Here is a 288,358-nt window from a genome sequence, read left to right as displayed (position 1 = left end):
TTTAATTTTTTGTGAAACTCCATAGCATTAGGCATAATGGCTGTGTCAATTTACATTCCTGTTCACAGTGTAAAAGGTTCCCCCTTTTCTCCACATCTTATCAACACATATCTTTTGTTTTTAATAATAGCTATCCTAATAGCTGTGAGATGATATCTTATTGTGGTTTTTATTTGCATTGGCCTGATGATTAGAAATGTTGAGTATCTTTCCATATACCTGTTGGCCATTTGTATGCCTTCTTTGGTGAAATGTCTATTCAGGTCCTTTGCTTATTTTTTAATTGGATTATTGACTTTTTTGTTTTGAGTTGTAGGAGTTCCTTATATATATTGGATAACTACTGTTTATCAGATATATGGTTTAAAAAATATTTTCTCCAATTCTGTAGCCATCTTTTCATTTTGTTGTTTCTTTTGTTATGTAGAAGATTTTTAGTTTGATGTAATCCCATTTATTTATTTTTGCTTTTGTTGCCTGTGCTTTTGATGTCATATCCAAAGAATCACTGCCAAGACCATTGTCAAGGAGCTTTATTCTTGTCTTTTCTTCCAAGAGTTTTATGGTTTCAGGCCATAGGTTTAACTCTTTAATCCATTTTGAGTTGATTTTTGTGTATGGTGTAAGAGACAATCTTACTCCTTCCTTTCCAATTTGGATGCCTTTTGTTTCTTTTTCTTGCCTAATTACTTTGGCTGGGATTTCCAGTATTGTGTTGAATAGAAATGGTGAGAGTGGGCATCTTTGACTTTTTCCTAGTCTTAAAGGAAAAGCTTTCAACCTTTCACCATTGAATAAGACATTAATTGTGGGCTTGTCATATATGGTCTTTATTATGTTGAGATACATTCCTTCTATACATAATTTGTTGAGAGTTTTTATCATGAAACAATGTTGAATTTTGTCAAATGCTTTTTCTGCATCTATTGAGATGATCATATGATTTTTATCCTTCATTTTGTTAATGTGGTGGTCATTTATTGATTTGTATATGTTAAGCCATTCTTGAATCCCACAGATAAACCCCACTTGGTCATAGTCTATGATCATTTTAATGTGATGTTGACTTTGGTACGCTAATATTTTGTTGAGGATTTTTGCATCTATGTTTATTACACTTTTCGAGATTTTCTTGATGGTGGCAAAAAAATGAGGCAAAACTTTAACAGACATTTCACTAAAGAAGATATACAGATAGCAAATAAGCATATGAAAAGAGGACCCACATCGGATGTCATTAGGAAAGCTCAAACTAAAAAACAAAAGGTAGCATCACAGACCTACTATACTGGTCAAAATCTGGGACACTGACAAGATCAAATGCTGGCTGACAAGGATGTGGAACAACTCTCATACTTTGCCAGTGGGTTTGCAAAATGGTACAGCTCCTTTGAAAGACATTCTGTTGGCTTCTTAGAAAACTAAACATAATCTTACTGTCTGAGCCAGCAGTCATGAACCTTCGTATTTACCCGAATGAGTTCAAAAATTATCTCTACACAAAAACTCACACAAGGATGTTTATAGCAACTTTATTTAATATTGCCAAGACTTGGAAGCAACCAGGATGTCCTTCAGTAGGTGAATAGATAAATAAACTGTGATATATCCAGACAATGGAATATTTTTCAGCACGAAAAAGAAAAGCACTACCAAACCATGAAAATATGTGGAGGAAATTTAAATGCATATTACTAAGTGAAAGAAGCCAATCTGAAAAAACTCCATAGTGTATGATTCTAGCTTTATGACATTCTGGAAAAGCCAAGCTATGATAAAATATATACCTTTCTGGTGAGAGATGTTGATAATGGGGGAGGCTATGGATGTGTGGGGCAGGGGGTACATGGGAATCTCTGTATCTTCCTGTCAATTTTGTCATAAACCTAAAAATGCTCTAAAAATAATATAGTCTTTAAAAAAAAAAACCACTCTTCAACACAACTTTAATTATTACTGGACTTGACAGACTTTGGCCTAAACTGCAGAAGGTAGAGGGCTCCAACTTTGAAAATAGTGATTTTTGAAAAGTGTAGACATTTTAAGTCCCCTCTTTACCTTATAAATACTCTCCATCTTCCCTTCTGTTACCCTCCTCCTCCCAATGACCAGCTTGCCAAAGCTCCAGAACACACCACTCCCCTTGATCTTTTGTAGAGTTGAATGGAGCTGGAAACCCAGGGTCAAAGAGAGGGAAGTTTCCAGTGAGGGAGAATTGAACAATACTCTGAATGCGCTCAGGAGCCCTACCCCTCTCTTTTTCCCTCTCCTTCTGCCTCACTCGCCAATAAATTCTTTTGATTTGAGAACCTGCTTCTTGCTTGTTTAGAATGTCAAGTTTCCTGATTGGAGTCTGAAAGTTGGTATCAACTATCTTAGACATGGTCCTGGTTCTATCTGTAAATCTTTCAATTGTCTGCCAATGTGACTCTATTGTTTCTGTACATGTAGAATGAAAGTTAGATGTCAAAACCTCCACAAAATTAAAGATCTCAATCTCAATAGTTTGGTCAATTTACCCTTCATATATTTTCTATCAAAATATTTGTATCCTGATCTTCAGCTTTCCAGTTCTGGCAGTCACCTGATTGTTTCCTAATTGATTTTCAATTATTTTCCTATGTAGAACATTCAATTATATTCTTATTCCTGGTAGAGGAATGTATCTCCTATAATTACCTTGTTGGTCTTCAGAGATCCTGTGAAGATCAGGATGGCATTTGCAAGCTTTTCTGACACAACCTAATTGTTTAATAACTCTTTTGTGTATCTCAGACTTCTCATTCCATTCTAGCTTAACAATATACACATTACAATTTTCTATTCAAATCCTGTGACCCATATACATGTATGTTAACTTTTTCTGTTTCATAAAATAGATTTTTTTTCTCATGAATTCAGATGGAAGTTTTAGCCCATGAGGGGTACCAAGAAGGTGAATTTGCTTAGGTTTTTGTGTTTTTAAAGCTAACAAATTGTGTTACTAACATTAAGAATGAAAGGATCTTGTTGTAAGTGTGCTGAAATATGCCCTATATTTCTTTGTAGTCCTTTCAGGAGCTAGCACAAAGCCATGCATATGGTAAGCACTTTAATGTCTCCTTATTGGGCCACAGGGATACTTTACTACTATATAGTTGGATTATTATTAATAAAATTGCTTTAGTTATCTTTTACTCTCATTGTTGCTAAAGTTAAAAGATTCGTAAAATAGTAGTAATGGAAGCATCCGGTGTCAAAGTTACGGCTCTCTACAGAGGACTTACCAGGCAACAGCTACTGAGGGCAGGTCTAGTGACTACAGAGCTCTCTCGTCCACTGCACTTCACCCCCCTTAAATGCAGTGGCAACTGCACGGGACGAGCCTACAGCCATTCATGTTCTGGCTCATGAATTCCTCTATGCCACATCTTAGTCTCCACCTTTGTTCTGACACCTTGAATTTAAAACCTACTTTTGGACTTCCTAATTGGTTTTTTGTAGAAATTATCAAAGTACTTTTCAAGTCCTGAATACATACACGAGCACACACACACACACACACACATCTGGCAATTATTACCATAACTTCTTGCTAAGGTATCATTTCTCTAATGAGCTGATCTTTGTAACCAGCAAAACAATACTGCTTTTCAGTCTAAAGAGATATCCAGGAGATGCATGGGTCTATAAGTCCTCTATTCCTTGATTATATAATTTGCTCTTCTTTCCTATGCCTCCGGATGACAATAACCAATGACAATGACAATGAAAACCCACGGCAGCAGACAATCTCCTTCTCTGCGGTATGACATCTAGCAGATTGCTGACTACATTTTTTTGCTTATTAACAATTGGAGAGAGAATTTGGTTAAACACTCAGGGATTATTTTGAGTGGCAGCCTTATAGTCTGCAGAAACTACAAAACTAACACAATCAATGAAAATGGTTAAAGTTGTTCACGATAAGTTTTTTCCCTTAATTCTCAAATCTAATATGCCATTAAGTCATGCTGGTTTTTTCCTACTAAATATACCTTGAATCCTCTATTTCTTTCCATTTTCTCTGCCACTACTTTAGTCTAAGCCACTGGAGTATTTCAATACCTCCAAATGTGCCCCTTCACCCTATCTATTCCCACCCCCTTGGCCAGTCCTGGGCTTGTTAGCCCTCAGACCAGTCCCTCCCTCTTTCCATGTGCTGCTGGACATTATAGGGAGGCGAACCTTTGCAGACTGTGATAACCAGGCTCTGTCAGCTTGCTTCCTGCTGGTTCTTTTCGTGAGAGATAGTGGCAGGAGACTGAAGGATGTAGGAAGCGAGAAGCCAGCTATTTCCCTCTTTCGTCTCTATCCTGAGCAGCATCTCTGGCACTGTCTGCATCTCTTCTGTGATCTAGCTTCTATCTCCCACAATTTGAGCTTCTGCTAGGAGACCCTGGATCCCAGGTACTAGCTTACCACCTCCTTCCTTAGCCCCTCAAGCCTTGGTATGTTAGAGACTTCCAACTGTTGCCGACTCTGGGTTACCTAGCTGTGTCACCTGTTGATTTTTTAAAATTATTTTATTGAGGTCATATCAGCTTATAACATTGTGTAAATTTCAGGTGTACATTTCAGTTTCTGTATAGACTTCATTGTGTTCATCACCAGTAATCTAGTTTTTGTTTGGCACCATACATATGTGCCCCTTTACCCCTTTCACCCTCCCTCTACATCCTTCTCCTCTGGTAGCCACTAACCTGTTCTCCTTATTTATGTTTCTTTATCTTCCTGTTTCTTTATCTTCCACATATGAGTGAAATCATACGGTATTTATCTTTCTCTGTCTGACTTAATTGACTTAGCATGATACCCTCAAGGTCCCTCCATGTTGTCACAAATGGCACGATTTTGTCTTTTCTTATGGCTGAGCAGTATTCCATTGTGTGTGTGTGTGTGTGTGTGTAGGTATACACGCACACATATATATACCACATCTTCATGCATTCATTCATCGATGTGCTCTTGGGTTACTTCCATGTCTTGGCTATTGTGAATAATGCTGCAATGAACATAGGGGTATACAAATCTTTTCGAATTATTGATTTCATGTTCTTTGGATGAATACTCAGAAGTGGGATAGCTGAATCATATGGTATTTCTATTTTAATTTTTTGAGAAATCTCCATACTGTTTTCCATAGTGGCTGCACCAGTTTGCATTCCCACCAGCAGTGCATGAATGTTCCCTTTTCCCCACATCCTCTCCAACATATGTTGTTTTTTGTCTTGTTAATTACAGCCATTCTGACAGGTGTAAGGTGATATTTCATTGTAGTTTTGATTTCTATTTCTCTAATAATTAGTGATGTTGAACATCTTTTCATGTGTCTATTGGCCATCTGTATATCTCCTTTGGGAAAATGTCTGTTCATATCCTCTGCCCATTTTTTGATGGGGTTATTCATTTATTTGTTGTTGAGTGGTATGCGTTCTTTACATATTTTGGAAATTAACCAATTACTGGATATATGATTTGCAAATATTTTGTTGCAGTTTGTGGGATTTCTTTTCATTTTGTTGATGGTTTCCTTTGCTATGCAGAAGATTTGTAGTCTGATGTAGCCCCATTTATTTATTTATTATTTTGTTTCCCTTGCCTGAGTAGACATGGCATTCAAAAAAATACTGCTAAGACTGATATCAAAGAGGGTACTATCTATATTTTCTTCTGGGAGTTTTACGGTTTCAGGTCTTACATTCAAATCTTTAATCCATTTGAGTTAATTTTTGTGTAGGCATGAGATAATGGTCTACTTTCATTCTTTTACATGTGGCTGTCCAGTTTTCCCAGCACCGTTTATTGAAGAGACTTTCCTTTCTCCGTTGTATGTTCTTGGCTCCTTTGTTGAAGATTAGCTCTCCATAGATGTGAGGCGTTATTTATGGGCTCTCAATTCTGTTCCATTGATCTGCGTGTCTGTTTTTCTGCAAGCACCATGCTGTTTTGGTTACTACAGCTTTGTAGCATATTTTGAATTCAGGAAGTATATCTCCAACTTTTCTCTTTTTCCCAGGATTGTTTTGGCTATTCAGAGTCTTTTGTAGTTCCATATAAGTTTTAGGATTCTTTATTCTATTTCCATGAAGAATGTCGCTGGGATTCTGATTGGGATTGCTTTGAATCTGTGGATTGCTTTAGGTCATATAGAATTTCAACTATATTTATTCTTCCAATCCATGTGCATGGAATATCTTCCTATTTCTTTATGCCTTCTTCAATTTCTTTCAATAATGTCTTATAGTTTTCAGTGTATAGGCCTTTTACCTTCCTTCATTAAATTTATTCTTAGGCATTTTATTCTTTTTGTTGCAATTGTGAATGGGATTATATTCTTGATTTCTCTTTCAGCTAGTTTGTTGTGTATAGAAATGCAACTGAGTTTTGTATGTTGATTTTGTACCCTGCAACTTTACTGTATTTGTTGATCATTTCTAATATTTTTTTGTGGATTCTTTAGGAATTTCTGTATAAAGAATCATGTCATCTGCAAATAATGACAGTTTTACTTCTTCCTTTCCAATTTGGATCCCTTTTATTTCTTTTTCTTGCTTGATTGCTCTGGATAGGACTTCCTATACCATGTTAAATAAGAATGGCAAAAGTGGGCATCCTTGTCTTCTTCCTATTTTTAGAAGGATAGTTTTCAGTTTTTCACCATTGAGTAAGATGTTAGCTGTACATTTGTCATATACGGCCTTTATTATGTTGAGGTACTTTCCTTCCATTACTATTTTGTTCAGAGTTTCTATCATAAATGAATGCTACATCTTGTCAAATATTTTCTCTGTTTCTACTGAGATGATCATGTGATTTTTGCTCTTAATTTTGTTAATGTGGTATATCACATTGATTGATTTGTGGATGTTGAACCATCCCTGAATCCCTGGAAGAAATCCAACTCAATCATGGAATATGATCCTTTTAATGTATTGTTGTATTGAATTTATTAATTTTTTTTGAGGATTTTTCATCTGTATCCATCAGCAATATTGGCCTGTATTTTTCCTTTTTTGTGTTGTCCTTGTCTGGTTTTTGTATCAGGGTAATGTTGGCCTCATAAAATGGCTTAGGAAGTGATCCATCCTGTTCAATTTTTCAGAAGACTTTGAGAAGGATAGGTATTAAATCTTCTTGAAATGTTTGGTAGAATTCACCAGAGAAGCAGTCTGGTCTTGGACTTTTGTTTTTTGGGAGATTTTTGATTACTGTTTCAATCTCTTGTGATTGGTCTACTCAGATTCTCTATTTTTCTTGATTCGGACTTGGGAGGTTGTGTGATAATAAGAATTTATCCATTTCTTTTAGGTTATCCAATTTGTTGGCATATAATTTTTCATAGCATTCTCTTATAACCTTTGTATTTCTGTGATGTCCATTGTAATTTCTCATCTTTTGTTTCTGATTCTCTTATTTGAATCTTCTTTTTTTTTCTTAGTGAGTCTGGCTAAGGATTTGTCAATTTTATCCTCTCAAAGAAACAGCTCTTAGTTTCATTTAAACTTTCTACTGTTTTTAAGTCTCTATTTCATTTATTTCTGCTCTGATTTTTATTATTTCTTTCCTTCTTCTGACTTTGAGTGTTTGTTCTTTTTCTAGTTCTTTTAGGTATAGTGTAAGATTGTTTATTTGAGACTTTTCTTGTTTGTTGAGGTAAGCCTGTATTGCTATAAACGTCTCTCTTAGTACCACTTTTCCTTCATCCCATAAGTTTTGGTATGTTGTGTTTTCATTTACACTTGTCTCCAGGTATTTTTTCTATTTCTCTTTTGATTTCTTCATTGATCCAAAAGTTGTTCAGTAGCATGTTGTTTAGTCTCCACATATTTGTGACTTTTCCAGTTTTTTCTTGTAGTTGATTTCAGGTTTTATACTATTGTGGTCAGAAAAGACGCTTGATATGATTTCTTAAATTCATTGAGGCTTGCTTTTTCCCCAACATGTGATCTATCTTTGAGAATGTTCCATGGGCACTTGAGAAGAATGTGTATTCTGCTGTTTTTGGATAGAATGTTTTATATATATCTATTAAGTCCATCTGGTCTAGTGTTGCATTTAAGGCCACTGTTTCCTTGTTCACTTTTTTCTGGATGATCTATCCATTGATGAAAGTGGATTGTTAAAGCCCCCTACTATTATTGTGCTGCTGTCAATTTCTCTCTTTGGGTCTGTTAATAGTTGCTGTATTAATATAATTTTGTTCTCCTGTATTAAGTGCATATATATTAATAAGTGTTATGTCTTCTTGGTGGAATGTCTCTTTTATCATTACATAATGCCCATTTTTGTCTCTGTTATCTTTTTTGTTGAACTCTGTTTTGTCTGATAAATATGGCTACACCTACTTTCTTTTGCTTGCCATTTGCTTGGAGTATCATCTTCCATCCCTTCACTCTGAACATATATTTGTCTTTAGATTTGAGATGTGTTTCCTGGAAGCAGCATATTATTGGGTACTTAACCCATCCAGCCAGTCTGTGTCTTTTGATTGGTTAGTTCAATCCATTTACATTTAGAGAAATTATTGTTATAATGAGAGCTTAATACTGCTATTTTATCTTTTATCTTCTAGTTGTTCTATATTTCCATTTTTTCCCTTGTATTTCCGTCTGCCATCTCAGTTTAGTGGTTTTCTGTGATATTTTTCTCAGTTTTCTCTTTATGATTTATGACTGTTTTGTCATCACCACAAAGTTCGCGTAAAATATCTTGTAAATGAGATAGTCCTTTTTATGATAGCCTCTTATCTCCATTAGCCTATTCAGGTCCTGTCTTTTTCCTTTTCCTCTTCTATGTTTTTGTTGTCATAAATTATTCTTTTTTATGTTGTGAGTTTGTGACCAAGTTGAAGTGGTTATAGTTGTTTTTGATGCCTTCTTTTTCTTTATCCTTCATGTTATAATTAAGTGTTTACTAACGTATTTTGATAAAGAGCTGCAATTTTCTGATTCTGTCTGTCCATTTATCTCCTTGCTCAGAGCTTTTTATAGATTTCCCTTTTTGTTTCAGGTAGGAGGGCTCTTTTCAATACTTCTGAAATGGCAGATCTAGTGGTGATGACCTCCCTTAGCTTTTGTTTGTTTGGGAAAGCTTTTATTTCTCTATCATATCTGAAGAGTAATTTCACTGGATAGAGTATCCTTGGCTGATAGTTTTTCTTTTTCAGTATTTTGAATATATCATTCCACTCTCTCCTAAATTTGAGTTTTGTATACTATACCCACTGTTGGAAAGATCTGGCCACTGCTGCGGAAGTGGGAAGGAGTGCATGCTGGATCCACTAGGAGATGGACAGGGAGCAAGTCACACCTGCTTTTCTGTTCCCACTGCATCCACTGGGAATCATGCAAGCCACAGCACCCACTGCCACCACTCCATCTGCAGTTGCATGAGCCACAGCACCTACTGCCTCTGCTCCACTCACAATCTCTTGAGCCATAGTGCCTGCTGTTTCTGTTCCTGTAGTGACCAGTCACAAGTGTGTGCACTGGCATGAGGATCTGTGCCCTGCCTCACTGCTGCTGGTGGAGGGGGAGGGGCAGCTCCCCTAGTTCCATTGCCTCCCAGGGGTCTAGTCCACTGACCTTCAGATGTATAGATGTATGGATCTCTTATGTGGCCTGTTGTGCTGTGTAAGGATTCCTCTGTTAGCCAATGGATGTCAAATTGGTTGTAACTTAGAGGGGAGAGACACAGGGAACAACTCATTCCACCATGATGCTAACATCATTCTGTTGACTTTTAATCTACTTCATCAACTGTCAACAACTGACTCTTTCTGTACTGGAACTGTCAAGGAGAGAAATCAGACAACCATAACCAAGGAATTTTAGGCTGCAGCACTGCTCTCCTTCTTCTCAAGACCAAGACTAACTCTAGCGGCACAAAATAACATATCCTAAATATATAAACATAAACTTGAAATAAATTATCATAGACTAGTTCATGAATGATCTTTGTAAGAACTAGGACTACAAGCCCACCACTGAAACAGAATAAGGACACTATATAGAGGAAAAAGCCATAAACACCATTAAAAAAAAAACTGACTATGAATTGTTTACTCCTCACACAGACCACTAATGATTGTTTCTCATGTGGATTCTCTCTGGCCTTTTAACTCTTTCTTTTTGAATATGATGATTGGTGGGAGCATCAGCATCTGGCTAGACAGACTACATTAAGGATAGATGCAGATGCAGCAATACACAAATGGTGTTAAGATGAAAGTATCCAGTAAGGAGGGCCTTTTTTGTTCTGTTGTTTGTACAATTACTGAGCAAAGAGTACCAATATATGCTTCATCTTTAATTGCCAGATTTATCTGCAGTGCAGTCTGCAATCTTAGCAGTTTCTCAGCAATGCTGGTGGTCAAAGATCCCTGCACAGTTGAAACCTTTTGGACCGCTGCATAATTTAAAAATATACAGGCTTTTATATTTATATCCTATGGAAATCATACTTTGGCTCTGGGTAGGTCTCCTTTCCTTACAAACTTAATTTGCTGTAAGCTCATTGCAACTAAATTAGAAAGAAGCAAAAAGGCCGCAAACTATATTCAATTAGATTCAACATAATTTTTATAATTTGATACTTACAGTGTAAAATACAGTCTCTTTTAAGTGGGGCTCTGACTCTACTACTACCTATCTTCATGTCAAGCAGAGTTTTTCAGAGCAAGAGATGATTTTGCCAACTGGTACTTTCACCATAACTTTTGTAGGGAAAAGTAAATTAATCTCAGTGCCTCTGGTGTGGTAATGCAGGATAGTGGTTAAGAACATAGACTCTGAGTTTGAAAGACCTGGATTTGAGTCCTGGCTCCAACACATACCAGCAGTGTAAATTTGGGTAAATTGAACTCCCAGTGCCTCAGTTTCCTCATCTCGATAGCAGGGATAATAAGAGAATTATTGGGAGGATTAATGGCATATTTGTGGAAAATGCTTCCCACAATACTTGACACTTAAAGAGTTTGATATATGCTAGTTGTTCTCTTCTCATTATTATTTTTATCCTTAATATGTCTATTTCTTTTGTATGAATTTTATTAGGAAAAGCATCCCCTCCCCATATGAAGTAAATTCCTCCTCAAATACAAGGTATAAGATTAAAATTAAGCTTATATAATGATTAACTGAAAATCTTCATGTAATTATTTCATTAAAGTCATATACAAAGAATCTAATAAAGAAAAAATTATTACCAACCTTTTACAAATATAAAAACCAAGTTTTCAGGAAGTGTGTGTTCAAACCAAGGTCTTCTGCCTCCAAAATTCAGTTCTTTCGGCTCCCTATGTGACTTAATATACATGAGAGCAGCCAAAAAAACAATTAAACTCTTCTTTCTCACTCTCTCGCCTCCTTGCCAGGCCAACCCCTTCAACCTCCCCCCAACCAGCCACTTGTTTTTTCCAAAGCCTTCCTTCATCATCTCCCATTTTCTCACTCCTCACTTCCTATCTCTTTAGTTCCAAACAATTTGGTTCAATTCAATTAAATTAGGGAAAATAAAGATATAAATATTTTGAAGACACAGTCCAGCCCTTAAGAAGTTCAAAATTACAAAAGTTCACAATAATGACACCCTCTTGTTAAAAACAAACAAACAAAACAAAAGAGTTACACAAGAAATAGAAGAAAGATGTTATGAGATTGCAAGGAATTGAAAGATCACGACTTGTTAGTGAATTAAGAAAAGAGTTTATGGAGGAGACTTGAAAGATGATTACATGATTACAAATTTCATCATAGACTGAATGAGCAAAGATATTCCAGGAATGTCAGAGATATTTGTGGGGAGCATGGAATAGTCTGATAGCCTTGGGATTCCCATAAGTAGAGTCAGTAGCTAACAGTGAGAAATGAGTTGGGACCATTTTGTAGAATGTTTAGGATATCAGAGTGAGCAATGTCCACCTGATTTGATAGCCAATAAGGAAATTTTTAAGACAAGATAGCAATGTTTACTATTGTATTTTGAGATCTTACCGTTTATTTTGAGGGCTAGGTTCCAATTTTAGAATACTTAGACATGAAATGTAACAACAAAATCTAAGCATAAGTTTACCAATTCCTCTACTTAAAATACAAATATTTGGATTATTACTTAAACATTTCATCAGCCAGTGCTTTTTATGCTTTAAATTCTTTGGGCTCGAAAGTAAATATACTCATACCTGTGTGTTCGCATATGTGCTTAGTCTGATTACAAGCCATAAACATGTCAGAACAAATAACTCAAATCACATTGTCTTGCCTATTGTAAAAATAGAAGGAAATCCATGTGTTTTGGTTCAATTCACTTGATAGAAAGTTGGGGAATTTCTGACTGTCTTTTTACAGAACTTCAAGAAGGAAAAGAAACAATATTCTGTACCACATGTTATAACATTAAGGGAAAATAAAATACCTATTTTTTATCAGCAATTGAGAATTTTATAAACAATCCCATGAGGAAAATCTAGGTGGTATAGTAAATCTCTACAGAAAAAAGGACATCAATTATAAGCAACTACTTTGCAAAAACATATAAAGTATTTGTTGACCCACATTTTCAGAGATGCTGCTCATGGCAAAAATCTCTTTTCTTCATTCTACCTGTACTCTATCTTTTTCTAATCATTCAACACAAACTGATTTTCCTTCTTTCCTTCTCTTCCCTTGATAATTTCTCCAAGGATTAGCAATTTTATTAGTCTTTTCCAACAATCAACATTTCACTTTTTTGGATTCTCTCTGCAGTATAGTTGTTTCTTATTTCATTGATATCTACATTCTTGATGTTTTTCTATCTTATTTGGATTTAACTTGCTATTCTTAAAAAAAAAAAACTTCTTAAGATAGATGAGTTAAGGCTCCTTGATTTTCTGCCTCACTTCTTTTCTAATGCATGAATTTTAAGATAAAAATTTCCCTCTAATCACAGCTTTCCATGCATCTTCTAGGTTTCGAAACGTACTACTTTTATTATCGTGAGTTAAATATATATTCTAACGTCCATTTTTATTTCTTTGATCCATGGGTTATTTTGAAGCTCACTTCTTAATTTAAAAATTGTGACAATCTTTGTTTTCTCTATCTTTTTTAAGTTGTTAATTTCTATTTTAATTGCATTTTGGTCAAAGGACACACACTGTGATGTCAGTCCATTGAAATTTGCTGACATTTGCCTTATGATATAGAATATGTTCAATTATTGTAAACATTCCTTCAGTGATTGAAAGAATGTATATTCTGAAGTTTGGAGTATAGCATTTTATGTATATTAATTAGATCAAGTTTTTATTTATAGTTTTCAAATATTCATAGAGGAATTGATTTTTGTTGTTTTGTTAAATACCTTTTATTTTTTCTTACATAGTTTGAGTCTGTGTTATTAGTTGAGTCTGTGTTATTATTTGCATACAAATTTAGAATTATTACAGCTTCTTTGTGAAGTAAATCCTTAGTCATTTTGAAGTGACAATTTTCATCTCTAGAAATGCTTTTTGCCTTAAAAATCTAGTTTTATGATATTACAATAGCTACATGGACTTTCTTTTGGTTAATATTTGCATGGTATATCTTTTTTCCATCCTTCTGCTTTCATTCTTTGTATATCTTTATGTTTTAAATGTGTTTCTTGTAAACAGTATACAACTTCTGTTTATCCAATATGATTGTCTTTATCTTTCAGTTGTAATATTTAGACTCCAATTAGATTTAAATGCAAACTTAAATTTAATGTCATTACTGATATATTTTGTTTGAATCTATATCTTACAATTTATCCTGAACTTTTTGTATTTATTTTTCTCTCTTTTATTTCTTTTGAATTTATTAGTTTTTAACTCCATTTTCTTGTCTATGTTACCAGGAAAGTTACATATTCTCTTACTCTTTTTTGAGATACTATAATATTCTTTTAGAGATTAAAACATGATTCATTAATGTATTAAGTCTAATATTCATTGACTTTTAAAATTTTTGCCTTCTACAAGGACCAAAGAAATTTTTAACTTCATCTTCCCCTTCTGACTTAGACATCATTGTGGTAATATATTTTAATCCTATATATACTGCAAACTCAGAAAGACATTACTATTAATTGATTGGTCAATGTTCATTTAGATTGATTACCATTTTTTTCAAATTCACTTTTGGTTTTCTATTTGTATCTACAACCTTCATTTTGGGGTAATTTTCTTTCTGTCTGAAGAGCATTCTTTCATATTTCCCCTAAGCATAGATTCACTTGTTTAAAATTCTCTAATTTGTTTTTGTTAAAATGTCCTTATTTTTATCTTTATTCTTGAATGATAGGTATAGAATTCTAGATTGGTAGATATTTCCTTATAGAACATTGGATATATTATCTCATACTTGTTATTGAAAAATCAGCTATTAATTTCTTTGAAGATAATTTTCTTTTTCTGGCTGCTTTTTTAATTGGATTTATGTGTTCCTTGCTTTTTCTAAAATAACAATAGATTTATCTGTCAATAACTTCTGCTCTCAAATTTTAAGCAGTTGAATTTTTTGTAGCTAAACTTTTGAAACTAATATCTCATGTTACTGCATTGTGAACAAATATCATAGTTGTTCAATTTCAATTTTGCAATATTTTGCTTATATATGATTAATTTTTATGTGTTGTGTGATTATTCAAAAAGAATATATATTATCTGAAAGTATAAATATCAGTACATATCTGTTTATTGATTCAAGTTCTTTTTATTCTTATTTAATTTTGCTTATTATATCTGCCTAAGATTGTGAGTTTTTTAATATGATTGTCATTTTGTGTAATTCTAAAGGTTTTTGCTTATGTATTTACTAATGTTATTTCATTCATAAATGTTCTGTTTATCCATTGTGGATTAAATTTTTTTCAACATAAAATGACCATTTTGATGCAGTATAATTGTTTTTGCCTTGAATTTTCTTTATTTTTATTATTATTGCTACCTCATCTGCCTTCTTGCTTTCATTTGTCTGATTTGTCGTCATGTTCATCCTTTTATTTTTAACCTTTGTATAACACTTTGCTTTAAGTTTGTCTCTTGTGTAGATAGACTTTATTTTATTTTTGAGTCTTTGCTTCTCTTAGGGAATCTAACCCATTCATATTTTTTTATTCTTGCAAAGGCACATTATTTCTGTATAATGTTAAATCACCAATGGGTTATGGGAAAGGAATATATATTCTCAAATGTCACCTGCTCATTTCAAAAGGGGAAAGGCTAAATTATTTGATACATAAGAATAAGTGCTATTCTATATATAATACTTCCATGCATTTTTAAAGTAACTCATAATTTACAATATATTTGTGTAAACATTACATTAATCATATAGGCAGCATCTGGCAAAATGTTTGATACATACTCTGTATTCACTAAGTTTTTATAACATTATGTTGAATTGTGTTGTAAGTTCTTCCTAAAGTCTTGTGAAATAAGCAAAACATATCTTCTTATCTGATTATATGTAAGAAGAAACTAGTCAGAAGTGATCTGATTTGTACAAGATCATATATGTTTTAGTAAGAAGGACTAGGACTCAAACCCAATTCCAAACATTTCAGGTACATTGCTTTTACCTTGAACTCTAATTTCAGCTCTAATTTTGAAGTTTCCCTTAATGCATTCTTCTTCATTTAGACATCATTACAAAACAATACACTAATATAGTCTCATCATTCAAATAACAAAAAGGAAATGACTGTTTCAACAACACTGTATACCATAAAGAGGCCTAGATAAAGCTCTTACTGTTCTTAAACTTCTATGGAGCTAGATAAAATTAAGCTATATTATTTTCCAGTTTTCATTCTTCTCTGTTGAATGATTCCTCTCTACTCCAAGATGTGCAAACGTATCAATGAGTTATAGATCTCACCTGTTTGGGGCTTAGAGAAGTAAGACGTCATTCTAAAGGAAGGACCTTACTGGGGAGCAGCCTTAGGCAGGCTTTTAGGAAGGTGACTGGAACCGCCAGCTTCATTCCACTGGGTTGGGCAGGAGCTGGCCTGGACTTTTCTGAAAGGAGAGTGACAAAGTGGCAAGCTTCAGTAACAGATAGAAAGGATTCTATAATTCCATGCACTATAATTTCCATGGCTCAGGCATGCACACTATCATTTTCTAAACATGACGAAGTGGAGAAAACTCTGAGTGATGTGGTTATCAGCTAACTTCAGTAGTACGACATGTTGAACATATAAACAAGCACATGTTCCAGTTGGAATATTTAAAAACATTGAAAGCCTCTTTCTTTTTAGTTTAGTGTTTAAAAAACCCAATTTCTCTGTAACAGTGGCTCAGATAAATACAGAGAAAAATCTTAGCTATAAAAAGCATGGCAAAGTTGGAAAATTTCAGCGCATTCTGTCACTCATGCTGAACGCATAGTGCTTGTAGCCCTATTGTAATAGTATTTCCTAAAAGGTCCTTGAGGAGAAGCTAATAGGTGTTTAAAAAGAATGATGAGAGAAATATTTTTCTTTTATAGTTTAATTTTAATACTGTATGAGAAATATTAAACATTTTGTGTCCTTTTATTATTTAAAAAATGCAATGCCTCATGTTTATTTTTAATAACTAAGTTATACAAAACCAGATTCTGTAGCTAAGAGGAGAAAACGTAAAAAAAAAACCCAAAAAACTTAGGGTTCTCAAACTATGACCAAATGAAATAAAAATCAGATTACTTCAAAGTAAAATTAAACAACCACAACCTTTGTTTTTAAAAAAGAGTGGTAGAGATGTCTATGATCTTTCCAGAATGTAAGCATCAATGATGTGTGAAAGCTTAATTCAAGCCTATCAGCTTATTACTTTGCAGTTTATTTTCTTCTCTTTATTTCAATGAATATGTATAAAATAAGATTTTCATATTGAGTGGTACTCAAAATAAAATACAATATATAAAATAATTTGAATTCTCTATTTTCATGTGTTATAAAGTTAAAAACAACATATTAGAAAGCAAATTTTTGTCATTTCTTGCATCAAATCAATTGTGAAATCATTTTTAACTGTCTACTGTATTCAAAGCATTTATTATAGCACATGATTCTCTGTTGGGTTTCTATCAATATATTATAACCTTAAAATATGGTCTGATAAGTTAGGGAAATATACCTGAAATATTGGGAGGTATTTATATATGAGAGAAAGAAAATATATGTGTGCATGTGTGTATATACATATATATTCCAAATATACACATATTTGGAATCAGACAGCCTTAGATTTAAATCATAGTTCTTCCTCTTACTAGCTGCATGACCTTGGACAAATGTACTAGGTCACCCAAGGACCTTTATCCTTGCAAGAAACACAAAGATGCTACAACCAGAAGCACTGCTATGGATTATCAGGATTGGAAGGAGCATCAAGACAGTTATTCCAATACCTTGCTGTTTAAATTTTTTTATAACATGTACACTTCAAGCAATATTGCTTTAAGTTCATTGATAGACACTGTCAAGCATCTATCAAAGTGAAAGAGATGTAAAGAAGAGAGAATATTTATATATATCAAAGAGTGAGGTAGGTACTCAATATATTATTATATTATTTAACTTTCACAAAAATAATATGAAATATATGTTATTATTATGCCTCAAATCTCAAGAAAGCCAGATAACTTGACAGAAATCACAAAAGTGAGAGACTGAATGTACAAATGGACAATAGTTAGACCATATATAAAAGTAGAACTCTGACTCACAACTTGCAACAGCCTGCACAAGAAATCAACTTCTTATCTATAGTAAATAGCCCAGGAAACTAGCCTACCATAATTGAGACTGGTAGGAAGCCAGATTTCTATCTCTACTAACAATCCAGCAAGCTAACTGATAATTCCTATAACAATTGGCCCCAAATGACCAGGGCTTGATTATTAACTGACACCTTCTCTAATTTTCCCCACTTCCAACATAGGACCGACCAACCACGAAAAGTCAATATGCACTCCTAATGAATCACATAAGATACTCTGCTTCTAGTTAGCCCACCTACAGCGTCCCCATACCATGCCATGAGCCTCTAATCAGGGTTCACCTGCAGCCTTCCTTTTTTTCCACTATAAAGCTTTCCCACTCCTCTGCCTGCCTTTGATTCACTGCCAAAATGCAAGTGACAGTGGCTGACTCATTTGCTATAGCAAGCTCTCAGTAAATAGCTTTTGCTTTTCTTATTTGGTTGGTCTTCATTCGTTTCCATAGAAGCTAATAAAAACAGGATTCAAGAAATTATTGCTTGTGTGCAATAGGCTACATGTATAAGAATATTCATTGTGACATAGTTTATGTTAGACAAATGTCCATCAATAAAAGACAGATAGATTGTGGTATAGTTACATAACGGAAAACCTTATAGCAATGAAAAATGAACAAAGTACATCTATAGACAGCAACATAGATGAATCTTCCTTTCAGGGAAAGGGTATTTGTGATTATTAGAAAAGAGCATACCGGGGGATCATAGCATGTTGGCATCTGGTATTTATTGACCTGGCTGGAGGTTACATCGGTCTTTCTTGATTCTCAATTCAGACTCTTTTGCTATAATATATTCCTTTTCTGGGAGAAAAGTCACTGTTATTTATTGATATTTGAGTGCAAAAGGTACAGACACTTCCAACTTCTGTGGGATTGGTTCTTTATGCTGAGAAAAAAAATTATTTCCTGGGAGCACGAGCTTCCTTTAAAATCCACTTTTAAATTCTTCCCTCGGACCAGGTTTGTGCATCTCCTACAGCTACAGCCAGACTTTTCCACTCCACAGCTGCTGGGAAAGAATGATCACTTAGCACACTTACTCTAGTACTTGACTGGATTCCTAATGGAATTTTAGCCCATGAATGAAGCACGGGAGGAGTGAGGAGTCATTTCTTAGGCCATAACCAGATTTCTCCTTCCTAGCTAAACTCTTTCTTAATCCATCCCATCAGCAATCAGAAAAATATCTCTGAAATTATATCATAGAGTGATTCAAACCTCTATGATGTAAGTTTCTGCATAAACACATATGGGGAAAAGGATGGATGACTTGTCATGGGGTGCTGGTGAAGGTTTCATGGAAAGGTCACACTGACTTAGGCCTAAGCAAGTTTTATTGTTTGTTTAAACACTTTAGCATGTCACATAGCCTCTTCCAGCCTTTCTCTTTTCCTTTCTACTTTTTATTTTGAAAGAATTTTAGACTTACAGGAAAGTTGCAAAATAGTAGAGAGATTTCTCACGTATCTCTCCCCAGCATCCCCTGACATTAACAGCCTGGAAATACATGTATATATACTGACCAAGCATGCATGTGTACCTATAATTACATTTCTATATCTATCTGTGTGTGTGTGTGTATGAAAACCGGGAGTTCATATTGATAGCTCTGATTCTATTCCAACACCACAAGGTTCATTCTATTCCTGAAACAAAGGGTAAAATTCTGATGGCAGAAAAGCTCTTTACATTAATGCAAACAAAATCAGAGATCAAAAGACTTAGCTGTACTGAAGGAATTGGTCAGTTTTTGCATGAATTAAGTTGCAAGAGGAGGTCTTGAAAAATGCTGCCAGTCAAAAGGGAAGGGAAGAGCCAGGACTGATGTAAGGGAGAGCCACATAATTAAGCCCACATAAAATATTTATTTGATTTATTATCAAACATGGGAGAGTAACTTAGAGCTGCATTCTAAATAATGAGTGCTTTTTGCTTTATTAGGAGTTTAGTGTCAATCATGAAGAAATTTTCTCCTCCACATCCGTTATTTTTCCCAACTCTACATTCACTGAACATTCAGAAATACTTCCTAGAAGTTGGAACCAGCTAGGTTAAGATCTGTTTCCTCTCTCATGATCTTGGCAGCATCTGGGATGTTCTCTGCCAACATTCCAGACAGCTGCGTAAAATCTGGTGCTTGGGAATGAGCAGATATGTGAATTAAATGTGTGGGTGCTATTGTTTGGTGAAAATTTATAGGTTTCCCTTTTGAGTTTCAAATTTATACTCAGCAAGAACAATAATCTGCTTGGTATAAGCTTGTAATTTTATTCAAGAATGTACATCTAACAATGCAAAATATTTTTACGCTTCTGCATTGTACAAGTCTCTTCTATGATTTATGCAGTTATTACACTTAGGAATATCCACTGATTCTGCTGATTAACTTAAGTGTGCCAATTTCCTGATGTGTAGGACAGTTTGTCTTTCAGTTGACTCAACAGTAATACTTTACAATCTATTGAGACCCTGCTTGACCAGGCATGAAGCTGAACGCAAAGTTGAATAAGGACATATATGTCTCTTTCCTATGCCATTCCACATCCAACAACTTCTGGCTTCAGTTCTGATGATATAAAGAGCTTAGAAGTCATCACTCTTGTCCTTACAACAACAAAAAGCTGAACAAATTGAAAATCAATCACTTTTCTTGGGTCCATCAGAGAAGTGAGATTGCAGGGCAAACAATCACCCTGGAGAGACAGATGAATTCAGGGAGACACAGCTGAGCTCCACCTACCTAGAGCAGAAGATACCAAAGCTTAAACTAATAGGAACACTTAAATGGTGATTTTGATGAATTGCTAAAGACTGAATGTAGACTAGCACAAGAATGAGAAAATCCTGGGGGCTGCAGTCTTAGGATGATTCCCACATTTTTGGGAACCTCACCAGGTTTTTAAATTGAAGATCCAAAAACAATGCTCTCATGTCCCTGGCAAGGAGAGGGTAGGTGTAATCATTGCGAAGTATATAAGCATTCTCTATAACAAAGGCCCACTCTCAAAGGAAAAGGACTACCAGAGCTCATTCTGCGTAGGGGAAGGGTATTCCTCCAACTTCAGTCCCCTCTAGGTTTTCTGTATCACCTGAGGGGAGGAAAAAGCTATTTCACTGAAGAAACTCTTGTGAAGGTCATAGCCAGAGACAAAGACCCACTGAAAGATTTATCTAAAAGATTTAATCATAGGATTATAGAATGTTTTCCCTCCTCTGCACTTTACCACTACACCAACAGGCTCCAGCTTAATAACAGTGGATTACAGCTGAAAGAGCTACAAGACACAGACTTTCTCTGAGGAAAAGTACTTAGGGAAGCCCAAATCAACACAGGAGACAAAAACAAGAACAGAACAGGAATTTGAAGCCTCTGATCCTGACAACTACAGCAAATATTAAAAACAGCCCAATTCCTAGACAGCTTAACATAAATTCTTATACTAAAGTCCTATCCACCTCAGTTCCTATTATGTGATACATCATATCCAATTTTAAACAAAAAGTTAAAGATTTGCCAAAAGGCAAGAAAGTACCTAGGCTAAAGACACAAAGCAAGTATCAGAACCAGGCTCAGATACAACACAGATATTGGACATATCAGAGAATTTAAAATAACTATGGTTAATAGGTTAGGGATTTAATGGAAAAAGTAGACAACATGAAAGAACAGATAGGTAATGTAAGCAGAGATATGGAAATTCTAAGAAAGAATCAAAAGTAAATAGTAGAAATAAAAAATACCATAATGGAGAACCAGCCCTGATGACCTAGTGGTTAAAGTTCAGTGCACTCCACCTCGGCAGCCTGGGAGTTGGTTCCTGGTTGTGGAACCACACCACTTGTCTGTCAGGAACCATGCTGTGGCAGTAGCTCACTTAGAAGAAAAAGAAGGACTTACAACTAGAATATGTAACTATGTACTGGCACTTTGAGGACAAAAAAAAAAAAAAAGAGTAAGATTGGTAACAGAAGTTAGCTCAGGGCAAATATTTCCCAGGGAAAAAAATGCTGTATTGGAAATGAAGAATGCCTTTGATGGGCATATCAGTAGACCAAACATGGCTGAGGAAAGAATCAGTGAGCTTGAAGACAAATGAATAGAAACTTCCCAAACTAACAGCAAAGAGAAAAAAGAATAAAACAACCCTAGGACATCCAAGAACTGCGGAAAAGTTTCAAAAGGTGTAACATATGACTAATAGTAATGGTAGAAGGAGAAGTAAAAGAGAATGGAGGGGAGGGATTCAACTCTGATCTGTCAGGGATGGTGTGAGGAGTTTATGTTTGAGGAAGTATGTTAAGATCTACTTTGGGGGCATTGAGGAAGCCAGAGAGCCTTATTAAAACAGAAACAAGATTTAGCAAATTGGAAATGGGATCCAGAGACTCGATCAGGTTTCTTCATTTTTCAATCCATCCCAGTATCTGAATTTCCCTGCAGTTGGGTGGCTGTGGGGCTTCCTACAGTAAGAGTCAGAGGCTCTCATCATGAGGGTGAAAGGTCAGCTCAGGCAGATTTAGGCCACAGCTTTGCAGTTCTCTTTGCACCACTGCTCTGCCGTCTGCAGCATTCTCCTCTGTTCCCTTTGGCTTTTCTCTATCAAACCAACATTCTCCGGAGATAGGATCACAGCAGGGATAAGGAATAAAAGAAGCTATAGCAACAAATATCTTGTCTGGCCTGTTCTCAAGCACCTTTCTTAACCTATCCTTGGGTTACAACACAATCTTCAGTCATACAGTCCAGAAAAAAACAGGAGTTTTTCCAATATTATTATATCCTATCTAAAAATTTTCTGTATCAAAATCCCCAGCCTGGATTTCAAGTCCCACTAGGCTAAATATTTTTGACTTTATCTAGAAAGTTACCATAGTTAATAAGCTGTTTAGCAGCATCATTGAGAGTGGCCTGTAGGGAGACATGACTGGTGGCAGAGCGATCAGGACCTATAAAAGTAATGCCTATGAAGGTGATGAGGGTCTGAACTAAGACTGAGGTGATATTGAGTAGAACAAGAGTAGATTGATGAAATAGAGAGGAATGGGGTCAAATTAATGTTGAGGAGAGAGAGACGGAGACACTTATAGTTCAGGACTATGTAAACTGAATATATTCCCTAATAAACACACATTAGTGCTATTGTTTATAGGAAACAAGGCTCACAAATATGAGTGGAACAATGATAAAATAAGCCTAATGGGAATAGAGCCTTTATTTTAAAGAGTAAGAGATATGTTTGAAAAGATAAGGGAGGCAGGTTATGAAAAGCCGTACAAGTTTGACATTTGAACATGATGACACAGACAAGAAGGAGCCAAAGGAGATTCTTGAATGACGTCATGCAGCAGTTCGAACGACAGGTTGGGGGGGGAGAGGTTGGAGGTAGAGATAAAAAGCCTAACAGGATCCCAGGCATGGAGTGAGAAGCACTAGAACCAAGTAGGGGCAACAGGGAAGCTGGAGAGGACTCCATATTGATCAAAGGCACAGGACATATACCTAGACACCTCAGTATATCATCTATAAAGGAAGAGTAGTAATCCTACTGCCACACAGCTATTGTAAAGCTTAAAGAAGCAGTACAGTGTAATGGATATAAGTACACAGAAGCCAGACTTTGTGGGTTAACATCCCAACTATGCTGCCTACTAGCTGAACGGCCTTGTGCAAATTGTTGAAACTCATGTGCCTCAGTTTCCTTATCTGTAGAATGAAACTTACTATCTATTTCATAGGCTTGGGTGAAGGTTTATGGAATACATATAGACAAAGAACTCTATTCAGTACATACTAAATGCTATATAAGTGTTGGCAATAATTACAATTACAGAGTTCCTTGCTCACTACCTAACACAATGCTCAATAAATGACATAGCTTGTACTTTTAAAATATAATAGCTGAAAAAAAAGTATAATAGGTGAGGACTTAAAGGTTGCCTATTTCAATTTCGTCCAAGACTCCCCATACAGCATCCTTACCCTGCAGTTGTCTAGCCTCTGTCTGAACAACTCCAATAGCAAGGAGCTCAGAAAGACATTTCATGGAATGTGCCAAGACTCCAGGCTAAGTTTTGCCCCCTGCCTCTGGCTTCCTGGCTTCTGGTAAATAACCATGAGTCATTGCCCAGTTACTCTCAGTAGGATCATAAAACCAAGGCAAACAGCAAAAGCACCCTGCCCTTCCATCAGTGGCTGCAGCCCTATTTCTTGAGTCTGTGGCTCTCTTAGAGGCTGAAGAGGGTCTGCCTCTTTCCTTTTCCCCATGTAAGTCTCTTGGACACTGAGTTTGATCCTCTATCCTTTATCACAACTCTATGGAAAGTATAGACTTCTGTATCCTTGTCTAGATTAAGCAACCTCCTGCTGTACTGATTGAGGATAATACACACAGAAAGCATAGAAGTTGATAATTGAATAATTCAACAAATATTTATTGAGCCTACACCAAGTATCAGGCGCTGAGTTAGAAGATGAGAATAAAAACAAATCAAATATTAATCTTTCCTTCCAGGACCCCAAATCTAATTAGAAGCGCAGATTTTATGAATAAAGAAGACTTAGGGCAGGGTGTGAAATCATTTTTAATAACAATAGGCTCTAGATTTTCCCTTCTGAGATTCTTGTTCTTCACTTCTCTTGGCCTATTCCAACAAAAGCCATTCAAATCCTGGGATAGGTAAAGATAACAGGATTTGTCTGAGAATCTGAACATTGGCAAGAATATACATGGCAGTTTTTAGCTTGGATCGTTAGAAATACAATCATAAAAATGATAGAAAATGCATAGTTGCCATGGACATTAGAAAAGTTATGAGTTTCATTTGGGAGAAACTTTCACTGTGAAATTGAAGGCTGCATTGAATACCTGAAATAATTTCTTCTACCATCTAAGGTAACTCTCACAAGAAAATTGACCCCAAGACCAATGGAGAGACTGACCAAATTTGTGTAGGTGGTATTCAAGAGCAAGAAGAGGTAATGAGGTGATGCTGGAACATCTACAAAAAGATGTCTTACAAACATTTGCAAATCTGCAACTAGACTACAGGTCAGGGCCAGACATGGAGATTGTGAAGGCGTCTCTTGAGCACTGTTGTAGTAAAAGTCCTGCCAGTGGATTAAATCTCCACAGGGTAATTGTTTAGAGAGAAGAGATGAGAGCCAAAGCCAAGTCATGTGGTAAATAATCCCAGCTGGGTGAAGAAGAAAGAGAAACCCACAAAGTAGAAAAAAATCCACCTGTAGAGTAGAAGAAAAATAGAAGAGAATTCTGTCTTAGAACATCAGTGATATGAAGGTTTCGAACAGAAAAGAATGGTCGCAAATTCCAATCATCTGGATAGGTTGGCGAAATTGTTGACGAAGAATTGGCCAAATGAAGTCCCTAAGAAAATTTGGAAGAGAGAGTTTCAGAAGAGGGGTTGCTGCAGAAGCCAGAATTCAAGATGCTAAATTGGAGATTGAGGTTTGCCTTCCATCTTACAAAGTTCTATCATCTCTCTCTTTGGGCTGGGTGACTAGGAAGACTGAGATGGTACCCTTGACCTGCTGCCAGCATGCAATGACCCTCTGACTCAAGGAGAGAGCTTCAGATTTTGATGCTGCACTGAGCTCTGCCTACTCGATTGAACAGCCATTTTATTTTAAAATATCCCTCATTATTGTGCCTAAAATTAATGTACAGTCTTTTTCCTAGAGGTTTCCAACTGGATACATATTTTCTACCACCAACTGGTGGAGTTTTCTGGACCTGGGATACTTCTCAAGCTGTGCTATTAAACTCAATTAATAGGTGTATGCTGAACTCTGTGTTAGGCCCAATCCCATTGTGTGCCACTAAAGATATAAAATTAAACGCAGTATTTTCCCTGCCTAGTTGGGAAAAGACACATGACAAATATCCAATGAATTGTACAGATAAATACAAAGTATTGAGAACATAGAAGGGAGAGCCTAATTGCCTAAAGTTAGTCAACAGAAATAATACTTTTCTCAGAGTGGTTCCCAGTCCTCAGCCTCTTGATCTCTCCTCCTTCCCCTTTCCTATCCACATTAAGCTGTATTAGTTTGTGGGTAGCAAGTGTTGTTCCTATACAGGTGGAAAGACATCATTTTAGGATCGTGTTCCTGATTCTCTTGACTTGCCAGTTAATGCACCATCTGACTCACGATGCCACAGGTATCTATTGCTCAATCAGCCAGGTGTGATAGCTCTGGGAGATTCAGATCCCACAGCCATAATGAAGGCTAGAATTTTCATTTAGTAAACAAGCTGGTCTGTAATTTTGGTTTTGTTTTCTTCCTTGACTGAGTTGTTGCCTGAAAATACAGGCTTTTAAAAATACATATTTTACTTTACATTTATTTCTGGAAAGTGTGCTAGCTGAATTGCAAAATTTGGGATAAATTTCCCTTCTTTATTTTCTTGAATGTCTAATTAGATGTGGTGTTTCTTAGAATCTTCTAATATCTTCATAGGAGCAAACTTTAAAATGGTCTAATCTGGGCCTCCTATCTGATTCTGAATCAGCTCTTCAACATTCTTGCTATGTAGATATTGAGCCTTCCGGTCACTCAACAGTGGGTGGCATGTGACCATATTTGTGATCAGTCCATAATACTGGACATTCTTTAGGAAATGGCCTCTTACCTATTTTATGTATTATCTTTTCTGGTTTTTAGAGCAGAAGCCTCATCATACCATCTTATTATCTTAACATTGCACAATTTTCAAATTGCTTTCACTTGCATTTCCTCACATGATCTGATGTTACTGTGAAGGAGACAGAACGGGAATTATCACCGTGTCACTAGGACAGCTAGCCAGATCCCCAGTGCTAGGTTATGTTTACTACTTCCTACCAAGGTGACTGTCAAAATCTTTTTCAACACTCCCACATGACTGTCTCAAGGACTTTTATCAGCACTCAACTCACAATATGAAGGATTCCTCAAGGACAAACATATCACACCCTAATGTTCAAATTAACTTCCTATCCTTCATGGTGGTTGCTTGGAGTTGACTGGGAAAAAAAGGACTATAATCTCATTATACTGTCGGGCTTCACCATCGCTGTGAGGAAGATAATGCTATTAATTTTTCCACTCAGGAATAAATTTGGATCCTTCAAGATGTCTAACCTTCGAAAGAATTGTCAGAGTTTAGGTTTAGAGTCCTATCAAATAATAGCCACCATTGGCTTAGTGCCTACTCTGTGGCAGACACTGAGCCAAGTTCTCTGCACACATCACCTCCCCTAAGGGTGAGTTAATGACAACTCTGAATTAAGTGTCATTATTCTCATTTTATAGTTGAGAAAACAAGTTTAAATAGGTTGAACAACTCACCCAATGGTGAATAGCAAGAGACTTCAAGCTCTAAGATTTAAACCTAGATTTTTCTGACTTGAAATCTTGAGCTTTCAGATCCGTGTTAGTATTTCTTAAAGTGTAGTGTCTGGACCATCTGCACTAGATTTACCTAGAGTATGTATCAATAAATCAGTTTTCTGGACCTTTCCCTAAGGATACCAAATGGGGATTTCTGGACTTAGGGTCCAGACGTCTTCATTTGGAACAAGTTTTCATTGGAAACACTAGCGTTTGAAAACAACTATACTCTGCCCTCCTCCCTCTCAAACACTTTTATAAGGGTGAGGGAAGGATGTAGAAAAGCTTTGGGCTTCATTGCACACTGTGGGTGCTGCCACATGGTAACGATTGCAACCAGTGTTTACTTGGGCTTATAGCCATTAAGGGAGTTGTACTTGGCTGTTTCGACGCTGCACAGGATGGCTTCATCAAATTTTTGGCAGAATTGGAAAGTGGAGAATTTTTGCTATCTTCCCCTTTTATGTTCAGAGATGGTTAGGATACATGAAGACTTAAAATCTCAGAGCTTCCTACTTTGTAGAAAGGCTGCATAAATCTTTAAATAGCATCTCTTTTCTGTGTTCCAAAGTCTCTGCAGGTATGTTGTCATCATCCTCCTAAGCTATTCCTGTCACAGTGCTTTCTCCAAAAATGGGGCAAGAGGAATGAATAAATCTCACTGAGCCATTGAGGAGTGTTTACTGAAGAGAGAGCAACCAGGACGAAAATTGTGACTTTGATATGTGAGGCACGATATAGACATATGAGACTATGAATTCTCAAAAACTCTGTGAAATGTACAAAAGGAGGTGTCTATAGGGTGAGACACAGGAGGCCATAACGTCTTCAGAATTTAGAAAGGAGTCCAATATCATACACGAAGAACCTTCAGAATTAAAATATAGTGTGGGTTTACACATTAATATTGCTCCTTCCTCCCTGACTCTTGTGTACGGTCCTGCCTCTCCAGCCAGCCCATCTGCTATACCTCTTTGTAACTCCCCCAAGCTCTAGTGTAATGAAATACACCAGTTGAGTTGCTTTGCTGATGCTGTTTATGAAAATCCATTGCAAATCGGGTAAAGTGTATTTTAAAGTGGAGAGTCTTGATTTTCAAAAGTAAAATCAAAATTGGTTATTACGCTTCTATTTTTATGAAGTTATTCATGACTTTTGAAAATAAGCATAACGATAATAGAATTTAATCTTTTTCCAATTTCCGATTTACCATATTTTTATGTGTATGATTCACCAATCATGAGAGCTGCCCTGTGTAGGCAGTATTCGCCTCATTTTTACTGAGGAGAAAACATGGCTCAGAGAAGTAAAGATAATTGCACAAAGTAATAGAGCTAGTGCCAGAGTCAAAACAGTAATTTAAGTCGCTCCAAACCAATGGCATTTTCCTCTTCAAGAAGCCTCCATGGGAAAAAACGTTCTTCAAAGAGGGATAGAAAGTATAAATTACCATTGTTATTGCCGTACGCTAGTGATATTATTATGCCTCATGTTGATTTAGCGTCTCTCCTTCTAAAATGCTGATGCCTATTCCAGGGACTTCACGATAATAAACTGTAAAAGATTTCCTCCTTCTGAATGTTTTGAGATTAAAAGTGCAAAACCTGTTTGAGGAGCTTGGTATTGTTTTCATTTCTTTTCTGTGTGGGTGGTCTGCTGCCATTCCCAAGACCACCACCATTGTGGGGCTGGAACACTGGCTGACGGTGCACTAGGGAATTAGGAGCTGTTGTTTTGCCTTCCAAAACAACAGCTGAGCTAGCCAAGCCCAGGTCAGCGCACAAGCCCAGGTCAGCGCACACACATAAACACACACACACCTGCATAAAGAGATTAGCCTCCAGCTTCAACTCCACCCACTCAATCCCTTCATCTGAAAGAGCCCTTCTTACTTTTCCAGGGCTCCCACTCCCATCTGAGGACATCTAGAGATCTAGGCTTGTAGATTTCAAGACCCAAGGGACAAGCTTACAAAAGGAACCCTGAATCTGGTGACCCAGTTTTCTCAAAGAGCAGCCTAAACATAGGGTCAGGGAATTCTCATTTCTCAAGGTACGCCTCTTATCTTGAAGGTGCATCTACTCCAGAATCAACTTCTACCTCTCTGTCCTGGAGCTCCCTGTATGCATTAAGAGCAAAACACAATTCTACCACTTATAATGATATGCTTCTGTCGGGCTATTTGATGTCTGTCAGGTGGAGTCAGCAACTCAGCAGCAGGCTGGAGCTGGGATCTGCCCAGCCTCTGGCCTCTAACTGCCCTACTTCAGTCTATAGTCTGAGCAGCTCTTTAGAGAGAAGTTCTGCCAATAACTACCCATAGAACTTTTAAAGTGTGTCACTTTAAAGCAATCCTCTTGGTAGAATATACTTCGCAGTCCCAGAGGATGTGCCATGTTGCTGTGGGAGTTAGCCATATTTCAACATTCCATGGGAGGACTAACTAACCAAAGATTGGTGGAGGTACTTCTGACATGTTGGTTTTAAGCAAACTTGAATTGAAAAAATGCAGCTGTATTTTTCCTTCCTTTGTTTGCCCCAGTGAACTTTTGTTCCATCAGAAGTGTTCTTTCTTTGGAATCTGGCATCTGCAGCTCAAACCACCCCCTCGTGCTCAGACTTGTCTGTAAACTCTTCTCAGAAAGTTCTAACATTATTGCTTCTTTGGGCCATTTTGTCAGAAGCTTTTCCTTGTGGCTAAACCTTAGTGATTTCACAGCTATTCTTCTAGCCGCCCAGGGCCTCCCTCAGACACTGCTGTGATTGGGCTCAAGGTGGTCAATCTTCACTTTCTACAAAGAGAGGTGGAGGAACCACAATGACCTTGAAAAATCAGGCTGGTGCTCATTCCTAGGATACTCTCCCCTGAAAGGGTGCAACTTAGGGCCCACATAACCTCATGATAGGTTTCAGAAATTCCCTGGGAGTGAGCAGAAGAGATGAGTAGCTTCAAAAGGTCATAATGGGATGCTAAGGGAAAAGTTACAGATAGAAAGGATCATAGCAAAGAAGAACAGAAGGGGATATTTGGGGAGAACTGTTAGTAATAGGGGTGGCATTGTACAAAAGGAAGAAACCTCATGCCTGTTGAATAGCTATTATGTCTTAGGTCTTTGGTAAAGCACTCTAAATATATAACCTCATTTTATAAAGAAGGTTGAATTGTGCTCCCCACCCCAATTCATATGTTAAAGTCTTAACCCCCAGTATCTCAGAATGTAACTTTATTTGGAAATAGGGTGGTTGCAGAGTAGTTAGTTAAAATGAGATCATTTGGGTGGACCCTAATCCATTATGACTAGTGGCCTTACAAAAAGAAATGTGGACACAGACAGACGTCTTTAGATGGAAGACAATGTGAAACGACACAGGGAGAAGACAGCCATGTATAAGCCAAGGAGACAGCCCAGGAGCAGATCCTTCTCTCACAGCCCTCAGAAGGAACCAACCCTGCTGACACCTTGACTTTGAACTTCTAGCCTCCAGAACTGTGAGACAGTAAATCTCTGTTGTTTAAGGCACTCGTTTGTGGTATTTTGTTATTGCAGGCCTAGCAAGCTTATATGGAAGGTACTGTCATCACATTTCACGAGAAATTTGAACAGGAAACCAAGGCTGAAAGAAGTTACGCTCATTCATAACAAGTGGGTTGGGGCTTGAACACAGATCTACCTGATGCCAAAGTCCAGTGCCTTTCCCTACTATCTGATTAGAGCTTGTTGCTGAAATAAAATGTGGCTCCCTTTGAAAAGAGCTTGATGACTACGGTTTTCAAACGTTTTAGCTAGAGACTCCTTTGTTGACAATATAATGAAAAAGTTCACTATGTAAAACAGATGAAGATAGAGATGTTCCAGTCGGAGCACGGATGGAGCCTATGGTCTGACCTATTCATCCCTCTCCCTATCACTACACTGTGAGGGTCCTCAAGAGGCCTCTGGAATCCAGTGTTGTAGAGAAACCTGCTTGGAAACCACTGTATATAAAAGAAAACTAGATGGGCACTAACAGAGTACCTATATTAGGCCTAACACCAGGGAGCAATAAATGGCCATTATTAAATGTTATGAAATGCACCATATAGAAGCAGAAATTATACCCCTTCCTCCAGAGTGTGTAAAGTGTTAACAAACCTCGACAGTCAGGTTGACAGATTATGGCAGAGAAGAAAGAGCACTGGACAGGAATAAATGCGCCACTTACTAGCCGGGTGAGTCGGGGCAAGTTCTTTCCTCCCTGACTCTGTTTCCCCATCTCTAAGGCCTAGGTCATCGTGTACACCCTGCATATCTCACAAACTCAGTGAGCAACGGATGTGAGAAGGGCTTCACAAATCATGGAGCAAAGTGTCCCAACACGATGAGGATTACTCTCTTGCTGACTTCTCTAAGCATAAAAACGTTACATAAAGGAAGATACTCAGTTAAACGTGCTGAGGAATCAGGGAGGGACCTTGGGCTGAAGGCTCCTGGTTCCCAAGCCAAATCAGCAAGAGGGAGGCTGAGCACCGTTTCTGGGAGAATCAGCACACCGTGAAATTATGAAGTGTGATCATTAACTGGGCTGCTCTGCACAGGCCTTCGACTCTGTGTTCAGCGTCCTCTTTGAAGTCCATGACCTTCTATGTGTCACTGAACCGCTGAATGACTACTCTGAACTGAATCGAGCATCCTAGCCCACCCTGCTGATGTAATCAGACAAGGGTCACCCCACACAGCCGGAGTCCCTGGTCAGCATTCAATCCAGCAATTCAAGTGGAGCACTTGGAGCTGGTAAATCTATAAAAGCCTGCATTCAGGCAGAAGCCGTTGACTTCGGGAACACACATGAGTAACTTGTGGTTCATTTTTGTTCTCCTAGTCCTCTTGGACACTCGTGGAGACTCATTTATTTTTAATGAGGAGTTTGACCGATACTCTGCAAATAACAATGAAAGGGCGCTATTTCACTTTATACCTAGATTTCAAAAGTTCCAGAATGTCAGAGGAGGGAGGGGACTTAGAGGTCACTGGTTCCAATCCTCTCATTCTGTAGATGGAAGAACTAACCCTGAAAGGATATGGACTTTTCAAAGTTCACACAGTGAATTAGCCGCAGAGCAAGTATTTGAACTCACATCAATTTTCTCCCGACCGTGTGTTCTCTTTGTGGTCTGCCAAAAGAATGGACCCCTAGTATTAAAGGGATGCTGGGGAGGTTGAGGAGATGAGATCTCATTTGCACAACATATGTTGAGGCTTCAACAACAATAATGAAAATCCCTAATTGTGTGGCTCTGCGCTGTGCATAGAAATTGGAGGTTGCATTAGCTAAAGGCACTTGCAAAATAATGTTTGAAATATACATCTCAGGTAAATGCATGTCAACAAAATTAAAACAAAATATTAAACAGCTTGATATCTGTGCATATATTTTCATAAACTTCCAAACCTGATGACTTAGTTTGTAATTTCCAAACTGATAAATCACACGAGTATGGCCTCTAAAATACTACAGGCATTCTATATGAATTACAGAAAAACACAGTTCTTTATTGGAATTAATAATAGCCTTCTGTACATTTCTATAGCACTTTGGAAAAATGTTTATAAAATGAAGTTTCATTTTTTCACGTTTTATTCCAAGAAACTGAGAAGTGAAATGACTTCTCCGTTCCGACAGTTGCTAGCTATGTAACTCTGGGCAGATTACTTAGCTAGTCTGTGCCTCAATTTCCTCGTCTATAAAATGGGGATAGTAGCACTACCTACCTCGAGGATTGTTGTGCTAAGTGAAATCGTGCATGTAAAGCACTTCCTAATTATTAATTCCTTTTACCACCATTTGTAAGTTCACACAGATGAGAATTTGTGAAGCTGGGACAACACGCTATAGTTTCTGACTCCAGTTTCTCTGCTCCTCCGTTTTTCCATATGCCCCTTTAAACTTTGTCCCACTCAAACTGTATCTGCTAAACACTAACCTAGCTGATCACTGGTCTATAACAGCCAGGCACATGCCTCAGCAGCTTTTCAAATCTGATATGGAACTCTGCTGCTGTTGGGATGAGTTATTTTTCTGGAACCAAAAAGGATGAGGAGGCCATCTGAGACTGAAACCCATTGTTAAGGAAGGAAATAACATTGGACGCTGTGGGCAGCAAGGGAGAGAAGTCTGGAGAGTGGATGCCAGAAATAACAAGACCCCCTCCCTCTTCTTCCTTCCTCCCTATATAAATGCTTCAAGATTTTGTGCTGGTTGAAGATGGTCTTTGGGACGTGAGTCCGCCATCTTCTGATTTAGCCCGCTGATCGAATAAAACCCTTTCTCGACCACCAACTTGTCTTGCAATTAATTGGCTTCAGGAGTGTGGTGAGACGAACAAACCTTTGCTTAGTTACAAAATGTTTTGAATTCTCAATATTTTGTGGGTATGTTTTCCCTCAAAGAATTTCTTCTCCTCAATGCGGGGCACCAATTCTTTCCCATTTCCATTTTATTTTAAAGTTAGACTCTATTTTAGGAGTAATTTGAGCCCTTCCAAATATCTAAATAATTAAATTTAGGTACTTCCAGCTCTCATTTTGCAGCTGTAAATTGATAATCTGAACTCTTGTTTTTTCAAAGGGAATAATATTTTACAGTTTTAGAGCACATTGGCAATACAAGATGCTTTTGTAATCATTATTTAATGTGATTTTCAAAAGAACCTTGCCAGCTCGTCACAGCACACATTTTATGGTTGAAGAAATGTTAAATAACTGCAAACTATCAAACAAACATAAGTGGCAGAGTGAAGACTAGAATCTAGTTCAAATGGCATGAATTCAGATTCCTATAAAAGCAGTGCAGGAGCAATACAACAGGGAATAGTGAAGTCTGTGGAAAAGTAGAGATCTCAAACATGGAAACATTGGCCCAGTATTATTTAGCCTTCCTATTTTTTAAAAGAAGTCAGAAGTATTTTTACATGAGATTCTAATTTTTAAAACATTTTGAATTCCAAACAAAATATATCCTTGGGCCACCTGTTTGGAACTTTTGATCCAGACTAATTAATTCTTGGCCACATATACCTCTTTCTACTGCCCAGACTGCATTTATTTCAGAAGAAATCATGCTTATCAAAATATTGCTTTTTCTCTCTGGCTAGAATAAACCAAGTCAACTTTTTCTAAACTCAAAATCTAGACTCTGATGGTTAAGAACTAACTCAAACTTAACATAGCTTAAAACAGAACTACTAATTTCTTCCTGTCCATCAACACTACGTCTTCCCAAGTCCTCTTTATCTCAGTAACTGATGCCACCAGCCAGCCTGTTGATCAGACCAAGATCCTGGGAGTCATCCTTGATTCCTCGCCTACCTTCACCTTCCACATCACATGTCGTCTGTTGTCTCTCTCTAAAACTAAACCCTAATTCAACTATGTCCCATCATGACACCACTATAACTCCAATTCAGGCTACAATTAGTTCTTGCTTGTTCCATGACAGCAACATCCTAACTGGTCTCCTGGTCTCTCTGTCTCGCTTTTGCCCCCTAAAATCCAGCCTCTGTACGACAGTCAGAGTGATCATTTATAAATGAAAGCCAGATAATATCACTCCTTTGCTTAACACCTCTTAAAGGCTTTCTATTTTAATCAGAATAAAATTCTACACAGGCCTACATCATCAGGCTCCAGCCTAGCTCTTCTGATAGTTACTTAGCGTCTGCCGCATTGGCCTTCTTTTTTGGTCTCTTTTTCTTTTCTTTTCTTTTTTTTTTCTTTTTTTGAAGAAGATTAGCCCTGAGCTAACATCTGCTGTCAAGGCTCCTTTTTTTTGCTGAGGAAGACTGGCCCTGAGCTAACATCCGTGCCCATCTTCCTCTACTTTATATGTGGGACGCCTGTCACAGCATGGTTTACCAAGTGGTGCCATGTCCACACCCAGGATCTGAACTGGCAAACCCTAGCCTGCCAAAGCAGAACGTATGAACTTAACTGCTGCACCACGAGGCCGGCCCCTCTTTTGGTCTCTTAAATTCACCAAGCTTTTTTTCTTCTAAGACCTTTGTATTTTCTATTTCTTCCTCCTAGAATATACTACTGCCCCAGCTTGGTAAGTGACAATATGGCATAAAAGTGCAGGCTCTTTCTTTTTGGAGCCATCAGACTCCAAATCCCAACTCTGTCACATCAGGCAGTGTTTTAAACTGTCTGTGCTTCAGCATCCTAATCTGTCATATGGAGGAAATAAAGAATAGTCCTTCCTTCAGAGGGTTGCAGGGAAGCTTGAATTAGTTAATAAAAGTAGAGAACTCACAGGCCTTGCACAGTAAGCAGCAGCATCTCCGGATGTTATCGGTGTAACACTAACTGACTTCCTCTTCTTCAGATCTCAATTAAAACGGCACCTCCTCCAAGAGGCCTTCCCTCATGAGAGCCCCCTCGTCTCTTTCACACCACTCTATTTTTTAAATAGCATTTCTCAGTAGCTGACATTTTCTTATTTACCTAATGTTTATAGAACATCTCTCCCCATTAGAATGTAGGCTCTGAGAGGACAGGGATCCTATTTTGATCAGCCCCTGAAATGCCGAATCTGAAATGCTGACAAGAGTGCCTGACACATGGTGGGAGCCCAATAAATATTTGTTCTGCACGTTCCCCCACAGGGCTGATACACGGGAGGCGCTCAGTGAGGATTTGCTCAAATGAATGGCATTGAAATCTTTTTTAGCATACTTTCCCACTTTAGAGGAAACTGAGACCTCGGGAACTTTAGAACAGCCTGTTCTTAATTCCCTAATAAAGCACAAAGGTCTCATCAGAATTTTATCCTTTCCATGGTCAAGACTGGAATAAAACAAAATGCAAAGTTTTTTCACACTTTAGACATGACTGCACCCTGAGTGTTTTCTGCTAGAAGAATTCTACACAAGAAATTTATTCTCAGGCTTTCCTACTTTAGGCTACAGGACTTTAGTTTTCCCTAAGCTTCAAAGAGAAATGGTAAACTAGTCATGATTAAAATTTTAACAATAGAAAACCTTTGCAAAAAAACCCTCTCCATCCACAATTGCTGTTACCCAGAGATGTCCTAAATCATATTTGGGGGCAATATCTTGCTTTTAGAAGTGCCAGTTCTAATAAACTGTATCAGGTTCTAGGAAAATTGTGTGTGAGGACGTCCGCCACAGGATCACAGCAGGATGGACCCTGGTCTAAGGCCCTCGTTCAGCACAGGCGCAACTGAGCCCAGAGAGGGCACTACGCAGGGTCAGGACCAGACTCAGGCGATTTTATTCCCCTTCCAGAGGTTTCTCCACTATCTAAACTGCCTTTATATATTCCTTTTTTTCTTTTTGCCACTCCATTTTTCACTATGAAAAATTTCAAGCAAAGGACAAAAGGAAAGAGAACAGTATAATGAGCACGCTTATGTCCATAACCTAGATGGACAATTGTCACTATTTTGCTGTATTTGCATCATCTATCTTCTTTTGACTGAAATAATTTAAAGTAAATTACCCATAGTGTGGCATTTTGTCCCTGTTTTGCATTTCTAAAAAATAAGGCTATTTCCCTAGATAACCACAATGACATTACTGTAGCTAATAAAATTAAGAATAATTCCTTAACATCATGTAATACCAAAATCATATTCAAATTCTTCCAAGTGCTCCAAGAATTTCATTTATAGCTGGTTTGTCTACCTGGGATCCAGTCAAGGCATTGCCTCTAATTAGTATGTCTCGTTAAGTCTCTTTTAATTTTAAAAATATTCTCCCTCTTAATGCCTTAACATATTTCATCATATTTATTATTATTCTTTTCATAATATTGACTTGTTGAGGAGCCAGGCAAGTTATTCTACAAAATGTTCACCCTCTAGCTTAGTCTAAATCCTTCCTTATGGGTGTTTGATTTGTTCCTCTCTTTACCATATTTCCTATAAATTGGAAGTCAAAATCAAGAACTTGATTACATTAACATCAAAGTGCTTCTATTTTTGAAGAGAGAAATTTGCAGCCATTTCTCTGTTATAATTAACTGAACAAAACCCTGGAAACTGACTTACAAGGGATTGTAGGGAGAATACCGAGAAGGCCAGCAGGTGATGTTGCAAGAGGGGAACATCCCAATTACACCACGGCGTTCCAGGATCTGGTATTTAGCTGTGGTCCTCAGAACTTCAATGAATTCAAAGAGACACAAAAAAGGTCATGAAATACAAATCAGAATATTACTTTTATAAAATGTAATGAGATAGGTAAGCATTACACTAACTGGAATGTTACCATTGGTAAGACAAGCACACTTTCCCTCATAGACCAGTGGTTTCCAAGCCCGGTTGTGTATTAGAATCATCTGGGACTCTTAGAAAAATAACTGCCGCAGAGATTCCGATTTAATTGGTCTTGGGTGGGGACTGAGCGAAGGCTTCCCAGATGCTTCAAAAATGCTCCCGGGGCTGAGAAACCCTGCTGCAGGTGGGTCTACACCAGAAGTTGATGTGTTCTCAGAAAGTTGTTTTGGAAACACAAAACCAGAACTTGGGATGTTAGTGATATAAATAAAGAAAGTCTGAAGCATCGATACCAGTCAGTGGTGTTCAAACATCTGTGCAAGCAAGAATCACTGGGATATGCTTATTGAAAAAGGAAAACACTGCATCCTTGCTTTCCACTTCATTCTCATCTTTCCCATCCTCTCTGAGATTCTGATTAAAGAACTCTTGGGTGGACCCCTAGAAACTACTTTAATAAACAGCAAAGGTGATTCTCATGTAGATAATCCATGGTTCCCATATTAAGGAATGCTAATCTATCTTCTGAGATACACTTGCTTTGAGGAGTAAATAAGACCAGTGTTGTTCTGAAACTTAAACTGCATCAGAATGACCTGTGAGGCAAGTTAAAACACAGATTGCTAGGCCTCACACCCAGAGTTTCTGATTCAGTAGGTTTGGGGTGGAGCCCACGCTTTGCATTTCTAACAAGTATAAGGCAGTGGTTCCCAGCCAGGGAGATCTCGCCTTCCAGGGGACATTTGGCAGTATCTGGAGACAGTATTTTTAGAGCAGTTTTAGGTTTGCAGCAAAATTGAGAGGAAGGTACAGAGATCCCCGTATATCCTCTGCCCCACACATGCACAGCCTCTCCCACTGTCAGCATACCCCACCAGCAATATTTTGTAATTTCATGCTCCTCCTTCCCAATTTGTTCTTCTACCTGTTAAATCTCAGGATAGTAGAGATCTCTTCAAAGATCGCTCCTTCATTTCTTCCTCATTGGTATCCTTTACAGAACTTTCACGTGTTGGGAGCTTTGTCTTTTGGGTACCTAAAAGCCATCTTTCTTGTCAGTCTCAGTCATACAATAATTACCAGTGTTTTGCAGAACTTTTTGAAATATTTTCATCTGTGTAGTAATATAAAGAAGAATTTAAAATGCAATTATTTAGAGACAATAATAGAATTTATATTAGTATTTATTCTTTTTCTTTCTATGATTTTTTTTCTTACACCACTTGTACCACAATTCTAATTTCTTAAAGACGGAAAAAAATCTTCTTAAAGTCTAGCGCACCTATCTATGTTATGTGAGAGCGGGATATTAGGTTTTGTAGAACGAGAGAGGGTGGGACCTTTTATTGAAGTGAAGAGCTCTTTTCATAGAGGCTGGAGAACAAGTCCTACAGGTTTGGATACAGCCCCCGGGTGCACAGCAACTTCAAAGGACCACAGGGTTTGAGGGTAATAATCACGACTTGCCTACTTCAAACAGGAGCAAGGCCTGACATTCCTTTCTTAACCTTGAGAGAAATAGTCCCATTTAAATGGGAGTATTTAAATGGTGATTTATTATTACACCCCTGAGTTTCAGAATGAGTAAGAAATAGGTATTATAAGAGCTTGTAAAATTACACAGACAAGAAAAACGTAATCTAGTAAAACAAATTGATATGTGCGCAGTAGGAAAGGCTGACAATGACACAAGTAACTCTAGAATAGGCTGAAAACCCACGTGCTCCAGTAGAGACATAAACTGTGAACTGAGATTATGTTTGATTTGAGTAATCAGAAGAGGCTTTAGAAAGGAATAGCACTGGAGGTCACCTGGGATTTGAAAAGATAGAGTTGGTGAGGAACATTCAGCTTGAAAGAAAGCTACAAAGATCTTTGGGCATGTGTAGATCCAGAACACTAGGGCAAGAGTTAAATGCATCTTGTAGGGTTGCTGGGGCTCCAAAGGAGGATAGAAAGACTTAACGGTGGATAAAATGGAAATTCTCATTGACGTGAACTAAACAGAAACAGCCATGTGGGCATTAGCTCTCATTTTGAGAATGACTCTAAGTCTAGCTACATATTGAAGATTTCCATGGGTATCTTAACCTAAACCTCTTGGTGTCTTCCGTGACGCATCCTAAGGGTAGACAGGAAGAGGGTGAGATATTGTAGGCCCAGGTTTCTCCACCCTGGAAAGCCAGTTGAACTCATTCTTAAGGAACACAATTAAAATCCTCATCTCTGGACAGAACTACAGTTGGCACACTTGGTATGCCAGGAAGCTTCAAAGAACAATCTTAGTGTTGGTTTGTTTTCTTTCTTTTTTAATTATCTGCCCATATAGCTGTAATGCCCTAAGTGGAGTGTGGTTTAATCCCCTAGTTCTCAGCTGTAAATAAGCCACTGCTGGCTTATTTCAAACCACTGCCTATTGACTGCTATACCAAATATGATTTCTGTGATAAAGTTGGGAATCCATTAAGAAAAAGAAAGCTGGGGGCTGGCCTGGTGGCGCAGCAGTTAAGTTCACACATTCTGCTTTGGCGGCCCGTAGTTCCCCGCTTTGGATCCTGGGTACAGACCTAGCACCCCTTGTCAAGCCATGCTGTGACAGGCGTCCCACATACAAAGTAGAGGAAGATAGTCATGGATGTTAGCTCAGGGCCAGCTTCCTCAGCAAAAAGAGGAGGATTGGCTGCAGATGTTGGCTCAGGGCTAATCTTCCTCAAAACAACAACAACAACAGAAAAAAGCAAAAAAAAAAAAAAAAGAGAAAGCTGGAGGACATCCAGTAGCATGTTTTCTAGCACTTTAGTAAGCAATTGAATCATGTCTTCACCTTACAATGTTAGCAGACTCTGTGCTCCAAGTAGCACCTTGAGGCACCCAAAAGAACCCCAGGCAGCCAGTGGGTTGAGCAATTCCAGGGGTGGCACCCTATGATAGTGGTATTCTGATGATAGGATCAGCTGACAATGACTCCCAGAAAGATCTCAGAAAGTCTGATGTCATTTAAGACCTCAATTATCCAAGCAAAAGAAGAAGAATGCGAAATGGGAATTTCCCCTGTCATCAGCTTGGCACAGACCCAAAGGGTCTGAATGTGCCACAAAAGGAAGGAGTTCTTCCTCTAATTCTGTCTTGTTTCCTGCATCACCAGACAAGGTTATGTGAGTGGGGCACGTTAGATAAATTAGTGGGTCTTTACATCAGAAAGGATTGCTGAAGGTCAGATCTGGTTTCACGGTAGGTCCTCACATTAAATATCTGAACGAGAGAGAGATGGAACAGAAGAGGCCTGTGGTGGGAGAAGCACAGGCTTTAGAATCGGAAAGTCGAAGTTTAAGTCCCTCAGCGACCACACTGAGCCACGTGACTCTGGCTTAACCTCTTTGCGTTTCACCAGAGTTTGGGGTGTGAGGAGGCAAGGTATTAGCACTGTTTTTAACAGAATGGACTCAAGAATCGAACAACATAATGTATCTGAAAGTGCCACATAGGCCAGAGATTCTCAAACTTTAATGTGCATGCAAATTACCCAGGGATCTTGTTAAAATGCAGATCCTGATTCTTCTGATTCCATAGGGCTGGGGCAGGGCTGGGGAATCTGCATTTCTAACAAGTTCCCAGGTGACGCTCCCTGTGCCTTGTCCACAGAGCACATTTTGCATAATATGGCGGCAGAGAGTAAAGTGTCAGATAGTAACTGGTTATTATTAGCCTATTTTAACAAGTTTTCAGGGAAGGATATTCTTCAGTCTTCACATTTTAATTATTTTCCTCTCCTTCACCAACTCCTACCCCAACTGTCTACATCAACCCATACATCTAATAATTAGAGAAATGCTCACTAAATATAGTGAATCCTACTCAAAATGACAACCAACACTTCACTGAAGAATAGGCTTAGGGCAAAACGATTTTTTCACTAAGTTTTTACATGCACTGATTTCACAATCATCTCTGTGTTTATCAGAGATATGGGAATTGTGATGAGGCAAAAAAATTCTTTTTAGGTGCTTGCTGAGTTGCAAGAGAGACTTGGAGGAGGTTTTATAAAAGGATCCCCTGGAAATCATTATATAATATGTGTCTATAGTGTATAGTTGTATAATTTGTACATTTGCGTAATATTTTATAGAACTTTTTACGATTTTCAGGACACTTTCACATATGTCGCCTCATTTATTCTTTACGAAAAGGTAGGTTGGGCAAGTATCATTAGGCTCACTTCACAGGTGACGACACTGGGACACACAGAGATGAAGTGAGCTGCTCAAGGTTATGCTCGCACAGTGGCTGCAAGACTAAGACGAAGTCCATTCTTCTGATTCCTAATTCAGCGCTCTTTCTTTTGTCTCCCTGTCCACAGTGCTTACCACACTGACTCAAAAATAGTTATGATTTTGTTTGTTGAACCTGGGTTACGAGTAAGGCTCCAGGCAGCAGAGTGTGAAAGGTGTCAGACATCGCAGATTTGGTTACTGTGGGTGCACCGTCAGCAGGAAGCCCGTGGACGTGAGTATCTCTCATACTGATCAGATGAAAACCAACTCCAACCCTGAATTTTCAGGTGATTCATTTGTCTGTCTCATTTCCAGCCAAGAATGCAATGTCCTATTCCTTTTGGAATGTTTACAGATGAGAGTTAGAGCCTGGAGGCAGAGAACAATTTGATTATTACAAGCATCCCAAACGGGTGGCTGGTTTTCTACTTTCAAAAAATTTTCTTACCTTTCTTCTCACCTTCTCTGTGATGTGTTCCTGAACACTCCAACGCATAATGACCTTAATCTCTCTCTTTCCCTGTTCATGTTAACTACTTGTGAGTAGTACTTGTAAGGCATTTGGGATTGTACATTGATGTTTAGCCCATAGTGATGTTTTACTCAGGGGGGGTGTGTGTACGTGTGTTCCTTGCTAAATTCATTTGGCATTCTTTGAGAGCAAAGGCAAACAGATTTCATGTTTCATTTTATATTGAATGATAGAAATAAGAAATGGAAATACAGAGTGAAAACTATATTGAATTTTGAGTCAGATGATCTGGATCAACTGCTTATTAACTATATGACCCTGAAGAAGACACTGAAACTGAGCATTTGCTGCCTCATCTGGAAAGTGAGAATATTAGTACTTATTTCATACTATTGTCATGAAAAATATATGAAACAACATGTGTGAAAGTACTTTGCAAACTTATAAGAGCTGTACAAATGTAAAGAACGTATTTGTATTTATGTTCGGAATAATATACATCAAATGGAAGGAGTCTGCTGGTAACACCAGTCATATATAAAAGTATTTGCTTTTCCTCAAAACACTTTACATTTCTATGTTCTGAAACAGGAAGAACTATAGCCGCGTGGAAACAATGTTATTAATTTGCTTTTGCAAAAGTGGGAAAGATAAAAGATCTATGATTTAAAGAAAGCTGATATAATCCAGATGCCAAAACTGTTCTTTAAGAGCTTTCAACGTTGTAGTTTCATGAAACCCAGATACTAGAAGTTAAGTTTTGGCTTCGGAAATTCCCCTTTAAGTTCTCTGTATTTTTGTAGAAGTATTAAATGAAATAACATAACTACCAAAACCTCTAAGGGAAATAAAATGATTCACTCACTAGAATGAGGAATCTAACATAAGCAGAACACACATACCTACCAGCTACTCTGGAAGTGATTCGAAAAACTTAAACCCACACTTGCCTTTCTACTTAGCCACTTTCTGTTGGTACCACATCAAAACACTGACCCTGAGACCATCCCTCCTCTTTCTTACCCCATCACACACATTATGACAGTTGCCACATATTTAATACCTCCTAGGTGTCAGGAGCTATACTGGTGAGCTTCATTATCTGTAATCTTCAAATAGATCTTGCAAGACGGTTTTCATTGTTCTCATATTATAGAAAACAAGACCCCAAGAATCTTAAGTGCATTGCTTACAGTCTTTCTATGGATGGGGTAGGGCCAGAATTCAAACTGGGTCCTGTGATGCTTTGCCCTGCTCTTACCAATTGGCAGCACTGTCCCAGGCTTGGTTTTTTTCTTCCAAAAATATTTTACTTTAATTCTATGAACTATTTTTAAAAATGTTTTCAATCATTTGGGTCTACCTGTAGACATCTTTCAAATGAAATCATGAAAATATTGAACATTCTCCAGACAAACAATTTTTGAATTAAATTGAAAACACCAGATAATATATAAATAAGGGTATGAATAAGAATGTACAACATGATGAATTGAGTAGTATCATTATTCATATGTAACCCAAATATTTCGTTTTTAAGAAGGGACTGGTTTAACAAAAAAAAATTGTGAGATTCTTAAGCAAAAGCCCCAAGTGCCTGTCGTTGTTCTGTAACTAACTTTCCGTGTGATAGGGGTAATTCCTTTCTCCTCTAGACCTCACTTGTCCTATTTGTGAGATGAGGAAGTGCTATGAAATGAGTCTCTGGCACACGGCCGATTGTGCTGTGCATTCGCTTGGCTAGCTTTATCCTCCTCCTTTCCACACACACATCCCTATTGTATCTTTCCTTTTTTTCCAATCTGTCCTTAGCTGGCAATTAATATCTTGCTCAGACATTCTCTATATTAATCTACCAACACAATACCCACACTACTTTTAACTTAATATTATTCTCTAAATTAGTTTGCAAAATTGAGCCTTGGTCTAACTAACTATATCCATGAATTCACAAGTTCAGAAGGCAATTTTTTTTCTAATACTCATGAAACTTAATACATAACTTAAAAAATGTTTATCCCTGTACCTAAAATCTTGTATCATCAATTGTAAACAGATCATGCTTTGGGAAAATCAAGTTTTCCAAAGGCTATTTGAACTCTGTATAGAAATCTGTCCTCATCATGGAGAAGAAATGAACAAAGACAAGCCGGGAGGGACAGTTCAGCTGAGAATGGAGCCAGCACCCTTGATTGCCCTCACTCTTCACCTCTTAGGTTTCTCTTCAACAGCTGTCTGATTCACCAGGTCCACCCATCTGCTCTATCCTAGAAATCTTCTACCACCATCTGGCCTCAACTTTCTGCATCTTTTTCTATGACCTATGTGTAGACAAATTCCCTCTCACCACCAAACACATAAAAGACAAAAAAGCACATTAAGTAGTCACTTTACAAAGCATAGAGTTTTATCTCATTGCAGTTTAAAAAATTTTTTTTTTCACGTTATACCCACTAGGACGGCTACAGTCAAAAAGACAAATAATAACAGGTGTTTTCAAGGATGTGGAGAAATTGGAACCCTCAGACATTGCTAGTGGGAATGTAAAATGGTGCAACTGCTTTGGAAAATAGTTTTGCTCAAAAGGATAAACAAAGAGTTACCATGTTACCTATCAATTCCACTTCCAGAGAATTGAAAACATATGTCCATCTAAAAACGTGTACACAAATGAATGTTCACAGAGCATTATTCATAATAGTCATAAAGTGGAAAAATCCAAATGTCCGTCAATTTATGAATGGATAAAACATGTGGTATATCCATACAATGGGATATTATTGAGCCATAAAAGAGTGAAGCACTGTATACATGCCAAAATGTGGAGGGACCTTGAAAATGCTGTGCTAAGGGAAAGGAGTCAGACACAAAAGGCCACTTATTATTTGGTTACTTTTATATAAAATGTATAGAAAATGTACATCTATAGAGATAGAAAGTAGATTGGTGGTTGCCTAGGCACACAGGGGTTTGGGGGAAATGGTGTTGACTGCTAATTGGTACTAGGTTTTCTTTTTTGGAGTGATAAAAATGCTCTAAAATCAATCATGATGATGGTTGCAAACTTTTTACTGTATTAGAAAACACTGAATTGTATACTTTAAAGGAGCGAATTTTACAGTACATGATTTGTATCTCAATAAAGCTGTTATAAAGAGGGACCAGCCCTGTGGCCGAGTGGTTAAGTTTGTGGGCTCCACTTCAGGGCCCAGCATTTTGCCTGTTCAGATCCTGGGCACAGACATGGCACTGTTCGTTCATCAGGCCATGCTGAGGTGGCATCCCACAGAGCACAACCAGAGGGACCTACAGCTAGAATATACAGCTACGTACTAGGGGGCTTTGGGGAGAAGAAGAAACACACACACACACACACACGCACACAGCATAGAGTTTTAGTTGTGCTCAGTCCACAGTCTCTTTGATGAAGGTACTTTCTAATCTGGACTGTATATGCTTCTTCTCGATGTCAGAACACCCTTAACTGCTCAGTGTGGTCTATGTGGCCACTCCTAGAGGTCATTTTGGCTTTGGGTCCCTGAGAAGCATGATGTCGAGCAAGACCTCATTTTCTCTCTCTGGCTTCTTGGTTGTATGGGGGAGCAAACACAACTGGGAATCAGAATGAACTGGGTTGCAGTCCTAGGTCCACCACTTCCTGGCCCTGTGTCATAAACAAGTGACTTAACAGCTCTATGCTCTAGTTAATTTGCACATAAAATGGAAAATAGTTTTAAAAAGTGATTTTTGTGAGGTTTAAATGAGATAACGTGGGCAAGATACTCAGCATGGTATTTGACAGAGTTCTTATCAAATGTCATTTCTACCTCCAGGATCTGAAACACGATTACTACCTGGCTGTTATTGTTGGCTCTACACTGCAAGAATATTTGGGTTTTTTAGTTATATTAGAAGTATATTTCTATCTGTGCTCACTGAGAGGCACTGTCCCCACAAAGGTCTGTCTACCTTATGTCAACTCCCTTGGCAAGACCTTCATATCAAAAACCTGCCTTCAGGGCTGGCCCGGTGACATACTGGTTAAGTTTGCATGCTCTACTTCAGCAGCCTGGGGTTCACTGGTTCAGATCCCAGGTGCAGACCTACATACCACTCATCAAGCCATGCTGTGGTGGTGTCCCACATACAAAACAGAGGACGATTGCCACAGGTATTAGCTCAGGGACAATCTTCCTCACACACGCACAAAAAAACCTGCCCTCTGAGGGACTTCCCATTTTGTTCCTGTTCTAGCCTGTGGGAAGCTAATTTAAAAGGAGAACTGATCTGACTTACTGTGAATGTTTAAACCCTTTCAGGCTTGAAGACTCCATAATTCCTTTCCGATAACCTATTCAATTACAAACTACCACCCCCAAGAGACAAAATAATGCATAGGTTCAGTAGGAATAACACCCATTCAAATATTTGGCAAAATGTTGCTGTTTATCTGCAGGGACATGATAAGAACATGGAGCTTCATGATACCACCCTGCTTTGGTGTAAGTTTGAAAATTTCCCTAGTAAAATGTAAAAGAAAGATTTTCTTGAAGAAGTTTCCAAATTGCCACTTGAATCACTCTGAAACTATAATTGTTTCTCCTACCTCTTACCTCTTACTATCTCCAAAACATGTCACTTTACCCCAACTCATATTCTCTATTCTGACCAGCAAAATTGTTTACCTTCCCATGTAAATGAAGCAATTGACTTCTCTGTAGAGTTTACACACACTCTTTCCCATTTGCATGGCATACTGCCCACTTTCCTGTCCAATGAATCGAACTAGTTTTATCCTGAACACTGTGGCTGTTTCTTCCATAAAGGATTTTAACTGGGTCCTATGGATTGAGTCTATCTCTGTGCAACCACATTGCAGAAGGAGGTGCCCAGGGTTTCTATGACAGCCTTTTAGTTCTTTGTTTTTCCAATGCGGTTGGTTCCACCTTTACAAGTCTTAAGCACCTCAAGAACAAGAACAAAGATGTTTTCCACTTCCTCAATAGTTTGCCACAAAATCAAATGCAATGTCTTTTGCAATGTGAGCCCTCAGGACATGTGAATCAAAAAGTATTTTTTATGTTTGAAGATCTTAAAACGTCTATGACTTCTCTAGGAAACCAATGTGACAAATTTCATATCATTAAGATAGGGCATAAGTGATGTTGGGGGTCTGATGCCTAGACAGCTTAGATGAGAAAGGACCTTTTCTGACTTCACCCTTCTTTTCGCTTTAAGTGTGGGTATTGATTTTTGGTCCTCTCTTATTACAGCAGTCATCCCTTGTTCCTTCCTTTTGTCTCCCACTGATGTTGCAGCCACTTTAATAGCTGTTAACAGAGAAAAGGAGGGAAATATCTAACATAAGCTACTAACACCTTGGAGATGCTTAAAAAGTATTTGTTAAGCAAAGAATTGAATTACCATCACCACTGCTCCAGCCAAAGATCATTTTTTTTCTTTGAGGCAAAGTAGGAGGCTTGTGAAATGGCATTGAGAGGTAAAGTCATGTTTTATGTGTTGATTATAGAGAGAAAAACATTCTCTTGAGGGGGCAGGAAGCAATAGACATATTTTTTAAAAAGGAAAGAAAGAAAACTGCTCCTTCTCAAGGTTCCTGCTTCCTGCTTCATACCTAGTCAACTGGAAAAGCAACATTTCTGATGAACCCTGAAATCTCTAAGACTTTGATCCTAGAAACCCAGGCAGAAAGGACCAGACTAGAACAGTACCAAGAGACTATTCAAGTAAAAATCTCTGACGCTAACATTTTTGGTATTAAAAAATGTATATATTTCTGTAATTTTTCTTTTAATTAAGCAGGAAGGAAGGAAAGAGACAGAAGAAGGAAAGAGCAGATGGAGAAAGAAACAAGGAAAGGATTAAATGAAAGAGAAAGAAATAACCAAAAAGCAATAAAGAGAAATTGGCTTCCTCGTTAAACAGAAAAAGAAAGAGAGACAAAAAGAGAGAGAGAGGAAAAGAAAGAAACGAACAAATGAACGAATGGAGGGAAGGAGGGAGGGTTGTGTTTTGGATAAAGGAAGAAAGGAAGGAAGACAGAAAGAAAAAGAAGGAAGGAGGGAAGGTAGGAAGGAAAGAAAATCTGCTTGAGTGATGATTTAAGGTTTAATTAATTAAATAATTTAAAAAATTATGTTCATGTGGCTCCACCTATAGGCAGAAAGATTGTATTCCAGATTCTCAGTCACTGAAGCCATTCAAGGTGCTGTTGGTTTCTGGCTATTGGTTCCTGACCGTTCGTTTCTGGAGCGGAGCTGAGACGGTTATATTCTTCCAGGAAAATGTGTTCCACTCTGCCCTGAATAATGAGATGAACCACTTAGCTTATAAATATTGGAGATCTGCAAAAACCACTATTGATTTTATTTTAAGAGCTACATTAAAGGACGTTGCATTATTGAGACACGGTAATAAAAGTGTAACAAGACCATAGCCCCTGGAGGCCATATCAAGATACAATTTTTGTTATGATTGCTTTGGTGTCCATTTTCAACTGAGCTGAAAATAACCAATAATTATAAATATTTACTACAAAATTGTATCTTTTATAGAATGATGATCTGATGAAGCCATTTTTTTACTAGTTAATCCTTTGAGTAGGGCAGAATTAAAACAGCAGCTAGATTTCAAATGGATACTTGTCAAAACCAAGACACAAAAAGAGATCATTGTGCTAATTTGAATGCAAATTAGTGGCTGGGGTTCAGGTACCACATTGACATGGAGCTAAAGAATTTGCAATTCAAGAATCAATCCCTCTTAGAGTTGCAAGAGAAGGCCTGAAATGTTTTTCTCTCATTTCTGCCTCTGAAAATTATGAAACATTATCTCATGTAAATTACATCCTTTCCATCAGGTTTCCCTGATTTTCAGACTCAAGAAGTAACATTTTTCGAGTCTATATTCCTATCACACTTTAGCTATGTTTTATGATCCTTTTAATATTTATGCGTGATAATTATTGAATTTATATCCATACTGTGATCTCCTCGTGGGCAAGAGCCATACATTCTTATTTCTATACTGTCCCATGTTTTCACTGGGATGAAGAAGAGTATAATTAACTAACTGTATCTTGTAAAAACACATAGTGCCTAGCATAGCATTTTAAAATCCCAAATAAGTGTTTGGGATAAATGAATTGAATTAAACAGCTACTGATGAATGAAGAAACAAACCCATGAAGGATTGGATTCAGCAAAGTTCAAATACAAAGGGATTTAAGACTCCTGGAAAGCAACATATGTCAAAGCAATATTGTATAAACTAAGTAGAACTCAGGGTTTAAGGAACAGAGCGAAAGTGTGACAAAAGTAGGTTTGGGTCTATTCAAAGAGTAGGTCAGATTTGAGCCAGGATGTGAGTGCTCTGGGCCAGTAGGCACATTCTTTTGCTCAAGCACCACACAGTATGACCCCATCTTTTTGTCATAAACCTAAAACTGCTCTAAAAAATAAAGTCTTAAAAAAAAGCCACTCTCTACCACTGAGTGAGTCGGTAGTACAGTGGCAGTCTGTTTTAGTCTTGGATCAACACTTGGAGTCAAAATATTTCCTCTTGGTATCTAATAAATATCTCCATATTAACAGGTCTCAAACCAAACTCTTGATTTCCCATGCCTCAAATCTGTTTCTCTTCTATTTTTCTTATCAGTAAATTACATCACCATAGACTCAGTTGCTCAAACCTGAAATCTACAGATCCTCTCTTCCTCTTGCTCTCTTTTTCTGATTAATCCTCAGGTCCTGCTAGTTCTTATCTCCAAATCCATCTACTTCTATTTCCACTACCATCATCTCAGTCCGGGCTACCATCATCTTATGCCTGAACAAATGTCGTCTTCTCCTAACTGGTCTCCCAACTTTCAGTTTGTCCATCTCCAGTGTATTTATTGTTTATATAAATCAGTTATCTTTCTCAAATTAAATCATATTTGTCATTCTCCTGCTTAACATTTTTCAGCGTTTTCCAAAGACGCTAGAGTACAATCTGGACTTCTTGAAATGTGGCCTGTATTTTTGTTCTTTGAGTATGTCGAGCCCTTTCCCCATCCTAAGCTTCTTCATTTACCTAGAGCACTTCCTCCAAAATGTTGTATATATGTCTCTCCTTGTTTTTGGCTTTCAAGTCTTCAGTTAGTTCGTTAACAAAGTGGATAAGACGCTCATGTTTTGCGTTTTCCTCTTTCCTTGTTTGTTCATGCTGTTGTTCAGACTCTCTGGGGTGGGGAAGCCGGGAAAGGGGAGGGACAGAGAGGGAGGGAGAGAAATTTACAGGAATTAGCTCACGTAATTATAGGGGCTGGCAAGTTTGAAGGAGGTAGGACAGGTCAGAAAGCTGGAAAATCAGGCCAATTTTCTACGTTACAGTCTTGTGGCAGAATTCCTTCTTCTTCAGGAAATCTCAGCTTTTGCTTTCAAGCCCTTCAACTGACTGGAGGAGGCCCACCCACGTTATCAAGGGTAATTTCTCTTAAAATCAACTGATTGTAAAAGTTAATCCCATCGACAAAATACCCTTGCAGAAGCATCTTGACTAGTGTTTGACCAAATAACTGGGCACCACAGCCTAGCCTAGCTGACACATATGATTAGCTATGATATCTACCTTTTCTCAGACTCTGGTTTTAGAAGAACCCAGGCTCAGACTGTGGTCAGAGATATAAAGAGAAACCAACTATCCTGGGTTATGTGATTTTTCTCCAGAAACAGGAGGTCAGGGAATTGGCAAATGAGAATATGGAATGTCTACTTGAATATTGAGGACATCAGGGATAAATTTTAACTATATTGAAAGACAGAATAAATATTAGATAAGAGCATCGGCTCTGACACTAGACTACAAGGGATCACACGTCAGCTTTGCCAGTTACAAGCTGTGAGACCTGAAGCAAGGGGCTAACTTTGGTCTGAATGTTTTTTTCTTTTCAAAATGGGGATAATAGTGAAACCCTCGTGGGGTTTTGTGGGGACTGCATCAAAATATGTTAAATGCTTATGAGAGTATCTGTTATATACCAAGTGCTACATGTGTTTTCTGTGACAGTAATGATAAGAATGAACATGATGGTGATGACGATGATGATAATTATGAGTAGAGTAAAGATGGAAAAGGGCAGAGTAATTCAGAAGATAAAGTTTTCAATGAATAAGGCCAGGAGATGGTAGCCTTGTGGAAGCCTTGTGAATTACACAGCCAAATGGTATGAGCCTGAGAGGAGCTGGGACTTCTGAGGAAGAAATGAGAAATCTTTTAAGTTATATTTTTTAAGGGGAGGCAGGGAAAACACAGGTGTTCACTCGTGTTTCCTAGAAAACAGATCCTGAGAAAATACCTTAGGGTTGAGGTGAATAGGAATGCGAGATATGTTGAAATTAGTCCTGATTATTTTTCAGAAAGACAGATATTAGATCAAATCCTTAGCATAAAGATTTCAGAATGATTGCTCTTATTCAAAGAGCAATCTTATTCTAATGGTTCTGTGGCAATTAGAGAAGGTAAAGATATGGGATAGGATGGTATGGAACAGGACGTCAGTGTTGGGGGGAGGGTGTGTGTATGTGAGAGAGAGAAAGAGAAATCCGCATATAGGGTAGCATAAAGTAATGACTCTCTCCTCATTTGTCTCAAGTAATTGGTTACTGTCATTATTATATTTTAAAAATAAAATTGAAATAATTTTATTTTCAATTTAATTCTTGACTTTTTCACTAACATTATGTCCTGATAATTTCACTATGCTATTAAATGTTCTTCAAATTTATTATTTTATTGGGGGTGCAATGTTATATTACACCAATGTTTCATAATATCTTTAAACAATTTAGATATTTTCCCATTTTAAATCTTATAATTGACGAAAAATAAATTCCATTGTTTAAATTCTGATCACATTTACAGAATAATTTTCTTCAATTCTAGTTTAGATTGTTTCCAATGTTTTGGCTTAAAAAGTATTTTGTCATTTTTATTGAATTTTGATTATTAGGCAGATTGGTATTTTGCTTCATAGACTTAATTGATAATTCATATTTCTTTTTGTGAATTTGTGTCTTTTGCTTATTCAGTTGGAGAGTTAAGAGTATTTCTTATTGATAGGAAAGAGCTGTTTGTATGTTGATTATATTAACATACCATCTGTTAGATGCATTGCGAATATTCATTCTCAGGCTGTGTTTTTCTTTTGAATATCATTTATACCAATATTTCAATTGTCTATCCCAATTTAGTGATATTTTTATTTGCTAATTTGTTACTTTCAGGTTTGGTACACCCTCCTCTATCCTGTGAGAGTAAAGGCAGAAGTAATTTTGAAAGATGAGTAAAGATAATTTTTAAGATATATTTTAAAGGTATCGTGATTAGAAGAGTGTGATAATTTTACAAGAAAAAACAAATAGATCAATGAAATACAATAGAGAGGTCAGAAAAAGGACTCATTGACTGGCATTTTAAATAAGTGGGGAAAATGTGAAGTATTCAAAAAACTGATTATCTTTGTGGGAAAAAAGAGATTCATACTTAGTTTAGTATTCAAAAACAAATTCCAGGTGGAAACAATACCCAAATGGCAATAACAAAAAAAGATCCAAATTATAAGAAGAAATCACAGTGAAATTTATCATAGCCCTAGGGCAGAAAAATTTTCCTAAACAGGGACAAAAATAAATGCATTAAAGAAGGGATTGATATTTGTCTCAAAATTTAAAACTTGGATATAGAAAAAAGGCAAACTATTAATTGCCGTATTTTCTCTCTCAGCTTTTACTTTTTCTTTGTAGCTTTCTATTGGATTAATCTAGTGCTCCTTTTCATTTTTCTTTAAGTTTTTAAAGATGCATGCTCTATTTTTTATCTTCTAGTAACTAATCTTAAATATTTGACATATACATTTAAAATCATTTAAACAAAATCTTACTTATCACTAGCTTTATTCAACTCCCATGCTGATTAAATCTAAGTTTACTTCTCCCTTATCATTTAAAGCTAATTTTTAATCACAGTGTACTTAGATTTACTAACCTCATTTACTGATTTATTTGCTTATGATTCATTCTTGCATCTCAGTATTTACTATTAATTTTTATTCTTGGTAGACTACATCTATTACTAACCCTTTCAGAGAGGATCAATGGATCATAAACTTTATAAATCCTTACATGTCTAAAATTGTTTACCTAGCTAATATTGGTTAGCTGGGTATAGAATTCTATTCAAGATTATTTTATCTTAATAATGTGAAGATATTCCTACTTTGTCTTCTTGAATACAGTATTACTGATGTTATGCTATCTCTCATTCCTTTGTGGTTGTTTTTCTTCTCTATATAAAGTTTCTCATCAGAAGTTAATTTCTTTCCATTATTTTCTTAGGTTTCACTTTGTTGTTTCTAGTTATGGGTGTTTGTTCTCACGTTTGCATTTTAATCTTGCTTGGCCATTAGAGGACCCTTTAATCTTAGGAGTCAGGTATTTCTCCATTTTTGAAAAACTCTTGGCTGTATGTCGTCAAATATTTTCTTCCCTTCATTCTCTCTATTTTTTCCTTCTGGAATTTCTTTTAGCTGCGTGATAGGATTCTGGACCTATTCTTGACCTTTAATTTTTCTTTAATGTTTTCAGTGTTTTTGGACATATTCAGGGAAGTTTCTCAACTGAGTTTTCCAGCACATTTTTTTACTCCCTCCAGTGAGTTTTTTAAATTAAAATACACTTTTTAATCTCTAGAATTCTTAATTTGTTCTTCTTCATAAGCACTTGTTCTTTATCATAATGTTTGGTTCTTGCTTTGTGAAGTAAATTTTGGGAAGAAGTTACTTCCTTTGACTCTCCAAGATTATTAAATATATCACTTTAAAATTCTTCTTAGGTTGCATTATTATCTCTACTTCCTTGGTTATAGCTTCTTTTGGTGGTTGAGTTTGTTGCGTTTCTGTAAAGATGTTGGTATTACTTAGCTGTTTTGTGATTCCTGATTGTTCGCAGAGGAATTCTTTCCACATCTTGTGATGGAATTTCTCTTCGTGAAGTGTCTTCACATTTGTGCAGATACTAACCTTGAAGACGGGTTAACAGTAGACTTGTCTGCTAGGCAGAGGAGCCTCAGAATTTGCTTCTAAGCATCACAGCCCTAGTTCCAGCTTCATGACAATAAGGCAGCAGACTCCATGGTGGTGTTCAGTTTGCTTTACCCTTTTAGAAATGTCTCTCCAGTTCTGGTTCATCAAGAGTTCTCTTACTTGTTTTGGAGTGTGGCTAAGAATTTCTTCATTAAAAAATATATATAGGGCTGGTCTGGTGGTGTAACGTTTAAGTTTGCGAGCTCCATTTGGCTCATTAGTTTGGATCCCAGGCATGGACCTATGCACCGCTTATCAAGCCATGCTGTGGCAGGTGTCTCACATATAAAGTAGAGGAAGATGGGCACAGCTATTTGCTCAGGGCTAATCTTCCTAAAAAAGAAAATATATATATATATATATATATATATATATAAAATTTTAATGAGTTTTCTGTGGAGGGAGATACTTTATGATATTTTCCATCTGACATCTGGAACTTGAGAAGAATTGCTTAGATTTCTATTTTTATAGAAGATTTTATCAGAAGTAAGAATTATATTTAACATATATCCTTTCAGCAACAGTTGAGGTGCACATTATTTCATCCTCGGTTAAACTGACGTGACATATTACATCAGCGCTCTCCAAAGAGACGTATGAGCACCTCAGTAGCTGTTTTCCTGCTTTATGTTGAAGAATATTGCTATGGTTCTTGTGGGGTGCTTCCTTATTTTTTGTTTTGTTTTGTTTTCTGCTTCCTCATTCTTCTTTGAAGTGAGGTCCACTGAAATATGGTTAAATAATTTGTATAATATGAGTGGATTTCCCTACATCTATTTTTCTCTCCAATTGATTACTGGAAAGATATTTCCATGACCTTAATATTTTATTCAGACCTTAGTCTGAAGAGCTGATTGGTATGTAAAATGCTTAGTTAAATTTTTAGTATTCATTTGTCATATATCAACGTTTTTTCCTCTAAATTTTCTGGCTTCTCCTGTTGGGTCATTTCTCTTTGTGTAGGGAAATACATTCATGGAAAATTTGAAATTGCTCATTACGTTTCAATTGAGTAATGCAGTATTTTTTTCTTAAGGAAAATTGTGAACTATTTTTGACATGGACCACATCTGTTGGTCTATGGGTTCTAGATTTACTGATGGTATATTTATTCACAACTGTCTCTGAAAATACTAGATTTCTGTATGGATAGGCCTGAAATAAATGTGGAAAATATGGTACTAATTAAGTACCTAGAATATTGTCCTAACACTACACGACATAAAGCTTCGTAGCAATTTCTTTATAAGCAGAAATGGCTTTATTGCTTCAGCAATAATCAGCAAAAGTTTCATATCTCTGAGGGAGACATGGAGAAAGACACTGAAATCTCTTACCATTGTCCTGCTTGACTCTGTTATTTGATTTCATTGATAGTGTTTTAACTGCTACAGCTGCTAATACGCAATACCAAAAGCACTGTAGAACTCAAACACAAAACTTTTCTCTGCTTTTGTAAATTTCCATTTTGCTTTCACTTTGATAAATGTGCACACGTGATCACATGCCCATGTCATAAAAATAACCATTCTCCTTTTCCTTGACAGATATGTCTGTTGAGATGCCTCTCTCTTGTATTTTTTTCAAAGATTTCAAGAACTAGCTAAGGGCTACTTAAAATAATCTTTAAGAAACTTTCTAAAATATGATTTAATAAGTTATATCTAAGCTACTAAAGAAGGAATGTCCAATTCAGACTTTTTAAAAAACCTTTTAAATCTCAAATATCATAATATGCTATTAGAAGAGCTGTTGGTTAATTATTCAAGTTACCCATGGTTCTTCATGCTGCTGGATCAACATTTATAACCTAATGGGCACAGTGTCTGTGTCCGTGCATTTAGAAAGATGTTTTCTGTTTTTAGAAAGACAGAAGTGGGATTCTACTTCTCTATGTGTAAGCCGAGTTTATATTCTACCCATGGTTCTTCACCACAAAATGGGGAAGAAAAATGAGATAATGTCTGTAAGGGTGTTAAATGTCTATTAACTTACTGTCCCATCTGTATAGAAAAGATCACTAGGCATGCAAGATAAAACACAAATTTGTTTTTAAATTAATAAGACAAGAGAGCAAGGAGACAGACTATTCACTTCCGTTCATTTAGTCATTCATTAATTCATTCAAAATGTCATTGAAAGCTCACCATATCCCAGCATTGCGTAAGGTGGGGAATTGCAAAGTTGAAAATGGTATAGTCTTTTAAGGAATATACCATCTAGCAAGGGAAACAGATACAGGCACAGAGAAGTGCAACAGTGCACACGTGGTGATGAAGGGTAAAAGTGACTGTCAAGGGTATAGGATAGGAAAATCTCAGTGTAAGAAGGGAAGAGGAAGTAGAAATTTGTAGTAGCTAACTTTTATTTTTGTAAAGCTATTGGTAATATTCTATAGCATTTACAAACTGCTCTAAGAAAAAATTTTAAGGTTATATCAGCATTACAATATCAGAGTCTGTTAGTGTTTTTCTTAATTAATCCTAATTAATTTTTCTTAACTAACATATAAAATTTGTAAAAAGTAATTTAAGTACACAACGTTAGCTGAGCAAAATGTGAATCTCTGATTCCATGTCTCCCAACCGCCACTGCTCTGTCACTCCTCAGAGGTCCCCATCGTTAATGGGGTTGCATGCATTCTTGCAGTCTTCTTCTATGAATTGACACACGTACTCAAGTAAATTAAATACATATTTCAGAGACAAATGTGAGGCAATGTTATTCACATAATTGCTTTTTTCAATTAAAATTATTTCTTAGAAATTTCTGCATCATTTCATGTGAGTATACTTCTTTTTTAAACGACTAATTACTATTACATAGAATTCCACAGCATAATTTATCTTTGGAATGGGGTATGAGTGCCTGAGCACCCAGGCCTGCTCATAGACTTTCCAGGAACATGTGGGAATGGAGGAAAGAATTGATTTCCCGATCTTCAACTTTCAAATGAACTTTTCCTAAAATTGCTTTGCCTGAGCGTGTTCCTGTGGTCTGATCGGTCTCCTTTCCTCCTACCACTTTCACAGTCACTCAATCATCATTCTCCTATTTAACAGCAACAAAATATACCTGTCATCAATCCTTATTATTTTTGTTGTTATTGCCATTGAGTGGATTCTGACTCCTAGCAACCCAGGGTGCAGCAGAGCAGAACACTGCCAGGACTTTTTGTGGCATCCTCTCAGCTTCCGGTGCTATATCAGACAATTCTCCATTGCTATTCATAGGATTTTCATGGCCAATTTTTTGGGAACTGGTGGCTAGTTCTTCCTTCCTAATCTGTCTAGTCCGGAAGCTCTGCTGAAACCTGTCCATAGTGGGTGACCCTGCTGATATTAGAAATACCAGTGGTATAGCTTTCAGCATCACAGCAACACACAGCTGCCACAGTGTGACAACTGACAGATAGGTGGTATGTTTTCCTGACTGAGAAACAAACCTGGTCAGTGAGAGCCAGAATATTACCCACTAGATCACCAGGTCTGGCTCCCTATTATTTACTATAATGCAATTACTCAAGATATAAAAGATTTTGAGGTACAAATCAAAAGACAGTGGGAGAATGCGTAGTTTCTGGGGGAAAAGGACAGGAAGAATAAGACACAGGAAGTTTTAACATATTGAGAGGTAACTGATTTCATTTGAGCAATTGGAATGCATAGAATCGGAGTTCAGAAGTGAGATATTTGTCCTTGGAACAGGTGTTTATACATCTATTTGAATTGAAAGTGAGGTCAAATATTTTTGACACAGATATATGAACTATCTTTGCTATTGGATTATATGGCAGACATTTTCCACAAATTGAGTGAGTAAAATCTACAGCACCTAGATTTGGATGAAAATATATTTAAAGCATGTACACAATATGGAAAACATCAAAAATCATATCTTTTGCAATAAAACATTGTGATTAAAATAAAGTTGATGTCATATTTCTCAAAATTCTTTTGAGGACTACTTTAGCAAAAATTTTAAAGATCCTTGTCTTATAATACTCTCCTGTTGATGGACCTCCATCATTCCTTCAAGCAGCAAATACTGATCACCTACTGTGTGCCAGACAACTATTTTAAGAGCTGGAGGTACATTGGTGAAAAATAATAAACAAAATCATCCAACTAACCTAACAAAAAACCAAGTCAAAAAAAATCCAGTTGGAGGAGGCAGAAAATAAATATACACATTCATAAAACATAAAATATACACTACGTCAGAGGGTAATGATCAGGTGTGCAATTTTAAATAGGCTGGTGAGGAAAGGGTCAATACGAGACGGCATCTGAATGAAGGCTTGAAACAGGTGAGGGAACAAGCAATGAACTTCAGGCAAGGGGAACAATAAGGGCATGGGCCCTATGCCAAGGTTTTGTCTCAGAAAGTTTAAAGATTTGAAAGGATAGTAGGGTACCTTAAGCAGAGTGAGCCAGGAGAGGGTGTTGATAGGTGAAGTGAGAAAGGTAAAGGGAGGGAGCATTGGGAGGAGAGAAGTGAGGAGTGAAAATTACGTTAAGCTTTAAAAGTTATTGTAAAAATGCTCACTTTTACTATGAGGGAGATGGAATGCCAGTGTAGAATCCTCACCAGGATAGACACCAGATCTGACTTTGATTTTACAAGAATCATTCTAACTGCTAATGAAAGCAGACCACAGGGGGATGCGGGTGGAAGTCAAGTCGGGAGACCAGTTAAGAGACTGTTTCTGTCATTCAGGTAAGAGATGCCGGTAGCTTAGGCCAGAGCAGTAAGAGTGGAGGAGGTGAGAGACGATTGCATTCTTCATCTATCTTGAAAGTCCAGCCAATAATAGAGCTGTAGGAGTTGCTGACAAGTTGGATGGAGGATATGAGAGAAAGTGATTTCAAATATAACTTGTAGGATTTTGGCCTGGTCTACTGCAATGGTGAAGTTTCTGTTTGCTGAGATCTAGAAGATGAAGGTGAGAACGGGTTTGGAAGAGAAGATCAAAAGTTTGTTTTTCAGGCCGGCCCAGTGGCCAAGTGAAGTTTGCATGCCCCGCTTTGGCAGCCCAGGGTTTCACCAGTTGGGATCCTGGGTGTGGAGATGGCACTGCTCCTCAGGCCATGCTGAGGCGGCGTCCCACATAGCACAAGCAGAAGGACCTACAACTAGAATATACAACTATGTACTGGGGAGCTTTGGGGAGAAGAAGAAGAAAAAAGAAAGAAAATTGGCAACAGATGTTAACTCAGAGCCAATGTTAAAAAAAAGGAAAAAAAGTTTATTTTTCAAATTACGTGTGAGACGCGTATAAGATGTGGAAAAGGAGGTGCCAACAGCAGATAGATACATGAGTCTGGAGGTCAGAGGAGGAATCTGATCTAGAAATATACATTGTCAAGTGGAGAGCAGCGGGTGTGAAATCAGGGAACCAAGAGACCCGAGGAGGTTATCAAGAAAGTGAGTATAGATGGAGAAGAGATCTTAGGACTGAGTCCTAGGGGACTGCTACATGAGGAGGTGGGGGAGATGAGCAGGGACCCAGGAAGAAGATCCAGGCTGCGCTGCCATTGAGGGAAGGAGAAAGCCGGGAGAGCGTGATGTTTCGGAAAATAAGTGAAGAAAGTCATTTGCCTTTATCGTGTTTCCCATTTTTCACTCTTATTTTCAAAAATGAAGCAACAAACACATATCTTTGTGCATATGTAAATATTTCCTGAGGATTGATTCCAGAAGTAGAATTGCTATGTCAAAAATATGTGTGTTTAAAACTTTTATAGATTCTGCCAAACTGCCTTCCAAAACGCCTTCACCAATTTATCACTCTACAAGAGTGTTTGAGAGTGCCTGTTTCTCCACGTTATTACACAGTCTTGATATTCTCAAACTTAAGAAAAAATATAAAAATATCTTATTCTGATTTTAATTTGCATTCTTCTGATCAGTGTTAAGTTTGAGCTTCTTTCTAACGGTTCATTGGCCATTTGTATTTCTTCAAGTGAATCCAGGTCCAAATCATTTGCCCGTATTCTATTGTCTTGTTTTCTTATTGACGTGTAGGTATAGAAACACTTTTATGTTCTGAATGTAATTTCCAGTCTGTCACTTGCTATTTAACTTTGTTTATGGTGACTTTCATCACAGAGAAATTGAAAATTTTTATGTAGTCAAGGGCGTCAGATCTTTTCTTGATGACTCTGGCTGGGGTTGTGTTTTGCTTAGATTTTCCCAACCATATGGTTATAAAAATCATCCTGCATTTTCTCCTTAACATTTTTATGGTTTTCGTTTTTACATTTACCTCTCGAAGCCATAAGGAATTTGTACTGGTATATGGCTTGAAGCTGAAAAGAACTATTTTTTCCCAAATGCATAACACATTTTGGCAACACCATTCATTGAATACTTGCTCTCCTTTTTCCCTACCAATTTGTGAAATGTCACTTTAATCCTGCTGAATTTCAATATTTTTAATGATTCTGTTTCTGGCCTCTGTGTGCTATTCAGTTGGCCTACATATCTATTTCTGCATAATTTTACATCTTTTAATGATTATTATCTTATGATTTTTTACATCTTAAGTAAGTCCTTTTATGTTAGCTCTTTTTTTTTTGGTTATTGTTTCATATTTTCTATTTAATTTAAATATCAGAACCAATTTTTAATCTTCCAAACAAATATACAAACAAATATACCCTTTGGGATTTTGCCTGGGATTTTATTGAATTTACAGCTAAATTTAGGAAGAGTATGCATATTTATAATAATGAATCTTCCTTCAATAAGCATAGTCTACTTTTTCATTCTTCTGTGTTGCTTGGTAGGTTATATAATTTTCTTCATAAATGTCTGGTTCATTTCACGTTAGACTTATTTCTAATTAATTTATGATTTTTCCTAGAATTTTATGAAAAGGAATATTTTGAAAAGGTGCCCAATCTCAACTTTAAGGGAAAGGCCTACTTCAGATTTTGATATTTCCAGCTCTAGTGACTGGCCATCAATATTCACATAGCGTGTACAATAATTAAAATGTGTCTAGGAGCAAATTTTGCTTTTGGTTTTTTTTTTTTTCCAGCCCAGTACTTCTCCAGTTACAGTTGACAGCATAATAAAACAGACCACTAGATGGCAGAATAAGCCATCTTTCCTAGACTTGAGTACGCAGTTTTAGACAAGAAACTGATTCACAGCTCTGCTAAGAACAGATTATTTTATAGTCCACAACACACCAGTATACACTGGCAATAATATTGATCTAAAAAAAAGTCGATATAAAATAAATCAATGATCTCTGACTCCAAAACAATTGTCATAAATTATGCTTTATTAAAGTCCTCATATAAACATGTTTTTTGTTCTTTCTCTAATTCCTCTTCCTTACTGCACTGCATAACTGTAGCATTCAATTTTTTTTATCTTCTACTTTTTTCTGTTATTTTTGTTTTTCTCCCTCTAAAAAACTTATCTACTTCAGGATTTCAACTATCATCTCTGTAAACAGAACCCCCAAACTGCATTTATGACTCTGAACTCACTTTCATCCTCAAGGCTCATATTCTTAATAATGGACCAACATGTCCCATAGGCTCCCTGAGTAATTCTCTTCCTCTAGGGCACACCGGTTGCTAGCATTTATCTCCCCCGGGGATCTCTTGGCCAACACTTTTCAAGCAAAAAGTTGTATCCCATTAATGGATTGTGAAACCAATTTAGTTAATTCTATCCAGCAATATAAAAAATGAAATGTAATGTAGTGGAAAAATGGCAGAGTGCAATGTCCATAGTAAGAGCAAATATTCCTTCCATGAGATATCTGTGTCAGCTAAATGGATGCATCTCTATGAATATTGCTCTGGGTTGTCATCAAAATGTATTTTTTACTGTGGGTCACAGCTAAAAGAGTTTGAAGAAGAAACAAGAAACTGTGCTGGAATCTCTCAGACTCCATCTTACCTAATATAATACAGGATCTCAAGGCTTCGCTCTCTGAAATACACCATGTCACCTCATCCACTATCCTCTCAGTCTTTGCACAAATATTGAACTCCTACACTACATTTCTAGGTGGATGGAACCGTAAATCTACCTAGAGGTCTCCCTAATGTCTTAGAAGTCCTAGCGTCTCTATAGGTGCTTAGGAACGTCAAGTTCTCTCATCTCACCAACTGTAATTAGCTTCAGAGTTCCTCCATGCTGTCTTCTAAGCCCTGCCTTGGGCCATATCTTTGCCTGACTTTTAGCAAAAGCGAATCTAACCCTTTCCATGCTGAAATCCCATTGGATGTCCATTTATATGTCTTACCATCACTTAAAATGAATGCGTTTGAATCTTAACTCATTTTTTGTGTCTGAAATCAGCTCCTATCTTGATTTTTATGGTGTTATCAATTTCACCTATTACTTAGGCTCGAGATCTTAAAATGAGTGTTAGATTAGACGTTTAAGAGCATTAAATTTCGACTCAGAAGAACCTGCCTTTGAGTATCAGCTTTACCACTTTTCCTCTGTGTGTTTTTATGCAAGTTACTTAGCATTTCTAATTCTCAGACTTTCTCATCTATAAAATGCAAATGAGGATAAGCCTACATCAAAGAGTCATTGAGAAAATTAATGGTGTGACAATTTCAAAGCACTTAACACATTGTCCAAGAAATAGGAAGACCACAAAATATGTGAATCATTGTTTTGAATAGTCAGAGAGGTAACACCAGCAACAATTCTGAAAGAAATCAACAGAATTTGCTGAGCCTTTCACTCACTTTGGTATCATCTGGATTCTTTTGAGTTTTTAACCTCCAGAGTACCACTGCTAGTTCTAGAAAGGATTTTAGGCCATCTAATCTTATTGTTTCATTTCCTAGATGAGCAAACTGAGGCACAGAAAGGAAAGTATCTTTCCCAAGTTCCCACAGCAAGTTAATAACTGCAATGGAACTACATTCCCGCTATCTTAGCACAACACAAGATTGTTTTTTTTCTTGCTCCTCCTCCTTCCCCTTTTCCTCTCCCCCACTCCTCTCCCCTTCTCTCCCTCCCTTTACTCCACCAGGCAGCTTTCCAAAGCTGGAGTCAGATGATCATTGGCCAAGAGGGACCCACCAGAGAAGACAGAAAGCCAGCAGGCAAAGTTAAGACACAGCATCTGTTAATGTTTTATTCTCATGTTAAACACCAGCTAGAGACTTAGGAAGAGCTCTCTGGGGTGGCCCGAGTTGTGCAGCTCACGTGTGACACATGCATCCACTCTGGCCTTTGAAACTGGAGCACGGATGGGCATTGAGGGGGAAATGCAATAGTCGACAGTTAAACAAAAGGCAGATCTGTGGTGTCAATGAGAAATTGGGCCTCTCTTCTGAGCAATCACATTGTGGAATCTAACTGGCCCCGCTTCTCCATATGTCACTGGCACCCGTGTTCAATAAATATTTAGTCCTTGCATTCGTTAAGTATTTAGGTATTCCTAAATACTTAACAAATTAAATATTTAAGTATTTTCATTACCTATTTTTTCAAAGTATTTCATATTTACTTCTATTTATGTCTATTATTTTAATTACGTGACCCTAAGTAATATGTTAAAAAATGTTTTTATGCATAACAATTGTTTATTAAGTAATCATTTCTGTTCATTTAAAAATTTACGTTCTTGTAATTGCATTCATCTTTTAACTGAAGTATGTTTTGTTTATTTAACCAGCTCCCTTCTCAGATTTTCTTTTAGAAAAATATCAACATCTGGTAAAAAGATGTTTGTAAAAAAAGAAAAAAGTAGAGTTGACATCATCTTTAAATTTTGTTTTCTATTTTAAAATAATCAACAAATTGTCATACTTTTAATTGATTTTGAATGAATAGATAAAACCGGAACCATCTTTTTGAGAATTTTTAATATTATTAGGAACTAAAATTTGTCTGACCCAGGGAAGTGGAATTAATTTTATCTAAAAATGTCAGTCACTCATTCATTCAATTCATTGTTTCTTGAGCATTCCCTACTTTCCAGGTCCATGCTAGCACATTTCTTGCTGTATTACTTGTTACAAAAGGGCTTTAGAGTAGGTATTATTGGCCCCATATTCCAGATGAGTAAACTGACTGACATTTAAAGAGGCCCAAGTCACATAACTAGTGAGAGGCCAGGCTGGGATTGAAATCCACAGTATTTTGAGCTTCTTTTCTTGTCCCGTGAAGTCTCAATAAACTAATAATATTTAACATTTATTTAGCAGTGGTAATGTGCTAGATGTCATTATAGATATTGTCTGTTTTTCTCACACTGCCTCGTACACGGGTAGATATTATAGCAATCAGAAACAGAACCTCAGAAAGTCCAAATTTACTTAGTGCAGAGAGAGAACGCTATTTGAATCTCACTCAGATTCTAACTCTTATACTTTCTAGAGATTCTTAATCAGAGATGTGGGGATAGAATTCAAGGGATCTATCAACGTAGATCAGAAAATATTGTCATTTTCATACGAATCTTTATCTAAAACAGCATTTTCTTCAACTATGAATGATGACAAAAAATCACAGAAGTACTGGAGGTTCAAGACAGCCAATGGTGTCCGGTGTCCAGCATATAAAAAAGATTAAGATTCCAAAACTTCCATGCTCCCTCTCAAAAACGTCACTAAATTCCTACCATGTGCCAGTACTGGATTTCATAAATCAACAGAAAAAATTACCCCTAGTGAGCTCAGAGATTGTGAAGGAAATGGACGTGTGCACATTAAATATATATACAGCATTTAAAGGCCATAATGGAGGTGGTGAGACCACAGATAAAATCACCAGTTTTACCCCAGACAACTCCTCAGGCACAAAGGCAACCAGGAGACAGTTCTTGAAAGAAGAGCTACTTGAGTTATATCCTTAGGAAGAATAGCAAATCACCTTACAACAACAATTCAGGGAATGAGTGAGAAATCTTGGCAAAAAGAACAACTTCTGCAAAAGCACTAAAACTCGAGAGGCAAGGTGCGTTAGGAGAACTCAAAACAGTGCAGGAGGTGGGCTGCGAGGTGCATGTGAGGCCAGGTCATGAAGATGTCTCTGCTGCAATATAGTGCCGAGGTCCTGGAAGTAACCACCTCTCAGGAGAATGAGCAGCATGTTTCACAAATAAGTGATCAGGGCTGATCTCTACACACCTCATTTTCCCCTGCCTATCAGGCTGCTTTGCCTCAAACTGCCTTCAGTATCCGGTGCTTGATTTCTCAGAGGTGCAGAGAGAGTGGAGGTTGACGAGGTGCCCCTCAGGCTGAGAAGGAGCCTCTTAGTGTGGGGTCCTGGGCTCTGGAGTTTTAACCAGATGTTCCGACAGAGCCCCAGTTTGTTTTCCTTCTGAGTGTAGTTCTCACTTTATCCCGTTCACTCAGACCTACAGCTGGGAACAGAGGCTGGAAATCAGAGGGCTTGCATGGGTTCTAGGAGACATGAAAGGAGGGAGATGAAAGCGTTGGCACTCCAAATCTTGACTTCTGTTCCAGAGATTAAGTGCAGAGCTCCCCACACTGCTGGAGAGGAGTCCCAGCTTCAGCTGGAAAAAATAAATGACGTTTTCCAAAACGTTTGAGCAGCACTCGTACGACTAAATTTGCCTTAAGATGGGCTTGGGTACCAAGAGGGGCTAGAGATAAAATGTATTGCAATAACAGCCCTTCGTGTGTCAAGCCCTATGCTAAACATTTTACAAACATTAGCTCATTTTTTCCTGGCGGCAATCCCATGAGGTAGGGATTACGTCTCCTATTTTACAGATTAGAAAGCTGTGTTTATCGGGGTTAAGCAGTTTCTCAGACTTCATCCTACGGTCCACCAGTTTTAAGAGCCAAGAATTATACCCAAGTCTGGCTGACTCAAAACTCATGCTCTATAAAGAGGAAGTTTTATGTAGTGGCAAGAGCACTTTTTAAGGGGTCATTCTGGATCTAACTTCTCACTCTACCATTTAATTTGCTACAAAATCTGGGTTAAGTCATCCACTCTCTCTGTCTCTTGGTTTCCATATATGAAAAATGAGATTAATAATAATTTGATTTGCTGCAGATATTGGTTGTGGAAATCAAGTGAATTCACGTATATAAAAGCGTTTTTGATGTCAAATTCTATTTAAAAGGATTTACATGTTTTTATTTCTTTCAAAGCTTAAGATTTTTGGTCTATAAATTTGGGATAATATTGGTCCTGCACAGCTCACATGGATGTTGGAAGAAATAACCAAGATGCTGTATGAGGAAATACTTTATAAACTGTAAAGTATTGTACAAATGAGGTAATGCGTAAGCCATCACCTTATAATTCTAATGGGCTGGAAAGGATTATAGTGATTACTGTCAGTTCCTCTGAGACTAATAACATGTATCACTAGTTAATATTCTTTCACTTTATTAGGTTCCTTCTATTGCTGTGGCATATATTTTCCAAGTAACTTGGCATGGAACTTCCTCCTATCCCATTTTCCCCCTCCCAGCCCCTCTGCCACTATAAAACAAGATGACGCCGTTATGAAACTAGCAGCATGTTCTTTGAATGACCTGCCCAAGTCAGAGCCTCACGCATTACATATCCGAAGAGCTGCACATGCATTAATACTATAAAAGAGGTTTTGTGAGAGAGACAAATACAAACACCATGAGGTCACTTCTTCCAGAGTATAACAGGATGCAGACTCTTGGAAGAAAATAGTATAAATGTCCTTTTGGAAAATTTTGTCTCTGAGACGGAACACATTATAAATTTTTCCAGAGCTCTCCAACATACAGTACATCAAACAGTGTGCCTTTTCTTTTCTTTCCTTTATTTCTCTCTCTCTCTCTAAGTAGTTCTATTTTCAGAGAAAAGAGGAAAAGCTGGGAGGAGCTTTCAGTTACTAATGATTTCCAACATCAATTTCTGCTCTTAGGGCCCCAGTCTCTTTGCAGAGAGCAGTGTAATCAGTCCAGAATCAAGATCCCAATCCCACTTTCCCAGCTGGGTGAATAATTCAATTTTTCAGCCATCTTCCTCCGTCAAAGAGGATAGTATGACATGCAGTTACATAAACACTGAAGTGGAAATCAGGAGACCTGGGCTCTATTAAATACATCTACAAATTAATTGTAGCATGACAAAATAACTACTTTTGTTTGTTTTTTTTTTTTTTGCTGAGGAAGATTTGCCCTGAACTAATGTCCATGCCAATCTTCCTCTACTTTTTTTTAGTATGTAGGCTGCCAGCACAGCATGGCCACTAACGGAGCAGTGTAGGTCCATGCCCAGGAACCAAACCCAGGCAGCCAAAGCTGAGCAAGCCAAATTTAACCACTAGGCCACTGGGGCTGGCCCCAAAGTAACTACTTTTAATGATGTCCTGTAAGTCCCCGGCACCACTTGGCAGAAGTTCAGTAAACAGTTGTTGAATGATGAATATATATATATATATATATATATAAATAGTATATATATTTTATATACTCAGTATTTATATAGTCAGTACCATGCTCAATATGGTATTTTATATACTCAGTAGCCAGTTTGGCAAAGTTTTAGTGGAGGCATTCTTCTTATTGTACTTCTAGACTTCTGGTAGTGCTGGCTGTAGTGTGCAACTTGTTCTTAGAACAAAAGGATGACTCCAGAAGAGGTGTAAGAGCTCTCAGTTGAACTAGGTCTGTTGCCTCCGTTACACTATGCTGCCTCCTACAGTGAGTGGATTGCCCTCTCTGAGCCTCAGTTTCCCCATCTATAAATAAAGTAATTAGACTAGATAATCCCTAAGATCACTTCAGGCTCCATGGGTCTACTTCTATAATGCAGTACATAACAATGTCAGAACCCTAGACTTAGGAAGAATTTTCAGTAAATACTCAAAGCTAAGACCCCAGCCCACGAAGAATGATATCAAACACACAAGAAGTTATACAGTCTCTTCATACAGACAGTAGTGCCATAATTTCCTTTGATGTCTTATTCAAGAGTTTGACTACTTGATTATCTGTTGACTCCACATCCAGAAACACCAAGTGGCTAGCTGGCATCTTTTACTCTCATCCCATACCCTAGGTAATTAATTGTAGTTTACTAAAAGCCTCAAAGATTGCAACTGTTGATTGCCAGTCTTTTCTTTAGACCACTGGTTTTCATTCATGACTGTGCATTAATGCCATCTGTTCAGCTTTTAAAACATAAGGTTGTCTAGGCCCTGTTCTCTGAGATTCTGATTTAATTGGGGTGGAGTCCAACCATCATGTCTTTTAAGCTATTCAGATGATTCTACTATGTAATCAGGGTTGAGAACTATTGCCTAGAGCAGCGTCTCTTAAGTTGTAATTTGTAAATGAACCACCTGGGGATCTTGATCAAATGAAGATTCTGATTCAGCAGGTCTTTGGCCAGGTCTGAGATTCTATATTTCTTTTTTTTTGGTAAGGAAGATTGCCTCTGAGCTAACATCTATGGCAATCTTCCTCTATTTTATATGGGGGATGCCACAACAGCATGGCTCAATGAGTGGTGTGTAGGTCTGCTCCCAGGATCTAAACCCGCATATCCCAGACTGCTGAAGCAGAGTACACAAACGTAACCACTATGCCATGAGGCTGGCCCCTAGATTCTATATTTCTAATAAACTCCCAGGTGATGTTGATGCTCTGACCTTTGCCACTGGAAGTGTGGTCCATGGACCAGCAACATCAGCATCAGCTGGGAGGTTGTTAGGGTGAAAATTAATAAACAGAAGCATCATTTAAAATGGAATCTGGAGGCCAGACGGGAGAGCTCTCATGCCCTGTGGCAATGGCGGAGCCCAATGGGACAAAGAAAGACTTCTTCTTGCCCAGCAAGAGCTCAGCCAACAACACTGTCAGAACTCAGCCAATGAAAAGCCACTACACTTGGAACTCTCAATGCCTTCAGTGGGCTCTGTTTACAGTAGCCCTCTCAACTTGCTCTCCCTCTCTGTAAAACAGTGTCTTCTCCCCTTGTTGTCAGAAGTTGCACGTGGCTCACCATGGTTGCAGATCCTGAACTGCAATTCTTCATTGATCCTGAATAAACCCATCTTTGATGGAGAAATAACTGGCTATCTATTTGTTTACAATCAATATCACAAGGCAGAATCTGAGGCCCCACCCCACAGCTACTGTTTTAGTCAGCATTCTCCAGAGAAACAGAACCAATAGGAGATACATACATGTAAAGAGATTTGTTATAAGAAAGTGGCTCATGCCATTATGGAGACTAAGTCCCAAGATATGCAGTGGACAAGCTGGAGATCTATGAGAGCCATTGGTGTAGTTCCAGTCTGAGTCTGAAGGGCTGAGAACCAGAAAAGCTGAAGATATAATTGAGGTCTCAATGCTAGCAGGCTTGAGATTCAGAAGAGCCAATGTTTCTGTTCAAGTCAGAAGGTGGGAAAAAAACCAACATCCCAGTTCAAGGCAGCCAGGCTGGAGGAATTCTTGTGTTCTAAGGAGGGTCAGTCTTCTTGGTCCTTTGCAGCCTTCAAGTGTTGGATGGAGCCTACTCACATTAGGCAGGGCAATCTACTTTACTCAGTCTATGGATTCAAATGTTAATCTCATGCAGAAACACTCTCACAGACACATCCAGAACAATGTTCGACCAAATGCCTGAGCACCCCATGGCCCAGTCAAGGTGACCCATAAAATTAACCATTATCCCTACTGAATCCAAAAATATGTTTTAATGTATTATATGTATATATAGATTTAAAACACAAATTAAAGTATGAGAAGCACTGCACTACAATAATGATTCTCAAACTTTTTGGTCTGTTGACCCCTTTACACTCGGAAAAGTTATCGAGAATCCCAAAGTGCTTCTGTTTATTTGGGCTATATCTACTGATATTTCCTATATTAGAAATGAAAACCAAGGGCTTTCAAAGTTATTTATTTATTAATTACTTTTAAGTAACAATAAATCCATTATATATTAACAAAAATAACATATTTTCATTAAAAATAACCATAGTTTTAAAGAACAAAAAATTGTAAGGAGAGAGGCATTTTATACATTTTTGCAAACCTCTTTAATGTCTGGTTTATAGAAAGCAGCTTGATACTCATACTTGCTTCTCAATTTAATATCTTGTATTATCGAACGTCATGTAGACTCTGGAAAACTCCATTTTACTCTCATAAGACAATGAGTGAAAAAGGCAAATATCTTAATATTATTGTAAAAATGACTTTAACCTTGAATATGCCCTGAAAATGTCTCCAGAGCCTCCAGGGGTCCCAGGACCATCCTTTCAGATTGCTGTTCTAGAGACAATCTAGAGAATCTATATAACTCCTTCCAAAACAGTTGATGTAGGGTCTCACCAGAAAACTTGCCACAATTCTGCTGAAATTTGGGGCAATTACAGCACTTTCTAGAGGATGCCACCCCTTTTGTCCACCAACAAGTTATGCAGTACTGCCAACAGTTTCAAAGATGAATGATTAGAATGCCAGTTTGAAAGTCTACTAATGCCTTGCTGTACACCAAGGTTTCTCAGCCTCAGCCCTATTGATACCTTGGGTGAACAATTCTTTGTTATGGGAGCTGTCCTGTGCATTGTAAGATGTTTAGCAGCATCCTTGTCCTCTACCTACTATATGCTAAACCCTCTTCCCATTGTGACAACGAAAAATGTCTCCAGACATCACCAAATGTCCTCTAGAAGACAAAATTATGCTTAAGTGAGAAGGACTGCTATAGACTAAGGAAAGCATTGAGAGTGGCGAGGGTAGGAGACAAGGGTTCTGGCTCTGACTGGGTCTTTTGCGTGGATGGTGGTACCTTTAACTGGAATAGAGAATAAAGGGGGAAGAAATGTCTTGAGAGGAAAGACAATGAATTCAAGTTTGTGGTGTTGATTTTGAAATATCCAAGGGCTCTCTCTGCAAGGTTAGAACATGGATAGAGTTATCAGAGGAACGCTACCAAAAGACTAGAAGCAGAGTTACTGCAGAATCACACTGTGACTCTGAGAGCACGTCATGGAATTGGATGTCAGAAAGAAATTCTTTTCGTTTGTTTATTTTGTTCCAAGCACTTCATAAGATCTCTTATAAATAGCTGTTATTCTAGCTAGTATGACTCTTTTACTGATGAGAATCTGTAGACCGAGAGAAGTTGAGTAAATATCCAAAGTCAGAAACCTCCTAAATGGCTAAGTTTGGTCTGACTCTAGAGTCTAAGGGCTTTCTATAACCTTTTTCTTTTTTTCTTTCCTTTTCTTTTTTCTCTGTTTTCTTTGTTTAATTTATTAAATATTAATGACTACCACGCGCAAGGAGATATGTATGGTGCTGGTACACATTAAAGGATACAGTGTTTGGCCTTTATGGAGCTTTCAATCTAACAGCAAAGAGAGAAAATTTGAAAAGGAATAAAAAAATGTGTTAACTGCTATTATCAAGAAATCACAGTGCCACAGGATCCCATGACAAGGCCATTTATTCCAGTCTTGAAAGGGAAAGTCAGAAAAGGTTCTGTATGGGAAGTGACATTTAATCTAAGATCTTAATAATGGATAAGAATTAGGAAAACAGGAAGGCAAAGAATGTTTTAGGCAGAGGAAATACTATGTGTGAAGGACGCCTCTCTCTATTTCTTGCTGTTCTTAAATGTCTAAATTCTTTTATTTTCTGTAATCTTTTATCCCAATGATATTTATATTAGTTTGTTAATATATAATCTCATTAGACCACATAAATATGTGACCATATTTACTGAAAGAATCTTTCTGTGAATTTCAATTAAATTGTGCCAAGAGAGGCAGTATGGCACGGTGAAGCTTTGAAGACTAGATTCAAATCCCAGACCTGTAACTTTCTAGAAGTGAAACATTCAGTAAGGTATTTCCCTCCTGAATTTTCTTGTTTTTTCACTTACAAAATGTCAACGGGCTATTGTAAAGACCATGTAAAATAATATATATGGAGATGATTATGCAAATGTAGGCTTTTACTAGCAACTGGACTATTCTGCCAGGTCAAAGGCTTGGCATGAGTAGAGTCACGAAATGTGAACAGAAATGGCATGTTTGAAAAAAAGGAATTTGTATTAGCTGGACCTTTGAGATCTGATACAAGGGACTGAAAAGCAAGTTTAAGCAGCATGGTGGTGGGTCTTAAATATCACAGCGAGGAGTTTACCGAATTTAGTAGTCAATTCATCCCATGTAAATTGTCACTCTTCATTGCTTGACGCCAGAGCAAAAGCCAATACTCTCAGGGGAATTCTATAGCATCTGGCAACATCTACGAAGCTTTTATAAGTAACAATATATTATATGCTGTCACTTTCACAACCAGTTCAGAAGCAGCTTAAATATTTCTTCAGTTTCCAAGTACAGATGGTCCCTGACTTACGATGTTTTGACTTAACGATTTTTCAACTTTACGGTGTTGCAAAAGCGACATGCATTCTGTAGAAACTCTGCTTTGAATTTTGAATTTTGATCTTTTCCTGGGCAAGCAATATGCTGTAGGATACTGTCTCACGTGGCTGGGCAGCAGCTCCCAGTCAACCATGCAATCATGAGGGTAAATAGCTGATACACTTACAACCATTCTGTACCCACATAATCATAGTTTGTCACATTCAGCACAGTATTCAATAAATTACATGAGATATTCAATACTTTATTATAAAATAGGCTTTGTGTTAGATGATTTTGCCCAACTGTAGGCTAATGTAAGTTTTCTGAGCACATTTAAGGTAGGTTAGGCTAAGCTATGATGTTTAGTACGTTAAGTGTATTAAATACATTTTCAGCTTATGATATTTTCAATGTATGATGGATCTATCAGGATGTAACCCCCACATAAGTCAAGAAAGGTGTGTATGCCTGATTTGAAGTTGGGCTCCAGAAAGCTGCTTAGTACATGCAATGACATTTCTAGGATATAGAAGAGAAATATAAATATTAGGCTAAATTTAGAAATATCTCAGGGCTTGCCAGACTATGATATATAGTTGTCCAGCCAAGAATCTTGTGGGTGCACAGGGAGCGTGAGAAGGTCATAACAACAAGAGAGATGCCTCAAGGACCAGAATGTGGCCTTGGTGAAGTTGCACTGATGTAGGACAGGACCTTGATGTGAAAATGGGTGAGGATCTTGGGAAAGCAACTGTGAATCAAGGGTCTGTGGAGAGAGGACTCCTACAGGCCCTTGAGTGTTCTGGTCTCAGACACAGATAGAGGGTCCACTGAGAAAACCTCTTGAAAACATGTATAATCCAGGAAGGAAACATTGCAAAGCTTCTGGAGTAGATCTTCTCCTGGAGACCAGGAAGCCATCTGGTGTTATACAAACAGCTTGGGTCCTAGAGACAGAAGATGTGGTTCTGAGGCCCAGTTAGGAACTATTAGCTGAAATCTTCTGCAAGTCACTTCACCACTCTGAGACTCGATTTCATTATCTGTAAAATAGAATAAAGTTAGAGCCTTGTTCATAAGATTGTTGTTAGAAATAAACAATATTACATTTTAAAAAACTTTTATAAAATTTAAAGTATTATATAAAAGATAATACATAAAATATAAGTATCAGACCAAAGAACTCAGTAAAAAATGTTATTAAGAAAAGGAAATGATTAATTTTGTTTTACCATTTTTTTTCTCCTTGATGAGGGAGACTGGCCCTGAGCTGACATCCGTTGCCAATCTTACCTTTTTTGCTTGAGGAAGATGGTCCCTGAACCAACAGCTGTGCCAGTCTTCCTCTGTCTTGTATGTGGGATGCTGCCAAAGTATGCCTTGATGAGTAGTATGTGAAGTCCACGCCCAGGATCCAAACCTGTGAACTCCGAGCCACCAAAGTGGAGTGTGCGAACTTAACCACTATGCCACCCGGCCAGCCCCTGCTTTATGTTTTTAACATTATATATGTATTTGTGGTATTTGGAGCACATTGGTTGTTCTTAGGCTCTAAGCTACTCAAATTTTTATCTTAAATACCTATAACTTCTTTTTAATAAAATTAAAAGAAAATCCCCATTTGAAAAGCAAGGTAGATCTCAAATAAAGACATAATTTACTAATTTTTAAAAAAGAAAAAAAGCATAAGTTAATGGCATCACACTAACGTTCAGATTGACCCAAACATGGAGTTAAAAATGCCCAATGTATGGTTTTTACATAAAGTGTGGTTTAGAATTTGCGATTCTGTTGCCAATGAGAGAAAGGAAGAGCTTAGAGAGTATTTAAAATTAACTTAAAAAGGTCTTTCATCCCAGGGATGTATATACATTGCTTCACCTCCTTCATTGTGAAACTTCTGAAATTGGGGCCATAATAATTTCCATCTAAAAGCCAAATGTCTTGAAGTGAATTTCCCAAGACAAATGGTATGAAAGACATTTTAAAGTTTTACATGCATAGTCAACCTGCTCCCTAGAAAGATCTGGCTATTTTAAATTTGCGTTAGTAGTCCTAGAGAATGTCCATTTCATCACTTCTTTGCCAACATGGGGTATTAAAATTTTTCTTTAAAATTTAAAAATCTGCTATAGTATAAACAGTATCTTACTATTATATTTTGTATTTCTTTGAAAAATAGTGAAATTGAGTTTTGGCCCTAAGAATTTTGCTCAATGTTGTGATTAAAACTACTCGATCAATGGTTATCACATTCTTCATTTATAAGATATTTACAAATATTTCCCTACCCCTTTGCAAATGATGTGAAAATGTCTTTTCTTGCATCCTGAGTATAACATATTTTTCAACCTTCACTTCAGATTTTCAAAGGAAAATCTTATAAGCAAAAATGATTTAATTTATTTTATCAATAGGTATTTGAATAAAATTTGGATGAACATTTTAAAAAAATAGCTTACAAGAAATAAGAAAGGAGAGAATTAGACTATCTGTGGAATGAATTAATGTCTATGGTGGGTAGGGCAAAGGTAAAGATAGATGGAAAGCTAAAGCTGGATTCAAAAGTCGGAACTCTTTTTAAACCAAGATAGAGATAAAATAATTTACAAGAAGCAGAATTAAGAAAATACAAAAAGCAGAATTAGGAAAAAAATAAAACTGACCATATACAATTCATTCCATATGGCCTAAACCAATAAAAGAAAGGTACAATACTCCAGTAGTGGATTGCAGGCCTTTCCTCCTTTCCTGATCTTGTGCCATGCCACTTTCCATCCTGCACTGAACCCTTGATTTCATCCCCATCACGTGGCCTTCCTTCTGCCCTTGGACTTGGCTTGGGTACCAGGATTCCTTGGCTTTGAACCTTGTTGACCACTGAAGACTTTGACTCATATTCCTCTTTCCAGTTCATTGCTCTTGGATTCCTTGTGTCATATCCTCTGGGTCATAACATTGCCCTTATTTCAGACCACAGTGTCCATGCGCAGCTCTCACACTGGGGTGTTACAAGGGCATACTTGGATAGTTCGAGTAAGAGAGGTAATGATGGGTAATGGTATGGGCCTTGTTGATGGAAAAGATTAGAATCTTGCATCTTTCTTTTCGGTCGTACTCATACGTATAGATAAGAACGATTCAACATAAATAATTAACTCATAATCCACAAGCATGACCCTGTGTCTTTATTATATGCTACTCCAAATGCAAAAAAAGGTTTTCAACCACCCATTTACTAAACCCCATCCTTTAAGATATAGCTCTAATATTTACTCACTTAGGAAACCTTTCTTGATTTGCCAAGGCCATTAGTTGTTCTGTTCTTTGTCCTTCTGTAGTCATTTGAAGAAATGAACAGTAAATGCCAGGTTGTTTTGTAATGTTTCCAAAACATGCATCTCCCCAGCCATGCTATGCATTCCCTCTGCTTCACCAAACCTAGCAAACTGCAAAGTACACAGTAAGTCCTAAGTAAATCCTTCCTAAATAAATGTTTAGTCATGTCAGTGAGGAAAGCAAAGCAAGAACTATAACCTGCTTTCCATAGAATAGATGAAGTAATTGAGGCTTAAGAGACAAGGAGGCCTTCCCAAGAGTTACCCAACTAGGCAATATCAAAGCTGGGACTAAGGTTCAAATTATCTGAAAATAATCATGGGAGTTTTTTCCCTTCAAAATATCATCTTCAAATTGAAATGAGATAATAGAACACTTAAACAGGATAGTCATAAAGAACTGGTGGCCAAAAGCTTAGACATGAAGCAGTAGTGCATGCAAAGTGTCCTGGGTTTCTAATCCAAAAGCAAAAGTTTCTAAGGTTAAGTTTTTTGGGTTTTTTTTTTTTTTTTTGGTGAGGAAGATTGGCCCTGAGCTAACATCTGTTGCCAATCTTCCTCTTTTTTTTCCCCTCCTGAAAGCCCCCCAGTACATAGTTTTATCCCCTAGTTGTATGTCCTTCTAATTCTTCTATGTGGGATACTGCCTCAGCATGGCTTGATGAGCAGTGCTAGGTCCGTGCCCAGGGTTCCAACTGGTGAACCCCAAGCCACTGAAATTAAGCATGAGAATTTAACCACTCAGCCATGGGGCTGATCCCATAAGGTTAACATTTTACTTGCTTTTAATTACATAAGAGGAAATATTATATTCTCCCTGATCTCATGCTGAGGGATGGAGTAGTAAACACTCAGTTTATAAAACTCAGGATTTGTGGCTTCAAAGAAGTTCCAGACTTACTGGTAAAACGTTTTACAGATTAGGATTCTCTTTGTTGTTGTTTTGTTTTTAAAGGCTGTTGTTCTGTATTTATGGCCATATTTTTGTACAATATTTTATATTTATTTTAAGTGAAAATGCCTTAGGGCAGCTGTGCAAAGTAGATTAATATAATATTTCTCTCGCTTCACAAATTAAAAAACGAAAATACAGAGGTTATAGAGAAACTCAGGGGTAGTCTTTGGCCTTCAGACTTTTCCTTGGCTCACTGAACTGGATGATGAGACAAAGAGCTGTCTTATGGCTAAGCCTCCTCTTCAATCCAGGGTGCTCAGCAGACCGTGTTCTGTGCAGTGGAGCATATTGATTCAGAAATATCTGTGAAACATTCAGAACAGTGCTGGTGGTCTCACAGCGTGCCTTTGAAGAGCAACAGATTTCCAGCTTTCAAAAGACATCCCATATTGAGATTAAAGCTTCATCATCGCTCTCTCTCAACTAGTGCTGCCCACCCCCCGATTCCCCCATCCCAATGAAATTCTTAAATTCCCTGTCTCAGTGAATCCATAACCACTGCTTGTCCCAAGACCCAATTTAGGTACCATCTTAGACCTGTTTACCACCCCACATCCAATAGTACATCAAGCCTGTTGCTTCTTAACACTTAACCTCTTGAAGCCATCCTTTCTTCCTTTCCCATCGTGACTTGGTTCAGGTCGCAATACTTCCATTGGGCCTCTCTGCCTCCAGTCTTGCCCCATTCCAATCAGTCATACACAGTCGAGCCAGATGAGTCTTCTAAAACAGAAATTAGGCTGTGGCTACTTCGATGATTCAAACCCCTTCATTTCTTTCTGGCTAACTCGCACCTCCTCTAACTCTCACCTCCTCTCCTCCCCCAACTCATGCTAATTTCATTCTTTAGGGTAAAGTTCAAACGCTTTAATATAGCCTTGGAGGCCTTCATGATTTGTCCTTGTGTCTCAACACCCTCATACTTCCTCACCCCTTTTTGTTCTCTATGCTCCATCCAGTCCCATGAAGGCACCTTGTTGCTGTTCCCACCTTGTTTTCTGGCCCACGCAAATGCAATTTCCTTTACTTGAAACATCCTTTTACCTTATTCCCCACTCCATCCCTTCTCCTTGCACCCTTAGCCTGGATAACTCCTACTTGTGCTCCTGGCCTCAGCCAACATACCAATTCCTTCAAGAAGCCTCCCTGAGCCCTTGAAGCTGGATTACGGCCCGTGTGTGGGTCTGGTTGACAGCTGGTGTTTACTCCTAGTTAATACAAACGGCATGGTTTTGAAATCACACATTTATTGTGTGTTTCCTTTATTATACTGTCAGCAATTCGAGTACAAAGACTGTGCCTTTTAATTCCCTAACGCCACAATTATTAGCATAGTGATTACATATGGTAGGCCCCTAGTAAACAATAGTTGAAAGAATAGATGATCTAATTAGTGAATAAAGGATTGGTATGATGGAGGTCTCTGTAAATTAAAGTTGTATCATCTAAGAGGATGAGCATACTAACACCTCTCTCACCTTTGCCTCACACATCAACATTTTAGTATAGGGGAGCTTGATCACATAATGCATCCTTGGCAAGTGTTTGCTTTTGCTCTTTTTCCTTGGACGAAGAGCTAAAGACAACAGTGGAGCTATGATAAGCAAAGAAGCTCAGAAAATTTCTTGGCATTTGTCTCAACTCTCTCAATGCTTAGGCTTTGTTCTGGCTTTTTCTTTAGATTTTATCAACTAGCGAAATCCCTGGCCAAAGTGTTTTGGCACTGGTTAAATAACCGCATTTTTATTAAATGAAAAATGAGTCAGAGTCTATAAATTAGATTCTGGTAATGATTTAGGGACATGCTGCTCAAACTTTAGCATGTATAAGAATTTTGGAGAAGTCCGGAAATTCCTTAGTCCCCACCCTCAAAGATACTTGAGACATGTCTCAAGAGTTTGCATTTCTAATAAGCTCCCAGGTGAAGCTGAATGGTGTGGTTCCAGTTCACAGACCATTGCCTAACTCTGGTTAGGCAACAATCACCAGTTATTTATTGAGAGCTTGCGGTATGAGAGACACAATGGCTAGAGAAATATCCTACCAAAAGGGGATCCAATCAATTCACAAATACTTAGAGTGCCTACTGTGCCACCAAGTGCTGGCTTATACACCAGGATTCAGACGTCAATAAGAAAAATTTGTACATGCTTTTGTTTTCCATGGAAAAAAAAGATTTTTTTAAAAAGGGAAAGATATTAATAGTTTCTCGGAAAACTGACAGCAATTCCTGATAGCAATTTGCATGGTTATAGGGATGGACTGAGAATGGAGATGGAGAGACTGGCGAGGAGGTGCTTACTGTCACTCCAGCAAATAGTAATAGGAGCATAAAGTGGGGAGTAACAGTAAAGTTGCAATTTTAATACAAATACATAGCCCCGTTCAGGCACAGCAAGAGAACCCCTGGGACTTTCGTACTCCTCAGGAATGTTTAAGGCCCGGACTTATAAACCAATTTCTTGGCTCTTTCTTCATGTTGAAATAAAGGGAGAAATCAAGTCTGTTTTGTCTATTAATGTATTTATAGCATGTAATAAAGTTCCTGGCATACAGTAGGTGCTAAACAAATATATGGAGAGATCGATCGCCAAGCTGGAAAGTATCATCTAAGCTTATCCTTTCATTATTTGTTCATAAATAGGGAAACTGAGACCAAACAAGAGGAATTGACTAAACTCATACATCTGGTTACTAGTAAAACTAAGACTAGAACCCACGTATCCTGACTTCCAGTCCAGTGTTTTTTTAACATGACACCAAGCACCAATCAGGCTTCTATTAAGATTGTTATTGTGTTAGGGCTAATGAGCCACTTCTGCATGACCTCATTGTTTTCTGTTTGTCTGCCACATGCTGGGGTCTAGCAGATAGCAACTCATTTCAGTCATCTTCTTCCAGTCATTGGCGTCCTTGACTAAGATAATACAATGTGTTTTTCTCCAATCTGTATCCCACTTCAAATGGTTTGTTTTTCTCTACTCCATATTCCACTACAAGTCAATCGCAGCTTAATTTCACAAGCCTCTCAAATGGAGAAAAAGTGAATTAACAATTTCTAACTGCTGAGAGATAGTAAATCCTCAAACCACATCTTCCGTTAAAAAAAAAAAGTATCACGTGGAAAATGCAGCAGGGTCTCTTGGCCAAACCTTGTAAAATGTCTCAGTTATGAATGGTCCTGGCCATGTCCCCAGTAAAGCATCTCAATAAACCTATTGTCTTGGCTTCAAAATGTGTGTTCTGCAGAGAATAAGGGGGAGGGAACAGTAGTACTGGAACTCCCAAAGGGAAATTGGCCAGGTTCTTAGCATTTGCAGTTCTCCATCTGTGCAATGCCTTGGTGTTAAATATGCTTCACAGTCATACAGAGTTTCTTGTGTCTAAGATAAGAAAGAACATTGGATTATAATTCCAAAGTCAGAGATGTTAGTCACTACTCACCATTATTGGAGTGTGTAGGCTCAAATCAACTTTAATTTTCCAGTTTCATTTCCTCATAAGTTAAAGGAAACAGTAATATCTTACCAATTCATTAAGAGTATTTGGGGGCCAGCCCCAGTGGCCTAGTGGTAAAGTGCAATGTACTCTGCATCGGCAGCTTGAGTTCTGTTCCTGGGAGCGGACCTATACCACTCGTCTGTCAGTGACCATGCTGTGGCAGAGGCTCACATACAAAAAGACGAAGATTGGAAATAGATGTTAGCTCAGGGTGAATCTTCCCATAAAAAAAAAAAAATAGAAAAAAAAAAGAAGTACTTTGGGAGAAAAATGCGTATTGAAGTACTTGGAAATTTCTGACACAGTCATGTGTTTAAACAGTTATTAAGAAAAATCAATATCCACCTGGATCATTTCTATATGGTTTTATAACCATAATGTAGGGCATAAAGGTGGACAGTCTTTGTTAACAATGTTGTTACTGCACAAAAATGGAGTTCTCCTACTCAGTGCACACAAAAAAAGGCCAATTAATTATGGCATCAGCTTTTAGGAAAAGAAAACAGCTTTATTGCTAGATCGGTCTGCAAGGAGACAGGGTGATGTGCCCACAGATCTGTCTTCCAGGTTCAGGATTTGGGGTGAAATTTAAGAGATTGGGGAGAAGAGGCTGGCATGCAGAAATGTTGGGGGCTTCAAGCATTTATGTTAAGGTTCTAAACATTTAGAGGTAAGATTCTAAACATTTATGGTAAGGTTTTAAATATTTATGGTAAGGTTTTAAATATTTATGGTTGGGTGGGGAAAGAATTTTAGCACTGGATCTTCTTGGATGACAGATCCCTTGCTTCTGATAAGAGTCTGACTTTTAAGTTCTGGTCATTTCCTGGTCCTTTGGTTCTGTAAGGAGGAGAACCTTTGGATCTGTGGTCATTTCAGGTCAAGATTTCTTCTTCTGCACATGCTCTGGATATGTATCTCTGCAAATTTTCTGAAAGAAAATTCTTAATCACTCTGTTGATAAGAGACAGGGTCTGTTTGACTGGCTCTAGTGGGCTTGTGATTACAACATGTCCAAGGCTTCTTAGCATCACCAACTCATATGTTTATTTCCTTCTAGTATAGGTGTTTAGTGCTATAAAATTCCCTTTAAATATTGCTTTGGTGGCATCTTGCAAATTTTGAGGATCTTTTGTTTTCATTCAGTTCAGTATACTTTCTAATTTCCTCTATGCAATCTTTTTTGACTCATATAGGCTATTTAGAAGTGAGTTAGTTTCCAAATATGAAGGGCTTTTCCAGATATCTTTCATTGATTAATATCAAATTTAATTCCATTGTGGACAGAGAACATACACTGTAAGACCTGAATCCTTTTAAATTTGTTGATATTTGTCTTATGACCCAGAATATAGTCTATCTTGGTAAATTTTCTGTGTACACTTAAAAATAATGTGCATTCTGTCCTTGTGAGGTAGAGTGTACCATAAATGGCACTTAGATCAAGTAGGTTGATAGTGTTAAGTCTTTTATACATTTGCTAGCTTTCTGTCTACTTATTCTACAATTATTGAAATAGAGATATTAAAATCTTCAACCAAACGTGAATTTGTCTATTTCTCCTTGTATTTCTATCAGTTTTTTCTTCTTTCATTTTATAGCTCTGTTTTTAGGTGCATAAATATATAGAATTGTTATGCCCTCTTGATTAATTGAGCCCTTTATCATTATGAAATGACCCTCATTTTCCCTGGTAATATTCTTTGCTCTGAAATCTACTTTGTCTGATGTTTATACAGCCATTACAACTTTATTCAGATTAAGTATTAGTTGTTATAACTTTTTCTATTTTATTTTTCCTATGTCTTTATATTTAAAGTGGGTTTCTTTAAGGCAGCATATAGTTGACAGGATTTTTTTTATCCAATTTGACAATCTCTGCCTTTTAATTGATATGTTTAAACTATTTGCATTTAATGTGATTGCTGATATGTTTAGGTTTAAATTGTCCATTTTGTGTTTTGTTTCCTATTTGTCTCCTCTCTTCTTTCTTCTATTCCTTCCATTTTTTCTGCCTTCTTCTTTTGGTATTTATCATGATTCCATTTTATCTCCTTTGTTGGCTTATTAGCTACAACTCTTCATTTTATTATTTCAAAAGTTTCTTTTCCTTATCACAGTCTATATCTCCTGGTGATATTATACCACTTTATATATAAGAACTTTGCAAGAGTTTATCTTCCATTTCTCCTCTCCTGGCCTCTATGTTATTGTTGTCATGCACATTACTTATACATATATTATAAACACCAAGCTGTGTTAGTACTATTTTTGTTTAAATAGCAAATTATTTTTAAATAGACTCAAGAGTTAATTTTACAAAATCATATGTATTTACCTGGCATAGTTACCATTTCTAGGCTCCTTAATTCCTTTCTTTTCATTTGGTATCACTTTTCTCTCTGCCTGAAGGATTCCTTCAACATTCCTTGGGCTAGTGGGCTGACAATGAATTCTTCAGTCTTTTGTATGTTTCAGAAGCCAAAAAGACTTTATTTTGCCTTCATTTTGAAAGATATTTTCACTGGGTATAGAAGTTTAGATTGACAATGTTTTTTTTCTGTAGATTCTTACAAAATATTTCATCATTGTTTTCCCTTTGCATTGTCCCCTACAAGAAATTTTCTGTTATATTTCTTTGTTCCTCTTTACATAGCCTGTCTTTTTTCTCTGGATTTTTAGAAAATTTTCTTTTTATTACTGGTTTTGAGCAATTCTATCATTATATGTCTTGGGATAACTGTCTTCATGATTCTTATGTTTGAAGTTGACTGAGTTTATTGAACCTATAAGTTTACAGTTTTCATCAAATTTGATAAAGTTTGGTTATTATTTCTGAAAATATTATTTTTTGTCCTTTCTATTCTGGTTACATGTAAATTCAGTACCCTGATATTTTCCTACAGCTCACTGATGCTTTGTCAATTATTTTTAGTCTTTTTTCTTTTTGCATTTCATTTTGATAGTCTCTATTCTTATGCCTTCAATTCACTAATCTTTCCTTCTGCTGTATCTTATCTCTTATTAATCTAGATAATGTATTTTTCATCTCAGAAATTCTAATTTTTATCCCTAGAAATTCAATTTTGGTTTTTAAAAATATCTTCCATGTTTCCACCTGATATAACCAACATTTTCTCTAGCTTTTTGAACACATAAAATACAATTATGATAACTATTTTAATGTCCTTTCTAATAATTCTAAAATCTGTGTGAGTTCTGGGTTGGTTTTGCTGATGAGCTTTGCTCTCATGGTGGAGCATATTTTCCATTCCAGGGAATTTTTGATGAGATGCCAGACATTGTGAATTTTACATTGTTGAATGCTTGTTATGGATTGAATTACCTTACCCCTCCCCAACTAAATATTTTGAAGTCCTAGCCCCTAGTACCTCAGAATATGACCTTATTTGGAAAAAATATTTACAGAGGCAATCAAGTTAAAATGAGGTTATTAAGAGTGGGCCTTAATACAATGTGACTGGTGTCCTTATAAAAAGAGGAAATTTGGACACAGAAGAAAGACAATGTGAAGAAGGACAAGAAGAAGACAATATGAAGATGGAAGATTGGAGTGATACATCTACAAGACAAGGAACATCCAAGGCTACCAGAAGTGAAGAGAGAGGCATGGAATAGTTTCTTCTCTAGAACCTTCAAAGGGAGTATGGGGGGCCAACCCGGTGGCACAGTGGTTAAGTTCACACGTTCTGCTTCAGTGGCCTGGGGTTCGCCAGTTTGGAGCCCGGGTGTGGACATGGCACCACTTGTCAAGCCATGTTGTGGTAGGCATCCCACATATAAAGTAGAAGAAGATGGGCATGGATGTTAGCTCAGGGTCAGTCAGCCTCAGCAAAAAGAGGAGGATTGGTGGCAGATGTTAGCTCAGGGCTGATCTTCCTCAAAAAAAAAAAAAAAAAAAAAGTAGTATGACCCTGCTGACACTTCGATTTCAGACTCTGGCTTCTAGAACTGTGAGACAATAAATTACTGTTGTTTTAAGCCACATAGTTTTTGATACTTTGTTATGGCAGCTCTAGGAAATGAATAAAGTGCTGGATATTTTTGTATTCTTATAAAGATTCTTGAGCTTTGTTCTGGATGCTGTTAAGCTACTTGTAAACTGTTTCATTCTTTTGAGTCTTGCTTTTAAGCTTTTCTAAGACAGAGTAGAGCAGTATTTATTCTGGGGCTAATTTTACCCTACTACTCAGATAAGACCCTTCTTCAGGGCATTCGACCCAATGACCTGTAAATAAGGAGTTTTCCTAGTCTGGCTGTGTAGGAAGACGTGCTCTTCTTGACCTTCTGTGACCTCCAAATACTATTATTGCTAATTCTTTCAGGTGGCTCTTTCTCTGGCCTCAGGTAGCTTTCTCATAACTGGTCATTTATCAATACTCTGTTGTGTACTTGAGAGAGACTCTTTGCAGATCTCTGTGTACAGCTGTCAGCTCTCTGGCATGCTGCCATGTGAACACTAGCTGCCTATGTCTTCCCAGACCTTCAGTTTGGTCTCCACAATAACTGAGTCTCTGGGCTGCTCCTGTGTCACAGCCTGGGAACTCTCTCAGGCAGTAAGCTGGGGCAATTGGCGTGCTTGTTTGCTGCTTCTCTCAGGGATTGCTCCTCTTCGTTGCCCAATGGCCAGAGTGTTAAAAACCATTGTTTCACACTTTTTGTCATTTTGCCTAGATTTTCAGTTATTTCAGATGTGTATGGTATGGGGAGGCAAAGTAAATCCAGTCCCTCAACTCCACTGGCCAAGAAGCAAAATGCAATCTTTGCTTTAGTATGATTATCCAAGTTTATTTTCCTTATTGAATTTTAAAAACTTTCTTTCAACTTTATAATCCAGTATTGGATGTGTCATACACAAGAACTATTCAAATGCTTTTGAAATTGCCTGATATGTTGTACTGAGTTACATAATTGAATGATCAAATCATTACTCTATTACATGTACTGACTTGTCGATAGAAAAATGTAGAAGGAACAGTTTTTTCTTCAAGCCACTGGGTCAAAGGCAGTTTTGCACACTGTTTTACCTGGAAGCTCAAGACTTGTCAAGGCAAGGTGAAGTAGATATGCTAAGACACGATCTCATATGTTGGGATATATAAGACATGAATATCCACTCACTAGGTAGTGAATGTACCACATAGTACGTAGCAAGAAGTACTTGCTATTGTAGTGTTGCTACAGATTTATGCCACTAAACGCAAATCTTATGACACATTCTACTTTGCAAAGTTTCTAACCAAATTTTAAGGAAGGATGACGTTTATAATTGCATACCCTGCAATATTAAGCTTATTTCTATAGAGATTTCCTTTTAATCAGATGTTGATGAGAACTTAAATGAATGTTTATAGATCACACATATGATGTTTGGAAGATTTTCCTGCTCACTGTCTCCTGGATCAATGCATTTCAAACCTTGTTTGCCTTCCACTACCATAAATTTTGTGTGCTGGGTGTTATCACAGCGGCCTCTGGCCCAGCATCTTCTTGACACATTGCTGGATGGGTGGACAGAATGGCTGTAGGACTATTCCTGAAAATTATTCCTAGGAGAATGTTAGCCCTAGCCTATTTTTTTAAAAAAGCTTTTAATTTAGAAATAACTTTAAACTTACAGAGAAGTTTCAAAAACAAAAATGGTTGAAGAACAATTGCATATACCCTTTTCCTAGATTCCTCTATTATTAATATTTTACCTCATCTTCTTTATTATTTTCCACGCTTTTTTCCTCCAATTATTTACTTGCTTATTTATTATCATGTGGACTCATGAATTTCTATTTATTCAATTCTTTATAATTAATTACAGTATTTCATTATTTTGGTCATATTGTCCCATATGTGGTCATTGGGAGCCTCTTCATGCTGGCTCCTGTGTCCTTGTACATGCCCCTATACTTTTTTGAGCATTTTACTTTCTGGACTAACAAGTTGTTCAGCAGTCTCACCTTTACCTGAACCAACACTTGTACCATCCGTAACTTTAGGAGACCTGATTCCTGGCAGTAGAGACAGTATTAGAGACCAAGATCTGGATGGTAGGTGTGCTCATTGCTACTGGAGTGTAGCACTTCAGTACTTTTAACTTCAGTAATTGCATGCCACAACAATATATTCCAATAAACCCAAACTAAATGTGTCCCCAACTCAACTTCCCTGTGGCAACTTCAAGGCCACACTTTATGGAAGTGTGACAAAAGGAAGTGGAAGTGAAAAGAAAAAGAAAATTTTGTAAAGTTTGTAACAACATAAGACCATAGGGTTGCAACGCAAGGGCCACTCCCAGGCCTCAAGAAGAGTCTGTAGAAAGTTTACCTTCATTAGCTCCATGGTAAATATGCCTTGGTCTGCTGAAAAGTCGATTTTATCCCTCGTTATATGGAGGAGGAAGGTGTCAAGAACAAGAAGCTTTTGAAAAATCAACAAAATTAGGCTAATAAATTGGGATTTTGTGAAAGTTTTTTTGTTCCACATTTGTGAATTTCTTTAAGAAATTCAGCAGCTTCTTATTGTTCACCATCTTGACTTTTCTCAATGGGTCACTTTTCGTCCCAGTGTTTTATTGACTCTTGTGTGTTAAATTACTAAGAGAAGACAGATGGCTTGAAATTATTTCATATCAACCCCATTAAGTAAAAATATGTTTTTCTGATGTTTCTGGTGTCAAGAGCACAGGCTTTGGGACCAAACAGGGCTTTGAACAACTGTTGAATAACTATAGCTAATTGGAAGTAAGTAGCTCAAGGCCTAGGGTACCTGGCTAAGATGTCCATCACTTTGCCCTCTACAGCCTTTAAGGTGATAGGTGCTGCCATTGTTATGGAACTAGAAGAGAATCCATTCTTCTGTAACAGGAAGGTATTGGCTGTTGGAATGAAGTGGTCCCTAGTTTAATTCAGGATGAGACAGGTTTATTCTTGCTTCCCTAGGATTCTGTGTACATTAAAATAATTAACACACAGTTAAAAATGACTGTAAGTTGCTAACATTCTGCTAAGAAAGTATTATAATCCAAGAATCTTATATATAAAGTAAATCTATTTAATAGTTTGGGCAATTTGAAATAATTTATAGAATTTTTCCTATGAGAAATTACAAAATAGATTAGAAAAACCCCACCTAGAAATTGATATTTTTATCATTAAAATATCAACCCATTGATAAATTAGAAACCAACTGAATATTTATACCATATATAATTTTATAATTTTATGAACATACATTAAAATGCGCACAATATTGTTAACTCAATTATTCTCATCTAGCAATCAGTAACATGTAGACCAAGATAAAATTTAAGATCTAGAGAGTTTGATTGTATTATCTAAGAGTTTGCACATTTTCAACATACAGATTTATCTACGGAGATTTTTTTTTTTATCTTCTTCTGTGAGTTCTTTGTGACACATCAAAATTATCAAGGTTAGTTAGGTAGTCTATTCCATAAGGAAAATTTACTTAGGGAGGCAAAAATAAGTGTCATCAGTTTGAATATCAGTCTGCATCCAGAAGAAAAAACATGCACAAATCACATGGACTTGCTATGTTTTGAACTCTTAGATAAAGTTAAACATTAAAATGGTTACATTCAACTTAATTATTTAGCAAAGCTAATACTTCTAATTTTTAAAATAAAGATATAAAAGCTACATTAAAAGTTTTCATAGCCTTTCTTCTCTGTCAAAACAGTTTCTGAGGAAAATGTCAAAGAACCCAACTCTTAAGTGTTTTGGAATTTATATAAAAGTGAAACATTTTTTAAATCAATTTGAACTCTGGTGGTAATTCACACAGATGTCTGAATTGCACAGGTGTCTTCTAAGAACTCCTTATATCCTCATTCAGAGTTACTAGCAGAGGCAGCACACTCTCCTACCAAGGGCGTTGGGTTATGCGTCATAGATCATGACATCAGATCCTTCCCCCGGTACCAACAGTCTCTGTGATCTTGAGTCAGTTCTCCTCCAGGAGTCTCAGAAATATTATGTATAGAACGAGGGAAGTCAACTATGTTAGTGCCGCTCAATATATGACCCTCAGTCTAGTGCCAATTCTGAAAATTTTTGTTGCTGGTCTGAGATGAGATGAGCACAGAAATTGAGAGCAAAGGTTCAAAAACATTGCACAACATTTGACTCAGTAATTTTATTTTTTCTGGAGATCTGCTAAAACATGGGACCTATATTTTGTGTATATTTTTTCTAGTAATTCATTTCAATTTTATTTTTCTAAAAGTACCAATATTTGAAAGATGAGTGGTAGGGTGAAATAACCAAAATCCTGTCTTTTCCGCAGAAACACAGGACCAAATGATCCCTAAAGAACATTTTTTTGTTCTAATATTTCTGCCATTTTATGATTCTAAGAAGGTTCTTTATAAAAACAGCAATTGTCCAACTTTCACTTCCCTCTAAACTAAGCAATTTATAAGAGCACAGGAAAACACAGCTTTCGCCAAACTTCTTGTTGTTTGCCAACCAATTTTGATTATGAAAAGCTGTCTGGGCTAGTCATGTAGTAGCTAATTTGGACTTGTCCAGACAAAATCAGAAAAGGAATTATGAGGCTCGCTTAGTAGAAAGCGATGAATAGAACATGTGCTATGTTTCCAGTTGTTTCAGGAGAAAACTGTCTTTAATTCTAATTCAGGAAGCAGTGCTAAAGTTCCAAAGGAATCTACTCGTTAGTGTTTAATGCAGAAATAGTAGAAAGAGATTCTTGACTAAATATGAGACCTTGATGCTCACGTGCATTAGCATTCAGGAAACTAAAAATAAACCTATAGATATTTATACATTTATGGTGCCTACTCTGAAGTCCATACAAAATAATCTTATAACTAGAAATAGTGTGTAGACTTCTAGTCGCCTCAGGTATTATTTAACAGGAAAGTCACCAGACTGGAAACCAGAAGACAGTTCTAACTATTTCTGCCAATGATACTTCATCACTTACCTCTCCCAAAGACAGGGGAAACATATGTTAAATGAGGAAATTAAACAGATAAATCTAAAATCCTCCATTTCTAATGATCTGTGTTCCAAAATAGTCTTATTTTCAGCTTCTAAAAGGGAACATTTTATCCTCATTTTTATTAGGCATTAGCAAGTGGTTGACCTATAAGCCATTAGAAAACCAGCGATTGTTTAATATAACAACAAAAAAATAGTTTAGTGATTCTAGTTTTAAATATTTCTAAACTTTGAAGCTCAAAATAAACATTCCTAAAAGTAGTCCATTTGGGGAAGTAATGGTGACGTTACTAACCAGTTCTCACAGCTTGCCTGCTCTTTCTCACAGTAAAAATGAGTTTGGGCTGATCCGGTTATATTTCCTCACTTCTTTCCTTTTTGTTATCAACAGTTTGGACCCACTCAGACAGGGGGTAAAACTGGAGCAAAACCACCTATGCTGGAAAAGAGGATTTACCCCCAACTTGGATCTGTTGAGCAAGGTGCTTGATACCATTGGACAAAAACTCTGGGTCTTGGAATAGAAGGTGCTGGAGTGTGTTTTTTCCTACCATTCTGATTACTGCTATTACTCTCTGAATGATGACATCCTTTCTAGAAAATTCTGAAGGGAACCTATATCACGATCCTCAAATATTGAAATTAAGAAAGCAATAATGACAACATTCATTTGTTTTATATAAATTTATCCTTTTAAATGGTTTATTATATCTCTTTATTGGAAAGAACTACGAGGGCTTTTAACACATTTTCAAATTGGCAAATGTCTGTAAACTGTCTGCATCAGAATTCCTTGGTGAAAATTTTAGAAAATATAGATTCCTTCACTCTGCAATCTCTTTCTCTCATTTTTTTAGATTTTTATTCAGTAGAATCAAGAACTGGGGTCTAGAAATCTGTATTTTTAAAAAGCTACCCAAATTATACTGAGATCACTGGTTTGTGGAACCTCTAATCTAGTCCAACCACTCATCTGCAGATTGAAGTCCTTATGAGACCCACTCGCCAATGGATGTTCAGTATGAAGTGGGCCTTTACCTCTGCTTGAATACTTCTACTGATGGAGAATGCTTGTGTATTTAGCACTGGGTCTGTTAGAGAGTAGATTCTCAGCAAACGTGTGACAAATGACTGAATACACCAAGGAAGGAAGGAAGAAAGCTAAGAAGGGAGAAAGGAAAGAAGGAAGGAAAGGAGAAAGGGAGAAAGGATTAATGGAATATAATGAAACAATCTCAAACCAGACTGAACCATCTTTGGGTTTGGACACCTCTTTGTGTGTTAGGGGGTTCTTTTTGCGGGGAGTACTCTATAATTTTCACTCATTATTCCTACCAAACGCAAAAAATACTTTAAAAATAAATGACGTAAAATTTTGCTTTTTTAAATACTACTTTTGTATCAATTATCATGCCAAAACATCATAAAGAAATATGCACATTTTACAGAAGAGGAAATGGAGCCTGCTCAAAGAGATTAAAATATATTGCCCAACATCATATATAATCAGAGAGTAGTAGGTAGTCACATACTGAGTACAGCTAAGATCAGAAGACTAGTGCTCTCTCCACTAATAATTAGAAGTAATGTACACCTAGTGTTTACTACATAACAGGCAGTTTTTTAAGGTTTTTACTTATTAACTCCATGAATCTTCAAAGTAACCCCATGAGATGAAGGCACCATTATTATTCCTCCCTTTACCTGTCAAAAACTTGAGACACAGTGAGGTTAATTATCTTTCCAGATGTCACTCAACAGCTAGTAAGTGACCTACTCTACATTATTAACTTCTGAGCATACTATGTTGTTTCCCAAAATACACTTATGTTGCCTGAGATGTACAGATAAGAACATGTTGAAAAGACAGTCAACTAAACTATAATTAGCAATAAAATCCTAGCTATTATATTAGCATTTGTTAATATCTCTTTCTTAACTGCTTTCAATTCTCTTAAGACTATTTTGCCATTCTCCATCACCTGATATTCTGGTCAAGGACAATTAACACAGAATGATTCTTCTGTCAAGTACTGACTATATGGGGAATTTGGACATTTAGTTCTAGTTAATAAATATATAACTGCTCCTTTGCTCTCTGGAAACCAAGAATATATTACATCAGTGATCTAATGCTGCATAACAAATTACTCACAAAAATAGTGGCTTAAAATAATGATAATTTTTATTTTTCATGATCCTGTGATTGAGTGGGTGGTTATTGTGCCCGTCTCATCTGGGCTCACTTCTGTAGCTATACACAGCTGGCAGGACAGTTAGTATATAGACAGCTGAAACAGCGGCGATGCTTGGCCCCTCTTTCCGCATGGTCATTCCTTCCAGGCTTCTTTACACCATGGTAAAGGATTACAAGAAGTGAGCCCCAGTGCATGATCCTTTTTCAAGTCTCTGCTTTGTCATATTTGCTGTTTTCTTTTTGCCCAAGAAAGGCACATGGAACCCAGAGTTAACGTGGCAGAGGACAACACGAGGGCACAGTTACCTAGAGGCAGTATTCAGGGGGGCCTATTATTGTAATAGTCCCTGTGAAAATTCCTGTCCCTCCTACGTGCAAATTATACTCAACCATCCCTAGATCCCCAAATATCATACAAACACATCAGGCTCAAAGTTAAATCTTGTGATCTGCATCGGTTTTGGAAATGAATGAAACTTGTCAGTAGTGGATGAAGCTCTAATCCAGGGAGTTATTAAAAAAGAGAAGCTATCCAACAATATAATTACAAGGCTGGGAAAACAGCTATAGACACCCCAGTGAAAATGGAGATGTACGGGGAGCCACATAGCAATCATTGTAAATCTGAAATCCAACTAGCACATGATGTCAGAACACTGTATTCCAAGCAGGGAATTTTTCTTATTTAAATTTCTTTCTTTCTTTTTATTTTTTTGGTGAGGAAGATTTACCCTGAGCTAACATTTGTTGCCAGTCTTCCTCTTTCTTTGCTTGAGGAAGGTTGGCCCTGAGCTAACATCTGTGCCAATCCTCTTCTATTTTGTGTATGTGGGAAGCCTCCACAGCATGGCTGAGTGGAACAGGTCTGTGCCTGGGATACCAACCTGTGAACCTGGGCCATCAGAAGTAGAGCGTGAGGAACTTTAACCACTCTGCCATGGGGCCAGCCCTTAAACTAAATTTCTTAATCCAATGCTTTCAATCCCATCAAAGCTGTTCTTTAATCCACTATTTCTCTCTTTCTCAGTTCCACTCTCTAAGATTTCTTTCCTTCTCATCAAAAAATGGCCCATGTTGGAGCCAGTCCACTGGTGTAGTGGTTAAGTTTGCATGCTCTGCCTCAGTGGCCTGGGGTTCACCAGTTCGGATCCCAGGCATGGACCTACACACCACTCATCAAGCCATGCTGTGGTGGCAACTGACATACAAAGTAGAGGAAGATTGGCACAGATGTTAGCTCAGGGCCAATCTTCCTCAAGCAAAAAAAAGAGGCCTATGTTTACAGCTGAGAATTTTCTCAGCCTATTACCTGCCTATGGAAATTTAGAGGCTCAAAGGCATTTTTATTTTTTGAACTCCATCAGTCTCTCTTAATCAAAGCTGGTGGTGTTTTTCTCTGTACAAGTCTCTTAAACTTTATGCATTTCCCATGAAACTAATTGGACATCATTGCCTACCCAAAAAGCCACATCTACAAATTTTTTTTTAAAAAGTCTCTATTTTCATTTACATATGAAGCTGCTGTAGAACAATGCCCTTCATAAACTTAGAATCCCTTTTGTCTAACCAAGAAGGTACTGAAAACCAAATGTATGTTGAAAAGGAACAATCAACTCTTGTAATGATATTTCTAAGTTAAATAATATAAAGACAGAGAACTGAGGATTGAATTTGGTTTCTGAAGCTTGTTGATGGCTTGACGAGTCATTTCAGGGGAGAGGTGGAATGGGTTCCTGGTTAGAGTATATTTAGGAGAAGCAGGAGGAAAGAGGTTAGGACACTGAGTATAGACGTTAGGACACTGAGTATAGACTAATTTCTGAAAAGCAGAAAACATGGGATCTATAAAGATTTCTTTGCTGTTGTCGTAAGATAAAACATATTATGGCAGGTTTCTGTTGATAGGGATAATTTGGCAGAAAGTATAAAATTTATAACGTAGGAGTAAAGTCCTTGAGAAGTTAAGACGAAATGGGATTCAGTGCACAAGTGGAAATTCTGACTTTAAATAGAAATAGGGATAGTTCATCACTTTAACAGAAAGGATGACACAGAATATGGATTCTGATGCAGCTCAGCTGTAGTCTGTTGGAAGGAGGATGGCAAAGCTCTATTTTTATGGTTTCTTTTTTTTTCAGGTGAATATGGAAAGCAAAGTCGTATGCATCAGTAAAGAGATAAGAGAGATTTTCAGATACCAGAAAAGGTGTAATATAGGTGTCTGAAGAGAGGAGAAGGGCGTATTGATTCATGTCATGTAGTTGGACTGCTCAGTAGCCCTGAGGTCACATCTGAGATTTATGTTGCAAATGTAAAGGGAGTCCGTGGTACGGTTATCTGTTCTTCTCCAGTCATGTTTGACTCCTCAGGTGCTGACACGGAGTAATCAGAAAGTTGCTTTTTACCCACAAAGATCAATGGAAAGAAAGAGGTATAGAGAAGTTCGGAGAGATGCATTGGTTTGTGAGGCAGGACAACAGTCAACAGTACTGTAGCCAGATGAGGAGGAGATCAGTAAGTGAGAAAGTAACATCACCATCTCACCCCCCACTTCTATCACATCCTCAACCGCTGTAACCTACTCATAATAACATCATTCTTGATATTAAAAATGAAACCAAAAAAATTACTTACAAACATAAAACTTTGAAATTCAAGGTCGGTGCTAGAAAGCAACAGCATTTTTTTCTTGGTTGATTATACTGAGTAGAATAGTACCTTGAACTAGTATGTACTGAACACCTCCTCTGCTCTAAGATCTCTAACATGAGTCTTCTCCTTTAAGTGACCACCATAAACATTTTTATAAGTGGTCATTGTGTCTCTGATCTTAATTATAAATAAATTTAAGATCTTAGGAGGGAAATAATGTTCCCAAAGTTTCACAGCTAGTAAAAGACCTTTATCAAAACTTTTTCTACACTGTCCCCCATTTCCCAAGTCTAGAGCTGAAAGCCCTTGGCAAGATTAAGAATATTTGTTTTGAAACAGCATTTAGGTTACCCGTTCCAAATTCCTTCTTCACCAGGGAAGCACAGATCTTTTTGAATTCCCTAACAAAACTCTGAGGTGGAAGATGGGTAAGAACTTCAACTTCATCATAAGAGAAAGGAAGATTCTCTGATTGGGCCAGATATTAGAAACAGAAACAAGAATATAAAAATAGTCCAAAGAAGCAGCCAAACACATGAATTGCCCCTGAAGGAGTTTTCCAGAAAGCCTGAGAAGGCCAGAGTCCACCCACACACTGATGGAAGAGTCACCTGGTGCCAAGCTCTCAGATCTTTTTGGATCAGTTGAATTACACCCGTCTTCATCTGGTTGGGCCTTGAACACTACTGCTCTGTGCCTAATCCTCTGTAGATTGGGGACCACATTTGGATCATCATTCCCCTCAAAGGCTAGAAGGCATACAGGAATGTTTCTGAGACACTTCAAAAACATTACACTCCCTAGCTTGAATTAGTGGAAGAGATTTGAAGAAGGACACTGAATCAGCAAGTTATGCCAAGCTACTGAGTAATATGGTTATCATATTTCATGTTCCCAGACCAAAAAGCAATTAGTTGAGAGAAATAAAAATTTATTTTCAGAGGAAAGCCCTGGAACCCAGAGAGGTGAAGTAACTTTATAAACAGCTCATGGGATGAAAGAATGTAACTAAGTCAAGCTCAAAGACCTCTGACATCCAGAGCAGGGTCCTTTCTACAGTGTGGGAAGAGTAGGGTGGGGGCCAAAGAAAAAATTCTGTCTCAGCCAGAATGTTACTCCAACAAGTACCAATATCACTCAAACAAGTGCTTTCAGGGTCTTTGATGGTTTACTGCAAATTCTCAATTTTCCTGTGGAGGAGCCAATCTGTGTTACTCCTTCACCCAAGGTGACCCACCCTTTGGCAAGTTTGCCAGAATCTTGAGGGTACAGTTACAAAGAGCTCCTGTTTACAGTAGAACCATTCAAGAAAGCTAGTTTTGCTTCACAAATAAATAAAACTCTTCACCTTTAGAGTGTTGATTATATATTTATTTATTCTTTAAATGAGAAATAGCCAACAGAAAGCTTTCTTTCCTGAATGAAGAGCAACTTTGTGTTCTACTTTTCCAGTTATTTTGAGCCTGGGGTTACCACAAGCAGGCTAAACCTTCCAGCTGTGACCTTCAGTTGACCTCCGAAGTTTCGAGGCTATAATATTTGTAGTGGCTGACATGGAAATGACTCCATCTAAATATTGTTCATCATCTAGTAATGTATGATCTATTATCTACTACTATTTAATTATCTATTATCTATTACTTGGATTCTTACAATCCTTCTTCCAGATTAACATCAATTCAATCCATCTTCCAAATCACCAAAAGCATTATTTTACCAAAATGTGCTCTCATACCCCAAACTTCTGAATATGGCATTCTATACTTTTCACTAATTAGCCTCAATTTCTAGGTCCCTTACCTCTACAACCCATATGATACAATCACACAGTACTAAGTGTTGTTATTAAAAATATCTTCATGCTTTATATCTCTATGCCTTTTTACTCATGTTGTTCCCCCTTCCTGAACACCATTTCTTCCTTTACCTGCTATACAAACTACTTTTCCTAGTGGCCAATCTAAAATGTTCTGTTCACATTGTAGTTTTTTTACTCCTCCTCCTTAACAAAAATTATCTTCTTTTATGTGTTTCCATAAAAGTTTATGCTTACCTTTACAATTGTGTGTGTTTTCTTTAGAACTGTGTGTGTACTCCTTAAATTTTGTGAGCTCCATGGGAGCATGGACTAAATCTTGCTGTCCTTGGCATCCTCAATGCCCTATGTGGTACTTGATAAATCGAATTAATAAAATTTACCAAATATTGTGAACAGTATCTTGTGATTGAGCTTTATGTTGTTAGTATATTTACTTTTGGTTGGTTTGTTTTCAGATGGGTCAAACCAAAAGAAAATACAAACAACATTCATGAGCCTACCAAACTTATAATAACATGTCATATAAGCTTCAGACTTTTAGAAATAAAATATTACTTTTAGAAATAAAATATTACACATCAAGTTGTGACCATTCCAAACCTCAATTCTCTCTCCAGAGGCAACTGTTCTCATAGATTTGGTGCATATGCAACCTATATTTTTATATCTTTTCTAAATGTATGTATGTATGTACGTATTCAACAAGTGCAATGTATTACTCTTCTATATGTTTTTAAAAGTATGTAAATACTACCACACTGCATGTATCCTTTTTCAACTTGCTTTTTCCCTTATTATATATAGATGTCAGTTCTTATAATCTAAGTTATTTATTTTAATTGACATATGGTATTCCCTCATATAAATGTTATCATAATTAATTTATCATTCTTCAACCAGTGGGACTATTTCTAGTTCTTTGCTTTACAATTCACATTTTAAGGAGCTTCCTTGTAAATGTCTTTTTGTGTACATATGTAAGAATTTCTCTAGGAGATATGCCTAGAAGTGGAGATGTTAGGTCATTTTCTGAGGCCAAATTGCTTTTCAAGGGGATTTTGTAAACTAGCAGTATGACATAGTTATGTCTCTATAATCTTGCCACACCAGCATTTGCCTTATTATTATTATTATTATTAGTCTATATTGTGGCTTCTTATCTTCCCTTCTAATTTTCCTGGCCCATAAGTAGTAACTCCATGGATCTGGTGCTATCAGATTCCCCCTGAGAACAATGACTCTCCGAGGTATTATTTACTCATTTGGTATCAACAAGTTTCGTTTCTGTTTTTTGTCTGGGTAACATTGGGGAAAACACTGAAGGATTGTCCCTTCTCATTTTCTGCAAGTAATCCTCTTCTCCCTGCTTGCCATGGTTGGTCATTGTATATGATCCTTACAGTTCTACCCTTGTCAGGTAGCCCGACATCAAAGCACCCCCAGCAGCTATCCTTAGACTGGATTCTTTTTCTTCTCTGCTAATGTGACCAGATTCTGATGCTCTCCCTAGTGCCTTATCTCCAGTTCCTACTCAGCTTGCCCTCCCTCACCAAGAATGCCATGGGATACTAGTCTAAATTCCTGCCACACCCTTTCTCTGCCCTAACAGGCCTCTAGCCATTCTCCCACTTCTCGATTCCCCTGATGTTTCCCACAGCCTTTTCCTGACCGTGATCTGGCGCTGTCACACTGATTAGCTGATTCATCATCTTTTCCGTGTCTGTTCCTTGGAGCCTCTGGGCCATGGCCCAGGAACAGCAAGAGTCCCTCTGCTGCCTCCACCCACTTTTAGTCATCAACAGCAGCCATGGCACCTGGTGCATCCAGCCTACACAGACTCCTGACACACTCATGTCCTGGCATTTAAACCCCTATGACTTCCAGGGGTGTTGGCCTTTTAACACCTGGATGAAAAATGTGGGTGGAGTGCACATACTGTGGTTCATCTCAGACCAGGCACTCCCTAGAGATGATAAATACCTAATAGACAAGTTTCCAGTTACCCGCCACACCCATGGTCCCTGGAAGAAGCAATCTTATATTTCACATGTCCCAGCTGCCACCTCCACCACCACAGATGGCTATCTGATCAAATATGGCAAAATCACTGGGGTGGTCAGATATATATGACTTACGTAGCCTGGTTTCAAAAGATGATCTAGGTGATTGGTTTACTACCCTAGCTAAACATTAGAATCACCTGGGAAAATTTACCAATGCCCAAACACCTCCCCTAAAGACACATATTTAATGTCCCAATTTGTCCCAGAGGGATGAGGTATGTTTTTTAATGCCCTCCCCCCTCCAAGTGATTCTACTAACAGCCAGCATTGAGAATTGAGAACAGAAAACCATCTAAAACACAGAGCTTACTGTCTAAATTAACATGACTTTAGGAAACTGTAGCCCAGAAAGATGAGGTTCCAAACGACTTTATTGTTTGTTTCAAGAATCATCCCCAAAATCCATTTTTTAAACAACAGACTACTAAACTAGCTCTCCTTACTCCTTCTTAGCACAATAGGTAACTTCAGTGGGCTCATCAGAAGACAGTTAATTCAAGACTCTTAGGAACCCTTGATTCTCCGTGTCCACCAACTCTAAAGCGTTATGTCACAAACTTGTCCAGTCTCAAATTGGCTCCAGCATTGAAAGACTTACCTTAAACTAGACCTATAAAACCTCATATATAACTCCCCCTAGCCATCCCTGTCTTTCGATATGCTATTAAGACTATCAAAATATTGGTTTTCCTTATTGCATTAAGCAATAAACTCTGCTTTCCTTAATAAACAGATTATCTTAGTAGTATTTCCAGGGGGTTGACAGCAGATAGAAGTAATTTGGGTGAATCTAATTGTCCTTCTGATCTAAGAGACCCTGAGACTGTTGCTAGCTGAAGGTAGGTGCCAGACCTAAGATGTCGTGATGTTTAGCCAGGGATCAAGGTCCTACTGGATTATGTGCACGATGAATAAACTGAGGAATCTGGATAATAAAGAGGAGAATGGAGCAAAATTATGCAGAGAGAAAGAGCAGTGGGAAAAATGGTGTGGCCTCGGAGACATCAGCACCTAGCATGCTGCTGTCTGTGGGGCTTGAGTGTAGTACTTCATTTCCTCACTTGGAGATCCGGTTGAGTGCCTTGCTATTGTGACAGGACAGGGAAACTGCCTTTGCTTTGGGCTTTTATGTATTTACTTATTTTTGCTGCTTTATCAAGAAGCCCTATTGTCAGCTGTTGATGTGTCAAGAAGGAAATAAATCACTCTCCCTTCCCCACAGATGGCAAAGAGCAGCTGTTGTGTTTCTAGTGATTTGACCTCATACATTCAATGTGGGTATAAGTTGTATTTTGTGTTGCTAAGTCATGAGGCTCCATCTGATTGTCCATTAAACTCTTCCTGATTAGTGTTTAAGCCCATGCAGGATAAAAAACCTGACGGAGAACTTCTGAAAAAGAAAACCTGAAGAAGAAGGGTCATGAAAGCAAAAAGGGGGTAAGATGTTTTGTGGGCTCCATCCTTTGGAGTTGCCCATGGGGGGTGGGGGTCAATGGTCCTAGAGAAGACCATTCAAGTTCTGCTTTTGACAGAGCTGACTCAGCACCTTGACTAGCTTTTGGTCACTTAGGAAAATCTGCCCTTGTATAAAGGAGAACGTGGTCCTGCCCATACTTCAAAATCTATTGCTACAATAATCTTATTGTTATAGGGTGTGTAGAAATTTCTGAGACACTTAATAAAGATTGGCCTTAAGCTTTAAAATAACTCTGGGAAGTAAATATACTCACTCTAATTCACCAATAATTAAACAGATGTCCCATTTTATAACTACAGCTGAACTTGAATAACTTGCCCAAAGTCAGATGGCAAAGTAAAGGCAGAATGAGTCTAACCCATTCCACATTCCCCATATTAACATCTGGACTTTTCCAAGGCTGTTTATCTTACCAGGACTGAAGTAAGCAAGAAAATAGTTCCACAAGAGAACACATGCAAAGTTCCAGCATAGCTTTCACAGCAGTTCTTAAAACCATGCTAGGGAGAGGAATTCATGGAGAATTATGAAGGTTAATACCACTTTATTTTTCACAGCTCAAAACATTCCCAAAAGTGAAGTATGTGATGGAATTAAATAAATGGAGCATTTTGGCTTAAAAAGAAAAAACAAATAAAAAATCAAAAAACTTCTTCACTATTATTTTTTCTTAAAGATTACTAATGTTGTTAGCAGCTGCCTTCTACAACTGTAGAAAGTATCCATTTGAGAAAAATTAAACTGTTTTTGAATGTCAAGGAAATCAATTTTTTTGTTTGGGTGCCTTTCAGTCCCAATTAACCTTATACTATTATTTTTATTTTATTTTATTTTTTTTGCTGAGGAAGATTAGCCCTGAGCTAACATCTGTTGCCAATCTTCCTCTGCTTTATATGTTGGTCACTGCCACAGTGTGGCTGACGAGTGGTGTACGTCCGTAGCTGGGATCCGAACCTGTGAATCTGGGCCACAGAAGAGGAGTGCATTGAACTTTAACCACTACTCCATGGGGCTGGCCCCAACCTTATATTATTTTTAAAGAATTAATTTAATACTAAAACGTCTTTGTGAATTAAAAGAAAAAATAATGTAATTGTACTATGTTTAACTCTATATTTATTGTGGTCTTTTATGCATAGTCATTATAAGTACAAAGTAGTTATAATTAAAAATTATTTCTAATTTTATCACACTGTTCAATGTTAACAGTCAACAGTTTCATCATCTAGCTAATCTGATCAGTAATGAATTTCCATGTTCTCTCTTTGAGGTTTAGAGATTAACAAACATCTAAAATTACCCAATAGCAATGGGGAACAATGGCTATCTCCATTTTTCAGACTGATAGTCTTTATTTTTATTTATTTATTTTTTAATGAGGTCACATTGGTTTACTACATTATATAAATTTCAGGTGTATATCATTATATTTCGACTTCTGTATAGACTACATCATGTTCACCAACAAAAATCTAGTTGCCATTAGACTGATATTCTTTAAATAAATTACCCACATGGGAAGATTACCAAGATATTTGCTCTCCCTCCTGAACACAGCCCAGTATCATTAAACATCTAGTAGAATGCAATGCTTCCTTAGTCTGTTTTTGTTACAAATTCTTATGGCTTTAATAGGAAAACATTGGCACAGTCCTGTGTAAGCTGTGCATATTTCTGTGCTCTTTGAGAGCTTTCAGAGGTTTTTTTGCTATTCTGACTTTAATCACTCATTCACCTACCTCAGCAAAGTGGATCATCTGCTGACACTATCAAGCAAATGGATCTATTTATTTCTGAGTGTCTTGCCATCTTATCTGTCCTGTCCATTTGTTCATCCATCAAATGTGCTTGGGAAACAAAAACAAATAGATCAAAGTTCCTGGCTTGAAGGGGTAAAGGGAAAGACAGACATAAAAACACAATTTGTAGGAATATGATACATGAATTTGAAACCACAAAGAGACAGAACTCACCTGAGGCAGTTTGGGAACACAGAGAAAGGCATGCTGAACACTGACAGGCTAAATTAAGAAGAGTTTGTTAGGGAAATGTCAGTTGAGTTGAATTCTTTTTTAGTTCCTTATTTTTTTTGAGGTGCAATTGACATATAACATCATGTCAGGTTCAGGTGTACAGCAAAATGACTCAATATTTTCGAATTGCAAAATGATCACAATTTAAGTCTAGTTAACATCCACCACCATATATACTTACAAAATGTTTTTTCTTGTGGTGAGATCTTTTAAGATCTACTCTCTTAGCAGCTTTCAAATATGCAATACAGTAGTACTAACTACTGTCACCATGCTGTACATTATAACCCCATGAGTGATTGATCTTATAACTGGAAGTTTGAAACATAAATAATAACAACTAACATTTACAAAGTTCTTACGACAAGCCAGACATGTTTTAAGCCTATACAATGTATTAACTCATTTAATCATCACAACAACCCTATGAATTAAGTACTATTATTATCCCATTACCTCATTTAATCCTCCTTTTAAACGTGGGGAAATTGCAGAATGGTTAAATAATTAGCCGTGTGTCACTTGGTCAGGTAACACAGGAAATTAGAATGGAACTTTCCCTGATTCATTTTCACCGAGGGGCCAATAAGAGAAATATTAGTCACCAAAGTGTAAAACAAACCCCTTCCTATCAGTACATTGTTTTCCTGTGAAATGATACCTGGACCATGGACTCTCTCAGACAGATCAAGAATAAAAACAGAGGCTGGAGGAGAAGGTGTGGTCAGGGGATTTGCAGTAAGTTGTCTCTGGAAACAAGTTATGCTCTAAATCTTCCTCCCATCCATTTAGGGGAGGGAGGCTGGTAACTTCTTACCCCAAACAGGGAGGCGAGTTTCAAGGCAGTAACTGTAGGAACTTTGAAATGCGTTCTCAAAAATTGAGTGACACCAAGTGCTGTGCCTGTGTCTGTCCTGAGAAAGCTTTATCAGGCCGTAAACCAGGAATTCTGAGGACAAAAGCAGGCCCGGCTCTAGGGGAAGAGCCTGAAGACAGCTTCTGCATTGGATTCTGTCACTCCCTGCTGGCTAGGGGATGCTTGAATTTTTCCAAACGTCAGGTAAGGGTCATACGAGAGAAAGTCAGCAAAGGGTCTTCTTGGTCCTGTCTAAAAGGGTTGTCTGGAGAAGGGAGGGGCAAGAAGACCTCACAGAAAGAGACTGTCTGTGTAATTTTTTTTTTTTTAAAGATTTTATTTTTCCTTTTTCTCCCCAAAGCCCCCCAGTACATAGTTGTATATTCTTTGTTGTGGGTCCTTCTAGTTGTGGCATGTGGGACGCTGCCTCAGCGTGGTTTGATGAGCAGTGCTATGTTCACGCCCAGGATTCGAACCAACGAAACACTGGGCCGCCTGCAGCAGAGCGCGCGAACTTAACCACTCGGCCACGGGGCCAGCCCCTTGTCTGTGTAATTTTGATAACCAGGTGCCGAGGAAAGAATTACCAAGAGCCCCCTGGAATAGAGGTGTCCAGGAAATTGAAGTGAGAAATCCAGCAAAGAACCTCCACAGAACTCACAAAACTTCACCAAGAGAAAGATTCGGCTCTTGTCGTTCCTATCTATGGAGCAGAAATGTCTTACCCTTTATCTTTCCTTCTTTTCCTGCTTAGACTCTGGGAGAGAAAATAGCTAGTGAGTGGGTGAAAAAGCAAGCAGGAAGGGAGCAGAGGGCAGAGGGCAGAAGGGCCTCGCCACCTTCAGCCCACTCCCTTTCCCACTGCAGGCCTCCAGCCTCAAGTAGGCCCAAACTTGGCCTGGGAAGCAGTTAACTGCTATGTCAGGTTCAGGAATTTGGCTAGGATTTTGGACAGAACATTATATTGTCTAAACTCAGATTGTGTTAAAGTAACCAGAAGACTATAACCTAAGAATTGAAGCCAAAGGGCCTGTGGGTACATCATCCAGGGCCTGGGAAGACTTACTGTCACTGATTAAAAGTTAAAGGACAGTGGGACATGCACAAACATATTTCATTGGTGTCATGAGTTCAACATATGAGTTATACTAGTAGAAATTAAAGTCATAGTTTCCAACTCTCTTGGTTCCTCAAAAAAAGATAAATCTCCAGATGTTATCTAGAGCATCATTAATTGTTAGCTAAAGATGAATTTCTATGTTTCTATAAGCCTGGCTTTTCTATCTAAAAACGCTTTTTATGGGAAAAGAAATATTGAACAGTGAACTAAGATTAGAATAATTTCAGTTAAGCTTCTTGTCACACATCTTGGTAACATACTTACCATTTCATCTGTGAAGTAGCATTAAAATCCTGCCTTGCCTAGCCTACAGAACTATTTTGAAGTGCAAATGACAATGAAATTTGGTAGTTTACACAACAGAATGATGTGTGTGTGTGTGCATATGTACAAACATGGATAGAACTTAAAACATAATATTGAATTTAAAAAAATAAGGCAGAATAATATGTACAGGATAAAATTATATAGAATTTAAAATAGCTCCCCCACATATCATAAACAAATACTATATATCGTCATGAGGAGATATGTGTATACACATGTATGTAAATGCATTTGAGACACACGTGTGAATGTGAGCCGGGGAAACAGCTCAAGGGGACTTCAATTTTAGGCAGAGGATATTTATTTTTTTTAATAAAAAGGGAAGAATGTTAACAGTTATTAATACCAGGTTGTGAAAACTCAGAAATTCATGTTATTCTTTGTACATTTTTGCATTTCTTCGAGACTTTATTTTTATAAAATCCCAAAGCACAGATACACACATGAAGAGAAAATTAGAAAAAGATGTGACAGCACTGGGCAAATTGTAAAAAGCTATATAAACCTAAGATAATGTTCCAACTGTATCATAACCTTTAATTTTGAGATTTAAACAGTGTCTACGGCTATTTTTACATTCCATTATAATAAATGACAAATAATAACAAATACCCTGAAATGTATGCTTGAGTGAGTCAACAATTGCTGGATGAAAAGTATTTAGTTACAAAGACTAACAAACGGTCTGTGATTTTGTCGAGTCTGGGAGTCTGGGCCATGCAAATATTAGTCCAAATTTTGAAGCGTGGGCCTCTATTTTGAATAGCTCTTTTCTGAACTAAAATAATTGAAAGGATCTCAAATTTTAAAATTAAATAGCATGCACTTTTTTGCTTATAATAATAGTACATGATTTGTGGAAGATTTATAAAACATGAGTCGAAGTTTTAAAAAATTGAAAGAACCCATAATTTTACTTTCCAGGGAAAATAATTTCCTTCAAGTATTTTTTTAAATATAAATAAGCTGTTGGTATTACTGCTTCATGTATGCTCATGTGTTTTGCTCTTACCTCAACTCCAGCACCTGCCATCCAATTTCCTTGATGGTATCCCAGCATATGTCAACACCATTGTTTATCTTATACTCTCCTATTCATGAATATACAGGCTGTTTTCAATTTCTTACTATTAGGTATACACTCTGATGGATATCCCTATTTATAAATATTTCTGCATGTTACTACTTTTCCTTAGAATAAATTCTGAAAGGTATTATTATTAGATCAAAGGTAGAATCTTTCTAAGACACTACATATATACTGACAAATTGCCTTCCTTCCCAAAATTAAAATCCAAGTCCATAATCCTTTATCCTCAGAATCATGTATGTTTGGAATTTAGAAAACTTTGAGTTTTACAAATATAATATGCTGCATTTACCATATATTAAGTAATATCCTTCTTTATGTATGGGGAAACATATCCAACCAAACGCATTAAAATTTCCTTAGAAGAATGTATTAATATTGTAAGTAGAATAAATAAAAACTATGAATAGCTTCATATCAGTTCAAGTCTGGTTTCACTCCCAAATCAGCTGTGAAAAACCTTTGACCTTTGGAAGTGTGGTTAAAGGATTCCCAATCCATACCAATTTGTAGTCCTTCTCATCCCATAGTGAATGAGAATAGTAACTCATAGAATTTTCAGCCACTATTCTTTTTAAATTCTGCCAATTTGATGAGTGAAAATGGAATATTTCAAAAATCTTAACTTTTTTTATATGTTATTCATTTGTATTTTATTTCTTTTGACATCTCTATTATGTCTTTTGCTCTTTTACAGTTGAAGCAAATCATCTTATTTATTTATAAGAACTCTTTGTTAAAGCTAATAGTCCTTTGGATGTAATATATGTTGAAATTTTTTGAAGGTTGATTATTTATATTTAATTTTAATATTTAAAAATATCTATGCATGATCATCTCAATAGATGCAGAGAAAGCATTTGAGAAGATCCAACAGCCATTTATGATAAAAACTCTGAACAAAATGGGCATAGAAGGGAACTACCTCAACATAATAAAGGCCATATATGACAAACCCACAGCCAACATCATACTCAATGGGCAAAAACTGAGCGCCATCCCCTTGAAAACAGGAATGAGACAGGATGCCCTCTATCACCACTCTTATCTAGCGTAGTACTGGAGGTCCTGGCCAGAGCAATCAGGCGAAAAAAAGGAATAAAAAAGGAATCCAAATAGGGAGGGAAGAAGTGAAACTCTCACTGTTTGCAGATGACATGATCTTGTATATAGAAAACCCCAAAGAATCCATGGAAAACTCTTAGAAGTAATCAACATCTACAGCAAAGTTGCAGGGTATAAAATCAATTTGCATAAATCAGTAGCATTTCTATATTCTAATAACGAACTAACAGAAAAAGAACTCAAGAACACAATACCATTCACAATCGCAACAAAAAGAATAAAATACCTCATGGTAAATTTAACTAAGGAAGTGAAGGACCTATATAATGAAAATTACAAGGCCTTTCTGAGAGAATTGGACGACGACATAAGGAGATGGAAAGACATTCCATGTACATGGATTGGGAGAGTAAACATAGTTAAAATGTCCGTTCTACCTAAAGCAATCTATAGATTCAATGCTATCCCAATCAGAATCCCAATGACATTCTTTATAGAATTAGAACAAAGAATCCTAAAATTCATATTGGGCAACAAAAGACCCTGAATTGCTAAAGGAATCCTGAGAAAAAAGAACAAAACGGGAGGCATCACAATCCCTAAATTCAAAACATACTACAAAGTTACAGTAATCAAAACAGCATAGTACTGGTACAAAAACAGGTGCACAGGTCAATGGAACAGAATTGAAAGCCCAGAAATAAAACCACACATCTATGGACAGCTTATCTTCGACAAAGGAGCTGAGGGCATACAATGGAGAAAAGAAAGTCTTTTCAACAAATGGTGCTGGTAAAACTGGAAAGCCATATGTAAAAGAATGAAAATTGACCATTCTTTTTCACCATCCACCAAAATAAACTCAAAATGGATCAAAGACCTAAAGGTGAGACCTGAAACCATAAGGCTTCTAGAAGAAAACGTAGGCAGCAAACTATTTGACATCAGTATTAAAAGGATCTTTTCGGACACCATGTCTTCTCAGAGAAGGGAAACAATAGAAAGAATAAACAAATGGGACTTCATCAGACTAAAGAGCTTCTTCAAGGCAAATGAAAACAGGATTGAAACGAAAAAACAACCCACAAACTGGGAAAAAATATTTGCAAGTCAAATATCTGACAAAGGCTTAATATCCATAATATATAAAGAACTCACACAGCTCAACAACAAAAAATCAAACAACCCGATCAAAAAATGGGCTGGAGACATGAACAGACATTTCTCCAAAGAAGATACACGGATCGCCAATAGGCACATGAAAAGATGCTCATCATCGCTGATCATCAGGGAAATGCAAATCAAAACTACACTAAGATATCACCTTACACCCATTAGAATGACAAAAATATCTAAAACTAATAGTAACAAATGTTGGAGAGGTTGTGGAGGAAAAGGAACCCTCATACACTGCTGGTGGGAATGCAAACTGGTGCAGCCACTATGGAAAACAGTATGGAGATTCCTCAAAAAATTAAACATAGAACTACCATACGATCCAGCCATTCCACTACTGGGTATCTATCCAAAGAGCTTGAAGTCAGCAATCCCAAAAGTCCTATGCACCCCAATGTTCATTGCAGCATTATTTACAATAGCCAAGACATGGAAGCTACCTAAGTGCCCATCAACAGATGAATGGATAAAGAAGATATGGTGTACATATACAATGGAATACTACTCAGCTGCAAAACAGAACAAAATCATTCCATTTGCAATAACATGGATGGACCTTGAGGGAATTATGTTAAGTGGAATAAGCCAGTTAGAGAAGGATAATCTCTGTATGACTCCACTCATATGAGGAATTTAAAAATGTGGACAAAGAGAACAGATTAGTGGCTACCAGGGGAAAAAGAGGTGGGGGGTCACAAAGGGTGAAGTGGTGCACCTACAACACGACTGACAAACATTAATGTACCACTGAAATTTCACAAGATTGTAACCTATCATTAACTCAATAAAAAAAATTTTGAAAAAAAAAATCTATGCAGCTAAATCTATTAATCCCTTACTTTGTAACTTAGTTATTTGTTTTTATGTTTTAGAAATCCCTCCCCCACTCATAGATCAAAGACTGACTTTTCTTTTTCTGTTACCCTATGGCTACAGACTTTACATCTAACTTTGATTCTGCTGAAATTTTATTTGATATATGTTTAATAAAAGTGAGGCATTTTATTTTCTTATTTCCTCTGTTAAAAATGGAGCCATTTCAGAGGAGCTTTGGAATTCAGTCTTGAGCTGTATTGGTATGTGTGTAAACCACAGCCCTCAGGTGCTTTGATTTTTAATCAGCTTGATGGAAAAAGAATGTTTAATAACAAAATTTGAATATGCAGATGTAAAATATTTGCTGATGTAAAATTCTCACAATTTGGGATCAATTACAAATTTTTTTTTACCTTATCAATTCATATTATACTTTATGTTTTGCACGGATTTCATTCAGCTAAGTAGGGATAATAATAAAAATTCCAACTCAACTCAAAATGCCAAAAATCAATGTTGAACCTCTCCTTCTAGCACCTACTCTCAACTTGCCCTAATTTTGGTGTTTTCTATTATTATTAATATCATCTGACTTAGGTTGAGTTTTCCTAGAAACAGACTCTGAATCAAGGATGTGAGCGCAAGCAGCATATTTGGGAGGTGGTTCCAGGAAGAACTGGAAGGGAAGTGGAGAAGGGAAACAGAAAGGGGAAGGAAGCCAAGTAAAGAATGTGTTGTGGAGCATATTACTGCTGTGGGCAATGGAGGCTCAATTCCACCAGAGAAATCTCACGGAATGTAGAAATACCTTTTTATTTTTATCACAGCCAAGGACTAAATTTGCTCTTCTTTCCATTCCCACATCCTAGTTTTGTCCGTAGTACCATTTACTCAGACAATTGCAGTTTCCATCTCACTGATCTCCCCTCGTCCAGGGGTCCAGGGGCTCCCTACCTAATACAATTGTTTCTCATGCCCCAGTCTTACCTTTTGAATGTACGATTGTCATGTGCAGAAAAGCTTCAATAGATTGTTGTTCTCTATAAACAGAATCTAAACCTTGGGACTCAATGATCTCCAAAAATTGCTGTCATCCCTCCTTTCAGCTATATCTTTCTGCTTCTCATAACACATGCTCCAGGAAAACTAGGCTCCTTCCTGTTTCCAAAATATGCACCTTGTTTTCCAAACACGTGCATCCTATCATAGTCTTTTCTCTCCCTGGAATGCTGTTCTCTCTCACCATAGCACTGTGTTGTAGTCCTACCTTATCCTACAAAGTTCAAATCAAATAATACCTCTTCCGTGAAGTTCTCTGACCACTTCCAAGTCAGAAGTAATATGTTATTTTGAAATTTCTTATAACACAAGTCACCTATTACTTTGAATTCTGTTTATTTTATGTCCCCTAGATTGTTTCTGTGACCTCTAGATTGCTCTCCTTGAGGACAGGCTCTGTTATCTATTCTTATATGCTTCATTAAATTAAGCAAGACCCTTGCACGTAACAAACACTTAGAGATATGCGTTAAATCCATGTAATTATTATGAATCTTAACAGAAAGAAAAGAATTCAGAAATGACAAGAGTTGTTTTCAAATATCTGAGAGTTCAAGTGAACGGATTTAACTTTTTTAAATTGTTTTCACAGGGGATGATGAAAACAAATTGATGGAAGTTGCAGGGGCCATGAAAGTTGAAAAAGAGGCTTTCTCTAAGTTTTTCAGGGTTTGTATCAGCCAAATAATTATCTTTCTATTTCCTTCATTTACTCATTCACTGATTTAATTAATTAGTCAATTGACAGTATGTCAAGCACTGTTCTAGTTGCTGGGTACACAGTGGTAAACAAAACACCTGATTCTTGCCTTTATGGAGCTTATAATTTATTAAAGGAGAAAGACGAAATCCAAACACAAGTGGGGCTGGCCCGGTGATGCAGAGGTTGAGTTCACACGCTCAGCTTCCGCAGCCCGGGGTTTGCCCGTTTGGGTCCCAGGTGTGGACCTACGCACCACCACTTGTCAAGCCATGCTGTGGCAGGCATCCCACATATAAAGCAGAGGAAGATGGGCACAGACGTTGGCTCAGGGCAAGACTTCTTCAGCAAAAAAAAGAGGAGGATTGGCGGCAGATGTTAGCTCAGGGCTAACCTTCCTCAGAAAACAAAACAAAACACAAGTAATTACATACATTGTAGTCAGTGCCATGAAGAAAAATGACAATGTACTGTGCAATAGATTATCACAAGGATTTAGGATTAATAGGGTAAGAAAAATCCATCTGAGAAAGTAACATTTAGGTTGGTACCTGAAAGGTGGATAAGAATTCCAAAAAGAGAGAGTATCATGTGGAAAGGATCTGAGATGTGAAAAATATCTGGGCAAGCTTAAGAAAAAGAAAGGTGTCGAGTAAAAGTAAAGAGTAATAAGCAGGAAGAAATGTTCAAGGGATAAGTCTGGGTTTGGCACTGGCTAGATTATGCATTACCTGGTAGAAAAATTAAAGATTGCGTATTTTATCTCAACTGCAGTGGGAAATCATTGAAGAATATTAAGCTGGGGAATGACACGATCATATTTACGATATTTTAATAGGTCATTTTGGCTGTTGTATAGAGAACAAATTGGAGGGGACAAGAATGGAAGCTGGGAGACCAGAAAGAAGGCTTTGCAGTTAACCAAGTGAGAGATTATGGTGCTTTGCTCTAAGTGGTTGCCTTGATTAGAGAGAAAGGGGATGGATTAGAGATATATTTTTAATTTTGAATGGAGAAGGCTGAGAGATTAGTTATTGAGTACAAGGAAAAGTAGACCTCAAAAATAATTTTAAGTTTTTTGGCTGGAGCAACCAGGTGGATCTTGGTGGGTTCAATGATGTGGGGAAGACTAGAGGAGGACAAACGAGATTGAAGGGAGAAACTCGAGATAAAGTCACACTCCCTCTTGTCTCTGGTGTTCCAAGAGCAATTCGGTTGGATCTAACTAGTGACTCTGTCTTTGTTGTCTCAAGTTTTTTCAACTTGCCTTTTGGATGTAAAATTATTGTTCAGAGTCCCTCCCTGATCCCTCGTTGAATTTCTACGGTTTAGATCCATCTTTAGACTCGAGATCTGCTGGATTCAGATTCAGATCTGCTGATCATAGTAGCTCCGTTTGTTTTCTTGGTCATCTTGACCTGTATCCTAGAAGCAAATAACATCCTCTTCCATAGAAATCTGAGGACACCACAAATGCAATGGAAAGTAAAAACAAAAGCAAATTATAAAGTCTTGTTCAGATGAATAATATTGATCTTTTCAACTTTGGACCCTTGAGAAATTTTCTACATGTTTTCTTTGTTCTCAGGAATGTCTTCTTCCCAGATCCTGCCTAGACTTTTTTGAGGATGTGTTGGTTAGAAGTGTGGCATATTTGAAATGAAGGCTTTTCAAAGTTTCAAAGCTTCAGTAATATTTTTTTCTACCATATTATATGCAAATAAAATACACGAACTCTGGCTGAAGTGAGAGCAGAAGTTCTAAAAGGCTTCAGAGACTCTAAGGCACCTCTAAGAATCTCATAGATTACAGTCTCACAATAATTTGAAGGAAATCAGCAAGGAAGAGTTCCAAACTCCCTCGTGATAAAGTCATTCTCCCAAGAAAAAAGTTTTGTCTACAAAAGCGTGATTTTCATGCTAGTTCAGCCAATCAATGACTGTATGCTTGTATGTTAACAAGTCACTTTCCAAACTAGGCCTGGAGGTCATCAGCTGAATCAAGGATCTGCACTAGATGATAAAAAGTTCTCTCATCCTAGAACATCCTTTGAGTTTAACTATTCAAGCTTGTCTCTGTTTAAGATTCATGCTCATGAGAAACTCTTCAACTTTCCCTTTGAAATGCAAGCCAGTGTGCAGTTGTAGTGTGAAGGGAAAGTAGTGGGAAGTTTGGATAAGCATGGTGGTAGGAGGCGGTGTGATTTGGCTAACCATCATCAGAAAGCTAGTGACCGAATCTCATTCATTGACTTAGTTCCTGGCTCACTGTGGGATTAGGATAAGACAAATCCTTGGGTTCTGATCTGTTTCATTATCAAGAAAATTGGAGAAGTTTTGATCTATACTCATGGGAAAAAGAACAGAGATTATGAATAAATACATAATTTGGCCTCATTGTTCTGTTCTGAAAATGTCAGATGACAGACCCTCTTAAGAGGAATGTCAGTGAAGAAAAATGAAAAAAGGAAAAATTTATCTCTGGCTTTTAATGTCCTTAAGTCTTGTCAGAAAACCTGAGTCAATTACAGCAAATCTTCCAAGGAAAGGGTTATGTTTTGCCAATTAAAATGAGGCAGCAAGTATAATACAAGGATAAGCTCCTGTTTTCATCTGTTCTTTTCTGTTATCCTTCAATAATACAGAAACAGATCCCCAGAGAATTTCAAATTTTGTTTGTTAGAATCTGAGGTCTGGCAGTCTTTCAGATGCAGAGTTAGACTTGTTTTCTTGTGGGTATATCAGGAATGAAATGTGGGGAAAAAATAAAGGAAAGGGACATTCAACAGTAACTCATATGTCCCCAAATTTGCAAATCAGTTTGGTTAAGTTTCTCTCTTAAAGGGCAGCAACATCTCCAGAAAGTGAATTATACTGGTTTTAATAAAATTGTTTCTCTCCCAGCTGAAGTTTTCAATAATGAGGTAGATCTGACGGGGTTGTGGAAAAAGAGGAGGGTCCTATCATTTTGGAGTATCCATTCCTTGGGTGTGAGTGACCACATTATCTTCGGTTTGCAAAAAGCAGTGCTAGCGGGTGAGCGAGATTTAGAATTTCCTCTGCTTTGCAATACAACTTAAAGCCTTGTGTAGGGAATGCCCAGGACACCAGATCAGCTGGGGAGATAGCATTTATCATCTTACATGTGTAGAAGGGCTTTGAAAATGATCAAGTACTAAGAAAATTAATGTTATTTTTTAAAAAACAGTGATTATTATTATATATAAAATGATTATTCATGAATCAAAAGGAAAGCCTCTGACGCCTTAGAAAATTGGCTTCAGTCACTGCAATATTTTTAGAGTGATTCTTTATCTTTGGAAAGTGCACTTGACTCCAGGAAACATCTAAACGTCATCTGAAGTTGATTCTGGAAAATAAGTTAAGAAAGAGCTGTTTTGGTAACAATTTAGTTTTGATTATAAAATAATATGCAAAATTTCTCTACAGGTCCTTCCCAAAGCACTGGTATCACAAATGGGATCAGCATATGGCTCCCAGGCTGTCTACTTTGAAGGAAGTTGACTATACAATTTCTTCTGTGTTTCTTCTACGTTTATTTTAACAAATCAACTTACGATTACATTTTGTGTGGTAGAACCCGAGGCCTGGCAGTCTTTCAGATGCAGAATGCCAAGTTAGTGACCCATGTTTTCTAGTGGGTATACTGGGACTGAAGTGGGAAAAAACAGAAATTTATTTATACAACTTGCAAAGGATTTTATTTATGTGACTTGTAACTTAGTTTCTCATGAAAGTAAGAGCAAGAAGTTGTCTAAAACGTTTCTAAGCACATATATGTATATTTTTACAGTATCTTAAAAGTAACGATTAAAATTACACAATGTTATAAACCATTATGATCTCAATAAAATCACGGGAAAAAACATTTGAAAGTGGTTTGGAGATTAAGTTAATTTTTAAATAGAAATTGTCCCATCCCCTAAATGTAAATTGGCTCAAATTGGTTTACTACTTACATTCTGAATTCTTTCAAAGGGTAAGGTGGTAAGGGGGTCAGGTTCAATGGAAGAGAGGAGTTAAGATATTGGCTTGGCCAATTATTTATTGTTTTTTCAGTTGAGCCACTTCATCACTGCATTTGGGTCTCACTTTTTCCACTTATCAAGGCGGGTGGGAAAGTATGGTAACTGTAATTCTAATCATTCTTTTCCCTAAATTCTGGATTTTCTTTATGATTCTTTCCTGTGGGTAAAGGCAGAGAGACAGAAGGAGAATACACAAGCTGGACAGACTGAAGCGGGAAGGTTCCCCAGGGAGCTGGGGCATCTGGATCAATTCCGCAGTGCCTGGAATTGTTTCTATGCTGCCAGTTGCCTCAAAACAATAATGACAGTCTCTAGCTCTACTGGCTGAGGCTGGCTGATATTTCTAGACAAAACCAACAAGCTCTGAGTAAGCTGAAACTGTTAATGACCCCAGAGGGAGCGTGAAAATTTGCTTGAGAACCAAAGTCTCACTTAATCCCAGAGATAGATGTAGTGAGAGGAGGAGAAATGCTTGGGGGGACCACCAGGAATTTGGTAACATTATATTGTTAAAATGAAAGAGTCAGAGGATACTTAGAGCTGGAAAGGATCTCAGAAGTCTAATTCCACACCTTCCTGTAATGATGGGAATAAAGGAGGCTCAGAGGGAAGTGACTTGCCTAAGGCATCACAATTAGTTTTGGCAGAGCCAGAACCAGATCTGAGGGATTCTGATCTCCTGTCCAGGGTTATTTTATGTGCATGTCTATTTTGAAATACAAATTCATTTCATTCACTCATCCAAATACCATTTTCTAGAACACAGACACACTGTTGAGATTTAGTAAATCTCTTTCTGCCCAAGAGGTTAAGAGGATGATGATGATGAGTTTACCTTTTTGAATAAGTGTCCATTTGAGCAGTCTGCACATGGTCAGCTACTGCTAATGAAAGGTAATTTGGAAGTGGACACAGCAGGAGTGGGCTGCTGTTTGGGGCAGCATGGTTGAAGAAACCACAGGCAGACACCATGCCAGGCTGCTGAGGAACAGGTGGCCACGTAGTCAGGAAGCTGGAATCGATCTTCAGGGGAGAAAAAATGAGTCTTGAAGTCAGAATCTAAAGTTTCCAGGTATGATGAATGACAAGGTTTCCAGCAAAGCCACAATCGTGAGTTTTATGGGTTCTGCCAAGGTTTTTGTTTGAATGAGTTCCTCAACATCACTATGATAAGCAAAATACTTCATTTTAAAGACATATATTTTTGGTGCTTTAGCACTGATAATTTTATTTTGATCACTAAGGTTTATTGAACAGTTGGAAAATTTCTGTGGAGGACACTTTTCTTTATTCAAAAGGAAAACAAAACTGTTTCTCTTTCCTCCCAGCCTTTTTCTCTCATACAAATATATAGATGCAGTTGGTTCTTCGTCTAATTTCCTTTTATTCTTCAGTTGATATTAAATCATATGGGCTATTAATCTTTGGTCTACAAGTCAGATTTTGGTAAAAGATGAGGCACTGGTGTTTTATATATATTTAAAATTAAAAATTATATATTATACCATTTTATTACCTTGAAAGCAATTTATCCTAGGTTTGCCACAGACAAGGCTGTTAGTTAACGAGATGCTTGATTTCTGGGGCCAGAGTGGGGAAGGACTATAATCTCCTTGAGACTTGGAAGTGCCTCATCCTCCAGCAGGTTAGGTGGGCTGCTAGTACCTATCAGACACTAGAGCACAGAATAGGGGAGGAGGCTCAACAGTCCTGGCAGAGGCACGTCGAGATGCTATCCAAAGGGCAAGGATGTCAGTGTGCAGGGTACCACAGGTCAGACCATTCATAATGTGGATGCTGTTGGAGATGTCCAAAAAGAGGGAAATGGTGATAAGAATAGACAAAGCAGACTAGAATAATGAGAGAGGCAGGCGCCTAGCACTAGAATTCAGGGGGTCTTAGTAACTGAGGCTTTATTGCCCTAACATTTGACTCTTTTTACTTCCCTGGGATTCCATCAGAAGATGAATCTGGAGGCTACCAGAAGGCTGAAGAGGTTGGCTAGAATAAAGCCTCTGCTGGAAGGTGCTGAAAGGAATTCTTGTCTGGAGACTCTAACAAGAGAAGGAAGAGATCTTCGGTAAAGTGGGCTCTGAATTCAGAGTCAAGTCTTGACTCCCTAACCATTTGCTCTGTGAACCTTTTAAAAAAATTTTTTCTACTCAAATTTCTTTGTTTGTGAAATTTGTATAACAATATATCCTTAATTTCTCCCCAATGCCCAAACCCAAGGATCAAATAAAATCACAAAAATGTTTCCAGCTCAGAATCCTCACTTAGTGTTAGTGGAAACTGAACGAAGATGAAAGTTTAATGCTATGAGGGAATTTAAGGTAAATTCTCCACCAGCCAAGTAATATCTTTATATTTCTTCTTGTGCTTTCTATATCTGGTTTTCCACCTAGGTCCCCCCAAAAATGTGGAAATTGCAGCAGCCTATGTTTTTGCTGGAAATGGGTACCAGATACGATTCATTTTGAAGTGGTCTTCTTCATTGTTTCCCCATGAAGCTGAGGCTGGAGAGATGAGAACATCAATGGCACTGCTGTCGTCTGGACAGGCCCCAGTGCAGAGTATCAGCTTGGGGGCCAGCCAGAAGCAGGGTAGACCAGATGTAAAAGGAAGGTACAAACAACTGGTTAGAAACACTTTGGTGGGCCAGACTTAGGGACACAGAATCAGCAAGCAAGGGAATGAAAATCAGCCAGATGTCCAATAGCAAAGCAACCAGGATCAGGGGTGGCTATAAGATGAGACAGAGGGTGTCACAGCAGAGAGATGAAGCTCCGTCCCAAGGAAGCTGTCAGCAAGAACTAGGTGCTGGTTCAGGCAGGTTACTGATGTTAGCGATGTTTGCCAGCTGGGAACAAAGGCTTAATTTAGGAACAATTTCAGTTAGAGCGAGCAGGCTCAAGGCAGGGGCCACATTTCAGGGGAAGAGGAGTGATAATTTTTCTACTTAGATAAGTAGAATGTTGGAAGAGTGCTCCTGTTTTCCTTATGTGTGTCTTGATGAGGGACCTTCTAGAGTAATGCTGCAAAGGTTCCCTAGCTTGGCCTGAGAGTAGGCAGGTAAGTTTGGCTGGAGGGTGTGGGTGGAAGAAATACTAATAGAAAGACCATTTACTGCATATAAAAACCCATATTCTCTAAACCTGCTTTTCAGCAATAAAGGTAATGTTTGGGTACTTATTATTGATTCCATTTCTAGTCTTACTCAAGTGGTTCTAAAACTGAAGTTGAAAAAAAGTGATTAATTATCAACCCTAATATTCCCAAACAGGAGAAGACAAGGGTTCAGTTTCTAAACCAGAGTTCAAGGGCAGAGCAGGCCAGTAGGACAACAGCGGAGCTGACTTTGCTGTGGAAGAAAGCCTTGTACTACTGGGTGACTAGGGCCAGACTCAGTCTTGATAGCTTACAGCAGGGCTGAGCCTGAAATGTGGGGCTGGGGAGGCCCTGCTATGAAGAAGTCAGAGATGGAGATGGGAAGGGGCATTCAAAGATAGGTGGGGCATGAGGGTAATCTCAGAATGATGGATCATCCCTGTGTACAGAGCAATTTTTTCTCCTGGGATTTCTGATAGGTAAGGTTTTTCTTTGCATCCTTGCACAGCGACCTGGCATCTCTTATGTGGAATGAATTAAGACCTATTTACTCTCATGGTTGTGACTGGTTCTACATGCTTTCTGTCATCTATCAAGTTGAGTTCACAGTCATGTTAGACTGTGATCATGTGTCCAATACATATGGTTTTACACACCCACATATCCCTTGGCCATATTTATTCTGCAAAAAATTCTATGAGTCTATGACTCTAGCAGAATGAGGAACATAAAACAAAGTCAGTGACGAAAGAAAAAAATGTGGTCAAAATTCAAAGCAGAATTTTGACAGGTGCTATGAAGACAGGTTAGGCCTAGAAAGAGGCAGGCTAGTGCAATGGGAAAAGCACTAAAAAGGCTTCAGTCTTGGCCCTGTAATTTGCAAACTGACCTTTGGCCAAGTCTTTTCTCTTTTATAAGCCTCAGCTTTCTCACTGGTGATATGACAGTACTAACGCTTTACTCAATGAGACCCTTGCAAGTTAAATGACTAAACGTTTGTAAAAAAACAAAAGCTAGCATAATACCCAACACATAGGATATTCTCAATTCTCTGGATTTCAATCTGAATAGTGTTTTTTAGCTTAAATTATTTTGGAAATACTTAGCATTCTTTATTTCACTTTTTTTCTTGTTCAGCTAAAATCTGAGGCTCCCAAGGAATGACGTTAGAATGCCTCCATGACAGGGGTGTGGGGACACGATGTTTGCAGAGCTTTGTTTGATTTGGAATTTTAAAGCTCAGTAAGGAATTAAGGTAAGTGCAAGGATAGAGCTATTAAGGAAATTGAAAAGGAACAGAAAGTTCTGGAATGTGGCAGCTCCTGTTTGATTTTAAATGTAAGTTAAATATTAATTTTTCTAAAAAAACCTTCTCCAGGGAGTCCTTTTTCTCTCTCTCTCTTATGTTGACAGATTGCTGGTGGCTTGCCTTTCACACTAATTTATTTGGAGGGAAAAAAAAGTCTGCAGATGATTCTATCTGCGTAACAAAAAAAGTCTTCAAAACAGCTCCCTTGTCGCCAGCATCAACAGCAGCTGAACAGGGCTGGGCTCTTGCATAGTGAGAATTATTCCTTTCATTTCAAACAAATCAAAGATGTCCTAGGCAAGCAAGAGCCCTGGTTACACGTGATCAAAATAAACTAGTATTAGACTTGCCTATCGAAAGTAACGATTAAGTCTACCGCTGAAGTCTGAGTACACTTTTTACTGTTCCATAAGGATTTTGCAGGAAAGAGAGAAGTCAGCTTTCAAAAAGCTAAGCTAATACGGGGAAAACAAAAAGCATCTGAAGATCTTCTCTTCTCCGAATTCTTTCCTGCTGGAGGTTCCCTCAAGCAAATAGGTGCGATGATGCTGTTGACTTGTAAACAGAAGTCAAAAGGAAATTCAAGCTTCTGTTATGATTTATTCCAAATATAATGAAAAAGGGAGTGATTGAATCCCTTTTAAAACTTTTGGATGGATTCTCTTGTGTTTTGGCTATTCTCTGAATCTGTAAGGAATGGGGAACAAAAGTGAAATTGCAGGCTCTCAGTTCATACCTATCTTAGCAGACATTTCAACATCTTATGCTTCCAATGTCTTCTTTTCTCAAATCATCATTTCTTTCTTTCTTACTTTCAGGCATTTTTGTTTTCTTTCCCTTTTAAAAACATTCACAAAGCTACTATCGTCCAGTGCTCCATGACATTTAGCGCACATGCTTTATATTTTGATACATAAAATTAAGTATACATTCTTGCCACTGCTTATCTATGTGAGCTGTGGGCCTCAATTTGCTCATTTGTAAAATACGGGAATTGGACAAGACTTGCAGTGCTCAAATTATGTTCTATCGCAGGGTTCCTCAATTTGGGCACTGTTGATACTATAGGCTGGATAATTCTTTGCTGTGGGAGGCTGTCCTGTGCATTGAGGGATAGTTGACACCATCCCCAGCCTCCATCTATTAGATACCAGCAGAATGTCTGTACTCCGCTCTTCAAGTTGTGACAAACAACGAAGTCTCCAGACATTGTCAGACGTCTCCTGGGGGGGAGTTACTAATTGAAGCAGTGGTTCTCAAACTTTGTTGAGTATCAGAATCCTTAGGGGAACCTGATAAAAACATAAAGGCCCAGACTTGGTCCTACTTCAAAAGCCAGGGCCTCTGTTTTTGTTTATTAGTTTTTTCATACACAATAAAGTTTGAGAACCACTGTTTATAAGGAATTGTATTGATGAAGAGGTTCTCAAAGTATGATTCTTACACCAAGAGCCTGAGCATCACCAAGGAACTTGTTAGGAATGCACATTTTGGGGCTACATCCCAGACTTAGTGAATCAGAAACTCTGAGCTGGGATCCAGTTGTCTAAGAAATGGCCCAGGTAAAGAAGAAGGGCATTCCTGGTATACCCAGCAAGATGTTCAGGAGTACGAGAGACCCAAGGAAGACTGTCACTCTCAACACAGAGTTGACATCATTGGGCACAGCATTGCCTGGAATCAACTTCTCCACCCTGTATGGCTCTTATCATAATATAGTCATAAACTTTTGTTCTGATCCAGCCTTAAAAAGCAGATCAGATTGGGGCTGGCCCCGTGGCCGAGTGGTTAAGTTCGCGCGCTCCGCTGCAGGTGGCCCAGTGTTTCGTTAGTTCGAATCCTGGGCGCGGACATGGCACTGCTCATCAGACCACGCTGAGGCAGCATCCCACATGCCACAACTAGAAGAACCCACAACGAAGAATACACAACTATGTGCCGGGGGGGCTTTGGGGAGAAAAAAGGAAAAAATAAAATCTTAAAAAAAAAAAAAGAAAAGCAGATCAGATTGTCCTTCTTGGGGAGGTGAGATCTGAGGGATGGTACATCTGACTCATGAATTCTCCATAGCACCTGGAGCCCTGACTCATAGATTTATCCTTTGGGCTGTGGCATTGACTCTACATGAGTGGTTCTCAATCTTGGCTTCATATTAGAAGCACTTAGACAACTTTAAAAAGTCTCAATGCTCAGGCCATACCCAAGACCAATTAAGTCAGAACCTCTCAGAGTGAGAGCCAGATATCAGTATTTTTACCTTCTCAGGTGATTCCAATGATCAAGCAAATTTAAGATGTCAACTGAATGCTTTCTGCAAAGTCAGAGGGACATAAGGTAGTAGGACATGTAGAAGATTTGAAAGCACATGGCAAGTTTGAGGATGAGCAGGAATTCTGGTGTGGATACAGCCTGTGAGCTTTCACTCTGTGCCAATGCCAATTCTTCCCCTAAGTTTCCAGGATCCTTCCATCAGAAGCCATCTTTGCAGGCTCTGTATTTCCATAGCACTTTGAATCTAATCTAACACCTACCACATTCTACCTTGTATTATAGTTCTGTACATCATATTTGTCTTCTATACAACATTGTGAACTCCCAGGGATAAAGACCCTGGCTTATTCATCTCTTCTATCCCCCAGAATACCTACTTTGAGAGTAAGTATCCAAAGATAAGAATTTAATTGACATATATTAAACGATGTGAAAATGTCACGGAATATACCACAGCATCCTGGCACTTTGTCCTTACTCCTACAGCAGGACTTCCTAGCCTAGTAGGCTTCAAAACCTTCCACAAGTGGATTGATAACTCTGGACCCCAAAGTCTTTATCTGAAAATAGAGACAATCCCCAGAGAAAAAATCTGGGCAGAGACCCAAGTGCAAATTCTGGAACACTGAACATCCAAGGCATTCAGTACACAGTCAGCCCTAAACTAGAGCTTTTCCATCAGTGGGATGAGCCAAATGAGTGAGGTTTACTGGAGAAAAATAATAACAGCATGATTCTTTGGTGTCCCTTTGAGTTATACAGCCAGGGCTGTTCACGGTCAGAGTGGTCAAACCCAACAAAATGAATGAAGGAATGAGAAGGAAACTCTGGCAGCCTCTTCCATGTAGTGGTGATTCCATACAAAAGCCTTCATTGGGAACTTCATATCAACTAGATGATACATGTGGTTCTTCCCAATTACCCTTCCTTCTCGCTCACCATCTCAGTGGCCAGGGAGACTTTGGTGAAATTGCCACAGGCAATAGGAGACCACAGGAATGCCTCCAGGAGGCAGGCTGGAGTCGAGGGTCCAGTGTGTAAGCTCTCAGGAATCCTTGGGAGAGCGTGGAGCCAAGGAACAGGAAAGAGGGAACACCTTGGCTCAAAATGTATTTTTGAGAGAGGAGATGCAGAGGAACAGGAAAGCCTCCAGCTAGTCCATTGAAGTCTGGCAGCCATTTCTGTCAGCTTTCCCATTCCTAGATTGATGCTTACTGCTTAAGTCCTGGGGGTACTGGATTTATTAAATGGCCTCGTTGTTCAACTCTTACAATAAGAATTTATATCTGAAAACCATTGGACGTGTTGGAACGTTTGGCTGTTGTAGATGAGGAAACTGAGGCTCAAGTTGCACAGGGTCACATGGTTGGCAAACCGAGGGAGGCAGAACTGTAAGAAGAGTCGCTCCTTCCTCCAACACTTCTCTGGGTCCTATAATACCACCGTCTGCACAGAAAGGCGGGCTATTTATTGCTCCTCGCATGTGCCTACCCCCTGTTCCAATGCACAGACCCACACCCATACAAAGTAGGATGAGAAGGCAAGGAAGAGACCATCCCCGAGGGAGGGAACAATAAGCTTTGACTCCATAGCTCAGGCGTGAGTCCTTCCTTTGCCTTTTCGCAGTTCTGTAAACTTGGACTAAGCACTTTTCTTCTCAAGCTTCCGTAGCTGAGCTGATCGGCCCTCCAGTGCTTTCCTCACAGCCTGATTGAGCTTCAGCGCTTCCTCTGAAGGTGAAGGGCTCTGCAAACTGCGAGGTCATGGACGAAATCTAGAAAATGACTAGGGCCCTAACCCCACTAAGCTGGATTTTCTTTCTCTCTCAAAAGGAGTAATCATATCCACTCTACAACCTAGAGGGATCCCCACGTGCAAAGCTCTACGCCCCCCGTGGCCTCCAGCGGCGCTCGCTCTCTGGCTGGCTCGTGGGTGTGCAGCCCTTGGCAGCCCGGCGGCTGCGGTCGGGAGCCTGCAGGGCGCGCGCTGAGCGCCAGCGAGCGGCTCGCGGAGCCCTGGCAGCAGGAGGAGCGTGTGAGCTGTGGGCGTCCCTTTAAGAGCGGCCGGCGGACCCGGCCTCCGCCTCTCAGGGCGCGGAGCGCGCGGTCACCTGAGGCTCGCAGGGCAGCCGGATCGCGGCGGGGCTGGCGCTCTCGCCCACGGAGGTGGCAGACGGGGCCCGGCCGCCAGGTGCCCGGAGCCTACTGGGAGCGTGGCCGTCCCGCGCTTCTCCCGGCGGAGGATGCGGGAGCGCATCTGGGCGCCGCTGCCGCTGCTGCTGCCGCTGCTGCTACCGCCGCCGCTGTGGGGCGGCCCCCCGGCGCTGGAGCCCGGGCCTCTGCAGCCCTTCGACCTGCTCTACGCCAGCGGCGTGGCCGCCTACTACAGCGGGGACTACGAGCTAGCCGTGCGCGACCTGGAAGCGGCGCTGCGCAGCCACCGGCGCCTGCAGGAGATCCGCGCCCGCTGCGCCCGCCACTGCGCCGCGCGTCGCCCGCTCGCGCCCCCCGGCGCCGGGCCCGGGGCCGAGCTGCCCTTCTTCCGCGCCGTGCTCGAGCGGGCGCGCTGCTACCGCAGCTGCGAGTCCCAGCGCCTCGGGGGACCCGCGTCCCGCCACCGCGTCAGCGAGGATGTGCGCAGCGACTTCCAGCGCAGAGTGCCCTACAACTACCTGCAGCGGGCCTACATCAAGGTACCCCGAGCGCACACCTAAGGCTCCGTGCGGCCCCGGGATGCTCTCTGCAGCCTTCCCCACCGCTCCTGTCTCCTTGCCTTCGTTCTGCTCGTTAGCCTTTCAGATCGGGTCTCCTTTATCGTTTCTGCCTCGTGTTTGTAGATCTAGATATTTGGTGGCCCGAGCTCTGTAACTAACACTAGATGACCCTGGGCAAGCCGTTAGCTCTTTCTGCAGCAGCTTCTCTCTCAAACAGAGGACTGTACCGAAAAGACGATGTTTAAAGTACCCGTTCGGCACTAATTTCTGAGACCTTGGCGGAACTGAGTCCAGTATAAGAGTCTTCTCTTGCTTCAGTTCTTGGTCTAGCCTCACCCGCATTTCTCTTCCGCTTCCACTCCCTCATCCCCCCTATACCCTGCCTACAAAGAAGTAAAGATCAAAGGTGAAAGAGAAGGTATGTATGGAAGAAGTGACTGTGTGAGGCAATCTCACTAAAAGTATCTACCCAAAGCGCTGACCTTTTCTCCTCTGATAGAAGGCATCCAATTTCTGGAGGTGAGCATTGGACCAGGTTAGTCGACTTCAGACACCCAGTACTCTCCTTCTCATTTTATTTTTGTGTATTTAGATTGCCTGAAGTTAGTGTCAGGAGTGTATATTGGCGTTTTCCCCACTTCCACAATTTGAAGATCTATCTGGACGCATCAGCAGATTAGCCTGTGTTCCTCAATTCCCCCCCTCTCACTTGCCCATGGTGCTCTGAACTTACACTTTCTTCCCCCTCTGCCTTTCTATGTCAGTATATCAATGTCTCTTCTACAGCTGTTGGAGAAGTAGTGCTTTGGGAGTTGGTTGGTAGTGCCAGCCAACAGAGCAGGCTGCATTTCTGGAGTGGCGAAAAGACACAGCATGTGCAGATGTCCAGATGCCTTCTGCCGCTCATCCCACAAGGTCTTTGCCCTCACAGGTGCTAGGGCTCTCTGGAGATTTGTGGTTGTTGATAGAGTTCAAGAAATCATAGCTGAGACAAACTCTTAACTCCCAGTGCTGGGGCTAGGGTGCTGGAGTTCACTAGACTAGTATCTTGGGCAAGAAATAAGGAGAAAGCCTGAATCCTTTCCAGAATGTGTCTTCTACTTGCTTGTGCCTCCTCATGGATTTGCTAAGGCATGTATTAAGTGTAAATCTTATTTCTTTTAAATGAGTGGCACAGTTTTTGGCGGTCTTGCAGAAATCAGTCAATAGTAGGCAGAAAGGGAACCTTGAGTACCTGACAGATGTCCTAAGCTGGTTCCCAGAGGAGAGCGTGAGTAGTTGAGTTTGGTTCCTGTAGCACAGTTTTCCTGGGCGTCTCAGATGTGAGGTTGGCAGTCCTGCTGATAGTTCTGTCTCACATCTTGGGTAGATTTTCCTTTCTTAGGTCTGGAGAAGGAATGCATATTCATGTTCAGTCCTATAAAAATAAATAACCATGAGGTAACTCTCAAAATGTGGGTTTCTTTGTGTAATTAAGCTCACTTCAATGTCAATGTTAATGTTTATTAGTCATTCTCCTGCTCCTGTCCCCTGGTTGGAGGTCAAAGAAGGTGAAGCTGTTGGTTTAACATACCTCAAATTTTTGCAGTGAATTGATTACAGGAATTCGTCACTCCTGGGCACCTCTGTGGGTGAACTACTGGGTGTGGTCAGATGAACGGATGGAGTTTAAAAAGTCCTTTCAAAAATATGTGAATTCATGTGCTAATTTCTGTTTTACCAGCAGTGTTTCTGAGAGCAGAACAAGTCTTGCATCTTCTCCCTATTCACCTCTCCTCCAACAGGCGAAGTTTTTTGATCTAGGTAGGATAATCTCTTAAGGGGGAAGTATTGTTATCCCTTTGGAAATTCATTTTTGGTGGTTGGAGTTTGCAGGAGTGTCTTTGTGAACATCTGTTAAGATACATTGTGGTTCCTCCCTCCTTTTCCCCAAGAACTCCACAATTTTAGTCTCTGCTTGGCTTCCTGGTAGTTTTACTCATAAACACACGCACACGCAGACTTGCAGACTCCATCCTTTAAAAGCAAAACAAAACTCTCACATAATAACAAAGCATCCTCGGTCTCTGACAGGTGTGGATGCTAAAGTGTTCATTACCTGATGCTAGAATGAGGAGTTCCCTGTGTGGGCCTGGATATGATATGGTCCTTTGTGTTGCTGAGTTACTTTTGACGTCAGTGATCCAGTTTGTACTTGAGCAGGATAATCCTGGGCCAGATTGAATTTGTTGAGGACTTTGCAGCCAGGATTTGAGAATTGTACATCCTCTAATACAATCCTAGAGATAAGGGGCTACAGTTATTCTCAGCTCAGGGTTTACAAACTGTAGAAGCTCTCGGGAGATGCTGCTCCTCCACCTGCTCCTGGTTAGTGAGCCACTGATGGAAGCGCATCCTTTATGTTGATGTGTTGGAGGGGAAGAAGGATTGAGAATTATGAAATCCAAGTCCTAGTGAGTTCAATTTCTCATTTCACAGATGAGGGAAGGGAGATCCAGAGAGGGACAAGGGCTTGCCCAGTGTCACATATTTAGAGGCAGAGCCAACTTGATTAGATAAGATGAGCTTAGGGAGTTAGAAGTCTGGGCTCTGCCTACTTGCCCCTGCCGTGTGTGCCCACTGCCCCATGGGGTTGCCTCAGGTCTCAGGGAAGGCTGCAGTCCTCAGGGCTATCCTTGTGCCAGATTTGGACAGCTCCAGGTTTGAGCAGGTCCTTGTCCTGTGGGGTAATAGACACTCACTACATTTATCTGAAGATATGTTCTGTAGAATCTTCCTTAAGGACTGGTGTGTTGAAAATTCATCTGGACAGCTATGGGGCTGTATTCTACTTAGCTCCTACCCACACTTTTTTGTTTAAAGGCAGGGCGAGACTCTTCAAACTTTGATTTTTATCATTTAGGATTGTAGACTATAACTCATGATTCACAGCCTAAAACCTAAGATAGAGTTCTATCGGAGTATTCTTTGCTTAGAACCTTCAGTGGTTTCCCCTTGCTACTGTATAAAGCCCACATAGTTGAATGCTTCATCCACAGCCTGGGTCCCCTTTCACCTTCCCACCCTATCTCCCTCTACTCTGCCACCTTGCAGCCAATGGGAACAATGGATGCTTGGTCTCATGAGGCTGACTCTTTTGCACATCTGGGCTTTGTTTATTTTTCTTTGGGGGGCATGCAGGCTCTGGAATGGGGTAGATCTGGGGTTGAACTTTAGCTCCTTGATCTCTAGCTGTGTGACTATAAGCAAATTAAACTTTCTGAGCTTTAGTTTCCCCATCCGCAAAATGGGGAAATAGCAGGATCTACCTGATTGGTTTAGATTAGGTTTAAGAGAGCCTTTACATAAAGTGCCCAGGACAGGGCCTATTTCTCAATAAACACTGGAGATGTGTTTCTTCTTACTATTAGTCACAATAATAGATTTTTCCTCCTGCTTCTCTCACATTCAAATGTTAGCTATACTAACACAAATACACCTATTTCTGTGAGGCCCTCTTTCACTCCCTCTGCAGCTGCCAACAGTCCATCATTTCTCCCACCTCTGAATGCCCACAGCAAGGAATTCGTTCCTCTCACATCATATTTCATTTTTAACCTTGTTTCGGAGAAATTCATATATTTGCCTATCACTTGTTTGGGCTCCTTGAAATCAAGAACTGTCTTAGTCATTTTTGCATCTCCTAAAGTAAGAGTTTCCAGATCTGGATGATTATTAGATAGATGATTATTACTAATCATCTGGAGCATTAAAAAGTATGATTTAAAATTAGAGATTTAGGTTCACTATGTCTGAGTTGGGTCCTCAGCTTCTATATTCCCCTGAAATAGCTAAAACAGGGGGCAGTAGCAGTAAATGCTCAGTATATGTTTGTTGAATGAATAATAAGTTGGTTCTTTGTGTAGGAAGTATTGGGGAGAAAGATTTCTGTGTGGTGGCAGGACGTTTCCCACATTAGGTATTTGATTTCCTGCCTGGTCAGTTGGGGGAGAAAGTTGCAGAAGGACTGTAGATTGCCTGACTTCTCACTTTTTTCTACTTGTAAGTTCTGGCTAATGTTGCAAACCTCCTTTCCCTTCTCCACCTTTTTTCCTAATTTAATTCTTATTATGGAAAACGATGCTTCAGAAAATCCTTGACACATTGTACCTGCTTTCTGTACATTTGTTGAATTTAAACAAACGTAAGAGAGTTTTTTCTTCTTATCTGTGTGTTTTATAATCAGGAATACTCTGGCAGTATCTGTTTTTGTCCCACTGTTCCCAGCCATTTAAGGAAAAAAAAAAACAAAAAACTAGTGCTGTTTATTTTCTTTTCCTTAAAATGAGCTTGCCCCTGTGTGTTTTGTTTCTGAGTTGGTGCTTTGTGCCATTTGACCTTTGTTTTTCTTCTCAAGAGTAAAGGGGGAGAAACGGAAATGTAATTAAGTTAGGCAATCCTTCTCCCCGCTAGTCATCCCCCTAAACTCCCGTTTTCTTGACCATAATCTATTTTATTAGTGGTTTCTAGAAAAGAAAAAGAGTAAGTTCAAGGAATTTTCTCACTCTTCTTCTGCTTTATCAACTTCTTTCTCTTTCTAGAATGAATGCCTGAACAAAAATAAAATTGAAATCCTAGGCCACAACTGCATGATATAGATCCTGTTAGTTCAGAATAAAACCTCTCCCCAATCCCGTATTTAAATCTTTTTACCTGTGTGTAGGCTATGTACATTTTGTCTCCAAATTGTTTCAAATAAGAAGTTGATTTTATGTCTTGAAATAGTTGTTCTGAAATTGTCCTTGTGGTTATTTCCTCAGCGGATGAGGCTTTTTTTTTTCTTCCTACAGTTGGGCCTTTTTTTGTGCTTGAATCATCAAAATCCACTGGTCACTGTCTTTCCGTTCCACTCCTTAGGAAGGAAACCTGGGAGATTCGTTGTCTAGCCAGCTCTTAGGTCCTGTGTGCTAAGGAGTTAGAATCTCAATTGTTTCCTCATAGGAGGTTGTCCATTTGAAGGCCCTGTCAGCTCTCTTTATCAGTCATCCATTTCCACTACAAACAGTAAGTGCCACAGAGGCTTAAAATTCAATTAGATGAGGATAGCAACTGCTTACAAGTTTTCTCCTATCTCAGTCTGGTGAATCAGGAATTCCTTTCAGGTTTTAATAAAGGAAAGTAATGAACTGCTTGTCTCTCTTCACAGGTCCCATCTCTGAGAATCAAATGTGTTCTGTCACTAATTAATCATTTGCTCACTGATAAACTCCAAAGGGATAGCTATGAGGAATTCTTTTGGGAATGTTTGATAAAATGTCAGCTTGCTTTATGGGTCAGGCTTGAAAAATTCTGAAAGGTGGATGGGTTCACCTAACATTAAAATTTATCAGATTTGGTATAATAATGATTCTTTTGTATGGCTAAGGAATTGAGTCAACTGTGGATTTCTTAGAATCATAGATCTTAGAGCTGGAAGGTGCTCCAAGAGAGCATCTTGTTCAACTCTTTCTCTTCACGTAAAATGATTGGTTTGGGGTAGTGAAGTAGGGGTGAGAGAGGGAGGGATAAGTATTTGCTCAAGAAATGTGGTCTAGCAAGTGTCAGGAGCGATGATTGTTGGAACTATAAAAATGCTACAGCTTGAGGGAGCCATGGAGATCATGAAGAAGTCTATCCTTGTCACTTAATAGCCAATGACACAGGCCTCAGAGGTTCCATGACAAATCAGGTTGGGTCATCAAGTGGAGCTGGTCCCACAATGTAGCAATCCTAGTTCACAGTCCAGTGCTGGTTGCTGTCTCAGGTCATGGGCATGGCTATCCCCTGAGGGGTAGTGTCGTGAATCAGCGGTGCTGCTGAGACCTGCAGTGGACCAGTAGCCTTCAGAGACAGAGCAGACACAAGGCAGAGCCTCCTGGACTGCCTCACCCACCTTGCATTTTCATTCACATGATACATAGGCCACTCGGCCAAGAGTCATAGTCGTCTGGTGGAAAGTTTTGCATTTCTCATTAGGAAAAATCATTTCTCTTGTCTTTTTTTCCATTCAGTTTTTATCCTGTAATTCTTTTTCTGTCCTTGTATTCATCCCTCCTTTCCCGTCTGACTTCCTAGCTATGTAATTTCCATGAAACGTGGCCCTTGTTTGCCAAATGGCCCAAACACATCTTTAAAAAATGACGTGGAGTCAGCCCTCTGAGTATGCTTTAGTGCTTTGTGCATGATTTTCGGTTTTTAGAAGTGAAGACAACTGCTGACCATTGTCAGAGGAAGCTGATTTCACTTGACCATACCTCTTTCTTCCTTACTTTGTTTTCTATACTCTTTTCTCACTTTCTCCCTCTCCTCTCCATTCCTTGTCATCTTGGTGATTTACAAAGTAAATTACATCTGAAAAGGAGAGCGTGGAGGGGATCAATAGAGGGAAGAGAAAAACAGTCTGGGTAGAGGCCATGTCAGGTTTCTGACTCTAACACAATGAAGGCCATAGAGCCTCTTATTTCATCTGATGCACAGACCTGGGCATCTACTTCTAGGAAACTCATTTTCTGTCCCTTTTCCCTATATGCTTTGTGCAAGCGTTGGGCTTGTGTTGGGGAAGATGTTCTCCTCCCCTCGCAGCTCCCCATCTTTCTGCAACTGCTCCCTGCCATGTTCATGGAACATTAGTGTTTCAACCATCCCATTTTACAGATGGGAAAATAAAGTCCGAAAGAGAATCAAGTTGTCCAAATTTATTCAGCAATTTAATGGGAAAGCCAGGATTAGAATCCAAGAACCCTGAGTCCCACCTCTATGACATTGCCGATGACCATTATTTGTAAGACCCATCCTGAAATGATAACCTTGACAAAATTAAAATGAACCACATAGCGTGCCACTTAAATTATTCACTAAATGGAAGAGACCCTGCAAATAAAAGTTACCTTATGCAGTGTTATTCCTCACGCTACTATTCTGACTACTTCTGGAAAAAATTCAGAAACGAGAGCCTGGGTTAATACTGTTCTCCAAAAAAGCCTAATGAAAATGAATGAGGCAAGGAATCTTCCTTGGAAGAGAAATGAAGGAATAAGAGCCAGAAGGAGGAAGATCCAACATGTCAGATTTTCCAGAAGTTTGGTGCTATCAGAATGATCCTGCTGGAATTCATTATCTGCAAATGATGGATTCAGTTTTTGTGCAAGTAACGGGACACTGCTGAAGATTACAGTGTAATTATACCGGAACTCTAGGAAGGAATGGAGAAAGGCAAAAGATATAATAAAATAAATAAACCCAAAACAAAACAGAGAAACTGTTAACAAACCCTGAATCACAAGAAGTTAATTGAGCCAATTTTGATTTGTTCTTCTTGTTTGAATGCTAAATTTTTAGCTTTCACTCTGCCAAGATCAATAGGCTTGCATGAAGAAATCAACACATAATTAGGACTCCAGACACAGTGAATCACCTTAAAACCAGATTTGGCTATTTTTAAAAATGATCTCAAATTATAGTATCAAAGAATAATCTAGAAGAGTGTACTAATTATTTCCCCACCGAAGCAAGAGATATGTCTTAATAATATTTTTCAGATTGAATCCAGGATCAATAGTGAATATTTGATTCTTGCACATGACATTGAGAAATCCCACTAGGGAGACAAACTTTTGCAATCAATCATTATTTCTATAGGATTACCAAGAGCTCAGTTACACAGTGGAGTCGGCAAGTTTTCAGCTTAATAGGCATTAACTGGAGCTTCTCAACCTTGGCTTGTTGATATTTGAGGATGAATAATTCTTTGTTGTGGTGGACTGTTCTGTGCATTTTAGGGTGGTTAGCCGCATCCCTGGGCTTTCCCTACTACATAGCAGCAGCAACATATCCCACCCGCCTCTAAGCTGTGACAACAAAAAATGTCTCCATACGTTGCAAAATGTCTCTTGGGGGTAATCACCCCTCATTGAGAACCACTGATTTAGGCATTTAGCCATATTTAAGATAACTGACATTAAGGTTAGACAAGTACAAATGAAGTTTTTGACAATCTATGCTAGATGACAATGTGCCCACTGATGAATCATGGTATTTATAAAAAAGTTTGGCTATAGTTTGACACCTTTTATGAGGGGAAATCCATTGGAAATAGGGCCTCTTTCTCCAAGATGCAAATCACTGGACTTATATCCCATAGTTGGTCCTCCCTTGTGGCTGCACTAGATGAGCTTGTAAGAAAGACCAGAGGATCCGGCTTCTCTCTACTTGTTCGAACGTGACAGGACAGGTTGCTTTAGCAATATAAACTAACACCTTTCAGTTGCGAACTCCAGACTCCAGAATTAATATATTTCTCATTCAGCTGGGAAAGTACCCAAACCCAATCATTTAAAAGTTATCCACCGTGACTCTTAGCTTTCTTGGAGTTTGCTCTGTATCACATATATTCATGGAAAGTGGCTTGACTCAAACCCCAAATGTCACCTTATAGAAGGCTGGAAAGTGGAGAAAATAAGAGGGGGTCAGGGGAAAGAGGAAATGACGTGAAGATTGGGAGAGAGAGTCAGAAGGTGTCTCAGTCCTTTCTGGCTGCTGTAACAGAGTGCCATAAACTGAGTGGCTTGTAAACAATAAACATTTGTTTCTCACAGTTCCGAAGGCTGGGAGGCCAGGATCATGGTACTGGCAGATTTGTGTCTGGTGAAGGCCACCTTTCGAGAGAGCTATCTTTTTGCTATAACTTCACGTGTGGGAAGGGGCCAGGAAGCTTTCTGGGGCCTCTTTTATAAGAGCACTGATTCCGTTCATGAGGACTCTGCCTTTATGATCTAATCACTTCTCGAAGGCCCTACCTCCTAGTACTGTCATCTTGCAGGCTAGGTTTCAACAAATGAATACTGGGGGTGACACAAGCATTCAGATCACAGCCGAGGGAGATACAGAAATAGAGGGAGAAGGATGGAGAGGTGATAGCAAAATTGAAGTAAAGGAAAGCAAGAGCAATGAAATCAAAGTCCAGGCAGGGTCGCGTGCGTGAAAGGAGGCTGCACGAACTAAATGTGTGTTGCACACTCTGATATCCAGCTCCCTGTAATAAAACCAATCATTCCAAGGCAGATAATGTCTTAATATCTTATTAGCCAACATTTTATTGGCATAACTCCTGTAATACCACAGGCCCCTAGTCTACTGTGACATTTCTGTCTTGATGAAGCCTAGGGTAGAAGAGCTGGTCAGTTTCCTCAGTAAAACACAGAAGGAAGGAATCTTTTGGGGGAGATTTCACATGTGCAGCACTGAATATTTACCAAATAATATTATGCGCCCCAGGTAAATGAATGTATGGCACAGGAAACCAAAATAAAGATTCCTAAAAAAATTGTTCACAATTAATTTGCATTAGTTATATTGCTTTCCCAATCAGCACTTAAAGAATTTACTGAGTCCTCTTAGGGGTACTATTCTCTGTTAGGCCCTGGGGATATGAAGATGATATAACACTTCCTCTCCTGCAGATCAATCACAGTCCATTGAGAGAAACTCGTGCATATAGTTATAATGTTAATCCTTCAAATGAGAAACAGAAGAATAACTGTATACTCCTATGTGATTATGTGGTGGCAATTCAGGATGTTCTGCAGCCAAGCAATGGAATTAGATATGGAAAGAACACAGCTTAAAGATTTATAGTAAATGAGAAATGCCGTTTAGAAATGCTGGTAATTTTTAACTTTTAGATAGGAAAAAAGGATTAGAAAAGAAAAATTATTGAAAGCAAAGATAATGGAAAATTTAGAGAATTAATTTCATCAGGAGTACAGGTTATTTTAAGAATAAATTTGATTGATCATATTCTTAGACAAATATGTACTATTCTGAGACTTGAAAAAAATCGATATTATATGATAAGATATGAAATGATACCTTTTAAGATATTAGTTATAAAATATACTGCCTCAAAGCTAAGTCCAAGTGAATAGTGGTTTCATTGACTTTTTTTGTTGTTGTTTTTTTTTTTTGGTGGGGAAGATTGGCCCTGAGCTAACATCTGTGCGCATCTTCCTCTAATTTTTTTGTACATGGGATGCCACCACAGTGTGGCTTGATGACTAGTGTATATGTCTGTGCCTGGGGTCTGAGCCCACGAATCCTAGGCCACCAAAGTGGAGCTCATGAACTTAACCACTACACCACTGGGCTGGCCCCTCAGTGACTTTTTAAGTCTGTTAAAGGAAATGCCATTTTGCCATTTCAGGTTTCTTTGAATCCTAAGTGTAACTCAGCCTTCCCTTTTACACTTGGCCAAGTTGCTCACCCTCTTTGTGTCTCAGTTTCTATCTCTGTGGAAACTTAATAATAAAATCACCTAACCCACAGGGTCAATGGAAAGATAAAATGAGAAACTATTTGTGGAAGACATTTACGAGGGATAAGCATACATAAAGGATGAGGAATGAGGAAGAAGAGGAAATAAAATTCTTATGGAGACTAAATCATGTACTCAACAACGCTATGAATGAACAACAAGGAGAAAATCATTTATCACTTCACACAGTTCAACCATCTTAAAGAATTTTCCTACTTTATCAAAAGAACTTACTGAATTATTTTTAACCCAGAAGGTAAAAGCATCAAGAAAGGCATTAAACTAGTAAAAAGAATCTCTTCTGTATGTACGTGAAGAATCAGACAAAGATAAACACCCATATAGGACCATTGTTAGTTAAACTTTAAAAACAATATCATATTATCTTCTCCATACATTTTGTTTGCAAAACAGATTAGAAAGAAACCTGAAATGGCAAAATGACATTTCCCTTGACAGACTCAAAAAGTCATTGGACTTAGCTTTTAGGAAGCATGTTTTATAACTATCATTATTATTAATAATAGATATTATTTACTGACCATTACTGTGTTTCAGGTATTGTGCTAAAAGCTTTACATAATTTTTCCCATCCAATTCTTGCAACAACACTAAGATAGAGATCTTAGTACAATCTTCATTTTTTCATAGGGACACTGAAGCTTAAAAGGTTGAAATGTCTGAGATCACACAGCTGGTAAGTAACACAATTAGAATCTCAATCCAGGTTTTTCTGGTGACAAAAGTGAGTTCTTATTTACTTCTCAAAGCCTGGGTTTTGACATCAAACAGACCTATATTCAAAAATGTCCTGCTTTTTATTAGTTGTATGACTCTGGAAAAGCTTATTTACATGAACCTGCATTTCTTCTCTGGAAAATGGCTGTAATCATACTTGCTTCACTGGGTTCTTATGAGAAGTTAACAAAAAAAGGTTGTGGGCTCACCTAGGTCCACACTGACCCAGAATTACTTGTTCTTCGCCCTATAGCTTCTAGGCAGAGGGCAAACTTGTGAGGGAAGATGAAAGGCAAAAGAATAGGCAAATATATCTTGATAAACAGAAGATAATTTACACATGCAGTAGGTACAGAAATCTTGGGGACATATGAAACAAGAACTTGACCTGCTCAGTTTGAGCTATAGCATCAAGTTCAATTCTCTGTACATTGGAGCGCAGACCTACCAGCCTCCTTGCACCATCAGGCTAAAATAAAAATCATCCTCTTAATGAGAACTTGGGACTATTTTTCTGGGGTGGTGAGAAAAGTCCTTTTGCTCTTTTCCCCACTATAGTCTCCAACCCTCTGATTTCACAGTTTCTTAGAGACTGTCGCCTCTTCTCTATATTTTTCAAAAAATGGACTCTGTTCAAACACATTCCAAACTTTTCTGTTTCCTATTAATAGACAGAATCTCTTCCCACACAGCAACACATCTTGGGAATTTTAAACCCCTTTAAGCCTCTTCCCCACCCTGATCTTGAGTACTCCTGGGAGATGGCCTAGGTTTCAGAATCAACAAACATCTTTTCATCACAGATACCAAAAATGAGACTGCTTCTTGTGTACAGCAGTCAGGTAAATGGGAGAATAGCTCAAATAAAAATGTAGAGAGTCATGAGTCTAGGAATTAAGCAATTTTGACTCCATCCCCATTTCTGTCACTAATGTTTCTCTCCAGGGCCTTGAGGTCTCCGTTTGGACAAGGGCAGCATTGGACCAGATGGTTTCTAAGAGGTCTTCTACCTCTGCCAGCCTGAGATTCTAAAATACTTTAGTGGACTGGCACAGTGAGCCAACAGTCTACCTATGAAAAAGAAAAATGATGAGATAATAATGTAATGCAATACAAAGTAGAATGGAGATAAAAGGAGTTTGACAGGTCACAGGAAAGGAAGTACTTTCAATGTGTCTGATGCTAGTCCTCATCTTTGGACAGCCAATCCCTTTAAAGTAAAACTTTCAAGAAGAGCGCACTTGTATTTAACTGTGGTACTTTAAGAGGTACAAGATGAACTAGGACATGTTCAGAAAGGACAAAAAAATTCAAAACTATCTGAGAAACAGTTGAAATAGGGATGAGTAGACTAAACAAAAAAAGAGGTTTGAAAAAGATCATCATCTGAGACAGTTATTCTTGATCTTTATGGAACCGAGGATTTGAAGAACTAGGACCAAGTAACAAAAGTTACAGGGAACAAGATCTTGGCTCAAATATGAGACTTTCCTAACACTAGCAGCTGTTCAGATGTAATAAAGAGACCCAGAAGAAGGTGTTTGGACATGAGTTGGACAAATCCTTAATAGAGAGGTTACGTTTAAGGTTCAAGCACTAAAGTTATGTTGCAATAGATAAGATTTAACATATTTTCCAATCCAGAGTCAATAAGACTTCATGATCTTATGAAATGAAAATTTGTCTTATCCCCACAGATGATGGATCATTACAGACTTTTTTCAGTGGAAAACCCTACAGCTCTCTCTCTATCCTGCTTCTTAATTCTCATTGATGTAGTCTTAGACCAGGGTCACCAGCACACAGGCTATAAATAACTTACATAACACAAAAAAGGAAAGAGAAAAAAACACTGCCAAGGTCTTAAAACATATAGGGGAACACACACTCATGGAATATTTAGCAGTAACAATATCCACATGTGTGATCTGCATGGGTCCTCTGATTTCTGGCTCAAGTGTCTCTTAGATAACATCTGAAAAGGATTTAGTTATGTTTACAGAGTACCAAGGAGAGTTTTAAATTAAATGTATAACAACCGATCAGAACATCCATGCTTGGGAATTGAAAGTGGGTACACCTCTCTTAGCAAGTACCTCACGGTATACTCAGAAAACCCAATTTCCCATTCACAGAGCCTTTGCGGTGCTATTCTTTTTTTTTTTTCGCTTTTTTCTCCCCAACCCCCCCCCCCCCCCCAGTATAGTTGTATATTTTAGTTGTGGGTCCTTCTAGTTGTGGCATGTGGCATGCCGCCTCAGCGTGGCCTGATGAGCGGTGCCATGTCCGCGCCCAGGATCCGAACTGGCGAAACCCTGGGCCACCAAAGCAGAGCGCGCGAACTTAACGACTCAGCCACGGGGCGGGCCCCAGCGGTGCTATTCTAAATTGCTTCATTTGTGGCTATCCAGAACCCAAACTGAAAACCTGGCCATATTCCACTCTGTAGTTCAGTCAGATCTCAGACCTTTTGCCGGTGTTAATTCTGGTGAGTTTCACATGTGGGTTGCTAGGGGTTCTGCCCAGGACTTCATATTTAAGAATATTTAAAGACGTCCTTTATCTGTCTCCCTCCTCTCTGCGGTTCCTCCCTTATTCTCTGGTTTGGAGGGGGAGGAGTGCTGCTACCCCTGGGTTAGCTTTGTTACCAATGCTTTACTGCAAAAAGCTATAGAAAAGCCTTTCTGATTTCTAATAAAAATTGCTAGTCAACTTTCTCTCAGCACCACTAAATCAAACCTAGTAGACCAACTGGACTGTGCTGTGGTTCATGCCAAGTTGTTAAGAGTATATTCTCTCCTACTCCTGCTTTAAGAGGTGTAAAAAATCCCAGCCCTCTTGCTGAGTTGCCGCCGGCCTGCCCTGTTGCTTATTTATAGGTCCCTAGAGGAGACCCCTCTGCAACACTGTGATTTAACTCTTCACGAATAAATAGTTGATCATTCCAGTCCATTTTCCCAGTAGGATACTTAACAAAGATTTACCTGCTATGTTATATATGGAAAACCAACTTAGTATTTAGAATAAAAAAAAAATGCTTCTAAGTAATGATTCGTTTGTCTTTTCCATTGTCCCAGAATAATTATGACAGTCCCTTAATCAATACCGCCTAAATTCCAGAGTATTATGTGTGAGTCTTTGATCTAAACATTCACACATGGCTGATGTCACTGTTTGAGTCTTTGCACTTTGTAGGAACTTGATACGTTTGTTGAATTTGAATTGTCAATTCTCCTAGGGCATGAGTTTGCCCCTATGATTCTTCTCGTAATTAAGCATTTAAAAGTGCCATTCTGTGCACTTGATCATAATTTTTTAAGAGAGCTATTTCTTGGGAGTACCGACTTTATGGGTTAGTTTAAGATTAATAACGTGAAGTTGCGTGTGAGATGTTGGAAACAGCATTAGAGTAAGAAAGCAAGCTGTGCGTCTAATTATAACTATGCCACTAACTCTGATGACTTTATGATGATGAACTTCTTCTTCACCTCAGTTTCTTCATTTATAAAATGAGATGAATGGAATATATAATCTTGAAAGTCTCTACTAGCTTTAATATATTTTAATGTTTGGCAAAATGTTTCCACTGATAAATAAAGTCATTAAATGTTACAAAACTGTGAAACTCTCAGCAACTGAATTGTTTGCTCCTCAATTTGATCTTAATAAATCCTAGTATCTTACCCTATGCATTAAAAATTTTGATATCTAGACACTAACATGATAGGCTTAGGCAATATAAAATGCTGAACACATTGGAGAGGAAAGCCAAATGGTCAAGCCCTTCGCAGTGGTAGAAATAGCCTTTTGTAGTGGTTTCAGTGTCCTTCAGTGTCCTGAAGAAATATTTTGAGCTCATCACTCAATTCAAAAAGTATCTCTCTCTTCTCTAACTTCAGTGATAGAAAAAGTATTATACTTACTGCACAGTTCTGCAGAATACTTTCTGAAATTTTGTAAGCTAATAGTTAAGATTCAATTTTATTCAAAATTTTCACTGTTTCCTCTAATGCTAAATCAAGATCAGGATATAAATTGTTAACACCAATAGTTCTCTATGAGTAAAGCAGTTTATGTATTGGCATTCAGGCAAGATCTTTTATTTGAAATGCACTTTTTTTGCTGCACAAAAAAATCAGGGCTCTGTTAACCATTTTGATTTCAACACATCTTATTCCAACACACCTGTGTTCTGATTCACACAACATCGTGAATTAAACCATAACATTAAAGTCTTTTCTGTGATGCATGGACTTTTAGTGAGAAGTAACAAGTTATTCCCCACTTCTTTCTTGCATATGTACCACTTGCCCAGATATGAGTCTTCTCTAATGGATTATCCACCTATAAAGCAGAATGTTGTTATATCTAAACATGTGATAGTAATTGTCCTTCCCCATTATGTATTGTATTATATTATGTGATATCCTGCAGAGTCATTTGAAAATGGAATTTTACCAGAAGCTCATTCTTCTTTCTTTGCAGTCATAATATTTGTTATTAATTTTAAGACTTTTTATAAGCTTCTAGGCAATAATATTTAATGTAATTATTTTTGCTCTAAGGAGTGTAACTTTGCATGTCTTTTTTTCTTTTTTTTTTTTTACCAGCTGCATTATTTTTAGTTCTAATGTTTGTTTCTGTTTTTATCTCTACTATCAGGCTTCAGTGAATCACTAAGGAAGTATGTATCCATTTTTTTTTGTAAAATGGAGCTATATCAAAACACAGCAATGATCATAAAATTGCAAATTTAATGATGGTAAACAACATCATGTAAGTGACATAAAATAAGCAAGCATAAATACACCTTGATAACTGAATGGTAGCTGACAGGAAACACCTGGTGTAGTCCAGCAAAGAGCTCGTATGACTTTAAGAATGTCATAATTAATAAGACCATAATGAAACGTCTATGAAAACTGTAATTAAACCTACATTTCAAATTAGTGAAATATACCTGAACCAAATCACTTTGAAGTCTGAAACTGTTGGCAGTGTGTGTAATAAGCCATGAATGATCCATATGTTGTAAGAAACACTTTTCTAGAAAGTAAATGAGATGGTTTTATGACCTTTTGAAAATTACTTAAAGTCTCTGTGAAGTGGGGTTAAGTCATAGGAGTGTTGTGAGGATTTCATGAATGAATACGTGTCAGGCACCTAGAATAGCACCTGGCTTGTAGTATAAGGGCTCAGTAAATAGTAACTGTTGCTGATGCTATATTATCATTATTATTTCTCTAATGGGTTATCTGTTATCTATTATTCCATCTCACATCTTGCTTATATGAACTAAGAATTGTGGCAATGTCTTTTTCAGACTCATCTCTCAATTTTAATTTTGTAGCGTGAAATTTACTCTACCGTAGTGTCATTTAAAACCTAAATGGTATATAGTCTGATTACAAACAGTAGACATATTCCGCAGATCTCTTAAAAAGTCTTTAAATCCTTTGAAACTGTTTTCCTTACTGTCAAATGGGGATGCTACTCATATTTACTCTATCTGTAGAACAAGTTTAATGTAAGCACTAAGTAAAGCATTTTGAAAATGTTCAAGTTCTATACAAATGTAACGTAAAAGCAAAGTAATTTTTTATTCACATAAGAATATGTATAGTTTATAAAATTGTTTTACCTTATAAAGTTATGATTACTATATTAATAAAAGTTTTCTTTTTATTTTCCACCACATTAAATTGCTCATTTTTACTTGAACAGTAATAATATCCATACTGGCCGTAAAGTTCAATAATATGACCTAAAAATATTTTTCCAAATGCTTTCGAGCTTACATAAATCAAATATGGGTAGTGTAGACATGAGAGCATATGTAGAGATTTCTTTCTATCCTTGAAATTTTTAAGGCCTCTGACTTCCTTTAATACATTCCAGACCCAAGCATGCCTTAACCCCTAGCGGGTGGGGAGTGGAAGCTGTTGCTTGAAACAACACTTGGAACAGGAAATGTTTGATAAGGCCAACGGTTAGAATATTCGTAGCTTCTTGTTTTGAATTCCTGTGATAACATCAGCTCCCAAAGATTATCTGGCAATTTGTGGGAAATCTAGCAGGAATAAAAATTGGGCCTTCAAATAAGACTTTCTAGATATGATGCATGAGGCAGAAGGAAATGAGGGAAATGTGAACATGTGAGGGAGGTCTGAGTTGGTCCCTTAGGATAGTAAGTGGAGGTCTCATTACTTTTCAAGTCATAACAGGCGTGATCATAGAGCTAAAGTATGTCAGTGCTGTGCCTTCTTAGGGGTGTTTTTTTTTTGTTTTTATCAGTAGCTTGTTTGTTTTATGAGTCAGTCTCTTATTGACCTCTCTGTTGAACTGTACATGAGAAGCCAGGACCATTATTTCTAATAGTCAAATGTAGGGAATGAATCAATGTTGGGAAAATCAGAGCAATTCTTCAAGTCAAGTTCCATATCAGTGACAGGGTCTGGAAATGCATAATATGTCACTGCACTCAGCTTCATCAACTGGTTCTCTTTGCTTTTGAATGGTGAGAATTACAATGGGAATGAAGATTATCACCTCGCATGTTTGCATCATTTGTGAACACGTCCTCACTTCCTCGTGAGAGACCTATGAGAAAGCTGGGGTTCAATGGCTTGTCCAGTTGGTGACCAAGAGAATGGCAGAGCTGTGTCTCAGTGGAAGTTTTCTGGCTCCAAGGCCAGTGTGCTTGCCAACACATCATAGCTGCTGTCTGTTTGATTTGAAGAGTTCTTTGTAGTCACAAAGCTATCAATTCTAGTAAGTGTCCATTTCAAGGCTGTCATGATGCCGCTCCTCTATGTCTTTGTCTTTTCTGGTATGTGGTATTTCCAAACTAAAGAGATTATAATTCAGTCATTTGTCCCTTACTTTAATATATGGGCGCTTTGGGCCCCATTAGGTGTCTGTGCTCACTGGTCTATGACAGCATGGGAGGGGCTGGCTGTGAGAATCCTGTTTCTAGCCAGCAACTAGCACAATGAGACAGCTGAATGTAGGATCACCCAAAAGCTTTTTCCATCTGAGGGGGAATCCATAATGCCCTCTTTCTTTCTTGAGCCCCTCAGGGTAATACTCCCATTTGTCCATTTCACGTAAAGGAAATAAAAGTTGCATGGACCTAGATTACTGTCCAGTTCATGATGTATGTTTGTGTTCCATTTGTAAACATCCTATTTGTGCTCTGTCTAAACGCTGATGTAAGTGCTGGATTTCATTCTCTGATCAGCTAAAGGACTACACTCTTTTCATAATCTCAGATAGTACATTGGAAGAGATGGTTTACAATTAGACGCGTTTTTTGTTGTTTTGTTTCATTTTTGTTTTTGCCTTTTACGCTATGTTTACATGATTTCCCCTTGAGTTGTAGTGACTTAGAATTACAACTTGTTTTTGTGTTTCAGTTTTCCCCTTGGGTGACGTATCTTCCTGGACTTAGCCCTCTTGTTGTTGCTCACTATGTGGCCCAAGAGAAATTTCAATTAAATGTCTGCTCTTAAACTTTTGGATGAGATGTGTTGTTCTTCCACGCTGGGGAATTATAAGCAAAATGTTAACACTGTATCATTTTGAGGAGTGATTCTTCAAGTTTTATAGACTTTGAGAGAGTTTGGCTTTGAGACTTCAACTTCAAGGTCCTGCATATAGCTTTGTATCTTTGAGCAAGTTATTTAATATCTCTAAAAATCAATTTTAGCATCTTGAAAATGAGCATAATAATGCCTCAATTTTCCTGTCTGTAGAATGAGCAACTCCTAGAAGTATTATGAGGATTAACTGAACTAATTCATATATAGTGCTTAGATATGCCTGGCAAGTCATAAGCGTGAAACACGTTAACTTTTCTATTAAAACTAATGGATTATGCTTTGGGAAATACTGATTCCATTCTTTAGTAAGTTTTCAAACTCATGATATTGGTTAGGTTTTGCTTGGCTATGGCAGAATCTTGATATAACCAAACTATCATGGATGATCTGTCAGGAAATCTGGATAATTGTCCTGGTCATTCCCTTTCTAGCTGCATGACATTGGACAAGTCATTTTACATCCTTAAGTCTGATGTTTCTCATGGTGAAGAAAAATGACATATTTATACTTGGTCTCCTAACTTTGTAGGATTATAGGATTATAGGAGGGATATTTATTTATACTGACTGTATAAATACTTTGTAAATCACTAAGTACTATATACACGTAGCTTCCTATTATCCCAGCTTTATCAATTTCTATTTTGGGTTGGGCAGAATGTCAAGGGAACCCAGTGCTCTACTGTTGTTGGTATATTTTGCTCAGGCACAACCAAACTGTTACATTAGGGCTGTTAACCTTGAATCAGCCTTTCCAAGCCCACCATTGTCCCAATGCTTATGGAACCATGCCTGGGTTCAGTGGAAATTGGAGGGAAAATGTGAATCAGTGAGCTGTTTTACTTGGCTGCTAAATTTAGTTCACTGTTTCATAAATTAGACAAATCTGTCTCGAATGGCTCTTGTTGCCACCAGAAACCAGGGTCATAGATTTGAAGGACATCAGATATGCAAGAGAAATGGAAAATAACTTCCCACAGTAATGTCTTCTGCAAGAATCCCAAGGCTAGTTGCAGTGCTGAGGAAAGCTAAATAGGAAATGTAGCTCCAGGCTTGAGATTTCCTGCTTGTAACTCAAAACGCATGTGGATGTAGATGGGGCATGTGGTCCAAGATTTTACTTCCCTGGGTGGAAGGAATAACATCGATATTAGATTGCTGATTAATGCTTTTGCAATGTATGTTGCCCCACAGTTGCAGGCAATACAACAGAGATTAATTTGTCAGATCAGCTCATTCTCAATTCTGGTTATACAGTGTATCAGATTGTTAGCCATTGCCCTGTACCAATGTTTGTGCAATTCTCAGTATTAATCTAAATTACTTTAGTTTATGCTATCCAGCACCATTTTTTTCTTGGAAGTTATGGTAACAATGGAGTAATGGAGAAAGGATGTGACTTTTTTGTCATCTAAAAGGAAAACTAAATAACTTCACTGGAATCTTTCATTGAACCGTGTAAACTTACAGCATTTAATCTTCAATTTTCATGGAATTTTCATAAAGATTAATGTAGTGAGTTTTGCCAAGCTTCAAAAAAAGCCAGCAACTTTTCAATTATTTGCAATATGTCTACTGCTAATCCTGGTGACAATGATATTAAACCAAACAAAACAAAGCAGACAAACATTGCTTGTTGTACAGTCACTTAGTTTAATTCCCATAGCCTGTCAGATTGTTACCAGTGCCATCTACTGACCCCCTCCTGCCCCTTTGGACACCTTCCTTGATGACTTCAGCCTCTGGCTTGTGGTTTCATTATAGTCCTTGCTTTTGTCCAGCTTCTAACCTCTGTGAATTCAACAACCATGAGGACATTACTTTGAGTTTTCCTTTAATCTCAAATTTCTTTACCTGAATTTGCCGATTCTAGTTATCTAGTATTTCAGAACTTCCCTTGATGCCCTTCACTCCTATCTTTATTTACCTGTCTGTCCAAACCAACCCCATGGCCAGCCTCCTTACCTATTCCCATGTATAGAGGCATATGAGCATTGGCTTTGCAAAAAAGAGTACGATCACCCTTTTCCTTAACTTTCCATCTTGTCAAGCTTTGCAGTGCTCTGCCTCTGTTCACCGAACATTGCAGACAAATGTCACATAACCACGCCTTTGAGGTCTACCAGTTATTGTCACTGTGTACACACAGCTAGGGTTTTAGTGTTGTTTAGCAGTTTTCTGCTGTTATTGCTCAATATTTTTTCTCAGAGTTGATGTTCAGAATCATTTATAGTCCCCAAATCTGTAATCCTTCATTTTCTGCATAAATCTATCTCCCATATTACTAAGGCAAGCTTTAATAAGGGACAGAAGTTAGGGTGGTGTGCTGGGAAAAGAGAAGAGAGAACACGTGTGTGAGACACTAAAAAGGTGAACGAAATAGGGATTTCTATCTTTTTTATGCATAGGAAAGGAAAGGTAAAAAAGAAGGGGATCAGAAATGACCCGGAGATTTGGAGCCGGCGTGACAGATGGATTGTGATTCCACGAACAAAATCAAGAAATAGAGGGAAAAAAAGTAGAGTAGGGAGGAGGAATGTGATTTTCCCTTGCCACTTCTGTTCCTCTTTGCCCCTTTTAAAAATCTAATTATTTATGCTTAATTACCTTAAATAAAACAGAAAAATTTATTGTTTGAAATGAATGAGCTTTCAAAATAAAAGGGCACATACCAGAAAGACTAAAAAGAGTTCAGCTCCTGGCTTCTAGAAAGAATAATCCTCTTAATAAGTCAGATTTAAGCTCTCTAATGTTAGATAACTAGGACACAATTCTGCCTTTGGAAAAATGCCACAAGTCCGTTGCCCTTTCTCTTATTATAAAAAATATCTGTGTGAGTGAGATGCAGCTCTTAATGGGAATATTTTCTAGATTTTATGTCTTGCCTTAATCACCAGCTATTTTGCTTAAGCCAACTGTCTCCTCAGATGGTTTCGCAAATCAAAGATTGACAGAGTTGCTGAGGAAGTGACACATGGCATGGGGGTTATTTTAGTAGCAACTTGCCCTGAGTATCTACATGGCCCTTGTTTACTATTTCAGCTGAAACATTTCCTCTTTGATAGAAATCTAGTGTGGCTAAGACCTACTGGAAAATATCTTTAGTCACTAACGTGGCCACACTAACATGGTCATACATCTTCAGTGACATGTTAGTAGAACGTGGGATCCAGGTTGTTCCTACCATAAAGCTCAGATTAAGTTCTTTCTTTCCTTATCTATAGCATTTTCTTTAAGATCCCAGCCTCTTTGTATCTGACCTTCCTCACTTCACAGAGAACGTCAAAACATAAGAAACAGATAGTGAGTTTCCAACATTTTTTGCTCTCTTACCATCAGAATGCTGTTTTCCTCTGCCAACCTAGGCAGTCTTTGAAAACTTCATTTGGCAACATTCTTTCCATAATTATTCAAGTCTATTTGTTAGGGGTCTGGTTTCTGCTCTTTTTTATTTTAAACTTATAGATTTGTATTTGTAAAAACCTCTCTGACATAGGTATATATAACAGTGACAAATACTCGTTTATAGTCATTGAGGTGCATCTTTTCCCGAGCTAAATTGTCATTTGTGTTGCACATAGGTTGTAATAACACCTCCTTTCTTTCCTTAGTTAGACTAGGAAATAGCTGGGACAGCCTATTATCTCATTTCATTAACTGTGAATTTGGGAGATGCATGACATTGAAAGTATGTATTCATTAAATTAAGTTACTGTTAAGGTGTTCATTTTGTGTTTCACGTGGCAAATGTGACTCTTAGAACCACTTCCATCAGTCTGAATGCTTAAATCAGACCAGAAGTCATTCAGCAAATATGAGCTTAACGTCCCTTGGCAAACATTACCTAGAAGGTAAATTTGTCTCCTCAGATCAGAGTTAATACTAAAGCCAACACACGTCATTTTTGGATGACTTCCTTTTTGGTTTATTCCTGGATGATACTTCTGTTCATTTGTACAATAAAAAAACAGCTTTAATATTCATTTATAGAACAAGCATTATAAACTATTGTGACGGAATCCCTGACTCATAGTTTTGGGAGGGTCAGGCAGACACATATCTCAGTATTAAAAATAGTATTTGAGAAGGTCTGTGAGAGTACTGATCAGGGAGCAGATAACACTGGGTGAGTCAAAGAAAACTTCCCTGGGAAGTTGACATTGGAGTTATGCCTTTAAAATGAGTGAGAGGTCCAGACAGAGGAAACAGGGTTGGGCCCTCCAGATAAGAGATGTAACCTATATAAAGACTTGGAGGTGTCAAGTGCTGGATGAGGAATTCTATTCGGTATACAGTCAATTTTCTAAGGTAATAGGTGGTGAAGATTTTTTGAGCCAGTAGGCTACCCAATGAGAACTGCAAAAATTATATCTATAAAATGTTTGTCTATTTACCAGATGAATATTGTTTTTTCAATAAGCATTTTACTCAACATGTTTATTTAGTGCCTATGATCTGGCTGACCCCAGGAAGAAAAATAAATGAAAAGGAGACAAATGCTATCTTTAAAGAAATTACCAATTATTTGAGGGCATAGCCATGTTTATTTAGGTAAGAAACACATTTGAGCTGATGTATAATGAGGAATGGAAAGATGCTGCTGGAGGGGCACAAAGGAGGGAGCAGTTCTGAAGGCTTACCCACAAGGCTGTAGAAAAATCTACCTACAGAGAGGATTCATTGACTTCATATTCTTTCCACTTTATGGCACAGACGCCAGACCACAAGTCCTTTACCTCACCAACCACTGAGAGTTTGCCAGGCCCAGAAAGCTTTACCCACAAAGGCCCCCATTCATCATTTCTTCACTCTGTGATTGAAATGTGATGTGGTAGCAGGCAATACTAGAGCTAAATATGGGATTGAAAACCCCAATTGCACCAGGGTGGTAGCTTTGTGGTATCCAAGTCTTTTTTAACAGACCTCATAAGTTGGACACCCATCTTGTCCTGTCCAGATTATTATGACTCCATGGGGCTGGGAAGCCCCGAGCATGACAACCAGCACTTGTCTCCCAGTTTCCGACGTGCTTCCCCTCACGTGTCTCAAAGGCCTCCACGGCTCATTCTATCCCTGCTTCACCCCTGTGCTGACAAGATACAGAAAGAGGGGAGGTGGAGGATCCGGTATACAGGAAGCATTTGTGACCACCCTCTAGTGTCAGGACAGACCATCCATCTAGTCCTGCCTCTGATCTGAGGGTAGGAGCAACAGGTCACAAGGTGAGATTAAGCTGTTCTTGGTAATCTGGCCTCAGGACATGGGGGTCCATCCTGTGTTGCTGGTGTTTCAAACGAATACTTTGAAATTTTTAATTAACTTCACTTTCTGATTCACTCAGTTGGAATCTTCCTTGGTCATTTTTCATGAATGGTGGTGCCAGGGCTCCTAGGAGACAAAGGGGTAGAGCATATGGTGTGATTGTGGAGTCCTAATATCAGCCTGGGGACACTGTAGAGGCCTCCAGGAAGACATCTGACAAAGCTAGGTCTAGTTGTTTTTCCCTCTGGCTCTCATGCACTCATTGTACCCGGATGGTATAAGTGTGGGGGAGTTGAGGGGTGGTATAGCAGAGGGTCAAACACTGCACGGCCCATGGAGGGAAGGAGGTTCATTCCTGAACATCCCCAGATATCACATGGACTGTTTTTGTAGCAGTCATATACATAAAAATTCTGTCTAAAGTTTTTCATTTTAATAAAAACGAATTTCACTAATAAAGTTTCTTATTTTACTGTTTTAGTTTCATTTTTTTTTTTTAAGGAAGCCTGGCCCTGAGCTAACATCCATGCCCATCTTCCTCCACTTTATATGTGGGACGCCTACCACCGCATGGCTTGCCAAGCAGTGCCATGTCCGCACCCGGGATCCGAGCCAGCGAACCCCCGGACGCTGAAGCGGAACGTGCATGCTTAATCGCTGCACCACTGGGCCGGCCCCATAGTATCTCAGTTTTTAAAAACTGAGAAAAGATCTGAGCATCGAGATCTTTATTTTCAGTCTTTGACATTCTCACAAGTCCATAACTGTTACTCAGGGAAGAAAAACTGATTTTCATTTACCGTTCTGATCTGGTCTCATGTGTTGTGTTAGCTTTTACTCCAATACTGCAGTTGTCGAGTATGAGTCAAGAGAAGGGTATGATATTAGACAGAGTTTTTATCCTTCCATCCCCAGCTCTGACTCATTTTGTTGACAATCAGTCCAGTCACAAGAGAGACCACGTTTTCTTTCCACATCAGCAGTGTGGAAAGAAGCGCAGACTTAGTTCACACTTACCACTTTCTTTCTTTTGAATATTTTATTTTTCCTTTTTCTCCCCAAAGCCCCCGGTACATAGTGGTGTATTTTTAGTTGTGGGTCCTTCTAGTTGTGGCCTGAGGGATGCCGCCTCAGCATGGCTTGGTGAGCGGTGCCATGTCCACGCCCAGGATTTGAACCAGCAAAACCCTGGGCCACCGAAGCAGACTAGCGAATTTAACCATTTGGCCACGGGGCTGGCCCCGAGAATACTCGTTTTAAGGACCAAAGAAGGAACTCCTTTAAAAATGACTTTAACTTTTATGCTTATCTTCAAGTGAGACTTCAGATCTGTTGAAAGAAAGATTATTTCCATGTGTTCCTCATGAAATTTCATGTTTGGGCTCTGTTAAACTTACCTTGAATAAAGTCAGATTGCAAATCTAGCACCTAAGTTTTGATAAGAAAAACTTTCACAGTTTAATTCATGGGTTGAAGAGTCAGAAGACAATCACTTTTAAAAGCTTGTTAAAAATTTGGACTGATGTCTTTATTTCTAATATTTGTTAATGTATGAAATATTAATAAAGCATCTTTCAGATTAGTTATCTGTGAAGCTGTGGCTTTAATTTATAGTAATCCAGACAATGTTTGCCTTTGTCTTCTTTCTTCCACTTTTCTGCCCTTTCTTTCTCACTCATTCCCTACCCAGGAATCAGCATCAAAAACAAAACTAACAAAAACCCACAAGAAATGGGAGCATTATTGAATTGCATAGATCTGAATTTGGAATTACTAATCTATTCTTTATCAAATATTGAGTTCCTACAGTGTACTAGATCTTTAATTTGTATTGAAGGACAGTGTAGATTGATAAGACGTTGACCTTTCCCTGAAGGATTCTAATTAAAGCAAGTGATACAGATGTTTAAACACCAGTGATAGAATTTGAAAAGTATTTTTTTAATTGAGGTGTAATTGACATATACCGTTATGTTAGTTTCAGGTGTACAACATAATGGTTTGATGTTTGTATGTATTGAGACATGATCACCACAATAAATCTGGTTACCATCCATCACCTTCACAGTTACAAAATTTTTTTTCTTGTAATGAGGACTTTTAAGATTTACTCGCTTAGCCACTTTCAAATATGCAATACAGTATTATTAACTATAGTCACCATGCTGTACATTACATCACCATGATTTATTTATTTTGTAACTGGAAGTTTGTACCTTTTGATTCCCTTCACCCATTTTGCCCACTCCCTGCCTCTGGCAACTACCATCCTGTTTTCTGTATCTGTGAAGTTAGTTTTTCTGGTTGTTGTTGTTTTTTAAATTCCACATATAAGTTAAATCATATGGTATTTGTCTTTTTCTGTCTGACTTGTTTCTCTTAGCATAATGCCCTCAGGGTCCATCCATGTTGTCTCAAGTGGCAAGATTTCATTCCTCTTTATGGCTAAATAGTATTTGTGTGTGTGTGTGTGTATGTTTGTGTGTGTGGGTGTGGGTGTATCACATCTTCTTTATTCATTCATCCATCAATGGACATTAAACTTGTTTCCATATCTTGGCTATTGTAAATAATTCTGCAATGAGCAAGTACATGTATTGAATTAGTATTTTCATTTTCTTCAGATAAATACTCAGAAGTGGAATTGCTGGATCATTGGGAACCTTCCTACTGTTTTCCACAATGGCTGCACCAATTTACGTTCCCACCAATGGTGCACAGTGTTCCCTTTGCTCCACATCCTCGCCAACACTAGTTATTTCTTGTCCTTTTTGTTTTGTTTTGTTTTTGTTTGTTTTTTTTTAATTTTTATTTTTTTCGGATGTACATCATATTTCAAATTCTGGATACATTACGTCATGTTCAGCACCCGAACACTAATTATAGTGCATCCCCTCACATGTGACTCTAATCACCCCTTTTGCCCTCCCCCCTCCCCCCTTCCTCAATGGTAACCACCAGTCCAATCTCCAATGCTATGTGTTTTTGTTTTTTTTTTTGTCGTTTTTATCTTCTACTTATGAGTGAGATCATATGGTGTTTGACTTTCTCCCTCTGACTTATTTCACTCAGCATAATACCCTCAAGGTCCATCCATGTTGTCACAAATGGCTGGATTTCATCATTTCTTATGGCTGAGTAGTAGTCCATCGTGTATAAATACCACATCTTCTTTATCCATTCGTCCCTTGATGGGCACCTAGGTTGCTTCCAAGTCTTGGCTATTGTGTATAATGCCACAATGAACATAGGGGTGCAAGTATCTTTATGCCTTTGTGTTTTCAAGTTCTTTGGATAAATACCCAGCAGTGGAATAGCTGGATCATATGGTAGATCTATCCTTAATTTTCTGAGGATACTCCAAACTGCTTTCTGTAGTGGCTGCACCAGTTTGCACTGCCACCAGCAGTGAACAGGGGTTCCCTTTTCTCCACACCCTCTCCAACATTTTTTGTTTCCTGTCTTGTTAATTATAGCCGTTCTGACCGGAGTGAGGTGATACCTCATTGTAGTTTTGATTTGCATTTCCCTGATAGCTAATGATGTTGAGCATCTTTTCATATGCCCGTTGGCCATCTGTATATCTTCTTTGGAGAAATCTCTGTTCAGATCTTTTGCCCATTTTCTAATTGGATTGTTGGTTTTTTTGTTGTTGAGCTGTATGAGTTCTTTGTATATTTTGGATATTAACCCCTTATCTGATATGTGGTTTGCAAATATCTCCTCCCAATTGTTAGGTTGTCTTTTCGTTTTGTTGATGGTTTCCTTTGTTGTGCAGAAGCTTTTTAGTTTGATGTAGTCCCATTTGTTCATTTTTTCTTTTGTTTCCCTTGCCCGGTCAGACATGGGACTTGAAAATATGCTGCTCAGACCAATGTCATAGAGCGTACTACCTATGTTTTCTTCTAGAAGTCTCATGGTTTCGGGTCTTACATTCAAGTCTTTAATCCATTTTGAGTTGATTTTTGTGTATGGTGTAAGGGAATGGTCTACTTTCATTCTTTTGCATGTGGCTGTCCAGTTTTCCCAACACCATTTATTGAAGAGACTCTCCTTTCTCTATTGTATGCTCTTGGCTTCCTTGTCGAATATTAGCTGTCCATAAACGTGTGGGTTTACTTCTGGGCTCTCAATTTTGTTCCATTGATCTGTGTGTCTGTTTTTGTGCCAGTACCATGCTGTTTTGGTTACTATGGCTTTGTAGCATAATTTGAAATCAGGGAGTGTGATACCTCCAGCTTTGTTCTTTTTTCTCAGGAATCCTTTGGCTATTCGGGGTCTTCTGTTGTTCCATATAAATTTTAGGATTCTTTGTTCTATTTCTGTGAAAAATGTTGTTGGAACTTTGATAGGGATTGCGTTGAATCTGTAGATTGCTTTAGGAAGTATGGACATTTTAACAATGTTAATTCTTCCAATCCAAGAGCACGGAATATCTTTCCATTTCTTTGTGTCTTCTTCGATTTCTTTCAACAATGTTTTATAGTTTTTGGTGTACAGATCTTTCACCTCTTTCGTTAAGTTTATTCCTAGGTATTTTATTCTTTTTGTTGCAATTGTCAATGGGATTGTATTCTTAATTTCTTTCTCTGCTACTTCGTTGTTAGTGTAATAGCCATTCTAACAGATGTGAGGTGATATCACATAGTGCTTTTGATTTGCATTTCCTTGATGGTTAGTGATGTTGAGACCTGTAGGCTGTCTGTATGCCCTCTTTGGAAAAATATCTGTTTAGATCCTTTGCCCATTTTTGATTGAACTCTTTGGATTTTTTTGCTATTGAGTTGTATGAGTTATTTATGTATTTTGGATATTAATTCCTTATCAGATATATAATTTGAAAATGTTTTCTCCCATTCGGTAGTTGTCTGTTTTTGTTGTGGAAAAATATTTTTATAGCGGTAAATGCAGCGTGTTGTAGAATATGTATAGGAAGGAATTTGTTCTACCTGGTGGCATTTATAAAGCTGTGACCTTATAAGAGGAGGTGACTTTAACTGGGTCTGAGTAGATGGGTAAGAGTTGGCAGGGTTTTTAGGATAGAGTCAATAGCATGGATTAACATATAGGGGTTGCAGATTTACTTGCTACTACTCATATGTGCAAATAAGTTAAAGCTTATGCTCCCTGACAGATCTAATCTCCCTCACAAGCTTCTGTCCTACTGAGCAGTGGGCCAGTGGCTGGGCTGTGGAGAGCGACTTTAACTTGCCAATTAATGACATCTCATCCCCTTCTGGTTTTGTCTGTTTTGAATGGCTCAATCTTTTTGGGAACATGCTGTCTTTCAGATTTCTTCTCTTTTCTTCCTGCTCCTTTCTAAGATAGTAGAATTTCTTTCTGGGTATTTTGAGAGGGTTTATGTGACTTCTTGGTAGCAGGGAAGATTTGTCCAGATCCTCATGGAGTCGTCTGGGTCTGGCGCCTGAACTGGCACCCACTGAGATGGAATTAGTCCACTTGACCTTTTGGGGAGAAGAATTCAGATTCATGATTCCCCTAGTCCTAACCATTTATGAAACTGTGAAATCTTACACTCTGCAATCTCATTGCATGACCTAAGCCCTCTGCACAAGCATGATTGTATTAATTCTGAAGTTTCTCCTGTGTAAGCAGGAGTACTGGATTCCCTTCAGGCTGTGTGCAGGCAGAGGAAACCAGGAGGGCTGCTGCAAATTGGGAGGTAGAAAGAAGGGCTAGGTATTTGGAGGCCAGCAGTGCCCCCAGGGGACACCCAGGGAAGCCCACACCTCAGGCTATGGTACTTAGATTCTTTCGTGTAGATATCTAGTTCTTTCTTTCTCCAGAAGGGTCCACTCTGAGCTGCCCATCCTCTTTACTCATCCAGGGAGGAATTATTCAGTGACACCAATTAGGAGACTCTGTGTGAGAGATAATGAAGTGCTAAAATAAGACAGTGACTTCGAGGAATAAGAGGAGACAGTGGGTTCAAGATGTGTTAGGAAGGTTCGAGTCAAACAGCTTTAGTTTGAACTGGGGCATGTGTAGTTGAAGATGACGTCAATATTTGTTGCTTGGATGATGGTGTAGTTAGTGAGGCCATCAGTCAAAATAAGCGGTATAGAGTTATGAGTTTGGGAATGAATTTAGTGAGGCCGGTTTTGGTAATTGTCTTAGTCCATTCAAACCACTGTAACAGAATACCATAGACTGATCGACTTATAAACAACAGAAATTTGTGTCTCACAGTTCTGGAGGCTGGGAAGTCCAAGATCAAGGCACTGGCAGATTCTGAGTCTGGTGAGAGCTTGCTTCCGGGTTCTTACACTACTGTCTTTTTGCTATGTCCTCACATCGTGGAAGTAGTGAGGGAGTTCTCTGGAATCTCTTTTGTAAGAGCATTAATCCCATTCACGAGGGCTCCACTCTCATGATGTAATCACTTCCCAAAGGCCTTTCCTTCAAATATCATCATATTGGGGATTGGGTTTCAACATATGAATTTTCTTTGGAGACACCTTCAGTCTTCAGCAGTAATGAAGAATTAATTTTATTTCAATCATTTTAGTATACTTTGCTGTACTCAATAGAACATTCTCATCTCTCTTTGCCTGTCCAGTGAAAGGTGTCACTGTGGCAATTTAAGAATCAGACCATTACATATTATTAATTTTGTGAAATTAGTAGGAATACATGAAAGTGTAGATTTTCAAATTTGAGACCTAAGTAAGGTAAGGAGGAAGTTATCAACAAAGTTAAAATACACCACATTTTCATGGTCTATGTTAATGAGTGGAGGGGGACATTCACAAACATATTAAACATGCCAATAATTCAAAAGTCAATTTTGTACATAAATGTTAGTATTTTCTCTCTCTAGGTTTTCTAATCTGTTTCAAACAAAAGGTTAAAAGTAATTGCTGTTGAACAATGAAAAATATGCTACAACAGGGAAGAATGTAGTCAGCTCCAATAAGAGTAAGAATTCTAAAGAGTCATTCATTTACAAGAAGTGTGATTGATCTATTAGACTGTGTGGAGCTGCAAGTGATTAGGTAATTTGTGCAGGCACTCATCTAGCAATTGGGAAGTCAGTCATTTTCCTGCTGTGACAACACTTCTCCATTGAAAAGGTTGTATATTTAACCACATATATCCACAGACTTGTAGCATCTCATGGGGTTAGCTATCTTTAAGTATATCTGTATCAACAAACATAGGCATGTCATCATTTTCATCTTCTTGGTTATCATACATACACTAAAATCCCTCAACAGGAACAGCAGACATCACAAATGACTGCGTCACTCAACAATGCTGTGCAGCAGAAAGAGCACCAGGTTCTAGCTCCTTCTCCTCCCCTTGATTTACTGTGACCCCGATAAAGTCATGGTGCTTCTCTGGGCCTCAGTTGTTACATCTGTGAAATGAGAGTTTCACCAGGAGCTCCATAAAAATAATCCATATCCACTTCCCAAACAAAGGTCCTTAAATCGAGCCTGCATACACTCTCTAATTCAAGATCTGAGATTAATGTAATTCTAATTTTTTCTCCAAAAACTCCATAGGTTTTTTTTTTTAATCTCAATAAAAACTGAGATAGGTATTGAGTCTGTCATAGGATTGAGGAGACCGCAGCTCAGAAAGTTCAATTGAGAGAAGATTGGAGCTGAGGTTTGTCTGACCCCAAAGCTTGTGTGTTTTGCATTGTTTCATATTGTCTCATTAAAGGAAAAATAAAGATATAGAATAAAGGCATTTCATAGAGTTGGCATATTTTTATATATTAATTTATTTTAACATTTGATAGGATTTTGAAACTGCAAGACCATTTGATCAGAATCACAATTTTACTTTTAGCCTCTATGATTTACTCTTTTATTACATTGGCATTTGGCTTTTATAGAGTCTTCACAGTTGGGCTTCTCTCCTTGCCCAGTATACTTTAGGGCTTATAAATAATGTGAACGAAGATGAAAGGTATGTTTTCTGGCCAAGAGATGGAGAAAATTAAGACAACTTTCTGGATGATTTAGACACAAAATAATACTGTTTATGTTTTAGATGATGTAAAATGCTGTTAAATGCTGTTTTAAATGATGGCAAAGGCTGGTTAAAAAAATCATCCCATTAATTGCCATTTGTATTCCCTTTGTTAGCAGAGACCTCTTATTTATGTCATCTTCGTATTTTGAAGCTTGTTAGCTGCAAACATATTGAGGAGGTTTTGGGGTAGGTAAAGGATAGAGGAAGTGAATGGGCAAGAGTTATTCAAGAATTCTAGCTGTGCGTACAGTATGCGTGGTGTACACCATCAGCTCATTTGAGTCCTGACCTCATGGATTGATTCAAATCCTGATTCTGCCTTTTAATAGATGTTTGACCTGAGCTGAGTCACTGAGGGAACATGTCACTCCTCAAATCACCTTCTCATTGACAACTCAAGTTGCTTTGACAAATATCTTTTGAATTTGAGACGATTACTTTTTTTCAAAATAATGAGTATGGAGCACATTAAACAGGCTCTTAACCTATTAATTTTTGCTACAATGAAACATCCAAATTCCCATTTAAAAAATCCAACCAAGTTTGTGATTATTATTTATTTGTTCATTTTTGAATAAGCTAGTTACTTTAGCTGAACACAGCTGCAGGCCCAGTCGGAGCCACAAGGCAGGATTCTCTTGTATGGAGCTCACCGTTCCTCTTGGGTGCAACTGGCAAAAGGGAAAAAGGTGTGATGTTAATAGGAAATGTTTCTGAAGGGCTATCTATGATTTGAGAATGGGTTAGATGTCTATGGGTTCCTAGGGATTTTTTACACTCAGTTAATTTTGGAAAGAACTTTTATTTAGAGCCACTCTTATGCCTGTGATGAGGCAGGCTACACCACAATTACACATTTTTAGAAGGCAGGATTCTTCGACGACAGATGTAATTTCTACCCCTCATTTTTCCCCAGTTAAGAGATTGCCATTTCAAATCCTTTGAAAATGGTTTGATTCTTTTTGCACATGCATATTTTGTTCAGTTTTGAGGAAATTTATGTAGGCTGTAGTTTTTAGTGGAAAAGAACACACCAGGGAGTTAAGTCCTTTTCCTTATCCAAAATAGAAAGGGCGTAGGTTTTTTTCCTTTGATGTGGATCAGACACACCTCCTCCCTGACACTTCTGGTGACTCGTGTTCCCTGCTGTTCAGGCTTCACCAAGAGCATTCATCCTTTTCCCTGTCTTTCCCTTAAAATAGATATTTTACATTTCTCAGGTCAAATGTGATCTTGGATACATCATGTTGAAGGAAGACTGCAAATTATTTTCATAATTGAGTTTTCAAAACTTCAGAAAATAAATTTTATCATAAGAGAAAGAGCTGGACACCCTTATTAGCCGCTTGGTTTTTTTTTTTTTTTTTAAGATTGGCCCTGAGCTAACAAATGTTTCCAGTCTTCCTCTTTTTTTCCCCTCCCCAAAGCCCCAGTACACAGCTATATATCCAAGTTGTAGGTCATTCTAGTTCCTCCTTGTGGGATGCTGCCACAGCATGGCTTGGTGAGCAATGTGTAGGTCTGCGCCCAACATCCAAACCTGTGAACCCCGGGCCAGCAAAGCGGGCACGCAAACTTAACCTCTCAGCCATGGAGCTGGCCCCATGCTGCTTGGTTTTGATGACTTTGGGGGAATGCAGATCAATTTCATGATTCTCTGCATCATGGGATTCTGGTTATATATATGCATTCACTGATTTAAACTTGGGGTATTATGTTCTTTAACTAAAATAAGATTATAGTAAAATTTTAATTTTCATTAAAAAATATGTACATGTGTGTAATCTCTTCTGGAAAGTGATTTTCCATTTTCCCTTATTATTGATAATAGTGGTAATTAATCATTCTTGAGTATTTACTCTATGCAAAGCGCTCTGCTAAGCACATCTCCTCCTTGAGAAATTCATTTATTCTTCATAAGAATCCTGAGATAGGCATTATTATTATCATTATTATTCTCTTTTTATAGATGAAGAAACCAAGACTACCTCTGCGTATTCATTCAATTAGAAGAAGGCAAATTCAGCACTCTCATCCAGGTTCATCTCACAAGGTCAATGTTTCGGCCAGTAATTTGTTTAGCTTTGTCAGCTGAATGCCTTGAGTCTCACGTCTCAGAAAATATTAGCAATTTGGAACATTTTTGTACCTGTGAACTGTAGTTTTGTTAGAATGAGTAGCTGAATATTGTCATATTGTTCTTCCTACTGTCCCAATCCTATGATTGACTCTTTGAGTCACTTCACCTTTTCTGCATTTCATATTATAACTTAGTGTATGTTCTAAAGTTGTTAGTTTAAAGTAGATTTCTCATTTTAATATTTTGAGCAAAATAATGCAGTGGAAAGCAATGATACCTAGGTCAGACAGAGAAACAATGCTGGCAGGTGTATCATAGTGACTCTCTTGCAGATGAGACTGATGGGCTTAGGAAAGCATCCTTTGTTCTCGTTCTCTCAAGGCCAAAGAGGAGAAAATGGCCAAACTGGGTAGTAGTTCACTTTAGGAATCAGACTCATTTCTCTGAAAAAATTTGAAGGCCTTTCCCCGTTTTCAAATCACTCTTTTTCTTTCTGTTTATATTCAATTTCGGTTTTATAAAGATGTAACATACAGCTCAATGTAGGAAGTCCTTATGTTATTCTACTTATCTTGGGGTCTATGGTAGAATGAAGCTATATTTTTTACGTATTAATGACACACTAAAGTAAGAAATATAAGTCAGATAAGAAAATGTTAACGACTTCCACTTAAATGTATATTATTACAATCTCTTTTTATTTCTAGTCTTTTATGTGTCAAAGTACTTTATATATATGAACTTATAATAATAATAAATGGTGTCCTAAAACATATAAAGGTTTTGTAGTTTACAGATTGATTTTTATTTATCACATTATTTGATAATTTCTATAGCTCTATGAAAAAGACTGGAATATTTAGGCCTTTCGTATTATGCAGGTGAAGAAACTGAGGCACAGAAGTGCCAACTGTTTGCTTGGAGTCACTGTAAGCATCAGATAGTCTAAATGGGTGTGAATGTTAGCCGCAGCTGTAAGCATGTAATCTAAATGCTGAACTTCTTTTGAAGTAAATTATTGTCTGTGTAAGAATGAAACATCAACCTGTTTCTTGTTATTTAATTAAGAGGTTCTAGAAGATGTCTATGTATTCAACAGATGGAAGGCCATTATTTTTACTTCATTCTCCCTTATTTATCCATCACAGAAGTTGCCTAGAAAGCGAGTCTTTTTGTTTTTTTAAAGTGATTTTCCCCTCAAGTTTTGTAGAGACCACCAATAGTGGGGGTTAGGAAAATTGCTCAATTGTCATTCTTTTCCAGCTTAGCCAACAAAATCATCTGGGGACAATGAGATACAGACTAAAACTCTTGTCATGATACCCAAGGTCCTTCACACAATGTGGCCTTGCTTACTTTGCAACTTCATGCCCACTGCTTGTGCCCACATCTTATTCTCCAGCGCCAATCAAAATCTTTGTGTTACCTGAATTCGTCATGCTCGCTCACATATATGCGAGTTTATCCATGCTCTTCTTTTTGCCTGTCAGGCCTTAACACCTGAACTGATTCTTGAGACTGTGTACACACTTCCCTAACCTGTCCATGCCTTTGAATTCTCATACTACTTGTTTTTTCTGCCTTTGCTCTAAGTGTAATATATAACCTGCCTTTCCCTACTGTATTATAGTAACAGTGAAGTTATTTATTGAATAGTTTATAGTCTAAACACTGTCCTAATCACTTTTCATACATTATTTCAATGACCTATTATAAATCTCTGAAATTGATATTGATACCCTCCTCCACCCTTGGATGAGGAAACGGGGCACTAGTGGATTGGCTGTCTAGGTCATACACTTAGTAGATGACAGACACTCTTTTAAATTCAGACCCGTCTGCTTTAAAGCCAAGGCTTTTTACCGTTAAAACATACTGCCTCAAGTCAGTGAATGAAGAAAGGGGAGGTTCAATGTCTCATTCATTTCTGTATACCAGTTCCTAGCTCGATGTATGGTATTGCTGGATACTGAATTAAGAAGATAGAAAGTGTGATGCAAACTGGGCAGTGTCTTTCTGGGTCTTGGGACATTGAGTAGACTCTCAATCTCAGGAAGATCAGTTCTTAAGGTGTTATGAGCTATGGGCCTATATCTAAAAGGATGCTGCCAAATAATTTCCTCCTAAAAATAAGATTTAAATTTATGTGTTGCTCATTTGTGCTTACATGTATTAACTCAGTTCTCACAATAGTCCTTTGTGGTAGGTACTATTATCCCCTACTTTACAAACATGATTTGCTGAGACACAGACAGGTTAAGTTGATGTCCATAGTTACAAAGCTAGTGAATGCCTGAGCTAGGACTTGAGCATGGCAGACATTTGGGCTCCAGAGCCCATACCCCCAACCACTGTGCATACGGCCTCCAAGCAAACAGTCCTCTCATGCTCCTGCACCTCTCAGCAAGGGACCCAATGAAGCTGTCTGAGCGCTCTTACACCCTTTGACTAGGAACATTAATACACACATACTGGTTTCTTTGCTGCTTGCCTGGAAGACCAAAGTCTTAATTTGCAGGTAGAAAATGACGATTTTATAAAGAATAAATAAAAGAAAACAAATGAAAAGTTTGGGTATATAATCAGAGCTGAGCCTATTTTTTCTTATCTATGAAATTAAGAGTGAGAATAGTAACACTTGAAATTGCTATAGCCCTTTCTAGTTTGTGAAAACATATGCCATTTGGTCTTAATATATGCTTTCCTGTCTCATGGAGCTGTTGCTGCTTCTATCTCCTTTGCTGGATTATAAAACTCCCTCTACATAATTCCCCCTAATCACTTGTCTTTCGCAGGTGGTAATGAATGATGGTTGACCTGGATAATACAAGAGGAAACAACAACAGCTCCATTTATTGAGATCCTATTAGGTGCCAAATGATTGTCACACATTTCCTAGTTTAATAGTAGTAATCATATTAGTTTTAATCAAACATCATAAATGCAATCAAAACTGCCAAAATGAGCAGCTTCATAGCCTTGACTACTGAATTTCTTCCATCTTTCAACAAGTGTTTATCTAAAGGTTGCCAAATTCTAGAACCTATTCTAAGCAGTTAGATGCAATGATAATTTAATTTAAAAAACAAAACAAAACATGATCTCGGATTCATGGAGCTTACAGTCCAGGGACTTTGAGGGCTAGCATGTTCCTCTCCCCCGTAGGTATTTATCCACCTTGCCTCCCTCCAAAATCCAGTTGTACTTTGTTATCTCTTGAAGAAGAGGATGGCGAGGATTTAGAGCAGCTGCCCATCAGTGCTTCCTTGTTATCTTGAACTACGTTGGAGGCGATTGGAAGGGCCCTTGATTGATTTGCCTTGGCCCAACAGGAGCAGTTTGGAGCCATCTGAAAATTGTTAGATTTAATGACATTTTGCTTGTCCTGGTCTCATGTTCTCCATCGGTTGCAATCAGGACTCTCCTTAGGCCCCTGGAAGGCTCTGGTTAGACTTGAAATTTGGATGATGAAAAGTTCCAGTCCTGTCATGATAGGAGCTTTGATCTTAAGTGAATAATGACTGATTTTCTCTTCTTAAATATGTATCTAAAGGACATTTTCTCTGCTTATTGTTAAAATTAATACAGTTAATGTAATAACTAACATCTATGTAGCCGTTATTGTTTCAAAACCCTTTATCATTCATTGTATCTTTTGAGTCTCACAGTAACACTATGGGAGGGGGTGCCATCTCCCTTTTACATGGTGAGGTAAAGAGGCATTCCTAAATTCACCACTAGATAAGAGGCAATCCATGCTTTTTGAACTAGAGAATATTGCCATTACTCAGGACAGATTTCAAGACCATTCTGTTTGTTGGTGAATGTGTGTGTGTGTATTTGTGTGAGAGACAGAGAAGACATTAGAGAAAAGGGGAGAGAGAAACCTAGGATGAGAGGGAAAAAATTCAATCTCAGTTGGTTTTCCAGATCTGAATCCAGACCTCCGACCCTTTGGATGGCATAGAAGGTTTTTGGTTTGTCTGGACAGAGGATGAGAGAAGGACAACCGTGAAAAAGAGCCAATTGCTACAGATGACTAGGCAGAGAAAATGTTCGGCGTTGCTAGGAGACAAGTTTTGCTGTCAGGCTCAGGAATGAGAACATGTCGGATGGAGGGCACTGGGCTGGAATTTGTGTTTGACACAAACTGTTGAATCACGCATGCCGGTGAGACTGAGTCAGAATCAAACAGAGCTAAAAACAGTCAAGAAAGTTTTCCTACCTCTTTTTTGTTTTCTTTCTTTTTTTATTTTTAATTTTTTTCACATACAAACTCCTAATTAAAGATTCAGTGGTGGATATGGGATGCTTAGAAATTTTTAGTACCACCCTGAAGTAGATGGTTTTAAACCACCATTCAGAATGAGAAACCCTTTCTCCAAAAATAGTAAGCCCAAGGGGAGTTTTAACTTGCTAGTCTTTAGAGTTCCTCTAAGGTAGTCGAAAGTATTGATCAAATGAATCATCATGACTGAGTTAAAGTCAAGATTCTTTGTACTGTTTACAAGAGAAAACAGAGTGGTGTGTCCTTACCTGGCCTCGAAAGACCTTATTACTGATCTCTGTGCTTGCACTGAGCAGCTGGTGCAGGCTTGGGCATGTCATTTTTCTCTATGGGTTTCCTTTTTCTCAGATAAATGAGGCCAGAATTATGGATTACAATACCTTGTGAAATACTCAGCTTTATTTGATTCCAGGACCACAGACAGGTGTCATCAAGCTGGATCGACTTGGGTCACAGGGTAAACCTGGAGAGGGAGGCTATGTGGCTCGGTACGCGGGCGCTCTAACTTTGCTGGAGCCGTGATGGTAGCTGCCTCATCTTTGTATGATTAAGGTAGCACGTCACTCAATTTAAGAATTGCCCAGCATTCCATTTCCTAGAGCCAGGAAAGAGCTTCACAGAATTTTCTGGCTTTTGATACTTTATGGTCAAGCACATTCTCTTTCTTGTCAAGATTCCAGGAAGCAGGGAGCACTTGGCTCTTCAAATCCAGAGTGTGCTCCTGCCAAGGCAAATAAATATCTCAAAATTAAGGACACTTGTCCTTAATTGCTTCAGTCTTAAGATATATATATAATTTCACATCTTAAAATGGCCAGAAGCCAGCACTGCTGACAGTGAAGGTTGAGCCCAGGAAAAAACAGACCCGAAGTTGTCCCAAAAATATGACCTGAATAGATGAAATACAAATCTGCTCAGTTCACATCTAATACTTTACAGAGCAACAGTTTATGTTGCCATGAGCAGTACAAGGCAGAGCTGTGTTTAAATTTCCCTGGAGGATTGTCCTGGAGAGTTAGCTGATACATCTTCAGAAGAAGTACTTTAGGGAAGTTTGTGAATCATTCTCAGGTACAGATACTGTCTTATTCTTTAATATCAAATCTGTAATCGTTTCTATATGGGATAAAAAGTCTGATTGCCTTAGCATGGAATTCAAGGCTTTTAGGATCTGATCTGTCTTATCTTTCAGCCTGATCCTTTCTAGGTACCATAAGTTGCAACCAAATCTCTCTCCTACTTCTCTCTTCCTTGGTACCTTTCCCCTTCATCTCCACATGTCTAAATCCTACCCTTTTGCCAACGACCTTCTCCAATATTCTATCTTTCAGGAAGCTTTCTCTGGCCCCCGTGGTTTGGAAGACTGCTCTCCCTACCCAGAAATCCTCTGAGGTTTTGTGCGCATCCCTCTTAGTACATTTGTTGTGTTCTGACTTGCTTGAAGCTACTTGTTTCGAGTTCTAGTCTTCTCTTCATGACTAGGCTAAGAGCTCCTTGAGAACAGGGTTCCTGTCTGTTTTATCTCTGTGTTAGTTACAGCATCACCCACATTACCCACTAATAAGGGATAGTGGAGACGAAGAACGATAACTGAAGGCAGGGGTTTGTCAGGTGTCCTCCTTCAGGGGAAGTGGAGAGCAGCACTACGCAAATAGAGGGCACATCCCCTCTAACCAAGAGGGAATGTTTGAAAAGGAAGTGAGTATAGGCAGAGGTGTTCTGTTTGTCCAAGGGTTTGAATGTCTGTGCATACTCCTCTGTCTATTGGGCTTTCAGATCTTTCCTTTCTTTATTTTATTTTTATAATGGATTAAAGGGAACTGAGAGCATGCGTGAGGAATGAGATAAAAAAAACATGAAACAAATAGTTGATAACCGAAAGAGATTACATTGTGTTTCAAAAAATTAAGAGATCTCTTTCTCTTTACAGAGAAGCCTTTAGTGTAAGATTATAAATTTGGAATCATAGTGTCTTAGATTTTGATTCAGACTCATTGAAATAAATGAGATTTTAAGGTTAAGTGGCCCAATTGCACTTTACTAATGAATAAATTGAGACAGTACAAGATCAAATTATTTAGAGTCACATAGCTTTTCATGAAGACTCAAGAGTAAAATCCAGGTGTCCTGACTTGTAGATCAAATGTCCTGTCTTTTGATCATGCAAGAGTCTTGCTTAATCTAATGATAAATCATGCGCTTCATGATCTGCTTCCATAGCTGATCCTTTTGCAAGAAAGTCAACTGCCCTCAAAAGCATTCTTTGTAAGTCTTGTTTATCATTTAAAAAATTCAGGCAAAGTACATACAGCTGCAGACATGATTCACCAAACAGTCTTATTTGTAGCTTATTTGAGGTATGGCCTTATTTCAAAAAGATCAAAAGTCTTTGGTTGCACTCGAACTGTCAGTTTTCATTATTGCAAGCTTTTCTTCCTTCAGCACACATTTACTGGGTATCCAGACACCACTGCACTAGTGGCTTTGAAAAAGAAATTCAGTTGCCATCAGCCAAGCCTTAGAAATGCTGGCCCTATTTGTATTCATCCTGCTTTCCCACTTCCATTGACCACCCTGCAGTTTCTGGGCACACTGCTGTCATCATCCTTCAGTCATGCTCACCAGAGCTACTGTGGCAGCCATAGTTTCCAGGTCACATGTCAGAAAGCATTCTAGGCCTTCTTGGTTGATGATCCTCATACCATATGTGCTCCAGCATGCCTGTTGCTGATAAGCTCAGACTTGCCTGGAAGTTAAAACAGGCAGATATTTTGTGGTTCATTGTGAGAAATAAGGTTTTATTGGGGCTTCCCAACAGTGAAATGATGTCTGACCCGTTGTATTTCTTATCCGTAGCTCTAAAGAAGTGGGATTTGGCGAGAGTTTGGAGTAAATGATTTCTCGGGTTTCCTTCTAGCTTTGTTGCGAATCTGTAACAAGCAAGATAGGGGTCAATGGCTGGACTTGTTTTTAATCTTTTTTAATTGAAGTATAGCATACCTACAGAAAAGTGCAACAAAAAAGTGCAATAAAAAAGTGCATAGCTTATAAGTCATAAAATGTGCATCCATTTAATGAAGACTATTTACTATCACCTGCCATCCATTCAAAACTCCAAATGAGATATATCTGTTCATTAGTGCCAAATTCTGATGATCAATGTTTTCATAAGGTTGATTACAAGCTACTGTTTATATTATCTACGTATATATCATGTGATTTTGTTTTTACTATTTGCAGAGTGATATAAATGCAGTTTAAAAATAGTGTGGGAAGATATTAACTCTGATATGAAATTGTTACAATAATGGTTCAAGAATAATATTTACTTTTTCTGGAATAATACTTGTCCATTGTATATAATTTGCAAGTACAGAGAAGAAATCTAAGTAATCAATACTCAGTCAGCATCACCACCAGACCTAACCATTCATAACAGCTTAATGTTTACCATTTCAGATACATAAATGCCACTTGTACATGTATATTTAAACAACATTTGGATCATATTGTGCATTTGTTCTGTAACTTTTTAAATTAAAAATATATAAAATGAAGCCTCTTACAATTTTAAATGGCTGTAGTGTAACTGTTCTATGAATGTCTTGTAATCTATTTAACAAATACCTGCTCTACTATTTGAGCTGTGTAAAGTGTTGCACTCTCGTATATATTGCTCAATGCTCATTATTGTATTTAAATACTTATTTCTTATTTCATTAAAGTATATTTCTAGGAATAGAATTGCTGGATCAAATAGTATGCACACTTTAAGACATTTGATGTATATTGCCGAATCATCCTTTAGAAAGTCGGTACCACTTAATGCTCTAAACAGCAGTGGCTGATAATCTGTTTTCTAGAACCACTGCCAACTTTCTAGATTATACTTCAAAAAAGGAAACAATTACAATTTGATGGATAAAAAGAATTCATCTTGCCTTAATAATTCATTTTTGATTAACAGTATGAGAAATATTTAAAAATGTTTATTGATCATTGTTCATGTCTTTTGTCCATTTTACTGAGATATTGATTATTTTTTATTGCTATATAGGATTTACTGTATAAGGATATTAATCCTGCACGTGTTTTTTCCTAGTCATCGTTGTCCCTTAAATTATCACCCAAACCCAGATCTCGGATCAGCAGATTTACCCCGAACTAATTTGAAATAAATCCTAAATACTAGAAAAGTAAATTCTCTTTTTCATCACTCTCAGATGACTCTTTCACATGTGCAACTGTTTCTTTTTGAGTTCAACATGTGTACGTCTAGAAAGCCCCGTGATTCGTACAAGAAGATGGTGACTATGATCTTTCCTGGAATGCAAAGTAGTGAAACAGCCCAATGGTGCTTTTAAAATTCTCACTGGAATAATTTGGAACAAATGAAATTATCCTATTTTTAACTTTTCTAATAAAAATTCATAGGGCTATCTACCAATACTTGCTCATTGATTAATATAATGCAGAATTAATTAGGAATTATAGAAGTAGACTGGATTTACATGTCCCCTAGAACTACAAGCAGATCTAACTGGTTTGCCAGGAAAGAACTTAGTGAATATTTTAAGTTTAATTCAATGCATGTGCTAGATGACAGATTCCTATTAGAGACTGGTACTGAAAAGCCTGTTTATTGTGGTTTTTAATAGGAGATTTCAAAATCAATGTAGGCACTTTGAAGGATACTTATTTCAGCAATCATCTAATAAACATTTAGATACTGTCTGAATGCTTAAAACAAACCATGGCATGGGACTTTGCTTGGTTCATCAATTTCAGGGCAAATATGTCATCCTGGAACATGTTGTCATTTATTGAGAAATTTAGGTACTTCAGATTTGATGACTCTCTTGGAAGCTAGTGGAAAAATGTTCTAGAAGCCAGCATTGAAGCCAAGATTATCTTGCTTTCTAAACTTTCTCTAATAAATTATTTTCCATGATTTAATCTATCCTGCTTTTAGATCAGTCAAAAAGACCTTTTGGGGGGCCCATCCTGTGGCCAAGTGGTTAAAGTTTTGCACGCTCTGCTTTGGCGGCCCAGGGTTCACTGGTTTGGATCCCCAGGGGAGACCTACTCCACTCAATCAGCCATGCTGTGGAGCCATCCCATATACAAAGTAGAGGAAAATTGGCACAGATATAAGCTCAGCATTAATCTTCCTCAAGCAAAAAAAAAAAAAAAAGAAGAAGAAAGGAGGATTGGCAACGGATCTTAGCTCAGGGTGAATCATCCTCACAAAAAGAAAAAAAAGAAAAAAGACCTTTTAAATCATTTAAAAAGTCTATGCATGGTATGGTTATGATGTTCTGCTCTGGTCAGCTTAAAGATGAACATTTTGGACCCAATTAACAGGAGTTAATGAAGTGAGAGCAACACATAAGCGTGAAACATGAAGCTGTAGCAAGAGGCTGGAATTTGAGGCTAGTTTGAGGTAATGGAAATTTCTGCTTCAGGCAGACAATGTGCTTTTACTAAAGATAGCTTTTTGAGAAGACTGGCTGCTAATATGGATTGTTAGTGCTTAGAGTGTTTAATGTGGGAAGGGGAAATGGCTATATAGACAGTTGAGATTTATTGTCCTATGAGCTCTTGCCTCCTTGCTGTAACTGTAAGCACTCCTTCCTTGAGTGGGGTGTTCCTCATTACAGCTCTTAATTTTTCTGGACAAGAAAAGAATGGGCAGCATGACTAAGAGAAGTCCCTGCATAGTCTTTCAGAGGACACATTCAATTTTTGTACCGTCAGGAACACACTTGCCAATCCTAGAATTCAGCTACCCCAAATGCAAGACAAGAAAGTTGAACCAGATACTTTCTAGAATCCCTTCTCCATCTTTTGATGTACTATTACTTCTCAGGAAACGAGGTAGATGGCATCAGATGAAAACAATCTCATCTTCTCACCATCAATTCCACTAACCCACTAGCTTCTCTAGGTAACTAGATACTGCTGCTTCTCTCCTATCTCAATGATAATAATAATAATGATATTGTTATTATATGAAATAAAATATATCTCTAAGTAAGATCAATATGAGATCAAGATTTTTGACTGGTACTGTGGATCTAGCCTGTTTCCTCTAGCCTTCCAAATAATTTCATGCTTGCAATTATCCTTTTGTTCTCCTGCATCGTCAGTTTCTCCATAGCTATTGGATGATTGCCATCAGCTTACAAACATACTTTATTTCACCCATCTTAAAACAAGTAAGACACCTTTGGCCTCACTTTTCCTCCATTATCACAACTTTGAAAACTTGTCTGTACCTGGTGTCTCTACTCGTCTCCCCCGATTTTCTCCACAACTCATACAAATTGGATTTCCTTCTACACCACTGCCCTGAAATGATACTCTTGAATGTCCCTGGTGGTTTGCACCTTGCTTGGACCAATGATCAGTTCTCTGCCTTCAGCATTCTTGCCCTCTCAACAGTATTCCACTCTCATGACATTGTGTCTTTGAACCCTTCCTTCTCTAGGGGTCCTTTCCCTCATTCTTGCTAGATTTCCTTCTATTTAACTAGCTGTTTTCTATCTCCTTTGTTAGTTCTTCTTCTTCTACTGGACCTCTGAATGTTGGAGTGCCTGGACATTTTAGTCACTGAAGAGACAGGGAGAATTGTAACACAGGAGGATGAAGACTGTGAGGAGGATTGGGAAAGGAGGGAAAGTGAACATGTTATAAATTTCACAAAGGAGTTCCGTTTGGCTGGAACTTAGGATAGATGAAGAGGAGATTTATTTATGGAAGGAGCTTAAAATGTCCTATCAAATATATATTATTTGCTCTGAGACTATGAAAGATTTCTAGGGATTGTGAACGCTCAGTTTTTTCTAGCCCTGAAATTGGTGAAAAGTCAAAGGAGTCAGTGAGGTCGGTGAGCTTATTAGGCCTCATATTGAAGGTAGCAATTTCCTTTTATTGGAAACCAAAATTTTAGCAGTGTCCCAGAAGGGAAACCAAGAGTGTGTCACCATAGACTTTCTTGTTCTTCTTGGTATACTTTCTCCAAAGGGTGCTCTAGGGTCTGGAGCCAAACCACATGGAGGCTGACATTCATTCCTTAAATCCCAAAATATTCAGGGAGCTTCTACTGTGTGGAAGGCACTGATGGGCGAGGCTGTCCTGGATAAATATGCCGGAGAATAGAATTTTTGTTGGAACTGATTAAATGCCAACTATGAAGATGCTGACCTCATTAATATGAAGTGTTGTTTTCCATGGTTTCTCAGGATACCACTGGGCATGAGATGGTATATATAGCAAGAGTTTAGAGAGTCATAATAGGGGATTAAATCTGGTTGTGCTTTGTTTTTTAATATTTGCAACTTTATAAAATAAAAGTCTTTGAAATTATACTTTAATTTCAACTTTCTGGCTGCAAAAGCATCAATATGTAGGAGAACTGGAAATTACTGAAAAAGAAGAAAATATACAGTATGTGGATCAATAAATAGTCTCTCCACTGAGCAGAATAGGTGACCTGTGTAAGTGATAAGCGTTTTCACTCAGGAAATTGCAACTTTGGCTTTTATAAAACTGCCCTGTCTACACCTGCATCTTCATTCAGGAATATTGCATTGGTAAATTGAGCTAGCAGTAGTTTTTGAAAGAAAACTAATCTCCTAGATAGGGTTACCCTAAGTGGCTTCGCCAGGTCCTTAAGAATGTTGAAAAATAGGAAACTGTTCAGTTTTGACATCACTTAGACTTTGGAGTGACCCAATTTATCAAATCTGGAATTTTTAAGACCCAACAACTTTTGTATTAGAAATAGAGAGGGAGAGAACATCTCACCAATATCTATATGTGTCCATTGGGCTGAGAACACCCCCACGTGGCCAGCCCACTAGGGGATCTACAGAGTGACCTTTGGGGTCAAGGTATCTGGAGTCTAGATTAATATAACTCTGGCTGTTGTAAAAGAGGAACTCCTAAAGCTCAGTGAAACAATAAAATGCATTTCTCATATAAAGTCCAAGTGGTGATGGGTGGTGGGGGGGGTGTACTGCTCCTCTGCCATCTTCAACAAATGGCTTCCAAGGTCATCCTGAGTATTAACATTGGTCAGCTGTTTGTAGAGGAGGGAAGCGAGAGAGAGTGCAGGATTTCATGGGAGGTTATGGGCCAGGCCTTGAAATGGCATATAGCACCTACATCCATATTCTATTATCTATGTCAGTCTTGCAGTCACAATTAATGCATAGGGGCTGGGAAATATGCTCTAGTTCTGTGCCCAGGATGAAAGGGAAGCAGGATTACTGGACAATCAGTCTCTGAAATACTGACGTTGCCTGCACTGATCCTGGGAGAGACTTGATTCCTCAGTGGGGACTGTGCGCTCCTCGAGACCCTGGGCATTTTGCATTCTGGCACAAGCGGCTTTTAGGCAGAGAGTGCTCCAATCCCAGGGAGTCAGCCTACCAGAAACCAGAGCCCAGACTCTCTATACAAAAGCAGGCTTGACTTTGACGATGCAATTAGCTGGACAGCCCAGTCTTCTGTTTGTGCCTAATGAGCCTGCATTACATTTTGGATTTGTTCTGTGTCCAAAGCTTTGGTCTGTATCTGAAGCCTGGCTGGCACAAAACAGGAAGGCTTACCTTATGTCCTTTGACAGGTCATCCTGTTCCTTCCTGCTTCCAGGAACATGCTCAAGACACCGTGTTAATTTAGGGGGGATTTACAAAACTATACAGAATTATCAAATTTTATCATTTTAAAGTGTGGGAATCTTTGTTTTTATAAATATATACATTTAGTTGATCACCACAATGAAGCCTGGGGCTGTGCCAGTTATTGCTCTGTACCTGTTCCTGGTGCCCATCAGAGTGCCTAACATACTCTGAGTCTACATAAAAGTAGGTTAAATAAGGGGCTGGCCCAGTGGCATAGCAGTTGAGTTCAAACGTTCCACTTTGGTGGCCTGGGGTTCGCTGTTTTGGAACCTGGGCATACACCTGTGCACTGCTTATCAAGCCATGCTGTGGCAGGCGTCCCACATATAAAATAAAGGAAGATGGGCACAGATGTTAGCTCAGGGCCAGTCTTCCTCAGCAAAAAGAGGATTGGTGGCAGATGTTAGCACAGGGCTAATCTTCCTCAAAACAAACAAACAAAAGGTTAAATAAATAAATACATAGGTGAGTGCAGAGAGACTGGAAATGTATATGAGATGTTAATTGTATTTATATCGAGTTACAAAATATCCCCCTACTTGAACCTGTCAGCTCTATCCTATCAATATTCTTATCCTCATGATCCAGTAGGTCCACCCTGTATTGCCCTGTCTCCTGACTCACTCCTCAGAAAGGATGCAAAACAAAATGACCTAATTGTGTCCTAGAATTTTGTTATTGAGAATGCTTATTCTAAAATTATTTTGTTTTAATTTTTTATTTAGGGTTGATTTAAATTTAACTGTTTAATTAGACATTTAGTTAACTCTAACATCTTAAATCTAACTCATCACAAAAAGAGAATGGAGGCGCCTCAATTTCTCTCCTTATAGAAAACAGTTCAGAAATTAGCTGCTTGTTTTAAGGTCTCTGCCTCTGTCTTCCCTTTTCTTTCCTTGCAGATCTTGGGTGACGGCTTGAGTTCCAGAGGCAGCTCAGTGAGTCTCTGCTGGTCATCACACAGGCTTCCCTCCAAGAATAATATGAGCTGTAATATCAACAAGCATGACAGTGAGTGGGAGGGGACTTGGACACATTTGTATGTGGCTGAGCACCATGAGTGGAAACTTAATTGGAGCACTGGTATTTGAATCTCTGACAAAGCACATACCTGGTATTTAATAGAACATTAAATATGCAAACAGAGCCTTTCAAATTTAAAAATGCAGAACGGCAGTCTGGCGACAACTGCAGATAGGACTTTTAAAAATAATTTTTTTACCAAGCAGTGTGTGGTGCAGTTGTTTTGTTTACAGAGAACCATTAGTCCTACAATCTGTATCTAATATGATTGCCAATGCATTGACCAGAGCAAGAGTTTGGTGAAATGCCTCTGTCCCAAGAACATTTGCTTGCGCCTTTGGCGTCCTGGCAAGTAGGGTTCTGTGCTCAGGCATGGAAGTGATTAATTCCGAGTTTCTCCATGTCAAACTTACTGTTTACATTTTAATAATCCCCGGCTCATGCTATCTGCAGACTATTTATCACTGACTAACTAGAAGCAGCCTGTCCTCTCCCAGTAGCTGCATTCCACACATGGCCCATTTTTCAAAGATTATGAAGCAATTTGTAAAGGTAGAACTGTTAACTTTAAAGTAAAACATCTAAGGAACCATTTGTTGGAGAATTTGGTTTGGGCCCAATACACTGGCTTGCTAGAAGAATAGCTTGGCATAGCTTCTTGAAATAAGTAAAGAATTTGGTAATGGAAGCTCAGAACTAAACATAAACAAAGTTGTCTAAGAGGGTTTGTACATGGCTCCTAACTACTGCCTGCCTCCACACTCTTACTCTTGCATCTAATTCTGGTGTTATCTCTGGTATTCTCTTCTCATCAGGTCACTACTTCAGGGATTTGCTCCCAGTTGAAGTCCTTGGTGACGATTGGTGCAGATATAAGAGATATTTGTATTGATGGGGGAAGAAAGCGTTTACTTTGAAGCAAGATGTTATTACTAGCCCCATTTTACAGATGTTAAAACCAGGGGCACAGAGAGATTAACTTGCCTGAGGCCACATAGCTAGTAACTGGGAGAGCTGGGATTTTAATACAAGCAGTCTAGCTTTGCTTTTAAAGTGCAATATTCATACATGATAATAGTGCTGGGGTTATTATTAATCAATAAGTATTGATTAGAAACCTGTTAAGCCCATAACATGCAAGTATAGATACTCTACGTTCAGTGATAGAGCAATGGGTCCATGGGGTTTCAGTTATTAGAGCTGGTTCTTGAGAGTGAGACATTATTTTATTTATTTATTCAATTTGAATTTGCTAAATGGGGCTATTCCATGCAAGGCACTTTGAGACTGGAGAGTTCAATAAAACAATGTTTTCATCAAGGATTATGGCAGGAAGGGATATGATGTGTCTTATACATCTGATTATGGCATAAGGCACAGAATTAGTAAGTGCCAAAAGACAAGTAAACATAAGGAGCTATGAGATTCACAAGGAAAGAGGTGGGTTGCAGGGAACAGAGAAGGGTTTGAGATCAAAGAGATAGTATTCCAGTTGAATTTTGAAGGCTGAGTGGCATGATTGATGTAGGATGTCTGTGATGAGGGATGAAGGACATTGCAGGCAGCTGGGGGAGAATCTTGGAGGAAAGAGTATAATTCTGCTTGTTACACATTGAGGGTTAGAGGTATGCTGAGATTGGAAAAGGAAGTTGGCATATCACAGAGGACTTTGAGGAGAAAGAAAGCCCATCTGTCATTTATTAAATACCTGATATATACCAGGCATTTTATATGCTTTGTCTCATGTAATTCTCACAACTGCAAATTGTTGTTTTCTTTGTTCTACCGTAGAAAAAACTGAAACCTAGACAGACTAAGGAAGTTGCCCAAGGTCAACTGGAAATATACTAGGATTTGAATCCAAGCTTGCATGGATCCTAACATATGTTTTTTCCTTTCCATCATGCTCTGTTTTTTCTGAAGGCAATGAAGAATGCTTAAAGATTTCTTGGACAATACGTTGTAAGTGGCACCAATTTGCCTGATGAGTGGGAGGCAGGCAAGACTAAGAGGTGCTGATAGCCTCAAGCAGAGCACTGCTAGGGGAATGGAGAATAAGAAATGGTTGACAGGATGCTGTGGAATTAAACTCTGAGAGGTTTAGTATCATTTAGGGTTTGCCACAGTGTGGAAGGAGGAGTTGGTAAACAGAAACCAGGGGACCTATTTCTATCTCTGAATTTTGTGGTTAAACTCACATTCATCCCCATCATCCTGCTGCTGATCTTTGTAATTCCTGACCTTTCTTGAGCCATTGTCCTCACTTCTACTTTTTCACCAGAGTTTTTATTAAAAACATAGAACCATATGCACTGAATAAAATCTAGCCATAAGCTCCTGGCATCCACCTTTTAATGGAATGTGTGTTCTTATGGGACATTGGTTTTCCCTCAGTTGAGACTAGTATGCCATAAATTCCCGACACACGTGCTCCATGAATGCTGTCTTGAGGCCCAGGGGAAAGAAACTGGAGGAGCATTCTCAGGCAGACAGTTGCGGGGGAAGTAAGAAGAAGGAGAGGAGGGAGAGAAGATGTTTTAATTTTGTTTTTGATTCCAGCTCAATCTTACTTTATAAATGCCCCATGGTCAGAAACAATAGCATTAACTGTGCCAAGAGCCCTAAGGTCAGGAATGAAGCAGGCTCTTTGTGTTCCATAAGGGTAATCACCATAAAGTAAACCATGTAGTCATTCCTGCTATTCTTACTCTCCTTTTCCCTACGTTTCTATCATGCTAATAGTGGATTTTGGTTTACAATCCACTCTTATTTCTCTAAGGTTTTTATTATCAGATTCACCCGTTTATGAGACAGTGGAACAAAATAGCACCAAATTATAGTTTGATGTGAAATCTTTGCTTTGTCCCTTGGGGATATGCTTCATCTCAGGAAGTAGAGATCATAGTCTAAGTTAGGCTATTGTGACTAAGATACAGTATATCGTTCAGTTACTTAAAAACAGAGAAGTGATGACTTGATCAAAAGCATGGTAACTACTGAAAAAAATGTATCTATACCAGTTGGAATTAGAGCAAGTGAGAGGGAAATACTTCCATGAGTCACTGACTGTTTAAAATATCCAGGAAATTTTTCGCTTAAGTTTGATTTGGCATTCATGGTCCTTCTAATTCCCACAAAATTATTATGTGAGCTTGAATAGATTTTGTGTTCACTAGTAACTTTTAGAAACTTGGCAGCTTTGGCTGTTGAGTGAGTTACAAGTTAGATATAAACTTCCTTACAAATCTTAAGCGTAATTTAAAAATAGATGCCCTAGGTTAGGATTTGGCAATATACTTTATTAGTAGTGGGTAGATACTGTATTTTTCTTATAGTGACTTCTTTCCCTTAGCCTCCAGGCATTTTAGGAACCTCTAAAACAGCGGATTTTAGTAAATTTGTTGCCTCCCTCTAAAGGCTGCTTAAGGGCAAAATTTCCAGCTATTTGTTGCAAAACCCAGGTATTTCTCAGGCGTTGGATTAAATTTTTAAAAATCTTCAAATAAATATGTTGGAAATTTTTAAGTGACTTATATAAAGCCAGTTTTTTAAAAGAAAATTAAGATTATTTCTTGAATTTCTGTTTCATTAACCTGTCATATCTGATAAAAATTTCTTATCTTTTCTCTTAAAAATGGAACAATACCTATTACGGTTTCCCAGTGTAACTTACTTCGAATCATGATGGTGCTCCTTGGCCTTGCAAAATCTCAGATTTTGAGCAGAAAGCTCACTTCTACAGTCATTGTGAAAAGCAAGAAGTGAGTTAGGCTTGTGAGCAAGAGTGTGCTATGAAGAGAGCATGACTAGGACTCTTCTAGGATACTAAGGAAAGTTCAAGAATATATTTGTTCTTGTCCCTTAGTTGGCATTCAGTTTTTCTTTCACATCCTAAAAAGCTACCAGAACAAGGAGGCCAGCATTAGTGGAAGGTGGCAAGAGTCATTGGAGGGTGTGGGCAGATCCAGTGGCTGTGAATAGTCTGGAGGTGGAGTAGAGCAGTGGACTAAGGATATAATGACGGATAGGAAAATATCACTTTTCCCGATTCTCAAAATTCATAGTTTTCTCATTCCCTTGGTCTTTGCTTCTTTCAAGATGACAGTATGGCTAGGGATGCAGGGGAGGGAAGGGCCTCCATGACTGAAGCCAGTGCTTTCCAATTTTCCATCCTCCAGTGTTGGATGACAATTATATGCTTTTCATGCTGCCTGGTGCAGCTGTGCTGGGAGTGCCGCTGTCCAGTCCAGCTGCTTTGGGAGTCCATTGCTTGTGAAGATTGTCTTTCTGCAATACATTTGCCAAACACATACTGAGCACCTACTATGTGCACCAGATTTATAAAAGTGTAGAGTACACCGACCTGCTGCTCAAGGGAGGCACAATCAGTGGGGAAGACAGACACGAATAGATAATTGTGCTATTGTGGCACAGGTTGGGGGATAATAGAGGCGTGCCCACAGGGCTACAGAAACACATGGAGGGAGCCACTGCAGCCTTGCCAGCTGCCATGAAGCAGGAGCTGCCTGTCTGAGCCTGCTTCCTCTCTGGTCCAGCCTTTGTCCAAGAGAAGTCCTGGGTACCGGGAGGCAATCCAGAAAGGTGGTTGTCACAGGAGAACTTCCACAATTGGATGTGTCTTGTTGGTAGCTAGTAAGAATGACCTCCTTCCCCAATCCATTAAGCTAATAGGACAGCAGGGGAAGAAGGAAGCCGCGCTTGTCACTACAAAGATTCTCCAGCAATAGCCAGTTGATTTCTGAACAAAATCTGGCCTCTGTTGGTGAGTTTCTTTTGTGTGGGCGCCTTCTCTGGTCTTTTCCCAACATCCATTTGATGTCAGGGACAGGACCCTGTGATCCTTTGCACAGGGTTAAAATAACAGCTGTAGCTCAAGTGAAGGTTGAATTTCCTAACCTTTTTGCATCCTCCATATAACTTGCTCTCTGCATCAACAAAGCAGGGGGTCATTCTCCTCCAGCTTCCAGCATGTTGTTGAACCTGTCAAGGCAATTCAGTCTTTTTTGCTCTTTAAGTTGATAGAAACATGTCACCCTTTCCATTTTTGGGCATTCCCCTTCTTCCTGTCACTCTCCCTCTGTTATCAAGTTGTTTCTAGCATTCCTGCGACCATGTACTCCCCATTCCATCTCAGAACTTTGACCCATGTTTGAAACTCCAAGCTTGTGTCTCTTGCACTTCCTGTGGATCCCAGCAGTTTTTGCCTTGTTTCAGGGTATACACTTACCTCTCGGGGGGTCATCAGTACCCATTATCTTAACTGGGAGGTTAAAAAATTGATCCATAAGAAATTTGATAAATGCTACTTACCTGTACACAGGAGAGTATAGCTTATCGCCCTCTTATTGGAAAAGGACTAGGTCTTCAACAAGCCAGTTAACAGACATGGACTAAAATCTCCTCTGTACAAGGCATTGTGCTGGCCCCTTAAGGATACATATAGAAGAATATGCACTCTTCCATATTACGTTAACTCAGGAGCTACTGAGGTGATCTTGGGAATTTCCATTCTGCCTCTTGCACTCTTTGTTTGGTGGGGGGTGGAGGGATCCTGAGGGGACAGCCTTTCATCCTGTTTTTGATCTGCCCCAGCTGCTTCTCAGTCTCTGCTACCCCCATCTTCCACAGCCTGTTCCCAAATTCTTTTTTCATTTCCGGTTATTTCAGGCTGAAGGTCAACTATGCTTTAGTGCTGGCAGTGACTAAGAAAGAGAAGGGAAGAGGAGAGAGGAACCCCTAATGGTGACCCTCCTCATCTTCTTTCCACTCAGAAAGTAGGTTTGTACCACCAAATACTTTTTCCATTCCTTCATCTTTCTCTTCACCCTCATGTTTCTGTGGGAAGATGCTCTTAGTAGCCAAAGTTTATTTTTTTACTGAAATATTGATGAATTTAAAATTCTGCCTAAGACAAAGACCTCAAACCACACTATCTCTATGTGTCCCACCATCTGGCAACTTTCTTTGAATGTTGTTTCCTACAGGAGGATCCTGTGAGGTAAAGTATGGGAGTTTCTTTCTTCCTTCTCAGGCTCCACATCGTTAACCTAGATACATACCTACACAAAACCCCTAAAGGACCGAGTGCTTGCTTCAGATGGAGGAGTGATGCAGACCTCTGTTCTTAGGGAACAAGAGAAGGGAATAGCCCTGACGGAAGGGAGACCTCAGGAAAGAGCTGTGAGAGGGAGCAAAGAGTTCATCTGGGTCTGACTAGGGATCAGAATTAGTGGGTTTCAGATATTTCCCCAGGGACTTAGCTTCCTCTGTCTCTTACCTCTAACCCTGAAAACCAGTGCTTCTCAAATTTCCATGTGCATACAAATCACCTGGGCCATTTTATTAAAATATGGTTTCAATCAGTAGGTCAGGGGTGGAGCCTGAGATTAGCATTTCTAACAAGTTCCCAGGTGATGCCTTTGCTTCTGGTCTGAGGATCACACTTTGTGTAACAAGACTCTGAACTACCCATCACTGTGTAAAGGGAAACAGGATAAGAAGATACTTCATGTTAAACTTTACAGATTTCTCAAAATTGATTTATGGGTAGTGCTAAATTCCATCTCTTTTTCTTCCGGTTCCCCTCTTCCCCCTCCTCCCTTGTCTGAACGTTGGCAGCAGCTTCATCAGTCCTCTCTGCTATAAATGAACCCAAGTTACCCTGTGATGAGGTCACATTTTCCAAAGACTTGTTTCTAGTCTGTGGTGAAGGGGGAGGGTCTGTCTGAGCAGTTGAGGCCTGGGAAGTGTAGCTTGTGTAAGACAGAGCAGAGTCCAGGCAGAGCGTGGATTTGAGGACATTCCCTAGGCAGAGGAAGTGGGGAGGCCTGAACAGCTGCGTGTGCTTTTCTAATCCAGGCTCCCAGACTTATGGAAATGGACAGCCCTGGCATGTTTAAGACATCCTAGTGAGCTGCAGCTAGGAAAAAGTCTCTATCATTTCTCTTGGTACTGAGAAGCTTAATTAGAGTTGAAGACTCTTAAAGAAGGATGAATTAACCGAGATTATTATCCACACCTTCTTGAAATTGAGTTCCCTATAGATACAGCCTTTCAGAAATAGAGTCCCAATGTCAAATATACTGAAGAAAATGAGACTGAGTAAAGATTTACCAAAATTTATTTGCAAAGATTCTAGTTGATATTACATATTTTTTCATATTTATTAAGCACCATCATTATGACCTTGTTTGATGTTAGTTGCCGTCTTAGAGAACCCATCTCCAAACATAGCCACACTGGGATTAGGCCTTCAACGTTTGATTTTGGGGAGGGGGAGCATGAACGTTCAGTCCACAACACAGGTAAACACACAAATAATACCCAATTACGAAGTGTGGTACATGCCAAGAAAGAAGAAGGTAGGGGCTCCTTTTAGGGCTATATTCCATGGAATTGCTTTATAAAGATTACTTTTATTATTTTCCGAAAATATAAATTGGTAAAGCCAGGAGAATAAAATTGAGAATGATATTGTGTTCTGTATTCCCTTTTGGTACACAGAGTCTATTTTATTCATACTTGCTTCAATGCCCACATAATAATCTTTGTCTTTCTTCAAGAGAATATGATCGTTTTGTGAAATATAACTATGACCATTGCCTGACTCTTGAAATGTAATTAGTAGATGCCTTACATACCTAAGTACTGGGCCTTCTAGTATTTAGTGAAACTAGGGAAAGGGAAAAACAACGCTTCGTATCTGGCAAGAGTTCCTATCCCAGAATTTTTGCTTAAATTTTGTTTGGCATCTAAAGATCCTTGTTACATGAATTGAAAACCTTTTTGTTATTGTGATTGTTATTAAAGGAGAAGATGTATAATTAAAAACACATTAATGGGAATTCAATTTTTCAAATTTAGGTTTGCAAATTAAATATAACGTCACTCTTTGGCAGAAGAAAAATCAACCTAAAATTTTTAAGTTTTAATCCAAACCAAAACAGACTTGGACAAGTAAGAAGGAGACTACTGAATATGAGACTGTATATTATGTGCACCTTGTTATTATACCTACCTCTTAAATGCACTGTTGCAGCTTGTTTATGAGCACAGAGGTCAGTGGTCTCCTTACCTTGTAATGCTGTGTCACACATCCCTGTTTTTGAGAAACATGGGAGAGTGCCCTGATTGATTGGTGCTCCTCCTTCAGGCAGCAAGAAAGGTTATTATCCCACTCTGACTACTGAGGAAGGGGAAAGGGCCTAGGGAAGCCTAACGAACATGGAAGTTGACTTCCTCACTGTGCTTCTTGTAGGACCATTTTTGGAGAGTTGTGTTCAGTTTTAGGCTAACAGTTTAAGGATATTGTTTAACAAGAGCTATTCAAGATGGTAAGGGGGCATACAACTCTATTATGTGAAGAAGGGGGAATACTAAGCTTAGTTCCCTTAGTTTCCACCCATAAGACCAGATGGGGTGGGGAAATTAGGGCGGTACCTGAGAGTGTCTTCCTATGCCTGATGGCCAGGCAAGAAGAATCCATGTGAGGCTGTAAAACTTGGATTAATAGGTGAGAGTGTCAGCATCATAGAATTTGCACAGCGTGAGAAAGGGAAGTATCCATAGATGAATGGGCTGCCTTGGGTAGGGGAGGAAGAGATGTTGACCTCTCTATAGGAGTCCAATCAAAGCTTGGTAACTGAGTAAAGATATTATGTATGATAAATATGATCCAGGTGTCAAACAGCTGAACTACAAGCCCAGTAGTGTCTCTCCCAGTGCTGAGATTCTATGATCTTAACCCCCACACACATTCCAAAGATAAGACAAAGCTGGATGTCTCTTCTGATGTGAGTTCCCAGGTCAGTCTGAGTAGCAGGTGATGACTTTACCAGATCCTCAGAGATCAGGCAAGTCTACCTACAGATTAGTCAAAATGTAGGTTCCTCAGACTATGATCTTCTCTTGAATACCATAATTATGTAAGCTAGAAACTGTCATTGCCTAAATTGCTTTATTGATGATAAATTAGGCATTTAGAAACTAAAGTATGGGTGGGGATGGGGAGTTCTGATTAAGCAGTATTTCGGAGACCTCACTGTTACACTAGTGATCTCACAGTGTAATGCAGTGTAGTGTTTAAGAACATAAAAAAATAGAGTCCATTTATACACCCCCACGGATATAGTCAATTTATTTTCAACTAAGTTACCATGGTAATTCAATGGAGAAAGAATAATTTTTTCAGCAAATGGTCATGGAAAAATTGGATAGCCATGTGCAAAATATGTGAATCTTTCTCCTTATCTCATACTATATATAAAAATTAACTCTAGTGGATTATTGACCTAAGTATAGGAATTATAAGTATAAAACTTCTATGAGAAAACAGGAGAAAAATCTTAGTAACTTTGGATTTGGTGATTATTTCTTAGATAGGGAATTAAATGTACAAACTATAAAAGAAAAAAATCAAGAAATCAGACCCCATCAAAATTGAAAGGATTGCTCTTCAAAAGACACTGTTATAAAAATGAAAAGGCAGCCAGGGACTGGGGAAAAGTCTTTGCAAAATGTGTATCTGACAAAGGACATGTATCTAGAATATATAAAGAACCCTTGCAACTCAATAATAAGAAGACAACCTAATTTAAAAAACAGGAAAAAATTGAGCGGACGCTTCCCCAAAGATGATATATAGATGGCTAATAAGTACTTGAAAAGATGCTCAACATCATTAGAGAAATTAAAGACTTGTCCCTGAATGTGTTTGGTAGCTTTATCTGTAATTGTTAAAAATTGGAAACAAAAATCTATCAACAAGCAGATGGCAAAACAAATTGTGGTATTACCATAGCATGGAATGCTATTTAGCAATAAAAAGGAATAAACTATTGATATGTACAGCAACATGATTGAATCTCAGACTGTTTTTGCTGATTGAAAGAAGCCAGAGAAAAAAATATATGCTGTATAATTCATTTATATAAAAATCTTAGAAAATGCAAACTAACCTATAGGATAGAAAGCAGATCACTAGTTGCCTCAGAATGAACAAAGGGAAAGAGAGGGATTACAAAGAGGTGCAAGGAAACTTTTAGGGGTGGTGGACATATTCATTATCTTGATTATGATATACTTTCATGGTCGAATAGGTATGTTAAAATTCATTAAGTTGTATTCTTTAGTTGCACTTTATTGGTCAGTTATTCCTCAGTAAAGATTATATGTACGTATGTGTATGCACACATGCATGCACATGTATACACATACTCACATATATGTATTTACACACATAGACATATACTTACATACACACAGCAATGTGTTCTTAGTCAAATTTATAACCTCTCTTCCCTCAATTTATGTTTGTCTAAAGCGGTGATCTAACACTTCCCTCCAGGAGAACAGCAGTGCTGACCACAGAGCAAGGTCTCAATAAATGTTCGCTAAAATTATTACCCTCTAGTAATAACTCACTTCCTTTTAAACCTTATTAATTTGTTTATTCTGCCTCTTTGTTTTTCCTTTATTTTTGAGAGCATCTGTTATCAGGATTGAAATCATGTTCCCTCCAGAACTATTTTCTAGAGTTTTCTTTTGGTTGCAAGATCTGACTCTTGTGGAAGCGTGAATAGAACAAATGGGTGAGGAGCCTTTCACAATGACATTCCCAGACCCGAGAGGGGAAAAGCTTGTGCTTAGAAACTTTCCATCCTCCTCCACAGCTGAAATACCTCCCTCAGCATTTCTGTTTTGAACGCCCTTTCTTGGGGGATCCTAACCCAGCTGCAAGAATTCACTGTGGGTTGAAACCTGGCAGATTAAATCTTGGGGAGGGAAAGTGACTTGAAAGTAATATTTGTTCTTAAAATGACAAACAAGTATTGCAGATTTTTATTATTTTCTTTGTTCCAATTAAATTGTTGGAGATTTTGCAAGTCAGCGACAAGAAGACACTTGAAGTTGCTAAATGGCAGATTTCCTTTGCTTCTTTTAATTCTTTTAAAAGAAAGTAGACCAAGCTCTAACTTTTGAGAATCGGCTCTTCTCTAAGTAAAATCTTATTATTGTAGCTACTAAATGCTCAAGATTTGTATCTATTTTTTTTTAACTGAAGAGTCTAGTGGTATTTAAGTGAAAAGTCTAGAAGGTTGAGTAAATTATTTAACCTTTTTCATATTAAATTGCATTGTTTGAGCGAAGACTGAAATGACATTGTTTATTTTAAAGCCATAAAATTCTACGTCACCTCTGTTACTATTACTATTTTTTTACAGAGAAAAAACAAGCCTTGCTGTGTACTGGTTGCCATCATCATGACTGTAGTGATTTTTTCCTTCCCATGCCTCCTCATTCAAAGAGGTCATTCAAAATGACCTCTGGCCTATTGACAGCTTACTTCAGATCCTAACTGCACCTACTTCAATTGCAATTAACATTGTCCTATTTCCACAATATTCGTAACATATCAAATTACACGACAGTACTGTTATTCATGTCATAGATGGAGAGTTAATAAGAACTGTATTATATACAACTGTGAAACTGGCTACTTGAGTTTGCATATCGGGAAATTGCTAGAGATTAATATGTCAGTGTCAGAAGGCATTTGACAATGTCTTTTATTATTCTTATATTCATGACCAGCTAGAGAAATGTTTACTGATTGGTATTACGTGGCTTTGTAACTGCTGGAAAGGATTTATGTGGTGTCAAATAATGAATTAGTATTAAACTGGAAGGAGGACTCTGGTAGTAAGCTTCAGGGTACTACACCCTATTCTCTTAAAATTTGCATGAAACTGTCATAACTTTATAAGATAACTGAGAAAAAGAGAACTAATTTGTTGTACAGAGGAGTCACTATGATGAAGGGCAAATGAAATCTAGTGGACTTGTGTTTTCCTCACATTTCTCAAAAAACTCATATGTACACACACTTAGCTGTGAAACTTATGAGGAAGACTTAACAGTTTTAGTAAATTAGTGGGAATCAGTGATAAGACATGTCTGCCAGACAAAAACTGGTGATATCTAGGACTGTGTCTATAGAAGCACATCTGAATTTCTATGTTCATTTCTGGGTGTCTTCTGTTAAAGAAGACATTCAAATAGGGAGGATTAGAGCATGTAATTTGACACATTCATTTAAAAACTGGAGATTTTCTTTCTGCAAAATAGAAGACCGTGTGGGACTATAATTGTTGCCTTCAAACATCTGAAGAGGTATCACAGGAAAAAGGGATTACTTTACGCTTGTTTTTGTTCTTCCAAAGTACAAACCCAGGAAGAGTGGTGAAAGTTATAGGGAAGCGGATTATGGTTCAATGTTAGAAAAATTATGTTTCACTTAGATCTTTTGTAGGACAGAATGTACTTTTTTGGAAAGTTGTGATTTTCTTCACACAGGAAAAATTCTACCAAAGACTGGACAAATACCTTGGGTTAATTTAGATGAGGATTTCTCACAGTGTGCCCTGCAGATAACTACGCTCATAAGATATTCCACAAGACCGAATCAGCGAGCTTTGAGAGAGAATATATTGCTCACTTGAATATCCACAGTGTGCTTCAGCGTATTAGAGTCTCTACAGTCACAATAAAGGAATCTCTTGAACTTTGTGTAACCCAGCATTTTTCAAATTTATTTAAATCCTAAAACTTTCCACATATTGTGGGACAAGTATGCTTCAGAACACATGTTGAGAAATGCAATTAAAGGAGGCGGATCTGATGACTTTGATTCCATGAAACCATTCTGTCCATATTTAACACATTTACATGTTAATTAACGTGTTGTGTGTGTGTGTGTGTGTGTATTAGAGGGTGGGTTTTAAGGCATGTTTGTATATAACTGACAATTTTGAAGTGTAGTTTTTGTGAGGGTTAATAGATTGATGGCATGATGAATAAATAATCCTTTAAGAATTCCAACTGCCTCAAGAAAACTGCAATTTTTAACTTTCCCTCAGAGAGGTCAGGAAAGCCAAATGTATTCACCACACATCATCAACTGCTCATCAACAGAAAAGTAAGGCTATAACCCCAGAACTATTATTTTCTCTTCTCCTCTTCCCTCCCCTGCCATTTAGGCAAAAAGCCAATTTCTTGAAAGTGGCGGAGGGCGGGGGAGCACAGGAGTAGATGTGAGAGAATCCAGGGTTGAACCACATCTTAAACATCTGGTTTTATTTATGTGCAAGCACCATGCACAGAACTTAATTAATATGATTGAAAATAACCATATGTCTTTTGAAACTTATGTAGGCCTTATGTATGTGTATTTCTCTTTCCTGAACACTCTGGTCCTGTGTTCCTTACACACTGTCAAGAGTGAGTTATGAGCAGGACTTATGAATGTGCATAGCAGTTTCTTTTCTTCTACTCTCTTCTGACTTTCTGTTTTTCTTTTCCTGTAGTTTTCTTTCTAGAAAACTACTACTTTGGCAAGGATTGAGGACTGAGTCATGGACGTGCCCTTACTCACATCTTCTGTAATTTGAAGCCAGAATCTGAAGCAATTCCAACACAACTGTGACAGGCAGCCGTTTAGTTCTTGAAATGCAATCCACACACATATGCACACACCTGCAAAGCTGTTTTTTCTGTTCCTCTGAAAGGTTCTAGGTCTGGGAGACCATGTAGATGGGAAACAGTAATGAGAATCCCTTCCTGTCTCTTATAGAACTTCTCTTTTTTAGACTTGTAAATGACATGATACCGGTCAAGAAGAAACATTGCTTCCAGAATGTGTTGCAGCCAATCTCCAGCTGTTGTCTCTATAATCCTATCAGACACTAAAAGTCTTCAAATCTGATAAACTGCTCCAGGAGAATATTTATGTGACTATTTTATGTAAATATTACATACTTCAAACAATTAACCAAAGAGATGGAAAATAATAGCTTTGCAATAATCCAGAGACAGGATATCAAGCTCAAATTTTAGCTTTTTCTGTCTCTTACTCTCTGTCTTTTTAATGTTCTTAGTTATTAACATCAGAGTCCACCAGTAACCTACTAGGTAGAAAGAATCTCTAATGAAAGAAAGCAAAATCTAGTGTCTTTATTTTTGAGCCATTTCTCTTGAGTTAGCAGAAGCCACTTTTCAAATAAAAACTCTTAAATGATCGTGATTAAAAAAAGAGAAAAGTAGCAATAAATGAAGAGAGTTGTGTTGGTGAAACTGTGCCTCTTTTGTGTCCTATAGTTCTTGAGACGCCTCTGAGGTACCTCCAGGAACTCGATGTGACAAGCACTGCTCTAGAAATATGGGAAATCAGAAGACTTGTGTGCATCAGGAAGGATAAAATGAGCTCTCTGTGATGAAGTGTTTGGCAAATCTAGATGAGAACCAAAAAAATTACGTCTCGATTCTGAATAATGTGGCTAGCATATATTTTGTTTTTCTCATTGTCATTGCATCCAAACCAGGGAAACATAAAAACGTATTCTTAGGTCAGATTTCCCAGGCAGCACTACCTCAGGATCATCTAGAGCTTTTTAAAACACAAGTTTCTGGCTCACAGCCCCGGGGCCTCTGAATTGGTAGGTCTTATGTTTGGCTCCAACATCTGCATCTAAAAAATTAAAATACGTTAGTTAATAAAACCTCCCAAGGTGAATCTTTTGTGCCCACAGGTTTAGGAAGTACTTCTCCAGGTTACTTTTCTTCCTCCTCACAAAAAGATAGAATCTTACACTTACTGGATCTTCAGTCCAATACAGTCAGTGCTTTTGACTGCTAGCGTGATGCTGATGCTGGAGGAACAAAGATGGAAAATCTAGTCTATCGTTTTATTCTTAATGTCTACGATCTTTTTCTTTCACATTCTAGGCGATTTCAGTTCTGTCGACTGCTTATTGAGTGTCTACTTTAAGAAAAATACTTATGAAGTTAAAAAATAATAAGGTAAAATCTTGCTCTGAAGAGGAAGATGGATTCAACCATCTAGTGTATAAAACAAGCTGTGTTAAGTACTATAGTAGAGTGAAGACATGATTCTATGAAAGCTCAATGGGATTAACTGTGATTAAAAATATTAGAGGGATCTGGAATAAGTGATAATTGAGTTCTTCCTTGGAATCTGAGTAGACTTCTGTGTCAAAAAAAGGAGTCTAAAGAAGAGGGAGCCTAATGAGTATGGGATATGGAAGTTCTTAGCATGTTAGCAGGTGATGAGTAGGCTGATATGCCTCCTTCTTAGAAAAGAAGCAGAGAAGACCCTTAAGGATGACTGTAGTCAGGTGTGGGTTCTTCTCGAATGTCTCAGACAGAAACACCGTTATGTGGTAAGCATTTGGGAATCAAAGTAAACTGATAAGTAAGGAACATGAATGGGGTGTGGCTGTGTTAGACATGATGGGAGGAAGATTTGTATTCATGTTGAAAGAGTCTGGGAACAGGAGAACAGATGCAGTTGGGATGAAGATACTTAATTGACATTGAGCTGGTGAAGCTGGAGCAGACCGGGAAGACTGACGATGCTGTGGGTGTGAGAAAGTGTATGGTAGACACAGGCTTAGACTGATGGTTCTGATAGGTCGGAACATGGCTGGATGATGTGACAGGGACATAAATACTGACTCTTAGACACAATGATTTTTAACTTCAAACAATGCGTATTTGTTTTAAAATGAAACATATCTTTTGACTATTTGTTTCTTAAAATAACTTGGACAGTTTTTATTCTTCTGAGAAATAATATGCATTCATTGCCAAAGAAAAAAATGAGAAGATAGAGATAGGTGAAAAGAAGAAAACGAAAATCATCAGATAATCTCAATGCCCAACGATAATCATTGATAACATGATGAGATATCTATCCAGTCTTTTCCCCCCCTTGCTTATGAGTATTTATTTCAAAACTGGTATCACTTGGTTGATAATATTTGTAATCCATATTTTCTATCTCCAAAATATCATAAAGTTTTTCAACATTCTTAAATATCCTTCTATTACACTAATTAGAATGGCTTAATAGGGTTTCATAATGTGAATTACCAAAAATGTCTCTAATTCACACTAATGATGGGCATTTGGTTAATTTAATCCTTTTTTATTCAATTACAAATTTTATTGGAGAACATCCCTTTGTGTCAATTTTTGTATTCATATCTTACTGTTTCTGTAAGTAAATTCTCAACTGTGAGGTTATTGTGTTGAAGCATTTATTTTTGATTCCTTGCCATTCCTGGTCACTATGATAAACTATTTCAGCAATAGTATCCCTGACCAGAGTGGCCCACACATCCAAAATACGTGAGGGTCTGGAGCTCTGATCCCGTCTCATCATCATCTACCATGAATTTCTTTGGCCAGAACAATGGGATTTGGCCACATTATACCTGAGTCTACTATTCTTCCTTTCACCATCTTCCACATAATTCAATCCATGTTGTGTGGTCACAGAACTGAAGGAATTATGTTGATCTTTACTCCTTTGGTGTTTGGCGCAGGTTATCTTTAAGACATTACTTCTAAATTAGTGGGACATATTGTATCAGTCAGTTTCAACCAGAAAAATAGGAACAGATGTATATTAAGAGATTTACTGCAAGGAAATGGCTTACATAATTGGGGGGCTTGCTAAGCAAGTCTAAAATCCATTGGACAGGCCATCAGAAAGGGCAGTCTTGAACTCTTGGCCATGAGCTGAAGCTGCTGTCTACAAAGGAATTTATTTTTCCTTAGGGAAGAAGAAATTCTCTTTTTGAGGCCTTTCAATTGATTGAATCAGGCCAACTCAGATTATCTAGGATAATCTCCTTTACTTAAAACAAACTAATCGTGGACTTTAATCACATCTACAAAATACCTTCACAGCAGCATCTTGGGTGGGTGTTTGATTGGAAACTGTAGCTTAGCCACGTTGACGTGTAACATAACCATCACACTTCTGTAGTTAGTGCTCATTCTCTCTCCCTCTCTCTTTCTGCCATAATTAGGACTGGGATTTATGAGGGAATTTGGGGGGAGGGAAGGACAAGAATAAAATCCAGTAAACAGGAATGCAGGATAACGGGAAGAGGAAATTTTGACTTCATTTCTTTTTTTCAGATGTCTTTTTTACAATGGCAGCCTATTTTTCCTTGCTAAAGGAGAAGCAAGCTTAGAGATCTTAGCTGTCAGGAAGCTCAGCTCTAAGTGTAAAGCTCAATTACATTAATTGTGTCATCATTTAGAAATAAATCTAAGCTCCTTACCGTGGCCTACAAAGCCTTGGATGATCTGGGGCTTGCTCGCTTTTCCAGCTTTACCATATATTATTAGGTTCCAGACAAGCTAGCATGTTTTTCTTTTCCTCAAAGACGCCAAAGAGCATCTTCTCCCAAGAGCCTTTGCACTTTTCTCTTTGCCTTGAATACCTTCCTCCAAGACTTCTCCCTCCTGGTCTTCTTATTGAGGTCTCCGCTCAAACATTATCTCCTCAGAGAGGCCTTCCTGCCACCCTATCTAAAGGAGTCCCCTCCTCCCTGAGTTATTCTATCCCACTATCCAGTTTTAATTTTTATAGTCAAAAGTTACGTCGATTATCATCTTAGTGACTTACCAGTTTTCTTAGTTATTATATATTTCCACTTTATCTGCATCTTTGAGAACAGAGACTCTCTTTTTGTTTTCCAGTAATAACAGTGACAAGACCCTTTCCTGACACTTATTAAGGCTTTACTCCATGCTTATGGAATGAATGAATGCATCCCAATTTACTTTGCAGGTACCTTAAACACTCTTCTCTAAGTGGTTGTTCTTTGTCCTTCCCTCTTAACACTATATTTTCCTGTTATATACATTTTTATTACAAGCTACCTTACAATATTATTTTTGGAAGTTATAGGTATATAATCAATTGAGAAATGTGTGCTTTGGCAGAAGTAATCAAATGTCCCTGGTGAGGTGTCTCATGCTCCAGTCCTGAGGAGAATATAATATATCAACGTCTTAGAATTCCTCTTGGGACCACAAGGGAGGCAAATGTGAGAACTGTGTGCTGTGTGTGATGCATTCTAGGAAGAGGTGTGGCAACTGTAAGGGAGTTGGGAGCCCAGGGAATGTGCCTTGGCTGAAATTTTCTGCATCATTCCACCACGCTGACTTCTCTGTACTGTAAAATTTCTTCCATTTGGCATCTGGCTCAGCAGAAACTAATATGTCATGTGTTGGGATTATGAAGTGTGGTGAGAAAGTGGTGAGTGTCGGGGAATAGCTTCCACTTCTAACGTGTTCTGAAGAAGGATTGGCTGATGATTTTCAAACTATCTCAGGAATGAAGTTGGGCACCTATTCATTCCCTTGTTGGTGCTTTTGTTTTGTTTTTATTTTTAAAAACACTTGTTTAACAGATGTGCAATATGCTAACTAAAACCAAAATAAAATGTAAACAACTTTCGTTTTGATTTCATACTTATTTGAGAAGTGTTCTTATTACTGGGAAATCCAGTATAGCAAGATATGGCTGTTGTTAGTTTTGATTTAATTTCTTTTTGGATTTCATCCAGATAACATTTCAAAACTCCTATTTTAGTAACAAAGACTTGATTTTTAGGCAGATTTGCTAGAAAAGTTTTTTTAAGGTATTTTTTACTCTGCTATGAGGGTGTTCAAAAAATAGCACCATTTTATGAGGAGATTATAATTTCAAAGTTTGAGTATCATAGCTAGCACGTATTTTTTTTCTTTTGAGGAAGATTAGCCCTGAGGTAACATCCATGCCCATCTTCCTCTAGTTTATATACTGGAAGACTGCCGCAGCATGGCTTGCCAAGATGTGCCATGTCCGCACCCAGGATCCGAACCAGTGAACCCCGGGCCTCCAAAGCAAAATATGCAAACTTAACCACTGCGCTGCCAGGCCAGCCCCTAGCTAGCACATATTTTATGACAAATGTTGTACTCTATATTTTGTCACCTGCATTGTTCTCTGGTAGGAGGGACATGAGCTTATGTAGATTATGAGGATCTCATTAGGGCAGTTTTTGGTGATGGGTTAATGGTTATGTCCTCTCTAAGAATTTCTGAGTTGGAAATGTGCTGCATAGAACTTCACTAACTCCTACTCTGACAGTCATAAAAGGATGCACAACAGGACAGGCAATAGATACCAAGCATAGCAGAACTCCAAAGAGACAATGATGTTTCCCATAATTATCAAAAAGCAATACTTGTCATTTAGGATTGCTTTTCTGCAGTTGTGAGTGTTCTAGATTCAGTGGGAGAAAGTTTCCCCAAATGTCATTTGCTTTTGTGAAGTTATTCTTGCAAAAATGTAATTTTCTGTCTGTATCTCAATGCACTAAGCCCACCTATATTGTCAGTATTATTTGAATTATTGAAATAATTCAGCTGACTGGATTTAGTTTTTTCTGGAAAATTTGACCGGCATAGATAAAAGCAAACAACTCATATTTATTTACAGATGCTTACTGTTTAAGTGGTTGACCTTGACCCATAGTCAGTAGCTTTGCTAATGTTCATAAATTACAAAAGGAGTATCTTCTATAGCTGAAATTAGTTTAGTAATTGTACATCTCAAATAGTGACTGAGAGGAATCCTGCAAATGGGGGTCCAAATTGCAGCATGTTGTTGATACAAATTTTTGGATCACCTTTGGGCAGGATGCAAAACTGTTATCAAATGTCTACCCTTGGGCCACCTGGTGACGCAGTGGTTAAGTTTACACATTCCGCTTCCATGTCCTGGGGTTCGCTGGTTCGGATCCCAGGTGCAGACATGGCACCGCTTGGTAGGCCATGCTGTGGTAGGCGTCCCACATATAAAGTAGAGGAAGATGGGCACGGATGTTAGCTCAGGCCAATCTTCCTCAGCAAAAGGAGGAGTATTGGTGGCAGATGTTAGCTCAGGGCCAATCTTCCTCAAAAAAAAAAAAAAAATGACTACCCTCCACATATCCTGACTCAGTGGTTAGCTGGGGTTCTGAATTGGCTTTGTATCATCCATGGCATGTCCTAGTCCTACACTGAACACTAAACACATCATCATAGTTGTCAATGAGAAAAAAGACAGGGAAATCATTTAGCTCTAAGAAATGGGAAGGTTTAACTTGGAGGAAAGGCAGCATAGGGATTTGAGAGCTGGCTTCAAGTTCTGTAATGATTGTAAGGTGGAAATGAGATGGGACTTCTTAGACATGGCTGGAGAAGTCAGAACCAGTACAAATGGAAGGATTTTACAGGGTTATAGCTCAACATAGTCAAATCTAATCCGGTGAGCTCCTCATCCCTGAAAGAGTTCGCACAGAGCCTGGACAGTCCAATGGCAGTGTAGGTGCAAACACATGTGAAGAAATTGATTGGAGTATTGGTTTTAAGCCTTCACACCTCCCTCAGGCACTGCCACTTACTGAATATTTACTAAATGCACGTATCGTCCTAGGAACTAGGAACGGAATATGTGCATATACTATATCCTCGTTAAACTTTAGATAAGTCAGTAAGGATCAGAGAGGCATAGTATTTTGCCCAGTTGTTGATAAAACTGGGATTCAAAGACAGGCCTTATTGGCTTCAAAGCTTATTTTGTTGGTTTTAATTTTTGTTTTTTCCTCTTCTGTCAAAATGAACTTACTGATTTAGCGGTCAAATTAATTAGCTCTCCTTATCTCCTCTCTCTTCCTGCAATTCCTGGAGAACCAAAGAGAGACTGTGAGTGCAGAGGAAAGAACATTTTACTGAGGGTCACAAAACTTGAGTTTGAGCTCTGATTCTGCTATTGACTCTCCAGAAGCTTGAACAAGCCTCCCACCCTTACCCCATTCATCTCTGAGCTGCAGTGTGCCCACCAGAAGTTCAGACTGGGTGGCCTCTGTGCTTCCTTTCACTGCAGCTTCAGGCTCTTCCACTTAACTCTGGGAGACACAAGGGAGAACTTGTGGAACATGCTGGCTCAGGGTTGATTATCGTTATTCTTATTATCATTTCTAATCATGATATATAAATATTTGGTTGATATCAGGGACAGTATAAGGGCTTGATAGAAGTATAATATTTTCCTAATAAGATCAATTCTTTGATAATGAACTTGTGTCAAGCTCTCATAGGCTACCTACATTTTCCCATCCTCCTTTCCACCAGTATAAAGTTCTAGTTCAAGAAGAAGAAGATTCTGACAGCTGTGAATTACCCACAGCAAATCAGTACTCTTTCCACTCATCATTCTGCGGCCTCATCATCTCCATTCATCAGTGGGCTTCACACGGCCTTCTGGATATTAGAGATGCTGATTCCTTAATTTTGATAGTTTGCTTTGGTTTTTAGAGGATGAAAATTACCTGCATTTCCATGAAGGCATATAAAAAGCCTGATACTATAATTTAACCAGAAATGCAATAAATATAATGCTCCATCTTAACATACACACACACACAGACTTCTATTCTTTTATAAAAGTTATAATATAAAAGTGATTTGGGAATTCTGTTTCATTCCATTGTATTTCCAAGCATTTTCCTATACTTACTCTCTCACATAGGCCATATATCTGGCTCTATTCTATTACTGGAGATTGTTTTAGGAAAAAAATGTAATGACCATCTTTAATGGTTACATTTCAAATGAAAGTTATCTGCCTTCATTTTCAGCATTAGAATCAATTAGCCTTCTTTCCTACTCTGGCTTCACACCAAAGTGTTCTTTTAATTGAATGAAAAACAAACAAGGGCTCACCAGTTCTCTCCAGAATGTGGAGCTCTGGGGACAAATTTTCACTGCCTCTTGTTACTAAGAACAGTCAGTATGCCAGAATCCCACTTACCCTTAAAAGGGAACAGCAACTGCACCAATGTAAAATAGGAACCATTCCTTTGAATTCAGGCCAAAAGCTTTAGTGTAGGGATTGGAAAAGATGCAAAATAGAAAGTACAGTATTTTTATCCGTAAGTTGTTCTGAAGGAAGACGCTACCTCAATTTTTAAAATCTTTCCTCCCAAATATAATAATCTCCTACATTGCTATATAGCTTTCGAGTTTGTAATCTAATTTGATATGCTTTTATATGTGCCATGAAATTCTGTGAGATAGATGGTCAGGATAGTTTTATATATATATATATATATATATATATATATATATATATATTTTTTATCTTACAAGACAAATTCATAAAGTGTCCTGACCACGGACACACAAAGTAAACAAGTAAAATTTTCTAATTCCTGATACTGCACTCTTTCTGCTGTCCACACTGCAATTTCATGGACACTTGGAACAAACTTTATGGACTGGATCAGTTTTAAAAACGTATCAAATATACCAATGATCCCCAGCCCCCTACACGGTTAAGAATCTGAGATTTCTATTCATGTGTATTAGATCAGTTACACATCAGGGTATCCTCCTCCAGATAGGTCTTGGACAAAATAAATACCTTTCTTCCTCTCTGTCCCTCCACTCCTCCACCATCGCATTCAGACCATAGGGCCCAGTCAGGGTATTTAGAGCAGCTAATTGCCAGATGACAATGCAGCAATTACAGACTTTAATCATTAAGATATCTCCCTTTGGGGAATGTATTTTACATGTGTATGTGATTCTAAACTGTAAAAACTAGGTAAGAAAAATGAAGTAATTACTTTCTTAAATGTTGAGAAATTTCAAAAAGTTGAACTTCCCATGATCATGAATTTTTAAGTTCTGTTTGCAATATTCCTTTCCACTTAACAATTAAAAATTGTCCTTGTGGGCAATAAAGGCAGATTGTGTCTCTCCCTGTCCTTGGGGACATATAAAGTCATATAAAAGCAATTGAGAGAAATTATTTAATTAAGTTTTAAAATGTTAATAGAGAGCAAATAATGACCAGGCCAGATGTTGAGCTTTTGACCTAGATCTATGGGCCTTTCAGGTTGCGGAATAGCTATTACTCCCTTTAAGCCTTTGCAAGGCAGGCATGGAAACTTTTAAGCAGGCCCTGACAAAAGTGCAAGCTTTCATTCTGTAATTGCACTAAGTAGAAGCCAGCTGGGAGCCTCCAAGGACCCCTTATTGGACTGAGACTTGAACATTTTGCTGATTAGGCAGCAAAGTTTTCTTCTCTTCACTCCCACCCTTTTTGTGAAAATGCACTCTTAATAAGCTTAAAGGAAACAGGATATGAAAATAATAAATGAAGAACTTGTGTTGCACATAGATTTTAGTGCTTACCTAAAGATCTCACAACAGACCATATGGAACTTAATTTATAACTATTACATATTAGCTTTGTAGAAGATGCTCAATAAATATTTATTGAATGAATCACATGTGGGTCAGCTCAGTTTTTGTGTGTAGTGTAATAGAAATGTATCCAATCTATCTGCAAGGCCAGTAATTTTCCACAATAATAATTCAATTTGTCCTAAGTCAGGGCCACTTCGTGTGAGGCCAACAAACTAAAAGATGTGGATTACTTAAGTCAAAACCATGACCATTCCTGGAAAAATACTACTTTGTATATTCATGATCATGAAGATGAAAGCATTGCCTTCGTAGGTGATGGATATGAATTAGGTGATGAAGGTGACTTTTGGAAAGTATGTAAATATGGGGCCTGGTTGCCAGGTGACCCAACTTTGACTGGAGGGTTGGAACTTTCAGTCCCAACCCCTGATTTCTTGGGAGGGGAGAGTGGCTCGAGGTTGAATCAATCACCAGTGACTAATGATTTCATTAATCATGCCTATGTAATGAAGCCTCCATAAAAACCCAAAGGGTGGGGTTCAGAGAGCTTCCAGATGGGTGAACATGTAGATGTTTGGAGAGAGTGGCATGCTTGGAGAAAGCACGGAAACTCTGCATCCCTTCCCCATACCTTGCCCTATGCATCTCTTCCATCCAGCTGTTCCTGAGTTGTATCCTTTTATAATAAATCAGTGACCTAGTAAGTAAAATGTTTCTCTGAGTTCTGTAAGCTTCTCGAGCAAATTAATTAAACCTGAGGAGTGGGTTGTTGGAAACTTGAATCTATAGCTGGTTGGTCAGAAGCACAAGTGACAACTTGGACCTGTGATTGGCATCTGAAGTGGGTGGGGGGTAAGGAGGGGTCTTGTGGGATTGAGCCTTTAATCTGTGGGACCTTATGCTATCTCCAGGTAGATAGTGTCAGAATTGAGTTGAATTGTAGGACACTCTGCTGGTGTCAGAGCATTGCTTGTTGGTGTGGGGACCCCCCCCCAACATACACACATACATTGTAATTGGAGTCAGAATGGTTACCGTGTCTTACGAAAAGATGTTCCATGTTGTGCCTCGGCTCATTTTCCAAAGACATTCTGCAAGTGGCAGATTCAGTAACGATTAGTCGGCATTCTTTCTTACAAACCTGAAGTACCCCTTTTTGCACACAGGTTTGTGGACTACATGAGCAGCATAATCATTTATAGACCCAATAAAAACTACTTAAGTGTTCTGGCAATGCTTTGCAAGCATCCCCGTTCCAGATCTTTGAAATCTCCCCTAGAATCTACACTACGAAATGTGCAGTTGTCCTGTAACTGGTGGTCTCCTGCATGCCATGTGATAAAGTGTAAGACAAATTTCTGTGGTGCCAGTTACTATGGACATTATGACACACATGATGAATCATTATGTAAAAAGAGATTAAAAGGCTGAATATCCCTTTAGGAAATATCTAATGCAACTGTAGTCACCATTCTCATTTATCCATAGTCCAGTGAGTTTTTGTTCTGTTCCTTATTCCTAGAGTATATAATAATCATTTTAGCTATATAATATAAAGGAAATACAGGAAACAGACAACTTAATGTATTCACATTATTTATTCCTTCCAACACGTGCTGAGCATCTACAGAGCGTTCTAGGCTCCGTAGGGAAACAAGAATGAATAAGTGCCATTTTCTACCCTTGACAAGTTCCCTATCAGAAAATCAACTCAAATAATTTCTTATATTGATTCCTCACTCCTACGACTCCTATGCCATTTGGGAAGGCTTTTGGGGGATTTACCATGCTCCATCTTTGGAGTCTTATGTGTGTTTCTTGTGTGCTCCTTGGAACTCCTGGACAGCAATGACCTATGTCTTCCTCATCTTTGTATCCCTGATTCCCAGTATTGTTCTTAGTACATATTGTGAGCTTAACACGTTTTTAAAATGAATGAGTGACCTGATGTTTTGCCACTAACAATCTGTAAAACTTTCAGGTACTTATCTAGTATCTCTGGGTCCTATTTCCTCATCCGTAAGTGAGAGAGTGAAGACAATACATGCTACATCTTATAAAGTTATGATGTCAGAATTAGATGCATTAAGTTTTCCAAACTGTGAAGCACCATACCAATGTATAGGATCACTCTTATTAAAATTGAATATGTGCTTTTGTTTAACTGTGAGTTGCTGGTTAACTAGATTTGGCAATGATGTTTGAAGGAATCTGAGGCGCCTTACTGTTAATGGAGAACTCAACCAATATATGTCCCATAAAATCTTCCTTCCTTATGGTTGTCAATTGTTAAAAAAAATTAAAAAGTAAGTTCTAATGAAGCATGCTAAGTCTAGTTTATTCTTCAAAACTTTTAACCTCTGTCTTGTCCATAAAATGTGAATTATTGTGGCATATGGTTCTACTCAGGGTATAATAAATACTGCATGTACTTTGGGAAGGAAACTATAAGGTATGTTTCTGGCTAGTCTTGAGGAAGAAATAAATGGCCTATTCAGTCATTTCCGTTTCTGGTTTTAGTGATTAACACATCCTAGAGGAACAACTTTCTTTAAGCTACAATGCCAATTTCTATCCTTATTTCATCCCTGGAATTTCTGATGGAATGTGAATGGAAAAAAACTCAGCTCTTATTTTAGATGACTCTTTTTCCTTCCACTCCTGCTTGTGTCTTTCATATATATATATATATATATATATATATATGAAAATATATGTATTTTCATTCTGGAATGAGTTCTTCTTCCTGTTCGTCTCTAGCTTTTTATCTAGGAGGACACCAGATGTGATCAAGATAAGGCAGGGTTGTGTCCAGGGTTTGGAGGTAGAGTGGATGCTCAGGAGGCCAGGAGGGACCTCAGCAGCTCTGCTACCAACAGCTTCTGTGTGTCTTACCATGTTGCTCATTCACAGCTTCCAGGAGGCTCTGGACCAATCAGGATTTCATGTTAGTCCCAAGTCTTGACTCGTGCCATTAGGTGCAGAGGGTGAGCATCCTGTGACACTGGTTGAGTGTGTTCTGTATTCTTTCATGAGATGGTTAGTCGGGTGCAGCCATAAAAGTGGACATGGGAGGGGTTCAGGAAAACAAAGTTTATTATATTTGACAGGTATGAGAGAGAGAGAGAGTCACCACATACAATGAGGGGGGCAAGTGGTGGGAGTGCCAAGGGAGGCAGCTCAACCAAGCAGCTGGAAAACAGAGAGAACGAGAGAAAGAGAGAGGACTCATGGACAAGTGCCTTTACTGGGGAGGTCAAGGCAGAGTACATAAGCAAAAGTACGAAGGTATTTCACTGGTGAGTTTTAATGTCACTAGGTCATAATCAGGGAGCCCAAGAAGGGAAACTTGTGACAAGGGCCAGCCTTATCGCACTGGGGCACCTGACCACCTGGGCAAGTGCTCAAAGCCTCTTTATGGGGATGTTGAGGCAGCAGGAAAATATGAAGCTTTAAAATTCATAATATAGAGTGGGTATCAACAAAGATTTACTCTTGGATTTAGAAATATCTCATTACCAACTCTAATTCAGTTTTATTTTTCTTATTTCCCACCAGTGCAAACTAGCTATTCTCAGGCATCTTAGATTTTAGAGATCTCTGAGATCAGTGAAGAAGTATAAATTTAGCACAGCCTGGAAAATGGCTTTGTTATGAAAATAAATGTTGGTAATAACTTATAGATAATATTATTTGAAGCCACATTTGATACTTACACTGCCATAGGAATCATCAATTGTCTTATTTTTTTTTAATTATGGTTTTGTTTAACAAATATTGTGTCTGCAGTATTTGACACTAAAAGAGATGCAAAACATTTTAGACACAGTATCTATAGTTAAATTGCTTATGATTTGATTTTATCAAAATGCCTTAATCAATATTCATATTTCAAATGATTAATGTGCATCAGTAATTTAAAATAACCTTAAAAAGCATGCTGATTAATAACCATATGAAGAAAGCAATACCATGCAAATGGCATGCATTGATGTGGGAGAGTGAGGTATTGATACTGAGGGAAGAGGATTGATAGAAAGTAAAAAAGTCTGTTTGCTAAAATCAGATCATGGTATCTTTTTAGTTTCTACTCTCTCCAGAACAGTGACTCTTCTTTGGAATCCATATTTTTGTTGAGGCTCAGGGATCTAAGAAGCCCATAAAATTGCATGCAAAATTGTGTATATATGAGCATCTTTCTGGGGAGGAATCTAAACCTAATCCTAGATTCTAAAAGTAATAATCTAGTAATATTAAGTATCACTAATGCAGATTTTGACTTATAATTTACTTCTCCTTTTAGAGAAGACTGTATTTGGTGGAAGGATCCTAGAATTGGGGTTGAAAGGCATAAATTGTAGTCCTTAATTCTCTCCTTTCTCACTCTGTGACCTCAAGAAATGACTCAAGTACAGTATCTTTATCTCTAAAATGGGAGGATACGCCCTTCCCTTCTGAGAGTCAAATGAGATGGGCTATGTGACTGGCCAGAATAAAAAGTAAAAGCTATTTTATTATCCCTAAAGATATTTATTATGCAAATGTAGGGACTATTAAAATTGTCTTAAATTGTTTGGGCTTCTGCTAATGACAATCCGTGATACTCTTCTTCATTAGTTAAAAATTTTATTCCATTGCCGAGTGAGTATATCCTTCCTATCTTGCCAATGTTTTCAACTTAAATTTTCAAAGATTGATTATTCAATTCATAGATTTCCCATGCCTTTATAGGCCTTTGTTTTGAAATGAATTGATGTAAGTATCTAATACACCATGATCTTTGCCTGGTCAACATCGTAGTGGGAGTTGGGCAAGGGAACCACTGCTCTGGGGCAGAGCAGAGAATCCCTGGCCTGTGTCGGATTCTACAAAGGCACCTTGGGGGAACTAATTTTGTTTTCTTTCAATAAAGGTCAAAGTTAGGTTGGGTGAGTGAGATTGAGGAAGAAATAAAAAGAACAGAAATGAATGTGATTTGTTGTTCGATTATGAGTTGAATTCCCTCCTTTGTCTCCATGCAGCCATAAGTTAAATTCTTTCTGAGATTCAATGTTACTGGTTTTAAAATGGAGATAAAAAATAATGATTTCACAAGATTATCTTAAGCATGAACTAATTCTTTCTGTAGGATGCAGCTTGTCAACTATGAAGTGATATACTACTTTAAATGTTATTAGTCATTAAGCAATAATCATTTCAACACAATTGCAAAGTGCAAAATAATTGGATCACTCCCTTGGAGTTTGTTCTGATGGGATTTCACTAGTATTTTATTTATTCACATATATATACATATGTATGTACATATACACACACACAGAGTCTGTGTGTATGTATTATTTACTATTTGTTTGGAGACATGGAATATGTAGGATGTATCATTAGTTAAGAGGAAACTTCTCAAATGAGAAATCAGAGACAAAACAAAATGATAATTTAGAAGAAAAGGGAGAGTCATGTGGTGAAAAAGACAGAAACTACCACCTAATATTAGAGGACAAAAGAGATAGGAAAGAGGTAGTGGTGCAACTTAGAAGTAAATTTTGTTCTGAATGTAGAAAAATGGGAAGCCAAATGATGCAGAAGTAGGTACAGGCAGTGATTACAACAGAATAAAAGAATTAGTAGGAAATATTCGTCCAGCTGATAGTTTGCAGGGGTTCTGCTCTGCTGTTTGCTATGTATGACTTAAACTAAACAACTTAACAATCGGGGACAACTGGGCACCAATCCTGTTTGTACCTCTTATTCTCTGCCCCTGCTCCAAATCTCACTGCTAATTAGCAGCGTATGTTGAGGGAAAAAGTCCAATAAGACATTCCAACAAGAGATCTGGGTTTGCTTCAATTCCCCAAATCCCCTCAAGCTCAACAGATGGTTCTTGGCCATTTTCCTTTTGTTTAAATGAAAATAACTTTGAGTTATCAAGAGTGCAGAACTCCCACTCTGCTGTCTTTTAGTGTAAATTAAGTCAAGGGGCATGATAACTGTGTCAATCAAATAGCAGAAGTAAAAGGGAAACCCATAGAATCTTTGATGGGTAACAGAGAATTGATATATGGGTCATTCCTGGTGGATCAAAGGGAATGACAAAGAGGTTGTCTGGAAAAATTGAATCAAGTGTTCTAAACAAAGGAAAAGTTCTTGGGGCCGGCCCTGTGGCTGAGTAGTTAAGTTCAAGTGCTTGGCTTCTGCGGCCCAGGGTTTGCTGGTTCGTATCCTGGTGTGGACCTACGTATGGCTCATCAGGCCATACTGTGCTGGCATCCCACGTAGAAGAACTAGAATGACCTACAACTGGGACATACAACTATGTGCTGGGGCTTTCGGGAGAAAAAAAAAAGAGGAGGATTGGCAGTAGATGTTAGCTCAGAGCCAATCTTCCTCACCGAAAAGCATACTTAAAACAAAAAAAATGAAAAAAGTTCTTTGAGGATTTAAGACTCTAATCTTTAGGGAGTTAAAACTTTTTATATCCGTTTAATAAGCTTTATATTCATATAAAATTTAATTATTTTAATAGGATGTTATAGATTAACTCACTCAATTCCCAAATACAGTGGAGTGTGAGATTTCACTTATCCTCATAACCACTTTATATATAATGAACCAGAGAAGTTAAAATGTTTTTCTAAAGTCCTGCAATAAATAACGTAGGAGTTAAGGCCCAAATGCTGGTCTTCTGTTGCCAAATCTTTTGTTTTACCAACTGTTCCTAATTGCCAAAGAAGCAAATTAAAAACAAGGAAAAAGAAAAAAAATAGTCATTTCAACCCGATATATTGAAATATTTAAAATGTATTTATTTTTAATTTGCATACTGCGAATTTACTCTTTTAGTGTACAGTACTATTACTTTTGACGAAGGCAAAGAGTCGTGTCACAACCACCACCAAAATTAAGATACAAAGCAGTTCCATCACCCCCAAGATTTCCTCATGCTGCCCTTTTAGAGTCAGTCCCTCCCTTGCCCCCAGACCCTGACAACCATTGATCTCTTCTTTGTTCCTCAAGTTTTGCGGATTCCAGAATGTCTGTATTTGGCATCAAACAGTATGAAGCCTTTTGAACTGTCTTCTTTCTGTTTTCAAATATTTTACATACGTGACTGGAATCACTTGGAAAATATGTGATTATTTTCCTATTTTTTTCCTTATATCTGGAACTGTGCACTCTTGTAGAAACTGCTGGATTCCTATGTTTATTGTGAAACCTTGTGTCCAAATTCTGAGGCAAATCATTATTCAAATTATACCACTTAAAGGCAATACCTAATATACCTAAAGGAATACTACCACCAAAAATAGAAGTCTGGCTGTCACTTTCTTTGAGTGTCTCCATCGTTACTAAATATGACTTTTGATTGAGACTATAGGGAATAATTATTGATATGTGATTAGGTATATCAACTACTTCTTTAGTCAGCTCTCTGCACAATTTTATTTATAAAAGAGCTCTATGCAAAATTTTCCAGATGCCTTCACATCATGCCGAGTCTTATATTGCCCCTCATTGGGGAACCATATTAAATCCTTTTAGAACATTGTGTTCAGTTTGAATATTGCTTTAGAAAGTATTTTGTAACATGAGCTTGAAATTGTAGGGAGTCCTATGCTAGGAAAGTAAGTAAATTCCAAAAGCAGAAAATATGAGGTTCACTGGTTGCCAAGGGAACCATTGTATGCAAATTTCTGTTTATTGAATGTTTGACTATAAATGAACAAAGCTGTTGAAAGGGGAGAACCTTTTCATCTTGAGTGATAGAATGTGAACATTACTCCCTTCTCCTTGGAAAAATAAACAAAGACTGGAATTCCTGGCTAGATGGACTTCTACAGTCTTGTAAATTGTTTAAGCCATGAGGATTAAAGGCAGGAAAATAAAGTGTGGGTAAGTCGATAAGAATAGCCTTTCTTCCTTGGGAGCTTCCTTGGGAGTTAGAGCCAAGTGTAGAGGATCAGCCACATCCAGATAGCATAGACTGACAGACGGATGGCTTGCAGATGAAAACTGAAATGTTCCTACCAGAACAAGACACGATGGATGCTGAGCAGGTAAAGAAGTAGAAGAGTACGAACAACACCACAGCAACTCATGAAGGAAAGCATCTAAGATTTTCTCTTTGCAGTCATAAATAGCAAAAAAAGGTTTAAAGCAACAGCAACAAAAACTAGACGATTTACTGTCAAGGAGTATGAACAACGTACCAAGTTGGACCAGATATTTTCCTTAATAGATTCCTCTGTAGCCATGTATAATTTTTAATATTAATTTTTAATATTAAAGTATTAATTAATATTAACGCCTTTATTAAGTTTTAATAAAGATTTATATTCTGGTTGTTTTAATTACTAAAAGGCAAACATCGCAATATTGCTAGCCCAGTTAAATCACACCTACAAAGAAAGTCAAAAATTAATACTCTGTCTTGGTGATTAGGTACCTTCAGTAATCTAGTGACAATTGCTGTAATTGTAGAAAATGTTTCTGGGAGGAAATAAGAAGCCTCAAATTCTGATCTTGCAAATGGCAGGCTCGAAAAGTACCATGCAAATGTTAATGTTATACTGCTCTTTTCTTATGGCTTCTGAGTCAGTGTTCAATCTTTACTTCTCTGTGTTTGAGCCAACCTACTTTCCTTCCTTCCTTCCTTCTTCTTTTTTTTTTTTCGTATTGTTACCAAAACTTTAACATTGAATTTTTATTCTGAATTTCTTGAGGCTAAATCATAGAAATTATGGAACTGAAATCTTCATATGTTGCTTTAGGACAAGAATTTAGACTCTCCTCAGAATCTTAAGGTAGTCCATGTATTAAATCAGGTACTCAAGCAGATCAATCAGCATTTTGACACCACACCACAGAATAATAGTGACTTGAATTATTTTATTCTTGAGAATGAACAATGTGGACCACGGTGTTCTGCTATAGACATTTGTGGAGTTGAAGAGCTAACAATAATTTATAAAAATCCCCTTTAAAGCCTGCTGCTGGCGCAGTGGCTAAGTGCGCACATTCTGCTTTGGTGGCCCAGGTTCGTCAGTTCAGATCCCGGGTGCAGACACGGTACCGCTTGGCAAGTCATACTGTGGTAGGCGTCCCACATATAAAGTAGAGGAAGATGGGCATGCATGTTAGCTCGGGGCCAGTCTTCCTCAGCAAAAAGAGGAGGATTGGCAGTAGTTAGCTCAGGGCTAATCTTCCTCAAAAAAAAAAAAAAAATCCACTTTAAACTAGAATGTGGGAAAGAAGTAAATTCTCTATCACTTTGGATGTGGGTTTCTGGGCCATCAGCTAATGTCAATTAAACACTGTGTTATTTCCTCAAGGACAGGGAACTTGTCTTAACCGTTCTTGTATCCCCAGGTATAGAAGTAGGTCTGGTATTTAATAGGCACTCAGTGAATGTTTTTAAACAAACTAACAAAAGACAGAGGGGCCGCCTGGTGGTGTCATGCTTAAGTTGGAGCACTCCGCTTCAGTGGCCTGGGGTTCACAGGTTTGGATGCGGAGCTCGGACCTACACACCACTCATCAAGCCATGCTGTAGCGGTGTCCCATATACAAGACAGCAGAAGATTGGCACAGTTGTTGGCTCAGGGACAATCTACCTCATAAGAAAAAAGAGAGACAAGGAAAAAGCACAAACGTAGAAAAAAGAAGAAAAAGAAAGGCAAAGTATGGCAAATGATCTATTTTACCAGCTTGTTAACACAAGATACTTAAATTCCTGTTTGATCACACTAACTCCTTCTGAGATTCAATATATAGCCACTGAATTTCTGAGCTTTCTTATCTGCAAAAGCAGAGTTTTCAAAAAAATTTCTTCTTTATTTTGTTAAAATTTTCTTATGTTTTTTGTAACTGTCACATTTCATTTTAATGTTTAATCTGTTCAATTAAATGCATTTCCTCTGTTCAGTTAAACAGGGCATCCTCTTCTTGACCCACACAATGATGGCACACTGTTGATAGAAGCCTTTTATGCTGTTCTAGAAAAGTAATAAGCTTGCATTAGTACTTCTTGGGGTTTCAGAATTAGCATTTGTCCTTATACCTTGAAAAGTTGTAAAATGTTTCTCCCAATATTTTGCAACTTCTTCCTCATCCTCTTAAAAAATATATTAACACTTTTTTTCTGCCTATAGAAATAATATTGGTTCTTTGTTTTTTAAAAAAGTGAAAAAACAGATAATCCTTGTTCATGTTTCTGAGGCATTCATTTATAGTTTGTTTGTAATTCTTTGATTCTTATGTAATTGAGCTACTTTTTTTCCTAAGAAAAACTTTGCAGTTTAATATTTTATTGATAAAATATAGCAATTTTTTTATACTTTCCTTTTTTCCTTTTAGTCACATGGTGATTTAATTTTTTAACTTTTTATTTTGAAAATAAAATGGAAATCTTGCAAAAATAGGATGCCTTTTACCTAATTTCTCTTATGTTATCAACTTATATGACTATGGTACCATGGTCAAAACTAGGAAATTAACATGTGGTGCCTTACTATACTAAACTACTTATTGAAATTTCACCAACTTTTCCACTATTGTCATTTTTCTGCTCCAAGATCCAGTCCAGGATCCCACATTGCACTTAGTTGTGACCCCTTAGTCTCCTTGAGTCTGACAATTTCTCAGTCAATACTTGTCTTCCATGACCTTGGCACTTTTAATGAGTACTGATGAGTTGTTTCTAGTTGCACTTTTAAAATATGTTTGTCACAAATCTTAGCTGAAGTTTTAGATTTTTTTTGCAAATCTGCATTTATTCCTTTGTGAATTATCTGATTATATCTATTAAAATTTTAGTGATTTTTGCTTTCAAGTTACAAAACTTCCTTATATATTAAGATACTAACATAAATTACGTTTGTTTAAAAATATTTCTCCCAACATGTTTATGTCATTTGATGTATGAAAGGGTTTATTTTGGTTTTATTTTTCTGAGTTTATGTATGTTTACATTGGCAAACTTTTTCACTGTGATGTCTTCCATCATTTTAAACATAAGGAATTCTCTCTTATCCAGAAATCAAAAGATATCAACATATATTTTCCTCTAGTTGCTTTATACTTTGATTATTTTAGAGCATTTAGTATTTTAATTGATTAGTTTACTTGTGGTGTCTTCCATCACTTCTAAGCATAAGAAAACATCCTTACACAGGTATCAGAAATATTCACATGTATTTTATTCTAGTTTTAAAAAATATGTAATTTGAAAAACCATTTTAGTGCATGTAACTCTTTAAGCCAACTGTAGTTTATGTTTATATGATATCAGGCTAAGAGCAAAGTGATGTTTTCTAAATAGCTAACCAATTTTTCTGACATTATTTGTTGATTTCATGTACTGTTCTCATGGATTGGTATTGCCCTATTTTTCCTATAGTAAGTTCCTTTCTATTTGTAAGATCTGTTTACAGGCTATCTAGTTTGTTTTATCGATTTTCTGTCCATTTTTCTTTTCCACTAATAGATTATTTTAATTATTGTGGCTTTATTATAGCAAATTTACCCTCATTACTTTTGATTTTCAAATTGCTATCTTTTTTGCCTTTTCATTTTCCCTGAACATCAGAATCATTTGGTAAAGTTCTTAGAGAATCTCATTGTTTTTCTAATTATTTAGATCTTTTCTATCTCTTAGTGAACTTTTATAGTTTTCTTTATGTAACTGTAACACGTAACTTATAAAGGCCATTGTTTTAAAGTTTTGTCGATTTAATCTATAGATGTTATTTTTCCCATTATATATCTAAATTGTTTATTAAAGGAATATAGGAAAGCTAACCATTTTAATGTAGTTATCTATTTTTATACAGCTACTTAATTCAACTCTTAAGTCTAATAATTCAGCAAATTTTCTTGGTTTCCTCAAATAATGATAAATTTTACCTCTTTCTTTTCTATATTTTTTGTCAGACCTTTTTTATGGATCAAACTTCCAGAACAGGGTTAAATAACAGTGGATAAGGATTTCTCTAATGTTTTGTCGTTAAGTATGATGTTGAGTCAGAAGTTATGTTGAATGTAAAGCACAGATCAGATATTTTAATGAAAAAAGGAAAAAACCGGAAGCTCACCAATTTCCTTTTGCCTATTGACATTTCTAGAGGTTTATCAGTTGTGAGAGACTGACTACAACTTGACCCGTGAGTGTACAGTTCTCACCAGATGAAACAGTCAACCTGGGGATATTTAAAAATAAATGTGGGTAACTATTTAAAAATACCTGGATTTCTCTGATCTCCTAAGACTTTTTACTCTGTGATTATCAGCAAGCGATTAAGAGGTATACCTCTGGTATAAGGACTTCATGGTGAATTGAATCAAAGATCTCAGCTGCAGGGATCACCGGCTTCTATTCAGATATCGAGAGCTCCATTAAATCAAATAATATATGTGACATGCCAGCAGGATACCAAATTCACAGTGGACACTCAGTAAATATTAACCATCCCCACTTCAGGTCTTAAGAGATAATCAAATATTTACTTAAGAAACGCAGACTGGCGCTTAGGAGCTGGCAAGAGCCTAAAAGAAATCAAAAAGGTCCGTAATTGACTGTCTGAGTTACTTGTAACTTCAGGCTTTCTACCTCCATCTTGGCCTCCTGGAAATTTCTCCCTTGCTTCGCTCACTCTCCTCTTCCTAGACGTGCTTAGCCCAGGTCCAGAGACATCATCATTTTCTTCTCTTACATCAGCAGAGATATGTTTGGGCTTAAAGAATAGACTTTGTAAGGAAACTGAGGAAAAAAACAAACAAAAGTAAAAATAATGATAAAATCATAGTAGAACACAGGGTCCCCATTCTAAGAATGACCGAGTTTCAATTAATCCCAGCAGCCTTTCCTAAGTGCCAAACTATGTGGGGCCCTACAAAGATTAAGCCAAGACACCTGTGGGCCAAAAGAACTTTGGTCTACGCTGTGGCTACTGATCTGGGTGCACCAGTGGGAGAGCATCTCAACATGGAAACGCCTGGCAAAGCACATCCCCCTTCAAGGGTGTCAATTGGAAAAAAGAAATGGCAGATTTCTGGACTCCAGAGCTTGGCTGGAATAGCTCTTCAAATATGAATTTCCTTGTACTTCCAAACCCTGACTTCACCTTGACTTTGCACTGTGCCAGAGTAGGAGTCAAAGGGACCAATCACTTTTTTCACTTTGGGGCCTCCTGGGTGAGATACCTTTTTTATTCCTCCTGCTAGATATGGTTATTCCCCCTTTAAGGAGGGGGTAACATTTATTATGTGTCTTTTATTGGGCATGATATATAAATTTGGGTTCCAGATCATGGAAATTGTGAGAATTATCAGTCACTCTTCTAGAAATGTGTGAATATAGAGGGAACTGTTGACAAGAATAGAAAAGCCACCTCAAATCAAAGGCCAAGGAACAGTGTATGCCGAGAAGGTGGCAGAAGCCTGGCCTTAGAACAGATTCTGTGATGGCAAAGAGGAGGATGGATGCTCAGACCCAGCACAGAGAACCTCCTGTGTGCAAAATACATGGATCAGCATGGGGGGTGGTGCAGGCAGGGGAGAGCAGCGAAGTGAAATCCTGAGCAGGGAATAATGAATGGAAATTAATAGAATTTAGTCTTTATGCATTTATGATTCATTAAATATTGACAGTATCTACTTAATTTAGATATCTATCATATTTTACGTTAGTGAAAATATCACTAATATTTACAAGCACTTTTGTAGGTTAAATAATGATCTCCTTCCCTATAACTTGATGTTTCATTATAAGGTCATGATTCTTCAGGGTGAATTCTTTTATGCTAAGATTTTTCAGGTACCCAACCACTCTCCATCACAATGGTTAAGGATGGGTTACTGTATTTTACATAGTGGTGGAATTCGCTGGTTGGGATACTCTTTTCTGGTTGCCTTTATGGATAGAACCTGGAAGCATAATACTACAAATACCACAAGGCAAGTTTATGTAATTCCTAGTTCATTGTAAGGTATTATCTGTTTTGGGGTTTCTCTCTCCAGAGCTAAATGGCAAGGGTTTAGTTAGGCACCATATCTTAAAATCATGTGCCTCAGAGCCAAACTGCCCACTGCCCAAGTTTGAGTTATGTTCTCTGTTATTTCTAATCCCATTAGTTTGGGGAAAATTCCTTTTACTTCTCAGTGCCTGTTTCCATATATATATATATATATGAGAATGACAGTAGTACCCACTTTAGAAGATTGCTATGTGGATTAAATGAGTTCATGCTTGTAAAGCACCTAAAACAGTAGGAAGTACTGATGTTTCAAATGCAATTTAAAGATTCTCTCTATCCTAAACTTTTTCATTTTGTAGCTTCATGCACCCAGCAAATATTCATTCAGCTCCTGATAACAACCATGCATTTCACTAACTGAAAAACCAGACCCAGGTAATAGAACAACTAACATCTATATGATATGTTCAGTTCACAAAGCTCTTTTCATTTTATGTTAAATATTACAATAATACCATGAGGAAGGCATTGTAAGAATTCTCAAGAATCTCATTTTTAAGTAACTAGACTAAGAGAAGGGAAGCCAATGAATAGTTGGATCAACGGAAGGATAGACGGAGGGATGGATGGATAGATGGATGGGCAAACAGATAGATAGGTGAATAGCATCTGTTGATATGAATAGTCCAAATTTCTGCAATGTAACCTTTAAGTATGAACTTTATTTTTAAAAACTGGATGGCAAAGAGTTTACATAATCTAGAAATAAAATATGTGCAGAGAAGAGAAAGTTACTTTTGTTTTTAGAAATGACTTTTTTTTTCCTGGGACATAGTCACGCTGAGCTAACATCTGTTGCCAATATTCTTCGCTTTTTGTCCTCTTTTTCCTCCCCAAAGCCCCAGTACATAGTTGTATATCCTAGTTGTATGTCTTTCTGATTCTTCTATGTGAGCCACCACCACAGCATAGCTACTGACAAATGAGTGGTGTGGTTCTGTGCCTGGGAACTGAACTTGGGCCACTGAAGCAGAATGCCCCAAACTTTAGCCACTAGGCCATCAGGGCTGGCTCGAGAAAGTTGCTTTTTTAATAAAGGAAATAATGAAAGAAAAAAATATGTTTTGTTTGGACTTAGGCATTATAATAGTGTTGAAAATCTAATTGTTATAAAACCAAAAAATCAAAAGAGGAAGAATTTAAAAACAAAGCAAAATAGGCCACTTGAGCATCATTTTTCCAGGCTTAAGAAATGCCAAAAAGTAAACAGAGACAAAGGCAAATTATTATTTTAATGAGATACAATGATGCGTAAGAAAGGGAACCACTTTTGTCTTCCCCGTTGTGTTTATTTCTCCACTAAATTAAAACATTTACATGAATGATGTGAAATCTCTGAAGTCACCCAAATATTTTTATTTATTTTTCAATCTAAATTTATGATTATTTGAAAATATTTTATGTTGAGTGTTGGGTAAACATAGATTTCCAGATGTCTGCAGTTTGGCATTATTTGCACTAAACATCTGGAAAACTGTAGCCTTGTAAGGCAAAGATGGTTTGTTAGCTTTGTTTCTGAGGGACTGAGGTTTCCCAGATGACTTTGGGAAATTATTTCCCCTTTCTGGGTCTCAGATTCTTCTTTTATAAAATCGAGGGATTTGGACTAAAGTATGCCTGAAAGCTCTTTGAAGCTCTGTAACCAGCCAATTTTCACTCCAGCATTTTAACTGGGATTTTGTAGACATTGGTTCCCTTTGTTTTACTTTTTTGACTGAGTCCATACCTCCTTGGAAAATGACTCCTTAGGAAGCCTTTCTGAAAGGCCAGTTAGGCTTCAGGCACTTCAGCGAGCTTAAAATAATCAACATGTGTCTGTGGCAGCCGCCCAGCCAGACCACGCACAGGAAAATTCACCCCACCCCTGGATGGGCTTCACACTGGAGACCCACACTTAACTATGACCCTGTTTAACTTTGCTGTGTATCTGGGACTGATCAGACATAGGAGGCTTTCATGAAAGGGGAAAGCTCTGACTTTTAAGATGAGACCTGGAGGTCAAGCCTGTCCTGCCATAAAAAAAATGCTTATGAGGGAAAGTCCTTGAAGGACTCATCGTGGCTTCTTTGAATCTACCATTGATGCTGTATTTGGGGATCCAGTAAGCTGCTTAAATAAAAAAAGAAGGAAAAAGAGAAAGGTTGGATTAAGATGGAAAAGAAGAGGCAAACTTGGCGATCGGGAACGTTTTTCCAGTTTCCCCAAAAGGAATGTTTCACTTGATTTTACTTTTTCCTGAATCTCTTTGACTTTTACTTTATCAAGATGACACATTTGTGTGCTGACTTTGTGTCCAGTGCTGTCAAGATATCTCATGCAACTTTCTTGAATCACTACATTTGTTTTCACAAGAAACCTGGTGTTGAATTCCTTAGCCTTTCTGAAGGTGGCAGCTACCACAGGTAATGGAAGAAACTGAACTAGTTTGACAGCTTCCTAGTTTATTACAGAAGTAGGCCAACTATGAAACTTTCTAATGAAAGTCCTCACACTTGTGCCACCTCCTGCCAGTGATCACGACTACTGGCAGAATCATGTCCACTGGACAAGGCATGTTGAATTTCATTCCCATTAACATCCACTGAATGCCTACCCTTCTTAAACACTCAGAAGGTAACAAGAAACATATGACAAGTTCTTGTCATCACAATGGAGAGAAGACATACTTAAAAAGAAATAATCACAGCAACATCAATTGTGAGTTTGTGAGTGTATTTTTTTGTGTTGTATGTCTTGTCACGTACATTTTTCCATTTGTTCTTCACAGCAACCCCTTGAGGTAGACAGAGCAGGGATTGTCGTTGCTAACTCATTAATGAGATTACTCAAACTAGGGGGGCGTTTCAGGGACTTTCCACAAATGGAGGACAGGTCCAGTCATCTGTCTGCTTCCTGTTAAGTGCCAAATTAATGGTATTGGAAATGACAGTGAGCATTCTGACATGTAGGATTGTAGGGGTAGAGGGACAGTCTCACGTAAGAATAAATCAATAAGTCACTGAACCAATACCGTTGAGCATTTTGAGCCTTCCTCAGTTCTGGAAACTAAACTTAACCTCCCCAGGTATTCTGAATATGAAGCCCTCACATTGTACTTCTGGATTGGAAAGAAATACCTTACATTTTGGCATAAAAATAGGCATTTCTTCTAGAGGGAACTGTGGTTAAAAGTAACGTCAGTAGCATTAATCTTCAGTGCCTGAGAGGAGTTTGTGTTCACAGACACCGAAAGGGCCAGTCTCCCTTGGATTTTCCTCCCCTGTGTTTGTCTAACAAGCCTTTCCTTCAATGCCAGGTCAAAGAAGTGACTGTATTGAATCTTCCCAGTTGTTGAAATGAATGGCAATTCTCTTGGCTTTCTCAAGGGAGGCCTTGGTCAAAGTGTTTTCCAAGTCTCCCATGTGTGTTTTGGATAGGGATGAATGGTATAGAATCCAGTAGTTTCTTCCTACAGCAGTCACAGTGGCGCTAAGATCTCCAAATCTGTTTCCATAATAGTTTGGCCCATTACCACATAGGGAGTTTGCAGACATTTGTATTAGTAGCAAAGATAGAAATATTTACTCTGACCTAAAGTAGTGAACAATTTAAAGAGAGAAGTGCAACAATACCAGGGGACGTGTGCAGAAATAGAGCCTCAGCCACTTATAGTTCATTCCCTCCTATGCCTGTATGAAAATAAACCAGCAGCATGAAGTAGTGGAGTTAGAAAGACCTGAAGTGTTTAACTTACCTAAGTCTTGGATTTCTCACCTGTAAAATGGGACTTTAACACCCTTCTTAAAGTGATGTTAAGGAGACTAAATATGATAATGTATTTATAAATAAAGGGCTTAGCACGGTGGTACAATACATGGCAACTTATTATTATTACTTTGCAGAAATGTGCATCTGTATGCAAGGGAGACTGAACTGGTAAGAAAGTGTGAATAATTAGTCTAGCAAGCAGACCACAATGACTGAGACAATGACTTAAAGTAGATGTCCTCTTCTTAGAAATTATCTTTGCTGAGTAGAACAACACTTCCTTAAAATGTTTCATATAATTCTTGAGTGACTGCTTGTAACTGTTTTCATAATGAAAGGATGAATTTATAAGGAACTATGGTATTACTCATTATGTCTTTACTCACCTGACAATTCATGGGAAAGATAAGCTAAACACGTTTATTTTCACTGGCGTGTTCAAATCTATAACGCTGAGGTTAATATGTATGTGTACATATAGGAGTGTATGTGTCCATGGCATTAACAAGTTTTCTCTGACATTAAAGCATTTTTCTGCCCTCTTGGGGCCAATTTTCACCATTCCAACGTCCTGAGTAATTTGGCTTTAAACGCGAAGACCAGATCATTCAAGTCAAGGAGAGAAACCTTTCAGGAAATAGATTGTGGAGAGATGCAAGTTCATCTGTTTGCCTGTGAACCACAAACAGAGCTTGCCTCCTCTTCCAAGACTAATGAAGGCTGCAGCATCGGCAGTGCTCAATACCTCTCACCACATGTATAATGCATTGTGTCTCAGGGGTGTGGCTCAGTGGCAAAAACATCACTGTGTACTGCTGGCGGTGAATGTACTAAGGAGAAATCCAGAGGAGAATTTCTTTTTAAATCCATTTCCCACTATCCAAGCTGTCTTTGAGACTTGTTTTGGTTATTGGCAGAAGTCAGATATATTTACCATGCTATTGCTGGCTCCATAGAGTCAACAAATCTTTTGCATCCCATGTGTGTGCTATTTAGCCTCTGGAAACAATATCTCCTTTTGAAATATTTTTGGGGATGAATCCCAAACTTTTGTAACTGGAGAACCAACAGTAAAATAGTTTTTTGTTTTTTTTCTTTCTTGAGAGAGCAGCTGAGGTGGCTTAAATTTATACTACTAAGTAGAATTTCACTGCTCGAGTCATAGCTGTCTGATTTATGAAGGAAAAAGAAATGACATTGCCTTATGATACACTGCTTCCTTGAAAAAAATCCTTTTGGATATGAGGAGACAACTCTTGACTGACAGGACAGCTGGAAAGGCACTAAGGAACAAACCTAAGGGACTACAGAGAGAGAAGACGGGGCAGGTTCCATGAGAGAGTGCTGCTACCTATCTGGCTTCAGATCTAAGATATCGGTAGCCCATGTTAAAAGCATTCTTAAAGGAACAGTATTTTCTACTGAAAGGACTCATTGATTCAGTGTACTCACATTTGAAGGGCTACTTTAGACCTATTTGGAATGGCTGTGACCAGTGGATTGAAGACCAGTTGGTAGAAATTCCAAGACAGGCTCTAGTAAGCATGACAGGACATTGGAATGGCCAAAGCTGTCAAAGCTGGAATGGACTGTATTGGAAGATTGCTAATTTCCTGTCCCTGCAGGTATTCAAGGAGGTGATTATACTATTTGTGCCTTTCGTTCTTGAAATTTATATAATCTAAGTATGTAAACATAGAAAGCTTGAGGTCATTTTACAGGTAATCTGGCCCAACCCCTTCATTTTACAGATGAAGTAGCAGATTCAGATATATTGATTTGCTTGCTTAAGGTTTCTCAGCAAGTTGCCAGCAGAGCCAGAACTAGAATCTGTGTCTTTTGTGTCCTGATCTCACATTTTTCTCATTACCTGAGTACCTCCTTTCTCACAAGTCTAGTAAAGAAATTTCTGCAGCTCTGAAGACGTCAACTTGAGAGAACGATGCTGTCTATTGGGAAGAGTGATATAGATCAGATGATAGATAAAGAAGGCTCCGATACTAAGGCCAAGGCACTGGAGAAGCCACAAGACCCCCAGCAATGTCAGAGAAGACAAAGAGCCTCTCATTTTGACTCGAGCCACAGAAAATGTTGTGGGCTAAGGGTTGGTGTCTATGTTCATTTGAGTACATTCACAATGTAAATCTCTCCTCCAGCCTAATTTCCCACTCTCCCCAATTATCAGCCTCAGCTGCAGCCAATTGGAATTCTTTTCCTGGTCCATATTAGGGCAACCCATTAGCGCACCCTGCTGTTGTCAGTTACAGTTCCTTCACCTAGAATACCTGTTTCTACACATCTTCAGCTGTCCAACCCTATCGTCTGTTAAGGTTGATCTCAAGTGTCCCCTCCTTTATGGCATCTTACTTCTCTTCCCCAATGAAAGACTTTCTGTTGGTCCCCTGTCTACTTTTCTTTCAGAAAGAATGAAAATTATTTGGATGAAAATTGGAGAAAGTAATTTCAATGACAAGTAAACACAAGAAATTCTCCAATTTCATAAAGACCTGAAATAGGTATTCATTCTTTCATTCAATCTCTTATTTTAACAAACCTTTGTGACCACCCATTCCTCATATCCAAATCACATCTTTTCCTCAAAGACCAGCACAAGTGTTATATTCTTCATGAATCTCTCCCTAATTCCTTACCTGTAAGTAATAAATGCTTCTCATAAATCAGCTATTTATTGTCTATATTTTGCCACCAAAAGTTGTTTCCCCCGTTAGACAGTAAATTCCCAGAGAAGTATTTTCTCTTGGAGAAAAATAACAAGAAAAAGTAACATAATTTTTTTCCTATTTTTTAAAAATGGAATCAAATCAGAGATTTATTGATATCCTACCCACCCCAAATTCTTAGTCTTAGTGCAATACTTCATAAGTAAAAATTATGAGGTGATGATTTAATTGACTCTTAATTTTTTTTTTTCTCATAGAGGGTTTTTAAGCCATAAGCAGTTGGCAGCCAGAATCATTCCATTTACCCTCTGGTTCTGGAAAAGATATTTGAAAACCCAGCAGCATGCAAAGCCAGGGTTGTTAAAATCATCATTTCCCCAAAGGATGTCAGAAGTCCTAAGGGAAAATATTTACAAGGAAAATCTGTTTTCTCTTTGGAATTTACAGATTTTATTTGTCTATTTTTCTCTTCTTACATGTCTCACCCTTGCTTCATCCCACGTGGCAAGAAGACAGATGTGCTTGTCTTTCCGCGGATAAACCCGTCATCAGTAGCTGGCTGAAGTCTATGTCTACTTAAGTAAATATCTTACAGTTAATCAAAGTTTGCTAACAGATCCTCAACATTATCATTAGTTTACTTTTATTATTTTTTTAATGCTTAGGAATGACTTACTAGTTCCAGTTTAACCAAACTCTTTTTGAAAACAACTATCTAGAGAGTGCTTTAATTTTTAACCAGCTATCATAATTTTAAAAACTTGGTGGTATAATAAATGCCACCCATTTTGGGTTGTGTTCCTTTTGTGTGTTCCCACATCACTCTCCTTGGCACTGAACTCACTCTCTGACCATGGTCTATGGATTTACTTGCTGTAGCCCTCACAATGCTATAATCTTTTATTACATTGGTATTGATAGATACTGAGAGACAGTCTCATGTACCGTGTGCCTGTCAGGTATAATGGGTGACCAGGCCACAATGGGACATCAAGGGCTCTCAGTAACTGTTTGATAAGTGGACAAGTATATGAACAGCCTTTCATCACGTTCTGACTGAGAACCCAAGATGTGCCCAGGAGGGTCAGTCACCAGGAATACAACAGCCAATCAGAGAGACATAGAGACACAGCTTTTTGTGAGTTGAGTCACGTAGACCTTTAAATTAAAAGAGAGAAAATAGTTCTGTTTTGTTTTTGTACAAATGAGTTAATTTTCTTTTTTAATTTGCAAAATCTCCTAGTCTTCTGTATACTGGTAAACAACAGAACCGTGCCCCTAGAGAACCAATGGAGAACTCAGACATGTCAATGGATGATTGTAATACTCCGAGGGGAGTCACTACGAGGGGAAGTTCGGGGGTCTATTCTAGCATGTGGAATTTGGCTGTTCATGGCAGACACAGCAGAGGAAATGATGTCTAAGCAAACCACTAAAGATGAGTAAGAAATAATCAGGCAAAGATTTGGACAGAAAATTTTCCAAGAAAAGGAACACTACAAACTCAGAGAGGAGAGAGTGAATGGACCTGAGACAGAATTCAATAGCACCACGGTTTAGAAAGCAACAGAGAAGAGTGAGAAGTGAGAGTGGGCAGGTAAACGAGAACCAGGCAGGCAGGAGCTTGTGAGTCACTTTAAGGAATTTGAACTTTATCCTCAGACCTGTGGGGAACCTTTGAAAGTTTAAATCAGGGAGGGATAAGATCGGATTTGCATTTTAGAAAGATCATTCTGGCTTTAATGTGGTAAATAGATTAAAGAGAGGAGGAATTCACAAGAAAGTCCCCCACAGTTATTTCCCTTGTGCATTTAAGTATGGTGCCCTTTAAGTGCACCCACACACACACACACACACACATACCCCTACACACACATAGCTTTTCAGAATCTTACCTGTCTTATTTAAATTAAATTAAATTCGCTGGTGGCATTAACAGACCTTCTTCCAAGTTTAAGCCTTTCCTTGCTTGAAATATTTTATTCAGGAAATCATGATAAACCTTGACTTTTGTTTACTTTCTCATTCTGCTTCCGTTTCTGTTTCTCCATAACACACATTTACCACGTTTCTTTTTGAAAATTGGAAAACAAGATAAAAAATAACAGTTTATTATTGAGTCCTAAATTAAGTCCCATGCCTCCATTCAAACATGGCTATTAACATTTGCTGTATAAAATTTTTCTTATGGATTTATATTATATAAAGGGATTCATTCTATACATAGTGTTATACATTCTGCTTTTTTCTTTCAAGAGAGTATCATGAGCATCTTTGCGTGTCTCGTTATTCTCAGTGGGTGTATAATATTCTACCATATGATTGTGGCGTAATTTAGTCCATCCCTGTTATTAGAAACTTCACTTTCAATTTGATCAGACCGGAGTTTATATGAAGTCTCAGAAATTCTGCTTCACAAAATTAAGATGGCATTTCCCAGGCAGACTTCTCTGTCTGGTTCTCTGGTATTCTGGGTTTTCAGCATTTTTCAGGAACTTCATCAGCTAATTAAAATAATACCAGGCAAGTATCTTCCCTTTGGGAGTTTTCTGCATTAGAGAAAGTTTTTACTTACAATAAAATGAAAGGAGATGCTTAGAGGAAGAGAGTCTTCATCAAACTCTTTTCCAGAATAAAAAAAAAATGGGAGGTTTAACTATCATAAATAAAAACATATGTCCCACTCCAGAATGCCTAGAAGAGAAGATTCATTTGCCATGAAATTTTTAGTTTTATCCCGAGATGTTGTAAAGGAAACTGTTACTGCATCAGGTTTGTTTTTGCTCACTGCTCGGAAAGCCAAATGCTGAGATGATGAGATTCCAGCAGAAAGAGGGTTTTAATCACAAGGCAGCCATGTGAGGAAGCGAGAGAACGAGTCTCAAATCCACTTCCCTGAAAATGGGGACTCAGAGATATTTATGGAATAGAGGGGCAAGGTGGTCTGAAGTGTGGAGATAGATGCTTGGAGGTGAGGATAGGTCAGGTAATTGATGATCTGTGCAAACATGCCAGGCTCCATGCCTCTTCATAGGATGTATGCTCACAAAATGGCAGCATGGGCATGATCTGAGGGTGGAGTTTTTAGCTTCTTGATGTCAAAAGGTTGCTTATTGGACAACTGCATGGGCCCAGTTGATGAGTTGGTGGTCTCAACCAACCTGAAGTGGACAGGGGTTCTAATTCCTGAAAAAACAGCTCACACACCCATTACCCTGGTGATCTAGGCTCCAGGGAGATGTTATCTGTAGGAACCTAGTGGGAGTCAGCATATTGCCTTAGCAGCACAGTTAACAATGAGTGGGTTAAACAGCTAAAAGCTATAATCAGTAATTGCAAAAAGGAAAAAAAAAACACTTTAGTTCCCAGCTAGTTAATCAATGGCTAACTGTTTGCTGGTTTCAATCTCCCTAGTCTTTGGTCATTCCTCATTCTTGAAGGATTTGGGGTGACAACCAATCTAGCTATTTCCTGCTGAATTGGGGTGTAGATCTGGGTTAGAGGAATGAAACTGTTTAGGACTCATTTGGAAATATTCTCTTGTTCCTGGCTTCAGGTTGACATTTGGCATTATTAGAATTTTGTACCTTGCTCAACAGTTTTGGAACAACATCTAAAGGCACATTTTATAATCAAGTATTGGACCAGAGGGTAAGAAGTATAGACAACCCAAATTTTAACAGTCCCTGAAAAATAGACCTAATCCCTGTGGGGCTTCTATCTTATCTCCAGGTGAGGGCAGACATCTGGTCTTAGTTCCAGATAGTTTTTTGTTTTATTGGATACGCATCAGAGATCAGAGCAATACCCTATACTCAGATCTTTCAGTTGTCATTGATGATGGCTGTTACCATACACTCTCTGCCTGTGGGTCATCACATTCCTAGTGAACTCAAAAGAACAAAGTTATCAACTTATAGCAGCTGGGAGGGGTCATAAAATGTCCAGAGAATGTCTGGGTTAGTTAACCAGAGGTCATTCAAAGTTACAGTATGGTTTCTTTTCTTCAGTATGCCTTCCCTCATGTCAACCTTGTGTTGAGCTGGTATCAAAACCAGGTATTTTAATTTTCATTTGGAGCTCCTTTTTTCTTAACCTTGTTTTACATCCTGTTTTCATGTCAAAATGCATCTACCAAGGTAATTTTCTGATACTTTCGTGGAAAGAACCCTGAATTCAAAGTTAGAATGTCTTAATTTGGTTGCTAGCATTGTCTTTGATCAGCTTATCACTTGGGGACATATAGCAGAGAGATTACCAGCCTGAGTTCTGGCATAAGATAGCATCGCGTTTACAGTCGGATTCAATTACTTACTGTTTTTGGCTTTCTCAGGTGTAAATGGAAGTTATTGATTCCTACTTGACTGTTATTTTCATTTTTAAAATGTGGTGTATTGGTTTGGTAGGGCTCCCATAACAGAATACCACAGATTGGGTGGCTTAAACTACAGACATTTATTTTCTCATGGTTCTGGAGGCTAGAAGTTCAAGATTAAGGTTGGCAAAGTTGGTTTCTTCTGAGGTCTCTCTCCTTGGCTTGCACATGGCCGCTGTCTCAATGTTTCCTCACTTTTCTCTGTGCACAAGTGACCCTGGTGTCCCTTCTGTGTCCTAATCTCCTTTTCTTTTAAGGCAATCAAGTTGGATTAGGGCCTACACTGAAGGCCTCATTTTAGCTTAGTCATCTCTTTGAAGACCCTGTCTCCAAATGCAGTCACATTCTGAGGTCCTGGGGGTTAGGGCTTTAGCACAGGAATTTTAGGTGATACAATTCAGCCTATAGCATATGGTAATATATATAAGACATTTATTTCAGGTCTCTGGCATATTATACACTCAATAATAGTAGCAACTATTATTATGTAGTCTCTCTGAGATTCATTTTTCTCTTTGTGAAACTGAGATATTAATATCTGCCCAGCTTATATATGATGATGACTTGAGATATTTATGTTAAATTCCTCTGTAGAATAAGTGGTAGGAGACTTTTGTTTGTTTTAGGTGTACACATACATACCTACTTTTTTCCTTTTGAGAGTATGCACATTGCATCCAGGCATTTGCTCTTAGCTTCTTTTCCATTAGAGCTGGCAGTAAGAAGAGTAGGATTTAGGGTCCCACTCATCTCTCTTTTATTCTTATAAGTCTCAGCAACCTCAGTTCCTAAACAGGAAAGCACAGGGTTCATACTTGCCAATTCATATAGCCTTTCCCACAGTGACGACTTCTGCTCAGTTGGGGCCATGGGGCAAAGATTAATGGAAGTATAACAGAATCTCTCTGCCTCACTCTCTCCAAGTAGAGGCAAGTGAGAATTCCTCTAGCTCCTCATGGGAGTGTTTTCAAATGAAAAAATGAAAACAGTGAACACTGCTTGTATTATTATTGTGTAATAAGACCACATGTTCTTATGGGCAAGAAGAGTAGAGGTGGCAGCTCCCAGATGGAAGGCCATGTTCATTTTAATGACTTGGCTGTGATTTCTCTCTAGTTTAAAATTGGACTTGCTATGAAGTCTTTAAAATATAAAAGACTTTAGATTAACAGAAAGTGGGTCTTCCAGAAATGGGAAATGTGGCAATTTAGTACTTTATTAGCATGCCAAACCATCTGTACTTTTGGAGTATGAGTATGTGGCCTGATTCCCTGATCCTCAGGATTCAAGTCCTGATTGGAGGGGGTAGGGTGTACTGGCACCTAGAGCTCACTGGGATTGATCTAATCTGCCTGTCTCACTACGGATCATCCTATGTTACTAGTGTAACCTAGTAAGCTAGACTTACTCCTCTCCAATAAGATGGAGATGTTTCTAGAAATGAGTTTCAAAAGATTCAAGTTACTCCATTGAGCTAAAATGTTCATGTCCTCCTCCAAATATGACACAATATGTGCTTGGCTTCAAATGCACACCACTTTGGCCCAAACTTACTTTTCCAGTATTTTATGCTACACTAAACCCCACTTTTAACACTTGTACTCCCAAGAAACTAATCCTCACACGTGGATGACAGTTTTCCTCAGTGTCTTACCCATGGTGAAATGCCCTTCCTGGCATTTCTGCCTGCTGAAATCCCATCCATCCTTCAGGGTCCCTTATAAATGCCATATTCATAATAAGATCTTTAATAAGTCTTTCCAGATCCAAATCCACCTATTCAGAAGTGCTTTGTCTTACTTTGAACCCTTACAGTATTTGCTTTTATTTCTCTTATGATAATTTACTCAACCTTGAATTATAGGTATTTGTGTGATTTTCCAGCCCATCCCCCAGAGTAGCTACTAAAAACGAGGAATTATCTCAACTTTCTCCCCACCATCCCTGCCCACCCAATACCCAGTGCAGGACCCTCATTGAATGTTGGTCAGGTTGAATTGAAGTAGAGTAGACTGAGCCTCAGAGCCCCTAGAAATACTGAGCTTATAATACCCTATGCAGGCAAAGTGGGAACCGTTGACTCCATATGTGGAAGTTCATAATAGCAATCTTTTCTTGGTACAGACCAAACATGCAGCTGCTAAACTCTGCCACAATATAACATTTCAAGGGGAAGGAGGCCAATGTAAACCCACAGTATGTGCAAAGTCGAAATCAGAAACCCTGAGTTTTTTCAAACACTGAATATAATTTCACAGTCTATTTGATATGATTTTTCTAGGCTGTGGCTCAAGTCAAACCAGTCTCTTCATTTGAACACAATCCTATAATTCTCTTCTATATTCGTTAGCACTCACTTTGCAACTTTAATTTAGTTTATTCTGGGTGGCATGGAGAAAGCTATTTCTCTCTGACTTTTGGAGGAATATATTTTGGGTAGAACTTTTTTATATACACTTGTTCAAAATGGTGCCTTCTTCATCTTCCTGTTGAATAAGGAGATTGGCCACTTAGACACAATGAAGTATACTAGAAAAATCATTAACTTTGGAATTAGAAGCCCAGGTTGGGGTCCAGCACTTCTATTAGGATCCATGTGGCTCTGAGAATAATTTCTCACTCTATATGTTATCTTATTTATGTAAGTAGAGTAGAGGAGAGAGACTTACACCAAATGATCTCTAAGGACGATTTCAGTCTTTGCATTTTGGGACTCTGGGATCACTCAGGTGATGATTTTACAATTAAAGCCATTCTATCATCAAAGTTAGTGGAGTTTACCCAAACTGCAGATTGATATATGTCTGTATGTGTGTGTGTGTATACTAACAAAGTAGATTCTCAGAAAGCTTATTAATTTTCTGAGCCATTCTGAAGTGGGAAGGATGGTTCTTTGGTAGAGTTTGAAAAATGTGGAATATAAAATCTCATTCATGGAAATTAACTATCACAGTAGCATATTAAATCTTCTAAAAGTCTTACCCTAAATAAACATTTAGTTTTTAATACAGTTTATCTTATTCTTTATTAACTATGAAAACATTTTTTTATGTCTTATGAACATTCAGGGGAATACACTTTTTAGCAAGATAAGGACTAACTAAAAACCTAAAGACATTTTTCCTGTCTTTCTGGGTTGCTCTGAGTCATTTATAATAATTGATTGTTCCCTCATTCTGGAAACTCTTCTCTTTGGCTTTCTTTGGGCCAAAGACTCCAACTGTGCCTCTAGTGAAAACCTTGCCCAACATTCAGTCTTAGCAATACTACTAGGAAGATGTATTCCTTTGCATGCCTTCCCATTATATCAAACACAACCTGGCTCAAAATGAAATGATTATTTTCTCCAACCCCAAACCAAAATTTGGAACCACCTGAAGAATATTGTTAGTCATCGCTGTTTCCATCATATTCCTAATTGACTGGCTTTGAAATTTGAGGAGTGTCCTTACTTTTACATTTCCTTTGACTAATGCTATGAACTAAATTGTGTCCCTCCCCACCCCCAGATTGATATGTTGAAGCTTGAACTCTCAAGGTGATGGTATTTGGAGATGGAGTCTTTGAAAGGTAATTAGGTTTAGATGAGGTCTTTGGGGTGTGGCCCTCAGGAGAGGGTTTAGTACCCTGATAAGAAGAAATATCAGAGAGCTTGCTCACTCTCTCTCTGCCCTGTGAGGACACAGTGAGAAGGCAGCCATTTGCAAACCAGGAAGAGTGCTTCCCAGAACCTGACCATGCCGGCACCCTAATCTCAGACATCCAGCCTCCAGAACTGTGAGAAAATAAATATCTGTTGTGTAAGCCACCCAATCAATGGCATTTCATTATGGCACCCAAGCTGACTAAGACAATCAACTTGCTTCTTCTTCTTTACCTAAGAAAAAGGATTACAGTGTTTCCCAAGAACTTTACTTCTTCTCTGGTCTTTCCTTGCTCTCAGTTTACCTTACAATAACCAAGCTAATCTTTCCATAAGTGAGAGGATATCATCAAGTTGATAATATGCCTCCATTCTCATACCTTTCACCCTGTTGAGGAGTCTTCTAGACTTCTGGTTTCCAGCTCTACCTGTAAGGAGCTTGGATTTCATCATTCCATCCTAGCAACAGGTAAAAAGCTGAACAGACTGAAAAATTAACAACCCTTTTAGGATCTGTAAAAGAGGTGAGGACACAGGGCAAACTGCTGCCCCCAAGATTGGAGAGAGAGACAGGTGAATACTGGGAGTCGTGGCTTACAGAGCAGGGACTGATGAGCAGAAACCACTGCAGGAACCAGTGCTAGGGTAGGAAAACTTGAATCTGACAAATAGCTGGAGACTCAATTTGGACAACTCTGAGATTTAAAAACTCGGGGGACTCAGTCATAAAGGTCCTCCTCAATTTGGTGGGATTTACCTCTAGGAACTTGACTAGGTTCTCATGGTAAATATCAGAGAAAAATCCCTTCATGCATCTGGCAGGGGAAGGGGAAAAGGAACCATTTTGAAATATGCCAGAGCACTTCTTTTTTCCTTTCTTAAAGATTGGAACCTGAGCTACCATCTGTTGCCAGTCTTCTTCTTTTTTTTCTCTTCTTCCCCTCAAAGTCCCCCAGTAGATAGTTGTACATTCTGGTTGTAGGTCCTTCTGATTCTGCTATGTGAGACAACACCTCAGCATGACCTGATGATCAGTGCTAGGTCCACACCCAGGATTTGAACTGGTGCTGCTGAAGTGGAGCATGCAACCTTAACCACTTAGCCACAGGGCCAGCCCCCACTGTGTTCTTCTTACCAAGACTTTCCCTCAGGAAAAACTAGTTAATCAGAGCCTAACCTGTCAGAATATAATCAGAGCCTAACCGACCTAGGGGAAGGGTAATACCCAACTCCAGTTAGCTCTAGCCTTCCATGTGGGAAAAGGAAAATATCCAGTTCTAGCCCACACTAGTCATTCTCCATTCTCCCCTATCTAACAGAAGAGAAGAAAATGAAAAAACTGAGAAATACTTTTTTTTTTTTTTTTTTTGCTTGAGAAGATTAGCCCTCAACTAACATCTGTGCCAGTCTTCCTCTATTTTGTATGTGGGTCACTGCCACAACATGGCTTGACAAGTGGTGTCAGTCCATGTCCAGGATCTGAACCTGCGAACCTGGGCCACCAAAGTAGAATGCACCAGACTTAATCACTACACCACAGGCCCAGCCCCTGAGAAATACTTTTGAAATTCACAGTCCAAAGACGTAGTCTCAATAAAAGATTGGGACCTAATCATGGGACTATAGAATGTTTCCCCTCTCCTCACACCTCACCACTATATTGCTAAAAGCTTATTTACAGTGGTTCCTTTTAATTGGTACATAGTTTCTGATTAGTAAGAAAAAATTATAAGGCATAACAAAAGGCAAAAAATACAATTCAAAGAGATAATACTCAGGAAGACATGGCAGGGATACTGGAACTATCAGACCAGAGGTTTAAAACAACTGTGACTAATATGCTAAGAGTTTTAAAGGATAAAGTAGACTGCATGGAAGAACAGATGACAATGTAAGCAGAGACATAGAAGTCCTAAGAAAATAAAAAAGAAATGTTAGAGATCAAAAACATAGTAACGAGAATGAAGAATGCCTTTATAGGCATATTAGTAGATGGAAAAGGCTGAGAGAAGAATCTCTGAGCTTGAGGATATCTCAATAGAAACCTCCCAAGTTTAAAAGAAAATAGAACAGAGTGAAAACAAATTAAAGAATATCCAAGGACTGCAGGACACTATGAAAGGTGTAACATACATGTAATGGGAATACCAGAAGGCAAAGAGAGAAAGGAACACAAGAAAGATTTAAAACAATAATGACAGAGAATTTCCTCAAATTAGTGGTCAAAATAGACAGACACCAAACTACAGATCATGGAAGCTCAGAGGACGCCAAGCAGGAAGAATGCCTCAAAAAACTACACCTAGTGTATTATTTTCAAACTATAGAAAATCAAAGATAAAGAAGAAAGCTTGAAAGAATCCCGAAGAGAAAAAACACACTAGCTGTAAAGGAACAAAGAAGAAAATTACATCCAACATCTCCTCAGAAACCATGAAAGCAAGAAAAGAATGGAGTAAAATATTTAAAGTGTTTAGAGATAAAAAATCATCTACCTAAAATTCTGTACCCTGCAAAATTATCCTTCAAAAGTAAAGGAAAAGGGCCAGCCCTGTGGCCCAGTGGTTAAGTTTGTGTGCTCTGCTTCAGTGGCCCAGGGTTTGCTGGTTCAGATTCTGGGCATGAACCTACACAACACTCATCAGGCCATGCTGTGGTGGCATGCTAGCTAAAAGAATTAGAATGACTTACAATTAGGATATATAACTACGTACTGGGGCTTTGGGGATAAAAAATTTAAAAAGGAAGATTGGCCACAGATGTTAGCTCAGGGTCAATCTTCCTCACCAAAAAAAAAAAAAAAAAAAAAAAAAAAAAAAGGAAAGAAAAGAAAGGAAAGAAAGAAAAGAAAATTAAAAAAAGAAAATATCCAGGGAGTTAAAAAAAAAATGGGAAAGAGAAATAAAGACTTTCTCAGAAAACCAAAAATTGAGAGAATTTGTTGCCAGTAGACCTGACTTGCAAGAAATGTTAAAAGACGTTCTTCAGAGAGGAGGAAAATATAGGTCAGAAACTCAGATCTACATGAAGTAAGGAAGAGCATAGAAGAAGGAATAAGTGAAATTAAAATAAAACTTTTGTTTTTCTTATTCTCAATTGATCTACCAGATAACAGTTTGCTCACAGTAGCAATAGCAACAATGTGTTCCATTATGGATGCTTCTGTGTGTGTGTATTCAATTATGAATGCTTATATATAAGTGAAATGAATGACAGCAGTAATACATGGGACCAGAGGAAGAATTTCAGGTTATTTTGTTATTATAAGGTACTCACATTCCTTGTGTAGTGGTACAGTGTTATTTGGAAGTGGACTTAGATTTGTTATAAACATATATTGCAAACTCTAGGGCAACCACTAAAAGCATAAAAAAAAGAAATATAAGTGATATACTAAGAAAGGAGAGACCATGGATTCATATAAAATGTTCAGTTAAAATAAAAAAGACAAAAAAGTGGAAAACGAAAATAAGAACAAAGAACAAGGGCAACAAATATAAAGCATTAACAAATATTAATCAACCTATATAAATAGTCACTTTCAACTTCAATGGTCTAAATGCACCAATTAAAAGATCAACAGAGTGAATCAAAAAAGAAGATCCAACTACGTGTTGTCTACAAGAAACACGCTTTACATATAAACGTACATATAGACTAAAAGTAAACGGATAGAGAAAAGTATACCATGCTAACGCTAGTCAAAAGAAAGCAGGAGTAGCTGTAATAATTTCAGACCAGACTTCAAAGCAAGGAAAATTATCGGGAATAAAGAAGGGCATTAAATAATGGTAATGTATGCTCAAGAAGATGTAACAATCCTTAAAGTGTATGCACCTAACAATGGAGCATAAAACTCATAAGCCCAACACTGATAGATCTACAAGGAGAAATAGATGAATCCACTATCATAGTTGGAGACTTCAACACCCTTGTAGGAGAAATGGACAGATGCAGCAGGTAGAAAATCAGTGAAGACATAGTTGAACTCAATAACACAATAGATGAACTAAATATAATGGAGGTCTATAGACCACTTCATCCAACACCACAGAATACACATTTTTCACAAGCTCCTATTCACCAAGATGTGATTCACCAACATGGATCACATTCTGGGCCATAAAACACACCTACACAAATTAAAAACACAAAAAACCAAGAAAGAAATTATACAATGTCTGCTCTCAGACCATAGTGGAATTAAACTAGAAATCAATAACAGAAAGGTAAGAAGAAAATCTCAAAATATGTGGAGATTAAACAGCACATTTCTAAATAATACGAGTCGAAGAAGAAATCTCAAATTAAAAATTATTTCAAATTAAATAAAATTGAAAACACAAATTAAATAAAATTGAAAACACAAGTTAAATCAAAATTTGTGGGATGCAGTGAAAGCAGTGCTTAGAGGGAAATTTATATCATTTGATGCATATATTAGAAAAAAAGAAAGATTGAAAATCAATAATCTAAGTTTCCGCCTTAAGAAATTAAGAAAAGAAGTGCAAATTAAATCCAAAGTAAGCATAATAAAAGAAATATTAAGAATTAAAGCAGAAATTAGTGAAACTGAAGACAAGAAGTCAACAGAGAAAATCAATAAAATCAAAAGCTGGTTCTCTGAAAAGGTCAATAAAAACAATAATTAGCTCTAGCCACACTAACTAAGAAAAGAAAGAGAGGACACAAATTACCCATATCAGAAATGAAAGGAGGGATATCACCACAGATCCCAGGGACATTAAAAGGTTAATAAAGCAATACTATGAACATCTTTGTCTCCACAAATTTTATAAGCTAGATGAAATTGACCAATTCCTTGAAAAATACAATTTGCCAAATCTTACACAAGATGCACACAAGAAGAAATAGATTATCTGATTAGGCCTATATCTATCAAAGAAATTGAAATAATTAATAACTTTCCAAAAGAGAAAGCATCAGACCCAGAAGGAATCACTGGTGAATTCTATCAAACATTTAAGATAGAATTATACCAGGGCAGCCCAGTGGTGCAGCAGTTAATTGCGCACCTTCTGTTGGTGGCCCAGGGTTTGCTAGTTTGGATCCCAGGCTCAGACCTACGCACCACTTATCAAGCCATGCTGTGGCAGGCATCCCACAATAAAATAGAGGATGATGGGCATGGATGTTAGCTCAGGGCCAATCTTCCTCAGCAAAAGGAGGGGGATTGGCAGTGAATGCTACCTCAGGGCTAATCTTTTTCAAAAAATAAAATAAAAAATAAAAATTTTTAAAAAACATAAAATTATACCAAATCTTTAGTCTCTTTTAGAGGATAGAAGCAGAGGGACTACTTCCTAACTCATTCTATGAGGGCATCACTACCCTACTACCAAAAGCAAACAATATATTACAAGGAAAGCAAACTGTAGGCCAATCTCTCTCATGAATGTAATTGTAACAAAATATTAGTAAATTGAATCCAACAATATGTAAAAAGAATTATACATGATAACCAAGTGGGAATTATCCCAGGTATCCAAGGCTGGTTCAACAATCAAAAATCAGTTGATGTAGGGCCTGGCCCCTTGTCCCAGTGGTTAAAGTTCTGCGTGCTCTGCTTCAGCAGCCCAGGTTCGTGGGTTGGGATCCCAGGTGCAGACTTACTCCATTCATCAGCCACACTGTGGAGATGTCCCAACTACAAAAACAACAGAGGAAGATTGGCACAGATGTTAGCTCAGGGCTAATCCTCCTCAAGCAAAAAAAGAGGAAGATTGGCAATGGTTGTTAGCTTAGGGTGAATCTTCCTCACAAAATTAAGTAAATAAATAAATAAATGAAGTAATGTAATCCATCATGTTAACAGGCCAAAAAATAAAATAAATCATATGATCATATCAATAGATGCTGAAAAAGCATTTGACAAAATCCAAAACCTATTCATGACAAAAGTTCTGCAACTTGATAAAGAATATGCACCAAAATCCTACAGCTAACATCATACTTAATGGTGACAAACTTGAAGCTTTCCCACTAAGATCAGGTACAGGGCAAGGATGTCCTCTCTCACCATTCCTTTTTAATATCATACTGGAAGTTTGTACTAATGCAATAAGGCAATAAAAGGAAATAAAAGGTAGAAAGATTGGGAAAGAAGAAATGAAAACTCTCTGTTCATGGATGACGTGATCATCTCTGTAGAAAATCTGAAAGAATTGACCAGAAAACTCCCTGTAACTAATAAGCAATTATAGCAAGGTTGCAGAATACAAAGATAATATACAAAATTTGATCACTTTTCTATATATCAGCAATGAATAAGTGAAATTTGAAGTTAAAAACACAATAACATTTACATTAGCATGCCCTCAAAATAAAATACTTTGGTATAAATCTAACAAAATATGTACAAGATCAGTATGAGGAAAACTCTGATGAATGAAATCAAAAAAGAACTAAATAGATATTCCATATTCATAGGAAAGGAAGATCAATATTGACAAGATGTCAGTTCTTCCCAACTTGATCTATAGATTCAAGACAATCTCAATCAAAATCCCAGCATTTTATTTCATGCGTATTCACAAACTGATTCTAAAGTTTATGTGGAGAGACAAAAGAGCCAGAATAACCAATACAGTATTGGTGGAGAAGAACAAAGTTGGAGAACTGACACTACCTAACCTCGAGGCTTATTGTAAAGCTACAGTGTTCAAGACAGTGTGATATTAGTGAAAGAACAGACAAATAGATTAATGGAACAGAATAAAGAACCCAGAAATAGACCCACATAAATATGGTGAACTGATTTTTGACAAAGGAGCAAAGGCAATACAATGGAGCAAAGATAGTCTTTTTAACAAATGGTGTTGGAACAACTGGACATCCACATGCAAAAAAATGATCCACATAGAGACTTCAGAAAAATTAACTAAAAATTGCTCATAGACCTAAATGTAAAACTATAAAACTTCTGGAAGATAGCATAGATGACCTTCTGTATGCAATAGCTTTTTAGATACAACACCAAAGGCACAATCTATGAAAGAAATAATTGATAAGCTGTACTTCATTAAAATTAAAAATTTCTCTTCTGCAAAAGACAATGTCAAGAGAATTAGAAGATAGACTATTGACTATAGACTAGGAAAAAATATTTGCAAAAGACATATCTAGTAAAGTATTGTTATCCAAAATATACCAAGAACTCTTAAAACTCAGCAATAAGAAAACAAACAACCCAATTAAAAAGTGGGCCAAAGACCTTAACAGACACCTTACCAAAGAAGATATCCATATGGCAAATAAGCGTATGAAAAGATGCTCCACATTATGTGTCGTCAGGGAAATGCAAATTAAAACAACAATAAGATACCACTGCACACCTGTTAGAATGGCCAAAATCCAGAACACTGACAACATCAAATGCTAGCAAGGATGTGGAGGAACAAGAACTCTTACTCATTGCTAATGACAATACAAAATGGTGAGGCTACTCCAGAAGACAGTTTGGCGGTTTCTTAGAAAAATAATGTTCTTTTCATACCATCCAGCAATAGTGCTCCTTGGTATTTACCCAAAGGAGTGGAAAACTTCCGTCCACACAATAACCTGCACATGAATGTTTATAGCAGCCTTATTTGTAATTGCCAAAACCTGGAAGCAGCCAAGGCATCCTTCAGGAGGTGAATGGATAAGTAAACTGTGGTACATCCAGACAATGGACTCTTATTCAGTGCCAAAAAGAAATGAGCTGGCAAGCCATGAAAAGACACGGAGGAACCTTAAATGCATGTTACTAAGTGAAAGAAGCCAATCTGAGAAGGCTACGTACTGTATGATTCCAGCTATACGGCATTCTGGAAAAGGCAAAACTATAGAAACAGTAAAAAGATCAATGATTTCCAGAGGTTGGGCTAGGGAGGGAAGAATAGACAGGGAAGAGAGAAATTTTAGGGCAATAAAAATGCTCTGTATGATACTATAATGATGGAAACCTGTCATTATACATTTCTTCAAACCCATAGAATGTACGACACCAAGAATGAACTCTGTGGACTTTGGGTGATTATGATGTGTTGATGTAGGTTCCTCATTTGTAACAAATGTATCACTCGGGTGGGGGATGTTGGTATGGTGAGGCTATGCCTATGGAGGGGCAGGGGTATGTGAGAAATCTCTGTTCTTTCCTCTCAATTTTACTGTGAACCTAAAATTGCTCCCTTAAAATAAAGTCTTTAAAAGTTTTTTCCATGGCTACCTCAAATATTGTAGTCTTTATGTTTTCAATTTTTTTGCAACGAGGCAGGGGAGTTTTTTACAACTACACTCACATACATGCACATGTAGATACATCTGTTTCTCTTTTTCCAAGAATAAAAATCAAAACACCTCTGTGTGGTGTTCAAAGATCCCCATAATCCAGCCCCTGTTCAAGCTTGCTTCTCGCTACTCTGCAGTCTAGGCCTTCCACGTGAGCCAGGTCAGCCAAATTACTATTCTATAAAAACATCTGAGTCACTCCTATTTCTCCATGCTCACCCTGTTCTGCATCAGAGACATCACATGTTTTCTGTTTTTCAAGACCCAGCCTCAGTCCCATTTTCTCAGTGAGGGCTTCCCTGAACCTTCCAGGTTACTATAATTTCAAATTTCTCTCAATTTCTACAGCACTGTACTGCCTGTTATCCATTCTCTCTGCCCTCTAACCCTGTAGAAAGTTAGTTCTTGATATTAATAGCCTGTGTATGTCTCCTTGCCCTACTGGACTGTGTTTAATAAAAGGTCAAGAACCCTATAATTTATATCCTCAGAGAACATCTATTACATTTATTTCTATGGCAGAGGTGATCAGCAAACATTTGTTACATGGGCCAGATGTGCATGAACTCAACTCTACTTTGAAATAATAGGGACTAAAATCCCAGATGTGTGTTGTGAATGTTTTAATAAAAGATGTAGATTCTAACCATAGTCTTGTCACTAATTTTCTGTGCAAATCCTTTCTCCACCTGCCAAATGAAACAGTGATACTAAACGTTAAAGGGCCTTTCTAGCCCTTTATATCTATGGTTAATTGAAGTTAGTATCCATAAAACCAATGCAAGCACCACAAAAGTTACAGAAGAATTCAGACTACCTCATATGTTCAGTAAGTAAGTGGATTTTCTCGAAGCTTTAACGTCCTCAGAAATTCAGATGAACTGGAACTGCTTTCCAGTGCAGTCTGTTGGCTGAGGTACAGAGAAAATGTTTGGGTTTATGTTTAACCTGTGTGTATGGCAGGGATATTTAATTCACAATATAGCCTGAAGGTTATTGCTGTGGCCGAATACTTTTAAAAGTGCAGGTATGATGCCAGAGGAGCTTAAGAAACATTGAAAGAATTCTATCATCAAGACCACGTCTTTAGTAAGACCATGTGGCCTGTCAGGTTAGGAGCACCCATTAGCCGGCTTCCTGGGTTAACTACCTGAAATGACCTTAGTCTCTTCTTGAAGTCCCCTCCAAGAGGGGTCTTTGGAGTGAAACTCTTTGGCTAACAGCCATGGTGCATTACTTTACATGAGCTGCACTAAATGCTTTGAAATACTTTTTGAAGTAAATCTCTCCACCCTTACAGGAGCAAGAGAGAGTTTGTATTCCACAGAGGAATGTAGCATATTTATATCAAAAAGGTACAAGTGGAAAAGCTTTTGATTTGCTTGTTTGCTTTTCTTATATTTCTCACAGGGGAGTGGTTTGGTGGAATGTTAAATTTGTTTCATAAACATAGATGGGAAGGGAGATCAAAATGGAAGGGAAACGTTAGAGATTGTAATGACAGCATTTTTCTATATGCTTACTAAACCCTAAAGCCCTCCCCCAGTCATCAATTTTGCCAGGCTATCTCCAATGTTATCCTAACATTCTTACAACTTTTAAGAAGGCGAGGTACAATTTGTTACATCTTTTCCCTGACCTCTGTGCCTCCATTAGCGGTCCACTCAGGAAACATGGGTCCTTATGACAGAAACAGGAAATTAATCTGAATTTTGATTCTCAGTCCTCAGACGTCTCATTCTTTCTCATCTGTGACAAACATTTTATGCCCATCACTTTGTTATGTCACAAAACAATGTTGCAGACACAAAAAATTTTTGAAAATTTTTTTCGTATTCTCAAGAGCAGAAAAAATCAGTGCCCGGTCTATATGAAACCATTTCATTGCTGATTTTTAAAGGATATCTTAGAAGCAGAAAGCCCATTGCTATTCTGCAATCATGTTTGACAAATAAATTCAAATGATTGCAACTTTGTATCATTTGGGGGGAAAATGTTGTCTGGCTTCTGATGGTGGCAGAGACATAACTCTGGTAGTGAGCAGTTAGGGAGCTGGCTGTCGGCTGTAGGAAAGTGATGGCCAGCTAGGACTTTTTAAATGGGTCACTAGGGAAAGACAACACTTATCTCCATTTATTATAATGAAAACCACACAGAAGCAAAGCATGAGTTAGAACAACAAAATTTGTTTTTATGCCATGACTTCATTAAGGGCAACTCAGTCTGTCCCAGCGCTAGCTTCTACTTGGTGTTATAGCTGATGGTTTCCAGCATAATGCGTCCTTGTAAACAAAGATCAACTGCTTCTGCACTGGGCCTGAGGTGAGGTAAGAGTTCATCGGTCAGCTTTTTTAAGAATTTCACAATAGGAATTGAGTAGACCCTCAATAAGTGACCATTTTTATTACTTTTATTTTTGTTAGTAGTATTGAAAGTGCTTGGCAAACTGTACAACAATATGCAAGGGTAAATTCTTATTAACAACCTCATGAACAACGTGGTGCTCACCACGATGGGTGTCACAAAGGACAGGAGGACAATTTGGGCTCGCAAGAAAGGGACAGTAGATTTCTATTTATTTATTTTTCAAAATCACACAAATAAGATTTTTAAACACATTAAAGTGATGACTACTACAATAGTCGTGGGACGTTGGCAAAACTGGAGTATGAAATGAATGACATCTACCTTCCAAAGAAAGTTTTGAAGAGGATTAAAGCTGTGTTTCCAAAAACAGTAGCAGGAAGCAAATGTCAGAGAGGTCTTGGCCCAAAGCTTCTTTTCGGTAACCATTAGTCATCCTCTGACACTTCAGGGGAGACTTCTGGACAACACCGCAGAGATTAAGATGCCTGCCCAGTTGTTCAATCTTACCCTGCCCCCGTGTTTAGAACCAAAAACAACAGTCACATATCAATAAGCCACACACGCTCATTTCCTTTGATCCGTGGCAGATATGACTTGCCCATATTCCTTCACTAAGATAGTACTCTCGCCTCCTTACGCAGCAGGCATCCAAGTCTTGGCTGTTCTCTTGTTAGGAAGTTAGACAATACACAGATGGCTTGAGGGATTTTTTCCAATTAAGCATGCACTTATTTTTTGGCTAATACTTTGAGTTGTTTTTTTTTTTTCTAAAAACGTCAAAGACTTTTTGTTTTAAATAGTCTCTAATCTGAAATAGCATGTTTAAAAGTTCTGTTTCTTCACTTTAGTGTTTTCCTTACCCTGAAAGATGGTTTTTATTTAGATAAAAAGCCTGCTTGCAAACTTAGCTGATAGAATCTGCTGTTCTACTGAGCTCACAAGGGTAACTTCATTTGACAGTGGCTATTCACCATGTGTGTTTAACATTAAGTTGTAAACATCAGATTAAAACTTCACTAGAGTGTTTAGAAAGGACAGGAGTCTATTAATCAGGCTCAGGACCATAAGTAATTGAAAGAAAGAGCATAAGCAATTTGGCAAAAGAAAATGCGTTAATAAGACATATTCTTCCTTTCCAACTTACTCCACAGAGAAAATGTTATTCTTTAGAAATGTCATTTCCCATTGAATCCTTACCAAATAGCATTTTGAAAGCTATAAATATTTACTTATAACCATGACTACGTTTTAGACTAACATTCCATAAATGCAAAGATAAGTTGTTTTCTACATTAGCATGAACACCTACCTTGTGAATTAGTATGTGTTCTTTAAAGCCAAAAGTTTTCTAAATTTTCTACATTGAAATGTAGGAAAGAATTTAATTACTAGAAATTTTCCTTAATACAGGAGTTTATATTTTGAATAAATTATACCTTTCCTGTGTCCAAAAGGGCTTTGAGTTACCCTGGTAAAGCAATTATTTGGAGAATTAGATTTTTGAAGTGGAAACAAAAACAAAAACTCAAAGAAAAAATGGAACTATACCAGCTTCAGTTTGATATACTAGAAACCCAGCACAAAACAGTTACTGTAAATGTGGATAAATTTCATTTCTGAGCTTCCTCATAGCCAAGGCAAAAAGAACAACATAGTATATTATGTAGTCTTCAATGTCTGGTAAAATTAATTTTTATAAATTTGTCAAGGGAAACAAACAGTTGTTTCCTATAACTGAATTATGAAAATATTCAATATATGGATCTTTTTACAAGATATATTTATAAGATATATTAACAACATAAAGGATTTATCACCAGGAATTGTGAAATAAGAATGCAAAGTTGTTTCTCATATGGCTATTTTTTTTCTTTGATTCTGTAAAGGTCGGACACCATTATTTGGAAATGTTTAGGAATTTCCTAAAATAAAGATTGAATTCTCATACAAAAAAAGTCTGGTATTTACATTTGAAACACTGTAATTTATAGGATTTAGTTTAATTCAGTAGTTGAAACAGTTTCCAAATTTTGTTTCAAAATATGAGGGGTCTTTATTTTAAGGGTATTCTTTTAATATGTTGTTCAATTTTTTTTTTTTTTAGTGATTGGCACTTGAGCTAACATCCGTTGCCAATCTTTTTTTTCTTTTTCTTTCTTCTTCTTCTCCCCAAAGCCCTCCAGTACATAGTTGTATATTCTAGTTGTAGGTCCTTCTTGTTATGCTTCAATTTTTTTAAAATTTATTTATGTATTTATTTGGTTTTGTGAAGGAAAATTATCTTTGGGTTGGCAAAAATTTCAGGTAAATTTGGAGATGTTAGCAAGAGCTGAAATATGTACAAAAATGTGTTGTTACCGTTATTAAAAAAGAAATCTTACTGCTCCGTAAAAGGAAGAATAAAGTTTTTAACCAATGAATTGTTAGCGTTTAGCACGATGTACATGCTGTAATCTGGTGACTTCCTTTCTCTCCAGCTATTGTGTGGATGCTGCTAACTAGAACTTAAAAATTCTGCAGTGACTTAGAAACGAGATATCTTCAGTGCGTACTTATATGCTTGTCGCTTGGTAAGAAGCCTCCTCTGGGGTTAAACATTTTATAAAGTTGCTATATTGTGAAATTTAATTAAAGAGCCAAGGCAAAAAAAAATATAGCACTCATCGAAATGTAATGCATGATTTTGGATGAATTCCCAAAGTTAGGGTGGTGAAAGTAGAGAAGGAATTCCCTTGTTTATTGAAAATGTGATGTTTGAGTAGAAGAATGGAAATTACTTATTTTGGGTGTGATGTTTTACCCTGATGGTATAAAAAGGCTTCAGAAGATCGAAAGTAATCCTAAATATTCTATTTCAGAAGTACACAGTGTTCTTTACGTGGTTTAATGTGCTTTAGAATTAGTCCCTTTCTTTATTGCATGTGTCTTACAAACTGTTCTAAATTTCATATTTAAAATATTTGAGCTTCATATTTCCCTTAATTCAGAAGAGAGAGAATTTGTGTATTTTCCCTAAAACATGTTTGGAAATTTTAGAATTGATTCCTTTCATGCTATGTGTCCACCTTCTGAGTTGAGAACCATGCTTCAGCAAAGATGGGCAAAATGGAGAGGAAGAGAAAAGAATGGTAGGGAGAGGGGAAAAGAGAGGGGGGCTGAGCTATGCTGTCCTATTTTTATTTTGCAAAGTAAAAGCATAACCTCTGACCTGAATTACTGCAGTGTTCTCCTGCCTGCTACCAAAGGTCTATTCTCCGCATAGCAGTCTGAGTTATCATTTGACAATGTGTATCAGATACTGTTTAAAATTCTTTAATGGTTTCCTCTGGCACTTAGAATAATATTCAAACTTCTTACTGTAGCCTACAAGTGATCTGTCCTTCTCCAACTTCTCCATTCTCTCTTTCCTTCATCTCTACTCTGCTTTTAAAACAGGTCAAGACGCTTCCACTTCAGGGCCCTTTCACTTGGCTTTCTTTTTCCTAGAATGCTCTTCCTCCTGTTCTGCTCACCACTGGCTTCTCAACATTTAGGACTCAGCTCAAAAATCCCATTGCAGAGAGACTTTCCTTGACTAATTTATCCAAAGGAATCCCTCTTCCACTTCAAGCTCAGAGAGCTCCCACAGTATTGTTTGTTCATGTATCTCTTCATAGCACTTAGCACAATCTGAAATTATTTTCATAAATGACTTATTTACTTGAGACTCGTCCCCTTCTTTAAGACTGTAAGCATCTAGAAAGCAGGATCTTTGTTTTGGCCATGTAGGTCTTCTCATCAACTATCATAGTGTCTGGCACAGATTTGATGCAAAATAAATTTACTGAATAAGTGAATGATTGAAATAAAGAATTTGAGTGTAACTGGAGTAGTGGGCCTGAGTGTGATCTCTTGAATAAAGGGATTGTAAATTTAAAACTTCTAAAAGTTCTTCTAGAACTTTTCTGGGAAAAGTGTGCATAATGGCAGATAGGAGGAAATTATGCTAGAAAGACAGGGCAGGGGCCAAATCCTGGAGGTTCTTGAATGTCATGGTACGTAGCTTCTGGAACCTCTTTTGTGGTCAGTGGTTAGCTACTGAAGGTTTTTAAGTAGTCAATGTGTACTTTTGAAATACTCCTTTGTTACTAGTATGGAGAACCATTTGTGAACCAGAAGAGTCTGATTCACTCCCCAGTGGACAGAGTAACTTCTGAATGTCAGCAGGGTGTTGATTTAATCAGTGTTCGTTTCTTTTTCCATGCAGCATGACTGCCACATACGTCGTGCTTCTGGGCTGGCAGGAGAAAATGCTGGCCTTGGTTCTTCACAGCCTGAGATGAAATGACCCAATGCTTCTTGAAGGCATTTCTTCCCAGTATTTCTCATATCTCAGGGGAGCAGTGGGGATCCCTTAAAAGTTTGATACTGTCTTCTTGTCAAATCATTCCCCTTTCCTCAGTTGTTCTTTATGTTGCAATTTATTTTCCTAATGGGTAGAGTTACCTTCATGTTACAGTTACTCTCTCCTATGGTTTGTTATATTTTGGTCTTGAAGTCCAGTTTGGAGCCTTTAAATGCAGCTTGCTTTTTGTTTGCTTCAATGGAGTAATCGGTAGATGGTTCCTTAGCTGAAAACCAGTACTTAGAAGGCCTCGTAGTAATCTCCATCCAACAACATGGCGTTGTATGCAGCACTTGTGTTCAGCTGGACTTTTCCTCCCACTTCAGATCTGTGTATCTCGTTTCTAAAATGGAGTACAAAGATATCAAATTTTCAGTTAAAATAATGGCCAGTTTTATAGACACTGGCAACCAATTCCAGTTTCCTCAAGTGGTTCATAATAATTTGAAAGCCATGACCAGTTCATGAATAAGTTTCACGGTTTAACCTTAAGTCTTGGAATCATGTTTGTATTTATATTGGTGAAGGTAGTGTTATTTTCAATACTGGGCTATAAATGGGGAAAGCACCAAATAAACAAAAATCCAACGTGGTCAAATTTAAGAAAAGGAACCGGTTTATCACCATTGGCTGACAGTTTTTAAGAGTTACTGAATCCACATGCGTCGGTGATTTTAGTATTGGAAGCTCTCAGTGTGAATGATGACTTCAGAGCGGTTGTTGTTCAACTTACATCCTTTTAGTATATTACACCTTATGAAGCACACTCATGTTTAATATACTTTTGATTTGTATGGCAAACATTTACAGGTTAGAAAATTTTTTCTCTCTTAGACATATCATAGACATCATCTATATGTAAAGTAGGTGGAAAACAAAAAGATAAGTAAGTCATATGGTCTCATCAGAGAGCTCTACTAGGCAAAACAAATGTACTCAGGTAGCTGCATATGGCTGAGTGTGATACATTCCAGTAGAGGAAGAGGGATCGGGTAATATTGCAGTTCTTGACCATAGCTAAAGGGTTGAGAAAGGATCTCTTAGAGAAGGAAGGATTTAAGTTTAGGCTTATAGGATATGTCAGATTTCAATAAGAAAAATCCAAGGGACAAAGGATCTCTAGGTCAGTGGGACAGCCCGAGCGACACAAGAAGGCAGAAAAGTAAAAAACATAAATATTTATTTATGTTCCATCAACCTTACTGGCAGGTGCTATAGAACCAGAGTATGTCAGTGCTGATCTGTTTTGTTCATAACTTACAGTTTGACTCTTAACTGGAGGCAGTTTCCACCAACCACAGGTACCTTACTATGTCCTCATAAATTATGTGTCGGGCCGGCCCGGTGGTGCAGTGGTTAAGTCTACATGTTCCGCTTCTTGGAGGCCTGGGTTCGCCACTTCACATCCCGGGTGTGGACATGGCACCGCATGGCGCGCTATGCTGTGGTAGGCATCCCATGTATAAAATAGAGGAAGATGGGCACGGATGTTAGCTCAGGGCCAGCCTTCCTCAGCAGAAACAGGTGGATTGGCAGTAGTTAGCTCAGGGCTAATCTTCCTCAAAAAAAAAAAAATTATGTGTCCATGGGAGTTACAGACTGTACCCATCATTAATGAGAGCATATTTACATTCTTGAAACTGATAGATCATTTATAAATTGTGTTCTATTGTTTATCTTTTTTAGAGTTTTAGTGATTTCTGAAGAACATTCAAATATATTACACGATTAAATCCTTCCAAAATTCTGTGTAGTAGATGGTGGCATGGGGATTTTGTGAGCATTTTTTCCTAGAGGAAAACTGAGGCACATATGTCTAAATGATTTCTTTGAGGTTGAGTTGATCAATAAGTACAGACACACACCAAATTTGGAACCTATTCTTTTTCCTCTATACCTAAACACTTGTCACTATGTAGATGTCTATACAGTTCATTTATGTGTGTTGGTATGTGAGAAATTGAGAAAATTTAAATTAAGAAAGAAACCAGGTCCAAAATTAGTGACTTTGACAGCCAAAATAATTCTGGGAGCACAAAGTTGAGAAGAAAGATAAAAGTGACAGAGAAAGCTGATTTCAGGCAAGACTTGATGGAAGGAAGGCCAGTAGTTGAGTATGCAAATTGAAGGGAAAAAGGGAAGGTTTTACTATTATTAGACAAAGTTAAGGGTGTCAGGTCTTGAAGTAGGACAGTTTATGTTTTCTGTGATGAGGGCTAAGATTCCTTATCTATCATAAGATGGTAGTGACTGAGGACTTGGGAACCCACTGCTTCTTTCTATTTCTTACTAATACTTGAGAAGCCAGGCTGTCAAAAGCAGACTCAGTTGAATCTCTTATACCGTCCCATGGTTTTTTATTTACTTGTTCAATAACAATGAGTTTTCGTTTCTTCATACTTCAAAATAGATCAAACATAATTTTACCATGAAAAAGACTACTAATGTGAATATTCATTTTTCTGAGATAGGGCAAATAGATCTGTCTGTAAACATTCTCCATGACTAAAGCCTAGGGCAAAATGTCTTAAACTGGATAAATTTAATTCCATTTTATTAAAAAATGCTTCATTGTGTGTTATATGGAGAGCAGTATATAAAATGGTTTAGGTGCAGATTTATGTTGTCTATGTAGTGATTATTAAGAATTCTTCCTTTTGTATTAATGAAAATCAAAGTTGTAAGTTTGGAATCAAATACCTCAATCAGGGGAGGGTGGTAGACCATTTTATGTGCTGTCTATAGCATCTCTTATGCATTGGAATAATTTGCTTCTTTTAACTTTGTATCCTTCACATTCTAAAGGCTAATAAAAAATTTTCTGGAGTGGGAGGTACATACAGTCACATCCTTTGGAAAATCATAGGTTTGTTTATCCTTTCATTGTCCAGGTTAAAGGCCAAAGGAACAAAATGAAGAGAAGAGAAAATAAAAGACACAAATGTTCAGAATGTGAATTAGAGGTGGCACAGCGTTGAAAGGTTTTATTTTGATTAATCATAAAATAAACAGAAGCATATAGATTCAATTTCCCAGAAAACATAGATGGCTTAGAAAAGAGGGGGAAGAGAATAAACTTGGAACAAAATACACTTATCCGTTTTCACCAAAGCCAAAATGTCTGCATATCATTTTAGGATCACTTTCTATTAAACTCCTCCTCCAAGTTTGGAAGTTGAATTGAGTGCATGTGAACTGGGACACTTTCAATCTCTGAGACCTTCGACTAATACTGAGCCTATTTTAGAAATATTGCCTTCAGTTGGTCCTTTTTTTTCTCCATAGCTTAACCAGCTGGAAAAGGCGGTGGAAGCAGCCCACACGTTTTTCATGGCCAACCCTGAGCACATGGAAATGCAGCAGAACATTGAGAATTACAGAACGATGGCCGGCGTTGAAGCGCTCCATTTGGTCGATAGAGAAGCCAAACCACACCTGGTGAGCTCTAGGAATCCTTGCCCCAACCAGAAGGAGCTAAGTACTCCTAGGTCTCATTTGACTCAAAGCAGATTCCTATGAATGGATATCTCAAATTGATTCCCGATTTCCAATAGAATAACACTTTTATACTTTCTGAGTTCTTAGATAAAATCTTGTAATTATCAGAGTTGAAAAAATTGAAATTGAAAGAAAATGAAAATTAACTTAGAAAATCAGTATGATATGGTGAAAAGTAGAACATGCTGTAACCATGATGCCTCAGCCCACCCCTACACTTTAATTTTACACATAAGAGTTGAAACTGGTGTGAATTGCTCAGGGTCACACTGGATTCCCAGCTCCCAGCCCAGTGGTTGGTTTTTCCACTACACCTATACTTTTCAAATTCTTGTTTTTGAAGCTACATAATTATTTATTTAAATGAAGTCTTACTTGAAATCACAATATGTTGGCAGGGCTTCTTTTTCAATTGGAGATGTCACCATTCTCAATGTATGCCCTCCAAGATGATTGAAGAAAAGGATAAGAAAGGAAGATTTTAGAGGGAAGCCTTTTTTTTTAATTGGGCCAGGACGGGAAATGGATGTCATGTCCACTTGCATCAGTCTTTCTGCCCTTTAATGCATGGCCCTACCTACAATTCAGAGGGGTTTGAAAAAACAGTCTTGAGTACTCAGGAAGAAAATGAAATTGATTGGTGCCACAGCAGTCAGCTTGCTAAGTACGTACTTCCCCTCTACAATCAGGTGAAGCCAGGGAAGTTATACTTGTTCTCCCAGGGCAATCCTTCTTTATCCTTCCACAGCACAAGAGTCTAATACACCACCTACCTAAATGAGCCTGCTTCTGCCAAATCCTGCTGTTCAGGTGCCCCTGGGGTGCTCTTTGAAAAAAACACCTTTTTTGTTTCTTTGCAGGAGAGTTACAGTGCAGGAGTTAAACATTATGAGGCTGATGACTTTGAGCTAGCTATCAAGTACTTTGAACAAGCTTTAAGAGAATATTTCAGCGAAGATATGGAGTGCAGAGCCCTGTGTGAGGGGCCTCAGAGATTTGAAGAGTACGAGTATTTAGGGTATAAAGCTGGTCTCTATGAAGCCATTGCAGGTAACGGTTATTTTTTCCCTTTGTTTATTTCTTGATTATAGAAATACAGCATGTGATCTGTAAAAATATTCCAACAATACAGAAGTATATATGGTAAAAAGTGAAAGATTCTTGTATGTCTATTTCATCCTAGCCCCTGTAGATAAATTTGCCTAGTTTAAATTTTGGTAAGTATACTCCCAAACTTTTTCAGATGCATATGTAAATATTTATATATTTATTTATAATTATTTTATTTTTGATAAAAAAGACAATGCTATAAATACTGATTTTCAGCATTTTTTTTTAATTTTATGCTTAACAATATATTGTGGACTTCTTCTCATGTAAGTACATGTAGATCCAGCTTATTATATCTAATGGCTACATTATATGGGGAAAGCATACTTTATTTGACCAGTTCTTTACTGATGAATATTAAGGAAGTTGCGATTTTTTATTATCATAAAAAATGTAGTAGTGGATATTTTTGTATAGACTTCTTTAATTACTTAAAAGAGAGTTTTATATATGGGAACTTAATATATTACAAAGTGGCATTTAAAATAGTAGATAATGTGTATTGTACATTAATTGGGTAGATTGGCTAGTTAACTATGGTGGGAAAAGAGTTCTCCGCTGCATATGAAAAACTACACAAAAATAAATTCTATTTATATTAATAAGTGTAAAAAATAAAACTGTTAGAAGAAAACGCAAGAAAATATTTGTATAATTATAAGAGAGGAAAAGCTCTTAGAATGACAAAAGACAAGAAATATGAAGAGAAAGACTTTACATGAGATTTGTAAATACAAAAGATACAATAAATCAAGCTTATTTAAAATAAGTGGAAAATTTGCAAAATATTTACAAGCAAACACTTATCTTTAATATTTAGACAGAGCCTATAAATTATTATTAGTAGTAATTTATATCTTGTTTATTGCTAGTTATAAGAAGAAGAATCACTTATGTAGCAATTACGACATACAAAGCATCTTACATATTTATATCTTTTTGTGTGTGTGAGGAAGATTGGCCCTGAGCTAACATTTGTTGGCCAGTCTTCCTCTAGTTTGTATTTGGGACACTGCCACAGCATGGCCTGATGAGCAATGTGTAAGTCCAGGCCCAGGATCCAAACTCGCAAACCCCAGGCCACTAAAGAGGAGCACATGAACTTGATCACTACGCCACCAGGCTGGCCCCTATTTATCTCTCTTTAATCCTCTAAACAACTCCTTGTAGGCTGTAAAACCCATGCTTTTAAGGTCTACACAATTGAAAAATGGGCAAAGGGGAATTTATTCAGTGATAAATATTTAACAAATACTTGTTGAGTGCATGTTGTGTTCCAGGTTATAAGTATATGAAAAACAGTGTTCAACTTCACATATACTCATAGAAATACAAATTAATGAAGTCAATTTGCCCTCCCCAACTTCCAGTGTTTTTTGTCTCCATGAAAAGCATCACTCACCTCGTAGCTCAAACCAGATCCCAAGAAGTTAACTTTCTTTTTTCTTTTTTGAGGAAGATCAGCCCTGAGCTAACATCTGCTGCTAATCCTCCTCTTTTTGCTGAGGAAGACTGGCCCTGAGCTAACATCCGTGTCCATCTTCCTCTACTTTATATGTGGGATGCCTACCACAGCAAGGCTTGCTGAGCGGTGCCACGTCTGCACCTGGGATCCGAACCGGCGAACACAGGGCTGCCAAAGCAGAATGTGTGCACTTAACCACTGCACCACCAGGCCAGCCCCAAGAAGTTAACTTTCAATGCAACATTGCCCTCAGTTCCTACTCCCCTCTGATTGGTTACCAAACTTTGATGGCTGCCACCTCTGAATAACACTTAAGATTTCCTGGTTCTCTCCACTCCTTTTGCTCCCACCCTGGTTCAAAACAACAGTATAGTTGAACTAAACTGTTGTGAAAGCCTCCTTGCTGGTCCTCATGTCCCGATCACGTTTTACTCTGTAGGCAGAAAGAACAGTCTTCTAAAAAAATGAAAATCTGCTCACAGCCATGCTGAAACCCCCCAGTGGCTTCCACTGCACTTCGACTAAAACGCAGCACCCCTAACAAGGACTTTCATGACTGTGCACTTGTGTATGTTTTTATCCTCCCTCTTTTTCTGTCTCTTTGATCCATTCCTACTACTCTTCTTTTAATTCCTTGGATATGCCATGCTCATTTCCACTTACAGACCTTGAAAATGTTGTTTTCCTCTAACTTGGCTAATGCCCTGTCTTGTTAAGGGCTTAATCCTCCGTGCCTAAGTATAGTGGCTGGTCAATAGTAGGTGCTTAGTAAATATTTGTTAAATGAATGAGTTGAGGGAATGAACGCAGGAAGGAGATGACACATCCATCAATCACATTGCAGAGATTAAAAGTGTCAATAGTCCATGTTTGTGAAAATGTAGGTCATAAATTGTTACTGTCTTTTAGGGGGACAATTAGGGAATAGCTATCCACATTTAGGCTAGGAGGTAGACCAAAAATCATTTTGTCAAATGACCTATTTGCCACACACTCAGTTACCTAAAATCAACTCACTTCACCTAAAATAAATGCAAGTATCTGAATTATTGAGGGTTTTTTCCCCAAAGATTTTGTTTTGCCAAGCCTCCACGAGAGCCATTTGCCTGCATTTTTGTGAGCACTGCTCATTTGAATGTCAGTTTTATGTGTGTTTCCCATTTCAATTGCTGAGTATCTCTTTAATCTTTTATTTTGAGACTCGGCAGTGTTTTCCTTTATTAGAGTTGACTAACCTGTGGTTTTGCAAGCTGCGTACCCTGCCTCCACCCCCACATTCGCCTTTACACCTGCCTCTACCAAGGCCAGTAAACAACTTTGGCAAATATCCGAGATCTATCTGGTTGAGAAAAACTGACTGACAGATTCACACAGATTAACATTCAGTGATTTGCTCGAGGTCACCACAGCATGTTGGTTGCTGGAAAAGAACAGAGGTCTTCTAATTCAGGCTCTTAATACTTAACACAGCTACCACTATCATCACCCCCACTTCCAATAAAGAAAAGTGATTAAAAAAATCATAATCCCTCAAGTTCAACTAAATATTATATATCACAGAAATATGGTAAGTCTCCTTGGGAATTTGAAGCATATCTAATTTGTTACGAGAAGAAAATTTTAAAAAGTATTCTTACACAAGTGTCTTGGATCTCAAACTTATTAGAACATATTAATTGTGCAGTAACATTTGATATGAAATGGAGGCAGGGAATAAAACTATGAAAAAGTGATATCATAACTCCATGTAAATTCTTGTATGGTTCAATACTGTCCTAAATTAGGAGTAATAGTGGCTTTTAAAATACAGAATGTATTTGGAAAGCCAGAATACTGGAATTTCAGACTTAGAAGAACATTAAAAATTGCAGAAAAACACAAGTGGCTTCTGAATGCAGTTATTTATCACTAGCCATGGTTGTTGAAGTCCTAAATGATATCATTTTGTCACTCTTATTTTGCCGTTATTTATATCTTGCTTTGAAAAGTACTTTCATTTAGATTTGGGGTTCTTACGGGGTGTGTTTCCCTCCTTTCCTTTTGCTTGTCATTTGGAATTAGGAGGAGTGTGCATTAGAAGGTAAGGAGGAATGCAAATGGCCAGCTGACTAGGAGAAAACAGTTGAGGCTTGTTTGTTGTTTTCTTAAGAAATAAAACAGCTGGCCATTTATTTCCAACATGCTAATCAAATAAACAGAACTCATTCTTCCCCTTACGTCCTCCAACTGCAGTTAACAGCCAACGGACAGCAGAGATTCTATTAGCTGTGCTATATAGGATTGAGTTAGACAGGTTATGCGATAACTGGCACATTTTCTTATACACGGGAACAAGTTTTCCTTCCTGTTGTGTTTTGGAGTCTCTCTTCAATATCATGGAGATAACAAGCCAAACTCTGCCTAATACAGAGCCTTTTTTTTTTTTTCGGTGAGGAAGATTTACTCTGAGCTAGCATCTCTTGCAAATCTTCCTCTTTTTGCTTGATGAAGATTAGCCCTAAGCTAACATCTGTGCCAGTCTCCCTCTATTTTGTATGTGGGTCGCCACCACAGCATGACTTGAGGAGTGGTGTAGGTCTGTGCCTGGGATCCAAACCTGTAAACTCGGGCTGCCAAAGCAGAGCACTCCAGACTTAACCACTGCACCATGGGACCAGCCCCCAGAGAACTTTTTGAAGGGAGGAAGTTGTGGTAAATTAAACTGTATAATCTTGAAGTCAGATGGATTTATCGTCATTCCCAGAGAACCTGCTTTACACAAGCATGAATGAACTCTTCTCTTTGTGGAAAAGACTACCTCCATCTTCATTGTAAAACTCAAAGTCGGGGGTTGGCCCCGTGGCTGAATGGTTAAAATTCCATGTGCTCTGCTTCAGCAGCCCAGGTTCGCCGGTTTGGATCCCAGGCGTGGACATACTCCACTCATCAGCCACACTGTGTAGGCATTCCACATAAGAGCTAAAGAGTGAGAAGTGAGAGTGCAAGTGAGAAGAGTGGGAACAAAGAGGACAGACAGAAAGATGTAAAGTATTTATTCAAATTCTTTAACTTTCATTCTTCTCCTATTTTACCAGTCCTGCAATATTAGGATTTACAATGTCCGGGTGATGCACTCATTTGTAACTGGGTGGAACAGGTTCCTGATCAGTAGATGTAAAGGAATATTGTTTTTATTGCTCCCTTAGGAAATGTTACTTGAAACTGTTAACAAGGAAAAAGAGCCTTCTTGCTTTGCTTCTCTGCACGAACTCCCCACCTACCTGGCAGTTCCTTTCTCTCAACCGGTCGTTAGCATAACCAGATATGAACTCCGAGCCAGACTCCAGGACACTTTAGGCCATCTAAAGTATCCACAGAGAACCCCGAAGTTGTTAAATAAGAAAGTCGTCTATTCAGCTGGCATGGGTGGGGTGAGATGTCACTTTCAGGAGAGGTGGAACAAAGGATACACAGAAGGGAAGAGTGCAGTACGGGGAAAAGACCAGGAGCCAGAAGATTTGGCATCTACTGTTCATTACTCTAGGGATCACTGATTAGGGGCCTTGGCAAGTCACTTCCTGCCTTTGTGAAAAAGTTTTCTGGTCCTGAAGTGAGGATTATGACACTTATCGCAGACTGTGGTGTGGTGAGGAATGTCTTGTGTAACCATGGCTCTGACTTGTAGTCTGCATGTTCAGCAGACTGGGGGGACCCACTGCTCGGCTCTTGTCTTCCAGATCACTACATGCAGGTGCTGGTTTGTCAGCATGAATGCGTGAGGGAACTTGCCACCCGCCCTGGCCGCCTCTCACCGATTGAGAACTTTCTTCCCCTGCATTATGACTACCTACAGTTTGCCTACTATCGAGGTAAAGCGTGGATCATCCGTGAAGCCGGTCGGGAGAAGGGAGTGTTTCTCAACATCACAGACATCACATGTTTGTGATTTCCTCCTCTGTGTGCCTCAGTTTACCATTGAAGCAATGGGGATTTATGCATTTTCTGTCTCATCTCATGTCACTGCAGCTCAGGAAAAAAAGAGCAGAACTGAAACTATAAGTGGGCAAATGCTGTGATAATGTCCTGAAACTTACACTAGACTGACGTTTTATATGATTTTTAAATTTAATTTTTTCAACTTAATATTAACAGGTAATATATTTACACGTTCAAAGACCAAATGTCACAAAAGCCTCCCTCTCTTCCTTTTCCCCACAACCCAATTTCATTCTCCACCACCCACAGTTTCTTATTTATCCTTCTGAAATTTTATATAGAAACAACACACATGCATACCCTGACTTATTTCCGCCTCTCATACACAGAAGATGACATGTTATCAACACTATTCTCTATATTGTTTTATTAATAACACATCAGTTCTTTTTTTACTGGGTCAGACTATGAAATTGCCATTTGTTTAGGTCAGAAATGGTCAAATTTTGATAATTTTATATGGTTCAACCTAATTGTATCAGTACACAGAGCTCTTTCTCACTCATTTTTCTTATATCTGCCTGTCGTTGTACTATAATTTATTTCGTATGTCTGCTTACTGATTGGGCATTGCATTGTTTTATAATCTTTTGCTCTTACAATCAATGATCACATGAATAACATTTTATGTATGTCATTTCACATCTGCACATGAATATCTACAGGATAAATTTCTAGAAGTACAATTGCTGTGTCAAATGGTTTATTCATTTGTAATTTTGATAGATGTTGCCACATTTTCCTCCATATGGAGTACATTTTTTATTGCTCATCAACAGAATATATTATCAAATTTATTCCCTAATCCATTAGATGGAAACTGATGTCTCAATATAGTTTTAGTTTCCATTTATCTCATTGAGAAAGAGAGAGATCGAGCATCTTTTCTTATGTTTAAAAGCAGTTAATATAATTTGGATTGCTGAAATTGGTCTTAGACATCATGTTGTCAAATGCAGTACAGAAACCAGAATTAAATCCCAAAATTCTGTTCTGTTTACCTGTATTAAATAATGTAAATTGTCAAGAAACAAACAAAAGTGGAAACTTTTGATAATTTATCGAAAACAACTAGCACCATAGCAGACCAAAGGATAGTACCTTTAAAATACCTGAAATGGTGTCCTTCCTTTTATCTGCAGCTATCTCTTCTTACTCTACTCAGCGTCATCCTATCTTCCTTCTTGTTGATGTTTACTGCTGACCTCTCATAGACATGTTGAAATATCTCTTAGAAATCCTTTAGGCTGACCTAGGCGGACTCTAATCCTGCAACTCCTCGGTCTTTCAGTTGGTGAATATGTGAAAGCCTTGGAGTGTGCCAAGGCCTATCTTCTCCTCCATCCAGATGATGAGGATGTCCTAGTCAATGTGGATTACTATGAGAGTCTGTTGGATGACAGCGTTGACCCAGCGTCCATTGAGGCCAGGGAGGTGAGACCAATGTCCTGAGAAGAAACTGCATTCTGCCAGGTCCTCTGAGGAGAGTTGGTGCAAATGCAACACTTCTTTTAAAGTTATCTAACAATTTAGTAAAGGTTCTAGAATTCAGTTCTTTCCAACTTTAATTATTAATGCCAGAAGCACATTTTTGTGAAATTCTGTTGGGATGGAGACATTTTTTGGAGCTCTGAATTGTTTTGAACTCGTTTGTTGCTGTCTAATGAAAAATATTTCTACTTGAACATTGATCGTATCTCTTAACTGTTATTTAAATATAAATTTTCTCTCCTTTTTTTTCTGTAGGATTTGGCAATGTTTGTGAAGCGTCATAAACTGGAATCAGAACTAATAAAATCAGCTGCAGAGGGTCTGGGATTTTCATACACTGAGCCGGTAAGAGCAAAGAGGAAAGAGGAAATGTTTTTTTAAAAGAACTATTCAGTGGAATTCTTTTTAAGATTTTATTCTCCAGCCCCATTTGTGAAGATTCTAATCTCCTGCCTTGGGCTACCAAAAACCGGGCAAGGGGGAACATGTTTACTCTATAGATGTGTTGAACTTCAAAAGACTTTTATAGATTTCCTTATCACGGAGGTCCAAAGTCAAAAGCAAATATATTTGGATAGAAGAGAAGTATTTTATACATGATGCATTTGCCTCAGGATTGTTTTACTTCCTCGATTCTGGATGCAACATTTTCTATTTTCTCTGAAACATTTTAAACATTAGAATGACTTCAAAAAGAACAAAATCAAATCAATCACAATTATGCTACTCGTCACGCTGACTTTTCTCCAGTTGTCCATGTTGCCTTTTAATCAGTCTTCATGTGAAGACATACCTTTTGTAGAACTAGTACCATGATATAGATAGATTTCTGTTCTGATATCATAAGCAATTTCTATATTTTTACAGCTTTTAAAAATTATTTTTAGCTATATCTATAGAGTTGATGCTCAATAAATAAATTAGCTCTTCTTCTGCTGAACATTTATTTCTGATTTTTTTTATCATACTTAATGCATTAAGCATTTTTCTCTCTATTGAACTATATCCTTAAAAGAAATTTCTAGGAGTGGGATTACTCTGCCATCAAAGGATATGAGAAGCTTTAAAGTTCTTAAAATTGCTTTTTTAAGCGAGTTTTCTGACACGTTTACTGCTCCTAGCAAATGCAGAAGAGTACAGTTTATCACAAACATCTCAGCACTGAGAAATAACATTTTTAAATCATTAATATTATTCATATATTATTTACAAAATGATACATCATTGTTGTTTTAAACTGTATTCCTTTGATGACCAGCAAAAATTAACTTTTCACATATGATTATTATTGTTTTCCCTCTCATCTGAATTATCTGGACATGAGTTTTGTTCATTTGTCTGTTGGTTACTATATAAGTTCTTTATGTGACATACATGTCATATGTTTATAAAAAGCACTATTTGTAAAATAGCACATTTGTAACATTTTTCATTTCTGTCTTAGTTATATCTCTTATCAGTATATTTTAAAAATTAGGATAATTTTAATATGCTATTTGTAATGTAACATTTCTAATATGTTTGTATTCAGTCCTACTTACTATTTTTTAAAATTGAGTTATCCCAAGAGACCCCAGAGAAAATCGCTTATTCACCTTATGATCTTGTGCAGAGGATTAACCAAGCTATACTTTTTTGTTTGTTTTATTCATAAAAAATAAAGGCGTTGGACTGAATGCTCTTTTAAGTGTCTTCCTGCCACCAAATTCTAAATCACTTTCTTGGAGAAAAGGATAGATACCCAGGCTAATGCTATGCTGTTTATTTCTATCCATTTGTGCATCATTTTGTCTTTGCCAAAGTTGCATCAACCTTAGCCTTCCTTTTTATTAAATTTTTTAAAATAAAAACTATGTTGTATCTTGATATAATATGCAAGTTTTCTAATATTTTGAGTCTTTTGAATGTTTTAAGTGTATATTTTATTTTAGTTCTGTAAATAGTGTTTTAGTGACAAAACTACTGAGTTTTTTAAAATTTTAAACAGAATTATTGGATCCGATATGGAGGACGGCAGGACGAGAATCGGTGAGTCCTCCATTCAGAACACAAACTGTTTATTTTTGATGAGAAGAGTTAGTTAGAGTCAGATCTATTATGAGGAACCTAACTCTATGAGATATGCAAACAAATATAATTAAAAGAGTTCCAAACTAGGAATTAGGAGCTCTGCATTTTGGTCCCAACTCTTCCCGTCACGTATGTGTGACCTTGAGTAATTTATCTTCCCCTCTGGATCTCAAGTCTTTCCTCAAATTAAGGGGTTGGATCAGGTGATCTCTGAGGGCTAAACATTCTGTGATTCTAAATCAGAGAAAATTGGATGCTGTTTTTGATTTATTAATAGAATAAAACTATGTAATTTTCTTGTTCATGCTGAATTCCCTTACTGCATTTATTTGAAAGCAAGAAGCTCAGAAGGTTTTATTGCAAGCTAAAATATGAAGTGTCATAAATTCGATCAAAAATGAAGAGAATTCATTTTTTTGAATGAAAGAAGTCAAAAGTCAATTTATATGTTATGAGCAGTTCAGGAATCATAGAATGTTGGAGTTACGTGTTTGAGATCGCATAGTCTAGACTGTCCATTTTCAAATGCAGAAACTGAGGCCCTGACAAGGCAAAGGATCCTCTTAGAGTCTCACCATGAGGGACTGGCAGATCCAGATTTTCTTATTCAGCATCTTGTTGTCTTTGGTTAGACTTCAAGGACTCAACCTCTGGGTGCCTAAAATGATTGCAAGAGATTCAAGAGTGTATATGCACATTTGGATTTGTTCAATCTGTGTATATTGAAAGGACTTCATGCTATCATTTCTGTCTTTGCAAAGTTTGACACAAACCTGTGTCTTCTTTCTTGGAATAGTCGAGAACCACTACACTAGGGCACCATTTATTTCAATTCAACTGTTGTTCAGTGATGTACTCTATGTTCAAGATTATAATACAACACTCTGTGCATTATAAAAGTGGACATAATCATTTATAATTTTTCACTGATTTATTTATCATTTTTTCCTTACCAATTTATCATTGTTTCCATAATCATTTATCATTTTTTCCTTCTCTGTGGGACTGAAAGTCTAATCTCAAAGAGGTTAGGTTAATTAACTGTAGTAAAGTTTGCTAAGAAGATTTAGGGAAGTGAACTAGAGCATACTCACTGAGGAAACAGAGAAGAACCTCATGAAGGCAGTGACATTTCATTTGATCTTGAAAGATAGGTGGACTTGTATACAACAAAACTATATAGTATGGAGTCATAGACTACGTGGGTAATATATCCTTTGCCTTTGAACATCTTTATTCATTGAGAAATTGCTATTTCAACTTTTTTGAATGAGCAGAGTCCCTTCAGGAGTGAATGTAGAGGGGGCAGAAGTCCATGGATTGTCAATGGGGAAAAAATCACCCAAGATAGACCGAGACCTAAGAGAGGGTAAGTACCTGTGCCCTTTTACTGTTAGAAGGACGGGGAGGAGAGGGTGGGACTTGACCTGGGCTTATCCAGATCAAAGCAGAACCCACTTTCTCTGGAAAATGAAAAATGAGACTAAGCTACTACGTTCATAAAATTCTGAAAGCAAGGCTCAAAAACAAGAATATCTCAGATTTGTATTTCATTACCTTTAGTTTGCCACCAAAGTGCTTCCAATTCACTCTCTCGTCTATTTCCCATAGGAAGCCTGGGAGCTAGGCAGGGGCTGGACGATTATAGCCATCCTCAGTTGAGTGCCTGAGGCTTGGAGAGGTTACGTGGCTTACTTCTGTCACATAGTAAATGAGTGAGGGCTAGATAGTGTGGAATCGACTGTCTATCAGAGGAACTTGAAGGGACAGGTCACATGAGATATTAGATTAGTTAACCTAAGGTGTTTGAGGCACATATATCTGAGCAGGGCTTTTAGAGATAAGTCGAATTTAGGTTGAATTGACAGAGGCGTGAAGGGAGCCATTCTAGTGGACAAAACAAATGGAACAAAGGCACAGAGATGGAGAGAGCAGAACATTAGATGCCTCCTCATGTAAGATCAAAGTTAGTGGAGACATAGGTGTAACGTTGCCAACAGTAGATTTTAAATAGAGCCAGACATTGTTATAGTAATAAATTATTAGCAGTAGTAGTAATAGCAATAGTAGTCTTTAACAATTATTATTATTTCTGTGTTTTATATTTTTTCAAGCAAATTTACGCACAATTCATGTTAAAACTGACAGAATCTCACGTGAGATGTGTCCCCATTTCACAGGCAAGAAAACTGAGGCTCGCAGAGATTTACTGACTTGTCCGAAGTCTCATAGCTTATAATAGGTTGAGCAGGTGTTTGAATCCAGGCTTTTGAATCTAAGTCCCATTTTCTCTTCTTCACCTTATGACGGAGTATAGAAGTGTCTAGATACCCAAAATGTATCCCCTATTGATTAAATAATTGCAAGACAAGAAGAGGTTTTCAAAAACCTGCATTGAGAAGAAGTACAGGACTCCTTTCCGCAACAAGGGAGCTCGTCAGCACATTCCTCTAGCTGATGTGAAAACTTCTGGCTCTCTACAGCTCTTGCGTTTCCCAGCCCTTTCCTTGCTTAGCTTCCAAGTCCATTTGAGGCAGTAAACAGGATAATAGGCTTATCTAATCTGACCTAGACCCTCAGTTTGTAGCCACAAAGCCCAAGCTGTTTTATAAGTGCCAGAGAGCTTCATGGTCAGCGAGAGTTCATGTTGCTTTTTAAGCCAAGAAATCACCCAGGAAGTACATGCCAATAAGCCAGCACTTTGCTGTAAAGGCTCGGGAAACTCTAGGAGAGTTGCCAAATTTCAAAGCATACTTTTTTTTCTGGCTACCAGGGAATCTGATGTCCAGCAACTGATTTGGAAGGCTAATGGGAAGGATAGAACAGAAGACCACACGGGATGGAGAAAGATCATGATTGGCTGGGTTACCAAATTTTATCGATTCTGCAGAATTTGCTTAGTTGAATGGGCTAATGAATCTTAGAATGTTTTCTGGGAACGCGCTGGAAAACCTTCTCTACAGTCACTAGAGATCTAAATAGGGTCTAAATTAAGAATAGCATTAGACAGAGGCAAAGTTCTCAACCAGAAAACACTTTCATATCTTGGTCTGGATGAAAGCAGATGTCAGGGATGCAAGAAAGGATGCATGCTTCACTGAGTAGAATATATTTCAGCTTTTCTTATCTTTCACAAGGCGATTGTCATCTACTCTGGTTACCTAACAGTATTTAGTAGTATTGATATTGGGTGGCTCCCAAGCATTAAGATGGGAGTAACCTGGGGCCACATCCCAGGATGACTCCAGTCCATGGGACATGCATGTCAACTTACTAAAAACATCTGTCACTTATCCATTCTCCTTTCAACCCCCAGTTTTCCAAAGGTCCTGCTCAATAATAATCCCAGAGTCAGTGAGGGTATAGTAGAAAGAATTTTGAACTTGGAATCAGAGGCCTAGTTTGCAGGGTTATCTTAGTCTGATTTACTCTTCAGTGATGGATAACTAGAGACTCTATCTCTCTGGGCCCGATGATCCTCATCTGTAAAAGAAGGATAACAACTTTTCGGAGAGGATGAATGTGAAAAGTCTTTTGTAAACTGTAAAGGGCCGTGCTCATATAAGGGCTTGTGAGTCTGCACCCCCTTGTCCTGACTTGTATGACATTGTGATCTATATGGTAAAATGATTCTTCTCGCCATGAGCCACAGACAGTGAGCACAAAGGAGTATTTTCCTAGATGATCCCTCTTTATTGCATCTGGGAAGTCAGAACCAGGCACATATTTTATGAATGAGAGAAGAATTAAGTTGTTTAACTAAATCTCCTTGGGCTGTGGTTAAAAGTTGGCTGAAGCTATCAAATCAGGCCCCAGGAACCACAACTTATTGGAATACAGTTTTATTTTTATTTTAATGTTTTCTCTGTCTGGTGTGCTACTAGTCATTTGCAAGCTGGTAGACTTGCGTTTTTGAATGGCAGGGTTTATTTTTCCCCTTTTTGGTTAGTGAGTGGGTAGTTGGTTATTTTTTGTTAAATGTATGTGTGAGAAACCTCTGTATAAAACTCTTTGCTTAGTGGTGATTGTGTTAGCTACATGAAAGGCAGATTTCTACGACAGATTCTGCCTGTACCTGTTAGAGTTTAGATGTTTAAGACCCCATGTTGCATGCTGTCCCTTCACCTGATCTTTGTGTGTTACTTGTAGTATGGCTGGGGGAATTGTCAATATCCCAGTAGCCCTCTTTTAAATATACCCCATTGGGGCTGGCCCCATGGCCGAGTGGTTAAGTTCTCGCCATCTGCTGCAGGCGGCCCAGTGTTTCGTTGGTTCGAATCCTGGGCGCAGACATGGCACTGCTCATCAAACCATGCTGAGGTGACATCCCACATGCCACAACTAGAAGGACCCACAACGAAGAATATACAACTATGTACTGGGGGGCTTTGGGGAGAAGAAGGAAAAAAAATAAAATCTTAAAAAATATATATATATACCCCATTATGCTCTATGCTCATTCAAGATGTCTCTGTCAGTACCTAACACAGTATACCAGGCGTATTTTACTGATTTAGTAATAGTCATAATAATGATAGCAAATACTTATACAGGCTTAAGAATGGTAGGCATTTTTCTAAATATTTTAGTTTTAGTAACTTTTAAAGTCATGTTTTGAAAATAAGCTAATTATATTTGAAGTTATACATTCTCAATATAGAAAATGAGAAACACATGGCAAAGCACAAACTGACCTAGTTCACTGAATCCTTAGTCTGCCTTCAATTTCTATTTGAGTTTTATGTTAGAAAATGCTTTTCAGTGAACCTGCAAGTATCTTGTCTCTCTTGTTGAAGAAACATCTCTTTTTATATTTCTAAGTGGGAGTAGAATGTGCAGTTCACTTTTCTAATATTGAGGGGCTGCCTTAATTTGGCTATGAATCTTAATCAACTATATAGATCGCAGCAACTTCTCCCAAACTAACTGTGTTTTGTCTTAAGAGGTTCCATGGGTGAAGGAGTCTACAGGTTTTTCAATGCTGTGAAAAAATTAGCACTAACGTAGCAGCTTACAATAACATACATTTACTATCTCACAGTTTCTGTGGGTCAGGAGTCTGGGGATAGCTTAACTGGGTCCATTGCTTCAGGGTCTGCCGCAAGGCTTCCGTCAAGTTTTTGATGAAGGCTGAGGTCTCTTCTAAGGCTTCGCTGGGTCACTGTCTTCTTCCAGGCTCAGATGACACAATTGACTTCCTAAAGGCTTATTGGACTGTAGTCCTCAGTTCCTACTTGGTTGTTGGCTGGAGGGTACCTTCAATTCCTTGCCAAGTGAGCCTGTCCAAAACAGCCACTTTCTTCATCAAACTGCAAGCTGAGAAGGCAATAGACTGAGTCTGCTAGGAAGATAGAAGTTTCAGTCTTATGTAATGCAATCACAGATGTGACATCCCATCACCTTTGGCAAATTCTGTTGGTTAGAAACAAGTTCCAGGACCCACCCACACTTGAGGGAAGCAAATTACACAAGCCTTTGAATACCAGGAGGCAGTGATCATTAGGGGCTATCTTAGAGTTTCTCTGCCACAGGAAAGACGGAAGGGAGGGAGGGAGGAATGGAAGGAGAGAGAGAGAGAGAAGGGTATTATGCTCCATTAAGGGTGAGAACAGCTGCATACTATATCAGTACTTAGGATACTCATAATGCCTGCTGACATATTAAAAGTTCCAAGAAGTCCTCTTAAATTTTCTTGAACCCAGTACTTCCCAAGCACATTTGATCAAGAAACTCTTTTTTCCTCACAAACTTTTCTGCAGAACAAAGATTGGGAAACATTAAATTGTAGAAAAATATATATATTGTCTTCTGTTCATCCAAAACATAGTGAAACTGGAACCTTGTGGATATATTCCTGGAATCTGAGAAATTCTGTATTTATAAATTTTGATGACAATTTAAAAAAATTAAGAGGGGCAACTAGTGCATCATCTGAATGAACACCTTATAGCCAAGTATTGCCATGAGATTTTGGACCTACCTCAGTGGGTATCTGTGCAGTTTTACCATCACATTGACACCAGTTAATAATACTTCAATGATTGAAGACTAGCAGGAAATGATGTAGGATGAACTTATAAATAATTTCTTAGGACCAAGTGAAGGCTAAAATTCATCGCGATATCCTAAGGTTTTGTAGTAGTTTCAACAGAGAAAAGTTGTGGTAGAATGAATGAGTCATTACACACCGAGAGCATCGTGCGGAATGCTGGCTCCGAAGTACCTGGGCCAGATTAGTTAGTAGAATATTCATGTGGAATGTAGCTTTTTAGTTTCCACAAAATAACATTATCCGTTTCATTAATAGTGTTCATTTGAATCTAGTTGGTTTTATGGTCTTGCTTTTATTTAATCTTGTAAATTGGATTGGGTATTATAGTTGGAGGAAACTGAAAAATAAATACTGTGCTCATAGTTTTATGATTGCAAATGTGAAAATAAAATCACAGTCAAAATAATTTGTTAGCACTGGCTCTCCTTAGGGAACTTATGCTTTAACAGATAATCATACATTACTCAAGATTGAGAAACACTGTCTCATCATTTTAATATTCCATTAATTGTGGACTATAGTGACTTTTTTATTTCAGCTGGACTAATAAACAATTAGTATGTTCCCTAGTTTGACATTTTAAAGAGATAGAGTAGACACCAATTTCAACCGTCTCTTCCTCTTGCGACCCATGTGTCTTAGACCAGTATGTCGGTGACCTTTGCTCTACTGGGGGGATGAAGGAAGTTGCGCCCTCCCCCCAACTCCCTCCATGGGGAGCTGCTGTTATTGACAGGCACATAGCAAGTCCCTTAGGAGTAGTATAAAGGGTAGAAAAACAGTGTTTTTCTTTTCCGTTCAGTTTTCTGGCTCAAGATGGTTGCGCTCTGCTAATCTGAAGATTTCCTCACCCTCGGAGGCCTTGTCCTTCAGTCCTGCTCTCTGTGAGGAAAGGATTGTGTGAGGTCTAGATTTTGTAATTTCACCATCAAAATGTGGCCTCTAAGCATCACCCTCTGAAAAGCCCATATGGGGCTAATTTCACAACGTTATGGGCTCTGTCCAGGGAGACAGTAGGTGCCTACGGGAAACCCTCCTGTAAAAAAAAATAATATGAAGATTTTGCCCAGCGGGCAGAGAAAAATAAATATTCCAAAAGCAAGACCATCTAGAGTCGGGTAGGCGGTGGGAAGAAGACTGGGAAGGAGTCTTGTAACTGGGGCGTGACTGTCCTGATGGTGCCTTTACTACCTGAGCTTCCTGGTAAAGGCATTGCTCTGCATACCACTGACACCGAGGTGTGGATGTCGTGCCTGGGGACACAAACATGTAATCAAGTCATTGCACGTGATGTTGTAACAGAGGTAGGAACCAAGGGCTGTGGAGAAAGGTGGGTCTAATTGCTGGGAGAATTCTGGAAAGTCTTCTCAGAGGAGAGTCCTATGAAAGTCCCAGTATGCTTTGTAGGATCATCACTGGAATCAAATGGAAAGATAGTTTATCAAACCCCAAATACTATACAAATATAATTTATTATTGCAACATTATTGAGAAACCAAATGACATTATGAGAAACCAAATTTGCAATTTGTCTTTGCATTCCTGAATATTCACAAGGAAATTGACTCCCCTCAAGTGCATGTGGAAAGCTGTTGAGTGTTCTGTGCTTCTCTTCTTGGGGACAGAGGTAACAGAGAAGACAATGTGCTCTGTCCCTTCAGGTGGCCCCCTGCTCTATGAGAACATCACGTTTGTCTATAACTCGGAGCAGCTGAACGGGACTCAGCGGGTTCTCCTGGATAACGTCCTGTCGGAAGAACAGTGTCGGGAGCTCCATAGCGTGGCCAGTGTGAGGACCAGAGATGGAGGGGAGCCTGATGTGCCGGCCTAGCGCAAGCTGGAAGTGCTTCGGTCCTAGTCTCATGGGAGTCAGGCAATCAGGCCTGAAATGTCACTTTCTTTAGGAGAAGGATGTTGCTTGTGGAGGCACTTTCATAGCCTGTGGGCTGGGATAATTTTAGTTTTGTCCAGATCTGGACATAGCTAGTGAATCTGGAATAGTTAGTGGCTTAATTTCCGGCCAACAGCCATCCAGCATGTGCCCTGCCTACCGTATAAAATCACTGGGAAAATTCCTTTATTTTAATCCATAACTAACCAGTGTATTAATCATTTATATTCTACCTATTTCTACAAAAAGTGGTGGTATTTTATAATGAAAATGTGGGGTGATGGTTAAATAAAGAGATCTCTTTTGATTGGAAAACTTAATGATACCAGGATCCTGGAACAAAATGGGGAAGGTCTGAGTGTTCTAGGGAGTTTCCTTGCAAGCATATTTACTGCAGACATCTTTGCCATAAGCATTTTCATCACAAATATTTTTGCTACGTAACTAATTGGCCATAAGGCAATTTTACTGTAAAAGATTAAATCACAAGAGCCAGCCCTTATGGCCTAATGGTTAAAATTTGGTGCTCACTGCTTTGGCTGTCCAGTTTCGCTTCCCAGTCGCGGAACCACATCACCCGTCTGTTAGTTGCCATGCTATGGCAGCAGCTCAAATAGAAGATGTAGAAGAACTGACACCTAGGATACAACCATGTGCTGGGGCTTTGGGGAGGGGGAAAAAAGGAGGAAAATTGGCAACCGATGTTCGGTCAAGGCAAATCTTTCCCTGCAAAGAAAAAAAGAAGATAAAATCACGAAAAATAAAAGAGGGACATTAATTTAAAAGGACATCATAAGCGTGAATAAGTGAATAACAAAATTAAAAAGACTTTATAGGGAAATACAAAATATTTGAATCTGTTTAAATTGTGTATATGTAGATTCATGGCAATACTGCACAAAGAACTGATTTGTGTGTGTCTGTGTGTGTGGGTGTGTGGATTGTACCAAACTAAGCACTTTTGATTGTTCTCTGGGAAATGTGGGTTCAACTCTGTGCCCTCAAAGAAGAGGCCCTCAGCCCTCTTTCTCTTCCAACATAATGTGTTTCAAAATAAAAAACCAATTCTTGGGGCAAATCATCTTCATCTGTCAGCTCAATAAAGCCATCAATAAAATGTCACTAACTGTAAGAACTGCTAAATATTTTAATACTGCCATGTCTGCTCATCACCATATAGACCATTGTGAGAGCTGCTAAGATTTATATCGTATAAAAATGGGAGTAACTGTGAGAACTTCATCAATGGAGAAATGAAATGACAAAAAAAACACACATAAATCTGTCAAACAGTTATTTTATCTTTTACACCAAAATTGCCTTACAGCCGATTAGTTATGCAGCAAAAATGTTTGCAGGGAAAAGGCTTTTGGCAAAGATGTCTACAGCAAAGATACTTGCAGTGAAACTACAGGACATGGGTTCTAAGTGTTGACTTTCGTTCTTAGCCCTTCTGGCAGTCAAGGCAGAAAGGGAGACCAGATGAATTCATAGTTATCGTTAATAAAGCATCTTTTATATTTTGCTTCCAGGGCATCATGCTTGTTGGTGATGGATACAGAGGAAAGACTTCACCTCATACACCCAATGAGAAGTTTGAAGGTGCAACTGTCCTGAAAGCACTCAAAGTAAAGTCTGAACTTCTTTTGGGTTTGGGTTTCTGAGTGTCAACCTAGGACCTTCTGTGAATGGCAGATACAGGAAACAGAAGAGTTTAGAATATGGACCTATCAGGGCAGTTGAAAGGCACGAGTATGAAATGGCACCTTCATTGTTGTTGGGTTGTTTTTTTTTTTTGCTGAGGAAGATTTGCCCTGATCTAACATACCCTGCCAATCTTCCTCTTTTTGTATCTGAGCTGCTGCCACAGAATGGCCACTGACAGAGGAGTGGTATGGGTCTGTGCCCAGGAACCAAACCCAAGCTGCCAAAGCAGATCACACTGAACTTAACCACTAGGCCACAGGGGCTGGCCCTCCTTGATTGTTTTTAATCATTCTTGCATTCTTCCATTCAGCCATCAATTTATCAAACTGTGTATTTCCTAAATTCATATTTGACAAATGTACAATCCCCCTGTCCTCAAGAAGCTCATGGTCTGGTGGTGAAAACATACCCAAATAAGTAATTATTCTGTAACTGCAAGAAGTGTTGTTGGAGAGGAATGAGGAAAGCATCACAAGAGAAGAGAAGAGGGAGTGATTAGTTTCAAATGTTCCATCTTTAATTAGGAAGGGCTTATTTCAATGGCTTATTTTCCTAAAAATCCATAAGTGTGCCTTAGTATTCTCACTGGCCAACGCAGAGATGACCATCCTATACTGGCTTACTGAAACCCAGCGTCTGTTTTTCTCAAGTCCTCCCCTCAATCCAGTGGTATCTAATGTTCTTCTTTTTCTTCAGTTTGGTTATGAAGGCCGAGTCCCACTGAAGAGTGCCCGTCTGTTTTATGACATCAGCGAGAAGGCTCGAAAGATTGTAGAATCCTATTTCATGCTGAACTCAACCCTGTATTTTTCCTATACGCACATGGTCTGCCGAACAGCCCTGTCTGGTGAGATTCCAGAGTCTGAACTTGTTACCTTCTAGCCACAGTGAAATGAGAAAGAAAACAATGCAAAGCAAAGCTCTATTACATTTGACACTGAGGGTTTAGAAGAGCTCTAACGTTCTAAAACAAAAGAAGCTTACGAACTCTTATTTTTCCCTTCCCTCTTTTTCTCGGTTTTGGTCCCCTGAAGTTCCAGAAGACCATTGCTCTGCCTATTTTCCCTTTCAAAGTTGTCTCTACTGCCTCCTTAAGTCACACGGAAAAATGCTTTTCGGCTCTAGGTTTCACTTTTCTGGGATCCAGGAACCTGGAAATTACAGTCCCCATTATGTCCACAAGCACTGAGTGGAAGCACGAAGATGAAGGGATGGTTGAAAGAACTGTTCTTGAAAAGGCAGAGAGCTCCTGACTCCCTGCCGTCAGTATTTCTTCTCTAGATCTCTTCTCCACCCTCCTGAAGAGGGGGCAGGAGTAATGTCACAGGAGTAGACTTTTCCACTGGTGAACTTTCAGCTGAATCAAATCTTTTTTTTTTACATTTCATTTCATCCTCTCCCTTTTATGCCCCCACGTGAAATATAACCTAGGAAATGCGTGGAATTTCTATATGTATGTTTATATCAAAGAACTTTTATAGTTGAAGAGGCAGGTGTGAATTGTCTGTGGTTTCACATCAAGTTCATATCAAAGCAGGACCAGAGTCTCTTGCCTGCTCATCCAGTGTTCTTTCATCTGTTCTGCTGTCTTCTGTCTCCTCAGATTTACAAAGGGCACCAGCAATGGGAGGAGACAGTCAGATTGTCAGTTTTGCTGTTGGAGGTTACTACATTCCATCTCTCATTCTTCCCTGTTCTCTTTTCTGGTAGGTCAACAGGACAGAAGAAATGACCTCAGTCATCCCATCCATGCTGACAACTGTCTATTGGATCCAGAGGCCAATGAATGCTGGAAGGAGCCTCCTGCTTACACATTTCGGGACTATAGGTACAGCCAGCACCTGCTTCAAAAACAAGCTTTTGCCCAACAGCTATCAAAAACCCCTGGGTATTGTGAATAATGCTGCAATGAACATAGGGGTGCATGTATCTTCCAAATTAGTGTTTTCATGTTCTTTGGATAAATACTCAAAAAGTGGAATTGCTGGTCATATGGTAGTTCTATTTTTAATTTTTTGAGGAGTCTCTGTACTGTTTTCCGTAGTGGCTGCACCAGTTTACATTCCCACCAGCAGTGTATGGAGGTTCCCTTTTCTCCACATCCTTTCGAACACTTGTTATTTCTTTTCCTTTTAATCATAGCCGTTCTCACAGGTGTGAGGTGATATCTCATTGTGGTTTTGATTTGCATTTCCCTAGTAATTAGTGGTGTTGAACATCTATTCATGTGCCTGTTGACCATCTGTATGTCTTCTTTGGAACAGCGTCTGTTCATGTCCTCTGCCTATTTTTTAATTGGGTTGTGCCTTTGTTGTTGTTGAGTTGTGTGAATTCTTTACATATTTGGGATATTAACCTCTTATCAGATATATGATTTGCAAATATCTTCTCCCAGTTGGTATGTTGTCTTTTTGTTTTGCTGATATTTTCCTTTGCAAAAGCTTTTTAGTTTGATGTAGTCTCCTTTGTTTATTTTTTCTTTTGTTTCCCTTGCCTGAGGAGACGTGGTATTCAAAAAGATACTGCTAAGACTGATGTCAAAGAGTGTACTGCCTTGGTTTTCTTCTAGGAGTTTTATACTTTCAAGTCTTAGATTCAAGTCTTTAATCCATTTTGAGTTAATTTTTGTGTATAGTGTAAGATAGTGTTCTACTTTCATTCAGCATTATTGACAATAGCCAAGACAGGGAAACAACCTAAGTGCCCATTAACACATGATGGATAAAGAAGATGTAGTATATGTATACAATAGAATACTACTCAGTCATAAAAAAGATGAAATCCTGCTATTTGTGACACCAGGGATGGACCTTGAGGGTATTATGCTAAGTGAAATAAGTAAGACAAAGAAAGACAATTACCATATGATTTCACTCATATGTAGAAGTTAAACAACAAACACATAGATACAGAGAACAGATTGGTGGTTACGGCGGGGGGGGGGGGGTTGGGGAAGGGAGAGAGGGGAGGGCGAAAGTAGTAAAGGGGCACACGTCTGCCGTGACAGATGGCAGCTAGACTTTTGGTGGGGAACACGATGTAGTCTATACAGAAGGTAAAATATAATGAGGTACAGCTGAAATTTATACAATGTTACGGTCAATATTACCTTGATAAAAAAAGAAAAAAGAAAGAAGTATCTAGGAGTTTTCCTATAGGGATCATTGTTACTGTCAACTTATGCTCACAAGGAAACTAAAATAGAGTTATGCATTTAAGAATATATGGGGGAAGGAGCCAGCCCCGTGGCACAGCGGTTAAGTTCGTATGTTCCGCTTCTCAGCGGCCCGGGTTTGCTGGTTCAGATCCTGGGTGCAGACATGGTACTGCTTGGCAAGCCATGCTGTGGTAAGTATCTCACATAAAGTAGAGGAAGATGGGCACGGATGTTAGCTCAGGGCCAGGCTTCCTCAGCAAAATAGAGGAGGACTGGCAGTAGTGAGCCTAGTGCTATAATCTTCCTCAAAAAAAAGAAAGAAAAAAAAATCCTTAAAAAAAAAAAAAGAATATATGGGGGAGAAAAAGGAAACTAGAAAGCTGACCTGTTTTGCTTATCATATTCATCTCTATGAAGCAGTGATTCTCAAATAATCTAAAGCAGCTGCCACAACCAAGAAGCAACTTTAGCATCTTGTATTTTTATCTTAAAAACCCATGCACATTTTGTTGCATCCTTTCCACAGAGTCCATTTTGTTTTACTACAAAAAGTAAAGTTTATAGGCTTTTTTTTTTTATTTCGTGTCTTTCACTGAAACATCCTTGTAGTATGTATATCTCAGTCTGAGAACACAAGGGTCTGGGGTCTCAACACACATCAGGATCTTATCACATCACTTATCTATGTTTACATTTTGTGAATTGGAAACTGGAAACTCAGGAGAAAAAAGATGTTTTCTCTTATTAAGATATTTCAATGTGTAAAGAGAAGAGTCAGGAGTGGTAGTCACCATGTGTGTAATAGTGTGTTAATTGTTACTACACTGTGCACCATACAAAACCATTGAGCGCCCCCTATCTGCAAGGCTGGGCTAGAACCCCTTGGAGCTCTCCAGCTAGTTGGGGGAAAAAATACATCATTTAGAGTTACTAGTATGAAAGAGAATAAGAGACTTGTAAGTAGTGTGGGTGGGTTCAAAGGACTAGGTTAAATCTAGTTGGGTTTCTTGGAAAGAAGTGAAATGTGAGATGAGGTTTGAAATATAATTAAAAATTTAACAATAGTCGAATAAATATAGGCTTCAGGGCTATAACCAAAGCTACATTTGATCCTACTCTTGAGGGTTAAGAGGCTCAGTTATTTCAATGTCTACTTCAAAGGAAATTTGCTAATCAGGCTGCTCAGTTCATCACTAGTTTTCAATGTTCTGTGGTACTGTTGTTGTCAGCATATAACAGAGCAGATGGTTCTGCTTTTCCTTGTGTAGTGCTCTCCTGTATATGAATGATGACTTTGAAGGAGGAGAATTCATATTCACTGAGATGGATGCCAAGACTGTGACTGTGAGTAAACCTATTCTTGCAAATTTATTTAGCGTTTTTTATCTCAGTTTTGCCATTTTCCAAGGACTCACAGACTGTTGGATTTCAAATATTTCTGAGCTCAGGAGTTCAAGAGGTGGAGAGAGTCCTGGTAAACTTATAGATCATAACATGTTAGAAAAGGAACCATCAATAAAAATCTTGTAGTCTGTTTTACAGATGAGTAAACTAAAGAATAGAGACATTAAGGATCTTCTCATCACCATATAGCTTGTTAAGTTAAATTTGGAACCAGAACCTGGGTCTTCTCATTCTTTGTCAAGTAATCTGATGGAAACGTGACAACACCAGTTCCTAAATCACCCAAGCCTAGGACAGGTCAAATGATTCTACAGATTGGCTTTTAAGTAACCTGGTGTTCTATATGCGTGGATTGAGGATTGGCCTCCAGATGCCTAGTTATCAAGGTTAATGTATATGTGTGCATGTATGAGTGTGTATGTATGTACATATATGTGAATGTGTGTGTGTGTGCACAAGCTTTGGATGAGATTCTAAATATGCCTTTACAGGTAAAAGTCAAAAGTTAAATTCAACCACCATCTTCCTAAGCAAACCAATGCTTTTGGAAAAGCAGCCTACTTAGCACTTATAGACCATATAGCCAGCATCCTTTGATCTTTAAGCCAAAGAGCAGACACCAGGGTAGAAGAGCAGGTTGTCTCATTGAGGAGGTAATCGAATTATAAATAGGTTACGAGATATCTGTTTCCTCCATACAAAATCTAAATAGTTGGGGCATGTATGTGATAAACTTCAAGGATTTTGCATTATATAGGTGATTAACACAACTTTTTCTGAGTTTTTTGGTTTTCCCTTCATATTTTGCAGCTTTTTCTCAATAGTGAAACACCCATATATTATTCATGACATACCACTGGAGCAGGAGCAGATGGTATTCAAAAACTATATGTTATTGGGTTTAAAGGGGAACCCCGTGGGGATTCTGGTTAAAATTGTCCAAAAACATTGTCATAATTAAGAATAATAATTCACGCAATTTAGTACAATAATATATATTTAAAAAGTCATGATGCCTCACACGTTTTTGTAAAAAGCTTTTAATATTTCATGCTTCATGATCTGGGAAATTAAATCAAGATTGATAATCCGGGTTGGAATTTAAAATCCTCATACAGGGCCAGCCTGGTGGCTCAGTGGTTAGGTGCACAGTTCTGCTTCAGTGGCTCCGGATTCTCTGGTTCGGATCCCAGGTGCGGACATGGCACTGCTTGACAAGCCATGCTGTGGTAGGCGTCCCACATATAAAGTAGAAGAGGATGGGCATGGATGTTAGCTCAGGGCCAGTCCTCCTCGGCAAAAAGAGGAGGATTGGCAGCAGTTAGCTCAGGGCTAATCTTCCTCAAATAAGTAAATAAGTAAAATCCTTATACAAAATTCTCATTTTTTGAAGAGCTATGTGCAGAAAGCGTTTGCTTTCTGAGCTCTGCTAACATTGAAACTACGGTTCAAAAATGCTTGCATCTCATACAATTGGAAGGAAAATCAGACAGGTGGTCAAAAAGATTTCTTTGCTTCTTCTCCATCTAGTGGCCAAATTTGGAAATGCTCAGTGTTTGAAAAGAAGTGATGCCTGGAATACTATGTATGAATCAGTAATTCATTAATTGTTGAATGCAAGTTAACTGGAATTCTGCTTTTTAAAGATGGGAAGGCAGATAATATTCTCCTTTAATAAATCTATACTTTTAAGAGGAAAGTGCAACTATTTTAAAAAATACAGAATCTAACCACCCCTCTCCCAAAAAAAGTAAAACAAAAATCAATTTAAACAATGTTTAAATTCAAGTTGAGAGATATATTTTGCCAAATTAGTTCTACTTCATATTAATGCATATGGCAGAGCTCTTAGAGCATTTTGTAGATAATTAAAATTCTTAGGTCACCAGTCCCAATTAAAAAGAGAAATGGATTGGTCTGGCCCCGTGGCCGAGTGGTTAAGTTCACGTGCCGGATCCGCTGCAGGCAGCCCAGTGTTTCGTTGGTTCGAATCCTGGGCGCGGACATGGCACTGCTCATCAAACCACACTGAGGCAGCGTCCCACATGCCACAACTAGAAGGACCCACAACGAAGAATATGCAACTATGTACCGGGGGGCTTTGGGGAGAAAAAGGAAGAAAAAAATAAAATCTTTAAAAAAGAGAAATGGATAGTTTTCCCTTCTCTGTCTCTGGAGGGACAAATGAAGCAGAAATTACCCTAATTTGGGGATACACCAAGGAATAAAAGCCTTCTAAGTCCTTTACTTCGGAAAAAATCTCTAAATTGTATAATTAACTGAATGGCAGCTGAAACTTTACCTTTATTCAAGACAAGTACGGTACAAAGGCGTTTCTGACTTTTAATCATCTCTTACATGGAAAACAAAAGGAATTTTATCATATTTGGAAGATACGTGATTATTTCCACAGCAGCATTTATTTGTGAAACATGAGTATTTAGGGATTTTTGGTTTCTCTGCACAAGTTTGAAAAAGATAAAATTTCATGAGTTCCATTTGCTTCATGAAAAATTAAATTCGATAGAATGGAGCTGTGTTCCAAAAGTATGTCTACAATCATTTATCTATTCTTCAGAACATATTTTCCTGTAGAAGCCAAGTCATAAATGGAGCTTATGTGTTCCTCTGTCTGCTTTATAGCACGTGATGCTATAATTTGATAAGATTAGGCCTGAGATGCTTGTGAATCCACACACCGGTAATCAATTCCACCTGCTTCAGGCACTTGATGGCTTCTTCTCCTAAATATCCCAAAGTTCTTCACGTAAAAATAGTTTTTATGCTTCCAATTCCATCAGAGAGAAAACATTAAATTGTCCCCACACCCTTTCTTTAGTACTGTTAGATGTTGTTGCCAAGTCTTGGTAACCACAGAGACGCAGTGGGAGCCGCGTGAGGTTACGTAAGTCCTGCCCAGCACCAGGGGGTGAGCAGCCCAGAAAACTTGACCCTCTAGATCCTGAAGCCACGTATAGGAAGGCTTCCAGTCCTACTTCATATGCTTCAAGTGTCATTTATTTTGCTGTTTCTATGTGGAAATGTACAAATTCCTTCTCCAGAAAAAGGAAATTAGATTGATTCTGAGGACACTAATAACTAGTGAAATTTCTAGATTTATATCAGAAAAGTCACTTTGGTAAAGCTATTTAAGAAAAGAAACTCTAGCAAAGACAAATCACTCTTCAGTTATTGTAAATAGAGTAACTAGACACTGACTGCTTTTCTCCACTCTTTCTTTTAACACACACCGCGCACACACACACACACACACCCTTGGGTCTCAGACTTTTTGACTCCATGTACCTTTGACCTTCTACATGTAGGTCACACAGTCTGGGCGTACCTATGTGAGGTAGCATCCAAGGGCTTCAGGAAATTTTCCAAATGTTCCTCCTGAATCTGGCAGTGAAAAACTGAGCCATCCCATTTTATGGTGAAGGAAACTAATGGGCCTGTATCAAACTCGAGTCCATTCAGAAAATAGCTAGTTATAACAGGCCCATCCTATCAAACAGTGAAATGATGGGTACCACTGTTTTGCTTGTACTTTACTTTTCTAAGCTCTACTAGGGAATGAATAAGGTTTCTGTTTCTCAAGAAAGAAAAATGAGCTCTCCTTACCTCGGACACTTCTTTAAACATGGAAGCAAGACCTAATATTGAGTTGCTTAACCTTGCTCACCTTGGAGAGCCTACACATCTGATCCAATCCCCTGGCTCAGGGCCCCCAGCAGTTGTTTCCTTCTACCCTTTTCTACCTAAGTATTAGTGGACAGCTCCACCTGAGCAATGCACAAGCTTGGAAGGACTGTGTCAGTCATCTCAGAGCCCTGGAGGCCATGGAATGGGTCACCCCAAGGGGTAGTGTGTTCTCATCATTGGAGGTAATAAGTATTGTCTGAGGACCAGGAAGATTGTAATGGCAATTAAAGTATCATATGGGATTAGACTGGACTTTTTAAAATCTTCGTATTGTGAACAGTTCACAAACCATAAGTGTAACATTAAGGAATTAGAAAGGGTGTACCCATGGAACCACTACCTAGATCAATAATAAAAATTTACCAGCACTCTAGATGTCCCCGTGATTTGTTTTTGTCACTCCACAAATATTAAATGTACATCTTCCTTATGCCAGATTCTGTGCTAATGCTAAAGTTAGAGAAGTGAATTAAAAGAGAGCCTTTGCTTCCGTGGAATTTGCCAGCTATCAACAGAACATATATTGAGCAATTACCATGTGCCATGGACTGTGCCAACCATTTTACCTGAATAATTTTATTTTCTGAATTAGATGTTATTTTGACCTTAACCTTGTTTTACAGATGAGGAAATTGAGACAATCTGTATGTTCTTCAACCCCAGGATTCTATTATTCTTTGATTAAAAACTTGACCCAAATAATCCCACAGAAGGATAGAGAAGGAAGAGGGATTGTAGAGATGTTCATGATATGGGAATTTAGGGTCTAATTTTCACTTTCTTTCTTAGGCCTCTATAAAACCAAAGTGTGGGCGTATGATCAGCTTCTCATCTGGAGGAGAGAACCCGCATGGGGTGAAGGCAGTCACCAAGGGCCAGAGGTGTGCTGTGGCTCTCTGGTTTACCTTGGACCCGCTCTACAGAGAACTGGTGAGTGTCTGACCCCCCACCCCCACCCCAGCAAACCAATTAGGTGCCCCATAGGACTGCTTCATAAACTGATTTATCCGAAAAGTCCTTTAAGTTGTTCTATAACCTTTCAGGGACCTTACGGATCATGAAAAAAAATTGTTACAGAGTCCTTTCTCCCTCGTTTCCAACCCTGGCTGTTTTCTAAGCAGGAACAAATTTTCCTCATCAGATCCATGACCTAGCGATTACACATCTAATACTTTGTAGTGTGAGTTTGAGGGAAAGAAGAGAGGCCATGAAGGCAATTCTTAATCAGATGGTTCTAATAAGGGCCTGTGTTTGCAGAAATAGATACGTCATCTTTGGCAGTCTCTAACTAGTCTTGAGCTTATTAACAAACTGTAGCATCAGGAGAGAAGAAATACTTTCTACGGGTCCCCAGGAAAACTGATTTGTTTTCTCAACACATCATTAAAAAGAGCACTGAATAATTTATGAAACATATGTAGAAGAAGGTGAGGGAACCTGATAACTTATTGTTATTTGTTATTATTAAATTAAATGTTAAAATATTATTATTATATTAGAAGTAGCTGAGGACACTTGGCCTGGATAAGAGACCATGATCTCCTCCTTCTGGATGCCCTCGGGCTGAGGTTATAGTCTCTATCTGTGGAGCTGCAGACAGATGAATGAAGACCAATGAGGAGAAGGCCTGGGAGGAAAATTTGGTTTCACCGTAATGAATAACTTTCAAATCGTCACTGCAGTTCCGTGGGGTTGTCTGCTCCGCAAGTAGTGAGTTCCTCATCCCTGGAGGACTCCAGTCAAAGCCTCGGCTGAGATTGAAAGGAACCTTCATAGCAAGGCTGACATGGATGACTTCAGAGTCTCGTCCAGCCCCAAGTATGGATGAAGCTATGAAATTCTAGTCTTTAAAATGACATTCCACCCAATTTTCCTCTTTAGATCCCTGAATTGAAGCCAATTTCGTCAGAAACCGTTAAAAGTTAACTCCTCTTTGTCATAAACTTTTTGCCATCGAACCTAACTCATGCAATTTTTTAGGCCCACATTCTTTCATATATTTAACAGGTGTTTACGGGAGACCTACTATGTGGTGCCTGGAAACTCTGCCAGGTAGACCCTGGGGGTTCAAGGGTGCTTGACCGCGAGAGGAGCTTGGAGAGCTCAATGAGGAAATAGACAGTGAGAAGACAGCAGTAGGCATTTTGTAGGGGATCAAGGAAGATATATATAAGCTCAGTCCTAAAAGAGGGGAAGATGATAGCCAGGCATAGAAAGAGGGAAGAATGGTCCTGACAGAGGGAACAAGGCACACAGAGTTCTGAAAACCTCAAGGGCCCTAAGCAACCTCCTTCACCTGTAATTCCGTTCTTTCCTTGTGCTTCTTCACCTCCAAAATGTCAGCATCCCCGCACAGATTCCTTCTGTACTAAAGAACCTGGGTAAATGAGAAGACTGTGAAGACAACAGGCTGTTGAAAAATTGCTTCACCATTTTCTCTCTTTAGTGTTCAATTCCGCAAACAGTTAATCTATTTCATTATTCAGTATCCCAGTCCTCTCTTCCAAGATATTTTCTACCAAAATACACTAACACAAGGTAAGTTCTCTTTGCTGCTTTCTAACCAAGAAACATCAATGCTAATATCCCTCCTCTGAAGGGAAAGTTTTAGGAAACTTCTCCAGTCTCCAGGCAGTAGCGGCATCTAGTGGCCACAGACGAAAATGACCAGAGCCTCTTCAGCAAGTACTACGAAATCTATTCTACACTGTGATTCTCAGACCTTGCTAGACACTGGAATCACATAGGGGTCTTTACAGACTACTGATATCTCGTTCCCACCTTCAGAAATTCTGGTTTAACTGATACCGGATGTGTTTTGGAATCAGAAATTTTAAAAGCTCCCAGGTGATTCTAATATGCAGCAAAGTTTAGGAGTCCCTGTTTTAGGCACCTTTTATCAGATTGAATCCCTCAGCCTATGTAGAAGTCATTAGACCTGGCAGATTTCTGCCCTTGTTATAGGGCAATTCTCAATTCTCAAGGAGTATTTAGCACTGTAAACTCTTAATTATGCACCATATTAGAAGCCTCAATTCCTTGTAGACAGAATTCCAGCTCTTGAACTTCTTCCATTCAGAAGAGATGTGGTCGCAATAGTCTCTTGTGGCAGTCAGATCTGAAAGTTTTATACGTATTTTGTTAAGCAGCAAGTTGTTCTCCTCATATTCATAAAGTAGGACTTGGGAATTTTATTTAGACATCATGACAGCAATTTAGTATATTTGGTTCTTTCGGTTGCCTTATGTTGACATCATTTTCAATTACAAGCTCTTGAATGAAGGGGGCTTTGTTTTCAAGTCATAAAGTACGTAGTTATTTTTATAACTTATTGTGCTAGGGACTGACTACCTGTAGGGAATACAAACCAGGTAAGACATAATCCCTATTTTTAAGGAGTTTGAAGTCAAAGTGGAGAGATAGTAAGAGATCTGAGTAATTAAAACACAAGGCAAAATTTGGTAAGAATTACAAGGGGCAAATGTACAATGTTCAAGGGATATAAAGAAGGAACCAGGAAAGGCTTTACTGAGAAAATGGCAGTTGACATGAGCCTTAAAGGATGAGTAGGATTTCTATAGAGACATTTTAGACAGAGAGAACCCTTCATCCATTTATGCATTTATTCATCAAATACAATGCAGCTCTTGCCAAATGTCAAATGCTTTTCTGGTCACTGGAAATACAGCAGTGACCAAAAAAGACAAGATTCCTTGCTTTTATGGAGCTTTCCTCTAGGGGACGAAGAAAGACAACAAATAAGTAAGAAGATAAATAACTGGAAATTTTCAGATAGTAATCAGTGATGTGTGGCAAAGGAAACAAGGTAACCAGTTTGAGAATAAAGGAGTGGGGCTGGCAAACTGTCAGGGTTCTCTGGACAAGTGACAAGTGAGTTGCCACTGGAGTGACAAGAAGAAGCTAGCTGTGATAAAGGCCTTGGGAAGGGTATTCCAGGCTGAGAACAGGCTGCAAAGGCCCAGAGAGAAGATGCAGCTTGGAGCGCTCAAGAAACAAAGAGAGCCAGAGCGGCTGGAACATGGTATGCAAGATGGAGAGTGGTCTGAAAAGAGCACACAGAGGAGGTAGGGGTCAGACTTGATAGCTGGTTAAGAAATATGAATTCTATGCTAACTGTGGTGGGAAGCCATGTGCCTTCCCCCAATGTCCCCCAGTCCTGGGGAATTACAAGATATGAAAGATGGCTTTAGCTAACATGTTGTAGACTAGAGTAGTAAAAGAGGTGAAAAAACGTGGAAGGTTTGAGATGCCATTTGGAGGCAGACCAGCTGGAACTGCTGATGGAGTGACGTAGCAGGCGAGAGAAAGCGTAGGATATGGAAGCCTCCAGAGGGACGTTCAGCTAGGACTGGGGAATTCTTCTGAGAGTGCTGTATTCAGAGACTTTGAGGGGAGTAGGAAGCTGCCGTGTAAGCTGAGGTGAGAGAAGACCAGGTAAGCTCAAGAAGAGAGAAAGGTCTAAATCAGACAATTCCTTGTAAGCATACCCAGAAGATCAGACCTGGAACTTCAAGCAATAGGAACCCATGCAAGCGTTGTGAGCAGTCAGCAGGAAGGTGATGTGATCACGATTCAGGTGCAAAGGGTCCCTCAGAAGCCTGTGGGAATGGAGTGTGACACAGGCAGACCAATTTGAAGTTGTTGCCGCAATCAAGTTAAGAGATCCGTGAGCCTAAACCAGTGGTTCTGAAGCAAGAGCACTGTTGCCTCCAAGGGCACATTTGGCAATGTGTGGAGACATTTTTAGCTGTCGCCACTTGAGGGGAGGCTGCCTGTGGTAGGTAGAGGCCTGGGATGCTGCTGAACATCCTACAATGCACAGGACAGACCCCAAAACAAGGAATGTCTGGTGTAAAATGTCACTAGTGCAAAGGTTGAGAAACAGTGGCCTAATGAAGTCAACAGTAATGTGCACTGAAGAGAAAGGGGCAAAAACAGGAGATAGCACAGAGAGGACTAGGTGATTTATCAGATGCAGGAAACCATGGTTAGGCTTTTAGGGCAAATGCGTGAGCAGTGTCAGTCCCTACTGAGAGAGCAAATTTGTGAAGGGGAACAGAGCATGTTTGTCAGGGAGAATATGGTGAATTCAGCTTGAACACTGAATTGGAGAACTGAGTGGGAGATGTCTATGAGACCACAAAGTAGAAAGGGTAGTGCAGTTGAATATACAAGACTTTTTCACAAGAGAGAAATCTTGGAAAGTACTTGCTTCGGACATAGGGAGGTCAGGAGAAGGCACTGTGTAGGGATGAAGATGAGGTTCAATCCTTAACTGGATTTCACACCAATCCACGAACATTTGGATACCTGGAAGTGTTTGGGAAGCATCTGCCGCTGGGGCTGATTATTATGCTTGTGACAGACATGTGTAAATTGTCTTTTTTGCAGGAGCGGATACAGGCCGATGAAGTGATCGCAATCCTGGATCAAGAACAGCAAGGGAAGCATGAACTGAGTATCAACCCCAAAGATGAGCTATAAAAATGAGAAAGAATGTTCTATGAGATATTTATTTAAATTGTTAATCTTATGAGAACCTTTTTATTTTTGTACAGAGCCATAGTATAAATTAACAGGTTAATATGAGTCACAGATCTCCCTTCTCTTCCTAAGGATGCTTGCTTTGCCTCTCTCAGTCTGTCGGTCTTGATTTTTCATCACTTCATCTCTCAAAGTCTAGGCACCCACTGCCCACCACACACACACACACACATGCACACACACACACACAGACACACACACACACAATTCATTTGCTGCAGATCCAAAAGCTCCAGCAGAAAGAATAAGCCCGTTCTTGGCAAAACTACAGCTCTCATGCGTGCTCCAGTTCTAAAGTTAGCATGTGACTTGGACTCAGAAGGCCTTTCTGGCTCTGTGCCTTCCAGCACATCCCCTCACAGTGCTGACAGCCATGAGTTTGAATCTGAGGATCCCTTGGCGGGGTCCACACTGCCTCACGGATCACTGGCCTGAGAGTTCCCCAGCCTCTGAGAAGGAACTGCTCGGAGGAGTTCTGCATGAGATGGAGGGCCCCAGCCTTCCAGGGCCTTGGTGGAGTCTTTGGCTCTGGTATTTTCACCAGAGAACAAACTTACACTGGAAGCTTCAATTCACTCTCCGCAGTGCTCCAGAAAGGACTGCCCTATGAGTTGTGTCTTTAAAACAGTTGTATGGGGTGGAAGAAGAAAGGCTCTTCACCCCAATGCCTTTGGAAGGAAGTCTTTAATCCCTCCTGGACCAGGGCGCCATTGCCCCCGTGCCTGAGAGTGGGGTCCACTGGTGAGAAGGGGCGCTTTGTTCTTAAGTAAGAAGAATGGATTTCTGATTGATTCCAGTCTTCATCTGCATATATTTTGGTGGCCTCTCCTCTTTGCGGCTGTCCAGCACACGGATTCTTGCTTGTGTCTGATTTTAAATAAAGGGAGCCTTATTTTAATATCTGGCATTTATTTTTCTTCTCTCAAATGTTTGGTTTATCTTCAGGTAATGGTTTTGTAGTCCCACAGGAGCTTTTGGGACAGCCCAGGGGCAATGTTGGGCCATGACTAGTCTTGCTGAAAGGTGCTCGAAGGCCATCAAGAAGGTGGTAGAATTGCTTTTGAAGAAATAGAAATGGTTAGGAAACAGAGGTGTTAAACCAGGGAACATCTGGTCCCTGGTGCCGATTCTAAGGAAGACATTTCAAAGACATTGTTTGGGATGGGCTGGTGCGGTTCTAGCCTAGGGAAGTCTACTCCACTAACCATTGGGCTCACCTGCCTCTGGGATGGGCAGTGGTAGAGGTAGCAGCCCCTAAGAAAACCAGCAAATTAAAACATTTTCTAAAAGTCACATTTACTTTCTGCCCCTTATGGTATTGCTTAGTGGTAAAAACATTCATCCTTTGAGACTGAAAAATTGAGTCATAGTGATTTATGTGCCATCTGCTTCCAGTTGCATTTTCATCATGGGGGAGTGGAAAGAACATTGCATTATAATCCCAGCCCTGCTGTGTGACCTGGAGCTAATATCTTTCCCTCTCTGGGCTTTGGTTTCCTCTGAAAACGACATAATTAGTTGTACCTATTTCCAAAAGCCCTCCCTTTTACTCTAAATACAAAATAAAGCAAATAAAAAACAAAAACAGGGGACTGGCCCCATGGCCCAGTGGTTGAAGTTCTGCGCGTTCCGGTTCACAGGTTTGGATCCTGGGTGCGGGCTTACTCCGCTCATCTGTCATGCTGTGGTGTCATCCACATACAAAATAGAGTAAGATTGGCACAGATGTTAGCTCAGGGCTAATCTTCCTCAAGCAAAAGAAAAAAAAAAGAAGAGGATTGGCAATGAAAGTTAGCTCAGGACGAATCTTCCTCACAAAAATAAAAAATAAAAAAACTGATTTAAAAAAATATTCACAAATACAACCAAATTTACTTCTATTAACATTTTGAGAATTGTGAATGGGTTCATTGTGTGTACATGTGATTTTAAAATTTTAAACCTAATTTAATTTTAGGGCTGAAAGTTCCTGAGCTTTGCAAAGATCGCTTCCTATTTGTTTGCTGTCTCACCGAGAAGTGGTTGCTGGCACTCAGATTTGCTGATAGAAGGATCTGGGCAAGGATCTGATTTCTGTTTTCTGGCAACAGGCATCAACAAGGAAACCAGTCTTTGGCTCCTTGCAGCTCCCGCTTCCTGGGTGCTGTGGGCACTTGGGGAGAGGCAGGGACCTCAGCCCTGATTCTGATGTCCAGCCCCATGGAAAGTGAGTGGAGGCCTCATAGATATCATGGTGTTAAATCCACATCTGGTGCCGTTGCTGACAACATGGAGTAGTTATTCCCGTTTTGCAGGTTGTCCGTGTTGCTTTATACCTGAGACATCATGTATATGCTAAAGCATTTATTTTGTAATCTGCTCCACATCAAACCTTACCTAATTTCATTTAAATAGTTAGGAAGTGTCATCAGATGACTTTCAAAAAAGTGGAGCTCAGAAATTGCAGTCTCTGTGCTATATGGTCCCTTGTATGGAAGGTTAGAGAAGCCCAATCGAATTTTTGTAGGTTTTAGAACTGAAGGAGTCTCTTTTAGTGTTGAAGTTTAGAGTTTTTGAGTTGAAGGATCAATTCTGAAGAATTAATCACAAATCAGTTCCATCCTTCTGGGAGGAAACTGAAGCTCAGAGATAGGAAAGAGGATTCCATGATTACGGGATTTGAGCAGGCAGAGCCGGGGCTGCTGGACTCAGTTCTGCGAGAACACCTGGCCGGGGTACGTGGGCGCTGGAATCCTGGCACGGGGCACCATCCACTAGAGGAAGCAGCGCCTTTTTCTATTTGGCCAAAGATGGTGCTTGCTCACCAATCTATGCATCTGCACGGCTTCGTCTGTCTACAAGGGGTGCCTTTTTCTAATTCACTCAAAAGTGATGTGTGTGAGGCAGCCTGGGATAAAAAGCCCAATGTTTATAACTTCAAGTCTGAGACTCCTCATCTATGCCACTTGTCTCGATGCCTATCCCGCCCTTGTGTTAAAAGCCTGCAGTTTTACAAAGCTTTTATTTTCACCTGTATTATTGCATTGCATGCTTACAACACAGAGCATGTTCACAGGCTAGGAACCCCAGGAGGTATTCTGGGCATGGATTATGATACCCATTTTGCAGAAGAGGAAATGGAGAGCAGTGAAGGGAGGTGACAGCCTACGGTCACTGAGCTTGGAGTGTCCATGTCTGAGGTGGAAAGCACAGTCTTTTGAACAGGAGGGGAGAAAAAAAGCACCAAAGTGGTTTGCTCCCTCGGCCATGCTTCCAGGCATATTAAATATAAAATAATACATTAATGCAAAGAAAACCTAGATTTTTACGAAATCTAAACATTTTCTCCTATTTTTCTGCTGAGTCATGTATGAAGGTGTATTTCCCCTTCTCTCCTCTGAGATATATTGACTATGGGTTGCATCATTCAATTAGACAAGCCCCATTTTGGAGCAAATACTGTGTGCCACGGACTCCTTTCATGACGCTCACAAAAGGGAAGAGGATTCTAGTCAGGTGTCGTTGTCCTCTCCCTCCAAGGCAGAATGAGTCTTGAACCTAAATTTCTTCCTGAGAAAACACTGACACAGGGTAGAGTGATATTCTTGGGTGTGCGAGGTACTTTCTTCAGAGCACTAAATGTAAATTGTTTGACAAGGAAATTTTAGTTTTAATGCAGTCTTCATCACCACTGTGCACTTAGCAATTTTTGGCACTTACTCAGCTGAAGAGAAGCCATGGAATGAGTCAGTACCATTTAATAATATATACCTATGAATTTAATTGAAGTACAAATGCTGAATTATTTCACATAAGACAGCCACAGGGAACAACTCCCTCACTGACGTCAAGAAAGGCGGTAATGGGGGCCACCTCACCAGTTCCGTCTGCCAAAGAATTAAACATTCTGAGGTGACTGACGATGGTATGGCTGAGAAGTGGGAAAAAGCTGAATTGTTCCCACATCCAGAACTCTTCAGAGAAACAGGAGCCATCTGGCAAAAAAGTCCAAACCACAAGTTAGACTGGGCCCAGGGTTACAATCCCTCTCCACCTCCTGCCAGGAAGCCTGTGATGTGACCTCCTCACCTAGTCCCACAGCCCACCCACAAATCCTATACTCCCGGATAATTTGGTGTTTCCAGCGTGAGACGTAAGGGCCCGTTTTGTTTGGGACCTGATTGATTTCTTCAGACACATTGAGACAGGTAACGTCAACCACTCTTTGAGCTCACCGCTGGGTTGGACCTGCAGACTCATGCTGTCAGAGCTCCCCCCTGTTCACCTCCCCCAGGTGCATCACGATGTTTTCTGTGCCCGCCTTTGACCTCTGAGGCCAGAATGACATCAAGTCTGGAACAATCTGATCATCGATCTTGGCTTGCTCTACAATGGATGGCATCAGCCATGTGAAAAATCACCTCTGCCTTCAAAGATCTTGTTAAGGGCCCACAAGAAAAATAACCAAACAAAATGATCCTGCCCTCTCTTTTCCTGACACGTTGCTAGGGAGGAAAATCTGAATGCTCTGTTCTTTCAATGTACAACACACCTTTTCTGGCCACTTTATATGATACATCTAGGGGGAGAGAGGGATAAAAGATGAACAAGACAAATCTTGCCCTCCCTTTCCTTGGTAGGCCACCACAGAAGAGGTCGAGGATAGAGTGTAGTTTGACAACCTTTCCACCTTAACAGTCCTTCTAGGTCACCCGCTCTGGAAAGACTGACCCCTGCTTTCTTCATCTGAGTCTCCACTTCACCAGTGAATTGGATGTCATCCGTCTATCTGGGACTCTTTCCTTTGGCCCCTCTTGTCAGATTTAGACGCCTTCCTTCTTGACGGCAGAGTGATGGCATAGCCCCTGGAAATCCTCTCTAGACTCTAGTTAAACTCGCCTTCCCCTTCCCAGTTGATGTTTTACCCCTGAATTGCTATCTGATGGTGGGTGGAGATAGAAATGGGGAGCAGGCAAGAAACATTACTTGCTGTGTCTCATCTTTTTCCACTTGTAAATCATATGCCCCATTGTTTCAAAGGGTTGTAATCATGGTTGGCATTTATAAAGCATTTTTATGGTTGAGGCTCTTGGCAGTCATACGTAACTACACAATTATCTTGAGAGACACATCGGTGCAGACTTCCTTTTGTAAACAGGAAAAATGAACGGTTACGGGGAAAGTGGTATAGTAAAGCTCTGGTCATTCATGAATTTATAACTCAGACAGTGTTTGAGTGGCTATTCAGTAGTAAGTTTAGGGAGGTATTCAAAAAGAAATAAGATTCCATCCTTTCTTTTAAGGAATTCAAAGTGAAGTGGAAAAATAGATGTAACAAATGAAAAATATAAAACAAGGTAAGTGCTGTGACAGAAGAATTATGATAGAGGCGGGTACAAAAAAAAACATGTGAGTTCAGAAGGGAGTGGTTGGGAACGGGGAAGGCTTTACAGAGAAGGTGGCAGTTAAGCTGGGTCTTGGGTGCTGGTTCTGACACCGATAAGCAGAAATGAGCCAAGTGACCTTTCATTTCACGACAGTGTTCTCCACTGAAAGACTGTTGAGTTTGAACTGGGTGTTTTCTTGGGTTCTAAAATAGAAGCTTTCAGAAAGGGGGGGAGCATTCACATTTAAAGTTGGTGTTTTGGAGGTGGAGTGGAACGGGATCTCTTCCACAGATTCTCCTGGGAAAGCACTTTAATGAGTGTTGGGAAAATCCAAATAAATACCAGATTAAAAGGAAGTTTTATTTTATTCCCTTGTGAGGAGGTGTATTTAAGTGGGTGGGGTGAAGCTGTCAAGGACCATGCTTCTTACTGAAAAGCAGAGGAGCAGCTGGTGTCAGAGAAAGCTGAGGTGAACCCTACCGGTCAGACTAAAGTCAACGAGCTCTCCCTGGGCATTTCTCTCTGCCAGTGAGTCCAAGAAACTGTTTGTCCTCTGTGCACTGGAGCCAGTTCACTCACTCCAATCCTTACACTTTCATCTCAGAAATGGCAATAATGAAGATATTCCAGCCTACCTGAGGATATTCAGGTGTGTTGTCTGAAAAGCCTAAAGCATTTGGTAAAATCAGTCAAGCTTTTAGTAAAACCAGAAAGTTATGCAATGCTGTAGTAAGGACATCTCTTTCAACGTCAAACAGGGAACAGAGTTTCAGAAGCTTTGGGAATTCTTGGGAGCAAACCATCTCTCCAACAGGAGTTAACAGGGCCTGTGTGCCTCATTTAAAACCAAAGAGCTGAATAGGATGTCATGCAATGTATCCGATCCTACTTATTGTGTTTGTCCTCTGTACCTGATTTTGGCTTGTTAAATTTTGCAAAGGCCTTTGAAGCTCTTTAAGCAATCATACTGCTTAGATTTAGAATAAATTGCAGAGTCCCTGAGGCTTAGAAACCAACTTCAAGGCTTCTGGTCACAGAGCAATCTTCTAGGCTTTCATGATATTTCAGTGTTTATCAATGTTTCCTGGAACAAACACTGGTATTTTTATTGTATTTGAAGTTCAGAGTTTCAGGACATGTTTTTCTCACAAGATAATATGAATTAGAATTATACTTCTTTGAAGTTAATATTGGTAATGTAATAAAAACTGTTTAGTTTTTTCCCCTCAAAGTCCAAGATAAAGGTGTCACGAGATCTTTCAGCACAATTGGGTTGTGAGTAGTCTTAATTTGCAATGTTTTCCACCTTTAGCTACTTCGTACCAAGTGAAGAACAGACACGAAGGCCTTATTGGACCTCCCTTGACTAGATGGAATCAAGATTTCTGGGAGGATGTTCCATTTTCTTTCATTGTTTAGCCTTGTGGTCACTAAGCATTTCACAACATCTCCACAGACTGGACCATTATTCACATGTAGGGAAAAAGAAACCCAGAGTAGATGAACCATTTGACCTAAGTCAAAGTCATAGTAGATGTCAGTTTCCGAGTAAATCTAAGTGATTGTACTCTTTAAGGACATTTTGCAGTTCTAACCATTTTTTATGAATAGCTGGGAGGCAGGAGGATTTATTATGAGCTTATCTAACCCAGGTCTCACCCCTCCTCCACACCCCAGTGGAAATCCAGAAGGAGGCTACTGTCTTCGGGAAGACGGTCGCTACGGCCGCTCTGAGTGTGCCAGGTCTGATTGCAGCTCTGCTCAAACATGCTCTCGTTTCCTCACGGGGAGCTCTTTGAGCCTCCTCTGAACTTCCAGGCCGCAGGGCTGAGCACAGGGGACAGATTTTTCTTCCAGACGTTTGGCTTCTGAGTAATATTTTTTGTCTCTCAGGGTAATAAAAGTGCATCAGATGTTGCTCCCTGTACCATGAACTTTGTTTTGAAGGCCCAGTGAGCTACTTCAAAGGCTCGGCACCAAACAGAGATGCTGTTCCTGGGGACCCTGCTCTATCGAGGTGTCCCATCAACTTGGGACACGTTGCCCACCAAGGCACTTACCAATTAAAGACTGGTTATCAGTTATGTCAAATATAACAAATTGGCATACTGAAAACTTCAAACCGCCCTGCTTTCAGAATCAGTGTAGAGTATACATCATGCTTTGAACTCTGTGGGGAAAAGAAAACGCATCGTTTACCTGCAGAATGATTTACAAGTTAAATAGAACCCTATCTGAATAGCCTTCAAAGCTCAGCATAGAGTGCCTTTGGTCATTGTTTATCTGAAGTCAACATTGAACTGTCCGGAGCTGGTTAGACCAGGAAGGTCGAGCCGTGGCGGACAGTCAGAGAGAATCATAGTCACAATAAGTCTTTGTATTTATAGTTCAGTGCATGAAGCAACTGCAAATAACAGACTCCAAGCTGGAAGGGGCTTTAGAGAGCATCTGGTCCTATATTTCTTCTTTTAGAGTTGGGAAAACTGAGGCCCAGAGAGGAAATTTATTTACCCAACGTTACTACAAAAGTTACTGGTAGAATCTGGACTTAAACCCACGTCGCCTGACTCCTGGACCAGAGCTCCAGCACAGTGTCAGAGTAGAATGGCAGAGAAGAGGCCAAGCTTTGTGCCACCCAGACCTGGAACCCTCACTGCCTTCTACTCTCCTGTTGTGAACACATTTCTTATCCTCTCATATTCAATGTCTTCATCTGTAAAAGGGCTGGTAATATCTACCTAATGAGTTATCATGAGATTTAATTGAGACAATAAGAAGAAAATGCCAAATACATACCAGACACTCACTAAAAAGCAATTGCTATATTTACTGTATCAGAACAGCTAGAAAGAAGGAAAATGAATAGGACTATGATTTCTCTAGCAATGCATCTAAAATGTTCCAGTTCTCATGACTTTTTTTTTAAATGAAGCATCTTGGAATCTTCAAAATTAATTTTCAGACAATTAGATTTAAAAATCATCTCTGGCCATAAACAGCACACTTATTGCTGGGGCAGGAGCACAGAGGAAGAGAAATTTGTTACACAAAATTGAAAGGACATTTTAATTCCAAACTGGTTGTCAATTGCCAGACTAGAGATGCCCGGCTTTCCTGTAGCCACCTTGTCTGGCCTTTCTGACTTCCCAGCTTTCTCTGTCTCCGGCTTCTCCTGGTCCTCCCTGTCCCAGCACTTTGAGAAACAACAGTGTTTACCTGTTCCCTTTACTAAGCGTTCTCTCACTTGCTTTTCCACAGAATCGTTGCTTAGCAGCAGAGGGCACTATCAGCATATTTTGCTTTAAGGGGTAAAAAAAGAGATGCCTGTATGCATTCATTCATTCAGTCAGTCCTTCATTTTGATCAGCCTTGATTTAACATTAGTTGTATGTTCAGCATTGAGAGGGATGCTAAACCAGTGTAAGAGGTGGCACGTACAGTCCAGGTAGGAAGACTGCACAATATAAGATGATATGCATGGTACCTGGGTAAACACAAAGGGTGTATATTTTGGAGGTCGTTTAAGAGAACAGAGTTCAGGGCGGGCTTAAAAAGTGAGGGAAGAAATTTTGAGGAAGTCAGTCTAGAGCTGTTCCTTAAATGAGGAGTCAGATGTGGAAGGGCAAGGATGAGAGGGGTAAAAGATAAAATAGACAGAAAAAGCCAAGAGTCTTTCACTGCCATGAACATCAACGTGAGAACCGTGACAAGCACTACTCTGACAAGTGTAACTATCATCACGGCTCACGTGAGTGGACGCTTTCACAACCGTGATTTCATTTGGCCCTTACTGCCATGCTGTGACTTCAGCTCTACAGGTATCATTATCCTAATTTGCCTACTGAGAACATGGAGGCCCTTAGAGGAATAGTGACTTGCTTAAGGTCACACAAGCCGTCTCTAGTAGTCTGGGATCCCAAACTAGTTTTCCTCTGAGCAAATGCAATAGGAAACCGTGGCTCTTGTGACAGACTCTCATCCCAAAGAGGGTTTGGGATACAGAGTAATAGGCTAAGTTTCAGCTGTTAGTGTGGCTTCGCGTTACTGAGGGCTTGACCAAAAGCTGGACTGTGGTGTTGGGACCTGATCCTGTAAACCTCAGGAAGGACTCTGAGGTTTGGGGAAGCTAGAGATGGGGGGTTATATGCTGCAGCTGCATAGCAAAGTTGGCATATGAGGGATCGGAAGAAAAAGGACAGGAATCAGGGAGACCAATGAAGAAAGTGTTGAAGGATTCGAGGCTGGGGGTGGGAGTAAGTGGGAGAGGTCTCCTCCAGAGCGCAGGAGATTTTATCATTGTCGTTAATTGCTGACACATGGAATAGTGCAAAGCAGACAGACTTTAAATCGACTGGTTTTGAATTCCCTACAGACAAAACACCCCCTTATTGCCTGCACCAGGGAGGTCTAATCCCACCCCTGTTCCCCTCCAAACCCCCCAACACTTGCCCCTTAATCCGCCACTGCAAGGCACAACATGAGGACAGCCTGAATCAGGCTGGCAGTGGTGGGACGTGCAAAAGACTAAGGACAGACACTTTGAAGCAAAAAGAAATCAGGATTTGGTGGCTGACAGAATCACTAAGGAAAGAAGATAAAAATGATGAGTATGAGATTTGGCGCTTAGGAGAATAATGATGTCATTAATGCTAATAGGGAAATAAGGAAAAAAATAAACTAGTGTCAGAGGGAAGGTGACCTTATTGCATACGAAGTCTTCCAAGTATCGACTGAACACTCAACTGGAATGATTGGAAGCAAACTTATTCTCTACGCTGTTTATTGATTTCTTGCTTTTCGCTTTTTGTCTGAAACTTAGAAATGATGGCGGTTGTTTATAGCTCTTTTATAAGTAAGGAAACTGAGACAATAGGTAAAATTGCCAAGTTATGCGTGTTACCACTCCTTGCTTAAAATCCTTCCCCTGACATCAGAACAAATTCCAGTGTCCTTATGGCTTATAGCACCGTGCACCCTGGAGCCCTGTCCGCCTCCTCCATCCTACATGTTGCCACTCTCCTCCCCTTTATCCCCGGCCCCCAGCATTGCCCTCTCTTGCCTCTCAGAGGTTTACATTCTGTTCTCTCTGCCCAGAACACCCTCATCCTCCCACCACCTCTCCAGCTTCACCAGGAAACACTCATAGTAAGATGGCCAACCATCCAGGTTTCCCCAAGGACTGAGTAGCATTAAAACGAGGATAGTCCCAAGCAAACCTGGGCAGTTGGTCACCCTACATCAGTTTTCTTCTTGGATACCTCTTCCTCCAGGAAGCCTTCCCTGACCAACTACAGCCTTAGGCTAAGTTTGATTTCCCTGTTGAGTAGTTCAGCTCCACCCTGCATTCCCTTCCATGAGCCTTGTCACTCTCCTAATTACTGAGTTTGTGTCCACCTTCCCCGCTATCCACAGTCTTTGTGCCAGCTCCACTGTCCCCACTCTGCTCCAAGCAACCATCGTCTCTGCTGAATCACTGCAGTAGCCTCCTAACTTCTCACCTTGCTTCCACCCTTGTCCCCTTTCAGAGTATTCTCAACACAAAAGCCAGAGTCATCCTTTTAAAACCTGAGTCAGATCACATCACTCCTTTGCTCACAATCTTTCACTGGTTTTCATCTCACTGGCTGAGTCATTACAGGCCTCACAAGGTCTGAGCCACTTACCTCTCTGCTCATACTTTTTGTATATTCCCCATTTATTTCACCAGTTCCACTGGCACTGGCCTCCTTACTGTTTCTAGAACACATCCAGCATACTCCTGCCTCAGAGCTTTTGCATTTACTGTTGTTTCTACCTGAACCATTCTTCCCTCATGTGTCCACATGTCTCACTCCTCATGTCTAGCCCATCAAGATCAAAGCTCACCTTCTTGGGGAGGTCTTCCATGATCTGTCTTCACACTTGACCTCCTGCAGCTGACATTGTCACCCCCTCTCCACTTTATTTTTTCACAGCACTTCTCACCATCTAACTTTCTATTTACATTTTACCTAATTAATTTTGTTTATTGCCTGTCTCTCTCCACTCAGAACATGGTTTCTGGAGCAAAGATTTTATGCATTGCTATATTTCCAGAGTTTAAAATAGTACATGGCACAGAATAGAAAGTCAGAAATATTTATTGACTGCACTTGTATATGATTAAATGATGGCGTGAACGAATACAGTGGGAAGGGCAATCAACTCAGAGCAACACGTTTTAGGCTCAGCTGCTCAGGATTTGGGTGACTTTGAGCAAATTACTTTTTCCTTCCAGTTCTGATTTTCTCCAACTGTAAACTGAAGGCTTTGGACTCAGTCATCTTTAAGGATACTACAAGCAGTGGTATTCTCAAAGTCCACCACTCAATGATAAGTAAGGACCAGAATCCAAAGGTGTTACTAAGCAGGGCTCTGAAGCAAGAAAACATTAACAAGAGAAAGAGAAGCCTTGTGCAAGTTCCAAGAGACATGAGAATTCCACATGTGAGGAAATGCAAAGAAGGCAGATGACTGAGCCAAGCTGACAAGGACAACTCGTTATAAGGCTAGGCCTGAACTCAGCCCAGGGACCAGTTACCCTAGCAGCTTAGAAAATGACACCAAGGGTGGGCCAAGCCCCATCTGATTACAAAGCCCTGCACTGATACAATTTGTGATTAGAATACCGCTTCGAAATCTTTCCTCACACCCGCCTAATGGCCCTCAGAGTGGGTGGATTCTCAAATTAGTCATATGAGAACAGAGAGCTGAACAGAAGAGAGATTCTAAGCTATTCTAGGCTGTTCCATTTGGAAAAGCGTTGCCCCTTCAGAAAAGGGAAGTAACACAAGGCGCACACAGCTTTCTGTCTATTGCCATGCTGCTCAGGTGGGAGAAAGGTATCAGCGCCACCATGTTGGAGAGGGTACTTGGAAAGAGGGTGGAAGGGGCTGGGTTAGTTAATTTAAAGGAGATATTTCAAGTGCTACAGCTGCCGCACCCTGAGAGCGAGGGACCAGACCGGTTATGCAACTTCTGTGTAGCTACTGTGTGGATCCGCACTTGAGGCCATGAAGGTCAGTGAGTTACTCTGAAGTAACCAAATCTGTGGTGTGGCCGTGAAGATCACGGCAATCTCCCTCTGCATTTGTGGTCGAAGAGGATTTTACTGTTGTCACCTCGTTTGGTAACACATCAATAGCAAGTGTTGCAAGTGTAATTGTTGCTGTTGAAATGTCCTCTTGGCAGTTCCTGGTGTGTGTGTGTATGCCCATGTTTATCATCCTCAGTCTTTTCAGAGTGGCTCTGGGAATTTGGGTTCCACCTCAAGGAAGTAACCATGGATTGGTTTTAGATCCAACTCATAGATATTAAACCCCTAGTCCATGCCAGACTTTGTATCAAATGCTTTGTTGTTCTCTAAGGCCTTGTGAGCTAGTACCATTGGTTCCTTTTCTACAGATAAGGAAACTGAAGCTCAAAGAGATTAAGCGGTCTAGTCAAGGCCCTAGTGAGAACAAGTTGCCAAGTGAGGATTTAAGGATTTTAAGATCTGTTCCCCAGACACAGAAACATTTCTCAAATAAAATCTTAGGAAGAATACCACTGTATAAAACAGGAAAAATCAGGGCTTCTTGGGTCGAAGCAGGAATCAGGACTTTGGAGTCCTATCCCCTTGTCCCTCCCCATTGGCCTCTGCGGTCTCCCTAGAGCTTGTGGAACATTCCACAAAGCCTGCTGGGTGAACTCTAAGCTGCTCCCAGCTCCAAAGTGCTATGGATCTATGATTCTGAGACGTTCCTATGCACATCAGATGCAGACCATCAACCCCTTCTCCTGGACGAGTACTGGAACGAGCCAGACCTCGGATACAGGAATC

General features: G+C 38.5%; 1 protein-coding gene and 1 long non-coding RNA gene across 4 annotated transcripts; one reads left to right on the top strand and one right to left on the bottom strand.

Moving 5' to 3' along the window:
* Positions 1-122,380: 122,380 nt before the first annotated feature.
* Positions 122,381-276,050, top strand: P3H2 (prolyl 3-hydroxylase 2). Of its 3 annotated transcripts, none has more exons than XM_008540813.2 (15): positions 122,381-123,367; positions 241,348-241,500; positions 242,421-242,610; positions 247,852-247,983; positions 249,402-249,544; positions 249,857-249,946; positions 251,589-251,629; positions 252,949-253,040; positions 259,385-259,512; positions 261,147-261,242; positions 262,018-262,168; positions 263,032-263,149; positions 265,747-265,822; positions 270,377-270,517; positions 275,000-276,050. In XM_008540813.2, the coding sequence occupies exons 1-15, from the start codon at positions 122,918-122,920 to the stop codon at positions 275,090-275,092; spliced, it is 2,094 nt and encodes a 697-aa protein (XP_008539035.2). In that variant the 5' UTR covers positions 122,381-122,917; the 3' UTR covers positions 275,093-276,050. The 3 variants fall into 3 exon arrangements, with proteins under 3 accessions (XP_008539035.2, XP_070439529.1, XP_070439528.1); XM_070583428.1 differs by having other exon boundaries at positions 122,604-123,806; XM_070583427.1 differs by lacking the exon at positions 122,381-123,367 and adding an exon at positions 171,281-171,392.
* On the bottom strand, positions 275,120-282,692 carry LOC139077117 (uncharacterized). Its single transcript, XR_011529414.1, has 2 exons — positions 282,579-282,692; positions 275,120-279,126 (listed from the first exon to the last, which is right to left on the bottom strand). It is a non-coding gene; the product is annotated as an uncharacterized lncRNA (long non-coding RNA).
* Between the last annotated feature and the right edge of the window lie 5,666 nt (positions 282,693-288,358).

This window comes from Equus przewalskii, chromosome 18, assembly GCF_037783145.1.
Source record: "Equus przewalskii isolate Varuska chromosome 18, EquPr2, whole genome shotgun sequence".
NCBI classification, from domain to species: Eukaryota; Metazoa; Chordata; class Mammalia; order Perissodactyla; family Equidae; genus Equus; species Equus przewalskii.
The sequence above is the reverse complement of the archived record's forward strand: the minus strand, read 5'-3'. Positions and strand labels throughout refer to the sequence as shown.

Bases quoted from the DNA above. Each gene is read 5' to 3' on its own strand.
- P3H2 (XM_008540813.2), top strand. From the start codon at position 122,918: ATGCGGGAGCGCATCTGGGCGCCGCTGCCGCTGCTGCTGCCGCTGCTG. The intron at 253,041-259,384 runs GTAAGTACCTGT...CTGTCCCTTCAG, and splicing joins AGACCGAGACCTAAGAGAGG to GTGGCCCCCTGCTCTATGAG. The intron at 270,518-274,999 runs GTGAGTGTCTGA...TCTTTTTTGCAG, and splicing joins ACCCGCTCTACAGAGAACTG to GAGCGGATACAGGCCGATGA.